The 288,358-nt window shown below is 38.0% G+C and overlaps 1 protein-coding gene across 5 annotated transcripts; it reads right to left on the minus strand.

Annotated features, from left to right (window-relative positions):
• Positions 1–15,908: 15,908 nt before the first annotated feature.
• Positions 15,909–209,431, minus strand: LOC131027331 (3-hydroxyisobutyryl-CoA hydrolase-like protein 1, mitochondrial). 5 transcript variants are annotated; one of them, XM_057957350.2, is made up of 14 exons: positions 208,875–209,429; positions 208,719–208,787; positions 208,105–208,171; positions 207,927–208,006; positions 148,335–148,418; positions 122,015–122,099; positions 107,584–107,669; positions 84,136–84,257; positions 56,020–56,080; positions 55,630–55,728; positions 55,445–55,546; positions 55,312–55,353; positions 54,958–55,097; positions 15,909–16,386 (listed from the first exon to the last, which is right to left on the minus strand). In XM_057957350.2, the coding sequence occupies exons 1-13, from the start codon at positions 209,052–209,054 to the stop codon at positions 54,978–54,980; spliced, it is 1,197 nt and encodes a 398-aa protein (XP_057813333.1). In that variant the 5' UTR covers positions 209,055–209,429; the 3' UTR covers positions 15,909–16,386; positions 54,958–54,977. The 5 variants fall into 5 exon arrangements, with proteins under 5 accessions (XP_057813333.1, XP_057813334.1, XP_057813335.1 ...); XM_057957351.2 differs by lacking the exon at positions 15,909–16,386 and adding an exon at positions 54,057–54,209; XM_057957352.2 differs by lacking the exon at positions 15,909–16,386 and adding an exon at positions 54,442–54,715 and having other exon boundaries at positions 208,740–208,787; positions 208,875–209,431.
• Positions 209,432–288,358: the final 78,927 nt, after the last annotated feature.

Here is a 288,358-nt window from a genome sequence, read left to right on the forward strand (position 1 = left end):
TAGGTGAGGTTGTTGGCGACAGGTCGACATTTATGTCGATTGCATGATTCACGGGATGGGCAACAAAGGTTTGTGGCTCGAGGTCAGATAGACAACAGAGATCTAGCACAGACTGATTGAGCAGATTGAGGCAGGTGAAGGGAACCTCGAAACCATTCTTGATTATCGACCAAGAAATCTGCTGACAGGTTTGTAAGGAAAGCACAGTGCGGAAAAACGCTTCCCTAATGTCAATTCATAGGGAAAACAAGACTAGTGTGTTTTAAAACTTTACAGAATACTAAGATTAGCATATACGAAAAAGAGACAATGTCAGAATTCAAACACACACAGAGATAAACACCATGAATTTACATGGGAAACCCTTTCGAGAAAGAACCCACCACCGACAACAAGAGCACTTTATTCTCAGCAAAGAATCTTTACAATAAAGTCTGTTATCACAACACATATGTTCACTCTGATCACTTCGGCTACACACCACAGTATACAGCTTATCATCAGAACAACAACCTTGTTCGAGTTTCCTCTTGGCTTCATATACATTTTCATGTCGACTGTTCAACTATCAGTTTGCACCAATTGGTTAGACATCCAACTGTCTGTGTCGGTCTGCATTTGTGAGAAAACAATTATCCCACATGCATCCAGGAATCGAACTAGTTCGTATTCAAATACATCAGCCCAAACGAGTCAACTCCATCAGGTATCGGCGTAACTTCAAACCTACATCTCTGATGGCTGATGACAGACCTGATCACCGAAGGCGACTCCATCGGGTCATCGGCAAAACGAACTATCATCTATCCTAATCATCTGATCTGCTATCTCTCTTTCTGCGCTTCGCCCCATGGCACCCTCTGATCTACTCTGGGGTCCCTGCACTGCCACCTCAGCACGGCCTGAGTAACAGACCAGGAATGAAGCTCTCCTTTGTCAGGCCCCACCTTGGTCGCCAAGTCACATAGGATAAACCTCATGCATCTTGCCATAGCGGTATAGCGACAATCGTCTGATCATCTCGGACTTGCTCACCCGTTAAACTGTCTGGGTTTCTCTATATGTCAGGCCCCACCATGGTCGCCAAGTCGCAGGAAATAACATACGTGCATCTTTCCATAGCGGTAAAGCGATGACCATTAGATCTAGATATAAATTGCACGCCTTTTATCCTTTCATCCATCCGATAGCTGGTGCTACCCTGATGACCGAAAATGACTTTGTCGGGTATCAGCATAACACGGAACAAGTCTACCCGATAGCTGATAGCACCCCGATCACCCAAGGAGGATTCATCGAGTATCAAAATAGCACTGAACAAGTCTATCCGATAGCCAATAGCACTCTTGATGACCGAAGACAACTTCGTCGGGTCATCGGGATGACTTCGAACCTACTACTCCGAGCTCTGATATGTCAAGTTCATGGGGAAAAGTTATACCGATAGAGTTCACAAATTTCCTTCACATTGTTTCATCGGCCAAAGTTAACCCGATCAATATGAACAAGGGTCAAGTGAATTTGAGACACATTTCCAACAAGATTAAATGCAAGTTGCTAAAAATAGAATGTGTGTTCTATAAGGCACAACAATGGCGAGGTTGATTGATGCATTGCAATTCATCAATCCAAGCAATCAAATCTGATGAGATCTGATTGGATTTGGTTTGCCTCGGGGTCAATGAGGAAACTCTAACAGCCTGAAGTTTGAATTGGTTCTTGGTGGGAAAACAAATCTATAAATATGCAAGCCAAAATCGATGAAGTTTGTCGATGAATGAGAGAGTGTTACTGTATGTGAGAAGAAATCAGTCAACTGCTCAACGAATATCAGATGAGAGACTGAGTGTGAGAGAGAATCAGGTTGAAGGGTTCAACTGGCAACAGTGAGGCAATCGGTACTCAGCCATTGAGTCTGACAGAATAGCCAACTGGTGGTGACCATAAGGGCATAGAAGAGTTGCAGAAGACTGCAGAGAAAGCAAACAAAGAACCGACAGAGTAAGGTACCGATGGAGAGCAGTAGAGTAGTCCAAAAAGGAGAGACCCAGTAGAGAGAAAAACCGACAGAGAAAGAGAAGAGGTTGAACTGACAAGGGTGCACTAGAGAGCGAGGTGCACCAGAGAGTGGGTTGCAGCAGGAGATGAGGTTGCTGCAAAGAAAAGGTGAATAGAGAACCGACAGAGATCAGTAGAGAGGAGAGTTGGTGGAGAGACGTACTTGAGAGTTACAAAGTTCTTTTGTAACAAGAAGATAACTTTGGTATCAAAATATGATTTTTTAATTACTAAGTTGAAGCTCAGTACAGGGGTTGGTGCCTTAAAAATTGTAATCAGAGATTCATTGTGAGGTTGGATTGGAACAGTATACTCTAGTAGCATTTCTCACCAAGGTTTTTCCCATCTTGGGTTTTTCTCGTATATGTTGGTCTTATGTGATGTCCCCTTTATGTGTGAGTGCATTTGTGATAGTCTCCCATCTAAATGGTAAGTTTGCTTCCTGTTAGATATGTTAACTGGTATACTCATATAGGATAGATAAAGGAAAAAGTATGTGAACCACTGATTCACCCCTCTCTCAATGGTACATTGTTTCTAACAATTGGTATTAGAGCCTAGGTTCCTTGTTGACAAGCTTTTTCTAGCCTGGGTAGATTCTGGCTTAAGAACACAATGGTTTGTTTAGTGTCAATCCCTCCTCTAATTTTTGATGGTTCAAACTATTCCATTTGGAGTTGCAGAATGGAAGTCTACTTGTCCTCCCTAGGGTTTAATGTGTGGATGTCTATTGTAAATGGTTGCCCTAGTAAAGTCATTCCTCCCACCAACTTAGATACAGAAAGAAGAAACCAATGTAATGATGCAGCAATGAAGGCTATAATCTGTGGATTATCAGATGATGTCTTCTCACAGGTGGACAGATGCAAATCAGCAAAAAACTTATAGGACAGATTGACGAAGCTCTATGAAAATGAGCGAACGACTGCAGAACCGGTTTGTGAAGATAGGATGAGAAATGCATCTTATGTATCTGCAGATGATGAAAGCGGATCTGCTAGCAGCCGCAACAATGATGAAGAAGGAACCCACCTCTTCATGCCTCAAGAATCAGAAGATGAGAGGCACACATCTAAGAATGATATGTAGATCACTCGTACCGGCAAGATGTGTTTGGCAGTGATGGTGATGGTCAAGAAGAAGATGAAGCAGAAGTTGATCTTGAAGGAGAACTTGTAAATGCGCTTGAAGAGCTTAGTAGAGTGAGAAATGAGTACAAGTTATTCATGAACGTTAATGTTGTGGAGCAGAACCGGTTGATCAAATGTCTTGAAGAATCTCATAAATGCATCTCAAAGTTAAAGACTCAACAAGATGACACTGAGGTGTGCCAATGTAATGATCTAGCATCTGGGCTAGAAATAAAAGATAAAGAATATAAGAAGCTAGTTGAGAAATGGAGATTCTCCAAAATGACCTTGAGAAATGTCAAGATGAGCTCAAGGTAAGAATCTGGTTTGATGGTAGCAATGATGCCTTGGACAAAATGTTGAAAAAGCAAAAGCATGTCAAAGACACTGAAGGATTAGGAAGTGGTGTTGGTGAATGCTCCACCAGCAAGAATGTCCCCCTCAATGACATTTTGTTTGTCTCTTCAAATGGAGAAAACAAGGGATAGAGCTTCACTGTCCGGAATACTCCCCGAAAGAAGGTTGATCTACCCACAACCGGTAAAGACATGTAGATAAGGATGAAGACCGGTGTTGCAAGAAGAAACAATGCAGATCCCAAAGGAAAAGGGAAGATGGGAGAAGATAGCTTCACCAGAAGCAAGAATATGAGAAGACAGCAAAGAAGACCTCCCACCAGTAGAAGACAAGGAAATGCTAGAGCCCACAAGACAAAGCAAGTGTGGGAAAAGAAGAGACCAGATGGAAAAGTTGCAGAGAATGGACAATCAAGGATCCAGCCCCGAAGAAGTAGAAATGGAGATGTCAGACAGATAAGACCTCCCCATGCATGGCAAAATAAGTTTGTATGTTATAAACCTTCCTCCTTCAGTTATTGCTTTGCATGTAATGGTCATGGCCATAGGGCAGAAGAATGTAGAAAGGGATCTAGAAGGAACAATCTAGGATCTCATACAAATCATACAAATAAAAAAAATGTATCAAGGAGTAGATACATGCATATCCCCTTTCCAGGTTATGCAAATAGTGTTTGTTATAACTACAATGGATTTGGCCATAGAGAGTTTGAATGCAGGAAGAAGAACTTGTAGTCATATGAAAGTCAGTATAGCAACTATGCTCAAGATAGAAATGGATATAGAGCATATGAACGACAAAGACCTGCATGGAACAAGATGAAAAGTGCACCTGCGCATGCAAGGAATCCATGGAGACTGACAGCTGACTATAGTGGCATCATCAAGAATGGAAGAGTAAGTAGGTATGTTAGAGGATTCCCCAATCATGAGGTTGGGATGGATGGTGTGTGTTACTATAGCACTGCTTCCAACTGTGATGCAGAATCCAGAAATGTAAGGACCAATCTGCAGAAGAAGGTAACACCTGCTCCCAAAACTGAAAATGGAAAGAAAAGTGAAGTTATGCGGGTATGGAGGAAGAGAGAGGAGAGTAGGACCATGGACCGACATTGTGCATTCAATGCACAGGTGATATATCCTAAAGCTTAAAGGAGATGTCGTCCCTTAGGGGGAGTAGTACACTAACCTTATCAATCACCCCCTCAGTGAAGAAGGACACATGGAAGAACAAGTTGTTGTCGATAAGAAAGAAGGAAATAAGAAGATAAGTGTGTGTAGTGGCTACCTTGGCTACACACCTACAGATGAGAGATGGATCACTACTGCTTGTGTCAATGGTTGACATATTTAAAATTGGCATCAGATGCAAATTGACATAAGATGTCTGGAGTTACAGGAAGGTTCTCTGGTAGTGATGATGGACCGGTACAAGGAACCGGTATGTGTTGGATGTTACCGGTATGAATGGTAATAGGTATTTGCAGGTTTTGGAAGGCAATGAGACTAGAGATCATTGCATTAGCCCCAGTAGCATTGACTGAGGAGTTTATGTCTCGGGTGGTGTTGATGAAGACCTGAATGACATATGTTAGCCTGGTTGTTGATCATCCAGGCATGCATGTTTTTGGGTCAACCGGTTTGATTCATGGCATGATGTTGACATTGTATGGCATTGTGAAGATCCGGGATCATGTCATAAGTTGTGGTGGATACAATGGAGTTAAAAGATCATCAGATGTTCACACTTGCACAGCTCAACCAGTATATGGTGAAGAATGGAGCTCCAATTAATGAGAGAGTGTTGTTGCATGTGAGAACAAATCAGTCATGTGCTCAATGAATATGAGAAGAGAGACTGAGTGAGAGAATCGGGTTGAAGGGTTCAACCGGCAACAGTGAGGCAACCGGTAGTCAGCCATTGAGTCTGACAAAGGAGTAAACCGATGGTGACCATACCAACAGAGTATGGTACTGGTGGAGAGCAGCTGAGTAGCTGAGAAAGGAGAGAACCGGCAAATAGCAAAACCTGCAGAAAGCATAACTTGCAAAAAGCAAAACAGGCAGAGAAGGAGAAGATGTTGAACCGACAAGGGTGCACCAGAGAGCAAGGTGCAACAGAGAGTGGGTTGCAGCAAGAGATAAGGTTGTTGCAAAGAAAAGGTGAATAGAGAACCGGTAGAGATCTGTAGAGAGGAGAACCAGTGGAGAGACATACTTGAGAGTTACAAAGTTCTTTTGTAAGAAGAAGATGACTTTGGTATCAAAATATGATTTTGTAATCATTGAGTTGGAGCTTTGTGCCGGGGTTTGTGCTCCTTGGGTTGGTTCCCTAAACATTGTAATAAGAGATTCATTGAGGTTGGATTGCAGCAGTAGGCTCTAGAAGCATTTCTCACTAAGGTTTTTCCCATCCTGGGTTTTCCTCGTATAGGTTGGTGTTATGTGATGTCCCCTTTATGTGTGAGTGCATTTGTGATAGTCTCCCATCTCATCGGTAAGTCTGCTTCCTGTTAGATTTGTTAACTGGTATACTCATATAGGATAGATAAAGGGAAAATTTTGTGAACCACTTATTCACCCCCCTCTCAATGGTACATTGTGTCTAACAAGACTGTGCCTAGAAGATAGATCTTTCAATTCAACATCCCAGTGAGACCTATTTTACCAGGCATGTGACCAGGTATAATGTAACCCGATTGTTGTCGGTTGGATGTAATTGAATCTAATGCAATAAAAACTATCTGATCTGCATTGCCTCCATCATATATGTGTGTTTCTGTTGTGTTTACTCTTGCTGACCAATTTGGACTGATCTCCTTGAGGTCCCTCCTCATCGGTGACTGCTTCACATTTCCTTTGTTCTTGCTAATGGAGTTTCGTCTGATTTCTTTAGTACCGAGAGGGAGCTACGTCAAGGAAATCCGTTGTCCCCTTTTCATTTTTTGATCTTAGCTAAGGCCTTAAGCAAGAGCATACAAAAGGAGGTCAACGTTAGTAATCTCAAAACGATGGAAATTTCTAAGGGATCCAAAATCTCACATATGCAGTTTATTGACAACACCCTTCTTTTTGCAAAGGCTAATGCAAGGAAAGCACGGTATTTAAAAGGAATATGCTTCAATATGAGAGGGTGTCTGGTCAAAAAGTGAATTAATATGTCACACATTTTCTTCTTGAAATCTCATTGCATGGAGAGATTGGAGGTTCAAAGAATCTTGGTGTTTGAAGTCAATTAGTTCACAAGCAAGTATTTAGGTATGTCTTTGATCAACAGAAGACTTTCTATCAATGAGTGGAGTATTGTCTAAAGTAGGGTTAGTGGTATGCTTGATTCTTGGAAGGGACATTGATTTTATTTTGCTGGGAGGATTACTCTTAAGAAGGCCTCCACATCCAATGTTCCTATTTATACTATGTCGATGCTTTAGATTCCTATTAAAGTTGCCAAGTCCATAGAAGATGTTGTAGTCGGCATAAAATGTCGATCATTATGTTCGATAATATTGGTTATCTATCAATTTATTAATTGTTTGTATTAAGTGGGTTGTCATTCTTAGGTACTTAAAGTGTCGATTGGTTGATGGTTGTATTCCTTTTGGCAACCATCAAGTCCTTTAAAGATGTTGCATGCGTCAAGGAAGGTAGTAGGATATAGTCGGATCAACTATAATCCTTGGCCGACCATCTTTGGTCTCTATAAAAATATTATGTGCGAATAAAAATATATTTTACTCATGTATCTAGTATGCATTGTTATTTGTATTATTTTTTCCTATATTTAATTTATCAGATATAGCAGTAAAAAAATGTGAAGAGAATTTCAAAATACAATTTGGTTATGTGGGATGAGGTTTTCCAACTCGTCAAATACAAGGGGTTAGGTATCATAAAGTATAGAGAGATGAATATAGCCTTACAAGCCAAGCTTGTTTGGAAAGTTTATGAGGAAAAGGAAAAATTGTGGAGTAAGATTCCACAAGCTAAATACCTTTAAAATAATGTTGACAAGTTGTTTAATAAGAAGTGCTCTCTATCTCCTGTGTCTAATATTTAAAACTTTATTGGGCATGGCAGAGTTCTTATAATGTTTGGGCTTAGATGGAAGTTGGGGAATGGTAGGAAAAATAAGTTTTTGTGTGGAGGGGGAACCTTGGAAGATATCCGTCGCTTTTAGCCCTTTGATCTCGCACTTTGAGGAAGTGGCTGGTGAAAAGGTGGACTACATTGAGGGCCTTCCCCCAAACAATTGTTGGGGGAAACTCCCTGCCCTTGTGGGCGAACTTAAGCAAGCTAATGAAAATATTCGAGGAGAGTATTGTTGGCCATTTGGTGGAATTGATTATGTGTTGCATTGATGTTTTGTCATTGATGTCAACACTAGTTGTTCATATGCTTTACCGACACCTTTCTAGTCCCAATAGGTTGAGTAGTTTTTAGTTAACTTGGAACCGGCATGATCCGGTATAATCTGGTGATGGAATTGGCTTGTTCATGATACTTATACTCATGTTTGGTCAGTTGGTTTTGGTCTGGAGATCAGATACTATCCTGCTTGTTTAGAAGATTGGTATCTGGTTCTGGCAAGGGTTTCACCGGCAAAGCTTTTCATGGAGATCTTTGATGAATTGCATAAGTGGTGTTGGTGCACCTTTTGATGGCGTTTCAGGATGTTGTTGGTAATCGTGTTCGAGACTTGGCGGTTGGAGATCATTGTTGAATCGTGTGGACCTATACTTGCTCCCGGTTGATCTAGGTTATGGACCAACTTTAATATAACGTGTGGATAGGACCTACTGATATATTTCCGAGATGTCTTATGTGTTAGATATTATTTGTTTGGTCTAAGGCCGACATGGTTTGTATTTATGTAATCGGTTTATTATCTGGTGGTCGGCCTGATTGTTTATGGTTAAGGGTTTGTATATATAGATGTAAGATCTCATTGTAGATCATCATGGTTATATGTAAGCGGTAATGGTCAAGGAATGTAATGTGCGAATAATATAATATCATTTAGGCAGAGGAGTTGGTCGATCATTGGAGATCAAATTGGGTTTATGTGAGAGGATTTAGTCCTCCAGTATTGAGATTAACCGGAACTGTACTCAGGCTTAAAAGATGCTATCTTTTGTAGTTCAACAATTCTCTAGATTGTAGTCTAGATTTATATGTAGTCAGTGAGGCTCCTTTTGTCATGAGCAGTGTGCTCTAGGTTGTTGGCCTTCCTGCAAGTGCAAGCCCCTCAATTGTAATTCACATACTTACTGCAAATGTATTATCTGACTATGGATAGGCTTCCCACCGTAGTTTTTCCCTTTACCGGGTTTTCCATGTACAAATCTTGGTGTTGTATGGATGGTTTTTATTCGGTGATTATTGTTTATGGTTAATTGGATTAACTTCTATTCCAGTATTAATGTTTTGGGTTCCAGTATTAAAGTTTTAATTGTTGAATGTTCATGTAATATGAGACAACTGATTCACCCCCCCCCCCCGCCCAACTCTCAGTTGTCTTCCAGTTATCTGAACTATCTAACAATTGGTATCAAAGTTTTGTTCCTCTCTGCAAAAAGCTTAACCACTCGAGGAAGACCATATGGCAACTAACAGTTCAAGTTCATCCACTTCTTTTGGAGCTATCTTTCGAAGGGATATTTTGAAGCTTGGTGGAATAAATTATACAGTATGGAAGATTCGAATAGAGACTCATCTAAGATGTCTGGGCAAGGAGAATTGGGAGATCACATAGAATGGTGTCACACCCTATAATCCGAGATCTGGCAATCCTCCTTCAGCAAACCTGGACAAGGAGCTTGAGAATGATTATAGAGCAAGAGAAGCCATCTTGTGTGCACTTTCTCATCAACAAATAATGGTATTAACTGACAAATCATCTGGAAAGGCTAAATGGAATAAGTTGGAGACTCTTAATGAAGGTGACCCTATAATGAAGATTGCTCAACTTGACGGTTACCGGGTGATATATGAAAACCTGAAGATGGAAGAAGATGAAAGGATTACTGCATTCATGAAAAGGGTAAATGAGATTGTTATGGGAATTCAATGTTGTGGTGGAACTCTGAGTGAAGATGAAATTGTTTCTAAAGTCCTGAGAGCCCTACCATCGGCTTACAAAATGAAGGCTACTGCTATTCATGAGTTGAAAACAATGGCTAATACATCTGTCAACACAGATACATTGCTTGGGAAACTATCTACTTTTGAGCTTGAGGAATTTGGACCTTCTAGAGTTGTGAAGATTGAACCTACTTTTCATGCATCTACATCTACAACCGGTAAGCAAGACTGGAAAGTTTTATATGCAAAAGAGTTAGAAGATATGAAGAGAGAAGATGATGACTTTGAACAACTTGAAGCACTATTTGCTAGAAGAGTACCTAAAGGATAGGTAGCAAGTAAGTATAAAGGAAAAGCACATTTTAAATGTTTTGCATGTAATAAGATTGGTCATTTTGCATCTAGATGTCCTAAAAGGAATTCAAGATTTGAACAAAGAGTTAAGAGAACATTCAAACCTAATCCTGGATATGAGAATAAGTATAGATTCAAGAAAAACATAGACAGATCATGCTACATAGCATATGAGGAAGGCATTACTGATTCAGATGATGAACCAGCAGATGACTCTGCTAGTCGATCCGGTAATGGGAAAGAATGGGTATTCTTGGCTATCAAGGAAGATGATCTAGTACTGAAAGAGAATGTACCTAAGGAGAAGGCACTCGATGCTAAATTGAAGACAAGGATGAATTGGTAATTGACAGTGGTTGTTCACATCATATGACTAGAGATAACGGGAAGTTTTTGTCTTCGCAAGAATTTGATGGTGGACTAGTTAGATTTGGAGATGACAAGGCATGTATGATCAAAGGAAAGGGAACTATATCATTGGATGGTAAGAACAATACTAACAATGTTTATTATGTTGAAGGTTTGAAGCATAATCTTTTAGGACAATTGGTAGATAAGAGATTTCAATTACAGTTCAAGGATGGAAAATACAAAATCATCAACAGATCTGGCTTGGAAATTGCAACCAATACACAGAAAAAAAGTCATATATTTCATTTAAACTTCGGTGAGAAGATGTTTGATTACACGGATTGATGAGAGTTGGCTATGACATAAAATGTTGTGTCATGTGAAATTTGATTGCATTGTGAAGATCAGTTCAACTAAGGCAATAAGGGATATACCTAAAATTATGAAGCCCTATAATCTGGGATGTAAAGAATGTCAAATGGGTACACATGTCAGAACCTCTTTTAGAAGTATACAAGATAAATCAAATAATGTTCTTGATCTTATTCATACTGAATTATGTGGCCCTACTAGAGTTAAAAGTTTCAATGGTGATAAATATTTCATGCTAATCATTGATGATTATTCTAGAATGATCTGGGTTACTTTTAAAATCTGAAGCATTTGAAAAATTTAAAATATTTAAGGCTAAAGTGGAAACTGAGATAGGATTGAAGATTAAATGTTTGAGATCAGAATATGGCTTATGGTATCCTAAGGATGATAAATTTACTTTATGTGCATATACAGATTTTGATTGGGCTAGAGATGTTGATGACCGGAAAAATACTTTCCGTGGAGCTTTCTTTCTTGGAAAGAAGTTGGTTTAATGGATTAGCAAGAAACAATCATGTACTTCTTTATCTACTGCTGAAACTGAGAATGTTGTTGTTGCTACTAATTGTACACAAGTTTTATGGATGAAGCAAATGTTGAAGGATATAAAGGTGGATTGTGATGCATCGATAGTTATTCACTGTGATAACTCTATTGCTATTGACATATCAAGGAATCTGGCATTTCATTCTAAGACAAAGCACATATCTATCAAGTATTAATTTTTGAAGGAGAAGGTGGAAGCAAATGAAGTTAGACTGGTTTATGTGAACATTAAAGAGCAGATTGCAAATATTTTCACTAAACCTTTATCCAAGGAATCATTTGAGTACCCGAGAGACAGATTGGGAGTTTCTGCCCCTCCGGTAGAGACTTGATTGATGCGTTTTGGAATCAGTCTGACATGCATTATCAGAGATACTATTCATTCCAGCATTAATGTGGGATGCTACTACTCAGCGGAAGTAGTCAGCTTTGTGATTCAGAGGTTTATGTTTTTGCTTTGATATTTCTGTCAAATTTATGACCTTGATGTCAAAGGGGGAGTCATACTAATGTAAAAAAGAAAAAGAAAGTGTAAAACAAAAAAAAGGGGAGTGATATTGTTGTTGATATTCAAAGCTATATGCGGGAGTTTGTTGGTTGTCTTCCACAAGGGTAGACTTGTTTGGCATTTCTTGGTACTTACATGTTTTTCACAACTAGTGTTGCCATCAATGCCAAAGGGGGAGATTGTTGGCCATTTGGTGGAATTCATTATGTGTTGCATTGATGTTTTCTCATTGATGTCAACACTAGTTGTTTGGATGCTTTACTGGCACCCTTCTGGTCCCAGTTGTTGAGTGGTTTTTGGTTAACTTGGATTCGGCATGATCTGATATAATTAGGTGATGGAATTAGCTTGTTCACGATACTTATACTCATGTTTGGTCAGTTGTTTTTCGTCTGGATATCGGATAATATCTTGCTTGCTTAGTAGATTGGTTTTTGGTTCCGGTGAGGGTTTACCGGTAGAGATTTTGATGGAGATCTTTGATGAATTGCATAAGTGGTGTTGGTGCAGCTTCTGATGGAGTTTCAGGATGTTGTTGGTAATCTTGTTTGAGACTTGGCAGTTGAAGATCATTGATGAAGCGTGTGGACCTATACTTGGTCCCGGTTCATCTAGGTTATGGACTGGCTTTAATGTAACGTGTGGATAGGACCTATTGATGTATTTCTGGGATGTCTTATGTGTTAGATATTATTTGTTTGGTCTAATGCCGACATGGTTTGTATTTATGTAATCGTTTTATTATCTGGTGGCCGACCTTATTGTTTATGGTCAAGGGCTTGTATATATAGATGTAGCATCTCATTGTAGATCATCGTGGTTATATGTAAAAGGTCATGGTCAAGGACTGTAATGTGCGAATAATGTAATATCGTTCAGGCAAAGGAGTTGGTCGATCATTGGACATCGAATTGGGTTTATGTAAGAGGATTAGTCCTCTAGTATTGAGCTTAACCGGAATTGTACTCAGGCATAGAAGATGTTGTCTTTTGTGGTTCAACACTTCTCTGGATTGTAGTCTGGATTTATATGTAGTCAGTGAGACTCCTTTTGTGATGAGCAGTGCGCTCTAGGCTGTTGGTCTTCCTACAGATGTAGGCCCCTCAATTGTAATTCACATACTTACTGCAGAAGTATTATCTGACTGTTGGTAGGCTTCCCACCGTGGTTTTTTCCTTTACCGAGTTTTCCATGTACAAATCTTGGTGTTGTGTGGATGGTTTTTATTCTAAGATTATTGTTTATGGTTAATTGGATTAACTATTATTCTGGTATTAATCTTTTGGGTTCTGGTATTAAAGTTTTAATTGTTGAATGTTCCTGTAATCTGAGACAACAGATTCAACCCCCCCTCCCCCCCTCTCAGTTGTCTTTCGATTATCTGAACTATCTAACAAGCTTGTTAAATGACATTTGTATGGGAATGCTAGGGAGGATAGATTGGTATGGAGTAGCAAGGGAAACAATCAAGTCTCTATTAAGGATGTCTTTCATGATCAGTTTGGCAAGATGGGCAAGAAGGAACGGGTAAGCGATAAATTGTCGTTCTAATATAAGATGACGAAGATGAATGCTTTCTTATGAATTGATTGCAGAAGAAGGGCCCTTACATGGGACAGGCTGAGACCCTTTGGAAAAGTTGGGTCCTTCAAAGTTTTTTATGTGTGAGCCTAATGAAGAAGACGACTATCACTTGTTTAACCATTGCCACTTTGTTGGCCATCTTTGGCTTTCCTTTCTCTCTAGATGGGGATTATCCAGGTTTTCCAGAAGCCAAGCTTTTGGAAAGCTAAAATGTTGAGATTTGCAGTGTTAGCTTGAAGCTCATTTGTGATGTTGCCCCAACTATTATTGTTTAGAACATATAGCTTGAAAGGAATAGGAGAAATTTCCAGAATAGCAATAGTACTATGGAGAGAGTTTTCTATATGGTGGAAAGTGGGATTGGCAAGATTGGGCAAACATATAAAAAGAGCTCTTGGTCAATTGTTGCCCAGGACAAGGACTTGAGGAAGGCCTAGCTTTGTTTCTTATGGCTGGATCAGGTCCCAAATATTCTTGTTCTAAGATCATTAGATATTGTTTGGTCTCTCTCAGATGTGTTGTATAAAGTTTAATTTCAATGGTGCTGCCAAGAACAATCCTAGCAAACCTAGTGGTGGGGGCATTTTGAGAGAGAATCATGGTCAACATATGGGTATATTTGTTATGGGCTTTGGTGTTGATTCGAATAACATGGCAAAAGTCGAAGCTATTCTATCTATGCTGATGCTAGCAAGGGAGAAAGGGTGGAAAAAAATTTGGATCAAAGGAGATTTGAGCTTGATCATCAATGTTATGATTGGGGATAGTATCCAAAATTGGAAATTAGAGATAGTGCTAAGTGAGCTATCCATGGTTTTGATGAAGTCAAGTTTTCTCACATAAAAAGAATGGGGAATCGTTTTGTGGATTAGGCAACAAATGTTGGAGTGGAGTGACTTCCTTATTGAGGTGATCACAATGTTGCAAGAGGATATCATGATATCCCTTATTCCTGACATCAAAGCGCATCCTCTTGGTTCGTGTTCTACGATGCAGGCTTGTTGTTGTGTCAGGTCTTTTCGAGCGTTATGTTTGTCTCCATTTTGCTTCCTTCATGTGTGGTACGACTGGTTTTGTTTTGGGGAACTATGGTCGTTCTATGACTGGTCTTGTTGATGTTGTTATAGCCAATCTTTTGTGTTGAGTTGGCCTATGTATGCTCTATCCTCTATTGAGTACCTTGTATTTGGTGTCGATTGGATGCTCTAGTTGATTGTGGTAGATATGTTCTATGTTATTTTGTTGTTCTCTATGCTTAGTGGGGTGCCTGTGATGTGGGCTTCATTATGTTGATGCCCCGTTTTATATATTTCTTCTTGTCTTCCTAGTAGTTTTTTTTGCTACTACAAACAAAAACATTGTTGTTGTACCTTATCCTTTGCAAAAGTGAGTATTTTAATATTTTCCAAGTTCAATATTTTAATGTTTCTAGACTTAGATATTTTGATATTTCTTGACTTAAACTTTGTAATATTTTTTTTATTTTTCTTTATATTCTCTTCCTCATTTTTATGTTTCTCGTCTATCTTTCCATATTTTTGGCTTTTATTTCTTTATCATGGCTCCACATACATGATTCATATGGTTTATTATAACATTCATTTTTGCAACATATACCAATATATTTTAAATCAAAAAATTAATAGATGATTGGAGGTGTCATACCGTTTTCCAATTTTTGATGACCATCAATAAAACTCCCTACACATTGTTGGTACCAATTAACCTTCTCTTGTATTGTTAGGTTGCCACCCAGGTTGTGTATAGCTCACCAAATACAACTTGTACAAGGTAATGGAGGTGGTTTTAACTGGTGTTCTTTAACATATTCAATTATGACCTCATTGTACCCTAATCTTTCTACTACCATTCAGCGTTCCACCATTAATACAAATCATCGCTTTGTGCCTTCTCCATCTTCATCAATATATTTGGGCCATTCTCCCTCTTGTTTGACACTCCTTCATCTACTATGTTTCTATCCATTCCATGGCTTATGTGACTCATCCTTCTATTGGAATAGGAACAATGCATTATCTAGAAACCCTTATAAAGTCTTTATCTCTATAGTCAATGGTCCAAACAAGCAAGTAGTTAAATGTGGATCTGTCCTTGCTATAGCAACTCCTTCAACCTCCTCGGTGATAGGTCACTCTTCAAATATTGCTCCAAGTTGGTTCACAAGTTCCTCTACACAACTTGTCTAATCCACCATGTTGATTCCAATTGGAGTCTCCCTTCTCTCCTTGTATGGCTCTAACTTCAAGTCATTAATTCTATCTTGAAAGGCCCATTATCAAATACCTCTCCGATTTTAAAGTGACCAAGCCCTCTTATTTTGAATTTGTCTAGTTTAATTTCATTATGACCATCATATTTATTTATTTATTTATTTATTTTGGTAAAAGTGGCAAGCCACTGTAATATATTAGATATAAGTGTAAAATATTTACAAAAAAATCATTCAAAAGAGCATACCGGCAAGAAAGAACCAGCAAAAAAACCTCTGGTTATAGCCCAGAAGATCCACACAAAAAATTAAAAAGTTCGTATCAATAATGGTTATAAGGATCCATCATGATTTAACAGAGGCATATAGCAATTTCATTTACAAAATAAGCATCTTAATGCAGTAGATTCTTCTCTTACAAAAATAAAGAAATCCAAAAGTTGCACGTCTTCACTATATAAAATTTGGTTTCAACACATCACTCTGGTACTATTCACTTTCTACATCTGACCAAGCATTAGTGCTTTCCTCTAATAATGCTATATCAAAGATGGCTAAAGATAATGAATATAAAGATTCCCCAATGATTTGCCTATGTGACTAAATCCATGATATAAATGGTGAAGTACAATAAAACTTGAGACCACAAATGATGGAAATCCAAACCGATCTTTGAATTGAGTCATCAAAGAGCTCGTTTCTGTCAAACAAACTGCCAAGGAAAGCCCCACATAAACTCTTGCAGAGGTGAGAAGACCAAGTTGATAAAATGTTGTCCACTTATGAGTCACACCAGACAGAGCTGGAAACTGCCTGTGAGGAAATAAAACAAGAGCCAATTTAAGACCAAATGCGCATTTGAGACCAAATGCGCATTTGAGACCAAAAACACAAGCTATGTGGAGGATTATAATCCCGCACCTCTCAACAAAGATCAAATAATTTACAGTTAACACATATAAGATTGCAAACCGAAAGATAATGGCACTACTCAGAAAAAAGCATATTGTGAACTGGATTTTCGCACATGACATCTAATTCTTGTATCGTTATAGTTGCAGGAGATGTTTAAGAACAACCACCAATTTTTATGTGCCTGGGTAATCAAGAAAGCCAATACACTGTGCGAACTTTTTAGTAAACTGATAGAGTTTCCACATTTCACTAATTGGCAGAACAAGGCATGAACGAACAATACTAGTTGTGGGAGTTCGTCAATCTAACACAAGCGATTCATTTCACTGACAAGATGACAATACGTGAAATGACTAGAGAAATCACATCACTTTTGGGCGTTTTAAATGTCCATGCGTTGGGTATCTTAAAAAAGGTATCTATATCAATACTTGGTCAAAAGAAACAATTATTCCTCTGTATTATGTGAATTACACTTAGGTCAAATGCCAAAAGTTGTTTGATGCCATTAACACAACTTCCTCAATCTTCCATAGGAAGAATCGGAAAATCATTCTAAAGTTTAGCCAAAAGCAATGGGTCTTCATGAATATCCTCCTAAGAAATAACTGATCCCCCATGTGACAAATTGCAACCTTGATTGGCTAAATAATTTGCTACAACATTAGCTTCCCTGTAACAGTGAGCAATAGAGTATTGTTCAAATTTTGAAATGATGGTTTTAACGTCTTGCATAATATATTGAATCCTCCAATTTGACACCTCTGAATTCCTGCAAGCTAAAACTATGTTCATAGAATCCCCTTCTATTTTCTTAAGATTTAAAGAATTTTTCATTCGAAGACCTAGTAGAGGAGCTTCTGCTTCAGCAATATTCTTTGTTCCATCCAGAATTCTTGCAAAACCCCCCTTGATGAATCCACCCTTATAACTCCTTACTATGAAACCAAATCTCAATACCCTTGGATTACCTTTTGCAGCTTCGTCAAAATTGACCTTTTCAAAACCTTCAGAAGGCACCTCCCATTTGATTTCCTTCCTATTAATAGGATTAGTCCTATTAATCATTAAGCTCCACTTGAAAGGAAGAGATAGTTATTCCATTGAGCTAGTGCTAAGTTATCCCATGATCAAAAGGGAGAGCTCAAGTTCTTATTCCCTGTCACATGAGCCTTTACTTCTTCAACTATAGATAGTTCCATCTTTGAGATAACCTAATGAAGGTCATTTAATTTATTCCTAAACATTTTTCGAATTCTTTCCCACCAAATGTTCCAAACTAATACAACAGGGGCAATAGTCCACATGCATGCAAAAAATGAGTCAATAAATAGAGTAGGTCATGAATCAAAGACCAGATTTAAAGAAGATTGAAGCAGTGCATACCATTGCAATTTTAATTTAAGACACTCCCAACACTAAGTAGCAAAAGAACAATTAAGAAGAAAAGGATTTGTAGACTCAATAACCTCTTGACAAAAAACACAATTGAAGGGTTGAGTTATTCCTAGTGCACATAATCTAGTATTAGTTAAAATTCTATCTCTAAGTGCAAGCCATCAGAAAGCCCCCCCTGCCTTATGCAACCCTTCACATGTCCAACAAAAGGAATATCTTCTTAATGGGATGTCACTGTCCTTTTGTACAAGGTGATTATATCCTTGTTTTATAGTATAAGATCATGTTGATGACAACAACCAGATGAGTTAATCTTCTTCATTTTTGTAATGGATAACCCTTATCTTTAATTCAGTAAATAGAGTTTGTCTTTGGTCCAATGGAATGTTTGCTATTTGAAAATCCTTCCAAAATGCCCTCAGAACACCTCTTTCTTGTTGAAGGCTGAAATAATCTTTAACTTTATCACCCCATGTCGTCTTATGAATTGTTTTAATTTCAACGAGATCATTAATTCTGCACAAAGGGGAGAATCCATTCCACGAATCTTCCCAAAAAATTGTCTTACAACCATCATGAAGAATCCACGACAGATGAGGAATAAAGAGTTGCCAACAAGATAGCATAAAATTCCACATTTGAGAACCCTATGGAGGATTTGCAATTGTAAAAATTCTTTCCAGTTTCTAAGTATCTAAATATTTGGCTTTTAAAATAGCAGCCCACAAGGAATCATTTTTCTCATTAAATCTCCACAGCAATTTGGCTCCCAACGTCTTATTCCGCTTGTCCATATCATGTATCCCAGCCATACCAGACCATTTAGTCATCCAAACTTTTTCCCAAGCTAGCAAGTGAATTTTGTTTTGAGGTGTCTTGTTACCCATAAATAAGAAATTTTTGAGGATAGATTCAATCTCTACTCTAACCACACTTGGCATTGGCAAGACTGCCATAATGTAATTACGAATTGTTGTAAGCACCACCCTAATTAATAGGATTCTCCCTGCTAAAGATAGCCAACAATATTTCCAAGATGAAATTTTACTTTGAATTGAGGAGACAATATTAGACCAAAAGGATTTTTTATTCGTTTTCTCGCAAAAAGAGGAATACCAAGATATTTTCACAGAAGAGATTCTTGTTTAAAGCCCAAAGCGTTTGATAATCTCACAACAATGTAACGAGAGCAATTTAGAAAAAAGAATTTAGATTTTGATGCATTTATATTTTGACTTGACACATGGCAATACAGATCAAGAACATCTTTGATTACTTTTGTTTCCCTCATAGAAGGATCTCTAAACAAGATGGTATCGTCAACAAATAAAAAATGAGTGACATCAATATTTGAATCCGGCACAATAATGCCTTTCCACAAACCTGTAGAATGTTGTGCTCAAATCAATTTGCTGAGAGCCTCAGCCATAATAATAAACAAGGATGAGGATAATGGATAACCTTGTTGAACCCCTTGAGAAGGTGAGAAAAAGCCTACTAGGCTGCCATTATATTTTAAAACTTAATTGTAAAAACTATAAATTCGTTCATCGAAGATGCTTATCATGCCAGTACGTCATTTTTGCATTGCTTCAGTTGTCCATTGGGTAAGAACCTTTCATCTATCAAGTTTGTGTAGTTCGAAGAGTCATCTGTTTAAACTCTATATCACCTAGTCAATTGTCCACGATAACCCTTAGACCCGATACCATGTATTCAGTAGGGACCATAATGTCTTCATTGTACATCAATTGGAATAGTTTGTCCTATAGTCACTTTCTATGTCATTGTGTCTGCACACATTATAACCAACACCTTTCGTCACAATCTCCTTCTTCAACGTTGCAACACTTGTGACTCCCCAAGCTAAGCACTTTGTTTGTAGACTCTACTTGTCCATTCACTCTTTAGTACTACAGACTTAAAAGGTTACGAATAAATATGGAACTTTGTCATCATTAGACGATGATGTGGTTCACAAACTATTCTCACCAATAATTGGTAATTTCTAGGGGGTCATACCTATTGATGTGTTTTTTATGCACTTCATACAAAGAAGAAAATACCAAGTATTTTATCCTCTTGAACAATTTTTTCTCAAATGCTAAGCTTTGTGATTAAATGAGATGACTCCAAGGTTTATACTGTCAAGTATTGACACATGGATAACTCAATCGTTTAATGTGATATTGCTAGAATCACAAGAGGACTTACATTATGAGCTACAACTGGAACTTGGATGTATCAATCATGTAAGAGACTATGAATGACTTAGTCAAACTTAACCATGCTTTGTTTTGCCATGCAAGGAACAACTAGGCAAAGCTAGTGCAATCTTCGAAGGAAAGATAATGGTATTCAAATCACTACTAAGTATCATCAACACCATCAAAGACATGCATATCAATTAGTAAGTAGCAATTAGAGTTAAGCTTATTTTAAAAGATTAGGCCAACCATACACTACAACTTATAATCAACAAATTCTAAATGGTATGAACTTTAGAGTTTCACAATAAACCATCCACAATAACTTTCATCCATCTAATCAACATTTAAACAAATCAGAAGTAGAAACCACGGAAAATGTTGAATCAACACATGAAATTCACCATATATCTAATGAAAATAATATGCTTCTTACATCAAAGCCTTGGCAACAATCTCCTTTTCTCCTACTCTACTCTAACTGCTAACTTCTTCTGCTATCAAATATTGATCAACTCCTAAATATTAACCCCCTTACATATGAGGAGAGAAAACCTTATATAGAGATCCCTTTACCAATGAATGGCCACGATCAAATTCAAATCAATTGCCAATATTACATGAGAAAACCCTAATCAAGATTGGCCAAGATTACATGAGAAAACCCTAATCAAGATTGGCCAAGATTACATGAAAAACCCTAATTAGGATTAGTTACAGCTAACTTTATATTACATTTAATGCTTGACCAATGAATTGATTATAATATATATGAGACGTCCTTCCTTGAATGAGCACCAATGAGTGATGAGACATGTGGTAGTTATCCTCATTCAATGGGTCAAGTACATTGAATCTAGACGCTTTAACTTGGAGTGATGAATGGAGGTGAGTTGTCACCACCTCGGCTACCTGGTTGCCTTGTAACTCATCACAAGTGTGTGGTTCACTACTCTTGGCCTTGATCATTGTATTGATGATTGATCTTTCATGCTTCTTGATGAAAGTTTGCTCCTAAGGTCGTCATCCTTGTAGTAGGTGCAATGCTTGATGTCATGATGTCTCTCTCTTGCATTAATCAATCTTCCTTGTGTTTGTAAGGCAAACCCTATGTATTGTTGTATAATGCTGAGAAGCACTGGCCCTAATCATCATTTGCACTAGAATTGATTTCTTGACTTTCATCATTCATATTGCAATTTTCCCCTTCACACCTTCTAACCTTGTTGAAGTGTTGTTGAGTGTTTTCCTCTTTTGTTGCAATGTTTCGTTGAAGTGCTTGCAACTTGTTCCTTCACTCTGCTTCTCCTATGCATCGAACCTAAAAGGCAAACATTTATGAATCAAGAACCATATAAGCATAATAATAAAGTATTTCACACTCGCAATGCATCCTTAATCATGCTTCCAAATATTCTTTCAAAGCTGGAAATGATTGAGTCTCACTTTGAAAATGATGTTCTCAATTCTGAAATCTGATTTTGAATGAATATCACCACTGAAATTTACCTAATTCTGAATGTAAATTTTCTTCACCAATCAATGAATTCCAAAAACTTCACCTTATATCATGTTGGTTCCCAAAACCACAGATTGGAATACTTAAGGGTTTGCCAATTCCTCAGCTAATCCAATAAGCTTTGGCCAACAAACAGGGATGGTCGAAGACCAAATCCCTCTGCACTTAAGGCTCCACTGAACCTAGGCGGGTATACCTCTTTCTCCCAAGCACACAAAAGAGATTGTTTAAAGTGGATTTAAGCTTTTTAGAAAATTACAAAAACTCTGTTGTTTTGCAATTTATGCTTTATTTAGTGCTTTAAGTAAAATGCGTTTGAAAAGAAATGAAAATGATTATAATGGTATATTAAAAATAAGAATACTTTCAGGACTTGAAAGAAATATGTAAAGATCAATTCATATAGAAATCAGGAAGAATGTTTCCTTATCAGTGACCTTGAATGCATGACCAACCAGAACCTTAAAACATGAAGAGCAGACCAGTGCCTCTATCCAGGGGTATTTATGATACTTTGTGGACAGAAAATCCTATCAACTCCTAAGACAATATTAATTATCAACTATGAAGGTTTCAGTATGTGTTACACAACAATGAATAACCCAATATCACTTTTAATGTAACAGCATGTGAAGGCACATCATAGTAAATCATGTAACAGATTTATCAAGAGGACAGAATAACTCATCAACACAGAAGTATGCACAATACTTAGGAAAAGAAACAATGAACCTTCATATATTAATCTTTAAGAGATGGTTTCATACACAAGCTGCACCTGACAATAATCCATTACAATCTGTTTTGCATAAAAGATACCTCTTTGTTCTATAGACTTCCCTAATACATATAACTTGCAATCCTGCCAAGCAATATCTGTTTTCTGAGTCCTACCCCTTATCATACAAAATGACTCATTACAAATATACATGCTAAGAGATACGAATGGAAGGACGCACCCTTCCATTATCCTAAACAATTAACTGAACAATAACTAAACAGCCTAACTAAAACACCGATTTCATTACAAACACAAAACTAAACAATGACTTAAGGTTTTCAATCCAGCCAGTGTCTGCACTTCTGAATGTGTCGTAAATAGCCTGGGTCTTTGTAAATTGTTGAGTTGAAGATCGCATCCCTGGCTGCGTTCTCGATCATGTAAAAGTTCTCGAACTAGTCAGTCGTGTCATTCATATCAAGGATATCTGTTTTGGCAATGGCTTGGGCTGCACTAAGTAAAGACTTACACTCAGAAAGCCATATGGTCTTATCTTTAATTACTCCTGCATCATCTACCAAACGGGGAACCCCACGTTGAACAATCTGATGGCATTCGTCAAATTCAGACTTCAATTCCTTTGTAACTTCCTCATGCGTGGCAAGCAAACCCTAAACCTTCTTCTTCACCTTTTCTCTAGTCGATGCATCTTGTAACCGCAAGCTGAGTCTATCTCGAATTCTGGTGTGTGAAACCATATTGTCCATGTTCATCTGATATACACCACGAAACTCGTCCAACACCTTCTCCATATTGTCATATCTCTTACTCAAGCAGTGTCAACCCTGATGCTCTTCATCTCCCTCTTCAACTTAGTATGCTCATAAGCTAAGTTTTCAAATATCTTCTTTCATTGACCTCCTGAATCAGTAATTTGAGGGATCGGATGGCCACTCATCTTAAGGGTTTCTTCATATAAGGCCTTATATTTATTCTTCTCTGTTATTTCGTGTTTCATCTGGGCCTTGTTGACTTTTGAAATATTAATACCTATGTCGGTTGTGATCATAGGATCTACCTCTCCAACTTTTAGGGTCATCATATGACCAAAACCTTTATCCATGTCTATGTTTTTTGGCCTTTTATTAGGAGGGTATAAGGCCCACAGCAACATTTCTTCCTCATTTGGATCGTACCTTGATCCAATAAAAATGTCTTTACTCCTTGGATATTCAATTTCATATCCTTATTGTCCGAGTTCAACAAAGAATCAAAGATAAACAAGGCACTCAGGTCCCAACCTAGAAACACAATTATTCCAACCTCTACTAGTAGTTGCCTCCCCTTTTGTGGGGTCATAGTCTCAACTTTTGTGTCGATATCTTCCTTCAACCTCTTCTTCATTTTTGCCTCATTTTCAGGGGTGATATTTGGCATTGCTTCCCTTAATTTCTTACCCTTGAAATGGTATAGGAAAGATTTGAACTCTTTAGACTTTATAAATTGATCATCTGACAGAAAAGAAACATGCTTTGTCATTCTTTCATTTGTTTCTGCATTCAGTGCAATGATGAGCCTATCATGTGCTTCTGGATCTATTTCTTTCATAGGTGCCCGGAGCTTGGAAACAACTTGGTTCTCCCCTGAATCACTTTGGGCTGGTTCTTCCTCCATTTTTTCTAATCTCTGTCTTCTCTCCTCTAGTTTTTTCTCCAAGGTCTCCATATCATCTGCCAGCTCTTCCCCCTCCTTATTTCTACACATGTCTTCAAATGCATCCTCTTCATGAAAATAATCTCCCAGCTCTTGCCTCTTCCTGCTTGCATGGATGTAACCCTCAGGATCATAGTGTGTTTTGGATATGTGCTGGAACTGGTTGTATTCATCCACCAGCTTCCTGTCAATAACTTAATATGCTTTGGTAGACACAACTTTAAAATCCTGGAAATGAAGTGTACGAGGGAGGAAAGCTTGCTTGTGTGCACCTCCAAAATGCTTAGCATTAGAAACACTTAATTGCCTTACAATTTCCAAAAAAGCAATCCCGTCTGGTGCAGGCTTTGGTAATACATAGGGATAACCCTCAAATCTGTAACATCAAACAGAAGTGAAGTTTTGGCATGAGTACCAATCACCCCAATTGTGATTACCCTTTGGAGTCTTGTGTTCGTGAGGCCTAAGAAACTTCTTAACATCCTCATTAAATGATCCCTACAGAGGCTCACCAAAGAGCAAGAAAATTGGTTTAACAAAGAATTCCTCAAATTTGAGGTAATGAGAATTCACATATCTATAATCCTAGACAGAAACCCACAACTGCACTAGTTGATCCTGTCCATTCTTCCCTATTGTATTTACATTCAAACCCTTTGATCACAATCCCCTAAATCTCCCATAAAATAAAATAATATGCATTAACGACGAATAATGCTTGAAATGCTTGTCTGGATTATCTTTCAAGTTCACAAAGCCTTCATGCAGTTTGTCTACCAGGTACGAAGCAAAATCAAAATCTCTAGGCTCATGTCTCTGGATATCTGCTGCTAAAACCAATGGTCCTATGTTTGCCACATCAAGAGGTTCAACTCCTCCAACCTGGCCACAAGCCATATATGTATACTATAGATACTTCTTGAAAATAGTCATATCATAAGGAGGACCATCTTCCTCTATCCTCCCCTTTTCTACTTTGTGGATAGCGAGGTTCCAACCCTGATATGTAGTATCCAACTTTCTGTATTCCTCTTCCAAATCCACAAATGATAAAGGCGCATTTCCCTCTAGATCCATTCCAAAAACTTTCTGAATTGTGGTGATTGCAAATTGAACGAAAGCAGTCCCATCAAGCAACAAAATGCATAGTTTGTTTGCATCATAATGTCTTACCAGGAGCTTCAATAAGTCAATATTTACAAATACATTAGGTACCACAAGTTTACCTAAATCGGTGCTCCATGGGTTTGAAATTGGCATAGGCTCATCCCTGCGGAGGTAATGAAAGAGAAACAACTCGTGCCCACGCACTGTTGTGAGCACATCTCCAATCTCTCTGTATTTGTCCTCCAACTGGTCGCAAATAGGCAAATTCACCTTAGCTCTGCGTGACCTAGCTCCTGGAGAGCCCATCTGATCTATCATATCCTGGTTAATTTTCTTCGAGCTTCACCGACTTCACCCTTCGATTTTTTCGTCGTGCTACTGGATACTTCAATAACCTTTCGCTTTCCTTTTGAGCTTGACCCCTCCATCTCTGTAAATTTCTTTACTCTATGCTCAGTAGCTCTGAATATTTTCTCAACAAACACCTGATATCTTTTGCAATAGCTCTGTGTGAAATGTTGTTATGCAACACTGGTTATATATTCCAAGAAGTCCAATCTTGTACTTAATTACCACAATCTTGATGGATTTGCTTCGTGTGGCAACAAACCTACCCAATAGATGCATTTAATGGTAGCCATTATGTCAATTTTTCACATCCAGATCTCCAACGGCTAATCGGTGAGACTTTTCCCGATGATTCAATTGCTTGGCGCCATTTGTTATGACGTTACCACTTTTCACCTTCTGATCGGCACAAGCTATCCCGACCAACTTATCAGGTCTCGGGATTACAATTTTCTTTCTATCCCGATGGTTCACTTTATCCCGATGAGCACTCCTTCAGCTTCGGCTATGCCTTTTGATTTAATACTCCATCGGCATAACTTTCTCCGATGCTATTGCCTTCGGTTTTCTTTTACTTAGCCTATCGGGTATCGGCATATCTCATTTTATTTCTCTCCAATGCCCTGATGATCTCAGTATACCACTCTGCATTTTGACTAACGCCCCTGCATTATCGACATAACTCACTCCGAAGGACTTCTAGCAACTCACCATCCACCTTAACAGTCCTATCGAGACTCAGCATAGCATAAAATTTCTTCTTCCGATGTCCTAATGAGTCCCCAGTTAATGTTACTTTATCGGTATCGCCTATGTCGATATCAGGGGTTGGAATAGCCTTTTTCTATTCCTCCCGAAGTCCCGATAAGTCTTCGATGCACCTTTATGCTTTATACCTCTGGGTCTGCTTTATCGATATAGGTAATACCGATAGTTCTGCCCTTCGATCCATTTTTGGACTACTCCAATACGGTTCTTTTTTCCGATGGGCCCGCCTTCAATTCCCCTCAGTCATCGGGTATCGAGACAGACTTTTCGCATTACTTCCGATCTCCCGATACTATAAGTCCATAATCCACTTTGCCTCATCATTACAAGTCACACCAATGGCTTCATAGGTTATCGGTGTAACAATTTCTCCGTTTTACCAATAAGCCGATATATGTTGATGGAAGACAACTGCCTTCTGCTTCATCAAAACAAGAAATCCCGATGGTATGACTTTTTCGAGAGCGTGCACCGTGCTGATTATTTTTTAAGTGCTCTAGTGCATCTGCCTGTTGTTTCATCGGGATAACTTATGCCGATAATTGAAAATTTACAATCCAACACAAATGAGTCATCCATCCTAAATATTGGTGATCCCAAATTTTCCCATAGGGCCTGATACATACCAGAAGGCAATCCTAGATCATACCATAATGACTTCTCTGCTGACAAGTTCATTTCCATAATGGATTCCTTGTGCAGTCTATACTTAGTGCATGCCCTTAGTGTGCCCAAGTGATACCTTGATACTCCTGAAACAGCTGATCTTTTTAGAGAATTTTACCTGTGCTAATAAAGCTCCTACACATACAAACGAGCAATAAATGCTCACATGATAAAAGAAAAAGGCCTGCATATAGCATAAAATATTTTGTAATAATATGTGCTAACATATCAGACCTAGGATGAACGAAATAGTCTTACACCTCATCCCCTTCAGTTCTAAAAATTAGAAAGTGTAAAATTCCGAATATGATTGCATTTATTTATAGTCAGATTATGATTATACTTGTCCTAAATTCGCACATATGCTTACTCTAGTTCATCGAACTCTTTTTAACTAATATGCTGGTGAAATTCACTACGAATAGGAGTTCACTTTGATGTTTGAAAATGAAAATGTAACACTTCTTTAAACCTTTTCACACTTTTGAATTTAAATCCTTAAATAATCAAGTAGACCTGGATACTTATTAATTAAATTAAAATGATTTTATGTCGACAAGGGTTAACTTCATTCATTTTAATTTTCAAACCTTGTGTTTCTTCTTCCAACAAGGCCACCTTAGATAGAAATGTGTTGAGCCTATTTAGGGATGTTCTAAGGATAAATTTGAGGGCTATTTCTAGACTCTCAAGGACAAAATCAAGTCGGCCAAAGGATCTCATAGATTTTTTTTAATCCTTTTGAAAACTAGGTCATCCGAAAAAAATAATTATAAGGACACATATAAATAGGTGTTTTTGCACCTAACCTCAAGCACAATCCACCTTCACACTTGCCTTCAATCCTAAAGCTCTCTACTCTGCTATTAGTGAATTGGGGCGGCCTTAGGTCTGCCTATAGGTGAATTTACGCCCTACACTACAAATTAGGTTCATTGTGATTTTAGGACTGATTTTAGATGAATTAGGTTTGCAATTTTAGGTCTGGCCCTAATTCCTTCTTCCTCATTTTGATCTTCCTTCCACATGCAAGGTTTCGTGAATACTCCAAGCAACTTCCTTCCTTGCTAATTCAAACATGCTTTCTTCACAAATTTCATGGATTTCCTTTGTGGATTTTAGTTGAGTCATGGACAAGCCTCACCTTTGCATTTCATCGATTCTAGCACTTCATGGTTAAGTCGTAGATTTTGAAGGTCCAGGGATAAAATCATCAATTGTATCATGCTCATTTTCCTTCCATTACTTAAGAGTTTCTCACCTTCATTCCTTAATCACTTTTCATCCTTCTTCCCTGAACTTGCTTCAATTAGGCATTCATTTGCTCAAACATGGTATATTTCACTCATCTCCACAAGGTCTTGGATTTGAGAAACTTGTGGATAAATTTGTTTACCTTCCACCAAGCTATTGATTGCATCGTTTACTTCATCACATTATGAACTCGCTAAACTAGGAACTCATGTACTCAAAACATACCTTCACTAGGTAAAGGATTTTCTCAACCAATGGAAAATTTACCTCTAAATCATAGACTTTAGAGGGTCATGGATTTTGGAGACCCAAGGATAATTTTACTTGCCTTTGTCAAGTTGTGGATTACTTTAGTCACTTCACTCTTCATCATACTCAATCCTAAAACACCAAACATCATCATTTTAAGAACATCTTCATCAAATCGTGGCTTTTATCAACCCAATGATAAATCTGCTCATATCCACCTACAATTCTTGGATTTTGGCAACTCAAGGATGATCTTGTTCAAACAAATTTACAAGTGAAGGATAGTGATCATCACTATTCAATCTCGCCAACTCCAACGCATAGTCTATCAATTCTCCCTCAATATAATATTGGTCTTCATTCTCCAACCAAGGATTGAGTTCATCATTTCTTCTTCACTTCATAGATCAACCTTACTATATTCATGCTTGACGTGTGGATTCTCGCAAGCCGTCGATAAAAGTCATGACCATACCCTTAGGTCATGGATTTGAGCAACTCAAGGATAAACTTCATCAAGGTCATGGATTTGAGCAACACAATGATAAAGTTCATCAAGGTCGTGCATTTGAGCAACTCAAGGATAAAATTCATCAAGGTCATGGGTTTCAACAACTCAAGAAAAAACTTGATCAAGGTCGTGGATTTGAGCAACTAAAGGATAAGCTTCATCAATGTCGTGGATTTGAGCACCGCAAGGACAAACTTTATCACCTCTAATTCAAGTTGATTTTGTCATTCCTTGCTTCATCATTTATTTATGTTAATCAATTTAACAGCTTTGCAAGGAAACCTAGATGTTTTGAGGGTGTAAATTCACGCATTGCTACTTTCATTCAACATCATCGCCAAGATCTTCAAGGTCTTGGGTTTAGGTGAGTCAAGGATAACTCATTTCAACCTCATCACTTATTGATTTTACCAAGTGTAGAGTGACTTGTTCATAGGGCTGACTTGGTGTTTCCTTTCCTTTCATCATCACCTAGACCTTGATTGATCTTCATCAAGCATTTCACCTCAGTTGATCATCACTTCCTAATGATTCCTCGCTTCTATGCTCTAACCTAAGGATATACACTTACTCACTTGAACAGTAATCACACTTAAGACTCACTCTGACTTGACCTAGAGGTTGCATTGTGAAGCATCACACAAAGAATACCTTCAATCTCACCTATCACTTGAGCACTTAGAGATGAGAAGAATCCAAACTACTCTAGAGGGGGACCTAACCTCAAGCACAATCCACCTTCACACTTGCCTTCAATCATAAATCTCTTTGCTCTGTTATTAGAGAATTAGGGTTGCCTTAGGTCAACTTATAGGTGAATTTCTACCCTACGCTACGAATTAGATTTGTTGTTCTTTTAGAACTGATTTTAGGTAAATTAGGTCTGCATTTTTTGCTATGGCCCTAATTTCTTCTTCCACGTTTAGATCTTGCTTCCACATGCTAGGTTTGCTGAATACTCCAGGCAACTTCCTTCCTTGTTGATTCAACCATGTTTACTTCCACATTTTCATGGATTCCCTAACTTTGTGGATTTTAATTGAGCATGGATTTTGTTGAGTCATGGACAAGCCTCACGATTTCATTTCATGGATTCCAGCAATTCATGGATAAATTTGCTCACATCACCTCTCATCCACCTTCAGCATTAAGGAGGTTGAGTCGTGGATTTTAAAGGTTCAAGGATAAAATCATGAATTGTATCATGCTTCTCGCATTTTCCTTTGATTCCTTAAGTGTTTCTCACCTTCATTTCTTAATCACTTTTCATCCTTCTTCCCTGAACTTACTTCACTTAGGCGTTCATTTGCTCAAACATTGGAAATTTCACTAATCTCCACAAGGTTGTGGATTTGAGCAACTCGTGGATAAATTTTCTTACCTTCCTCTGAGCTATTTATTGCATCGATCACTTCATCACATTATGAACTCACTTCACTCGATGCTCATGTACTCAAAAGACACCTTCACTAGGTCGGAGACCCAAGGATAATTTTACTTGCCTTCCTCAAGTTGTGGACTACTTTGGTCGCTTCACTCTTCATCATGCTTGGTCGCCTAAAACATCAAACATCATCATCTTGAGAACATCTTCATCAAATCGTGGCAACTCAACGATGATCTTGTTCATAGATTTTTGCAAGTGAAGGATAGTCATCATCACTATTCAATCTTGCCAACTCCAACACTTAGTCTATCAATTCACCCTAAATATGATGTTGATCTTCATTCTCCAACAAAGGATTCAGTTAGTTCATTGTTTCTTCTTCACTTCATAGATCAACCTTACTAACTTCATGCTTGAGGCATGAATGGTAGCAAGTCATCGACAAAAGTCATCACCACACCTTTAGGTCATGGATTTGAGCAACTCAACGATAAACTTCATCAAGGTCGTGGATTTGAGCAACATAATCATAAAGTTCATCAAGGTCATACATTTGAGCAACTCAAGGATAAAATTCATCAAGGTCATGGGTTACCGCAACTCAAGGATAAACTTGATCAAGGTCGTGCATTTGAGAAGTTCAAGGATAAAATTCATCAAGGTCATGGGTTTTAGCAACTCAAGGATAATCTTGATCAACGTCGTGGATTTGAGAAACTCAAGGATAAAATTCATCAACGTTGTGAATTTGAGCAACACAGGGATAAACTTTATCACCTCCACTTCAAGTTGATTTTGGCATTCCTTGCTTCATCGTTTGTCTAAGTTGATCATTTCAACACCTTTACTTGCAAATCTAGAGGATTTGAGGGGGTAAACTCACACATAGCCACTTTCATTCAACATCATCACCAAGATCTTCAAGGTCCTAGATTTTGGTGAGTCAAGGATAACTAATTTCAATCTCATCACTTATTGATTTTACCAAGTGTAGAGTGACTTGTTCATAGGGTTGACTAGGTGTTTTCTTTCCTTTCATCATCACCTAGATCTTGCTTGATCTTTATCAAGCATTTCACCTCAGTTGACCATAACTTCCTAATGATTCCTCGCTTCTATGCTCTCACCTAAGGATGTCCACTTGCTCACTTGAACGATAATAACACCTAAGACTCACTCACAGGGGCTTCACTTAGTGAACCTAGGTTATAGCACGTGTGTTCATGGCATACTAAAGAATCCCCCTATTTTCAAAAAATATTGCCCTAAAATCCTTTTGTCACCCCCTCCCAATACACTACCCAAATTAAAATCCCCCCTATTTTCATCAAATATTACATTTTTTCATAGCTCAAATTAAAAACCCCTCTATTTTCACCAGTAAGGCAATATATTAAGCTCATTTTTGGGGATAGTGAAGCCCCCATGGACTCACTCTGACCTGACCTAGAAGTTGCATTGTGAAGCATCACCTAAAGACTACCTTGAGTCTCACCTATCACTTGAGCACTTAGAGCTCAAAAGACTCCAAACTAGTCTAGAGGGGGCCTTGAAAACTGCTAGACTGCCTGACTTGATAACATCCTGACAACAAGGCATTGCATCTCGTCACAAGCAAGAGGTTAATGACTAAAGAAACTACTGCCAAGATAGACGACTAAGCTAGAATAACTACACTACCAAGCAAAAAAGTGAGGTCCCCATTTGCAACAAGGTGATGTGTGAAAATGTCATATCAATACATAGTGACAATTTGCACATAGATGAACCTCATTGTACTAGCTTTCGTATTGTCTAGGACTATTGTAGCCTCTACCCACTACGTTAAGTATTTTGTGGCTATGGCAATGCACCTACACCTATGTAGCTAGTTGAACTTGAGCAAATTAATGAAATAGAGTCCCCACCTCTCAAAGAGTTCATTCGGTTGTGATGAGAACGACGACATATAATCTCTTTTCAGTGGTTTGCCAAATCTTTGACAGGTATCACAATCCCACCACTCATTCTCAAACATTTTTGTGCAGTGTCAACCACCACATATCCACCTAAAGCATTTTCGAGATGTGGCATCCAGTCTCGTATGCCCTCCAACAAGCCCTTCATTTGCTTCTTTCAGTGTTCATGGTATTTTCTTTTACATGACACATTGCCTCAAGACATGGTCAGACACCATTTTATACAATAACCCATTAATAAGTTGGAAGGTTTTTTTCTTCAAGGCTAGCTTCCTTTGTTACATCCCTCTTTTTCGACTTTGGAAAATGCTTATTATGCTTAGTTTAGCTAGTCAATGATATCGCTTTTGTTATTGCCACGAACAAAATTCCAAATGAATGAAAAATGAATGATGATTTTATTTTGTTATCGATATTTTATGAAATTTGTTAATATGGTTAAGATGTGCCTAACTGATTTTTCCTATAACCAAGTGGATGTAGGAATTGCAACACCCTCGGGAGGGAGGGATAGTATCATCAAGGAGAGGATCATAGACTTTCAAAAAGAAAAATTGTCATTGAGCCTTGCGTTGGGGAAGTACCTTGGTTGGGTAGTGTTTGTTCCATCCTTCTTATTGATGTCAACCAGTGTTTACCTTGTCGCCTTGTGTGTCTCTTGAACGGTTAAGTAAATTTCTATCGAGCCATGATTCCTTATCATTAAGTTTTCATGAATTAACTATGCAATTATATATATATATATATAAGAGCTCCCTCCTTTGAATGTCTTATATTCACACACATAGGAAGATGAACATAGGTGTATGAGAATATATATGCTCCTTAGTTCATGTTCTGGATGTGTATGATTGTGCGGGTAACACCTCATTGACAAATTCTATTTCTAATGATCACCGACAAAGCATGTCAGGAGAGTCCATGTTCTTTATGGCTTATGTTTCTTGGTAACGTCCAACGTTACCAACTTGCATTGTTGTGTCAGTTTCTTGGCTCGTAGCCTTCCCTTTAGCATCGATTATAGATAGTGATTTGATGGCCAGCTGTAGGGGATTTTATTGATTTTTCTAAAAATTTATTCTTTTGGGCAAAATTGAGGAATACGTTTCAAGGAGATTGTTTGATGTAAGACAGCTCTATTAGTTGATAACAGAGGATTATCTTGTGTAAGGAGGAGGGTGTTGTAGAAGACTCTGATGTGTTAGATCCTTATGTCAAGCTTGCATCACATCGAGCTCATAGCTCGAACCAAAGCCAAAAGTAGGACTTTAGACGCATTGTCAATCTAATTCTATTTAATCATACATGAGTTTTTATCCATTTTGGCCATCATATAGTGTTTATTGAGCCATCTTTATTTGATGTAATTATGGTGTGTGTGTGTGTGTGTGTGTGTGTCTGTGTCTGTGTCTGTGTCTGTGTGTTTGTTTTCCATCAATTACGACAATGAGATCAATGAGGGAGCTCGAACGAACATATAGAATCTGCTCTTCTTAATGTCACATTAATTCACTGAGCATAGTTCAATGGTGTGAATGAAATCTGTGTGATTTTGTGTAGCATACCAATTCATGGTGTTGATTCTAAGAAATTCAAAAGTAGTTATGCAACAAGTGCTTAAGCATGCATTTCATGTACTCTTTTGCTGAAGTTGTGTCTAATTTTGGTCATGAACCGAAGATCTATTTTCTTTTAAGAAATGTTGTGATATCTGAATCGATAGAGGGATGTAAGTCTGAGGGTCAATATGTGTTTCTCCCTGTCCATGTAAACTAGATGACTTATTGAATGTTCAATATCTATTCGATCTGTTCAAGTATATGTCTGAGCCGAGTCAGAAGGACTAGTATACTTCTAATACTTGCAACAAGTTGATTTAATAATACCATACCCAATGTGTTGCTAGTTAATAGTGTCTATTTTTTATGAATGGTTAATTGAGGCTATAGTTGGTCAATGGGACCTTATGTAATGTTGTGTATAGCAATACTTCCGTTCATTATGTCGAGGAAGGGTGATGAACATTGACTGCACGATATTGTGCTTTGTTATGAAATCTTGGCCAAGGTGGTGTTGCAATTAGCATGTGATCGTCAGTTCACAAGAATCGGATACACCACTAGCCAAAGTATCATGCTAATTTAGGGGCACCTATAGTGAACGACCAGCTAGTAAATGTTGGTTCTAAACACTAGGCTTAGAGGGCTTAATGCCATTGTTCTATCCTTAATCTACTACCCTCATGAAGGGTTGGGCTCATCCAATAGGAAGAGACACAAGGAACTTATGTTCGTGGTTGGGTAGACAAGCCTTTGATGATGCCATGTTAAATCATGATATGCATATGTTATCAACAAGAGATCGTTTCTTTGTAATCTCTTCCTTCTCTTTCTTTCAATTAAAATTATTAAATTTTTATATGACAACTATTTTCCCTTTCAACTGGAGAAGTTAGTTAGATGGTAGTTAAGTTAGTTAATTAAATATTTCCTTTTAGCTGAAATTAAATGTAACTGAATGTAACTGTTAATCCTTCATTAGAATACTATTTTATTTGGTTATACTATTTGAGTATTTTGGTTGTTACACGTGGTATCAGAGCTACTTTGTGTGTGCTCACCTTTGGAAAATTTGGTTAAAGCACGACTAAACCTTTTAACTGTAAATAAATAATCGATTATCAGTGGACTGCAACCTTCATAGTTCATAAGCATTGTATTTAGTTGTTACAAATATATCTTGTTTTTCTTGAAATTTAATCTTGATTTGTGACAAAAGAAATTCAATTACTAAGTATTGAAATATGTGAGGTGATCAATTTAATCAAATGTTACTCAATATTCCCATTGGGGATATAACAAATGATAAAGTGTAGCACTAGCAATAGATCTATCTACTATATTGTTTTTCATATTTTCTACATTTTGTCATATTGTAGTTGTAGCTTTTCAGTGTCATTTTATACATGCAAATTAATGATGTATACTCAATTGAAGACTATAAAACTTTGTTAATTTGTATGTTGCCTATCATGTGAATTCTCAATTTTGGTTCTTATGTTATGTAATATGGTTGTATAACCTAATATAATGAATATAGTGAATGCCTTATCATATTAGCAATTAAAATTTCCAAAACATGTCCATCTATTTCCTATCATCCCCATCTCAGAAAGACCATGCAACATGAAGTGTGGTTGTCATTACTAACAATAGTAAACATGTTGGATTGAGACAGGGATAGGAGGTTGATAAAAAAGACCTGAAAAAAAATAATTGAATTCAGAAATAACTTATGCAAAGTCGGATAAGTGTCCATGCTATAGTTTATAATGAATGTATGCTTTAAAACATAAACATGGAAGAGATGAAAACTAAACATCCTTTCTTGTTACATCAAAATGTTGACAAGGTCTAGAATTGCATGGGAATAAATGTGGAAACAACTAAATATATTGAAGCTAAATTGATGTAAACTTACATTTTTTAAATCTTGGAGTCTATATTTACTCCCAATAAATCCAAATAGCATAACGAAAATTGACATATTCACCATCCTAACATGCATTACACAAAGTCCATTACAAGATGAAAGTTGAAATCATTGTATAACACCAAAATAGTGTTTTCCTTTTAATCACTTAATATTTCATATTCTTGGGCATCCCTATGAATTATTTTGTTCAATTGGCAATTATTTAGATCTATTTATTACTCGTGCTCTCCCAAAAACAACCATACAATCAAAGTTGAGATAATAATAAATTATATACCATTTCATAACATCTCATGCTCAATCATAGATATTCATGACAACATTAACCAATAGCCCAAACATTACATTAAAAAAAGTTGGCTGCAATAGAATGTTGCTAGCATGGTGTAGCTCTCTTTAGTTTCCACAAATTACAAGGTACTTGGTCATCCCCAATCAACTTAATGATAATAGTTAGGTGGAATGAAATTTGACAAGGTACCTTCCTCTCACCAACTTATTGCATTCTTTGTTACTCCCTTCAAATCGATCTTCAAGTGTGGTTTCTACATGCATTATCATCTTCTTGTTCTTAAACTGAGAAATTATTGATATGTCCAATGGTTTGCATTGCATGTCACTCCAATCCATATCCTTAACTACATCATAAATGGAGCAGTCACCGGTTAGGAGGGACCTCGAGGAGATCAATTCGGATCGGGCAGCAAGAGTAAACACTACTGAAACAAGAGGATATGATGGAGGAAATGCAGAATTGAATGAATTAGATCATGAAAATTGATTACAAATAACCAGTAACATCCAGATTACAAGATTCGGCTCCTTGGCCTACTACATACATGCTTAATTACAGAATTGGTTAGCTCTCAACCTCTAAGTCTTAAGATATATCTCTATGTTCTAGCTGACTGATTTCTAATGCTCAATTACAATGATTTATATGATCCAAGGGGATCCGGTCGGCCAAAAGGCATCAAATGTCGAAGAACAAGATCAAACGTGTAAAACCAACTGATCGGCCTCAGCCAAAGAGATTCCTCCAGAAAATCCAAATCATAAAGTGTGGATCAAAGGGAAGGTCAGCCACATGCCAAAGAACATCGGAATCAACAAACCAGGCTTCGCAAGCTACGGAAAGGATCCGATAGATTCACCAATGCAACTAGGTCCAAGTGGTTCCGGTGCCAGAAAACTGTCTCGGAATTCGGAATTGATAACTTGTCGAAAAATGATCCAAATGCTCTGCGGTTTAGGAACAAGGGAGATGATCATGTCCTCAAGCAAAATCCAACTCCGCAAGATCTGGTGAGCAAATGCAAGCAAATACAAAAAATAAATATGTTTGGTTGATGCAAGATTGCCAAGAATTGAGGATGCTCCTGCATCAGACATCTGGTGTTGTTGACAAAGAGTGAGTCCCTCACTTTGTTGGGGTCAGAGGAAAACCAAGGCAGTCCACCTCTACTTGAGAAATCCAAGATGAATCTTCAACTGGTATGTCCTTCCACTTCACAAGATACTCCTTATACTAACTTCTCCAGGTACTACGTCCAATCCTACTGTCCAAAATGTCTTCAATTTGCTCTGGTTCTATCCGGGGCAACTATTTCTCCAAGTCTGCAATATTGTCACTAATTTTTTATTTATGATATTGACGTAGATCTGCAATATTAAATGTAAGTTACATATTCAAATTATCCAGTAAATCAACTTCATATGCATTTTGGAAATTAAACTTCAAGATCTTACAAGGTCCAAACTTTCTCATCTGCAACTTGTTATAGGTTCCAACTGGAAATCCTTCTTTTCTCATATATACCATCACTTCATCGCCAGCTTAAAAATTCCTTATGTCTCCTTTTCTCATCTGCTTTCTCCATATACTTGTTGTTCATATCCTCCAAATGTTGTTTAACCTGAATATGTAAGGCCACCATGTGTTCTGCAAACTCTTCTGCTTCCGCACTCCTCTTATCTTCATTACTGATATCTCTCAACAATAATATCCCTCTAGGGTGTGCTCCGATAACAATCTCAAAAGGTGTTCTTCCGGTACTCCTGTTTAATGAATTATTGAAGGCAAACTTTGCTTGTGCAAGAACCAAATCCCAACTTCTGGTTTTCTCTCCAACTAAGTATCTCAACAAATTTCCCAAGCTCATGTTTACTACTTCTGTCTGTCCATCAATCTGTGGGTGAAAAGTAAATCTAAATTTCAAATCTGTCTTCATCTTCTTCCATAATGTTCTCCAAAAATAACCAACAAACTTAGTATCCCTGTCTGAAACTGTGCTTTTAGGTAATCCATGCAATCTCACTACCTCCTTAAAGAATAAGTCAGCTACATGTATTGCATCTGATGTCTTCTTACAAGGTATGAAATGAGCTATCTTCGAGAATCTATCCACCACTACAAATATAAAATCATTCCCTCTGTGTTTTAGGCAATCCAAGTATGAAATTCATGCTTATAATCTCCCAATGTCTCTCTGGTACTGTCAAAGGTTTATACAATCCCACATTCTGACTACTACATTTTGCAACTTGACAAATTCTACAGTTCTGCACAAATTTCCTAACATCCTTATGAATCTGAGGCCAAAAGTAATGTTCACTCACCAATGCTCTTGTTTTGTCAATACCAAAGTGTCCGCCTAATTCTCCACTAAGCTTCTTCTTTATTAGTAGAACTCTTAGGTATGCACAACTGAACTCCTCTGAAAAAAATCTCATCCCGAATGAAATAATCCAACCGTTTTCTTATGTCTATCATAACCGATTCTCTACATGCTTTCCAAGGTTCTGCAAAATCCGGGTCATCGTCATACAAGGTCTTCAACTCCTTAAATCCTAATACTGTCACTCTCATCTCTGTCAGAAAATTTCTCCTTCTACTTAATGCATCAACAACTTTGTTTGACTTCTCACTCCTATGTTTTAACACAAAGGTGTAACTCTGCAAAAATTCTACCTCTCTCATATATCTTTGATTCAACTTACTGTGACTATTCAAATATTGTAAGGCTTGATGATCGGTATACAAAACCAATTCCTTAGGCAACATGTAATGTCTCGACTTCTTCAAGGTTTGATCTATGGCATAACATTATTGATACACTGAATATCTCCTCGTGGCATCATTCAACTTCTCAATGAAATAAGCTACTGCTCTCCCTTCTTGACTCAACACGACTCCAATTGAATTCCCACTTGCATCACAGTCCACTTGAAATACTTTGTTGAAATCTGGTAAAGCTAACACAAGCTGCTCAGTGACCTTCTGCTTCAACAATTCAAAACTTTTATTTGCTCTAATGTTCCACTTGAATTCTTTCATATCTCCCCTCATTGTCTCAATAAAAGGATTACAAACTGAACTGAAATTTCTGATGAACTTTTGGTAGAAACTAGCCAATCCATGAAATGATCTTACCTCTCCAATGCTTTCCAGTGGGGGCCATTCAATAGTTGCTTTTACTTTCTCAGGGTCCATCTTCAATCCATCTGCAGATATCACAAATCCCAAATAGACTTACTCTTCCTTCATGAAAGTACACCTTTTAAGATTTATTAGCAACTTCTCTTCTCTCAACTACTGCAAGACTTGTCTTAAATGCAACAAATGCTCCTCTTTTGTCTTACTGAAAATTAGAATGTCATCCAAATATACAATAACAAACTTACCCAAGAATTTATTCAATACCTCATTCATCAATCTCATGAAAGTACTAAATGCATTACTCAACCCGAAAGGCATCACCAACAATTCATACAATCCTTCATTTGTCTTCAATGTTGTCTTCCACTCATCTCCTTCTCTAATTCTGATATGATGATATCCACTCTTCAGGTCTATCTTTGTGTAGTATTTGGCTCCACTCAAACAGTTCATTATGTCATCCATCCTAGGTAAAGGAAACCAGTACTTCATTGTGATCTTGTTTATTGCTCTGGAATCAGTACACATCTTCCATTCTTCATTCTTCTTAGGTGATAACACTACTGGTACTGCACAATGACTCAAATATTTCTTTGATCAAACCTATCTTCAACAATTCCTACACTTGTTTGTTCAACTCTTCATTCTCTGTCGATGTCATCCAGTGTGCCGCTTTGTTAGGTAAACTAGCTCAGAGAATCAGGTCCATGCAATGACTGATACTTCTAACAGGTGGTAATCCATCAAGAATGTTATCTGAAATGATGTCTTCAGACTCTGTCAACAATTCCTTTATCTCCTCCACTTGTTCTTCCTCATGCTCTCGAGTCCCGGTCTTCTTAGGAACTAAGCCAAAGCACACATTCTCATGTCTCATATCATCCAAGAATGTCCTTCCATCCACCAAACAGATGATGGCATTTGTACAAAAGTCACTCTTCAAAGGCTCCTCCAAGGGTAACAACGTTTGTTTCATCTCATTCACTACAATAGTGTAAATGTTATTTCTCCCATCATGTACTACATGTCTATCAAACTGCCAAGGTCTACCCAACAAAAGGTGACAAATATCAATATATCACACAAGACTTCATCATGATAGTTCCCAATTTTCAATTTTACCAAACATCGCTCACTTACTAACAACTTATGATCATCCTGAATCCATGCTATTTGATAAGGCTTAGGGTGTTTCAATCTTTCCAACTGCAATTTATTCACCATTTCCTCTGAAACAAGATTATCCAAACTACCACTATCAATAACAACTTTACAACACTTATCGGATACATTACATTTGGTCTTGAACAAATTCCTCCTTTGCAAGGGCTCTCATCTTCTCCAGTATGACATAGGGCTCTCTTCATCATCAACAATTCTCCATCTTTCGGTTTGTTAGCTGATTTGGTGGGGCTTTCTTCCACCAACGTTGTTCTCCAGATGTTCTTTTTATATTCTTACATTCGAAAGCACGATGTCCTTCTCCTCCACAGTTATAGCAAGTCCCTCTAAACACTCTCTTATCTTGTCTTATGTCATCTTTTCCAAAACCATCATTCTGGTAACCATCAGGTTCTCTCCTTCGGTAGAAATTTATGTCATCCTTCTGGTATGAATTGCCTTCCTTGCTTACTTCCTTGTCATTGTTCTGATTTGTATAGGTTCCTCTTCCTCCGAGATATCCTCTTCCTCCTTGAAATCTTCCTCCAAAACCCTTCCACCCCTACCTCTTTGTCTCTGCTCATGTCTTTTGTTCAACTTCTCTTTTGCTTTCACGGCAAACTGGTAAGCTTCTTCAACATAATGCAACTTGATCAAACTGAGTTCATACTGTATAGACATCCGCAATCGATTCAAATATCTCGCAACTTGTTCAATTTCATCATCAACATGTTCGAACCTGATATTCAGCTTGTAGAATGCTTCGGTATACTCCTTCAAACTAGATTCCTTATGCTTTAAGTTCTACAACTTCTAGAAGAGATTTACTTGGTAATCAATTGGCATAAACTTCGATTTTAACTTGGCAACCATCCACTCCCATGTTTTGATCTTCTCTTTGCCTCTTCTCTATCTATCAACCTGCAAATGTTCCCACCAAAGAGATGCATGACCTTTCAAATGGGTACAAACATATTTGACCTTTCTTTCTTCTGCAGTGCTTTCAAAATCAAAATACTTCTCCATCTCCGAGATCCAATCCATTAATTCATCTGAATCCAACTTTCCATCATGCTCTGGCGGGGTAAAATCTGGTTTAGTGTTTGCTCTACTCGAAACCCTCAAGAACCTCTCTTCATCTGGATCGATCGCAGGTGGATTTGCTACTTGTTATTTCGGTGCTTCTTCTTCATCTTCACTAACATCTTCAATAGGTCAACCTCTTCTCTGGGTTGTCTCAACAGCTTCCAAACGGGCTGCAATTACTTGCAACATTTCCATCACAGCAGGGTTTGCATTCTCACGCGCTCCACCATTCATATTTCCTCTTCATGGTAGTCCTTTGTAGCTGCAGGTCGGATCCACAATCTGCCACCCCATAACAAAATTCTCGGGACAACGCAATCTCTGGAACAAAATCTCGCTCTTACCACTTGTACCAGTCACTGATAAGGAGAGACCTCAAGGAGATCAATCTGGACTTGACAGCAAGAGTAAACACAATGGAAACAAGAGGATATGATTGAGGCAATGCAGAATTGAATGAATTAGATCATGAAAATTGATTACAGATAACCGGTAACATCCGGATTACAAGATTCGGCTCCCTCGCCTGCTACATACAGACTCAATTACAGAATTGGTCAACTCCAGACCTCTAAGTCTTAAGATCTATCTATATGTTCTATCTGACTGATTTCTAATGCTCAATTACAAATATTTATATGATCCAAGGGGATCTGGTTTGCCAAAAGGGATCGAATGCTGAAGAACAAGATCAAACGTGTAAAACCAACAGGTCGGCCTCCGCCAAAGAGATTCCTCTGAAAAATCCAAAGGATGAAGTGCGGACCAAAGGGAAGGTTGGCCACATGCCAAAGAACGTCGGAATCAACGAACAAAGCTCCGCAAGCTACGGAAAGGATTCGATAGATTCACCAATGCAAATAGGTCCAAGCGGTTTCGGTGCCAAAAAACTATCTTGAAATCTAGAATCGATAACTTGTCAGAAAATGATCGAAATGCATCGTGGTTTAGGAATAAGGGAGATGATCACGTACTCAAGCAAAATCCAACTCCGCAAGATCCAGTGAGCCAATGCAAAGAAATACAGAAAGAAATGCTTAAAGAAAAATACAAAGAGAAAAGAAATATTTTTGGTTGATACAAGATTGCCAAGAACCGAGGATGCTCCTGCATCAATAAATTACTATTGCTACCATAAACAACTCGTTTCTTTAAACCCAGCTATTTTATCATCATAAACAAATTGTACTTGTTTATTTGTTGGTTTTCACTGTTTATTTTGCACTTGTTTAAGATAGTGTAATTTCAGTTGTTGGTTAGAAGGGTCGTAGACAAAAGTGCCTAGCATTATTTGCACTCATGGAAACAACTTATCCTTCAAGTACTAATGCAATAGAATGACATCGTGTCAATCAATATCAAGTTTCACAAAGAGTCCTCACACTTAATAAGGCAATTACAAATAAGAATCGAGTCATAGATCATTGACACAAAGGAGGCAGCATTAAAGCTTGTGGGGCTAGGCCATCAGCATCCTAGGCAAGCCATAGAATGACCTAGAATGTTTACATCAAGGTAACAAGGTGTTGTCTTGCAAAGATTGTTGGAAGCAAAATATGCAAAATGTTGAACAAAGAAGACAACATGCAACTTATGACAAGATACACATTAATGCCTTCAAAGAACATTCAAAATGAATCCATGTGATTCAACGAGATTCAAGGTTGATGAAGGGATCAATCAAGGTGTCATGCATAAAGATAATAGCATGCACAAAAGCTTAAATACAGGTCTTGAAATCATCCATAGGATTGTATTCCAAAAAAAATCGGTGGGCTCAAGACTTGACAACAAACTTTTTAGTTATAGACCCAATCAAAAGTTGCAAGATCATAGAGTGATACCAAAGTGTCAAAATTGATTGTTAGAACCACGTTTCAAAGAAAAAGATTGCAAATTGAAGTGGTTGCTAATGATATTACAAACCACAATATCTAAACTTGTAAACTTCAGTGACTAAACAATTCCTAGAAATCACATAACTATGAAATGTTCATCATTATGTATTCCATGTGATTGGCATGGATGATAGTAAGAGGGTTGGAGCAGCTTCTCTCTCCCATGGTGGTTGAAATTGAATCATGGCAATAATAAAGTCTTTGATGGAATTAAGTTTTGCAAAGTCATTGCAAAGTGGAATTGCACACAAACTGTGGAGAAAAGAAAATGCGTTGGCACAACTCATATAGCTTTCACATTTTCATGACTATATTCAACATCTATTGTTGTCAACACTTCAGCATTGGTTTATTTTGCAGGTTTCCCTGGATAAAGAAACTAACCAAGAGGTAGCATCTACCAAGTAGTCAATTGCCAATTCTTAGATATCACTGTCTTTGATCTACTAAGATAAACATTTTTGCTAATAAGGATAGAGTACTTGTAGCTAGATTGACTGCTTGCTAAGATCTCAAAGGATTCATGTAAATTGTTTCTCTACAGTTTTGACTCAAATGATTAAATCCTTCTTTGCCATGAAAGGCTACATTTTTTTAATTTTGATTTGCCTAACAATTATGTTTATTGACTGTCTTTTTTCAATCAAATTATGGAAGATAGAAATTAATTAAGTACTTGTGAAAAGACAAGTTCAATGGAATCATTTGTTTTTTCACCACTACATTGTTTCATACCTGCAACAATTTCTTCACGTGATTTTATGAAGAGAAGGCTTCAAAACCATTTGTAGAGAGTTTCGCATTACCTTCTTGTTGAAATGTAGCTAGGTCGAATCCCTAGCTTATATAATTTTAATGTGGCCCTTGGCCTTAAAATTGATTATATTGATGTAATCATTTAAAGCATAGGGTTGGGCCCAAATTTGAATGCTTATGTAACTTGCATATTGATTAATTATATGTAATTGGGTTGGGCCCAAATGTAACTTGTAAACATTGAAAGGGCAGGCCCTATTTGGGCACTCAGGGAAATTGTAATTAATTAATTAATATTTGCATCTTGGTGGCAAAAGGGAAATGGCCGACCTAGGTTCACAAGGCATTGCAATCATATAAAATCAAGGCAAGACATTGTCAATTCATATGAGTTTGTGCAATTCGATTATCCCTGCAATCAAACTTGGGCGATCTTGATACAACAGTGAGCGAACTTGATTGTGCATTAGCAAATCACCTTGAGCAGCAACGAAATTCATAGAAGGCTTGTCGATCAATCTTAAGGACTAGCGAAGGCCAGCAAATCAATCTTGTGGACTAGCGAATCACCCCTGGAATCTAGCGATTACCTATGAATTTCATCCTAGACTCGATGAATATCATTAATGTTGTGTAAATCCATCCTTCACCAAAGTCATTAGGTTCTGAGTGCATTACATCAGTCTAATCTGTTGTGAAGGTGATCTCCAGTTGAGATCTGAGATTGTGAATCAGATAAGTCAGTTATTCGTTTGCCTTAGGTAGGCGAATATGTAATTGTATCATTACTGATATTAATATATATGATTTGAACTTTGTTGTTGGGTTTTTCCTCCAAGAGGGAGGTTTTCCCAGGGTATCCTTGTGTTCGTGTGTATGCATTTTATTTATATTCTGAGTTTTATTAATTCTGATCACTAAATCAACATGGTATCAAAGCTTGGTTCGTAATAGTTGTGATCAGATTCATCAATTATAGTCATTTTTCAGTCTAACCTACTACTCAAGTTCAGTCGACATGGCTTCTTATCTTAGGGTTGAAGATAGGTTGGAAGGTTCTGCCAATTACACTTCATGGAAGGTCAGAATAATGATTGTCTTAAATGGCCTTGTTGAATACGTCGGCAAGGATGTTGTTGAACCTAAAGATGAAAAGGAGAAGGAAGAATGGAAGAAGGACTACCAAGCACAAAGGGTGATTATTGATTCTGTCAAAGATCACATTGTGTCATCCATCTACAAGAAGAAGACTGTAAGAGAGATGTTCAACACATTGGAGAAGATGTACGAAGTCAACAACACTAACTACATACTTGCCTTACGGAATCAACTCTCTCACATCAGATTGGAGAAAGGAGAACATGTAACTGCTTACTTCATGAGGATCTCTGAGCTAAGGGATCAGCTTTCTAACGTTGGGAAGAATGTTGAAGACAACGACTTAACTATGACGGCTCTAAATGTTATTCCTTCTACATGGGAGCCCTTTAATCAAAGAAGCAGTGCAAGAGTGGAGATTCCTCAATTTGATCGATTGAGGGGAGATTGCATTCAAGAGGAATCTTGCCTGGTTGCGAAAGGAAAAATTAGAAGTCCTCATGACAGTGATCATCATGTCCTCACAGCTAAGAAGGAAGGTGGCCATTGGAAGAAGAATAACTTCAAGAGAAATAGAGATTTTAGACCCTCTGCACCTGATTCAAGAAACCAAAGGACTTGTCTCACATTTGATGCTTTTGATGTAACAAGTTTGGTCACTATGCAAAGGACTGTCAATCTCAGCTTGAACAAGGAGAAGGGAACCTGAATGAAATCTCGGAACAACAAAATAATGAAGACTTTCTCTTTGTCTCAGCCTTGCCAAGCAATGTTCAGTCAGACAATAACACTTGGTTGATTGACAGTGGTGCATCTAGACACATCACAGGCTATTGGGAGCATCTCTTAGATTTGATGGAGGAGTCCACCCTTCATGTGACTATTGCTGACAATTATTGTTATGCAGTAAGAGGTTTTGGCTCTACTTCCTTAAAATTAGATTCTAGTATTTCCCTTCATCTCAGTAATGTTTTGTTTGTACCTGGAATAAAAAGGAATCTAATCTCTATATCTGCTCTAGAAGATAAACATTATCAGGTTGTATTTTCTGAAGGAAGAGTTCTTGCATGGCCTAAGGAGTCCAACATCAAATCAGCTCATGCAATCGAGATTAGACATGAAAGCCTATACAAGCTTTCAACTCACACTTTAAATTAAGGATACAGTTGATAGATTCTTAAAACAATGATAGGAGCAAATCAACTAGTTTTTTGAATCATGTGAACTTATTACTTCGATAAGGGTTAAGAGGGAGTTAGATATTCCCCATAATCCACAGTGAATGCATTGTTGTTGATTATATTTAGTAAAGCTTAAACATGTTGTTTTCTAACCATTGATGTTGAAATCTGATTTACAAACAAATTGACATCTCTAGTGTTGGATTTGAGAAGTATGGCTAAGCATTTGAATTCGAATCAGTTGTGAATTTATAATTCTTATATGATTATTGCAAGGATGTTCTTGATTATGATAGAACTAACATGTGTTCCTTGTTTCTCTAAAATATACTTTGGCCAAGTGGGAGTTCTCAGCTCCTATGATACATTGTGTGTATCTTCCACCCTCTGCGAAGTGCAAGGTGGTAGTTTCTTTGAGGTGTAATACCTCTCCCACCCTCTGTAGAGTGTAAGGTGGGTCCACCCTCTGCAGAGTGCAAGGTGTCAGTTTATACTTCTCTGTAGAGAAGTTTTGAGGTGTAAGACCTCATCCACCCTCTGCGGGCAATGCAAGGTGGATGCATCCTCTACAGGTGTGCATGATGGGTATCATGGAAGGAGTCCATGATGTACTTAGAATTCATCCTCTACAGGTATGCATGATCAATATCATGAAAAGAGTCCATGAAGCATTGACACGATAGATTATTCAAGGGATCTTCCCTAGCTAAGAGGGAGTGTTGAAATGTAGCTAGGTCGAATCCCTAGCTTAATTAATTTTAATGTGGCCCTTGGACTTAAAATTAATTATATTAATGTAATCATTTAATGCATAGAGCTGGGCCCTATGTAACTTGCATATTGATTAATTATATGTAATTGGGTTGGGCCCAAATGTAACTTGTAAACATTGAAAGGGCAGGCCCTAATTGAGCGCTCATGGAAATTGTAATTAATTGATTAATATTTGCATCTTGGCGGCAAAAGGGAAATGGCCGATCTAGGTTCACAAGGCATTGCAATCATATAAAATCAAGGCAAGACATTGTCAATTCATGAGTTTGTGCAATTCGATTATCCCTGCAATTAGACATGGGCGATCTTGATACAGCAGTGAGCGAACTTGATTGTGCATTAGCAAACCACCTTGTGCAGCAGCGAAATTCATAAAAGGCCTGCGGATCAATCTTAAGGACCAGCGAAGGCCAGAAAATCAATCTTGTGGACTAGCGAATCACCCCTAGAGTCTAGTGATTACCTGTGAATTTCATCCTAGACTCGGTGAATATCATTAATGCTGTGTAAATCCATCATTCATCAAAGTCATTAGGTTTTGAGTGCATTACATGAATCTAATCTGTTGTGAAGGCGGTCTCTAGTTCAGATCTGAGATTGTGAATCAAATAAGTGAGCTATTTGTGTGCCCTAGGTGGGTGAATATGTAATTGTATCAGTACTGATATTAATATATATGATCTGAACTTTGTTGCTAAGTTTTTTCTCCAAGAGGGAGGTTTTCCCAGGGTGTGTTCGTGTGTGTGCATTTTATTTATATTCTGAGTTTTACTAATTCTGATCACTAAATCAACATTTCTAAGGATTTTCAATGCAATCCAAAAATCTACCTAGGATCAAAATTGATGAGGCCAGGCTATGAAAATTTAAAAACTCTTTGCAGGTCACAACTACAATGCCTTTGTTGCAGGTTATGCAATACTTAAAGGGTGTTCTCCTTTGGTAATTGACATTCTATATATGAAAAACAAAGACTAGACTGATGGGAGTCACATTAACACCAGGTAAAACATTAGAACCTAAATTTTTTTGGCTGGAGAAGTTTATAAAACGCAATTGAACTTGTTAGTTATAGTCTCAGTCGTAACACTCAAGAAAATAAATCTATCTCCTTAATTTTATCAGTGCACAGAAACTAAGTCTGTCATTTGCGATTTAATTAGGATTAAATTTAGTTAGTATTAACTAACAAATTTGCTACACTATGATTAGTTAATGTATTGTTGAGTTTATTTAAGGAAATAATCGCTGGTGTAGAAGGATCGTGGCTCCACACAGGGGTCACAGCCCTATGTGGAACCACGTGATTCCACATAGGATCGCGACCCCCTGTGGGAGCACGATCCAATGGAAACAAAAGATATATATGCTCTACCCTCTCTGTTGATAATATATTGGATAGAAGAAAACAATACTATGATCGGTAGTAAATATAATCGTTCACGATCCAATGGAAACAAAAGATATATATGCTCTACCCTCTCTATTGATAATATATTGGATAGAAGAAAACAATACTGTGATCGGTAGTAAATATAATCGTTTGCTTTTCATCTGCAGAGGCAAATCGATAAGACTAATAAAATTGGTTTTACATTCCTTATATTGTACGCTAAAACTTCTAAACTACTTGTCTCAGAATTCCGATTGCTCAAAAAGTAATAACAGTCTATTTACATTTACATGGTATCAGAGCCTAACTAGTTAAGATCTGAATAGACTGAAAGCGAAGTTTACAAAATTGAAGAGTTCTAAAATGGCGAACACAATCAGATTTGAGGACAGACTCGAAGGAGCAGCAAATTTTGTGGCTTGAAAATTCGAAATTATGATAGTGTTAAAAGAGAACAAAGTAATCAAATTCATAAAAGAAGACAAGCCCGAACCTGAGAAAACTGTATGGAATGAAGGAAATGATAAAGCTGTAAAAAATTGTGATAGATGCAATAAGGGATCACATAATACCACTTATATTAAAATATGACAACGCATATGAAATGTTCAAAACCCTTGAAAGGACGTATGAAATAAACAATCCGAGCAAAACCCTAGCTCTAAAAAGACAATTGAACCACATAAGTATAAATAAAGGTGAAACAATAAACTCATACTTCATGAAGATGGGTTCACTCAGAGATCAACTGTAAAAACTTGATTATCATGTCGAGAAGCAAGAACTATCAAGGATTACCCTAGACGGATTACCTGAATCCTGGGAATCATTCAAACAAGGCATAAATGCAAGGGATAAATTCACAAAATTTGATCGACTAAGGGATGACTACCTCCTTGAAGAATCAAGGCAAATGAAAGGGGGAAATTACAAAACTAAAGATGAGGACCTCCACATTTTGAATACTGACTCCTGTAAGAAAGGCAAGAAGAGAAAACTCCATCATGGGAAAAGCTTTCATAAGAAAGACATGTCAAAAATCCAATGTCATAGATGTAATCAGTACGGACATATGTCATTTAATTGTCCTGACAAAGTAAAATAGTAGGCATCATTCGCCAAAGTAGAGAGGAAGACAAAACTTGAATCTGAGAAGTTTGTATTATATTCAGCACTATCAAGTCAAGCTTCAAACAAGTCTAACACTTGGGTGATAAACAGTGGATCGTCAAGACATATCACCAGGTTCAGAGAATTATTAGACTCAATGGAAGAGGGATCAAATGAAGAGGTAACAATAGGGGATGACTCTGCACATCTGGTAAAAGGTGTAGGGACATGTACAATCAGACTAAAATCTGGAACCTCAATCCAACTCACTAGAGTACTATTTGTACCAGGCATCAAAAGGAACCTAGTCTCTATCTCTGCACTTGAGGATGATGGATATAGAGTCTCATTTATAGAAGGAAAGGTAATGGCATGGCCAAAAACATCCAGCTTTAAAAGACCACAAGTGATTGGTTACAGACAAGGGCATCTATATGAATTGTGTAATGAGCCAAATCAAACCTTACTTCATGAAGTCATAGATCAAACAGAAATTTGGCATAGAAGACTAGGGCACTTACACTTTCGTGCTCTACCCTCTATGGAGAAATTAGTCACAGGTCTACCTAAACTAAAGCCAATTCATTCAAATGTTTGTAAAGGATGTGCACTAGGGAAAAACACTAAAAGTTCTTTTCCCTGCAGCTCTAGGAAAACTAAAGGTGTACTATAACTAGTTCACTCTGACTTATGTGGGCCTATGTCTAAACCATCACTAGGAAATGCATTATACTGTGTAATCTTTGTAGACGATTATTACAACAAATCACTCTGGTAGGAAAATCAAAACTCTAAGGACTGACAATCGTAAGGAATACACAACAGAGGTATTTAAAGAGTTTTGTAAAGATGTTGGGATTCAGAGGGAGTTCACCGTACCCTACAATCCTCAACAAAATGGGGTTGTTGAAAGAAAGAATAGAACAATAATAGAAGCTGCAAGGGCTATGTTGATGGATCAAAACCTAGAAACTGCACTTTGGGGAGAACCCACTAATACTGTTGTATACATTCAAAACAGATGTCCTCACTCTCATATTGGTGACAAAACTCCTGAAGAAGCCTTTACTGGAATTAAACTTGATATTAGTCATCTCAAAATATTTGGATGTTCTGTTTATATTCATGTACCTAAGGAGAAAAGAACTAAACTAGAACCTACTGAGCAGAAAGGGATTTTGTAGGATATAGTGAAACATCTAAAGCCTACCGAATATTCATCCCTGGTCAAAGACAAATAGAATTAAGCAGAGATGTCATATTTGAAGAAGATGTAGCCATTAACAAAACAAGGAGTTCCATCACACCTGAAATCCCAACTAATTCCATGAATTTGGAAGAAGATTCTCTTTCTGAAACTCAGAGGGAGCAACTTGAGGAAAACACCTTGGAACATGAGAACACTACAGCAGAGAATCCTAGGAAGAGACCACTATGGGCCACCAAAACTGTACGGGAAGCAGAATCCTTTGCAGCACCTAGAGGAACATTTAGAGAAAGCAAAAGACCTTCAAAATTCTCTAGCTATGTTACTCTTATGACAGACCTCAAATTGCTGCAAAGGAAAATAAATTTGTCTACTTATTTTTATCAATGCACAGAAACTTGAAGAATATCAATCTATCTTAAAGAATATAAATCTATCTTGAAGAATGATGTGTGGAAAATTGTGCCTAGACCTAAAGGAAAATTAGTTGTATCTTCTAAATGGCTCTTTAAAATTAAGCATAATGTTGATGGCAGTATAGAAAAGCATAAGGCAAGATTTGTTGCTCAAGGCTTCTCACAGAAGGAAGGAATTGACTATGAAGAAACATTTGCACCAGTTGCACGATACACTTCTGTCAGAACAATCCTGGCTATAGCAGCATCTAAAGGATGGAAAGTTCATCAAATGGGTGTAAAAACTGCATTTTTTAATGGAACAATTGAAGAAGAAGTATATCTAGAGCAACCTGAGGGATTTGAGGTAAATAATGCAAAAACACATGTATACAAGTTAGAGAAAGCACTGTACGGATTAAAACAAGCTCCTAGAGCATGGTATGAAAGAATTAACAGTTACTTATTAGGGATAGGTTTCTCTAAGAACGTTGTTCATCCAAATCTGTATTTCAAAACAATCAAAGGTGAAATGTTGATACTAATACTATATGTAGATGACTTATTAATTACAAGCGAAGATCATCTCATTGCAAAATGCAAACAGGAACTAGCTTCAGAGTTTGAGATGAAGGATTTAGGTCTACTCCATTATTTCCTTGGATTAGAAGTATGGCAGAAACCAGATGGTATTTATTTAAATCAAGGTAAATACACCATTGACATTCTAAAGAGATTTGGAATGATGAATTGCAAGCCAATGTCATCTCCTATGGAAACAAACCTTCATAAACTAAAAGAAGCTATAGCAGATTCCAAATTTGCAGATCCAACATTATACAGACAGATTATTGGATCATTAATGTACTTAGTCAACACCAGACCTGATATATGTTATGCAGTAAATGCACTCAGTCAACACATGGTTGAACCCAAAGAAATACATTTGGTTGCAGTAAAGCATATATTGAGATATCTATAAGGTACCCTGGACTATGGACTTCATTATGAACACACTGCATTGAACATACATGGATACTCTGATTCAGACTGAGCTCAAAGCATTATAGACGGGAAGAGCACTTCAGGATGCTGTTTCAGCTTAGGATCAGCTATGGTATCTTGGATCTACAAAAAACAATCATCTATAGCTCAGAGCTCCACAGAAGCTGAATATATAGTTGCATCCATGGCAGCTAAGGAAGTCGTATGGTTGAGGAAATTGATAGTAGGATTGTTTGGTGAAAGTCTAAAGCCTACAATCATTCATTGTGACAATCAGAGTTGCATTAAACTTTCAGTGAATCCAATTTTCCATGATAGATCCAAGCACATTGAGATCCCATATCACTATGTGAGAGACATGACACAAAGAAAGGTAATAAGACTGGAATATGTCAATACATGAGATCAGATAGCTGACATTATCACCAAACCCCTAGCAAGAGTGAAAATTGATCACTTCGGGAGGTATCTTGGTATGGTTAAAATGTAATTGATGCATATAAGGATGTTTAAAATTTATGTAAACTTCTTGATCATATAATTAAGTATATGAAGTATGCAACCTTTCCCTATGTACATTTCTAAAGGATGATGATCCTTTAGTTAATGAACACTTGTATTTTAACATTGTAAGGTGACGATCTTATAAATGTTTGAAAGATCATATAAACTGAAAATCTGAATATCAGTAATATAATACGTTATAGTAGACATTATGTAAGCAGATTAATGTCAGTGCACATACTATAACAAGGATATCAAAGTGAGTATATCCTTAGTATCACATGTTGATACTTAAACTTGGATATCAAAGTGAGTATATCCTTAGTATCACAAGCTGATACTTAAACTTGGATATCAAAGTGAGTATACCCTGAGTATCACAGGATGATACTTCACACCTAGGTGATGTAATTCTCATGAGATTAGTGGTGAGCTCAATTAAGTTTTAGGTCTATACTCCTAAGACTAAGAGGGAGTGTTAATTATAGTCTCAATCATAACACTCAAGAAAATAAATCTGTCTCCTTATTTTTATCAGTGCACAGAAACTAAGTATGTCATTTGCGATTTAATTAGGATTAAATTTAGTTAGTATTAACTAACAAATTTGCTATGCTATGATTAGTTAATGCATCGTTGAGTTTATTTAAGGAAATAATTGTCGGTGTAGAAGGATCGTGGCTCCACACAGCGGTCACAACCCTATGTGGAACCACGTTGAGTTTATTTAAGGAAATAATTGTCGGTGTAGAAGGATCGTGGCTCCACACAGGGGTCACAACCCTATGTGGAACCACGTGGTTCCACATAGGATCGCGACCCCCTGTGGAGGCACGATCCAATGGAAACAAAAGATATATATGCGCTACCCTCTCTGTTGATAATATATTGTGGTTCCACATAGGGTTGTGACCCCTGTGTGGAGGCACGATCCAATGGAAACAAAAGATATATATGCGCTACCCTCTCTGTTGATAATATATTGGATAGAAGAAAACAATGCTGTGATCGGTAGTAAATATAATCGTTTACTTTTCATCTGCAGAGGCAAATTGATAAGACTAATAAAATCGGTTTTACATTCCTTATATCCTACGCTAAAACTTCTAAACTAGTTGTCTCAGAATTCTGATTGCTCAGAAAGTAATAACAGTCTATTTACATTTACAGGAACTCAAACCATGAGAACATATGAAGCATGAAATAAATAGCATTGCACGGGATAAGAGTACCAAAACATGCTAAACTGAGAAAAGTTTGTTCCACTGTAAATCACATCCAATTCATCATAATTATACAGATTAAAAGATCACACAAAAGAAAGAGAGATATAGTATGCTCATATGACTGAAATTAATATGTAAGAATTTGTAATGATGTCAATTTTGAAGGGCGCATCGATCATCTCCCCTTCTATCAAATATACAAATAGCAAAAGATCTGATGCATTAGAAATGGAGAAAATTTTAAATGGGAAATAGTAGTGTGTTGAATTCACTTTAAATCATTCTAGGTACATAGATCTAAAATATATGAAGAGAACATGGCAAATGAGATCTGAAAGAATCAAAAACAATATAAGCAAAAGAAGTATTTTTAAATGCCTTGAATGTATATGATTTTACCCTCAATAAACATACAGTACTAAATATAATCATATTTACCCACTATTTGAACTGCACTAATGTGTATCTAGAATGAACAATGAAATATACTTATAGTTATATTTAATGTGGTCTGTGTGGAGAGAAAAGCTGCATACTTTCAAAGCATTTACAAATGCTGCTAGAGATTTTATTGTCCAGAATTCATTGATGCAATCATGTTCATAGAACACTTTCAGATATGTGCATCTAAATTACTTTTATAATAAATTCCATGCACTCATATTGATATTGCCCATTCGGAACTGATTCCATCTGCAGTAGCAGATAAGAAGTTTTACTCTCTTTATATTTTATAAAAGGGTATATGATCTATGTTCTTATCTACAAACACATTTGAAACATGAAATGACATGATTTGCATGTCAGATGGCATAAACTTAAAGTACCAATCCATATTAAACAGAGAACAACATTTGTAAATTATGTTTCAAATGAATGGAAACAATAAAATTGAAAGCAACATTTGCCATTGTTTTCAAAGTATGTGACTTTACCTTCCACCCATGGGACTGCACTAAATGTAAGCTTCACGTTGCTTTACCGGCAGTTCTAGTTCCAGTCCATCCAAACCCAGTGGTAAGAAGTGCTTATCCACAATTTCTCTAGACACTTGCTCCAGACATGGTGGATGCCACTGCAATTTTCATATCAGACATTTCATTTTAAGCACCATTAGTTATCCATGTATCAATAGAAAAACAGTGCCAAGGACAATCTCTTATATTAATCTAGATTATTTGATGTTAATCACTACTAACAATAAGTAATAATTCTTTAAATTGATTATTTAGAAATGATTTCAATCAAATCAAGATTGCATGAATAAAGTACTAAAAAATGTTCCATACCTTAGGAGAAGAGTCTTTATCTATCATACGTGCTCTAATACCCTGCATGGCCACATTCGAAAAATTCACCACATAGCAGGAAAATAGCTCTTATACTAATGCCAACTTCTTTCCAATACAGCACAGCTTATACCTCATAGAAGTCGTGAGAAAATTTCTTTGAAAGTTTGCGACATGTTATTCTATATTCACGAACCAAACATTGATCTAATGATTGAAACCTGCCTTCGCGTATCTGTCCAACAAGTTCTTTGTCACTTATTTAACATGAAATCGCCCAAACATAGAATAAATTTAAAAAGAGGAGCATGGACTTACAGATTTTAATGCAATTTTTAAACTTAGTGGAGAAGCTTCTTTCAGTTTCCTAATAGTATTGGCATACCATGCATCACTTATACCAGCTGCTTCAGTTTCCTAGAGAAATTGAACAGGTATGCTTCAGAGTCAAACAGTTAAAAAAGGAAAATCCCTTTTTGTGGGATATGAAAATATAAATAGTTATATAAATATCCACAAATTTAGTATTCTGGATGACAAATCTAAGTTACACAATTATCTCCTCAGATTGATGGGTATATCAAGTAGAATTAACATGATCACAACGAATAGCCAGAACAGAAACTAATACTAATAAATTTTAGCCAAAATTTTCATATAAAAGTCATAAGTGTGTGCTGACGAAATATGACTTGACATAAAACTTACCAGCGCACATATGATCTCCTCAACAGTCTCCTTCGAGAAACAACGATCAATAGCATCCATTCTGCAAATATCACAGTAAGGAAGCCAAATCTTCTCAAACTAAAATACTATTATCAATCGGAAAAAAAAAAGACACAGAAATTTACACGTGCAATGCAGCAATAGGTTAGATAAATAATAAGATAGCCCCAACACAAGATGTTAGGATATCCAGGTGAAATATGTTCTACTCCTTGAAAACCTTATAGGTTGCCCATTCTAGTAATAATCCTGGTTTGGTTTCGTAGATTAAGCTAATTTTTTTTGGGGGGGGCGTTTAGGTTTTTATTAGGTTCATCCATACCAAAAATGTAAAAATCATACATACATACATGCATAAATCAATAAGACTGCAATTAGACATTGACCTAAACAATTAAATAAATCTTGATTGATTCAATTACATGTTAAATATCATCTACACGATGTACCTCTTCATCATCAGGTCTACAAACAATGTTATCAGAAGATTCATAGCTATAGTTCATGCAATGTGTAGGGACCCATAATGGTCAAAAGGATTCTATAGGGATGAGATGATTAAACACTCAATATATGAAATAGTCAAACATGATGGAGGAATTATAAGAGAAGCAAGGGAAACTATCTTAAAAAGATGAATAATCACTTTTAACATATCATAAAACAAATAAAAACGTAGAAAAGATAAATAAATTACCTTTGACTTGGAAGAGTCAAATGTATCAGGTGATGCGTTTATTATGGAGGGATTATCTTCATCACAATTTTAATGAGAATCATCAATGTTTCTATACACAGTTTTCATGAGAATCATCGATGTTTCTATATAGGTGATGCCTTTATTAACTTTATTATGGAGGGATTATCTTCATCACAATTTTCATAAGAATCATCCATATTTCCATACATACATACATACATGCATGCATCCATACATAGATCCATGCATGCATGCATACATATGTACATACATACATACATACACACATACATACATACACACATTCACACATATGATGGCAGCAACTCAAGGTGTCAGGGTATTTGGGTCAAGCATATTCTACTCCTTGCAAGTCTTGTAGGTTGCCAGTTCTAGTACTAATTCTGGTTCAATTTTGTGAACCCGGTTCATGGATTAGGCTGAAATCAAACAACAAAACCACTATAAACTTAGATATCATTGAAAGCATGCATGAAAAATATTAAATATTCATCATTCAAACTTCAAGTCCAATATTAAAATAATAATATCACATCCAACAATTAATTTTAACTTTTAATCATCAAATGGATCTGCTGAATCATCAATATCATCATCATCATTCAAATTATGTGTTAGTAAATAGATTTGTCTTTATGGAAATTGATTAATCTTTTCATATTTTTGCCAAGTTGATAACGACAAATGATACCAACAGTTAGACAGATCACCATTGCATTGGTGATCTTCCTCTACGTTTGAGAGGGGCAGCTCCCTCTTATGATGTAATTAGGTTTTTAGAGATATGCATTTAACCAGAAAGAAGGCAAAACTATTACCTACAAAGAGCCATGATGCAAACGCAATTGGAAGCTGAAGATACAGAAAGCGAAGAGGACGACACGCAGATCATTCACCTAAAACTCAGTAATGATAAGCCGGAAAATAAATAACATTTGTTTTCAAGAAAATATGACAGATGATGACTCATAGGTCACTTGATAAACATAGTCATAATCTGAAATAACAGGGAAAACATCAAAGAATAATCCAACATAACAAGGAAAACATAAAAGAATAATTGCATGAACGCATAGGAAAATGACAATTTAAAGGAGATACAAATCAACACAAAGATTTAAAGTACTCCTTTATTTTCTTCATGAAAAACAGAGCCCACAAACTCTACACCCCTGGTACAAAAGATCATGCTTGAGACAGAAAACTATATTGCTCTGCTCCTACAAAACTTAATAATTCTTCCTGATCAAGTCTCACTCTCACAGCACCATGTGATGGGGATCAAAAATCTAGACCCCGGAAATGTCTCCTGATCATATATTTAAAGATTTTCACTTAACAAGACTTTTCAATTCCATAACTGTATTCATTTTACAATTGGGAGGTTTCTAAACAAATCTTATAAAATAAATCCAAGGTAACTCCCGTGCACATATCTTTTAATTTAAAAGATCAATAAGTAATTATAAAGATCCACTTTATAATAAAATGGCATACTTTATTATAAGGTTCACAAGAAGATGATTATCATATTGCCATTGGTAGCATGTGAAAACAGGAGAACTGTACTGCATCAAATCTGAGAATCACTAATACAATCTCCGGTTCTAGTTTGTCCTGTTGTATTGTAGTTGGCATAAAATGCCTATTGTTATGTTTGATGATATTTGTTGTCCCCCAATGTATAAATTGTTTGTATTAAGTGGGTTGTCACTCTCGAGTAGTTAATGTGTCGGTTGGTTGATGGTTGTGTTCCTCTCGGCAACCGTCAGATCTTTTAAATATGTTGTGTACTACCAAGGAAGGTAGTAAGGTATAGTCAAATTAATTGTAATCCTTGGCCGACCATCTCTAGTATTCTTCTCTGTAATAATTTCATGTGTGAATAAAGATAAATTTTACTGTTGCGTTTGGCATGTGTTGTGTTGTGCACACACTCCCTGTCTCCAACAAGCACTCCCTTCCTTTTTTTACCTTGCTAGCCGAGAGAGAGAGAGAGAGAGAGAGAGAGAGAGAGAGAGAGAGAGAGCCTTGGGGGTATAGGAAGTCAAGCTCAAGTCCAACCATGAGGAATTTCGGGTGAATCTGGGCCCATGGACCTACATTTGTACCACAATATGGAGTTTGAGAGCTTAGGCATAAGAAGAACAAACCAAGTGAAAAGGAATAAACATTGTTGCTAAAAAGTTCTATCTGCTGAAATCACTCAATCATTCCATCTTCAGCCCAAGTCAATTTCATCCCAAGCTGAATTGGAACAAAGACAACTTAAAAATTTGGTGTTTCTAAGCCTAGAAGATCGGAGTTGTTCCTTTGCAAATGCCTCTGGTAGCACCGAAATTCGTTCTTCACCTTGCAAAGTTTGGTTGAGGCATCAAAATTAGACTTATTGTTGTTTCAAAGACTCTCAAATGCCTAAAGAAAGGCCGAAGATTCATCTATGCCCTTGTAAACTTCAGTAGTAGTTGATGAATACTAAGAAGGGGGGGTGAATTAGTATACCCAAAAACCTTACCAAACACTTAAGCAATTTTACTGCAGACCGGTATAGCCCTTTAAACAGCAAACCGGTTAATACACAAACAAGCCAAATAGCAAATAAAGTATTCACCCACAATAACACAATCACCATAACACAAGATATTTTGACGTGGAAACCCAAATGGGAAAAACCACGGTGAGTAAAACTCACAAGTCTACTATCTGCAGAATAGCAACCAGACCGGTTAAGGTCAGACCGGTTAAGGCCTTACAATGTTCTTCACCAGAATAGATCCTGTTAGGAATCCTGATCTTTGTTAGGAGATAAGTCCTGTTAAAGACTACCCTGTTAAAGGATTTCAGATCCACAACTATGAACCACCTTGTTAGAGGATTTAGAACAGGCTTAACTGAGCCTACCCGGTTAAGGGTCTCTAACTTGTTGAAGAAATTAGTAATCAACAAGTAAGTGATCTACAAAGTAGCACAAAATGCTTAGTTAGATCCTTGATTTCTCTCTGTTAATGCATTGCAGCACTACTTCAATCTTCTGTCCTTCGCACGTTCAATCTCTGTCGCAAGATACCTTTTTTTTTGCAAAGACCTAATCTTACACACACAAAACCCTAGACATGATGTCCTCATATAGGAATCTGATTTCATGTCAGTCCAATGAGATTAGATTACAATTTCCTAGGTACAATGCATCTAGACACAATTGTAACACGGCATAGAATCACCGCATCAATGTCGGTGGATGATAACTCATCACACTTTACAAGTTTGCCGGTTAACAAAACAAAGTATACCAATTACTGGTTTACAAACAGAGACTAGTAAACTGGAACATAGTGTTCCGATCTTAAAAATATTGGCTGCCGCTTGGGGTATTGGCTGCCGCTTGGGGTCCTCATACCGCTTGAGGTCCTCGGTCATGCTTTGACCGGTAAGCTCCTTCTACAAACATCGATAGTCTTCTACAAACAAAGACTATGCATACGTTGGCATATAATACCGGTTTGAACAATACATCACATACTACCGGTTGAGAATAACTCATACAACAAATAAGTGTGTGTCCATCAATGACAATCACAACTAAGTACAAACATCATCAAAATGCCAACAGTAGCAACAAAGTAAAGAATAGTCTTTATTCCTAAAGCCTCTTCAAACCCCCTAGAAAACACCGAAGTTTATACTAATGCCTGAGAAAAGTTCGACCTTTTTTGAACTTTTGGCCTTCCAAACCTGAAGTTTATACCAAAATTCACCAAAGCATGAGCAATTTCGGTGTTGACAGAACTTTTTGACTATTAAGTCTGAACTTTAGACCAAACTTAGGCCGAATATCAAGTTTATCCTCCAGGTTCACGAGTTTGTAGTGAAAAGACATGAGCTTTAATCATTTTGTGCCATCAAACTTCAAACAAGAGCATCAAAGACCCCTCATGAACATAGGCAAAGGATTACAGTGTCAGATTTAAGTGTTTAGGAGGGATATAGGCTAAGGAATGAAATAAGAACAAGGTGTGAAGCTGAAATCAAGACCAAACTTGGGTGTTTGCAAGAAATAACCTCAATCCCTAAGCCTTGCTGAAGTTCATGCCTTTCATGAGCAAAGTTTGGAGTTTTCTAGATTGTTGACATTCAAAAGTACTTGGAAATGTTGAACTTAGTATCAAAGTTAACCTATTCTTGAGACAAGTTCGGAATTTTCAAATATTTTGGCTTATAAATCCCATGGAAAAGGCCAAAGTTTAGGCCAAGTTTTGTGCATTACCTTCCAAACTTTGGTGGCAATAAAGCATTGTCCCCAATGACCCTTCCAATGCCTAAGTTCAAGCCAAACTTTCTTAGTTTGTGCCAACATTTGGTGATTTTCTTTGTAATGCCCGCCAAGAAACCCTAGAGAATTAAGCCAACTAACATCCTAACCAAACATCTTAGAGATAAAAAAAAAAAATTTAAAAGATACAACATCACATTATTCTTTATGGAAATTCATACATTTACAATAACATAATTACATAACATTAATACGCAAGGAATGATATACTCATGACATTATACCTATGTCCTCTAAGGTATCCTAAAGTCATTATTGATAATGCATCAACTATAAAGATACATGAAACATCCTCTACTTAAACTAATGTCTAATCATAACACATAGCAAGAGAACATACTCATTTTAAACCATAGAAATAATAACCATGAGATATAGCACAATAAACAATTCTAAGATACTTCATTCACTTTAAACACCAACTCCAAATGTTCCTATCCTATCAAATCTTGAAAACATAATGAATCTAACCATTCCTATAATATAGCTTGTGCCAACACCACATAGATCAAACATATGATAACATCATTACTTTACATCTTACACCCTATGCATAGTTTACATTATAGATTTACATCAATCCCCCAATGAGAGTATCATGATACATACTCATATGAATGATATCCAATAACATCAAAGAATACATATGCATCTTAAACCATTGCACTGGAATTGAAGAGAAGAACCATCCATCAAGCTCACGAACAAACCACCAAATATCCCAATGGAATGGAAGAAGGCATCAACCACTCGACCATGTGGAACCAAAAAGGTCCACTCCCCATGCTCCGAAGAATGACATAAGGTCCCACACACATCACTTGACCTAGGCCGACACTTATACAACCAAGGGAAAGTCAAGAACTCCAACCTAGAAAACGAAGAATGGTACTATGAAAACGGAAACACACAACCTCCACACGAACAACCAACCAACACGAACCACAAAGCCTCCAAAACTGAAATTCCACACGAAATCCAAATCTTCAAAAACCACTCCATGAAATTCCCTTACAATCTTCACAAAATCCCTTCTCGAAATCACATCAGAATATTCACTCTATACACATGCAGATTGAAACCCTTCTCCGCAATTCTGATTTTCGAAAAACCACCTCTCCAAAAATTCCCCCAAAAGAACTCCATACACACATGCGAAAATTCTTCCTCCCAATTCCAATTTTCGAAAATCCATTTACAAAACCACCATCCTGATGCAGAGGGTTCTAGAGATGTTTCAACTCACCCAAGACTTTGGTTACCAGGTTCAAGCATAAAATCACACTTGAGGGTACTAAACCCAATGTTGTCAAACCAAGGCTATGTCCCACAACATGACAACTTGAGAAAACAAAGCAGCAGACCATTGCAAAGGCAAAGGCAGAAATCTCAAGGTTTTCACAAACCCAAATGCTCTCAAATCAACCAATCTTACCATTGACACAAGCCATTTAAGCCATTCCACACCATTGGCTTCCTAGAGGAGACTAGATCCTTGTAGCCCTACTCAAAGAGACTTTTGACCATAACTCATAAAATACTGATCTTGGACAAAAACCAAAACCATTTGTAGATACCCTTATGGAAGGCTCATAACATATGTCAAAACCAAGGGTGGTTGTTTTGGACCAAAGTGACTAAAACTGGACCGCAACAGTCTTCTATGTGCACAATTAGGTCTCCTATCACACTATGGCCATGGCAAGAATGCTTCACTGGCCTGCAAAATCACCATGGAAGGCAAGGACATGTCAAAAATAGATGGATTCAAAAGGTTTCAGAATCCCTTTGCTTGTTTTGACACCAAAACCCAAAGTGGTTGCTCTAACCATGCTCAACAAGGCTTAACACATGGAGATGTTAAGCCCTCAACACCCCAAACCTATCTCCAAACTCCTCTGCAAAAACTGGTAAAAACACATTTGGAGAACCACAAAATCTACAATTCCACCAAGCCTTGTGTTGAGCCGTTGATGGAATAGTTAGATATCCATTTTTGTTCCGCAAAACCAAGGGTTTCAGACCAGTTATCAGAAAAATGCTTGTAGAATGATCAAAACACAATGAAATCAAGCAAAAATGGTCTCAAATGAAAGGAAACTCAGAAACCTTTCCAATTAATCCACCCTCACATGCTAGAACGTTCTTCCAAGAAAGATATGAATGGAAGAGCAGTGCTGTAGCAGGAAATTGCAGAGAAAAAGTCCTGAAATTTGATTCATTTGATGAGATCTCCGTACAATAGTAAAAAACCAACCCCTCCTCAATGCTTGAGGGGCCTATTTAAACACAATACCAACGGTTATAACCATATCTTGAAGTGGTTAGCCGTTAACTACCCCTTTGTTATCCAAGTTGCTTGACAACTTTGAAAAGTCGTCAGCAACTTTTACATCTTTTTACTCCAAATGTACAAATGACTCAAAGATTGTAGTGTCCCTACTAGCTAGAGATCACTGTCCTACAAAACCGATTGTTAGAATGCAACATATCTATATAAGTAATTTAACTTGCAATCTAACTTTGAAATACTTAATTACATAATAACAATTCTCATCTAATAAAAAGGATACGAATGCCATGCGTGAGGCTCGCCTTCTTGGAACCCATCTTGGTTCCAAGCCCTCCAAGAAGTCGAAGGTGAATTCGAATCCTGTCTTGAATGTAATTTCTTACATCCAAGCCCTCCAGAAAATTGAAGGTTAATTCGATTCCTGTCTTGGGTGTAATTTCTTACATCCAAGCCCTCCAAGAAATCGAATGTTAATTCGATTCTTGTCTTGGGTGTAATTTCTTACACCCAAGCCATCCAAGGAAGACCCTATGTCATTCCTTGCCTTGGGTGATGCACCTCAAAACCCAAGTCCTCAGAGGGGACCGGCCAGATCCAACTCTTCTTGGTTGAACTTAGTCAACCAAGCCATACATATGAATATACATATTCAGTATATATACTGCCCTAGGGATTATCATAATCCCTCCCTTACACTTAAGGGAGTTACCTCCCTATAGCCTCCAATATGTGATTACATTTATAATACATCCTTTTATTACTATTTTCCTATTCCATAATCTACATGTACATATTCCTGATTTAACATGTATTCCCTACATATATTCCTTGAAAATGTTCATTAACAATATTCATATTTATTTAACATATATTCCTACTATTCATTGTTATGTATTTTCCACTTATGTTTATACACTTTCCCTAACATCTAAGAATCTTTCATTAACCTTTGTATTCAGATGTTCATTATTTATATTTATTAATATATATTAAACTATTACATTTATTAATATATATATTAAACTATTCATTATATTCTTTAATATATATATTAATTATTATTACTTATATCTATTTACACATACATTAGGGGACGCTTCTTACCTGTCTGCACCCGTAGTCTGGTCTCCAACCCGCAATTCCCTCTAATCCCTAGTTTCCTTTATGCCCGTGTTGTCTTCCTTTCCTCCCCCCTTGACCCTGCGGATTATTTGGGTTTAATACCCGTGGAGGGGAGTGATCGTGTCCCTCCACGATGGCCCTTCCCTGGGAAGGGATGTGACGGGTCGCAGCCTAGGCTGCGACTACCGTCACACCACTTCCCTTCCGAAGGGAGGGGTGGGACGGGAAGCCGCAGCCCCCCTTGACCCTGCGGATTATTTGGGTTTAATACCCGTGGAGGGGAGTGATCGTGTCCCTCCACGGTGGCCCTTCCGTGGGAAGGGATGTGACGGGTCGCAGCCTAGGCTGCGACTACTGTCACACCCCTCCCCTTTAATACCCGTGGAGGGGAGTGATCGTGTCCCTCCACGGTGGCCCTTCCGTGGGAAGGGATGTGACGGGTCGCAGCCTAGGCTGCGACTACCGTCACACCACTTCCCTTCCGAGGGGAGGGGTGTGATAGTAGTCGCAGCTTGGGCTGCGGCTTCCCGTCCCACCACTTCCCGAAGGGGGGGGGGGGGGGGGGTCCACATAAGAATGTTGGACATATTTGCTTTATTAAATATGATATAAACACATTAATTTATAATGTGATTCTTATTTCCATTTAGCATGATTTAAATATAATATAAATATGATATAAACACATTAATTTGTAACGTGATTCTTATTTCCATTTAGCATGATTTAAATATGATATAAATATAATACAAACACATTAATTATTAATTATTAAATATAAGTGATTCCTATTTCCATTTAGCATGATTTAAACATATTAATTAGATTAAATCAATTAAATATAAATATATTTAATTAACTCTTTTCTAGTGATTTATTAGTGTTATTTCCTTTCTAATATATTAACAATATATTACATCATTTAATAATTGATTCTATCATTATTTGTGTTTAAAAGGCTTACATCATGCGGTGAGGTAGGGTTATGACAGTCCCTCCGTCTCAAATTTGCTTGTCCTCAAGCATTTTTAGATCCTCCTCTTTTTCCCAAGTGACATCTTCATTTGGGAGATTCCTCCATTTTATCAAGTGTTCGATAATGGTTCGGTTCCTGAGCTCTCTTTTCCGTGTATCCAAAATGATCTCTGGGTACAGTGTGAGTTTCCCTTCATCATCTAGGGGGGGTAGTTCGCTGCAAGGAACCAAGTGTTGTCCGAGGACCTTCTTAAGTCGAGAAACATGGAACACATTATGTATTTTACTGCTTTTGGGAAGTTCAACCTTATAAGCTACTTCTCCAATCCTTTGAATTACCTTGTAGGGTCCATAGAACCGGGGTTTCAATTTTTCAGTCCCATTCCTTTTAAGTGATGATTGCTTATATGGTTGTAATCTTAGAAACAACAGATCTCCAACCTCAAATTACCGTTTTGTACGCTTCCTGTCGGCATAGATCTTTTGTTGATTTTGAGCTTGTTGTAAATTCTCTTTCAAGGTCTTCATGATGTCCCTACTCTCCTAAACAAAGTCTTGTGCTTTTGGTACTTTGCTTTCTTGGGTTATTAGTTCCCCAAATATGGTGGCCTCATAGCCGGACAAGGCTTGGAAAGGACTCGTTCCTATTGACATGTGGTGTGTTGTGTTGTAACAATGCTCTCCTAAGTGTAACCACTTAACCCAAGCAGTATGTTGTCCTGTAACATGATTCCTTAGGTAGCCTTCTATCCACTTGTTCACTATTTCCGTTTGCCCATCGGTTTGAGGATGGTAACTAGTGCTAGGGGTCAAGACTGTTCTTGCCATTCTGAAGAGTTCCTGCCAAAATTGGCTAACAAACTTGCTATCTCTGTCACTGACAATATTCAGAGGGAGCCCGTGGAGTCTGAAAATTTCCCTAAAGAATAGATCTGCTATTTGGTAGGCTTTGTATTCAGTGGAGACTGTAAGGAAATGGGCATACTTCGTGAGTCTATCTACCACCACCAAAATGCTATTCTTCCCTTGTGTCCTTGGCAACCCAGTTATGAAATCCATAGAAATACTCTCCCACTTTTGATTAGGAATAGGTAATGGCTGAAGCAACCCAGCGGGTGTGTGAGTTCAGTTTTATTGCGCTGACATGTTAGGCATTCTTGTACATATTTTTGGATATCTCTTTTTTGGTCTTTCCATGCATATCGTTCCCTAATGTGTTTATAAGTTTTGTAGTACCCTGGGTGTCCTGCTAGGGGGTTATCATGAAATTCTTTGAGGACTTTGCTTTTGAATCTAGTCTGAGGGGTCAAGTATATCCTTCCTTTATACAAGATGAGATTTCCTTTAACCTTAAAATCTTCATTTGGAAGATTTCCCGCCAAGCTTTCCTTTGTGTGTGGATCTTGGTCATATTCATCAAGGATTTCTTCCTTCCAGTCTTTTGAGATACTGATGATGGTATTGAGATGAGCCCTTCGGGATAGTGCATCTGCTACCCCATTGTTCACCCCTTTTACATATTCTATATCAAAGTCCTAGGCTTAAATTTTGCTCACCCATTTTTGTTGCCCATCATTAAGATCCTTTTGGCTCAAGAAGAAGCGTAGACTGTTATGATCAGTTTTCACACCAAACCTCCCACAGACAAGGTATTGGCAAAATTTGGCCAAGGCGTGCATTATGGCTAGCATTTCTTTGTCATAGATAGAATAGTGTCTTCCTGCGTCGGTAAGTTTACGGCTCTCAAAAGCTATGGGGTGTTTCTTTTGCATGAGTACGGCCCCAATTCCCTCCCCTGATGCATCACATTGTAGTTCAAAAGGTATAGAGAAGTCGGGGATGGCTAAAACTGGACAAGTGCTCATGGTTATTTTAAGTTGTTCAAAGGCCTGTTGCGCCTGGTCATTCCACGCGAAAGCCCCTTTCTTAGTTAGATCGGTAAGGGGTGCCGCAATCTTGGAGAACCCTTTTACAAAACGTCTATAGTAGCTGCATAGCCCCACAAATCCCCTTAATTGTGTTAAGGTTCTAGGGGTGGGCCATTCCTTGATGGCTTTGATCTTTTCTTCATCCACACTTACTCCGGCCTCACTAATTTTGTGTCCTAGGTAGATGATTTCTCTCATCCCAAATTCACACTTGGAGGCTTTAGCATATAATGATTCAGACTCAAGAATATTTAATACCTCTTCGATGTGCAGGAGATGTTCTTCCCATGTCTTGCTGTAAATGAGTATATCATCAAAGAATATTAGAAGAAATTTCCTCAACTGTTGCCTAAATGTATGATTCATGCATGACTAAAAGGTGGTCGGGGTGTTAGTGAGACCAAATGGCAGAACCAAAAACTCGAAATGTCCATAGTGACATCTAAATGCTGTTTTGGGAATATCCTCTTCCCTCATTCTAATCTGATGATATCCTGACCTTAGATCGATTTTAGAGAGATATTTTGCTCCATGGAGTTCATCCATTAGTTCATCAATTCTTGGAAAAGGGTATCTGTTTTTTATAGTCTTTTTATTCAAGGCCCAGTAATCTATGCACATTCTCATCGTCCCGTCTTTCTTCTTGACCAATACTACTGATGAAGCAAAAGGGTTGCTGCTTGGTTGGATGTGTCCCATTTCTAATAATTCTTTTATGGTTTTTTCAAACTCCTCTTTGAATTTGTGGGGGTGGCAGTAAGGAGTGGTAATGATAGGTTTTGCTCCTTCTAGTTCAATGGAATGCTCAAATCCCCTTTTTGGGGGTAAACCCGAAGGAATGTCCTCGAAGACTTTTTTGTGTCTCCTAAGGATGGGTTGTATATCATTCTGAATGATTTGACCTTCGGTTGGAGATTTATCCAAGACCATACATTGGGCGACCCACTCTCCTTGATCATGTCTAAGGATTTTCTCCATTTTATTGCATGATACTATCTTTGGAGAGCCGTCGGGAATTCCCTTTAATGTTATCTCTCTCCCTTCATGTTGGAAGCATATCTCCCGATTTGGATTATCTATGGTGAATTGTCCCAATGAGTTTATCCATGGCATCCCCAAAATGATGTCATTCTCTAGGTTTACCACAAAGAAGTTCCTTGTAATTGTATGTCCCCCCAGGGTGACTTCCAATTGAGGTATAACTTTAGTGCACCTGTCTATGACTCTGTTGCCCATGATTACTTCAAACCCTCCAAACTCTTGAGCTTTTAACCTTCTTTTTGCTGCTAAGTGTTTGCTAATGAAGTCATGTGAGGCTCCTGTGTCCACTAATGCGATTACTTTTTGTCCCTTGATAGTCCCTTTGAGTTTGAAGCATCTATTCTCACTTCCTTGAGTGATGACTGCCAAGGTACTTGGTTTATTATTTTCAAATCTGACTCTTTTATAGGGTCTTTCCTCATCCCGTATTTCTTCTGTGTTATTTAACTGTCCTTTTTTACATTCATGGCCTCTCCCCCATGGGGCCTTGCATTTGAAACATAACCCTTTTTCCACCAATTCATCTCTCTCCTTACATTGGTGATTCAAACTCCAAGGTTTATTGCACAAGCGGCAAGGCTTTTCCCAGCGGTCCCTCTGGGGCCCCTCATTCCTATGTGGTGTTTTGGTTGAGGTATTCTTGGCAGCACTAAATTCGACCATCCTAGTTTTCTTGATGGCTTCTCCTAAGTTTTGTGGTTCCAGGGGTTTTACAAAATTCTTAATAGAGTCTTTTAGGCCTTCTAAGAACATGTAGGTAAGCCTTTTCTGGGATAGGTCGGGGACCATTACTGACAATCAATTACCAAATACAACTCCCAAGATAAATAAAATGATAAATATGAAATCATTCCCACATAACGAAAAATGCTAATATAATATAATCCACAAAATAACATTAAAATATGAGACCCACAATATAACCCACACAATTAATCGCTCGCACTTACGATTATACATTTTAATTTATTTATTACTTACCACAACCATATAACATCAAACTATTAATGAAATTAAATAAAATACAATATTCATAAAACCACACAAAACCTAACCAGACGACTCTAGCCAAGAACACTGAAACTCACACAGAACACTGACTAGGGTTAAGATGTAGTAGGGCCTAATGTCACCTCTGATTGTCATGTCCCCTCGTTGATCATTATATATATATATATATATATATGTCCCAGATGAAACAATTATTTTATTAATTAATAATAATTATCAACGAATGATTATTTGAAATTTATTTATTATTAAATATTATTATTTAATTAATGTTTATTAATATTTACTACTAAAATAAAATAAATTAATATTATAGTTTACATATTTTGCACACCAAACAGATACGTACACAAGTATGGATATATAAACATAATTTATATATTTGAAATTATAAATATATAACTTATGTATTACTAATTGATGTTATACTCCCTTTACTTATCGGGAGGTCTTATTTCTCATCGTCTCTATACAAGAGACGTATCCTTTCTTTGGAACCAGCAGTGAATCCGACGTGACCCTTTGGGGAAAGGGTGTGACTAGTCAAAGAGGAATTAAAGGAGAGTCAAAAAAAGGCATCGGGAGGGGTATATGGATCAGATGATGGAGACAAGAAAAAAAGAAACTAGGGAATGGCATGAACAATCGGGAATATATGGAAACAATAATCAGATCAGAATCGGGGGGCTATTATTAAGTTACAGGCAGTAACATCCTTGTTCGTGGTGATATGCATAGGGTCGTGTTTAATATGTATGCTTAATATAAGAAGCCTGATAATGTTCTTATGCAGAATTTAATAAATAAAATACTAATAAATTATAATAAAATACTGATAATAATATAGTAAATATAATATTGATAATAGTATAATAATTATTATTATTATAATATTGACTGAGAAATGCTCTACAGATGAATATAATAATAATAATAGTATATATATATAAAATAATGTTTTAATCAGACAAATATATATTAGAATATAAATAAGAAGAATTCTTAAAGTGAATATCAGGTAAATAACAATATTAGATTGTAAATCAGAAAGAGCTCCTAAGGTAATAAACAGTACGATTAATATGTTTATATAAAACAATTGTGACTATTGTCATTGTTTAAGAAGTTGGGAATTGAGATGTTTCCAAAAAGGGGCAGTCTAAATCCAGAGAATACAAGGATTCCCAACATAGGGTGGGGATCAGCATCCCGAGAACCTTGAGGGACAGGGTCCCAAGATAGGGTAAGGGCTTGGATCTGTAAACTTTGAGTGAACCTATTGTACTTGGTATCTAAGCGCTTTGGTAACATTCACATCCTCATCTTCCTTAAAACTGAAGTAGTAACAAAATTTGACACTTGCGTTAAGAATTATGGATGTATGATAGATGAGCAAGTTACTTATTAATAAATTAATTGATTGAACTATGGAATATCACTGATTTGATTCATGTTAAGATATTATTGTCTCCTAATTGATTTAGTTTAGGTCATAAGTATGTTTAGATAGATTAGTTATGGTTAAAACAGGCCTAAACCTAGTAGGGGACATTACAAGTGGTATCAGAGTATAATCCTGCCATCCTGTGGGACAAAGCTACAACATTGCTCTTTAATATTTGTGTACTTTCCAAATGAATATTTTATTTTTTATAAGTATGTGCTTCCTACCTTGTGAATATTTGTGATTACTAAATTTATTCGTGTATGTTCATTACTTGGCGGGTATTCATAGGTGTATGGCTCATGTATATGCTTCATGTTCTATGTGTATTTATGTATATGCTTCTTGCTTTAAAGTCTATTTATGATAATGTATGCCTTGCTCGTATTTATGTGATTTACATGTATACTTCATATTACATGTGTATTCATTTGAATGCTTCTTGTCCTAAGTAAATAATTGACAATGCAATTTGAATAATGCCATATTAAATTAAATTTTAACCCATAGATTGAAATGACCTGATTCTTTGCCTTTCTCTAATACTTACAAAGATAGGGAGTGTGTGGGGGAAAGGCGGAGTAAATCGGTCACATGGCAAAAATGTCCCAAGACGGGTAGCAAACCTTGAGGGAGTCGCATGTAGACTGTCATGCACCCTTTGCACAGTAAATCTTCCATCTTATAAGGTTTAGCAAAATAGGGAAGAGGAGTCTCATGCAATCTATGGGAAGTAAATGATACAACAAATTAATATTATTATATGGGGTTCTATTTTTGATTGATCTAGAATAGTCCCAAAGATATGAATTGGTTGGCAAACATGGATCAATCCAATGTGCTTTAAACTGCATGCTTACTCTTAAGTGTACTCTTCATATGTGTACTTTTGTTTGCCTCACACTTGTTTACTCCATGAGGACATTTCTCATGCTTGATGTATTCATTGCCTCATACCTGACATAGTACTTCATGCCTTACGTGCATTTATGGTTCATGACTTGCAGCTATTCAATGGGCAATTGTTTCATATACTTTAAAAATATATGTATGCCTTGTGTCTTTATGTGTGCCTCATATGTGTCTTCAGCATGTTCACCTTTCTTATATATGCTTTGTACCCTACATATATCTGTGTATTGCTTCAGGCCTTACATGTCTTATGTGCATACTTCATGCCTCAATGCATTAGTATATTACCTTGTATTTTATGTGAATGCTCCATGCCTTATGTATATTACTTCATGTTATTTCATACTTTGTGTATATACTATGGATTTGTACTACATGTCTGATATGTATTTAATTGAATTGCTTCATGCTTTAAGTGTATTTGTGTGCCTTATGTATGTTTCTCTTAAATGTATATACACTTCGTAATTTGTGGATAATTATGTGTTTACTGTGTCTTCAATATGTTGCTCCATTGTATGTTTTATACGTGTACATGTATTACTTGTATTGCATAGTCATGTGATTGCTCCATGTTTGTCACGTTTTCAGCATGACTGTCACACACACCTTCCTAGTGTATGCTTTATGTCTTGAATATGCTTCGCATCGTGATTGATATGTTTTCAATGTGTCATTGAATATGCTTCCCATGTGCATTCTCTAAGTGTACCTATGCTTTACATGTGATTGCTTCCTATCTAGTGCATGCTTGTTCTACATAAGTACCTCTCTCATACCACATACACTCCATAAATATGCTTCGTGACTTAAGAGAATTTGTGTGCATGCTTCGCACCTTATGTGCTTCACAACTTAAGTGGATCCATGCTTATGCACTATATGATTCGTGTGTTACATGTATTTTACTTGCATGATGCATGCCTGAATTGTATTGACTTATATTACACATATGCTTCACACCTTGTGTATATTCATTTGTATACTCTATGTTTTACGTAGATGCGTCTTGCCTTATATGCTTTAGATTTACATCTTATGTATGACTCATGTCTTAAGTGTTCATGTGTATGCTTGATGTATTGGGTTTGTGCGTAGAGTGTTTACTCTGTATATGCATGCTTTACGCTTTAGATCTTACGTGTATTTGTGATTATTGTTACATGCATTACTTATGTTTATGCTTCAAGACTCCCATGTATACTTCAAGCCTTGCATGCATTTAACATGACTTTATGCCTCACGCTTTATTCCTTGTATGTATTCAGATTTCATGCCTCATGACCTTATATGTATTGTGTTTATACTTCATGTATGCTCATATATACATATGCATACCTTGTATCGGGAAGTGCCTTAGTTTGAGAAACTTGTCAATTGCTTGAGGACAAGCAATTTTGGGAAGGGCGGACTACATTGTCCCATCCTTGATCGTTATATATATATATATATCCTAGATGAAACAATTATTTTATTAATTAATAAGAATAATTCTTAAAGTGAATATCAGATAAATAACAATATTAGATTGTAAATCAGAAAGACCTCGTAAGGTAATAAACAGTAGGAATAATATGTTTATATAAATTTTTTGTGACTATTGTCATTGTTTAAGAATTTAGGAATTGAGATGTTTCCAAAAAGGGGTAGTCTAAATCCAGACAATACGAGAATTCCCAACATAGGGTGGGGATCAGCGTCCCAAGAACCTTGAGGGACAGGGTCCCAAGATAGGGTAAGGGCTTGGATCTGTAAACTTTGAGGGAACCTATTGTATTTGGTATCTAAGTGCTCCTCTTCTTCCTTAAAACTGAAGTAGTAACAAAATTTGACACTTGCGTTAAGAATTATGGATGTATGATAGATGAGCAAGTTACTTATTAATAAATTAATTGATTGAACTGTGGAATATCACTGATTTGATTCATGTTAAGATATTAATGTTCCCTAATTGATTTAGGTTAGGTCATAAGTATGTTTAGATAGATAAGTTATGGTTAAAACAGGCCTAAACCTAGTAGGGGACATTACACTAATCAACTACCGTTGGGTTTAAAGGCACGCTCATACCTGTGAAACCAAGTGAAGTAGATAGTACCTGCATCCTACATAACACTAAACGTCTATACACAACATATATATAAACATAACAAGCAGGTGAAAAGAGAATCACAACATCACACCCCACTCATATATGAGTGATGTGACATCGTCCCTTTCACATCCACAACAATAAAACATCATAGCAAAGATATAACATAATAAATGACATCAACATCATTCACATCTAATGTAACTGTTGTCATTTTATGACACCCTTGGTCCATCACTGAGAACCGATCACAGATACGATCCATGGACCGGCACTCCCCCAGTTGATCAAGGAGAAAAGCAATGGAATTATGAAATGTGAAGTGTTGTCTCCTCTAGAGGAAGTTCCCCGGAACTCCAGAACCCCGAGGTTTCAAGTTCCTTCCCTTGCCTTCTTCCCTTCCCCGGAACTCCAGAACCCTGAGGTTACGAAGTTCCTTCCCTTGTCTTCTTCCCTTCCTTGGAATTCCGAAACCCCGAGGTTCCGAAGTTGCTTTCCCTGTCTCTTCTTCTGTTCCTAGGAACTCTGGAACACCGAGGTTCCAAAGTTCCTTTCCATTGCTTCCCTTTCTCTCTAGTTCCTCAGAACTCCAAAGCCCCGTGGTTCCGAAGTTCCCTCCTTGTCTTTTTTTTCCCGTTCCCCGAAACCCTGAGGTTCCGAAGTTCCTCCCTTTGCCTTCTCTTCTTTTCTTTCCCCGGAACCCCGAGGTTCCGAAGTTCCTTCCTTGCTGCCTTTTCCCTCTTCCCGGAACTCCGGAACCCTGAGGTTCCAAAATTCCTTCCTTAGTCTTGCCCACTTCGGGAACTCGAGTTTCCGAAGTCTTCTGACTTCCTTCCAGCTTGCAACACTTCCGGATGGCGTGATCAACACTCAAAGCTTTAAGTCCTCCGACGACTCTTATGACTTGTGCACCTTCTTTTGTGGAGCTACAGGGGTACATTTAATGATTTTTGCAGGATTTCCATCAAGAGAGGTATAGCGCCATGCTTATTGTGGTTACTTATGTCATGCCTACATGCTCTGACTTTGGAATGTCAGTCAATCCACCTTCTAGAAGTGCCTTTCTTCTTAGGATTGCATTTTCAGGGTATGGTCAAGTTGTTTGCATGTACACAATGTCAGGTGCATGCACTTCCCTGCATTCCCTGACTAACATTTCCCTGCATACACAAGGGTCATGGTCTCTCTTATGCAACAAGTTTTCTATATAAGGTTGTTATGCCTCATTGTAAAGGGTTCTCTCCCTGTTGGCTTAAGCAATTCTATGCTTTTCACTTCTCTTAAAGACCTGTGTATTTTGCATTTCTGTAACTGTAAGTTTGGCCATTGGCCTTTGAATGAATCGAAGTCATCCTTCTCGCCTTACTTCAACTTATGAATGTTGTGTATGTGTTCTTGCCTTACTTCAACTTATGAATGTTGTGATAGCTTCGGTAAGATAAATGATTGAATGAGAGATAAATGAAGTCTCTCATTCAATCATCTATCTCATCGATAGACTATAATAGACTTTACTTATTATTCCTTTGTTGTATCATCTGATATTACTATTATAATTGCTCTCCTTATATATATGGTGCATTATCGGTTTTACCGATTATAATCATGCAAACTGATGTTAAATTTACAATCATGCTATCGTATTTCACAATCTGTGTTAATATATAAACATTGCAATCTAACAATAAATAGTAACCTTGATATCCCGATTAGTTATTGGGCTTCATTGTTAATGCCACCAATTAGTTATCGGGCTTCATTGTTAATGCCACCGATTAGTTATTGGACCTCATTGTTATGCATTAACACCAATTAATATCGGCATTAGATTGGTTACGTATTGCAAATGAAAAGGCATGAACAAGTGGCATGTTGATCGGCCATGTCTAATAGACATGTCCGATCAAGGTGTCACTTGATCGTCCCTATTTTTATACATACCGATCAATGATAAATGGAGAAGACATCAAAATTATTAATGCTCTATCTCCACCTGCAATACACAGAAAATAATTAATCACCAGAATAATTATATTGTGATAAAAATTTACATTGAAATACAACAACATTATATATATATATATATACCTTGATCATTGAATTGGAATTTGAAAAACATTTACACATAGTAGAGATATATTGTAATGCAATATATTCTTAGTTCAGCATGCTATCAGATAAATTCTGTTGTAATTCATCTTACATTTCAAAAATTCAGCTCCCCAATGGAATAAGGCACTGGATATAGCTTGTCATAGTCTTTACTGTCAGTTTTGTGCTTCGTTCATCTATATTTGCTAAAAATTTGTTGATTATCAGAATATATTTTATTTCATGTATGTTATTGTATGTTTTCTCCATCTCATGCTCTAATAGGTTGAGGATCACTAAAGAATTAGCCATTCTTGAGCATTCTCCCTTTTTGTTGAGCCTGTATATGAGATTATCTGCTTTGTTTTAGTGCAATTTGTGAGTATGTTATAGAGATCATAAGTTCACTAAGGGATCACCCTCTCGGGTTTTGCAGAGCCCAAAGTGTAAAAGGATCTATTGAATCCTTGTCAGTTGGTCCAAGCTCTAGAGGATTTTGATAGTTGGAGTTGGCTTCTCCATAGATATTTGAATAATCAACTTGGTTTCTACCTTTTGTAGTGTAAACCCTTTGGGGAACCAACAAAATGGCAACTTTGTTGAGGAAGTAATGCGTAATTGCAGTCAGTCATTTCATCCATTTGGGAAAATTGCATTGAATTTTCATTGTGTTTCTATGATTTGACGGATGAGCTCGCGGTTTTGTGTTTTTGGTTTGTGTTTTCTATTGTAAAGGGTGTTTTGCATTTTGTGAGAAAGACTTTCTTATTTGTAAACAAGGTTTGCACTTTCAAGGATTACCAGATATTGTCTTATTTGGTATCCCAAGGTTATTTGGGTGACGACTTTGAAGTCTCTACGCCAGTGCGTGTATTTTTGAAGATTTCTAAAAATTCCTTGAAAGATTCTATCACAATGTCGTCGTACAGGTGCAAAATGAAACTACCAAATGAGTGCAACCTAAAATTGCCGTACACAATGTCATACAAGTGCAAAATGGAACTGTTGTATGGGTGAAACCTGAAACCGTTGTACAAGGAAGTTGGGAGTATGAGTTTCTTCATATATTTCTTGTGACATTGATTTTCATTCACAAGTATTTGTACGCTCCACATTACATATTCTACTCTTCGTACTGTTGGGTGTATCCTTAATAACTTTATATGCTTTCATCAATTGCTCACCAAGAGTTGTAGCTTCAAGAAAATTACATGTTGGTAAAAAAACCTCATAGTCCTCCATTTGCTAGTGGAATAGTCCATTCAAGGAACTTGTCTCATCTTCAGAGCAATATTCCAATTTGAGCACCCCTTCATCATTAGCATTTGTCATTTCTCGTCCTCCCTCCATCCCAAAATTTCCACCCTCGAAATTTGAGTTGGAGGATGTCAATTCTTCACTCACTACCTAGTTCCTTAAGTCAATGATGTGCTTCCTCCCATCACTCTCAATCGAGACTATGTTCCGCTTCCAATTATTATTTGCCTTGGTAGTAATCAACCATCCCCTCCCAAGGAGTGCGTCGTACGCCTTCTTCTGCAATGAGATGACTATGAAGTCCAAGAAAAATTTGTGTCCCAATCATTACTTTTTATGCCATCAATGTTCCCAATGGCTTGATGACATGTTGGTTGACACTTACTAAATGGAAGGTTGCTAGCTAAAGTGTCAGCTTCCCCAAACATTTCCAAGTGTCCTTCACAATAAAAGTAACTCTCGAGCCCCCGTCGACGATGGTGTTTGTCAACTTTTGGCCCATTATTTTCATCCCAACGAAACTTGACTTCCTCCAAATGCTCATTGTCAACAACATTGGATCACTGACCTCATTCCCTTCGCGTGGTGCTTTCCCAGTCAATTCTTCCTCTTGTTGCTTACATTGTTTCCGGATGATTGTGTCGTCGCTAACTGTGTTGGCAATTGCCATTCTCAATTGTGGCATATTTAAAGGTCTGCCACCTTGATGGGTATGGTTGTCTATAGCACCTACTAAAGTATGTTCTTCTCTGACTACTGTAAAGACATACTTACAATTCCATTGGAAGCAATTTGTTCCTTCACCAAAACTTGTTCTACTTTTTCTCTAGCTTCTCAGATTTGTTCCTTCTCCATACAAGGGTCTGAGTACATTGCCTTCTTCATCTATGCTCTCGTTATTGCCAGAACTACTTCATCTTGTTCTGCCACGTCCAACATATTAATACCCTTTTTCTTCGGTAGTCGATGTCTTCATGATTCCCCGATCCACACCGGTTGCACAATAATTGCATGCTATGTTTCTTATTCTAGCAGTCTCTCGCAAAGTATCCCCATTCACTCCATTGTCAGCACTGCATGATAGAACATCCTCAAGAGTCCTACTATATTTGATTTCGCCCTAGTTGATTTCCATAACCGCCTAGTTATACATTATGTGTTTTCGATGGGTAGACTCTCCCTGTGTGAAGAGTACTTGTGTGCTTCTAGTCTACAAATTATTTGGACAATCCTTTACTGAATAACCCATCACCTGGCAAATATCACAAAACATATTTTTCGGACAATTACCTTTCGTGTGCCCCTCAATTTCACACTCAGTACACCATAGTTCATTACGTTCTTTATTGGTTCCTTTCTTGACCTTCAATTCTTTCATCATTCTCAACATATCTTATCAAGGGCCTGTACAGTTTTGGATTCTTCATCACTACTACCTCCGGTGCTCCCATCATCGTCGGTCTTCCTCTTCCCTCGGGAGGATGTTTTGTTTTCACTCTCAATGTCCATTGCCCGATTGTAAGCATCGACATATGAGGACAAAGGCACTACTTTCATATTCTTGCGCAACGAAGGGATCAATCCCTCAGTGAGCCACCTCTTCTTCAACCTGTCATCTGTCGGTTCTCCATCTTGTTCAGCAATTCTTTGAGCCTACGATTGTATGCTCGCACGTTCTCGTTCTTCCCTTGTCTAGTGTAATTTATGCAACAATTTCATTGTCGTCTTTCAGCAGTTTAAACTCTTCCTAAAATGCCTTCTTCAATTTGTTCCACGATGCTTTGTATTGAGCTGCTCAGTTTGTATACTAGTCAATGGCAATTCCCCATAGGGTGGTGGGGAATACCTTCAGCCAATAATCCCAGTCGTCCTAGCCATTCGCCTCCCAAGTTGTTATGCAAGTCTTGCAATGGCGTACAAGATCCTATGATCCATCCCTTGTAAATTTAGGGAGTTTCTGCTTCTCCTAGGTGTTCATCATTGTTTTCACTCGGAAGGTACCGTGTGTATTCAACAAGATTGGACCATCTCGCTCTCGACCGCGTTCTTGTGCCTCTCTTGTACTTTTAGCCACTATAATATCCCATGTTGTTATGTGACTGAAAGTGTAGGGAATATTGACAAACAATTGTCTGATAACCTGCTGTTCTAGTTATCCGTCTGTTTGACCTGCGTGCTATGCAGTCTGGACATCTAGTATAACTTGCATGTTATTCAGTTTTTACTTGGCATGTGATTGATGAAAAACTTCAGACTTCTTTAAGAGTATTGACCTGTAATATTCCTTGCTAATATAGGTGTGAAAATGATGGAATCCAACTCAAGGAATATTGTCAAACATTTCACATACAAACACTCAGTTGCTGGTCTGAGTTTTAGTCTCATATAATATTGTTTTAGTAACTACACAACATCAAAATTGACTGCAAATGATCGCTGCAATGTCTAGGCTTGAAGTATAATGCATGAATAACATCTATTTAATCCCTCTAATGCATATACATGACTTCTATAGGAGAAATACGCATCTACAGCCAAAAGTCATATTTACAAACATTTGATATGCAAACAGCTAACAAGAAGAACGTAGATATAAGATCATGTAGAGAGCTGCAGTTCAATCCCCTGTATTCTATGCAATCATCACTTACAAATGAACAAGTAGATGCTTGGATCCTTGTTTAATATTCAATGATATGTTTCAGATTAATGGCACTACATCAGCAACTTATATATATGATCAGTGCATTACTAATCCATAAGAACCTGATCAGAGATGACACCCTATACTGGACATGAAGAAGCAAGCAAAATCCACTGAAAGAAGACCTCTTTGATGCCCAATCAACCCCTTCACAAAGTCGCCCCTGTTTCAGATGTGCTTCAGACTTAGAAAAAAATTGGCAGCCTCTATGAACCCTCTCAAACACCAAAAATGATCGCTAACCTTTCCCAAGGTGAGCGCTCCAATTAGGATATGAAATCGCTCCCCCAAACTGCTCAAACAAGTGAAGTAGTGGGTCTCCCTTAGCTGGGTTTGTGGTCTGAAAACGTCTGAGATAAGAATTCAAAATAAGAAGAATGCCAATAGCTCTTATCAGCAGTATTGGTGAAGATTCGAATATCAAAAAAAATATCTTCATTAACCCCCACTCGAACTCAAGCACAACTTGGCCCTTGGCCACCTATGCAAACACAAATGAGATGACTGAAGTATCACCTCCACAAATGCAACCCTTCAAGAGATCATTCACTCCCTTAGTTATGCTATCAATGGGAGTTTTTGTTCCCAAAGACAAAGATATGCAGAAACCCCTTGGCTCCACAAAACTCAATCAATACCAAAATCAATTCCAGGCCGCCTTGAAGCTCAACTAGATCTCCCTTTATACTTTTTTTCAGTCCATCTCTAGAAGCTTCTAGAAATAATATTAAAATACTATTATTTCACTTAAGTGACTTTATGATATAATATTTAATTAAGTCACTTTATTAAATTAATTAAATATAAAGTCATCTTTTAATTTTAATTTATTTGATAACTTTATGAATAATTAACTGTAGGGGACGAAATTTGTAACCTACAAGATGATGAATCTAGGAGGACAAACCAATTTGCCGCTACCTCACTCGAACTGGTGCTAAGGTGAGACAAGGGATAAAAAAGCTAATAGACTGCGGACGAGACTCCCAGACGATTCTGTTGAGTATCTATCCTCGAGACAAATGTGTGCAGATTTGGGATACCAGAGCAGATCTGGGAAACCAGCGCGGATGTGGACAACAGCGCAGCGCACTGTCGTCCAGTATGGACAGAACACAGAAATCGTACAAGGGTAGCAAATACAATTATAATATTAAATGAACAAGGAAAAACAATAAGATAAACTAATAATGTAAAATGAGAATATTAGAATGACTTAGAGAAAAGGGAAAAGAAGGAAGCTCACAACCAGTCCACGAATGAAACATCTCGTTAAATGACCTCCTTCTTATGATTATAAGCTTGCACACAAGCAAGAAGGAAAATGTTGGGGGTTGTGTTTTGGAGTCTACCTCAGTCAAACCCCCGTTTTGGTGTTTCCAACTCCACAGGCAACCTAGATAGATAGATAGAATAAAAGATAAATGCAAGAGAAGATAAATGATAGAAGAGGGATGTGATAAAACCCAAGATGCTCAAAGATAAGATAAATAGAGTGATGGAAAGATATTACCAACAAGGCTTGAGAAAGCCAAGAGAGTTGCAAGAGATTATTGTGAGAGCTTGAGAGTGTTGTAGCAAAATAGAGACTGTTGTAGAAAGCGAGAGATAGCCGGAGAAAGTTGTGAGAGCCCAAATGATAAGAGAGATTGTATGGAGGAACTAGAGAGCTTGAATGAAGAGAGAGAATAGATTTAAAAGAGAGAAGAGGAGGGAACAAAGGGTTGGCGAGCCGTTTGAAAGTTTCGGAGTCGTTTCCACCGACATATGCAAGTGACAAGTGGAAAGGCGCACTTAGAACCGACATTCGAACGTTAAGATGTCGCAGGACTAATGCATAGCGCGCTAACGTCCGCGCGGCACGCTAGTGTCCAGACAAATCACACTCAGAAACGACAAGAGACAAGGGAGACACGCGGCTAACAAGACACAAAAGATGAAGGGTAGTTGCTGAAAGGTGTATTGAGCATCCTGAGAGGGAAAAGGCTAATGCAAGGGCTAAAGTGAGCAAACTCGAGTGCTAGGGGAATGGACACCAAAGTGGTTACAAAAGATGTAGGTTAAATTACAAAGGAGTGTGCAATTTTCGACACTACATTAACTTAATACTATTAATTAGAATAATTAATTAAGCTATCCCTTAAGAAATATCAATAATTTGGATAGCTTAACTAATTAAATTAATTAATTATTTTTCCTCCAAAAATGGGGACATTACAGCCACGTCCACCGTCTACGTCTTCTACAACTTGGTCACCTTCTTTGTTTCTATACTCTCTCCTCCCTGAAGTCTTTGACTCAGGCCCCCTTATTCTCAGTTCTTCGACGAGGAACAAGCTCCCAATACAACGCAAATTGGTTTCTCACCAGCTTACTACCTTGTGTGCTAGACCTAGGTGGACTATTTCGATGGCTACATTTTGATGCTTTCCCTACACTCTCGTCCACACGCGTGCCCTCTACATGTCCACCTCCAATGTACCCAACACTCCAGGTACCTCCAAGCTCTGACTCTTTCCCTGTGCTCCCTCCGGCCGAGAGTCAACAGTTCAGAACCTCCAAATCTCGGTTCCCTTGAGATAAATAGACAGCAAAATTTGTCTAGGAGTTTAGGATTTCTCTCTTCGTACTCCTCATCCAATGTTGACTATACATACAAATGGTCTGGATTTTCTTCGAATGCTTCTCATAATCTTCTTCTTCGTTCTCTTTGTTCTACAATCATTGAAGATCACCTAATCGCTTGGGATTGACCACCCTATGGCCCCTTCTCACCTTTATTGGGGTCTAAGTGCATGAATCACTCAGGACTAACCCGATTTCTTTTAAGGCAACGGCGCCAAAATGTTTACTACTATATCTGATAAATTAAGTACAAAAAATAATAATACAAATGATAATGCATACCAGACACAATAGTAAAATATATCTTTATTCGCACATGAAATTATTACAAAGAAGAAGACCAAAGATGGTCGGCCAAGGATTACAATTAATCCGACCATACCAAACTATCTTCCTTGGCAGTACAGAACATATTTAAAGGACCTGACGATTGCCAAGAGGAACACAACCGTCAACCAACTGACACATTAACAACCCAAGAGTGGCAACCCACTTAATACAAACAATTAATACATAGGCGGATAACAAATATTATCAAACATAACAATAGGAACTCTATGCCGACAGCACTAAATTCATTCACGTAGATCGCGAGTGTCTCCTTAAAAGTAATCAGTAATAAAATAAAATATTGAATAAGTAAAAAACATTAATTATAAAAAATTCAGCATTAAGGGCATTCAGCATTAAGGGCCCACAAAATTCAGCTCTAATACCAGTTTCTCAGACCCTATAGGCTAAAATACATGACAATATTCAATAAATGATGTGCAGACGAAGATCCATAAATTGAAATTAGGCACTGATATTGCTTATTGTGCCTGTTTCAGTAGTGATGTTTTCATACTGCTCTAAGCTATATTATTAACTTAACTCAAAGCATTAAGTGTGCACAAAATTTCAGCTCTAGTACCACTTTCTCAAACACTAGGCTATAATACATGACAACAGTCAATAAATGATATGCAGGCGAAGATCCATAAATTGGAATGAAGCACTAATATTGGTTATTATGCCGGTTTCAGTAGTGATGTTTTTATACTGCTATAGGTTATTAATTTATTATTAATTATCAAAGTGACTAGGAAACTATATATTTAGGCATATTGTGAATTTGATATGAAATACAGCTTGTGCTATAATCTGCTTAGAATCGCAGGACAATTTATGGCCAGAATTTTTCCAAAGTATCCTTGGATGACACAATGTGTGTTTAATAGAAAACCTACATGAGCTTGTGTGAATGGTTACATTGGAATGATGATTTTTATCTTTTCCTTCAGTTTATCTATGGTATCCTTCCCTTGGATATTGAATTTGTATTATGCTCTCCCTGAATATGAATAAACAGTTCATTGTATCCACTTTCAAAATATTAAACATCACTATCATGCATTAATCAAACGCCTAAATTATGCTAATGAATTGAAGATGCAAACAATCAAAGTTATGTTTCTTATAATTTTAAGGGCAAAAAAAAAAAACCCTAGGCCTACTAAACTAGCATAAAGATACAAAGAAAGAAACCACAGCCCATGAAACTACAAACCTTCGAAGAGAACTTTTAGCATCCGGAACAGCAACATCCGAATATTCATCCAAAGCAGTTTTAACCACTGAGGGATCCTCTGTAACCAGCAATCCCATCCGCTCTTCAATCAATTCAATCCTCTGTTGATTTCAAATGATTTAGGTTTTCTATGTTTAAAGATTTAGAACTACTAGATATTAAAATCAATTTATAACAAGCAAAATTTAATGACCCATAACTGTAGTTAACATTATAATATATTATTCCCCATTAAAGGATTAAGAGAGGCTAACACAGTAGATCAAAAAGGTAATCAGAAAGAAACTAATCTAAATAGGAGGATTGGGAGCCCCCCTTAAGAGAATTTTGTGAAATTAAAGTTTGATGAAACATACCACGGCAATCCAGAGAATGCAGGGTTAGCTTTGTTATAAGAAAATCTAAATGTGATTTTGTCTATAGAGGATCCCTCTTATCTGGTGTCAAATCCAACAATGAGGCAAACTTGGAAATTCTAGTAGCAGGAATCGCCGCAGCCTCTTCAAAAGGGGTAGAAGATTTTATTATAGAAGGTGATTCTATATTGTTATAAAACAATTATTGAAATGAATTTGCCTGAATTGGAGGTTAGGCACTATGCAGAAACCGCCTTTGCTATTGGGTCTAATTCCTTTTATCTTAAATATCAATATTGTAGAAGGAACACATATTTTGTTGCAGATTTCCTAGTTAATATTGTTAGACAGATTAAAAGCCCATCATGAAGCTGGCCACACTTCAAGGGATCGACCAAGAAACAAACCAACCACAATCAAATATGAGCAAGAATGAACAATGGAGATCAAAATGAAATTAGATGAAATTGATATGATACAATGTACAAATGAGCCTTGTTCATATAGGCAAAAGATGATGAGGTAATTACAACTACCCTCGATACAAAATTAAATGCATGATGCATTATGAAACTAATATTAACTAATGAGACATAGCCTCATATCTTCTAGAATGCCACCTAGGATAACTAACTGATCCTATGAATAATATTAAATGACAAGTTAAGTAACTTTATCATAACTAAATTATGCCAACTAAGCCTAAGTAAAATTTAGCGTGTGAATGATATTTAATGACAACTAACTGTCACATATGCCTAAGTGGAACTTAAGCCTACACCAACAAATATGGGGGTTGACCATGACCCCATTACAACATTGTATGGTCATCTTCCCACTTCTTGGGAAAGGATAGAACTCTTTCTAAGATTTAAACTCCCTAAAGTAGGTTAAATTCTGTTCCTATGGGTATAAGTTAAGAAATCAGATACAGGTATGGGTCTGTGGGTACAGTATGCCAATACAACAGAATTTTTTATAGGGGTTCAGTATGTTTGAGTACATTCAAAAAAAATATAAAAATCATAAATATATACATATTTGTATCCTAAAAACAAGAATTAAAAAAAATTATGTAATTATAATATCAATTATTTGAATTTCATAAACAATATAATAAATTAATATTATAATAAATGTAATATATATAAATTAAACAATTATATATTATATAATATTAATATTAATATGTAGCAATTTGAAATAACAATACAATCATAATAATTAATTAATTATTAAACTATAGATTATAAAATTAATCTATTGACAACATATAGAATAACTATTATTTTTGAACATTTGTATCTATTAATTATTAAATAATAAATATTAAACCATTGGTCTACTAGTTTATTTATTACCGTGCATATTTTATATTTAATATTCATTAAACATTATAAATTAAACTTTATATTGTTACGATCATATTAATAAATTAAAATAATATAACCTAAAACTATTTAAAATATAATATAAAATTGTTCAATCAAGGATTCACACAAGAAGATCAAGTCAAGTGCTCTTGGGAAAGGGCCAATCCACTAGGGAAAGGGATTTGCATGATGAACTAGGCATACAATGTATAATTTATAATATAATGTTTGATTCTTCACAATGAAGCACTCTTCGAAGGCATATGATCTATAATTTCTTGAAAAAGATTCACAGTCATGTTCTAATTTGGATACGAAAATTTTTCATCTAGTTCCCAATCTAGGCGAATATTGTGAAACAAAACACTCTTTAGAACAATAGATTAGGGTTTTTTATCATTCAAAAAAAGATAAAAATTATAAAAACAATGTTGAAATCGCATCGGGATATGTTTGGAAACACGACGTTGATACTTGATTTGTCAAGATTCGGCTAGAGACAAGTTGTGTATGTTTCTACCTCCAAAACTAGAAATGCTAGCCGATTCCACGAGGAGTTTAGGACGTACTATACACGGAACAGACATGCAAACTGGACGATTCAGCAACCTAGCTATGGGCCTCATGGTCCCATTTGCATTCAAGAGTAGTTGTATTCATTTCAGCAAAAGGTTGAATTGCTTTAAGATTTGAAGTCAATTGGAAATGTACGTGTGAGACTAGCATAGCATTTGTTTGGCATGTGTGGTGCCATTATTTGATGCCCTCAACAGAGCTCAATATTGGTGCAATGTTGTGTGTTTTGATAGGATGTTTTAGAAGTGCACATTGTGATTTTTCTTCTTTCGTGTCTTCCTCAAGTGATGGCTCATGGCCTCCTCTTTGTATGCTATCCATAATGGTCCAAACGGCGATCCCTTCATCGACCTCTACGATTACATCACTCAGTTTTCTGCCATGGGGGATGTTCTCATCATTGGGGACTTCAATGCTCGTACTCAAATTGCTCAAACTCCCAGACATAACCGGGTCGTTGCCTCCTAGTGCATCGACGATTTAGACCCCACCTCTTTGGGGCTTCTCCGCTCCTTGGAGAACTCTTCAAGTCATTTTACTAAGCATGGCCAGCACCTCATCTAGCTTTGTGAGTCTCTGGACCTGGTGATCTGTAATGGGTTGGCCTGCTTTCCAGGCTCACTCCTACACTTGCAGACCTCATGGTGGTGGTACTAGTGTCGTTGATTACGCTCTCTCCAGTCATTTGTTCATCTCTTCCATTCACCACTCTCCATTGTCCCCATCCCCCTTGCCGACCATTCTCTCCTTAGCCTCTCCATTCTTTGTGCCCCATCCCCCCCCCCACCCCACCTTTACTCTGCCCGTCCCCCCTCCCCGGCTCCATACCTCTTTCATCTTCGATAAGGGTGACCCTGATCTCTTTGTCCACCACCTCAAACTTCTTCCCCTAAACTCCCTCTTCTTCCCTCTTGAGTGTGTCACCACCAAGTTTTCTTGTTTTTTAGCTGTTATTTGGGAAGACACATTGTTGTCCTTTCCTCATCTCAATACCTCTGTTGGCCTCCCTTCCAAAGTGCAACATTCTTGCCCTATGAACCGATGGTACGACAATGAATGTAAGGCCCTCCACCAGCTTCTCCGCTCTGCTTTCACCCATCACCATCCCTTGTTTAGCTGGCTTAAAACCTCCTACCACTGCCTTCTTCGTCACAAGAATAGACTATTCATCTCTCAGCATAGTAGCATCCTTTGAAATTCCCTCTTTGGCTCCCCCAAAACTGAGATCAGGTCTAGTAGCAGTAAGATAGATGAGACTGCCCACTAGTTGCCTAAATTGTGTTTCATCTATAGGAGGAGAATCAAACTTGGCTGACAAATTCAAGCCATTCTCCATAGGTGTGTGATAGGGAGGCTACCTAGTTTGCTATCAATTAGAATTCTTGATGGTTTGCTTCTATCCCTTCCCGGGTTCCAAGTCTACCCCTCTAGACTTCTAAGTGCTTCCCTACCAATATTCGCTCACCACACTCGATACAAGCTCATAAAGAAGCTTGTTCTCCATGCTCCTAGACTCTGTCACTATGTTTGTAGAGGTGTAGGACTACCCTTGCTTACTCACAGTCTGTAAAGTCATCGTCCTGTCTGATTTTGCAATCAGACTTCTACACCAGTCCTCCACTGCACTTACTCCTTTACGGTCACTGAAACCTAGCTGGACTTCTTCCAAGCTCGCCTAGGCTCAGTATGCAGAAATGGCGATTGCCATTTCCTGGTTTCCTCCTACTGCTACTCTACTCTTACTATACATTTTCGGCTCTTCCTGAAGAACTCCAATGGTCGTGTGGATCCCACGGTGGAGGTTCAAGACAGAGCCATATTTACATTGTGAATTCAAAACAAAGAAACGAACAACAAAAAGGAAACTTTAATTACAAAACTGTAATGAAACTTAACAAAAACAATACAGTACAACACTCAGCGATAGAAAACCAGAAAACAAACTTGTATGTATTTCTCGTGTTTCCTATATAATCCAACCAATCCAACGCCTTACAATTAGTCTTTTATAGCTCATCCATCCGTCGTGGAACACAGATGGTTACAAACTGGAGAAAACAGTTTCATAACAGGTCATCGGCGTAGCCTCAGAACCTGGCTTCCAATGCCCGTTGGTGACTTGCTAAGTTCGCACTTTTCCATCGGGTGATCGGGGTAACCAAAACACACCTTCGCCGATGGCCAATAACCATGTCCACCACTCACACTTTTCCATCGGGCGTCGGGATAGCAAAAAATCCCTTCGTCTGATGGCCGATGCTTTCCTCTGCTTCCTGAGCATTTCCATCGAGTCATCGGCAAGACAACCAAACAGCTATCCCGCTCGTCCGATCTTGCTGATCTCTCTTTTCATGCTCCGCCACGTGGCACTCCCTGATTGGCTCCGGGGTCCCTGCTCTGCCACCTTAGCACGGCCTCACTAACCACCTAGAATGAAGCTCTTCTTTGTCGCTGGGTCCCACCATGGTCGCCAAGTCACGGGGAATAAACTTCATGCATCTCGCCATAGCGATATAGCGACAATCATGCGATCATCCCAGACTTGCTCACTCGTTAACTTGCCTGAGCTTCTCTCTTGTCGGGCCCCACCTTGGTCGCTAAAAGTCGCGGGAGATAAACTTCGTGCATCTTGCCCTAGCGGTATAGCGATAATCGTCTGATCATCCCAGACTCGCTCACATGTTAACTAATCACAAGAAGAAGGTTCCATCGAGTCATCGGGTAGCATTACATTGCGCTTTTCCGATAGCCGATGTCTCCACTGTCTACCTCCTCTGCTTGTGCTTTGTCATCGGATCGTCGAGGTAACATGAAACTACTCCCACCGATACCCAATAACAACTTCTCCAAACACCAACGACTTATCGAGTCATAGGAGTAAGTGTGAACCACTCCTGCCGATACCCGATACATCTAATCCAACTCTGGCGACCTCATCGGGGTAAGACTTGCCGATCGGGGTAGGTCTTGCCGATAAGGAAAATTTCAAAAACTGCAACTAAACGACCAAACAAATGGACTAGAGCCAGTCCTTATGTATTTACAAGACCACTGGAAGGTCTCACAAGCCAAAACTTGTTAAGGGCATTTCAACCCTTAGGTGCTCCTGCACCATACTCCCTCCAAAACAAAGAAGTTAAGTGACTGCTCTCAGCAACAGGAAAGATCAATTCCCGACTTAACAAAGTCTGATTTAGGGACCCAGGTCGCTTCAAAATCAGGTTTATGCATCCATTTGACTAAATGTTCCATGTAGACCTGGTGTCAAGTCTTCTTGAGAATGCGGGAATCCAACACTTTCTCAGCCTGAGGCATGGAAGAAGAAAGTAAGGGCAGGTCGGCAAGTGACTATTGAACATCTGAAACTCGCGCATCCTCCTTGGGAAGTTGTCCCTTGTAGACAACCAAATCTGCGACATTGAAAATGGGAGACAAAGAATTATCAGATGGCAAATCAATCTTATAGGCATTAGAGCCATACTTGGCTAAAACTTTAGATGGGCCTAGTCTCCTCATTTGTAGCTTGCTGAGAACCCCTTTCTGAAGTCGAGCCTTGTTAAAATGTACCATCACCAAATCTCCAATTGAAAATTGCACCTCTTTGTGTGGCATCAACTCTGGCTTTAACTTTTTGTGAAGAATCTTGGAGAGCTCGCTTGACTTGGTCATGAAGCTCCTTCATGGATTGAGCGACATCATCAGCTTGACCACTTCTGTGCGACAGATTACCAAGATCTCGTAATTTCATAACACCTCGTGGGTGCATACCATACACTATCTCAATAGGACTCTTCCCAGTAGAACTGTTGACACTGTCATTGTACGCAAACTCTACCTGGTGAAGAGCCTGATCCCAACTTTATCCATACTCTTTTGTCAAACACCTTAAAAGGTTTCCAAGTGTCCTATTGACCACCTCTGTTTGACCATCTGTTTGGGGATGATAGGCTGAACCAAAAGACAAGTTAGCTCCCAGTCCTTTCCAAAAATTTTTCCAAAAATGTCCAAGGAATTTGACATCTCTATCTGAAACAATGCTAACCGACAAACCATGGATTCTTATAACCTCTTTGAAAAACAAGTGTGCAATGTGACTAGCATCATGGGTAGTTTTACAAGGAACAAAATGTGCCATCTTACTGAATCTGTCAACAACAAGAAGAATGCTATCACAGCCAAGCTTAGTTTTGGGTAATCCAACCACAAAATCCATACTGACACATTCCCATGGCCTTGTAGGAATAGGTAATGGCTGATAAAGACCAACATCAGTAGTTGTACCTTTAGCTTTCTGACAAACCATACACTGCTCAACATACCTTCGAATATCCCTCTGCATCCTAGGCTAATAGTAGAACCTTTGCACAAGTTCCAATGTTTTATTAAGGCCAAAATGACCACTCAAACATCCATTGTGCTTTTCTTGGATCAGATTTTCCCTCATCGATCCTTTGGGAACACATAGCTGTCCACCTTTAAACAACAAACCATTCTGCAAAGTAAAGTCAGCATATTCACTACAAAAGTGATTCTGAAATTCTTGACAAACCTTGTAAATGGCTGCAAAATCTTCATCATTGGGGTACAAATCCTTGAAGTAATCAACTCCAATACTCTGAATCTGCACTTCTTGCACTGTTAGTAGCCTTCTACTCAAAGCATCTGCTACTTTATTACAATGTCCTTTCTTATGCTTAATAGAAAAAAAGTATATGAGTGCAAATACTCAACCCATTTAACATGACTATGACTCAACTTATCTTGTGAATTCAGAAAACTTAAAGCTTGATTATCTGTGTAAACAACAAACTCCTTAGGTAACAAGTAGTGCCTCCACTTCCTAAGAGCTTGGACAAGAGCATACAGCTTGAGATCATAGGATGAATACTTCTTGGCATCATTGAGCTTCTCACTAAAGAAAGCTACAGGTCTATTCTCTTGACTCAAAACAGCACCAACTGCTATATTACTTGCATCACATTCAATTGTGAACAACTTTTCAAAACTAGGAAGAATGAGTATTGCTTGTGTAGCTACCTTTTGTTTCAAAAGTTCAAACCCTTTGTTAGCTGCATTGGTCCACTGAAACTTAGTTTTAACTCCTCCTTTGATGGTATCCAGCATGGGTGCACAAATCTCACTGAACCCTCTGATAAACTTCCTGTAGAACTGTGCCAAACCATGAAAACTTCTTACTGCACTTGGTGTCTTTGGTGTTGGCCAATTTGTGATGGCTTCCACCTTTGATGTGTCCATCTTCAAATCTCCTCCTGAAACTACAAATCCAAGATAGACAAGTTCCTGCTTCATAAACTCACACTTCTAAAAGTTTATTGTTAGTTGCTCATCATACAATTTTTGCAATACAATACTAAGATCTCTAGATGTTCCTCTTTAATTCTACTAAAAATCAAGATATCATCTAGGTATACAACAACAAATTTACCAATAAAATCTTTCAGCACTTCATTCATGAGTCTCATGAATGTACTGGGAGCATTACTAAGACCGAATGGCATAACAAGCCACTCATAAAGTCCTTCATTGGCTTTGAAGGTTGTTTTCCATTCATCACCTTCTTTTATCGTGATCTGATGGTATCCACTCTTGAGATCAATCTTGGTGAAGTACTTTGCACCTCCTAAGCAATCCATCAAGTCTTCAATTCTTGGGATAGGAAATTTGTACCTAATAGTGATTCTATTTATGGCTCTTGAATTTGTGCATAGCCTCCATGTTCCTCCTTTCTTGGGTGATAACACTGTAGGTACGGCACAAGGACTTATGCTCTTCTTTATCAACCCTTGGTCCAACAATTCTTGGACTTGTCTAGCCACTTCCTTGTTCTGTTCGGGAGTCATCTTATAGGCTGCTTTGTTGGGCAATGATGCTCCTGGAATAAAATCAATCTAATGGCTTATGGCTCTAATAGGAGGTAGAGTTGTTGGTGCTCCATCACTTATGATCGCTTTGAAGTTGTCTAGTATCTACTGCACTTCATGAGGTATTTGAACCTTCTTTTCTTGCTTTGCTTCCTTTGGTTTCACTATAAGAGCAAACCCCACTCCTTCTCCTTCCATGAGAGTGTTAATGAACTCTTTTTCACTCACCAATAACACATTTGGGCCTTTAGTTTTGCTGCTCTCTCCTTCATCACTTAGGGACTGAATATGGTATGTAACTCCATCCTTTTGAAAAGAATAAGAGTTCTTCTCTCCATTGTGAATGGCCTTTCTGTCAAACTGCCACGGTCTACCAAGAAGTAGATGGCAAGCATCCATAGGCGGGATGTCACACAAGACTTTATCCTTATAACTACCTATGTTGAACTCAACCCATGTTTGTTCATTCACTACCACATGCTGCTCCTTGTTGAGCAAAGTGACCCTATATGGATTACTATGTGGAATTCTTTTCAACTTCAGTTTACTTACTGCTTCTTCTAACATAATGTTGTCAGTAGACCCTGAGTCTATCACCACTCTACAAACCTTACCAAGGACCTTGCATTTGATTCTAAACAAAGCTCTTCTTTGAGTTGGTTCTTCTTTGATTGGCTCCTTAATCAAGGCTCCTCTCATCATTAAATTTTCTCCATCTTCAGGAGCTAAGCTCCCATCTTGTGTCTTGCTTCTTTTTGCATCTTCTTGTGCATATGTCACTCTTCTTTCACTTCCTTGAGAAGAAGAGGATTTCTCTGGACATCTATAGGCAGGGTGACCCAACTTTTGGCAATTGTAACACTTCATGGTGGAGAAGTAGGACCCTCTTCCCGGTCCACTAGATCTACCTCTTCCTGGGTTGCTAGATGATCCCCTTCCTCGATAGTTGCTCTTGCTATGTGAATCCTCACTTTGCTCTAAAAGTTTGGACTCTCCTTGGGACCTCTGATCTGGTCCTCTTCCACCAAAACTGCCTCTTTGGCCTCTACCATCTTTTCCTCTACCTCGTCCTCTGTTGCTTTGTTCTTCCATCTTTTTACTCTTTTCCTCCCCCTTCAGTGTCAATTGATAGCACTTATGCACAGTGTTAGGACATAACAAACTCAACTCCTCTTGAATATTCCATCTCAAGCCATTCAAGTATCTAGCTACCTTGATGCTCTCATCCTCTACCACCTTGGATCTCAAACACAACTTCTGAAATTGCTTAGTGTAGCTATTCACATAGAAATCTCTTTGTCTCAAGTTTTGTCTCCTCTTGTGCAACTGGATTTCATAATATTCAGGGATGTATGCCTCTTTCACCTTGGCTAACATGCCCTTCCAAGTAGCAATGGGGTTCTTGCCCTCTTTTTGCCTCTCTTCTTGGAAAAACTTCCACCAAGTCAATGATGCCCCTCTCAATCTAGATTTGGCCACCTTCACCTTTTGTGCCTCACAGATTCCATCACACTCAAAGTGATTCTCCAATCCCTCTATCCATTCCAGGACTACCTCTGGCTCCATTTTTCCACAAAAAAGTGGCACTCCTTCTAGGGATTTTCCTCCTAAGGCTTTAATTGCTTTAAGGAAAGGTTCTTCAGGTAGAACGAGGTCTGGTTCAGGAGTCCTATCCTCTTCTAAAACATCTTTGCCTTTCCCCTGATTGACCTTCATTGTCACTTTATCAGTTTTGTCTTCAGCTACGTCTAGTTTTCTCTCCAATTGTAGCAATCTTTCTTTCAGGAGTCTATTCTCTTCCTCCTGATCTTCTACCTTCTTGGCTAACTCTGCATTAGTCACCATTCTAAGACTATTTTCTCCTATTGATTCAGCATCTGACATCAACTACTTTCTTCCCAAGTCTAAACTTGCTCTGATACCAATACGATAGGGAGGCCACCTAGTTTGCTATCAATTAGAATTCTTGATGGTTTGCTTCTATCCCTTCCCAGGTTCCAAGTCCACCCCTCTAGACTTCTAAGTGCTTCCCTACCAGTATTCGCTCACCACACTCGATACAAGCTCATAAATAAACTTGTTCTCCATGCTCCTAGATTTTGTCGCTATGTTTGCAGAGGTGTAGGACTACCCTTGCTTACTCGCAGTCTGTAAAGTCATCATCCTATCTGATTTTGCAATCAAACTTCTACACCAGTCCTCCCCTGCACTTACTCCTTTACGGTCACTAAAACCTAGCTGGACTTCTTCCAAGCTCGCCTAGGCTCAATATGCAGAAATGGCGATTGCCATTTCCTGGTTTCCTCCTACTGCTACTCTACTCTTACTATACATTTTCGGCTCTTCCTGAAGAACTCCAATGGTCGTGTGGATCCCACGATGGAGGTTCAAGACAGAGCCATATTTACACTGTGAATTCAAAACAAAGAAACGAACAACAAAAAGGAAACTTTAATTACAGAACTGTAATGAAACTTAACAAAAACAATACAGTACAACACTCAACGATAGAAAACCAAAAAGACTTCTATGTATTTCTCGTGTTTCCTATATTATCCAACTAATCCAATGCCTTACAATTAGTCTTTTATAGCTCATCCATCCGTTGTGGAACATAGACGGTTACAAACTGGAGAAAACAGTTTCATAACGAGTCATCGGCGTAGCCTCAAAACCTAGCTTTTGATGCCCGTTGGTGACTTGCTAAGTTCGCACTTTTCCATCGGGTGATCGGGGTAACCAAAACACACCTTCGCCGATGGCCGATAACCATGTCCACCACTCGCACTTTTCCATTGGGCATCGGGATAGCAAAAAATCCCTTCGTCCGATGGTCGATGCTTTCCTCCACTTCCTGGGCGTTTCCATCGAGTCATCGGCAAGACAACCAAACAGCTATCCCGCTCGTCCAATCTTGCTCGATCTCTCTTTTCGTGCTCCGCCACGTGGCACCCCCTAATTGGCTCCGGGGTCCCTGCCCCGCCACCTCAGCACGGCCTCACTAACCGCCTAGAATGAAGCTCTTCTTTGTCGCTAGGTCCCACCATGGTCGCCAAGTCGCGGGGAATAAATTTCGTGCATCTCACCATAGCGGTATAGCGACAATCGTGCGATCATCCCAAACTTGCTCACTCGTTAACTTGCCTAAGCTTCTCTCTTGTCAAGCCCCACCTTGGTCGCCAAGTCGCGGGAGATAAACTTCGTGCATCTTGCCATAGCAGTATAGCGACAATCGTCCGATCATCCCAGATCGCTCACCTATTAACCAATCACAGGAAGAAGGTTCCATCGAGTCATCAAGTAGCATTACATTGCGCTTTTCCGATGGCCGATGTCTCCACTGTCTACCTCCTCTGCTTGTGCTTTGTCATGGGGTCGTCGGGGTAACATGAAACTACTCCCATCGATACTCGATAACAACTTCTCCGAACACCAACGACTTATCGGGTCATCGGAGTAAGTGTGAACCACTCCTGCCGATACCCAATACATCTAATCCAACTCTGGCAACCTCATCGGGGTAAGACTTGCCGTTCGGGGTAGGTCTTGTCGATAAGGATAATTTCAAAAACTGCAACTAAATGACCAAACAAATGGACTAGAGCCAGTCCTTATGTATTTACAAGACCACTAGAAGGTCTCACAAGCCAAAATTGGTTAAGGGCATTTCAACCCTTAGGTGCTCCTGCACTAGTGTGGAAGCAGGTTTGCAATCCTGCATTCGAAACCTGTCAAGCAAGTTACTGGTATACTTAGACTGAGTAATAAAAATGCTACCATCAGTATGCCCAAACTCAACACCTAAACAATAATGGAGAAGCCCCAAATCTGTCATATCAAAATCCTTGCACGGATCCTATTTGATTTCTGCAATCAAATGTGCAGAACTGCCAGTAATGATTAAGTCATCCACATAGACAAGAAGAAAGAGAATATCATCACCAGAGTATTTGATATATACAGATTACTATCAGAAGGGCAACGCTGAAAACCATGAGCAACCAAGTACTGATCAATCTTAATGTACCACGCTCGAGGAGCCTGTTTAAGCCCATTGAGTGCTTTAACGAGTCTACATACTTGATGTTCCTTGCCGACAACCTTGACACCAGGAGGTTGTGTCATGTAGACTTCTTCCTGCAACTGACCATTGAGGAAGGCACTCTTAACATCCATCTGATAGACTTTCCATCCAAACTGAGCTGCAATAGCGAGAAGAAGACAAATGGTACTCATCTTGGCAGTAGGAGCAAACGTCTCCTCATAATCAATGCCCTCCCACTGTGTGAATCCTCGAGCAACTAATCTAGCATTGTACTTATCCAAGGTACCATCTGCATGATACTTGACCTTATAGACCCATTTGCAGCTGATGGCTTTCTTCCCTAGAGCAAGATCAGAGAGAACCCAGTTGTTGTTCTACAGAAGGCTCTAGTATTCTGCATCCATTGCATGTTCCCACTCTGGAATCCCTTTTGCTTCGGTATAAGTCTGAGACTCATAAATACTATGAATGTTGGCCATGAGAGCAAAGTTAATTGTATTTTGTTGCTTGCCTTTATTTTTGGAAGATCTACCCTCAATGAGCTCATCAGAACGAAGATCATTGATGGTCTTAGCCCACCACTTAGACCGGAGAGTAGATGTGCCAACATCAGATGGAGGAGGAATAACTGGAACCAGAGGTGGAAGAGGATCTGGAACAGGTGGAAGATTAGCATCATCCAGAGGAAATTCAAGTAGTGCATCATCAAATACAAAATTTGCACCCTCCCTCCCATCAGGTGAACCAAATGGAAGACGAACACCTAAATCAGAAGCCTTCAAAGGCGGATCCTCAGAATTATGCTCAAAGGAGGAAAGTTGAAATGTTCCTTGATCTTCATCAAAGACAACATCGCGACTGAAGATGAGACGATTAGTGTCTACATCAATTAGCCTTATGGTTGTCACTGTATCCTGTAAACATAAGCTTTTGACTCTTGGAATCCAACTTAGAGCGCTTCGCATCTAGAATCCAAACATATGCAGGAGAGCCAAAAACTTTCAAATGGCTGATCCTGGGTTTGCGACCAGTCCAAGCTTCCTCAATACTCTTCCCTTTAACAGCATGAGTGGGAGACCTATTAAGGAGATAGACTGCAGTAAACACTGCTTCTGCCTAATAAGTCTTAGGAACATTTATGTGTTCCAGCATAGACCTAGCCATTTTTGTAATGGTGCAGTTACAACGTTCTACAACATCGTTCTGCTGAGGAGTGTGACGTTTTATGCCATGTGTATCACAGAAAGTGGAGAAAGCAGTAGACCAAAACTCCCCCCCATTATCAAACCTAAGAATAATAATAGAACAAGTAGACTCTTTTTCTACCAAGGCCTTAAATTTCTGAAATACAGGAAACACATCTGATTTCTGTCTAAGAAAGTGCACCCACATCTTATGACTGTAATCATCAACAAAAAGTAAGAAATAACTGCACCCAGTAACAGAAGTAGTATTCATTGGACCACATATATCAGCGTGGACCAACTGCAGTACCTTAGATGCTCGCCATGAGTCACCATCCTTGAACAGTGTCCTATGCTGCTTCCCAGCCTAACAAGCTTCACAAACTCGTTGAATCTGAGTTTGAATTTTAGGTAGGCCATGTACTAAGTCTTCCCAAACAAGCTGAGCAAGATAGTGAATGTTCAGGTGACCATATTGTTGATGCCATAGACGAGTGATAGAGGAGGATTTTGTTGCGAAGGCATGCTCAAGAGAATCGCCTGTATCCACAAGTCTGTAAAGACCATGATCCTCAATACCAACAGCAACTGTAGTGCCTGTCGCATGCTCAATAATAGAACACTTATGTGCATTGAAGATGACATCAAGCTAAGGAGAATGCCGCATAATCTGACTCACAGAGAGAAGGTTCAATTCCATGCCAAGAACGTAGTACACATTGAGGAATATGAGATTCCTCCCACCAGACTATATCTGAACGTTGCCCTTGCCGACAACTGTATACTGCTCACCTCCTCCAAAAATAACTGAATTAGTATAAGGAGTGAATTCTGTAAACCAATCACGTCTGTGAGTGAAATGTCGAGAAGCGCCAAAATCAATGTACCAAGCAGAAGATTTCACATGGTATGCAGGTCTTTTAGCCATGAAGGCATAAAAGGCAGACTCTTTCTGCTTTGTGTGCTCAGCGACATTGGCCTTAGGCACAGACCCTCCCTGCTTTCGTTGTTCGGAAGCTATCCGATTGTGACAATCCTTAATCAGATGGCCATATATCTGACAATATTTGCATTGAACCTTTTTCTTTTTCAAGCCTTTTTGTGAGTGACTAAAGCCTTTCTACTGAGAGGGATTGAGATGACTGAGATTTGCCTTTATCCTTGTGAAAGGATTTGGCTGCAAAGACTTGCTAGAGGAGGATGAAGTGGCACTGCTACCAAACTGTTGTTTCCAGCGATCCTGCTGCATAAGTTTGGCACATAACTCTGTAAATTTCAGATCAACATTCGTAGACGTAATGTTGAGAGTCTCTATGAAGTGCTCATAGGATTTTGGTAGGCTTTTCAGGGTTATGACTACCATATCCTCTTCCTCCATTTTTCGACCAATAGCTTTGAGTTGATCTCGAATGTCCTTTATCTTTGTGAGATGCTCCTGTAAGGACAAGCGTTCGTCCATCATGTAGAGAACAACTAGTTCTTTAGAAAGAACGCTTGGCTTTTGTCGAATGTCTCATGCAACTCCTTCAGATGCTTCCAAATTTCTGAGGCTAACTTGTCGGAAGGAATCTGAGGTAACTAGTCATCTATGACAGAGAGCTTGAGAAACATAACAGCCTCTTGATTACAGTCATCAAACTTGTCCTGATCTAATTCGACTATGGTAGGACGAGATTTTGTTCCCAAAACAAGATCATCAAGGAGACGATATTCAAAAATAGTCAACATGCACTGCTTCCAGGTGTTATAATTCTTGCCATTAAATCGTTGACCGTCTTCCAACATCAAGTTGGTAAATGACACCATCTTGCACGTTTCCCAATGCACAAAAATCAGAGAAGAGGCGATAGCACGGAATACAAAGCACAAATCACAATGCAAAAAACAAAGGCAAATATAGGTACAGACTTCAAAATAATTAAGAAGTAGGGTTGGCACGGATTTCAAGAAAAAAATTTGGTTGACCATAAAAATCCGAAGACAACCCAAAAATCCTTGCAAAAAACCCAAAAAGAATCAGAAATCAAAATTGAAATCCGCTGGCACGAAATTTGAGGCACAAAAAATGATGCACCCACATAATTCTAAAAATAATCCAATTGAGCTCTTGAAAAACCCACCAAGAATCTGCAATCAGAAAAAAAATTCGACTTGATCTGAAGGGTTAAAACCCTAACCAAAAATGCAGATTTCCGTCCAAAAATGGCTGAAAAAAAATTTGCAGGTGGAAAAAATCTCGTCACGCGCAGAGGATTAATGTCGTCGCGGGACGAAGGTCTAGTTAAAACGAAATCTGCCACAGAAAACACGAAGAATAGTAGAAAAAACCACCTCGAAGAAAACCCTTTAGAAAAAAAATTTGAATTTCGAATTCTGAAAAAATTGCAAGCCCTAGATTTGGTTTATCACTGATGAAAAATTTCATTGGAAAATTTTTATAAAAAAAAAAAAATCGTTCTGGTCTAATACCATATTATGGGGACATAATTGATAAAAAATTATTGTTGTATTTACGAATGATCATGAAGATCATTATAAAGAATTACAAAGAAATACAAAAACCAAATAGAAAGTTGCTAATAAGAAACTAAAATTACAATATATTACATTATTGAGCATTAATAACTTAGGAAAATATAATATTAATAGTCTTTTACTAGGTTGACGGTAGTTGACCTTTCTCTTTGGATGTTGAAACTTTTGGTTAGGTTGCATGGTTGACCTTTAGAGTGTTATTTCTTCCACAGGTTGGCAGCATTATGCTCTAATACCGCTGTAATGTCCCCTTCTTTGGATGACATGGATAGTAGGGATAATTACTTTGCAAACTTAATTACAAGAGGATAATTCCTTTTATAGCCTTAATTAGTACTGAGAATCATAACTAAATCACGGCTATTTCTAATATGTCAAGAAAATTATGCCACTATATTGATATTTTAATATTATATTATGTATGAATAACTTGCCAATGTTATAAGAACCACTATATTATGTGGATGTATAGTTTGCCCCTCTTTGATGCAATGATCCTTCAATGTTGTCTCTAATATGTCTATTTAATAATGCCAAGATAACTTGATGTTGTACCTAATATTTCATTGTACTCGAACCCCCATAAAGTGCTATTATATCTTATATGATAGTCTACGTATGCGAATAAGACTGTGATATTATTTAGAGTAAGGAAGTTGTATCTAATTCAAAAATGTATTCTTGCCACGACTTTGGTGCTGTCTCTAGTTTATATTTAAGTGCTTGTAACTAGATTTGTTAGTAATTAAATTTTTGTACTTGAGAAGATCTAATACCGTATACAGATAACCCCCCAGTTGAACGAGGTAGAAGGCATTCTTATGTCTTGTTGTTGGGTTGATATGTCACATTGGAAAGGACATAACTTATGCCTCTTCATACATGACATTCTTCATAACAAATACTAATCACACCTCTTGAGTTATTGATGAAGCTTGTACTCTCACTGATCTTGTTGAATGCTAATCACATTCGTTCATAATAATTACCAATCACTACATTCCTAATCCACATCGTTTATTTCTCCTTGTATATTGCTATTACTGAAGATAGTAAATCCTTGTCTAGATGTACCTTTCCAGACATCGATTATAATATTCTCCTTAATTGATGTCGATAGTAATATTCTTAACTAATCATCATTAGTAAGAATGACGATATTACCACTCCTTGGTTTGTTAGATATCATAGTTAATTGCCTTCTCCTCTAACTTAGTTATTATCATATCATAATTGTTGTTCCTTCATAACCATATCGGTTATGATCGTTGTATGATCTAACATCACTATTAAAGTAATTGCTGCTCAGTCATACATTAATTGTCGTCTTCTGGATCATTGTCTCCAGCTAATATTTATTGATACTTGCCAATGCTTATCAACGTCTTAGTCGCTTTACTGATCTGCATATCATACCATTACCTATTAATCGTTAACTATCGTGTGTATGATCGATATTCATGATCATCAAATTCTTATTGCTTGGCTTTCATTCTTCATAGGAACTGCCATTCCTGATGACACGGGAATATTTATTACCAATTCCTCATTTGTCGATTGTCTTTCCGTATTGTTTCCTATTGATCTTGCCTGCATAGCAATCATTCCATTAACCAATTGCTTCATTGATTCTTATTGTCTTTAAGTCTTGAATGGGGACATGACATTCTAGGACACCTCATCCAAGATGACACTTTTGGATACTCTCATCCAGCCTACTATTCTTTATGGTTTTGTGGTTTGGGGGCCCTCGTTATTGGAGTCCAATTGGATCTCTATCAAGTGTGGGTTTAGATTCTCTTCCTTTGGCGCATCATTAGATGGAAGCAGTCTACTCCCCATAATATCATTTTGGCTGAGTTTGATGCCTGCCTCTTCAAACTGGAGGCCATCTTTGATCTTATTTGGTTCCTGCACCGTATCTGTGGTTTTGCGGACTCCAGCGACGGGCGTCACAAGTACCCTTACCTTGCTTACTGCTCCTCTGAGGCTACTACCTCTTCGGCGTCCTCCTATAGGGTTCGTTGTTGGTTCACTGGGGCTTCAACCGTCCTTGCTCTATCGAGATTGTGATTGATCACCTCCCCCCCTTCCTGTACTCTCTTGATGCCCCTCACCATCTCCTCCCTTCCAGACAAGAGTTGAACATGTGTACCAGAACCGACATATACAGACAATACATTCATACCACTTGGGTCAACCCCCATGGGGGCCTTCACCCTAAGATAGTGTTCTATGCGAAGGACTTTCTTGAGTTACACGACGGGATCATTCTTCGTCCTTTTTACATCTCCTGTCATTGGTCTCACTCCCTCCGGATCCCCCTTGGGTCTTTTAGGGTGGGCTCTCATAGACTTCAGATTAAGACCGATCACCAGTTGGATAGAATGGACAGAGTTTGCCTATTTTGCAACATCAACAAGGCTAAGACCGAGGAACACTTTATCTTCAGGTTCATTGATCAAAGATGCCTTGCTCTCTACTTATAGGAAGCCATTAGACTCTGGGATTATACACTTCATTCGCTGCAACGACCCTTGCACCCTCAATATTGCCAACTCATTACCTCCTTCTCTGGTCATACAACCATGTGCGGTACCAAAAGACAATTGAATACCTCCTCCTGTCATTCCAGATCTGTTAGGCCCCGCAGAGAGTACATTCATCGGTCTCCTTCCTCTAGTCGGACTCGAATTACCTAGCACCAGCGACATCGTTCTACAGCTTACCCTTTGGTCTTGGGGTTTTTCCCCACTATTTCAGCTTCTTAGGGCTGGCTTGGTGGCACGGGAGGGTTCGCTCGATCCCACCCCCCCGGCCCCCCTCATTTGCTTCGGTTGCCTCGGCTTTTGTTGTTTCTCTTTGTTTTTCTATGGTCACCATTTGGTGTCCTTGCTAGTTGCAGCCCCCTTCTTTGTAATCTCCTGTCCCTTTGACCCGTTTGTGGTCTTCTGTTGGACAGTAATATATTTATCTTTATCTTATTTTATTTTGCAATGTTATCATTCCTATCGTTGTGCTTTCATCTTCTTCTTGGCTCTGTAAAACTTTGAGATATTGTAGTTAATAAAGGTCAAGACTACATCAGTAATTGTGCTTAGAGATGTTGAATTCTCTTGAAGTCTTGAATGCATCAGAAATTGCAGATTAGACTGTATTTTTTAATTATCTTCTATCTTGTTTGCAAATAATCGTTTTCATGCAATAGACTGTTCAATTTATTTGGGAAACATTCTGGAAAGTTTCTTGGAAAATAAGTAGGAAACTTTTCATATAAGGATGCAAAAAAATAGGTTGTTAATTAATGTGATTGCAATGTGCCCTAAAGGGGCAGTGTTTCTAAAAGTTGTGGACAGTGAGGGGCAAGTGAAGGACACACAATTTATTGCTAACATCCTTATACAGTGCATTCTAGAAGTGGGTCCTCAAAATGTTGTCCGAGTCATAACGGACAATCCAAAGAATTGCACAATCGTTGATATGTTGGTTGAGACACAATTCTAATATATATTTTGGATACCTTATGTTATGCCCTCATTCAACCTCAAGCTACAAAAGTTGGGTACGTAAATAGATAGAATCAAACAACTGTATGTTGAGGCTGAAGAGATCCAAAAGTTCATCACAAACCACCACATGCCACAAGCCATTTTAGATCATTCTCGTGACTAGAGCTGCTGAAAGTAATTCAAACAATGCATTTTTTAATTCTTCTTTTACTTTAGTAAATTAAGTTTTAAAATTTTATGTATATGTTTTTTTTTTCTTCCAAATAGATTATTGAGACTAGATTTGCATCCAACATGATCGTGTTGAGACAACTTGTGAACGTGTGATAAGAACTTTCTAGTATGGCCATCAGCCAATCATGGTCCATATGGAGGCAATCCAACATTGAGAGGTTAGCAAATGTAAAGCAAATGATTTTATATGACACATTGTGGGATCGTGTGGAATATCTTTTTAGTTTCATCAAGCCCATCATGAATGTGATCTACTTCACTAGAATGGACAAGCCATGCTTGGTAGAGACTTATGATTGCATTGACTCAACAATCAAGAAGACGAAATCCATCATAAATACAAAACTGCAAGATCTTGAAGAAACCTTCATCAAAGAGGTGTAGTCAGTTTGTGTTGAACAATGGATCAAAAATGACCACCCCACTCTATCTTCTTTCTTTTGTGTTGACTCCCAAATATTGCACCAAAGAGATCCTTGTGGTGTGTACTATGCTACCTCAAAATGCAAACCAAATTTTCACACCTGAATCATTTTTCTCTCATCATACATAAGTTTTAACACTGCTATGTTCCATAAAGTTTAGCAATAATTTACAAGTGCAGCTATTAAAAAGAGAAATGCATCCAAAATCAATATGAAGATCTATCCTTCAATTCCAACTTTAGAAATGATATTGCAGTATTACAAAATTGACCAGCTTCATCAATATTCAATGAGTATTCATTAATACTTTGCAGATTTAACCAGCACAGAAAAACTTACCCCAAACTCAGCTTGAATTGGTTGCACTCCTGTCAAATGCAGATTGGAAGTCAAATCCCCAAAATTCCATACATTAAATCCAGTTGCAAAATTTGTGTGACTCTGCCCACATCAGCTAGGGTGGATAGTATCACTACCGAAACTCATCTTCCCAAGAGGGTTTGCGTCCTCAAGAGAATGAGTGGATTTGATCAAATCCACTCTAGAACCACAAGGGTTACAAGGAAATAAAGAATAAAACTCAACATCATTCAATAAGCTTCTCAATGCTCTTTTATAACCTTCTAGGTAACTCTTCAATTCCACCCTTTCAGCTTCCCTCTCTCTTCATATTTCCCTTTCTTTTCATTTATTACTTTAGCTTGGGAAATGATAAAGTGACCCATTGACATAGAAGTGGTCACTTAACATCAGGAATTGATGACCATTTTAATTATTTTAGGCCATATAAATGGGGACATTACACAATGCCAACGAGGGTGCCACCATACTATGATGCAAAAGTCAACAAAGTATTTTTAAGAAAGCCCTTACTAAACCCTTCGTGGTCCTAATATGGAAGATGTAATTACAAGTGAATTTAATGATTTTGCAACCTCCACTAGAAAAATTGTTTCCACTTTTCATGACAAGTATAGTAAGGATGCTCACTCTTGGTGGTACCTCAATTGTCATATATTGTCAAACCTGAAGTTCTTACAATCAAAATTTCATTGCAAGTATGAATTTTTATCCTCTAAATTTGATTTTTTTAATTTAAAAATTATTGCTTTCAAATGTGAAGTTTGATTTACATTTTTTTAATTTAACAACTCTAATGAGAGCTCACATTGCTTCAAAAGGTTGCTAGTTCTTCAGCTGAACAGAATTCGAGTACATACTCCATCCACTCAATGAAGCAAAACTATCTACCATCAAGTAAAGCAGAGGAGCAAGTTTATGTGCATTCCAACTCATCCCTTCTCACAAAGATGATGAGTACAAGGAAAGAGCAACAAATTTGAGCAATGTAGAACCAGAGCAATCTAAATTGGATCTTTTTTCTGTTGCACATTCTTTGGTTTTTGCGAAGTCAAGTAGCCAACACACTTTTAGTCCAAGTGGCAATAAGGTTCAATGTGGTTCTCTTAATCTACTTGCATCATCTAGTATAAATGATTTTGGTCTAGATGATGACCCATATGATGTTGATTAGTGATTACTAATTGTATCATTTTAATATTGAACAATGACTATTTATCATGTCATTCAAGTTTCATCCTTTTGATATTATATTACCAAATTTAAATTAGCAATTTTTGGATTCAACTGTGTTAGCTTTGTTTTTATATCAATGTTTCTGATCACACTGATGTTGGTTAGTGATTACTGATTGTATTATTTTAAAATTGAACAATGACTATCTATCATGCCATTCAAGTTTGATCCTTTTGGTATTGTATTATCAAATTTAAATTAGCAAGTATGATTTTTGGATTCAACTGTGTTAACTTTGTTTTCATATCAATGTTTCTGATCACACTCCATCATAATCATCAAGATGAAGAGCTGGAGGAGAAAAATTGATGATGGATCTCCTCTGACTCTTCGTCTGGATGATGGATCATGAAGTGTGATCCAAAATGTTCATGCAAAAACAAAGCTAACATAGTTCAATCCAAAAACCATATGTGAAAATTACTATAGACTATGGAAATTTGAAGTCTCAAATTTAAATTTGAATATTATATTTCAAATGGTTTTGTTTAGCATATCCATGGTATATGGCATTCTAAGCTTAATTGTGTGTGTGTGTGTGTGTGTGTGTGTACACTGAAAATTGGGGAGCAGCAATCCCAGGGTAAAAATATTAAAAATAGAACACTGCAGATTTTGGACAAAATAGCAACCACTACAAAGGATTAATTTAGCATTTCCTGAGCAAAAATCTAAATATTATATCTGATTAGAGAATAAGCACATTGGATGTAATTTCTGGCTCAATATCATAAGAAAGCAATAAGGGTTTCATATTAAAGTTTACTGTACAAATCCGTACAAGATGCACTAAGGTTTAATATTGGCAGTATTCCCTGTGTGCAAACTACTATGAGTTTGATATAGGATTTGTTATATTTTTTAGAAAAAATCAAGATATTACATCTGAGAAGGTGGGGGTGCTGGAAGATAAAATTATTTCCGTAGAGCAACAGATGACTGTTTTATGGGCATTTTATTCTGACCTGGAAAAGGTGTTCCATATTCTCTTGGTTATGCACAAATTGGAGATAACGAGTGGCGTACCCTACCAATGCTCTATGATCATTCAGTACATAAGGGGAAACGATGGAAGGATGTCATATATAGTATGCACATCAATGCCTTAGACCACTTAGCTCTACCCAATGTTAATGCTGTTCAAGAAATATCAGGATGGAGAGATGCTTCAGCATCTAAAGTTGGTCATTAAAGGATTCACAAGTGATTGGTGGTGTGCTTGGCTGGTTTTTGGCATTGTGTGGGTGGCTTTTGGTGCTGAACAAATTGGTCTTTGGGTATTTCCCTAGAGCAAAAGATGTCTGTTTTAAGGGCATTTTATTCTGACATGGAAAAGGTGTTCCATATTCTCTTGGTTATGCACAAATTGGAGATAACGAGTGGGGTACCCTACCAATGCTCTATGATCATTCAGTACATAAGGGGAAACGATGGAAGGACATCATATATAGGGTTTTCTTGGCTTGTGGGTGTTGGTTCTGCTTCGAAGGTGAGAGAGTGTTTCATTTGGCTATATTCTTATTAGTTTTTTACATGCTTGTTTTGTTTCTCCAAATTCTCAACTGTATATGTATGGGTGTTTATATGGTTTGCATAATGGTGTTTTGTTTTCACAGGCAGAGGCCCCTACAGATTCCCCCAACTAATTAATTTTAGAAGCAAACACAATACAATATATTATAATAAACAACAATTACGAAACCAAGACACACCGTGCTAACTGAAAAATGTGTTGCAAGACCAGCAACAAGCATTTCTGCTCCATTCAATCGCTCTCCAGTTAGACCCAAGTACTCCCCTGCAAAAAAGTTCAGCAATCAATACTAAGCTCCAAGCACAATTCACATTATAGCTCAAAACTGCAAAGGCAGTCAACATATAATGAAAAGGTATACAAATAAGAACTGCCAAAACCAATAATGCAATTAAATATTTCATTTCAATGGTAAATATGAAGGTGGACATCTTGGTTAATAAAATGTGATAATTTTCCGTATAACACATCTCGAATGGATATATGACAGGTTATCATCCTTATGTCCCTAGAGTTAGCACCTTGGGCAAGTCATACATCAGGGAATCTTTTGAAACCTAGACCTAGTAGATTTAACAAATTAGCAATGGATCTAAACATTAAAAAAAATTTAGAACAATTTCACAAATTTCGCAATGCGATTTACAAACTCAAAGCGCAACTAGGGCAAAGTGGGCAGCGACTGGAAGAGCAGAATCAGAGGTTTCTTTTTCGCCTTCTACATGCACACAATTAGACTCCAATGTTTACAAATTTAAATATTCTAGACACAAACCACTAACACCAAGATTTGTTAATAATAACATTTTATCAATAACCAGTTCTGTAAACATTTAAACATTTTCCATAGTCCTCTTTTACTAGTTTCATATTAGAAGCAAGCATACAAGCATTTGAATTTTGTGATACAAAATGCAAATTATGAATGAATGATATAAAATCGAAGAAGAAAATATAATTCAACTATTCTAAAAATGGCAGAACAAAAGAGAATGTCTTGAATGCCAACTAAAAGAAATTGCCCTAAATATTAAATTGTAACAACCACCCCCACCTCCCCGTTTTTTTTTTTTTTGCAATATTAGAGATGCAATGCAAAGGTCTTCAACACTTTTTGGTCACCCAAATCTCTAAGTGGGCAAGGGCGACAACTTACAATGTCTCGAACCCAATGTTAGGAGACTCAGACTCGACCAACTGATTTCTGGCTCGAACTTGGCCCCTAGACTCAACAAAGACTTGACAAATTGAAAAACTCAAGAAATGCAGATATTTTTAAGGATGTAGAACTTGTTTCATGCACCCTTTAATAAATAAACCTTAAACACACAATAACCTCATCAAATAGAAGTTACGTAATCACATACACAAGTATACATCGATTACATAAACTATAAATGCAAATTTTAGCTTAAGGAAATAAAACATTTAGATATATAAATATTGTCAAATGTATACAGAACTCATGGAATATGAAAACCATGGCATCAAACAAATATCAAAACTAAATATATAAGTCTAAGGCTTAGAGGAGCCTGCATTACTCATCCCATCGACCTCGAAAGTTGTGTGCTAGTGTTTAAGATAGGTCTTGGATGATGCAGTCATGATATTTGCTTGTGTCTCAATGACTCTTATGTATGTTCAAATGAGAAATTTATTATTAAGCTAATGATTGTTCAAGATTGCATGTTTTGTTGTCAAGCTCATTAACAAAGAGCAACGGTTAAGTAAAAAGATAAATGGTTATGTTCTAGTTTGACCTTAGCTAGGATACTAATAGATGGCATTGTTCTATGAGTTGTTTGTGCAGGGCATGATTGATATATTTTGCGTATGAAAATAGCATTTCTTACTATCTATGACTTAACTTGTATAAGTAGTACAATGGCTATAGCATGCCAATTTTGCCAATGGCAGTCCTTGTATACTAAATGTAATATTCCCACTAATTTTTTGGTTTTTGAGCACAACAAATATTACAATGCACCCATTAAAGTTAAGAAATATAATCCCAATACTACTGAAAGTAACCCTTCCACTTTCTGATCACCAAGAGCCCAATGTGGTAAGGTGAGAGCATACGGTGATAAGGGGTTCGTTAGCTCATTAATCCGCTGGAAATTACAATGCAAGTACAATACTGGGTAGCAAGCCAGCCCCTTCCACTTTTCAGCGAGATGAAGAACAAGAACTCGGCGGTAAACCAGCCAAGGTAACAAGAGCATAACAGAACCAAATCACTCTACCGCTTATGCAGCGAGGGGACTTTTACATAAAACTATCACTCAACCGCATATTTCAGCGGGAGGACAATATCACTCAACCACTTGCTCAATGGGAGGACAAAGCTGAATTACAAAACATGAAGGCGGCTAAGCCATCCTCTTCCACTTGTTCAGTGGGAAATGCAACTTAGAATGATTGGTCAGTACTACTGAAACAATCTTACAAAGATAGAGATGCGAGAGAAGATAGAATTAAGTACATATCTCAAGTATTCAATAGCACATTCTCACCATAAAATACTACTTGCTGTTCTAAAATCAGAGAAAATGAAATGCAGAACCAGCCACTCCAAAAACCACTAAAATGCTCGTAACTCTCTCAAAATTGAATGAAATCATGCCAAACCAAAAGCAAATGAAGAGTATAACATATGCGATCAATTCAATACCTTGAAACTTCGACTAGAGAACAGAAAAGGTGATGCACGCAACCCAAGGCAATTCTGGAAATGGCGTTTTGGCTGAATATTTCGATTTGCAACTGTAAATTGGAGAGTTCTCCAAATGCCACACAAATGTAGGAGAATTATTATCTCTTCGATACGCTTCCAACAAGCGTTCACCCAGAACGATGTACTCAACACGCAAATAGCTACGAGCAAAATACACTTCCAAACAACACACACCAGCAACACCAAAAAACGCAGTAGCACACAACTCTTCATCAACACACCAAATAGTTCACAACTTCGAACCACAGCTAGGAGTGATGTCTCACACTTGAAACTGGAAAGAAAGATCTAAAAGGTATTCACCCTCGAAGAAGTCTGGAGTCATTTCGACAGCATAACGATATATTTTCTCTGGATAATCAAATGAGGAGCCAAACACCTGTTTATATAGCTTTTCAATTCTGGAATTCAAATAAAATTGCCTCCAAATTCTCCTCATTCAAACTGTATTTCATTTCATGTGGTGGACCCAAAAATGGCACCCACTTCCCAAGTCAAAAATCGCGCCTAAGAGATAGGACCACGATTTTGGCATAATAAAACTTTTGAAGTATATAAAAATAAAGTCTCCTTTTAATAAACAAATAATTCACCCAGGCATGACTTAGGAAAAATATCATATTTTGCACAATTCCTCATAACATCAATCAATAATAAAAATAATTAAATAATAACCTTAGGATAAGGAATAATATTTAATTAAATCGCTTATAGCTACTGATTATCGACAAAATCCGGATGAGGCTGAGCAAAGAGGATCACTGAACTGTGCTGGATCAGGACCAAATCCAGGACTGCCAAAAATAGAATGCCCAAACTGCCACTTCCTAAAAATAGTAAGTCATGAAATAATGCTCCGAAAATCGTGATCTTCGCAACCAGAGAAAGAGCTTGGCGAGCTTAGCAACTCTGCACCATTTCGACAGCCAAACCCTAACTAAAAATAGTAAGTTCACATTCCATCCCTGACAAGCTAGGTCGGAACTCCAAAGAACATGGAAACCCTAATTCACCTTTCCACATAGCCTACGGGTCTCCGGAATAGGCCAATGGACCATTGAATGCATCATCACAAGGAAGGGGACATTACAATCCGCCCTTCCCAAAATTGCTTGTCGTCAAGCAATCGCAAGCCAGGATGCTGTAAAACCTCCTCATTCTCCCATGTAGCATCCTCCACCGGTAAGTCCTTCCACTTAACCAAATACTCTCGGATGGTCCTCCTCCTCAACATTCGTTCTTTGACATCAAGGATGGCCTCAGGAACTAGCACCAATTCTCCCTCTTCATCCAAAGGAGGCAAATCAGAAGAGACTATCACATTGTGCCCAAGCGCCTTTTTGAAGCATGACACGTGGAAGACATTATGTACTCGGCTACTCGCCAGTAGCTCCAACTCATAAGCCACAACTCCCACTCTCCTGATGACCCTGAATGGTCCATAAAAACGTGGCTTGAGTTTTTCCGCTCCACTCTTCTTGAGAGTAGACTGTCTGAAGGGCTGAAGTCTTAGGTAGACCATATCATCAACCTCAAATGAGTGCTCAATACGCTGTTGATCAGCATACAACTTCTGTCGATTTTGTGCAATCTGGAGGTTGTCCTTCAATGCCTTCAAAATATCCTGACACTACTGAACCATATCCCTAGCCTGAGGTGCTCTACTATCTCCGAACACCAAATCAGCAAAACTAGGGGCCTCATAACCGTATAGTGCCATGAAAGGTGACATCCTGATGGACACGTGATAAGTGGAATTATAGCAGTATTCACCAAGATGTAGCCATCTTACCCATGCCTTCTGCTGCTCTGAAACGTAGTTCCTCAAGTAACCTTCCAACCACTTATTTACTACCTATGTTTGTCCATCTATCTGGGGATGGTAACTCGTGCTTGGGGTGAGCACAATACCACATAATCTGAAAATCTCTTGCCAGAAGGAGCTTAGGAACTTGCTATCCCTGTCACTCACAATAGTTTTAGGCAGCCCATGTAGCCTAAACACCTCACGGAAGAACAAATCAGCAACCTGACCTGTTGTAAATGAGCTAGTGATGGAGAAAAAATGAGCAAATTTTGTTAATCTATCCACCACCACATAGATACAATCCTTCCCACTAGCCTTTGGCAACCCAGTGATGAAATCCATAGAGACACTTCCCATTTTTGACTGGGAATTGACAATGGTTGCAATAAACCAATGAGTGATGTGTGTTCATCCTTGTTCTTCTGACAAGTATGGCATTCCCTAATGTGCTTAATATTATTACATTTATTCATTACCCATAATAATTACGTGAGTTATTTTATTTAGCTAACTTTACCTCACACACTCTATGTGAACACTAATTCGCAACAATTTTGTTATATGGTTGAACCTGTAAGTGCTAATTTGAAGCACATAGTTCTCTGATATTATTCCTATATATTTGTAGACTTCAATTGAGAAAGATATGAGAATATATTATTTGAATGAGTTCTATGATATGGTATCAGAACCTAGGAAATAACGGAGTAAAGTTCTGCTATTATTAAGTGTTGCACAAGTTTTTGTCCCACCGCTATCTCATTCTCTGGCTAGAGTTTTATCATTAAAAGAAGTCTCTATTCTGGTGAATTGTCGTGGAGCATGGATTTGAGTGTGGAGGGATCAAATTTGCATCGATCGTGGCTGAGGGAGGCAATTCCATTCTTGATCGGCCGATGGGTGTCTCAATGGAACTGAATACCTCACATGGAGTCGATGATGATGAGGACACTCCAGTGAAAGCTAAGACGTTCGTCTTTGGCAGCAGAGTTTTCAGTTCAATGGAAAGAGAATAATGAATACAAACTTTTTTTCTAAGTGCTACTCTAAAAGCTAAAAATGGAGTACGGAGTTCGGAGTGTTAAAACCATATAGAGGTTTGCTCATTGTGTGGCTCTGTGGGTCAAGACTCTTCCAGACACCCTCTCAGGCGATTCATTTTGGCATACCAGAGTGCGAGTTTGCAATCTGAACGGTTTCATTACCATTGACAAACACTGTGGTTTTTGGCTTTAATGTTGTTTATTTGCATACACCATCAACAACAATTCCCAGTCGGCTAGAAATCTTAGATAACATTTCTATCTACTGAAAATCTTGATGGTGTGTGTCCACGGGTTGCCTTGAGCTCGGGAAAGATATTGTTCTTGTTTCTGTGATGGTGTCAACCATGTGAATAGTAGAATGACTAGATCGTACTACTTGTAGATGACAGTTTTGCACTGTACAAAAAAATAGGAGAATACTTGTCTATTCCCACCGTTCCAAGGGACATGCCACCGAAAGAAAGAAGGAAGCTAGCTTTTAAGAGTAAAACCTTCCAACTCATTACGGGCTGTTGTACAAGATGGGTCCAAACCAAGTACCATGGAGGTGCATGATGCAAGAGGAGATCCGAGGGAAGGAGTCTCATGAGGGGTTGGGCAGTAGGCCACATGGGACCAGATGCCACCGCACAAAAAGTACTATTGGCAAGACTGTGGTGGTCAACATTGCACATGGAAGCACACAAATGGGTAGTGGGGTGCTATACATGTAAAAGAGCTGCCAAGCCACTGAAGCAAGACTTCTTGTCACTATTCCCTTCGCAATCTTAGGAGTTGTTTGAATGGTAGGGTCTTGACTTCATCAGACCACTAAAGGTGAGTAAAATGCAGCAATGTAAGTACATTGTACTACCAATGGTGTACCTCACCAAATGGGCAGAAGCCAAAGCACTCCTGAACAATACTGCCATCAGTATGGTAAGCTTTCAACTACGAACAAATTGTGACACGGTATAGAATAATAAGGTGCAAATCAAATATTTTAAATAAATTAAAGCAACCTTAGTAAAAAAATTTAAAATAAGCCATTAATGCACCCATTTTGCGGAAACTATCAGAATGTATTGAAATCAAAATCTAACTGCATTGGAGTGATTCCAAAGATGAAAATAAAAAAGCCTCATGATTTAAAGCACTAGAGTGATCCCAAATAATGCAAGGTCCCGTTTTTTTTTGCATCCATGATTTAGTACACTTCATTGTAATTCCAACAAGCTATTATACTAAGATGCAAATTAACTATTTAAAAAAATTTAAGCAACCTTAGTAAATTAATTAAAAATAAGCCATTAATGCACCTATTTTGCGAAAACTGCCGGAATGCATCAGAATCAATATCTAACTGCACTAGAGTGATCCCAAAGATGAAAAATGAGAAATGAAACCAACCGGGTAGATGCTCTCTCCAAGATTCTTGGAGAGCATACCAGAAGCCAAAAATCCCCCCGGATAGTGGCATTAATTGTCCTCAAGACTAACTAAACTCACTGACAACATCCAATAACTCCTCTGATAATGTTGACACACCAAAAAATTCAGTGCCAACTGTGATGCAAGAGAACCTAAAAATCATGACATTACATGGAGGCAACTGTCTCTTCATAATCAATGCCTTTTGAATATAGCCCTTGGCTAAGATCTAAGCCTTATACTTGTCAATGTTTCCATTTGCTTAGTATTTTATCTTGAACCCTCATTCACATCCAAAAATTTTCTTCCCTAATGGAAGATCAACAAGTTCTCATTCATTAATCTTCATCAATGCCTATACTTAGCATCAAAGGTATCTTTCCACGACTTCAATGCAAGAGCTTCCATTGCTTTTGGTTCTAAGCTCAGAATCGTTGTGCACGTTAAAGACAAATTAACTCCTTCATGAGTCTTGTTGTGAGTCTTTGGCCCTAAAGTCAATATATCTAAAACATTCAACTATGCATCCTTCATAGTGGTAAAATACAACTTGGGAATTTTGTGCACAATAGGTGAGGATAAGATTGGGGATTGTTCTGTTTGAAACAAATCTTCACCAACTTTTCCTTCTTCATTTTCAACGTCCTCAAACTCTTCTTCACCCTAAGATATTTTTGACATTTGATTTGGTGCAATATATGGTGAGCAAAGTGTGTTGCAACCACTCTCCTCATCAAATACAACATTTCTAATAATATTTGATTTCTTCATGGCAAGATCCATAAGGCAGTAACCCTTCAACTCTAAGTTGTATCCAAAAATATACACTTAAAGACTTCTCATCCAACTTCTTTCTTTGCAACTTGGGCATGTGCTCATATGGATGTTGTACACCCAAAAATCTTGAGACATGAAATGGAGGGATTGTATCTGATCCAATTTTCTTCAGGAGTGATGTCATCATGCGCTTTTCTGATTGCTCTAATTAGCAAATATACTACTTCTTGAACTAATGAGCAAACTTCTCCTACAAAATGGGGACAGTTGGATTCTTAAGGTAGTGATTCAAATTCCTGATAGGTATTAGAATATTAAAATAATGTTAATTTTAGTATTAATGCTCAATAGTGTATATTCTATTTTAGTAAGATCTTCTACGATCTTCTCAGCAGTTTCTTATTAGAAACTTGCTATTCTTGTAAATACTCTCGGATTATTTATGAGCGTCTTGCTCATTCTGTAAATGAATCAATTCTTTGAAATCCATTGCGTGTCTCGCACTGTTTTATGGTATCAGAGCTTTAGGAGAATTTTTTCGAAAATTTTTTAATTCTAATTTCAAATTAGTGGAAATCTTCGAAATTATTCCAGTTAATCTTAAAAACCCATCTAGGGTTTTTCAGTTTTTTTCTTCCTCGCTCCTGTGTCTACTTCGTGGGTTTGTTCTAGGGAATCTACCTCTACCCGCGTATGTTCTTTTTCGCAACAGCTCATTCCTCGTCTTGCGCGATTTCTTTTCGCACCTATGTGCTGTTTGTGCAGTCGCAATTTTTCGCGACCCGTGGTTTTCATGCAATCCTGAGTTCTGTCGTTGGAGGTTCTCGGCGGCACATTAAGGTTTTTCCTCCTTCCGCAGTGCTATCAGTTCGCAATTCAGGGTGCAAGTGACGCGAATTTTTTCGCATTCTGTTTTCTTCTGCATCACGTTTTTACGGCGGCTATTTTCTGGATTTTTCAACGGCGTTCGTGGCTCTGTGCGCGACTTGCAGGCAGTTAGTGTGGGTTCTAAAACTCGTGTGGACGTCTATAGTGTTGGTGGTGCGACTTCCGATTTTTTTTCTGTGCCAAGTTTTTTGTCTGCAAATTTTCTGGGAATTTCATGGCTCCCACGACCCTCTGATTTTTTCGATTAAGGTGTTTACCTTCAGTTTCCCATTGAAAATAATTTTTTCTTGCAGATTCTTCGTGGGTTTTTCGAAACCTAATCTGGGTAGTTGCCTGATTTTTATGGGTGCATTGTTTTCCGTGCCTCGATTTTCGTGCCAGCGGATTTGAATTTGGTTTTCAGATTCCTTTTGGGTTTCCTCTCATCTTTCAAGCACCTATCAGTTTTTTTTCGCATCAGCCGGGACTTCTCTTGAAATCCATGCATGTTGCAGTTGTACCTGTCTCTTCCTGTCGTTTTCCGTGCCTTGGGAAATGTGCAAATGGCTTCTCTAACCAACCTGATGTTAGAAGGCAGTCAACGCTTTCATGGCAACAATTACAACATCTGGAAACAGCGTATGTTGACCATTTTTGAATATAAGCGTCTTGACCAGCTTGTTTTGGGAAAAGAGCTCAGTCCTGGTACACCTGGTGCAGATCAAGATAAGTTTGATGAACGCAATCGGGAGGCATTAATGCTTCTCAAACTCTCAGTGACTGATGATCAATTACCACAGATTCCTTCCGGCAAGATAGCTTTCGACATCTGGAAGCATCTGAAGGAATTGCATGAGACATCCAACAAGAGCCGAGCATTCTTTCTGAAGAATCAGCTGTTCTCCATTATGATGGACGAACGTATGTCCTTACAGGAACACCTCACGAGGATTAAGGACATTCGAGATCAACTCGAAGCTATTGGTCGGACTATGGAGGAAGAAGACATGGTAGTAATCACTCTGAAAAGTCTTTCGAAATCGTATCAACACTTCATTGAGACCCTCAATATTACTTCAACTAATGTTGACCTGAAGTTTTCAGAATTGTGCACCAAACTTCTACAGCAGGATCGCTGGAAACAACAATTTGGTAGTGGTACTACGTCAGCCTCCTCGGAAAATGCCTTTACAGCCCAATCCTTTCACAAGGATAAAGGCAAATTTCAATCCTCTCAGTCTTTTCAGCAGAAAGGCTCTTCTCAAACACAGGATGATGCTAAGAAGAAGAATGTGCAGTGCAATTACTGTCACAAGTACGGCCATATGAAGAAAGATTGCCGTCAGAGGCTCGCTTCTGAACAAAAGAAGCAGGGAGGGTCACACCAGAAGGCGCATGTTGCTGAACATTCCGACCAGAAGGAGTCTGCCTTTTATAACTTTATGGCTAAGAGGTCTTCAGATCATGCCAGGTCTTCTGCTTGGTACATCGACTCTGGTGGGTCACGTCACTTTTCTCATCGGCGTGGCTGGTTTACAGACTTCTCATCTTTCAGTGATTCCGTTGTATTTGGCGGAGGTGAGGAGTATACAGTTGTTGGCAGAGGCACTGTTCAAATACAGTCTGGTGGCAGGAATCTCATCTTCCTGAATGTGTACTATGTTCCTGGTATGGAACTTAATCTGCTCTCTATCAATCAGATTATGAGGAATTCTCCTCAGCTAGATGTGGTGTTCAGTGCTCACAAGTGTTCCATCATTGATCGGGAGACTCGTCTTACTGTTGTTGTTGGTCTAGAGGATCATGGCCTATACAGGCTTCTTGACACTGGTGATTCTCCTGAAGTGGCTCTGGCAGCTCGTGTTTCCCCTCTAAGCACTTTGTGGCATCAGCGATATGGACATCTCGACATTCAGTATCTCTCTCAGCTATCTCGGGAGGGACTGTTTTAGGTTTACCTGATATTCAGACTCACCATCTTGGAGTATGTGGCGCCTGTCAAGCTGGCAAACAGCATCGGACTTCATTCACACATGGAGAGTCTTGGCGCGCATCTAAGGTACTTCAATTACTTCATAATGATATTTGTGGTCCTATGAATACATCTTCTGTTACTGGTTGCAAATACTTTTTGCTTATTGTAGATGATTTTAGTAGAAAGATGTGGGTGTACTTTCTTAAACACAAATCAGATGTATTTAGTATCTTTCAGAAGTTTAAGTCCTTAGTTGAAAAAGAGTCCGAATGTAGCAACGTTACTCTTAGGACAGATAACGCAGGGGAATTTTGTTCTTCTGCATTCTCCAACTTCTGTGATACCCATGGCATCAAACGCCAGTTGACTACACCCTACACTCCTCAGCAAAACAGTGTTGTCGAGCGTCGCAATCGTACGATTGTTGAGATGGCTCGCTCCATGTTACAACACAGGACTGTTCTGAATAAGTATTGGGCTGAAGCAGTGTTTACTGTTGTCTACCTCCTTAACCGTTCACCTACTCAGGCTGTTAAGGGGAAGACTCCATAAGAGGTTTGGTCTGGTCGGAAGCCTAAGATCAGCCACCTGAAGGTTTTTGGCTCTATTGCCTATGTTTGGATTCCAGATGCTAAGCGCTCCAAGTTGGATTCCAAAAGTCAGAAACTCATGATGACAGGATACAATAATCACCATAAGGCCTACAGACTGATAGATATAGACACTGAACGTCTTATCTTTAGACGTGATGTTGTATTTGATGAAGAAAGAGGATTCTTTCAATCCCCTTCTTCTGAGCAATGTTCTGAGGATCAGCCTCACAGTGTTCTTCTTCCATTAGGTTCGCCTAATGGGAGGGATGATGCAAAATCCATTTTCGATGATGCACTACCTGAGTTCCCTTCGGAGAATAATCCTCCTCCTGCTGCTCCTGTTCCTGATCCTGAGCCTCTTCCTGCTCCTCCAGATGTTAGCACTTCTACTCTCTGGCCTAAATGATGGGCCAAGACCATTGGTGATCTCAGGGATACTGAGCTCATTGAGGGTAGAACCTCTCGAAATAAGAGCAAACAACAACATACAGTCAATTTTGCTCTCATGGCTAACATACACAGTGTTTTTGAGCCTCAGACATATTCAGAGGCTAAAGGTATACCTGAGTGGGAACAGGCTATGGAAGCTGAGTTCCAGAGTCTTCAGAAGAATCACACTTGGGCCCTTTCTGATCTTCCTTCAGGGAAGAAGCCCATTAGCTGCAAATGGGTGTACAAAGTAAAATACAAAGCTGATGGAACCCTAGACAAGTATAAGGCTCGTCTTGTTGCTAGTGGGTTCTCACAGAAAGAAGGCATTGACTGCGAGGAGACTTTTGCTCCTACAACCAAAATGAATACCATACGGCTCATTCTTGCCTTGGCAGCCCAGTTCAGTTGGAAAGTCCATCAGATGGACGTCAAGAGTGCTTTTCTGAATGGTGACTTACAAGAAGAAGTCTACATGACGCAACCCCCAAGATTCAAGGTTGCTGGTCAAGAACAGAAGGTCTGTAGACTAGTCAAAGCACTCTATGGTCTGAAACAAGCTCCTCGGGCTTGGTACATGAAAATTGATAAGTACCTGACAGATCATGGTTTTCAGCGGAGTCCATCTGATGCAAACCTGTATATAAAGCATACTAGTAATGATGTTCTGTTTGTGGTTGTCTATGTGGATGACTTAATCATTACTGGCAGTTCAGCACATTTGATCACTGGGATCAAACAGTATTTGTGCCGCACTTTTGATATGACAGATTTGGGACTTCTACATTACTGCTTAGGAGTTGAAGTCTAGCAGACTGAGAACAGTATCTTTCTCTCTCAGTCCAAGTATGCCAGAAGTCTTGTGGACAGGTTCAGAATGCAGGATTGCAAACCTGCCTCTACTCCTATGGAACCCGGGCTCAAACTTTCAGCTCAGTCATCTTCACTAGTTGTGGATGAATCTTTGTTCAGGCAACTAGTGGGGAGCCTCATCTATCTTACTGCCACTAGACCTGACATCAGTTTTGCAGTGAGCTACATTTCACACTTCATGACAACTCCCAAGGCTGATCATTGGATAGCAGCGAAGCGTGTGCTGCGTTATGTGAGTGGCACTCCTGATTATGGACTTCTGTACACTCGGATTTCTGATCCTACACTCAGTGGTTACACAGATTCTGACTGGGCAGGTTCGGTTGATGACCGTAAATCTACAGCAGGGTATGTGTTTAGTTTGGGATCTGGTGCTGTCACATGGACTAGTAAGAAACAGCAGGCAGTGGCTCTCTCCTTGACAGAAGCAGAGTATCGAGGAGCAGTTAAGGCATCTTGTGAGGTGGTTTGGCTTCGACGAATGCTTGCGGATATGCATGTCTCCCAGGCAGGTCCAACTCCCTTATTCTGTGATAATCAGGGAGTGCTCAAACTCACCAAGAATCTAGTCTTCCATGAAAGAACCAAGCATGTGGAAACTCATTGTCACTATATTCGACAGCTGGTTGAAGACGGATCTATCCAGTTGCTGTATGTTCCTACCTCGGAGCAACCAGCAGACATCTTCACCAAGCCCCTTGGTCCTGATAAATTTGTAAAATTCAGGGGGTATATAGGTGTAGTTAATAGATTGAGCATTAAGGTAGGGTATTAGAATATTAAAATAATGTTAATTTTAGTATTAATGCTCAATAGTGTATATTCTATTTTAGTAAGATCTTCTACGATCTTCTCAGCAGTTTCTTATTAGAAACTTGCTATTCTTGTAAATACTCTTGTATTATTTATGAGTGTCTTGCTCATTCTATAAATGAATCAATTCTTTGAAATCCATTGCGTGTCTCGCACTGTTTTAATAGGATGCCATCAATGAACATCATATGACTCATATATGATACTCTTAGTAATGAACATGCTCCCATCCTATCCCCAAAGGTTTAGAAGTAATTTTCATATTGCAATGATCTTCTGGGAAAGGCTACATGATTTGAATAGGTTCTGACAATTCAAGCCTCCTTACTGAGCCCATCATGCGGGAATTGAAAATCAGCTTTGATCCTTTCCCCAATGATGGGTCCAGCAGGAGGACCTGAAACATTGTAACCTAATCAAACCATACAGCTGATCGCAGAAAGACATTGTAATTTGATACACTGAACAAAACACTCCTAAATATAAAAGTAATTTTCATTTACACTGACCTGTATTATTAGATGTAGGTAAATTGGAACATCATGCTAACAATATTGCACATGCATTCTCATACACAGTGACGCACTTGACCATGCATGTATGCAGGTATAAAGACATGGTTCGTAATGGTAGTTCTGGATTTGAGATATTGCAGGTTTCTTGATGAGGTTTGCAAATAAGAAAGAGTTGATATATTATTCAGTTTATTGATAAATGCAATGTAATTACATTTTAAGTCGACGTTTTAGATTTCCAGCAGCAATTCAAGACTTGTAGCATAATAAAAATGGCATAAAATTATTAATTATCAATCCAAAAGCATTTCTAATCAAAATGATCAAAAGAAATTCATGTTCCCTTACCTCCAAATATGAAATGACTGATGACGAGTAGAAATAACATCCTTTTCTTTTTAAGATCATAATCCACATATAGTTACCTCAAACTTGTATATCACAATATCTAATATGGAAACTACTGAAAGTTGAAGCATTGCACACTCCCAATACACCTAAACAAAGTGCAAAACTAGAAGAATGATTTTTCAATACCATTCTAAATGCCTGAAACAAAGCTCGAGGAAAAAAAAATGTTTAGCATCCTTAAAGAAAATCACTCAAATGATCATTTTCCCTGTAAAAAATTGAGCAATAGTAATATCAAATTGGAATGTTTAGGCAAAGAACAATCATTTTTATGGTTTAATGAACAATATAACAGGTAAAATTGAAATGCCTATGGAAGTTCTCTAGACTAACAAATTGACAATAAACTTTACCTAGATAACCAGGCAAGTGTGAGAGAAAAAAAGAGGCTCCAGCATCAGGATGGAATCCTATTTGTACTTCTGGTGTAGCAAATACCTAAAAAAAATTCAGCAACACACATGAACAAATTAACTCAAATCAATACCGGTAGATAGAAATCAAAAAGATCCATAGAAACCCAATACATAGTGATAGAATAAGCATAATACATATACATCTATATTATATTTTTCCCTGCTATTTTAAAGAAAAAGATTTTAGATCCAGAAGCTGTGATTAATGGTGGCACGATTTTCAATCCATTCTAGACTTTGAGATTGTCCCAGTGGTACAAATACAATTTACAGTTTCCCAAAATGAGAAATTTGAAATACATAAAATCATTGTAAAATGAGAGTAAATCTATATCTTTGCAAGTACCTATTTTATTTTCAATTTTGTGGAGATTGATTTTCAGATACTTTAAGGCAAGTAATTAAAATTTTATGTGAGGAAGCTACAGATATTGCATTCCCCATTACCAACTTGACACCAAGAATACTACAAGAACATGAAAATTGTCACTTTGTATAAGTTAAAACTTCCAAAACCCTGGGCATGGAAATTTGTGGACCCCATGAATTGGGAGTTGTTGATCCCTAAGTGTTGGAAGTTGTCCAACCAAATATGTTAGAATTAGACCTCAATGCCAAGAACTTCAGATAGAATGCCTGTTGTGACATTTTCACACATCGCCCCGTTGCAAATGGGGACTTCCACTCTTTTTTCTGCTTTCTAGATTAGTTGTGGAGTGTTTTAGCTATTAGCCTTTCACTTGAACGAGGTGTAGTATCTTAAGTGGCTAGGAGGTAATCAAGTCAAGTCTCTCTTTAGGATGAAGTGAGGTCAATTAGTTTTAAAGGTGAGGTCAATTAGTTTTAAAGGTTTGTGAAGTGAATGATTCATGATGATCATTCCATTTGATCATCTTTTGCTTGCAAAATCAAAGTTGAAGTGCTAAAATTTGGTTAAGGCAAATTGTTTTAAATGCCTGGAAGGATGGGCTAGAAGTTTAAATTATCATGAAAAGGCTCAAAGGAAATGATCGAGTTAACAAACTTGACATCTTGAGGTCACTTCCAGTGGAGCCTCAAATGTGCGAACTTAGACTTCCAGTGTAGCTTCAAATGTGCAAACTAAGACTTCTGGCACCCAAGCAAATGCACAAACTTCCTTCCACTTCCTCCCTCTCCCAACACTACCAGTGGGTGCTCAAACTTGATCACTCCCATTTCCATCCCCTATTCTTTCCACCCTTCTATCCACCTTCACCTTCCATTTACATTTCCTTCCATCGTTTCTTCACCTTCTTTCCTCTCATCCATCCTTTCTTCCTTTCATTCCTTATGCCTTCACCACATTCTTCACCTATCCATCTTTCCTTCCTACCCTTCCATTTCACCTTCTACCCAATCAACTTCCATTTCTACTTCCCCTCACCTCCTTCCATTCACCCTCACTTCCTTCCTTCCATCCTTATTTCCTTCTTCCATCTCTTTTCCCCCATTCAATCCTTACTTCCTTTCTTTCCCTTCACCCCTCCATTACTTTATCCTTCACCTTCCACTCATCTTCCTTCTTCCATCCTCTATCTTCGATCCCTTATCCCTCCATCTTCCTTCATCTTTCTTCCTTTATCACCTCTTAACCATGGCATTTGTCCTTCCCTTCCCTACACCCTTCCTTCCTTTCACCTTCACCCTTCAATTTCCTACCTTCCACCCATCCTCCTTCTTCCATTCTCATTTCCATCCCTTATACCTCCCAACTTCCCTCCCTTTCATCCTCTAACCCACATCTCACATCCCTTACCCCTTACTTCCCTTAGCATACCCTTCCACTACCCACCTTCCTTTCCACCCTTCATAACCTCGATCCTATCCTAATCTACACCCCTTAATCCCTTCCCTTTTCCACGGCATCCCTTTATCCCTTATGACTAGCCATCTCTCGGCACCTTCCTTACCACTCCCTCTTCTTCACCACATCCCTTCCAACTCATTGTCTTTGATCCCCCTCCACTACCATGCCACATGTTTCAACCCCACGAACTTTACGATGGAGATCAAAAATAAATTTAAGGCATTAGTAATGCCACCTTAGAAGTTAGATCACCTTTGGTCAATGCCTCCCAAAAGAGCGACCTGTTGTGATATTTTCACACATCGCCCCATTGCAAATGGGGACCCCCTACTTTTTAGGTCTTCTTGGTCTTTTGGTCTTGGTTCTTTGGGTCTTTTCGCAGTAGTATCTTCGATCTCCTCATTTTGCAAGTGTTTTGGGGTCAATTTGATCGTCTACAAGTCATTTGAGCAAATTTATTGTCTGGAACTCATTTAGTCCATTTTAGGGTTTTGCCCTTCAGACTTAGATTTGAGGTCGTTTCTTAAGGATTTTGAAAAACCTGAACATTGCATTGGAATCAAGACCCTTCAAGGAACCTATCGGTGAAATTTGAGCAAATTCTAAGCAACTTTCTATTTCTAGAAAGTTCCTATTTTTTATGGATTTCACTACCTCCTGGATTGTCTTTATTTTGCTAAAAATTAAACTTACTATTTTACTAAGTGTCATCATGCCCCGATTTGCCCTAGTTTTGACGTTTTGAAGTACTTACTATTTTTGGTAAGTCTCTTTTTGGCAGGCTCTTCACAGGCAAGGATCCTGACACTAAAGACAATGTATTCCTAAACATTCGTCTATATCCGAAAAGGTTGAAGAGGCAGCTAGTTGATCGAAAAATGGGTCTGAATTCATTCCAGATGTGGAAGGGCATCGAAAAATCTCCTAAGCCAAAGGAAAACGCTTCAATCCAAGATGGCATCCCAATCTGGAAAGTGCACAAATGACTAAGTCAGGCGAGACAATCAAAAAATCCTTCACCCTAGCAAAAGTGGCATCCAAGTCAGGAGTGGGCACCAAAAGGACCTCATGGAGGAAAAACAAGAAAATCCAACATTCCATGACAATGTGGAAATGGCGCTCAAGGAGATAGTTAGGTGCTTGAATGAGGGTGTGGAGGAATTGTCCTCCACACCACACTTTCCTACACCACCTCAAAATGGTGTCCAAGTTCAGGTTAGAGCGCTCAAACAAGGGTATGGAGGAATTTCCTCCAAGGCACAAGATTCTTGAACACTATCAAAACAGCGCCCAAGTGTGCATGAGGGCACCAAATGGACCTTGTGGAGGAATTTTACTCTAGGCCAAAATTCCTAAAGACCATCATTCCAGCACCCAAGATTGAAGGTTGAATTCCAAGCCAGAGATGGGGCTTTGGACAAGGATAAGGAAGGAATTTTCCTTCCAAGGTGAAATTATGCCCAAGGATGGATTGAAGGATGGATTCCGAGGCAAGGAAGATGTCAAGGATAAGAATGCAAAAGGAAAATCCCCTCAGGAAAGAGAATCAAAAAATCCTTCTCAAGCTTCGCCCAAATGTTGAAGAAATTTTGACGCAATGATAAAATTGGACAGGGAAGAGAAATTTCTCTCTTCTGGACCCCAAAACTCAAATTTGAAAAAATTCCTAAAAAATAGAAAATGTTGAAAATTGATCAAGAATCTCCCTCGGGACATGATGAATTCAAAAAGACAAAAAAATTCCTTCTCAAGGAACAAATTTCCAAAATTTCTTCTCCAGTTCCAAAATGTGCCCAAGGTTGGAAGCAGGATGTGAAAATCAAGGTTCAGGAAGAAAACTTCAAGAATTCAAAAAAAATCCTTCCTCCGAGAAGGAAAGCGCCCAGAGTGAAGAATTTCAAGGCACAAGGAAAATTGGCTAAGTAAGAAGATTTTCTCTCTCTAGAGCTCAGAACAAGACAAAATTCCTTAAGTGCGGAAAAAATGGTCAGTGGTCAGGAAAACCTTCCTTCAGAACAAAGAGTGCACAAAAAATTTCCTTAAGGACAAGATCCCTCTACAAGGATTTTCTCTCCTCGAATTCCGGACGTACAAGAATCCTTTAGAAGTGGAAAAGATTGTTAAAATTCTTCCAAGGCGGGAAAATCCCCATATTCCCATATTCCTCATTAAATTTTCTCTTGTAGGCCATTTTGAGGATTTTGGAGGTGTGGAGCCTTCTTTCCCTGAACCAATTATCATTCATTTTGTTCTTGCACTTGATGGGATTTTGGTCATACATGGCCCGTGCCTCCTCCATCTACATAACAATTGCCTCCTCATGAACAGGGATGTCGAAGACTTTTGCGATTGTAATGTCCCCTTTTAAGCTCGTTCCTATTCTTGAGTGATTAGCCTATCATTTTGACCCTCGTAGGCTAATAATTGTGGATAAAGGGTCTTCTGAGGCAAAGGTATGGTTAATGGAGGTTCTTGTCTTCTCCAGAATTCAGTATGTTCCAGTTTGGTCTTCGTTTGGCTCGGATTGGACTTCGTTTGGGCTCAGTTTCATATACTTACTATTTATAGTAAGTCAAAAGATGATCAAGAGGGACCCTTTCTAATTTTAGTAAGTCAGTGGGTTGGATAGAGGATAAGATGGTCAACTCCCCGATGCAAACAGAATGAAGAAATGTTGATTAATCAGGGAGTTATTCTTATTTGATTATTAATAAAGTGATAACTTTATTAATAAATTTATTATGAGGCCATTTAATGTTATATTATAAGTTATTATTATTGCATAAAGGGTCATATTCTGTTGATTTTCCCAGGTTTTATTGGATGTATTTTAATGTATATATTTGACTCAATCTAATACTTTAATTCTTGGAATTCTATGTGTTCTCAAATTGAATAACATTATACTATATATATTCCTTTGGAGAGGCATGTCCTTGAACGGACATGTCTCTCCTTTAACTATAATAATTTAATCAATATTATAACATTTCATCAATCAATTATTAATTTAGAATAATATAATAGATTAATATTGAATATTAAATTTTATATGATTAATAATAATATAATAATATAACATAATAATATATTATCATTAATCAACATATATTATATGTATTCTAAATGATCATTCGACTGAAGCTACAAACATTGACACTCCCTCTTAGCTAGGGAGGATGATCAGACAGAATGTGTAGTGATCTCCCATGTCAACACTTATGGCCCACACCATAGCTACACAAAACATAATTAACACTCCCTCTTAGCTAGGGAAGATAAAATCAATGCAAATGCATTAAGTCTAGATTAATTATGGAATAGAGAAAATATTATCTCACTATGATATTAGGAAGTATGGTATAAACAAGAATATCAAGGCACATGATATTCACCATAACTCAAAAATATCATCTCATGATATTGGGAGTATTTGCATCAACCATATGATGCTCATCACAGGGGAGTATTTGCATCAACCATAGTCTCAAGGTGTGAATTTGCCTCCGTCGGCGATTCTATTCACAAGCTCTTGCGTGGATTGCCTCAGTCGGTGATTCTATCCATAAGCTCTTGTGTGGATTGCCTCAGTCGGCGATTCTATCCATGAGCTCTCACGTGGATTGCCTCAGTCGACGATTCTATCCACAAGCTCTTATGTGGATTGCCTCAGTCGGCGATTCTATCCACAAGCTCTTATGTGGATTGCCTCAGTCAGCGATTCTATCCATGAGCTCTCACGTGGATTGCCTCAGTCGGCGATTCTATCCACAAGCTCTTAAGTGGATTGCCTCAGTTGGCGATTCTATCCATGAGCTCTCACGTGGATTGCCTCAATCGGCGATTCTATCCACGAGCTCTCATGTGGATTGCCTCTATCGGCGATTCTATCCACAAGCTCAAGTTATTGTAAGATCGTCACCTTCCAATAACCTCAAAAATACAAGTGGAAATCATTTGGAAGTCGTCACTTCCTTGTGATTTACACAGGGCCTATAAGGCATTAAATGATTTCGTTAGTATAATAATCAATTGAATCAAGTTTTACCTCATAAGTGTTTCACCTTCAATAGTGAAAATCCCTCTCAATCACTATGATCGAAATTGTCACAAGTTGACTGAACCATCTGCTCCCTCTGAAGCTCAAGTTCTTGTATCAACCTCTTGTCCTCTTTTGAAATGTCAGACTCCCTCTGCATCTGGTCTCAATCATCAATTCATTTATAAGCATCAATTTATTTCTCCCTTTAATTCAATTTTATTGTGCTTTTGTCCTGAAGTTATGTCAGAGAGAGATTACAAATAGCTCATAAACTAAATTATCTCAAACAGAAATACCAATGATAGAAGCATACAAGATTTTACTAGCCAATATTATAGCATAAATTACAAACTCAATAATTCATGTGCCTTGATAAAACATGGACTACTTATCTTAAGTTTAAAACATTTCCTTTCATAAGGTGAGCCCATATAAGAAATATCACGCATGAATCATCTCTCATCATAATTCCCTTTGAATAATGTAGAACATTTTCATAATTTTGATCAACACTTTCATTATGATCTGCCACACACAGTCGTTAATAACTTTTGCAATTTACCAAATTTATCCAATCTCTTCGGTGAGATGTTAGAAAATCTAATTACAAACATTTCCTCCAAGTTATAGCCAGATCCAACGGTTAAAAAAAAAGTTATGACATTTTTCCCAAAACTGCTAACCCTAGGTAGGGGTTCAAGTGACTTGCACCAAAGTCGTCATATCATGCACAAAACTGAATCAAATTTGATGAGATAAACATATTTGAAAACTAGAAACACAGATCTTTCCATCCATTTATTATAGTCCTCATTTTGAGGCCAACCAGGGGCTGTACAATGGCATATTTCAGACTGAAAATTCTAGAAAAAACTGAATTCTCCAACCCTCTCCAACCTCCAAATTAAACTTCACAAGCCTGAGCTCTGATACCATGTTGATTTTCCTAGGTTTTATTGGATGTATTTTAATGTATATATCTGATTCAATCTGATACTTGCATTCTTGGAATTCTATGTGTTCTCAAATTGAATAACATTATACTATATATATTCCTTTGGAGAGGCATGTCCTTGAACGGACATGTCTCTCCTTTAACTATAATAATTTAATCAATACTATAATGTTTCATCAACCAATTATTAATTTAGAATAATATAATAGATTAATATTGAATATTAAATTTTATATGATTAATAATAATATAATAATATATTATTATTAGTCAACATATATTATATGTATTCTAAATGATCATTCAACTAAAGCTACAAACATTAACATATTCATCATTAAAATGGGGCCATGTTTTAATTAATTATTGAGCGCCTAGCCAAGGAGGAAATTAAATGACATAAAGTGCAAATATAAAATTATATTATTAATGATTTATTAGAAGATTCTAGATGGCCGACTTCAAGGGAGGAAATAGTATAAATAAAGGGGGAGTGGCTAGGCTTCAATTCATTTTGTTATTGTCATTTGCATTGATGAGATTTGTGGAGCCTAGGGCTTCTGTAGAACATTTCAGTCATTGAGAACGATAACTCTCTTTGACAGCATAATTGAGGGAGTGAAATATCTCTTGAAGGGTTGCAATTGTGGAGGTGATAATTCAGTCATCTCATTGGAGCCAAAATTAGTGGCCAAGGGCCAATTTTGTCATATGCGATTGGAGGGTTTGCTGGAGATAATCTTACTTCTTGTGTTTCATCCATTTAGGGATTGATGGATCGTTTGGGCATCATCTCCAAAAGATATCAGGTCTAATACAGTTATTATAGTTATGAATTTCCCAGTCATGAGAGCGACGTTTCTGCTCATGGGGGCTCCTAGAGCCATCGATTTCATGCTTTAAGGGTGGCGCTTGGTTCACAAAGGAGTGGAGATCTTTTTAGGTGCTTGTGTTGGCACTTGGAGGCAGCCAACAATTATCTTCTCCAAAAACAGGGGCGGCAGCTAGAGAGTCACGATTTGGGCACTTGAGGAGGTCATTTTCAGTGGATTTTGTACTGCAATTCATCTACTCTCTAAGGCGACTTTCCTTTACCAGGTTTTCATATATTTTCATAGTGCATTGATCATATGTCATCATGTGGGGAATTGCTTCTGTAGATGTCATTTTATATCAAATCTATCATTGTAGTTGATTCATGAATGTAAGCCAAGAATCAAGGCGTCTACATGTTCTATTGTATTTGGTGATTGCATATAATAAAGGAGAAATAAGTTGCAGGCCATTATTTGATAATATGTTCATATTCATGATGATAGTAGTTTGCATCCCAAGTGTTTGTGAAAATGCCTCTTGGCTGTAGATGCATATTCTTCATTCGGAAATCATATATATGCATTGGGAAGGTCAAAGGGTAGTCGTTTATGCATTGAGCTTATAGTTTAGCGATTATAGAAATCATCTGCAAACATTTCTTGTGCCTTGGTATCAATTACACGCAATTATATCAGACTGATAACTCAGACCAGCAAGCTAAAAGGTTGTATGTGAATTGTTTGACAATATTCCTTGAGCCATAAACGGCAAAATTTTACATCAGATTGGACAAGGAATACTACAGCGATGGCCTCAGGAATGAAATCTGTGATCACCATATCATTTACAAACACTACCTTGTCTTCCGATTTGTGGTGCTTGGCACACTCCACATTTAGCTCATAATTTTGGATGGCTTGTGGAAACCCAACAGCCTGCGCTATCCCACTCTCTACCATCTTCTTGGCTCTCCAATTGGGATCAGGACCATACATCCTATCTCTGAACTGTTGGATGTCAATGTGTCCAAAATCCATATCCCCTACATTCTCCCACTTGCTTTGAACCTTAGAATCCTGCAACATTCCCTGAAACTTCGTATTTCATCTTGTCTAGTTTGCAGGGGTCTCAGCTTTAGACGTTTGAGAGGTGCCTTGGAAGGATCAGCTACTTTGGGAGGATAGGCATCTATCCTACAAACCAGGACACGAATTACAACGGGGCTTTCAAATGAGCAAATGGGGAAAAGGGGGGGGGTTGGTTAGTGTTGACGTGTATTTTGTACACAATCATACACAGAATAAAATACCTAAAGGCATCTTATCCTCTCTTGAATAAAGTCGCTAACTGCTGAAGATTTCGCAAGAAGGATCAGTTAGGATGACTCCAATGTTCTTGTAAGTAGGGTCTCTACGTGTGGATAAGCACCAGTGGTCGTTGTGATTGCTGTGTCATCAAGGGGCCTTACGTTGCCGAAGATTTTGCTTAAACTAAACAAGCTTTTAAAGAAAAATGACAAAAGAGTAGGGTTTGCAAGAGGTCTAATCTAGTCTAACCCTAAGAATGACTCAATGTGGACAAGACTTGGTAAGATTCTACCAACTTCAATTTTGCCATAAAATAACAACTCAATTGAAATTGATGCGATCTTCTAAGGTAACAAATGATTTTTCAATGCATCAAAGATCAAAGACACTACCACGAAGGTACATGTCCAAGATACAACAATGATTGAAGGTTAAGTGATTCAAGTATCTCCAGTTGACCACGCAAGGCGTTCCTACAATCAGCAAGAAGCTAGTGGTTTGGAAAGTGAATCCTACCAAAGATCAAGTCCAACACTTTGTCCTTCGAATTAACACACTACTTTGATTGAGAATGATTCAAGAAATTTGAACAACCATGAAGATAACCAAGAGAAAATGCAACAAAACACCATAACTTCAATATTTTATTGATTTCAAAGCCATCATGTACAACAATTGTTTGAATTCTTTCTTCAAAGCTCAATCTTGCTACAAAAGTAAATTGCTTCTAACTCTAATCTCTCTCTAATGCTGATATCTAACCTTCTTCTCATATCTAAGTATGAAAATGAAATGAAATGAGGGTATAAATAGCATCCTCAATTACAATGAACGGTCCAGATCAAAAAGCAGATCAACGGTCAAGATCATGACACCTAAACCCTAATTAGGGTTTGTTACAAATGGCCTCCTTTTTACTGAACAATATTAAATGCATAGCCAAATATTAAATTTGGCAAAAAAATCTAGGAGACATAGACCAATGACAATTAAGGTGCCATGTCATCTATAACAACCTCTCATCTAGAATCTTATTCCCTTTCCAATTCTCTTTTTTAGCATATGCAATGAATCTTGACACGATTCCTTCGATCTCAACAATTGGAATCTCGGGAAGATTCTTCATTCTTTCTTCCAATTGGATGACATGATCAAATGCATCTAGAAGAGTTGCGTCCCATCCAGGTTCAAGTTCTTTAGTCTTTTCAATCAGGAGCATGGTAGCAAACATCTGGTCTTGTTGCTCATCTGTGATATTGGCGTCCTTGCAAAAGATGACCTTGATCCTATCCTCCAATTCTTGCAAATCCACATCCGTCTCGACCTCGATCCTCCTGCCAAGAATGGTACGTAGTACCTCAAATACTCTGTCCTGGATCGGATTGATCACCTCCTCAACATGGCTACATCTAGTACTGATGTCCTCAAAGAGAACACTCTTCATCTGGAGTAAGGTTGACCACTGAAGCAAACTGTGAGGTCCTCCATCCATGATCTTTTGTTGCGCTAAGACATTCCTCGATGTTTGTCTGATTACTTTCAAGACAGGAATGATAACATCTTTGGTATGAGCAAAAGCGGCTACTGTTATCATCAAATTGTGGATTATCTCAAGAACCTGGATAGCTCGGTGAATAGTCTTCATCATCCTTGTTGCAAATTCTACGGCAACTGTATGAGATTTATCCATCCAAGTACTCATACGCTGGACCATACTCCTGAATCTCTCTGCCTCATTAATTGATTGAAGGGGAAGTGCCTGTACGGGTGATCTTGCTGGATCCTGACGTCCCAAAGGCTCATTGAGATTACTGAAATATGTCCTCCATGCACCGACCTCTCTCTCAAGCCTTCTATTCTTCTCCATTTCTTCTCTAAGCTTGTCTTTCAATGCCTCAAATGAATCGGTGACATCATCCAACGTCTGTTCGGCTGTGGATGGACCTAGCTCAAATGTCTCTATATCATATTCCTCTGCTAGGATCTCCCCTTCATATTTGTCCACTGCCGATGTAGCTATCTGCAGTTTTCTGGATCCAGTCTCATCTCTAATCATCTTAGACATCTTCGTAGCCTTCCTCTTCTCTGTAACTTCCTGAGAATGTCCAACAAGGCTCTCCAAATCAATTACATTGTCTTCGTCCTCTATCACGATCACCTTAGTTAATCTTTCCTTCAACCAATCTGGGATGGCCGATCTTGTCTCTTTAACCTGAATCTCCTTATGCAATACTTCTTCTTCTCTGGGAGGAGATGTTACCTCATTATCTTCTCTATCTTCATGTAGCTCATAATCTTGGAGAGATCCATCTGGTGACCCCTGCGGTGCTTGTCCCTCTTCCTGCCTATCATTCTGTACCATCGACTCCATAGATTCTTCTACTTCAAGTGTCCTTTTCTCTGGTCGAGAAGATGTGCCGGATGAACGATCTCGGTTGGCCCCTTGCCTCTTTTTGGAAGATTCCCTCTTTTCAGGTCTCTCTTTCCTCTTCGAACCTCTTGGATGGAGATTGCCTTCACTTGCACATCGAAGGTCGCCTTCACTTGTATTCCTAGGATTAGGATTGCCTTCGCTTACACTAGCTCCACCTTCGGCTGGTTTCTCTTCCAAAGTGAAAGTCATAGCTATGCCTTGCTCTCTCAACTTCTGATGCTGCAAATCAACCCATTTGCGAGTACAAGACAAGACTCGAGCCATCAAAAGCATCTAGATCCACGACCTCGGGCTCATTCCAATCTAACCTTATTGATTTGCTTTCTCGATCATAGGATGACTGGAGATGTCTGCCACTGTCCTGTGCTTGGTCGGCCACTCTATAAATCTTGCATTTCCTGATGAAATCCAAAGGCAATCTAGAATGCATCTTTCTTTTCACTTCAAGATCGTCTAAGAGATTCATCATAAAATCTTCTATCTGAAACTCATGCTTAAACTTCCTACCGACTGTCTCCTCCATATATCCATGTGGATCAAAGCTTTCTCTCAAGGCAAAGGATGAAAAAGAATACAAAGCTAACTCCTTCTCTGCGTCATCCATGGCTAAAGCATTAGGACATACCTCAACTGAATTGCCTAAAATGATAGGTACCGGAACTCCATTCCCATGCCTGTGTCTGAATGCCTTCACATATGCTGCCAACTGTCTTGTTACTTCAAGTAACACAATTCTGTCTGTCGGATATCTCGGCAACATGTATGGAGGTGAAGGACATCCATGAACTCTAATATAAGTAAACTTCGGAAATTGGATAAACCAAGCACCGTACCTCTTTACTAGTTCCTGTGCATCCTGAGATAATATGTTGTGAATCCCACCTTGCAACGTCCTTGTGATGTTCATCGTGAAGGTATCATTAACTAGCTTGTAGTTGCTTCCTGGCGGATGATGCAAGTGGACATAGGAATCACAAACTCTGACCTCGTCGGGTCCTCTTCCAATCACTCCTCTGTGAGGTAGTCCTGCGTACTCAAAGCTCCTGATCAAAGCATATATGACGTATGAACTCATGTGGAAGGACTTGGTAGCCTTGAGTCTCCTCAACTGTATGTCCAAGCAATGGCTAATCATCCTAGCCCAATGAATCGTTCCTTTTCCCTGAACTATCACCCGGATGAAGTAGAACATCCACTTCTCAAAATAGAAGGCCTGAGGGGCTCCTGTGACTCGGTTGAGCATTGTAATCAAATCTCTGTACTCCTCCTGGAAATCAATCCTATGCGGTGTGTTCGGGATCTTGCTCAGGCGAGGACGACTCTTGAGTAACCAGTTTTTGTTGATGATGCTTAGGCAAGCATCTGGATCATCTTCGTACATGGACCTGGCTCCTTCTATGCTCTTGTATATCATATCCCTGTGCTCTGGAAGATGGAAAGCTTCACTTATAGCTTCCTCTGAAAGATAAGCCAAAGTGTTCCCTTCGTTGGACACGATCGTTCTGGACTGAGGATCATAATGACGAGCACACTCGATCATCAACTCATGGCACTGAACTGCTGGAGGGAAGCCGGCCGCCTTAATGATGCCACTTTCAATTATCCTCCGGGCGACAGGTGATGGCTTGCCAATGTAAGGGACCTCTCGAAACTTCTTCGTGCTGAAGTTGCCCAAGTTGGTATCTCCAATGTTGCTCCATTTAGACACGATCTTGGTTTCCACTTCTTCGGTCTTTTGATCTTCCTTCATGAGAGCTGGACGACTGGTGGAGGCTCCCGCCTTCAGGGTCGCCATACCTACACAACATTTCATAATAAGTAACTAGATTTTGCAATTAATAACTAGATTAAATAAAAGATTAATTTTAGGAAACTTCATGATAAGTCCTTGAGTTATCATTTCCTAAAAAACAATTGAGCTACTGGAATTCAAAATTTAAGGCTATGACGATCAAGATTCAAAATTAAGACAAGGGAGTTCATATCGTCATACCTCACTTGAGAGCTAACTCTAAAATGCAAAATAAATAGATTCGCCTAGGCAAAAATTGAAATTTAGTGGCTTCAACGTGATCTCTCTCAAGCTAGCAACTTCGCCACCTTTGGGGGTCCTTGACGTGGTCTTTGGCAAGTTCGCCCAACTAAGTTTGCACTCCTTTGATGATGTTTGCGCCTTCCTTTTGATAAAACTCGCACCTTGAACACAATTCACACCTCTTCTTGAATGATAATTTCGCACCTCCTTTGTATTCTCCAAATCGCATGCTAATGAAGGATGTTAAATGATGATTTGTAATGAAATAAACCACTCCCCTTTATAGGCGCTTACCCCACCAATCCCTATAGGCCGACTTTTGCAAAATATAGCAATTAAAAAACAAATTTTAAATAAAAACCAAGGCCGACTTTGCAAATCAAGCGCTCCAATTCGATTTTTTTTTTTAAAATAATAATTAATTAATTAAATGCCATCGTTTTTTAATTAATTCAATTTTTAAATAGGCAAAAATTAATTAATTAATGCTTATGCACAAATTTTAAATGCTATCAATTGAATATTCCAATTTATCGATTTTTCTAGCATTTAATAAAATTTAAAAATTGTTTTAGCGCGAAAACTTGGAGGAGGGAAAGATACAAACCTATCGCTCTGGTCCCTGACTGAGGGACAGGAGCGAACTATCAATTTGGCCTTGATTCTTGTGCTTTTGACGTTTAAAACCTCCATCTCCACGTTGAAATTGGCATTTTTGCTAGGAATTTCGAACTTGACTAACTTGATTTTGTGGATGAGTGCCCTTTGTGACCATCATCGCCCTGGTCCCTTGGTGAGGGACAGGAGCGATCTTGGTGTTTTCTCCTTGATCTTAGCTTCTATGATCACCAAATTTCATCATGAGGAAGAAACAACGTTATCCTTTTGTTCCATGCTTGTTCTACTTATCGTTAACAAGGCATTTTGATGCTTGGAGGATTATCGCCCTGGTCCCTTGGTGAGGGACAGGAGCGAACCTTGTATCTTAGCCTAAATTTGTCGTTTTGTAACCTTTGCTTCTTATTCATTGCCTTCCAAACGATATCCTTGATCTTGTGTATCCTTGCCTTGTCATGATTTTGAAGGAAAATGAATGATCTTGTGAAAATCGCCCTGGTCCCTAACTGAGGGACAGGAGCGATGTTGTCTCCTTGGCTCAATTGATCACCTTTTGACGTTTGATTTCTTTGCATATCATCTTCTTAAGACACCTTAGACCCTGTGCAACCTTGTACAACCTTGACTTGGCGTGATTTTTGAAGGATTTGGCAAATATGGTAAATATCGCCCTGGTCCCTGACTGAGGAACAGGAGCAAATTTGGGCATCCTGGGCTCAACCTTGTTTGTATCAACTTGCAATCGCTTTCACCATGTAGAATGAGGTCCTTGGATCCCTCTTGGACACTTGAAACTTAATAAACCTTCAAAACCCAAGCCTTCATAGAAATTTCGCTCTGGTCCCTGACTGAGGGACAGGAGCGATCTTGGACATTTGGTGCAATTCTTTCAACATTGGCGACCCTTGTAACTTTGTTCTTCGTCAAGACGCTTCAAAACGTCCTTGCCTCCATGTATCCGGACTTGGAGTGGTTTGAACTTGAGTGGAAGGCAAGATAATCATCATTTTGCCCTGGTCCCTGGCTGAGGGACAGGAGCGAATTTGCATTTTCAAGCTCAATTACACTTTGCCAACTTCCAAATTTTATCTTCAACAGTCTCGTTGTGCATCCTTTCATTCATCTTTGGCTTGGAATTCATTCAAACTTGGCGAGAAATTGACCTAAGGCAAAAATCGCTCTAGTCCCTATCTGAGGGACAGGAGCGCCTAGGCCAATTTGAGCCCTCTATTGATGTCTTGTAATCTTCAATTTGTTTTCAACGGGTTCATTTCATCCTCCTTTCTTACTTCAAACTCGAAACTTGCTCAATCTTCACCCAAATTTTGCCCTATGAGGAATTTCGCTCTGGTCCCTGGGAGAGGGACGGGAGCTACACTGAATTTCGCCCCGGTCCCTGACTGAGGGACAGGAGCGATTTTTCATTTTGGTCCACTTTTCCTCATGTTCGCGTTTCCAAATTATATTCAACTGATGAAATGTATCTCCTTTGACCTCTTCAAATCGTTAAATTGTTCAAATCCTGCAAGGACAAGGCAATGTTTGATTTTGAGCTCCGGTCCTTCACTGAGGGACAGGAGCGATTTTTACTCCTGGCACACTTCCATGCTTGTGAAATTCTTCAAATTATATTCAACGGAAAGATCATCCCTCCCTTTATCACTTCCACTTCAAAATTTGTCTTGATCCTGCAGAGACAGTAAGATTTTGAGAAACGAGCTCCGGTCCTTCACTGAGGGACAGGAGCGATTTTGCTCCTACGGGCCAAAATATCATGATTTCGGGATTACAATCACTTCACAAGGCAAAAACAAGACCTTTCCAATGCCCGGGATCAAATATCAAAATTTTCAAAATTTGGTCAAAATCACTCAATTGGACAAAATTCGCAATTTCATCATTCACACTTAGACAAATTTAGACTCTTCATTCAAAATTCCAATTGAAAATAGACCAACTCACTTAGCCTCTGGCGAATTCACTTTATTTCAAAATTGCATCCTACGAGAGGAAGCTCAAAAAACTCTCAAGACGGACTGGACTCTGGCCTGAAAACACAGTAACGGACCCTAAGGCTTGACCCTTAATCCAGACAACTGACAAACTACCAAAACCCTAAAAAGCAAAGAGAAAGGCGAGCAAAAACGAGCAAAAAGAGGGGGTCCCCATTTTAATGGGGCGATGTGTGAAATGGTCACAACAGTTAGCAATGCCCAAAAACAGCGTTAGTAGCAATATCATCAGCAATAAGATGAATTAATCCAAGCTGAAATTTAAGAACATAAGTGCAGACTTTAAAAAGATGATGTCAGAAAATGGTGCTTAGTGCTGTTTTCTGTTTACTGAGTTTGGGAAAACTGTGCCTAGTGTGTATTTGCAACTTTAACATCATTTTGGAAAAACATGGGGGAATTCTCGATACTTTTGAGCCTACTGGAATCAAAGTTTTAAATTTGCCTGCTAGTGTTGTCAATCCCAAAAATAATGCTGGCGGGGTTTTCAAAAGTTTGTTTTGAAAATGACTATGTTTGCCTAACTAGGGTTTACCCTGGGTTGATTTTTGAATTAATTTCTTTAATATACACAACCCTAGGTTTAAATTGCAAGATTCATTGCAAGCTTTGGACAAAACTGCTTATCGGCATGATAATATAATCTTAAGAACATACCCTGTGAGATTAAAATATCTTGCTTGCTGATTCAACTCTCTTCTGAATACTACGTTTTCTCCTGGAACTAAAACTTCTCTATGCTTGTTGAGGTTTTGTGAAAGAAAATTCTCCTCATGTTATACATTTTGAGCTTTCTTCCTCACATTTAAAGACTGGCCTCTCTCCCTTGTCGTCTTTTATGCACTTCTTTTTGGCATTTCTTACAGGTCTGGAAGTGTAGACAAGATGAATCTGTTTTTCAGAGAAAGACAACGCCCGAACTTAACACTTAAAGCACACCTTGACACCTTCCTTACCTCCAAATGCGTAGTTCTATGATTTTGGCGCTGTATATCAATCGATTTAAACTCTCAACCTGATTTATCCCGTCCTATTGAAGATTAAAAAACAAGGATTATTTTCTGTCCAAGTTGCGTGTTATGCGGTTCAAACGTTTATGTGTTATGCTGATAACGTTTTCAGATTGTAATGATGACCAGCACACTTGTATATCTCAAGAATAAACAGCTCCTAATTGACTGAAAATTAACAAGAGATGCATATACAACTGTCTTATGTGGAAATAAGTCAGACTAGACTCAAAATCAAAAGCTGGCAGCAAACAGACATATTGTCAAACACTTGTCTCATGTCCTCAGATAATTATAAATAATAGAATAATGAGATGCAATACTCCTTTCTTTTTAATTTCATATGATGGACAAGTAAACCATTGCATTGACAGCCTAAAGAACATTACATGAGCAACTAAGGATCAATTACATGGACTGTCATTAATGATAAATTTTCACACTTTCTGAGGACACTTGGACTGCAATCAAACTTGTGCATTCAACTGACAATTACAATGGGAATTAATTTGTAAATGAACCTGGTGTCAAGCGCTGTGAAGAAGCAAGCAATATCATCTATCAAAGAGCCTCCATATGTGCAAGATTGAACCTCTTCCTATGTCGCCCCTGCTGCTACAAATGGGCGGTCTGAGTTGTCAATGTGGGCTGCTGAAAATGCTCCAAACCCACCTCCTAGCTGATCGCCCTCAACCCTAGAGGGGAGCACTTCACTAATTGATATGTCTCAATGCCAAATCATAAGGATATGACCCAAATCGAGGGGTTCTTAATGCACAGGTCCAATTCTGATTACACACTGATATGTGGCCGATTCTATCACCAAACTCTCCCAGATTCTCACAAAGGAAATCGCCTTACCCTCTAGATGAAATCGCTGTCCTCCAATTTGATGTACGAAGCTTCAATGAGGAGAGATGAACAAAATAGGGGTTTAGGCCAGGCAGTTCAAACTTTTGCTTTAGACTTTGAATATAATCAGCCAGCATATAATACTCCTCCAACACTCCTCCAAGAGGATCGGCTGCCCTTCCTTGACCACTTCAATATGCAAAAGACTCTAAATCTGCCAATCTGAAAATACAATGAATTCATCCACCATGGCAAACAGCAATAACTCGATATGCATAATTAGGAAGACTGAGGTGTCTCCCTCTCAACACAACCCCTCGGAAGATCTTTCACTTCCTCAGTTATGCCAACCATCGGGAGTTTCCGTTCCCAAATGATTATTTGCACACAACCTTTTAGCTCCACAAGTCAACACAAGAAGAGATACTCAACAACTGATGATGAACAATGAATTACCTTCATCTATTTATTTCTTTCTCATCCAATCATAAGATTCCTTCTAGAAGATCTCTTCTTAAGGGTAGGTACACTTTATTATTATTTTATTACACATTAATTTAATTGCACTTTATAAAATAATATTATATTCAAATCAAAGTGCACACGTCTCGTAATACGTGTAATCTCCTTATTTCACCATTAGACCCAATAGACATGAAATGTGAAGCTGTGAATCACTTCAACTCAAACCCCTAATCAATCCTCTTGGCCTACGAGGGTCGGATGATAGGCCAATCTCATGAAAGTATGAGGACTAATGAGAAGGGGACATTACACAACCCTAAGGTCGGGGTTGTCTTCGGTGATAGAAGGCGAGAGAACAACAAAAGATCTCTTCCATTAGCAAAGCTTTCTGGAAAAATATCCTAACTTTGCCCTTTTGAATCAACTTTGGACGCCCTTCCTTCACACCTTCTCTTTGGTATTATCTCTAGCGATAGCAAGACGTGCAAACCCTTTTGTTATCAATACTTCATCACTCAGTACTATTGGCGTTTTTTGGTGGTATGTTCGGTATTTTGAAGACCCGATGACAAGAGCATTTCACCTTGTAATTGTTTGAACCTCATATTGTTTTGGTTTCCTTTTAATGTGTTTTGACACTTTGTTCGGTTTCATGTGGAGGAATACATAATGTGTTGCGTGGGAACATTTATGGGTCCACACGTTTAGGAAATGGTTCTGTCATAATACAAGATATGGTTATTGGGCCCAGCCCATTACATGACTAATTCACACACCACATAGAAGAATGGGTCCAGCCCTATTTACTTAAGTGGAATTCTAATGTTGCCTTCAGCAATTAGAATTCAACTTTTATTTTTCTACCTAGTTACAAAAACCAACACTCCCTCTTAACTAGGGAGAAAAATTAACACATAATCAGAATCTTTCAACCAGATTACATGATTAGGGCCCAGCCCTAAGTAATACATACAATATGCAACTTGAACACAAGTTTACACAATATGGACCTTTCCATGAACTTCCTCTTGCAATGCCTACAAAGGATGAATCCAAAACTTCATAGCTTCACACTTTCCTGGGACCTGCATATATCATCAGATTTTCATGATCTTTCATCATGCACATCCACAAAGGAAGAAAGAGACCTTTCCTTATGCATCCCTACAAGAATGAATACTTAGATATATACATAAACATACAACATGAATCATGCACAACCGCAGAGGATACAATAAGCTTCTCCACTGAGAAGAACGACCTGCCACACCGCAGAGGGTGAGAAAGAATTACCACCTTGCACTCCACAGACGGTAGACTCACCTTGCACTCTGCAGAGCGTGAGAAAGAACTACCACCTTGCACTCCGCAGAGGGTGAGAAAGAACTACCACCTTGCACTCTGCAGATGGTGGACTCACCTTGCACTCCGCAAAGGGTGAGAGAGAACTACCACCTTGCACTCCACAGAGGGTGGATGATACACCCAGTGTAGCATAGAGTAAAACAAAAACACCCGTTAGTTTCAACATAATATATATGATAGAAGAAAGGAAATAACTTTGCTATACTCAAGTAGAGATCATACATTAGACATATTCTATTAAATCCATCATTAGAGCTGAAACACAAAGTTTAGAAAACCAGCAATAAGATTTACTGAAATAAGGTATGAGACTCCCTCTAAAACCCTATCTAGATGATAAATCCACAACAAATTTCCTGACTTATAGTTGGAACCAATCCTAAATCTAAAATAGAATTTATCAAATTTGTATCCTTAATAAGGAGAAAGTTTGAAAGTTTGAGTAGACTTTTCAATCTAGATCCGATGGCATGAGCTGAAGTGGACCTTCTTGGATCATGCTTGTAAACTTGATAATTTTCCTTCTAGAACAGCTGTAAGGATTAGTTTCCAATACATCATTAATGAAATAAAACAACAAGATCAGAAGTTTTAACTTAAGGATGGATCAACAAACCAATAGATCAAAAGAGAAAATCTTCACGATTGTGGGGATTTGATACTTCATTTATGTTTGCATCTTCTTGCTCGTCGTGAGTTTGACAGTCCCTTGCAAAGTGGCCAAGCTTGTTGCATCGGAATCATCGGATGTGAGATAAGTCTCTTGGTCTCTTCCTTGAATGAGGGGTAGAAAAGCTGAAATCTCTATTTCTCTTGAGATCATTCTTCTTCCAATGGCTACCTGTGATAACCCCTACGGTATCACCTGATGTAAAATTATTAAATAATATTAATATATGGATTAATTAAATAAGGTTATTATAAATAAATGATTAAAATGTTAATATATTTAATATATAAAAAAATAAAGGAAAAGTATTAAATAAAGGATTAAACTGGTAATATATTTAATATATAATAAGAAAGAAAAGTATTATTTATTTAATATATTTAAAATGTCAATATTTAGTATATGTCAATGTTAATATTTAATATATTTAAAACGTCAATATTCAATATGTAATAAGGAAACTATTAATCAACGAGCCCCCCCGCCCCGCCCCCCCCACGATTACCATCGCATCCCTTCATGCGGAAGGGGACCCTTGGAGGGATACAACCCTTCACGGGGTATAAGGGGGGAACAGCAGCACGGAGAATAGGAGAAAAGGCAGCGTAAGGTATAAGAAGGACTGCTGCGTAGACAGAGAAAGAGGTCTGGAAAAACTACTGCTGCGGGTTACGAACAGGTAAGTAATGAATATTTTAGTATATATGTTAATGAATATAAGTAATGAATATGTTAATGAATATAAGTAATGAATATTTTAATACATATGTTAATGAATATAAGTAATGAATATTTTAATACATATGTTAATGAATGGTTTTTAGATGTTAATGAATATGTGTAAACATATGTTAATGAATACATATTAATGAATAGTTAGGAATATACGTTAATAAATGTGAATATATGATAATGGACATTTTCTGAATATATGTTATGGAATACATGTTAAGTTAGGAATATGTAAATGTGGATCATGGAATGGAAAATAGTAATAAATTGTAAAATGTGATATAAATGTGATTATATGATGGAGGCTATAGGGAGGAAACTCCCTTAGCCTAATGGAGAGATTATGATAATCCCTGGTAGGCAGTATATACTGAATACCTATATGCATATATGTTATGGCTTGGTTGACAAAGTTCATCCAAGAAGAGACGGATTTGGCCAATCCTCTCTGGTAGACTTGGATGATGAGATGCATCATCCAAGGCAAGGAATGGATCATATATGATGGTCTTCCTTGGTATGGCTTGGGTGTAAGAAATTACATCCAAGACAGGAATCGAATTAACCTTCGATTTCCTGGATGGCTTGGGGCCAAGAGAACATGTTGCTCATCATAAGGGTTCTTAATTTTTCCTTTCGCAGCTAGCCGAGACTCTTCTTGAATGCAATCTCCCATTAATTGATCAAACTTAGGAAGCTCAACTCTGGCACTGATTCCTTGAACAAACGGTTCCCAAAAGGGAGCAAGACCATTTAGGGCAGTCATAGATAAGTCACTGTCTTCAACGCTCTTCCCAATGGTAGCAAGCTGATCTCTTAGCTCAAATATTCTCATGAAGTAAGCAGCAACAGGTTCTTCTTTCTCTAATTTGATGTAAGAGAGCTGATTCCTTAAAGCAAGTATGTAGTTGGTATTGTTGACTTCATACATCTTTTCCAATGAGGTGAACATCTCCCTAGCGGTCTTTTTCATGGAGATGGAAGGCACCAAGTGATTTTTGACGGAGTCTATTATTATCCTTTGAGCTTGGAAGTCCTTCTTCCAATCTTCTTTCTCACTTTCATCCTCAGGTTCCTTAGCATTCTTGCCAACATATTCAGCAAGATCATTCAATGCCATCATTATCCTGACCTTCCAAGAAGAGTAATTTGTGTGACCTTCCAACCTATCTTCAGCCCTGATATAAGAAGCCATGAGGACTAAACCTTTGAACAGTAAGTTAGATAGGAGCACAAATCTGATCACAACCTCTGTACGAACCTAGAGCTCTGATACCATGTTGACTTTAGGTAATCAGATGTTAATCTAGTTACCTAAGTTATAAACAGATTGAGAAAAAGCAGAAATAACAATAAGAACACACAACACAAGACACAAGTACCCTGGGAAAACCTCCCTCTTGGAGGAAAAACCCAGCATGAAAGATTCAAATCAGATTCTTAATTATGAGCAGATTACATGAATCAAATTACTTATCTGATTTGGTTGCCTAATTTAGGGCAGACTGAACCTAGCATATGCAGTTGTAGTGTGTCTTCAAGGAGAGCAGAATATCGACATCAATTGAAGAGGGAGATCACTAAAGTATAGCACATCACCTTACCCAGCAAGTTGTCCAATGAATTCACTCTCTAAGATGCCTGATTCGCTGACTGTTCTTGCATAAGACTGATCGCCCTTGATGAAGATGTGTGTTGTGTAGAATGAATCTTGTTTATATACAAGATTCACGTTCAAGTCTTCTAAGTCGGCCTTAACTAATTTCCTTTATTTTACATATTCACTTTGCACTTTGGCACCCAATTTGGGGCCTACATAACTTGCAACTTGTGACACGTTTCCTATTTGAGGCCCAGCCCTATGAAATGCTTAACCACACGTTTCATTTAGGCCCAGCCCTATAAACATAAATTGCTTAACCACACGTTACATTTAGGTGTGTGTGTTTCACACGTTTCATGTGGAGGAATACATAATGTGTTGTGTGGGAACATTTATGGGTCCACACATTTAGGAAATGGTCCTGTCATAATACAAGATATGGTTATTGGGCCCAGCCTATTACATGACTAATTCACACGCCACATAGAAGAATGGGTCCAGCCCTATTTACTTAAGTTGAATTCTAATGTTGCCTTCGGCAATCAGAATTCAACTTTTATTTTTCTACCTAGTTACAAAAACCAACACTTTTGTGTTTTTGAAAAAAATAAGTCCGAACTTCATTCAAATTTTGGCCTTTTACTTTGCCATTACAAGTTCGGTGTGTTTATTGTCTTTATAAGGCAAAAAAACAAAAGTGCTTTATAAAGAAAGCCCGAATTCTTTATTATTTGACTCGATCTTCACTTTGCCTTGACACCTTTCGATTTTTTCATCGGCATTTTCTAAGGCTCAAGAAACGCATTTCGCCCTTTAGTCTTACACCCAAAAAGGTCCGAATTCCTTTTGTTTTGACTCTTTTTACTATTATGTCAACGTTTTTTTTTAGGTATGCAGTTACACGTTCTTTTAGGCGACATTAAGATCCTTTTACAAAACGCCCAAGCCTTACTTCATTTTTCTCTTAGACTCCTTGTGTTTTAGTACCAAATGATAACACTACTTTCAGTGTTTTCCATGGAAAAAATAGGAGCATATTCAAGTATTCCAAAAATGAGCAAAAGTTCATTGTTTGAGCACAAACCACCGAGTTTGTTCATCCTTTTGAACAAAGACATTCCAGCCTATGCAATAACACCCTGGGGACACAGAATCTCATCATTCTACATCATTTCGCAGGATTGGGAATCATGTTCCAGATATTGCTTCTCAATGCCCCTAGATGACGAGTTGGTTATTCTTGGGTGACAACTTAACTTGCTACTCAATTCAATGGGTATGCCTTAGCCTAATCTTGTTATGCTCAGGATCTAGCTCTCTCTACCAGACCTAACAAAATCCTACTCAGGGCCTTGACGAGGCAAACCAAGGAATGAGGGGGGTCCCTATCGGAGACGGGGAGTGTGTGCAAGGCACAACAAACGGGCATTAGCCACTCTCCATCCAAGGACATCCTCTTCAACTCCGTTTCCCCTTCATCCTACTTGATCTATCTTATGTTCTAGAATGACAAGGCCACTAAATTCAATAGTGGGAATGCAGATGTTAGACAACAAATTCATTACTATTTTGTAATAGTATTCTATACTTCGACTATGGTTTTGCCTTACTACACAAATAGCTTAGTAGTAAACTTAATTATAATTTTAGACTGGTCAATACAAGATGGGCAGTCCAATGGACACACCTTGACATAAACCATCATAATGTATAAGAAATGTGATCAAGGTAAGGGCAGCTCTGACAAATTGTCATATCCCTTATACCATAGCATCGTTCATGTGTTCTAGTATTTTCTATTGATATTTATTGGAATAATAGTGTGCATTTACCTTGTGGAATGTTTCTACAAATGCAATTAACATATGCCACCATTAATGTATTAAGAATTGTATGATGAAAAATTGAAACTATATGTCGGTCATATATTAGCATGCACTAATATATAAACACATCTATGCCCATTGTAAATCGCCACACTAATGTTATTGCTTTATATTTTTATAAAACATTATATCTTGACATACTTACACCTAACAATATCTTCAAGCAAGATAGTACGTGTACCTTGCTTCATCTTTGCAAAGGCATCAGCATGGAGATGGATATTGTCTTTTTATATCCAGTAATATATATTGAGCACAACTGTAGCATTATTTATTAACATAATCACCGCACTCAAAGTAAACATACACTGATTGCATATATATTGTCAAGTAGATTAATTCAAGATAGTGTGCACATAAGGCAATAAGGAAAGGAGCATTTCCATTAATAGATGTGCAGGATTAAATTTATCTACAAGATAGATGAACAGCTACTGGGTGCATAATGAAATATTAATGAATAGCTAAACTATGTTCTTCTAGAACAGTAGTTCTTGAGAAGTTGAATCCCAAATCAAGTTCATACAACATAGCATAATATAAACCATAGTAAGGAGAGTTGGCTGCTGGAAAGTCACTTTCTTGAATTTTTTTCAATAGAAAGAAAGGTTTTTTTTCAATCAAAAATGTATATTCCACTGTAACTGCTATGACAATTTTGGAAATTTTCAATTAAAAATGTACAAAGGAAAGAAGCTCAATAATACAAAACATAAACCACCACACTAGGTAAAGGAAGAAATCAAAAGGGAGGAACCAATTCATAATCACGACTTTCACAATGTCTTCATTCTTGTAGAAAGCAATAGGTCTTCAAGACCTCACTTAATGCCTGCATCATAGATGTTTGCCCTACTTTAGGGTAAAAGTCAATAGCCCAAACAGTCAATAGTCTAATTCAGATTAACATTAATAGCCCAATAAATTAGGAGACACAGCTAAACAACTCCTAATAGATAATCAAAAACTCTTCTGACTTGTCCTATCATTACTTGTGTTACTCATTATAAATGGTATTACATGGAAAATGGTTTCAATTTCATAAAGAGTTATATGAATCAATATTTTTAAGTGTAAGTGATCAGCATTTATATAAATTAAAAATTCTAGACACTAAAAATTACTTGTATTTTGATCTCAGAGCAACTTGACTATATTTCATATTGTCATATGAAAAGAAAGATGATTTTAAATACAACATGAATTATCCATAGAAAATATTGTCCACTGGTCTTTAGTTACACATTGGCATTAGAAAGATGCATGCGAAAATGACAGAGTCAACATAAGGCATGGATCACTAAATACCTAGAGAAGAAAGTATGATCCACAGAAGAACATTAAGAATCCTTAGATGTGGGGCTTCCTACAGACAATTTTATATGATATATTGTAAAGTTTCACACCTTGGAAAAAAATCAAAATAAACATTCATAAAACAAACAATAAATTGTAGCATTGTAATTTCATCACAATCAACTAATGAAAAATAATAACAAATGGAGCATGGCCAAACAAAAACAGTATCTTCCCTCCCTACGAGAGATTTGAATATACTGATAAAAATTTGATGCAACAGCAAGAATATTAGAAAGTTATAGTAATTCACATTGAGAAAAATACCTACAGTCTTATCTGTTACCACGCGAAAAGTGCCAGGAACAGAGATACCAGCCCCTCCTCCCATTGTTACCCCGTCCAATAATGCCACCTACAAACCAGTCATTTACAGTCAAAGATCTAATGACTTAGACACTTAAAGTGAAGCAACTAAAAACCATGAACTCGATAAAATATCTTAAATGCTAAGCATGCATTACATGGCAAACAAAACATAAAATAATTCTATCAAAATGAATTGTCCAAGAAATACTCATGCAAACAAGTGAGAGAATATAATTATTATTAAAGTAATATTATAATATTGCTATAATAGTCATCTTAGTCATTTAGTTAGTATTTAGAAACTTTTGTTTATGTCTTTCATCTTTAGTTAGTTTTAGGAAGTTTCCTTTCTGTCTTTCGTGTTTCTCTTCTCAATCATTTCCGTTATGGAAAGATTGTCTTGTAATTTTCTATATAAGGAGTATTCCTCTCCTTAATTAATCACAACATTGAATTATCATTTCATAGTATCAGAGCATAGGTCCTTTTTTGGTGAATTTTTTGAGTAAAAAAATTCATGGTTTTTTAACTATAAATTTTGGGGAAATCTCGAGAAGTTTTTTTATTGGTTTTTTTAAAACAAAAATCATATTCTTTGGCAGAAATTTTATAAAATAAAATTCATGTTCTTTTCTGCTAGAGACCGAGGGTTTTTACCAGCAAAGTTTTTGAATGATTTTTTGATAAAAATTGCAGGTTTTTTGTTTTTTGTGGCTAGGGTTTCAACACGAGAAGACTTCATGCTTTTGCAAGGGTTTTGCTTGATTTTTCAATTTGGTTTACTACTCGTGATGGCTGCAAGTAAAGGTTTTGAACAAATTGAGGAGGGGGGAAGGAGGGTTGTACAATTTTCTCCTCAAAAATCATTGATGGGTTTTTTTATTTTTCTCCACAAAAAATCATGGATGGTTTTGCATGATTTTCTCTTCACAAATCATAGTTTCTTTGTTCATTTTTTGTGCAGTTTTTTCACACAAAAATTATGGGTTTTCTCTACTAGAGGGTTTTCTGATTTTTTGCACAAAAAATCATGAAGGATGTTGTTGTTTTGGGGTTTTCTATTTTTTTCCAAAAAAATTATGGAGGGTTTGCCAATTTTTCCACAAAATCATGATTTCAGTTTTTTTGCCGATTTTTTTATCAACAAAAAATCGAAGTTCTTGACAAGTTGATGACTTCATTACCCAACATCAAGTTTGAAGGATTGTGGTAAACTTAGTCATATCCAGAAGTTCCGCAGAACCAAGGAGGGTCTTAGCAACAGGCTCATGTTGCTGAGCGTTCTGAGAAGAAGGGGGCAACCTTCTATGCATTCATGGCCAAATGACTTGCAGATTATGTCAAGTATTTTGTAGGGTAGTGTTGACGTGTATTTTGTACACAATCATACATAGAATAAAATACCTAAAGGCATCTTATCCTCTCTTGAATAAAGTCGCTAACTGCTGAAGATTTCGCAAGAAGGATCAGTTAGGATGACTCCAATGTTCTTTTTAGTAGGATCTCTACGTGTGGATAAGCACCAGTGGTCGTTGTGATTGCTGTGTCATCAAGGGGCCTTACGTTGCCGAAGATTTTGCTAAACTAAACAAGCTTTCAAAAAATATCAAAAGGATAGGGTTTGCAAAGAGGTCTAATCTAGTCTAACCCTAAGAATGACTCAATATGGACAAGGCTTGGTGAGATTCTACCAACTTCAATATTGCCATAAACTAACAACTCAATTGAAATTGATGCGATCTTCTAAGGTAACAAATGATTTTCAATACATCAAAGATCAAGGACACTACCACGAAGGTACATATTCAAGATACAACAATGATTGAGGGTTTAAGTGATTCAAAAATCTCCAGTTGACCACGCAAGGCGTTCTTACAATCAGCAACAAGCTAGTGGTTTGGAAAGCGAATCCTACCAAAGATCAAGTCCAACACTTTGTCCTTCGAACACACTACTTTGATTGAGAATGATTCGAGAAAATTGAACAACCATGAAGATAACCAAGAGAATTGCAACAAAACACCATAACTTCAATATTTCATTGATCTCAAAGCCATCATATACAACAATTGTTTGAATTCTTTCTTCAAAGCTCAATCTTGCTACAAAAGTAAATTGCTTCTAAACTCTAATCTCTCTAATAATTTCTAACTCTCTTTCTTATTTCTCTGATCTTCTAATTTTCTAATTTTCTAATTACAAAATGAAATGAAATGAGGGTATAAATAGCATCCTCAATTACAATGAACGGTCCAGATCAAAAAGTAGATCAATGGTCAAGATCATGACACCTAAACCCTAATCAGAGTTTGTTACAAATAGCCTCCTTTTTACTGAACAATATTAAATGCATAGCCAAATATTAAATTTGGCACAAAAACCTAGGAGACATAAACCAATGACAATTAAGGTGCCATGTCATCTATAACAACCTCTCATCTAGAATCTTATTCCCTTTCCAATGCTCCTTTTTAGCATATGCAATGAATCTTGATACGATTCCTTCAATCTCAGCAAGTGGAATCTCGGGAAGATTCTTCATTCTTTCTTCCAAGTGGATGACCTGATCAAATGCCTCGAGAAGAGCAGCGTCCCATTCATGTTCAAGTTCCTTAGTCTTTTCAATCAGGAGCATGGTAGCAAACATCTGATCCTGTTGCTCATCTGTAATAATATTAGCATCCTTGCAAAAGATGACCTTGATTCTATAATCCAATTCCTGCAAATCCACATCTGTCTCAACTTCGATCCTCCTGCCAAGAATGGTACGTAGTACCTCAAATACTCTGTCCTGGATCGGGTTGATCACCTCCTCAACATGGCTACATCTAGTACTAATGTCCTCAAAGAGCACTTCCTTCATCTGGAGTAAGGTTGACCACTGAAGCAAACTGTGAGGTCCCCCATCCATGATCTTTTCCTGCGCTAAGACCTTTCTTGATGTTTGTCTGATTACTCGTAAGACAGGAATGATAACATCTTTGGTATGAGCAAAAGCGGCTACCGTTATCATCAAGTTGTGGATTATCTCAAGAACCTGGATAGCCCTATGAATAGTCTTCATCATCCTTGTTGCAAATTCTACGGCAACTGTATGAGATTTGTCCATCCAAGTACTCATACGCTGGACCATACTCCTAAATCTCTCTGCCTCATTAATTGATTGAAGGGGAAGTGCCTGCACGGGTGATCTTGCTGGATCCTGACATCCCAAAGGCTGATTGAGATGGCTGAAATATGTTCTCCATGCACCGACCTCTCTCTCAAGCTTTCTATTCTTCTCCATTTCTTCTCTAAGCTTATCTTTCAAGGCCTCAAATGAATCGGTGGCATCGTCCATCGTCTGTTCGGCTGTGGATGGACCTAGCTCAAATGTCTCTACATCATATTCCTCTGCGAGGATCTCCCCTTCATACTTGTCCACTGCCGGTGTAGCTATCTGTAATTTTCTGGATCCAGTCTCATCTCTAATCATCTTGGACATCTTGGTAGCCTTCCTCTGCTCTGTCACTTCCTGGGAATGTCCAACAAGGCTCTCCAAATCAATTACATTGTCTTCGTCCTCAATCACGATCACCTTAGTTAATCTTTCCTTCAACCAATCTGGGATGGCAGATCTTGTCTCTTTAACCTGTATCTCCTTATGCAATGCTTCTTCTTCTCTGGGAGGAGATGTTAACTCGTCATTGTTCTTGTCTTCATGTAGCTCATAATCTTGGAGAGATCCACTTGGTGACCCTTGAGGTGCCTGTCCTTCTTCCTGCCTATCATTCTGTACCATTGACTCCATAGACTCTTCCACTTCAAGTGTCCTCTTCTCTGGTCGAGAAGATGTGCCGGATGAACGATCTCGGTTGGCCCCTTGCTTCTTCTTGGAAGATTCTCTCTTTTCAGGTCTCTCTTTCCTCTTTGAACCTCTTGGATGGAGATTGCCTTCACTTGCACTTCGAAGGTTGCCTTCACTTGTATTTCTGGGATTAGGATTGCCTTCGCTTACACTAGCTCCACCTTCGGTTGGTTTCTCTTCCAAAGTGAAAGTCATAGTTATGCCTTGCTCTCTCAACTTATGATGCTGCACATCAACCCATCTGCGAGTACAAGACATGTAATGTCCCCTTTTTAGCGCAACATGATATGGGGTGTCGTTAGCCTATTCTGACACGGTCCCGAAGGCTAACAAGGACATTGGTGGGATCTTGAGGTGTTTTGGCCTAGGTGTTTTCAGTTTCAGGCCAATCGGTGCCGCTTTGACAGGGTTTCTAGACACTTACTATTTATAGTAAGTTAGTCTCCAAGCAGTGACTTGGAATTTTTAGTGTTTCCCTGGTTGGCATAATTATCAATAGAAAATATTTGAAGGCGACAATGATTTAAAGGAATTATCAAACAAGGTATTAATATTTAACGATAAAGTGTAAAGTTAAATTAAATATTTAACTTTATCGTTATATTATAAGGTTGGGAATATAAAGTAATGTTTAAAATATTAAAAGTTCCCTTTAATGTGTACATTGTGGGAAATAATATTTTATTCTAAAATGTATTATCCCACATTGAGGAAATGAAGTGTTTGCATCCAGGAAGAAGATATAAATGGAGGTTGAGAGCTCTCTTTTGGGATATGCTGGGGATGAGATTAATGTTATGCTGTTGGATTTCGTAGAGATCTGATTATTGGGCTTGGAGGACGGAATCCCTCTTTGCTAGCATTCTCTTCGCTGTTGAAAGACACAGTCAGGAGGATTAATGGTGTTTTCATTCAGGAAACACATTGGGCTTCATCTGGTGCTCTCGCATGAAGTTTTTACATGGGTTGGAAAGTGCAGATTTGAAAATAGTGTTTTTGCTACAGTACCGCGTGAATAGTGTTTTTGCTACAATACCGCGTGAATAGTGTTTTTGCTACAGTGCTGCGTGAATAGTGATTTGCTACAGTACCACGTGAATAGTGTTTTGCTACAGTGCCGCATAAATAGTAAAAATGCTACCGTGTCGTGAATAGTGCAGCTACAGTGCGTGAACAGTGTTTTCAGCAGGTTCTATACTTGTGGAGTTCAGGTTTGAATTTGTTTTTTATCATATGGTCTGTAATATTCTTCAAATCTGATTTGTATGCTTGGAGTTGGAATTAAATAAATACCATCAGCATTAATCTTCTTGTTTTTGGTATTTGATATGTCTGGTTGTTATTATATTGAGTAAACTTTGAAAACTTTACAATAAATATCAGTTTATCCAATTTATCCTATTGCAAATCAAGAACCAAAAATCCAGTAGTCAGCTTGCAAGCCAACTGTTTGACAAAATTACACTAGGTAAAAAGGATAGATTTAGTGCCGAACAGGGGGGGTGCCCATTACAGTGGTATCAGAGCAGAAGATCCTGCCATCTTGTGGGAAACTTTCACCAAAACATATTGCAGAAATAAAACAGGTCCAGAATGTATGATTGAGCATGCGACAGGGGCATTATAATTTTCGCAATACCAGGGCCAGACAAAATAGAAATCCGGATAGTCAGAGTGAGCAGTCTAGTTCATCCGTGCAGGTGGACATAGAATCCAGTCATACAGACATAGAGGAAATATTCTTCGATCAGGACAGCAGTATGGGTGACCGAGATGAGAGGAATATCGTTCCAGATCAGGGGGAGGTAATGTTCAGACAGTTGCTGGGTATGTTAGAGCAAGGGCAGCGTATGCAGCAGGAGCAGAATAGGCGAATGGACATGATGTTGCAGCTTATGGCTAGACAGATGGGCGTTAATATTAATCCAGGTGATGCCAACAATGGAAACAATAACAATAGGGGAAACGATAACAATAGGGGCAATGATAATAATGGAGGCCGAGGCAACAACAATGGCCCTGAGAATAATATTAATGGTAATAATGGACATGGCAACAATGGGAATGAGGCGGATAACTTTAGACACATTGCATGCCCAGCTCGAACAGCGAGCTCGAGACCTCTTCTACCCACCTTTCCACCTAGGGATCCGGTTCAACCAGTGAACGAACCGCAGATTACTGAGTTACAGGGTCAGTTCAGGAGGGACTGGGAGGCCAGTGGACCCGAGTTTCAGGCAGATATTTCCCTCAGAGATTATATGGACTTGAGGATGAGACATATGCCTAGAGCAGGAGGGAGGAATCAGAATTTTGAGCTGAGGAAGAAAGTTGGAAAACTTTCCTTGCCTTATTATGATGCTTCAGGGAAGATGACTGCACGAGCTTGGGTGCAGAAGATAGATACATACTTGCAGCTAAATCTTATGCCTGAGGATGAGGCTATCAAGTATGCGGCTATGCATTTGGACGGCGTTGCGCATGAATGGTGGCATCATGGCATGGTGACTCTGGGGCATAATCAGATTACATCCTATGAGGAATTCACAGAAAGATTGATTGAGAGATTTGACACTAGGGACCTCGAGTTACATTTCAAGGAGCTAGCACAGTTAAAACAGTCAGGTTCAGTGGATGCTTACATCGCCGAGTTTCAGCGTTTGTCTGTACTTGTTACTGATATCTCTCCTAGGAGATTGGTGGTGTTATTTTGTGATGGGCTTGCTGATCCGTTACATGGTTGGGTGAAGGGACATGATCCACTCACCTTAGCAGAAGCAACTAAAAAGGCACGAGATTTAGCCCCTTCGGTATACAAAGGAAAATACCATTCAACAGATTCTTCCTACCGCAAGGACAAAGACAAAAAACCATTTCAGAAAGAGTATAACAAACCCAAAGAAGGATCAAAAGGACTAGACAGTGAAACCTTGAATGAACTTCGAAAGAAGAAACTGTGCTTCCAGTGTAGAGAGCCTTGGGACTTATCTCATAAATGCCCTCTCAAGGCTAAGGCAAATCAAATGGAGTATTTTTCAGCAGAGGAGTCAGAGTCAGAGGGGGAGGATCAGCACTCCGATTCAGATGAGGGTAACACGATAGAGGAGAGCAGCATTCCTAAGGATGATAGATCGTTGGCACGCTTGACAGGGGCCCAAAAGGCAATCACATTTAAGGTCAGGGGTACTATCCAGGGGCAGAAAGTGATATCTCTCATTGACACTGGGGCTACACATAACTTTATAGATACACAGTTGCTAGCCAGGAGAGGTTTACAGACAGAGGAGCATGATGGTTTTAGAGTCATGGTGGCTAATGGCCAAAAGCTATTATGTACTCAGAAGGTTTCAAATCTTCACATTAGATTTGGAGATGGCTATGAGTTGGAGGATGATTTCTATGTTGTGGACATGGGAGATTACGACGTCATCCTCGGTATGACATGGATGGCATCGCTGGTTGAGTTCACTTTCAACCTAGCGAAGTTGGAAATGAGGTTTCAGCATGAGGGTAGGACTGTTGTACTCAGGGGACTTTCAGATGGGAGTTGCAAGGTAGTCTCTTTGAGGAGAATGGAGAAACTTTTTCGACATGATGACATAGAGTGGGCAACAGAGTGCTTAGTTATGCCAACTTCACCGGAGCCTCGAGTGAAGAGTCATCCACCAGATATACAGGAGATTCTTGACAGACATGCCAAGGTATTCAGTGATATCCCTCATGGGGTTCCTCCTGACAGGGATGCAGAGCATGTTATTGAGCTCGAGGAGGGAGCCAAACCAGTGATGATCACTCCCTATCGTCATCCTAAGAAACATAAAGATGAGATAGAGAAGGCAATTAAGGAATTGTTGGAAATGGGGCACATTAGGCCTAGCAAAAGCCCCTTTGCTTCAGCTGTAGTTCTGGTAAAGAAGGAGGATGGGACAATGCGCATGTGCATCGATTATAGGGCATTGAATAAGAAAACAATAAAAAACAGGTATCCCATTCCTAGGATTGATGAGCTGATTGATGAGTTGCATGGGGCATGTTTCTTCACCAAAATTGATTTGCGATCCGGATACCATCAGATCAGGATGAGAGCAGAGGACATTGAGAAAACAGCCTTCCGATGCCACTATGGCCACTTTGAGTTTATGGTTATGCCATTTGGACTAACCAATGCACCCGCTACATTTCAGAGTTGTATGAACCAGGTATTCAGGGAGCAATTGAGGAGATTTGTTTTGATCTTCTTTGATGACATCTTGGTCTTCAGTAAGACCTGGGAGGAACATTCACAGCATCTGGAGGAGGTATTATCTATCTTAGAGAGAGAGTCTTTATATGCCAAGGAGTCTAAGTGTGAGTTTGGTATGACAGAATTACTATACCTTGGGCATATTATTAGTGCAGATGGAGTTCGAGTAGACCCTGAAAAGATTAAAGCTATAGTAGATTGGCCTACTCCCACGAACCTCACACAGCTTAAGGGGTTCTTTGGTTTATGCGGGTTTTACAGGAGGTTTGTTAAGGGGTTTTCACAGACTGCAGCACCTTTGACAGACCTCACTAAAAAGGGAGCCTTCGTATGGACAGAAGCAGCGCAACGATGTTTTGACCACTTCAAACAAGTGATGTCATCTTGTCCCGTTTTAGCTCTACCAGATTTCACGAAGCCATTTGAACTTCAGTGTGATGCTTCAGGTGATGGGATAGGGGCAGTATTGATGCAGGAGAAACATCCCATTGCATTCGAGAGTAGGAAGCTCCGAGGTGTTGAGAGGAGTTATTCTATCTATGACAGGGAGATGTTGGCCATAATGCATGCATTGGCCAAATTCCGATCATATTTGGTAGGTGGGCGTTTTGTGATCAAAACTGATCACAACAGTATTAAATATTTCATGAACCAGCGCGATCTTAATGACCGACAACAGAAATGGGTTACTAAATTGCAGGCTTATGACTTTGACATAGAGTTTGTCAAAGGTAAGAAAAACGTGGTGGCTGATGCCTTATCTCGGAGACCTCACTTATGTGCCCTGGCAGAGATTTCAGGAGATTGGAGAGATCAGATTATAGCAGAGTATGTCGGAGATGCTTGGGCTTCTGGATTGATTTCAGGTACTATACAGGATGATCGCTATGAGGTGATAGATGGATTGATCAGAGTTCAGGACAGGGTTTATTTGATTCCGTCATCACATTTGAGAGAGGTGATACTTAAGGCATTTCATGATGCACCCACAGCTGGGCATCCGGGGATCTTCAAGACCTACAGGCAGATCCGAGAGCGGTTCACATGGAGAGGGCTCAAGGATGATGTTCAGAGGTATGTCAGGGAGTGTGCGGTTTGTCAACAGAATAAGGGAGAGCACACATTTCCTGCAGGTTTATTACAGCCCTTGCCCATTCCAGATAGGAAATGGGAAAGTATTTCGATGGACTTCATCACTGGTTTACCACGAGTGCAGGGAAGGGATTGCATCTATGTGGTGGTGGACCGCTTGACGAAGTTCGCTCACTTCTTTGCTATTCCGTCCATTTACACAGCAGCACAGGTGGCAGATCTTTTCTTTAGAGAGATATTCAGGTTACATGGGTTGCCCAGATTCATTGTCAGTGATCGGGATAGTAAGTTTATGAGTGTTTTTTGGCAGGAGTTGTTTAGGTTGTGTGGTACAGATCTTACACCTAGTACTAGTTATCATCCGCAGACAGATGGGCAAACAGAGATTGTGAATAAATGGGTGGAGGGATATTTGAGGAACTATGTAACTGCACAACAAAAGGCTTGGGTCAGATGGTTGCATATGGGAGAGTATTGTTATAACACCACTTATCATATGTCCATCAGGATGACTCCTTTCATGGCACTCTATGGTTATGACGCACCTAGCTTCATGGATTTAGTTTTGGGGGACAGCAGAGTGCCCAAAGCCAAAAACTTATTGCAGGATAGTCAGGACATCCTGAAAGTGCTCAAGGAGAATATACAGCAGGCCCAGAATCAACAGAAATTGTACGCTGATCAGCACCGAATAGAGCGCAGTTTCGAGGTAGGGGATATGGTTTACTTGAGGCTACAACCATATAGACAGTCATCACTCAAGAAGAGCGGAGCTGAAAAATTGAAGCCTAGATTTTATGGTCCCTACAGGGTGATTCGCAGAGTGGGCGAAGTCGCCTATGAGCTTGAGCTTCCAGAGGGCAGTCGGGTGCACAATGTGTTTCATGTGTCTAGGCTTAAGAAAGCCATTGGTCAGAGTGTAGTGCCTTCTGCAGATTTACCCCCTTTGGATGAGGAGGGGAAGCTTGTGTTAGTACCCGAAGCTATTCTCGATGTCAGGGAAAGGACACTCAGGAACAGAATCGTTAAGGAATACTTGGTGAAATGGAGAGACCTGCCAGATGAGGATGCTACATGGGAGAATGAGCAGGTATTGCAACATTCAGGACTGAATTTGCTTGAGGACAAGCAATTTCAAGGGGGGCGGACTGTAATGTCCCCTTTTTAGCGCAACATGATATGGGGTGTCGTTAGCCTATTCTGACACGGTCCCGAAGGCTAACAAGGACATTGGTGGGATCTTGAGGTGTTTTGGCCTAGGTGTTTTCAGTTTCAGGCCAATCGGTGCCTCTTTGACAGGGTTTCTAGACACTTACTATTTATAGTAAGTTAGTCTCCAAGCAGTGACTTGGAATTTTTAGTGTTTCCCTGGTTGGCATAATTATCAGTAGAAAATATTTGAAGGCGACAATGATTTAAAGGAATTATCAACAAGGTTTTAATATTTAACGATAAAGTGTAAAGTTAAATTAAATATTTAACTTTATCGTTATATTATAAGGTTGGGAATATAAAGTAATGTTTAAAATATTAAAAGTTCCCTTTAATGTGTACATTGTGGGAAATAATATTTTATTCTAAAATGTATTATCCCACATTGAGGAAATGAAGTGTTTGCATCCAGGAAGAAGATATAAATGGAGGTTGAGAGCTCTCTTTTGGGATATGCTGGGGATGAGATTAATGTTATGCTATTGGATTTCGTAGAGATCTGATTATTGGGCTTGGAGGATGGAATCCTTCTTTGCTAGCATTCTCTTCGCTGTTGAAAGACACAGTCAGGAGGATTAATGGTGTTTTCATTCAGGAAACACATTGGGCTTCATCTGGTGCTCTCGCATGAAGTTTTTACATGGGTTGGAAAGTGCAGAATTGAAAATAGTGTTTTTGCTACAGTACCGCGTGAATAGTGTTTTTGCTACAATACCGCGTGAATAGTGTTTTTGCTACAGTGCTGCGTGAATAGTGATTTGCTACAGTACCGCGTGAATAGTGTTTTTGCTACAGTACCGCGTGAATAGTGTTTTGCTACAGTGCCGCGTGAATAGTAAAAATGCTACAGTGTCGTTAATAGTGCAGCTACAGTGCGTGAACAGTGTTTTCAGCAGGTTCTATACTTGTGGAGTTCAGGTTTGAATTTGTTTTTTATCATATGGTCTGTAATATTCTTCAAATCTGATTTGTATGCTTGGAGTTGGAATTAAATAAATACCATCAGCATTAATCTTCTTGTTTTTGGTATTTGATATGTCTGGTTGTTATTATATTGAGTAAACTTTGAAAACTTTACAATAAATATCAGTTTATCCAATTTATCCTATTGCAAATCAAGAACCAAAAATCCAGTAGTCAGCTTGCAAGCCAACTGTTTGACAAAATTACACTAAGTAAAAAGGATAGATTTAGTGCCGAACAGGGGGGGTGCCCATTACAAGACAAGACTGGAGCCATCAAAGCATCTAGATCCACAACCTCGGGCTCATTCCAATCTAACCTTATTGATTTGCTTTCTCGATCATAGGATGACTGGAGGTGTCTGCCACTGTCCTGAGCTTGTTCGGCCACTCTGTAAATCTTGCATTTACTGATGAAATCCAAAGGCAATCTAGAATGCATCTTTCTTTTCACTTCAAGATCATCTAAGAGATTCATCATAAAATCTTCTATCTGAAACTCATGCTTAAACTTCCTACCGACTGTCTCTTCTATATATCCATGTGGATCAAAGCTTTCTCTCAAAGCAAAGAATGAAAAAGAATACAAAGCTAACTCCTTCTCTGCGTCATCCATGGCTAAAGCATTAGGACATACCTCAACTGAATTGCCTAAGATGATAGGTACACGAACTCCATTTCCATGTCTGTGTCTGAATGCCTTTGCATAAGCTGCCAACTGTCTTGTTACCTCAAGTTACACAATTCCGTCTGTCGGATATCTCGGCAACATGTATGGAGGTGAAGGACATCCATGAACTCTAATATAAGTGAACTTCGGAAATTGGATAAACCAAGCACCGTACCTCTTCACTAGTTCCTGTGCATCCTGAGATAATTTGTTGTGAATCCCGCCTTGCAACGTCCTTGCGATGTTCATCGTGAAGGTATCATTAACTAACTTGTAGTTGCTTCCTGGCGGATGATGCAAGTGGACATAGGAATCACAAACTCTGACCTCGCCGGGTCCTCTTCCAATCACTCCTCTATGAGGTAGTCCTACGTACTCAAAGCTCCTGATCAAAGCATATATGACGTATGAACTCATGTGGAAGGATTTGGTAGCTTTTAATCTCCTCAACTGTACGTCCAAGCAATGACTAATCATCCTAGCCCAATGAATTGTTCCTTTTCCCTGAACTATCACCTGGATAAAGTAGAACATCCACTTCTCAAAGTAGAAAGCTTGAGGGGCTCCTGTGACTCGGTTGAGCATTGTAATCAAATCTCTGTACTCCTCCTGGAAATCAGTCCTATGTGGTGTGTTCGGGATCTTGCTCAAGCGAGGATGACTCTTAAGTAACCAGTTCTTGTTGATGATGCTTAGACAAGCATCTGGATCATCTTCGTACATGGACCTGGCTCCTTCTATGCTCTTGTAGACCATATCTCTATGCTCCGGAAGATGGAAAGCCTCACTTATAGCTTCCTCTGAAAGATAAGCTAAAGTGTTTCCTTCCTTGGACATGATCGTTCTGGACTGAGGATCATAATGACGAGCACACTCGATCATCAATTCATGGCACTGTACTGCTGGAGGGAAGCCGGCCGCCTTAATGATGCCACTTTCGATTATCCTCCTGGCAACAGGTGATGGCTTACCAATGTAAGGGACCTCTCGAAACTTCTTCGTACTGAAGTTGCCCAAGTTGGTATCTCCAATGTTGCTCCACTTAGACACGATCTTGGTCTCCAGTTCTTCGGTCTTTTGATCTTCCTTCATGAGAGCTGGACGACTGGTGGATGCTCCCGCCTTCGGGGTCGCCATTGTAACACCTACACAACATTTCATAATAAGTAACAGATTTTGCAATGTATAACTAGATTAGATTAAAGATTAATTTTAGGAAACTTCATGATAAGTCCTTGAGTTATCATTTCCTAAATAACGATTGAGCTATTGCAATTCAAAATTTCAAAATTCAAAAATTTAAGGCTATGACGATCAAAAATTCAAAACTCAAGAGAAAGGAAGATTTCGCCATACCTTACTTGAGAGCTAATTCTAAAGCGTAAAACAAGGAAATTCGCCTAGGCAAAATTTATAATTTGAAGCTTTCCCACGTGATCTTCCTCAAGCGAATGTCCTCCTTAGCAATTCGCCACCTTTGGGGGGTCTTTGATGTAGTCTTTGGCAAATTCGCTCAACTCCAACTAAATTCGTACTCCCCTTTGATGATGTTAGCACTACTTTGATGAAATTCGCACCTTGTATCCTTGATAAAATTCGCTCCTCCTTGTCTTCTCCAAAAACGCATGTGAAGGATGTTAAATGATGGTTTGAAAATGAAATAAACCACCCTTCCTTTATAGGCGCTTACCCTCACATTGACCCTAGGCCGACTTGGTGAATAAAGTGATTTAAAAACAAATTTTAATTAAAAATTTAGGCCAACTTTGTAAATAATTGAGAATTAAAACCCAAACGCCCCAATTTGATTTTATTTAAATTAATAATTAATTAATTAATGCCTTCATTTTTTATTAATTCGATTTTTTAAAAGGCAAAAATTAATTAATAAATGCCCATGCGCAAATTTTTTAAATGCTATTAAATTGAATATTTAAATTTATCGATTTTTTAGCATTTAATAAAATTTCAAAAAAAATGTGTTAGCGCCAAAATTTGAAGAGGTAAGGGTACAAACCATATCGCTCTGGTCCCTGACTGAGGGACAGGAGCGAATTATCATCTTAGCCTTGATTCTTTTGCCTTTTACGTTCGAAACCATCATCTCTTCGTTGAAACTAGCATGTTTGCTAGGAATCTCGAGCTTGATTGACTTGATTTCGTAGACGAATGCTTTCTAAGGTTGATATCGCCCTGGTCCCTTGGTGAGGGACAGGAGCGAACCTTATGTTCTCCTTGATCTTTGTTTCTTCGATCACCAATCTTCATCATGAGGCAAGCAACAACGCCATCCCTCCATTCCACGCTTGCTTTACTTGGCTTTTACGAGGCACCTTTGATGTTTGAAGGATTTTCGCCCTGGTCCCTTGGTGAGGGACAGGAGCAATCTTTATGCTCTAGCCTAAATTCGTCGTTTTTACACCTTGGCTTCTTGTTCATCGCCTTCCAAATGACGCTTTCATCCTTATATAATCTTGCTTTGACGTGATCTTTGGAAGAAAATGAGTGATTTTGTAAATATCGCCCTGGTCCTTGCCTGAAGGACAAGAGCGATTTAGCTTCTTGGCTCAATTTGATCACCTTTTGATGTTTGGTTTCCTCGCATATCATCTTCTCAAGACATCTTAGACTTTGTGCAACCTTGTACGTCCTTGACTTAGCGTGATTGTTGAAAGAACTGGCTAGTATAATGAATATCGCCCTGGTCCTTGCCTGAAGGACAGGAGCGATTCTTGGTATCCTGGGTTCATCTTTGTTTCTATCAACTTGCAATCGCCTTCACAATGTAAAACGGTGTCCTTTGATCCCTCTTGAACACTTGAAACGTGATTATCATTCAAAACTTAAGCATGTTTAGAAATTTCGCTCTGGTCCCTGACTGAGGGACAGGAGCGAACTTGAGCATATAGTGCAATTCCTTCATCTTTGGCGGTCCTTGCAACTTCATTCTTCGTCGAGACACCTCAAAACGTCCTTGCCACCTTACACCCTGACTTGGAATGACTTGAATTTGGGTGGAAGGGAAGATAACTAACATTTCGCCCTGGTCCCTGGCTGAGGGACAGGAGCGAATTTTCATTTTCAAGCTCAATCACATTTTGCTAACTTCCAAAATTATCTTCAATGGACTCGTAGTGCCCCCTTTCATTCATCCTTGGCCTGGAGTTCGTTCTAACTTGGTGAGAAATTGGCCTAAGGGAGAAATCGCTCTAGTCCCTGACTGAGGGATAGGAGCGCCTAGGCAAATATGGAGTTCATCAGGCGTCTTGCAATCTTCAATTTGTCTTCAACAGGTTCATTACACTTTCTTTGTTTGCCTCAAACTCAAAACTTACTTAATCTTCACCCAAATTTTGCCCTATGAGGAAATTCGCTCTGGTCCCTGGGAGAGGGACGGGAGCTACCATTAAGTTCGCCCTGGTCCCTGACTGAGGGACAGGAGCGATTTAGCTTCTAGGTCAAGTTTTCCTCATGTTTGCGCTTTCAAATTATATTCAACTGATAAAATGCACTTCCTTGGTTCTCCTCAAATCGTCAAATCGTTGAAATCTTGCAAGGACAAGGTAATGTTGGATTTGAAGCTCCGGTCCTTCACTGAGGGACAGGAGCGATTTTTGCTCCTGGCACATTTCCGTGTTTGTGAAATTCTTCAAATTATATTCAACGGAAAGAACATGCCTCCCTTTATCACTTCCAATCAAAAATTCGTCTTGATCCTGCAGAGACAGTAAAATTTTGAGAAACAAGCTTCGGTCCTTCACTGAGGGACAGGAGCGATTTTGCTTCTACAGGCCAAAATATCAAGATTTCAGGACTTTAGTCACTTGACAAGGCAAAAACAAGTCATTTCCAATGCTCGGGATCAATTATCAAAATTTTCAAATTTGGTCAAAATCATTCAATCAGACAAAAATCAAAATGTCATCATTAACACTTAGGCAAAATCTGGACTTTGCATTCAAAATTCTGACTGAAACTAGACCAACTCACTTAGCCTCTGGCGAATTGACTTTATTCAAAATTGCATCCTGCGAGAGGAAGCTCAAAAAGCTCTCAAGACTGACTAGACTCTGGCCTGAAAACGTCAGAATGGAAACCCTAAGGCTTGACCCTAATCCAGACAACTGACAAACTAAACCAAAAACCCTAAAAACAGAGAAAAAGGGCGAGCAAAACGAACAAAAAGAGGGGGTCCCCATTTTAATGGGGCGATGTGTGAAATGGTCACAACAGGTAGTTACTAGGATGACCATTAAGGGAAGGTATTAAAGCAAAGTTACCCCGAGTTTCCGGGACGGGGACGGCAGGGGACGGCGGGACGCGTTTCCAGGACGGCAAATTTTTTTGCCAAATTTGGGGACGGCGGGGGACGGCAAAGGGGACGGCTATTAAAATATAGGAAATATTTAAAATATATAGGAAAATTTCAAAATTCTAAATGTTCATATGAAAACATGGATAAAGCATGCATACATACATTATATTCATATGAAAACAATAAAACATGGAAATGGCATGTGTATGATACTATGAAAAGTTGAAGACATTTTAGAATGTAAATTCTGAACATACAACATTGTTAATACTCAATAGACAATATGCAATTATGCATTCATAAATCAGAATTTCAATTCATTCACATTGTCAATATGCATATCATAATAGATATTAAAGAAATAACATACAAAATGTCAAAACAAAGAGGTTAAATTTTCCCTACTTCTATCGACGCGGTTTCCCCCCATATTTTTCAACGAGGGTTTGGGGGCAGCGCCCCCAAGGTGGGGTCAAGGGGCATCGCCCCTTGCGGGGTCAAGGGGCAGCGCCCCTTTAAAAAATGTGAAAATACAACTTTTTTTAGTTTTTTAATATTTATTAATGGCCTTAGATAAGGGGGACGTCTAGCCGTCCCCCGGACGGATTGGGGACGTCCCAGCCGTCCCCAGCCATCCCCAGGACGTACGGACGTCCCCCAAGGCTAGGGCAGGCGTCCCCCCGTTTCGGGGACGTCCCCTAAAAATATAGGGCAATTTGGGGACAGGGGGAAACGTCCCCTGGCCGTCCCCAAGTCCCCGAAACGTCCCCGAGACGGGGACGGGGGTTTTCGGGTCGGGGACGCGTCCCCGGGTAACTCTGTATTAAAGTGTACTGTAATATTGCTATAATGGTCATCTTAGTCATTTAGTTAGTATTTAGAAACTTTCATTTGTCTTTCATCTTTAGTTAGTTTCAGAACATTTCCTTTTTGACTTTCGTGTTTCTCTTCTGGATCATTTCCATTATGGAAAGATCATCTTGTAATTTTCTATATAGGGAGTATTCCTGTCATGTCCCCCCATTTATAGTAGAAATAATCAATATAATTTTTGCCATGAAATGTGTTAAGATTGTATTAAAATTATATTATATACATTGATGTTAAAAAGTGATATCATATTATAAATTTACATTCTATATTAACAATGTACATTAGTTTACATTTTTATATATTGAACAATGTTATTAAATATTATATTAACAATGTACATTTTATTAAAATGGTGTAATAGTATTTATATATTAATAATAGACATTATATTATTTACATTAACAATGTTGAATGATATTTAAACATTTATTATCCTTGTTGACCAATTTCCCTAAAGACCCGATAACCTTTCTTAAACAGTGGTTTGAAAAGGATGGGCCTCCACATCGGTTCATAGAGGGACCCGTCAGATAAGAGGGTAGCAACTTTTCAAAGAGGGGCACTACTAAATAGAATAATCGCGGCTTTCCACCACGATGGGTTAAGGATAAATACCCCCGCCCCCGGTACCAATTTGAAGAATAGGCAAGCAAAGAATGGTAAAGTCTGCCAGCAGGGATAAAGACGGGTAAGTTCAGTGTCAGGTACGTATAAGCATGAATTTTCTGAGTTAGTGTTAGGGTATATATCAGCCAGTATGATATACATAATTAACTTCAGATCTGTGCATCAATGGCTATTTAATAAGATGTTCTTAATCAAGTCAGTGACAGTTAATATCATATTAAGTTAAGAAGGTAAATTTTAACTATTTATTCAAACAGCATTAAAGTAACAGTACTGCCAGGCATAACATATAAATATATATATTTGTGCATAATCTCAGGAATACATAATACAATCAGTTTCCGGTTACACAAATTATGGTAATACTGTAAATTCCTATAATATAATCCACAACAAACTGATTATAATAAAATAATGACAATAAGTGGTTAATGCTGATACAAAGTAACACTAACAGGAAACTTGATGATAATCTGATACGCAGCACTGTTGAAATGTAATATAAAATGATAATTAGGTCAGATGTAATTGATTATCATAATGTGATGGATTGAATAAATATAATAAATGGTTCATTGTAAGGAGGGACTCTCTCTTAAGCATGCTGCTCCATAGTGGATGCCTAACACCTGCCATATGGAGCCAAGAGGGGTGAAGCATCTGCTCTTGGGCTTTAGAGAAAAGGTGGTTGAGATGAGGGGGAACGGCGATAGAACACCTCGCTGGGTATGCCACTCCATGATGGATACCTAACACCTGCCACATGGAGCCAAGGGGGATATGGTATTCTGCCCTTGGGCCTAGGAAGGATGGGTTCTTGGACACCCTATCCAACTAATGGTCTAAACGAATTGATTACTAACTGACTAACATACTGACTTTATATAATAATCTGATCTCATCTAGGAAATATAATAATCTGATTATATCCAACAATTATAATTCTAACAGTCATTAACATAGCAGATTTGATATCATTTAATATAATTCATATTTCAATTTTAAGTATTATTTTATAAATGTTCTCTAATTTTGTTGCATGTAAATAGTATACAGAGGCACGCCTATAAAACCCCAATTACTTATTTATAGAATTGGCCAAATATAGGTTAAATTAAAGTGTAACTAATTAGGGGACATTACAGTGGTATCAGAGCATGATTCTGCCAGCCTGTTGAACAAAACAACAACTCAGTTAGGACTAATTATTCAGTCTCTTAAATAAATCAAAAATTTAATTGGTCGGGCCAACATTGCATTCTTATGAGTGTCTTATGTGTTTTGAACATGCCTACTCTATGTGTATTTTATATGTACCCTTTCCTCATGTATACCTTGTGTTTGTGCCATGCCATGCTTGGCATGTTTCCAGCATACGTGTTTATACCTTATGTGTATTTATGTGTCACTTCATGAATGAGGTGTGTTCAACATGTCTACTCCATGAATACCTTTCTTATGTATGCTTCATGACTGATGTGTCTTCAGTATGTCAACTCCATGAGTACCTTTCTCATATCTGCTTATATCTTATGTGTATTTATGTAGTACTTCATGTTTTACATGTATGATTCATGTTTTACATGTACAATTCATGCATTTTGTACATTACTTCATACCTTATGTATATTCATGTGTGTTGCTTCTCGCCTTACATGTGTCCACTATCTCATGCCTTATGTATACTCTTCATATCTTATAGTATTTATGTGTGTAACTTCATGCCTCATATGTATACTTTATTCACATGTATGCTCCATGCCTTAAGCAAATTCATGTGTATACTTAATGCTTTATGTGTATTCATGTCTCACGTAGGTGCTTCTTGCCTTGTGTGCTTTCATTGTACATTTCATGTGTATCTGTGTGTATGACTTATTGCCTTATGTGCTTTCATTGTACATTTCATGTGTATCTGTGTGTATGACTTATGTCCTATGTATTCATGTGTATGCTTCGTATTTGATTGGATTCATGCATAAAGTGTTACCTACATATTTACTCCTTATGTGTTTACGTGATTGCTCCATGTTTGACATGTTTTTAGTGTGGTTACTTCCTAATGTATGCTTATGTCCTGGATATGTTTCGCATCATCATTAATGTATTTTCAACGTGTTTATTTCATGTGCATTTTATGCATGCTTTCCTCAAATGCTTCATATCTTAAGTATATTTGCTACATAAATGATGTATTTTCAAAGTATTTACTCCATGTGCATTCTCTAAATATCTTTATCGTGTATGCTTTCTGACTTATGTGTGATTACTTCCTTTCTAATGTACCTACAGTATGTGTATTTTACATTTCTCATAACTGTAGATATCACATGTATATGCCTCGTGCTATGTGTATTCACCAGTATGTTACCTAACTTGAAGAATTTCATGTGTATTCGTGTATTCATGTGTATACTTTATACGTGTATATGATTCATGCCCTAAGCATGTTCATGTATTAGTTGTATTCATATGTCTTCATGTATTCATAAGTATGATTCATGCCTTATGTGTATTCATGTGTTTTACGCCTCAAATATATTCAGGTGCATACTTTATGCTCCACATATATTCGTGTGTATGATTCTACTTCACAATGGTTACTTTGTGGGTGTTTGTGCCTTCCTAATGTAAGCACTTCATGTTTGATGTGTCTTCACACAAGTTTATTCTGAAAGTGTTTTATGAGGACTTTAAATGTCTCAAGAACTATATTCTTGCATCCAAAATGAGGTGCATGTTTTTCTAGACATTTGTCTCCACAAATAAAATTTGATAAGATATTGTTGAACATATCCATGCCATAAAGATCAGAAAATAGAAAGGGAGAGTACAAATATTTGATGAAAATATTAAGTCTGCCTATAAATCATCATAAAATAAACAAGTTGAGAAAAATAACTATTCACAATATATTTATAGCAAACATGCACGGCGCTAAGCCATAAGATAATAAGCTCTACGATTAGGTAAGATGCAATCTATATTAATAGAACCACTCTGTAAAGCACACATGTAATAGGAGTTATTAACTTCCCAACTACTTGTGGAACCAAGCTCCTCATGAAGTGGTACAACCCTTCGTACATTGTGACAAAAATTTATCATGCCAAGCTCTCAACCTTGACCATGGCTTATAAAGCATAACATATCTGTGAGGAACAATATGTATAATGATGGACTAGAACATCATCATTAATTCCTCAAAATCATTGCCATGGTCAAAAATTGGACTTGCTACTCTTGGTACCGAGTTCTTCTCCATTTCTTGACGCTAAACAATATTAACCTCATAGTAGGCATGATCATTCCAAAGTTAAGGTCATAGATATGTGTCATGCTTCTAACCCTCATCTTAATATACGAGGCTCATCCCTTGCTTTGTCCCAAAGTGATACCCTGGGAAAACCTCCCTCTTGGAGGAAAAACCCAGCAACAATAATCTCAGATCTGATTTGATAATCATTGCTGGGTTTTTCCTCCAAGAGGGAGGTTTTCCCCGGGTATCACTGTTTTATGTGTGAATTTGTGTTTTCTTGTTCTTTACTGTCAATCTGACTGCTAAGTTTAACATAAAACTAACATGGTATCAGACTGGGTTCCTTCTATAAAGCCTAAAAGCTTGAAGGTAGATCCTGTATCCTTTTTGCAGACTGAGAAATCATAACAGTGTCCAGACTTCAAACCGAATCAACATGCTCCTGTGGCGAGGGTATTTATGAAGTGCTTATGGATGAGAATGGATTCTGAGTGATGGCGAGGGCCAAAGGCCACGCAGCCATCAGCAGATGATTCAGTGTGATCTAAGTGGATGGTTATGTTGAAAAATAACTTATAAGAGAAGTATTTTTTTGAATTTTTCATGCTGCTATCAATTCATTGGATAGTGAATCATGTATGATAGTCTTGAACTATGAATACCCTCTCTTAAATGCTTTCAGGATGAATTGAGGAGCATAAAGATGATGATTGTATTCAACAAAGGAAGGTTTTGAGACATCCTGTGAGGAAGCATCACAGGCTGAAGACTAAGAGACATAGCTTAGTTGGTGATACTACGATCAGGTTCAGCTTGAGAGGGAGCTTGTTGTGTTCAACTTCAAAGGGAGCTTGTTGTGTTAAGCTTCAGAGGGAGCTTGTTTGTTGTTTCAGCTTCAGAGGAAGCCATATCCTTGGTTAAGGCAATCTTCTGAGAGAAGATTGAGGTGAAAGCCCTCGGTTAAGGCAATATTCCAGGAGAAGATTGAGGTGAATGTTAGTTTTACTTTCAGATTAACAGAAAAACTCAAAAAATAGAATTAGTAACTAGAATTAGATTATTTTAGTTATGGATTTCAACTTAGTAAATGACAAAAGCAAACAAAATGAGACAAGACAACATTACCCTGGGAAAACCTCCTAGGAGGAAAAACCCAACAAGAAAGATCCATAGATCTAATTATGAATTATACACAATATTCTGATCACAACACTTATCTCTTTAAGAGGTCTGATATGGCCACACTTAGGGCTGATGTAGTTGAATAATTAGTATCAGGTCTGCACCTCAGATCTGCACTTTGACTTCACCAACCAGTAACTTGGTCTGCACTTTTGGACGCCTGATCCTTGACAGCAGTTCGCACCTTTCCCTGGAGATAATCACACTTAAAGTTTACACCTTGGCAGCAGATGTAATTCGCATTCAAGTGCAAGTCTTTGAAGCATACAAGGGATAGATCTGATATGTGAAGATCAGATTCAAGCTAAGTATTGTACTTATATTTAGAGGAGAATATATAATCTGACCTATGGGTCTTTCATGCTAGGTTTTTCCTCTTTGGAGGTTTTCCCAGGGTATGCTTGTTTGTCTACTGTTTTATTTCTGATATATGTTGGCTTATTAAATACTGCAAATCTGATTACAATCTAGGGCATAATTAATCTATGTTGGTTTACTAAAATACTGCAAATCTGATTACAACCTAGGGCATAATCAATTATATAAATCTGATTAATATACCTAGGGTTTAAAATTACATGGTATCAGAGCTATAGGTGTCATTCACTTCTGATTTTAGCAAATCAATTGTTGCATATAGCTGTTGTTTGTGTTCAGATTAAAGATGTCAGGTTTGAAGGCTGAAGATAGGCTTGAGGGAGCCATTGATTTTGCTGCTTGGAAAGTTTGTATTCTATTGGTCCTTGAAGAAAATGACCTACTGAAATTTGTAGAAGAAGAAAGGTTGTCTCCTCCAGAAGATGTTGAAGAGCTGAAACTGTTCAAGAAAGATTCCCTCAAAGCTAGAAGGATCATAATTGACTCCGTCAAGAATCATCTTGTCACTGTCATATCAAAGTTTGTATCTGCCAGAGAAATGATCAAACACTTGGAAGGGATGTATGAAGTCAACAATCTCAGCAGGGCTCTTGCCCTAAGACAGCAACTTCTACACATGAAAATGAAAGAAGAAGACTCAATCATAGCCTACTTCATGAAGATCAATGAACTAAAGGACAAGCTAAGCACTCTTGATTGCCAAATCTCAGATAAAGACCTTGTTATGATTGCATTAAATGGTCTACCTGATGAATGGAAACCATTCATTCGTAGCATTGGTGGAAGAGCCGATCGTCCCAACTTTGAACGTCTTCAATCTAATTGCATCGAAGAGGAATCTCGAATTGAGGTAAGAGGAAAACTCAAGAACTCTCTCAAAGATAATCATGTTCTCTTATCTAAATCTAGGAAAGGTGGTCATTGGAAGAAAGAGAAGAGAAGCAAAGATTTTAGATCCTCCTCCTATGATCCAAGGAAAAAGTCAAGAGATTCCTCTCACATTCATTGCTTCAAATGTGACAAGTATGGTCACTATGCTAGAGATTGTCAGAATGACCCAAAGGAAAGGGAAGCCAACTTAAATGAAGTTGCCGAACAAAGTGAAGACTATCTTCTTATCTCTGCTCTTTCCAGCAATGTTCCTATGGACAGCAATACATGGATGCTTGACAGTGGTGCCTCCAGACACATCTCAGGATTTCGTGAGCATCTCTCAGATCTGATTGAAAAACACACCAATCTTCATGTAGTAATCGGTGATGATGGTCGATACTCGGTAAAAGGTTCTGGCACTACCTCTTTAAAACTAGATTCTGGTATCTCCTTACAACTCTGTGATATTCTCTTTGTACCTGGTATTAAAAGAAATCTTATTTCCATTTCGGCTTTAGAAGATAAGGGTTTGCAAATAGCATTTTCTGAAGGGAAAGTACTCGCTTGGCCTAAGAAATCTAATTTCAAATCTGCTCGTATTATTGGAAATAGATGTGATAGTTTATATAAGCTTGCAGCTAATCCAATTCAAGCTCTCATTCATGAGACCCCTGAATCATGCGAGCTATGGCATAGAAGATTGGGTCATCTTCACTTTCAAGCTCTTCCCACTCTCAGTAAAATGGTCAAAGGTATGCCTAAACTCAGTTTATCTCATGATGATGCTTGTAAAGGTTGTGCAATGGATAAGAATGTAAAGAATCCCTTTCATAAAAGCGATAGTAGGGCTAAAGAAAGGTTAGAGCTTATTCATTCAGATTTATGTGGTCCTATGTCTCTAGCATCTCCTAGCGATTTCCTATATTATGTTATCTTCATAGATGATTTCTCTAGGAAAACATGGATCTATTTTCTTAAAACTAGAGAGTCTGAAGAAGTCCTAAACAGATTTAAAGAATTCAAAGGCTTAGTTGAAAATACTACAGGAAATCGAATTAAATGTTTGAGGTCTGACAATGGAGGTGAATACACCTCAGGTAGCTTCTATGACTTTTGTGTTAAAGCAAGAATTAAGAGGGAGTTTTGTGTTCCCTACAACCCTCAGCAAAATGGAGTTGCTGAAAGAAAGAACAGGACCATTGTTGAAGCTGCAAGAGCCATGATACATGATCAAGACTTGCAACCTTTTCTATGGGCAGAAGCATCCAAAACCGCAGTTTATATTTAGAATAGATGTCCTCATCGAGTCCTAAAGGATGTGACACTTGAAGAAGCCTTTTCTGGGATCAAACCAGACATCAGTCACCTAAGAATATTCGGAAGCCCTGTGTATGTTCATGTGCCTAAAGAAAAACGAACCAAGCTAGATCCATCTGGAAAGAAAGGCATCCTAGTAGGATACAGCGAATCTTCCAAAGCCTTCAAGATCTACATTTCAAGTCAAAGGTATGTTAAGGTAAGTAGAGATGTAACTTTTGAAGAAGATATTGCTTTCAAAAGATCTAAAGGTTCATTAACCAACAATAATGATATGGTGATGGAAAATCAAGATTCGATTGTTGATGCTAACCCTGAGTTACAGGAGGAGTCTACTGATCTTCCAAATCAGGAAGTTCAGAATGACTCATCAGAACCCATGCAATCTACCGATATACCTCAGGATATTGTGGTCTGCAAGAAGAGACCACTTTGGGTTAGAAATATGATTCAAGATGCTAAAGGGTTTGCTGCTCCCAGAGGAACCTTCAGAAATAGCAAGAGTGTCCAAAATCACGCCAACTACATTTCTATGATGTGCAATATAATTGAGTCTGAACCCCACAATGTCGGAGAAGCTATGTCCCATCATGCTTGGAAATTAGCCATGGATGAAGAGTATGGGTCTATCATCAAGAATGATGTCTGGGACATTGTACCCAGACCCAAAGGTAAGTCTGTCATTTCCTCTAAATGGTTGTTTAAAATTAAACATAATGTTGATGGTAGTATTGAAAAATATAAAGCTAGGTTTGTAGCACGTGGTTTTTCTCAAAAGGAAGGAATAGATTATGAAGAAACCCTTGCCCCTGTTGCTAGATATACCTCTATTAGGTCTATAATAGCTATTGCTGCAGCCAAAGGTTGGGAGCTGCATCAAATGGACGTTAAGATAGCCTTCTTTAATGGTGTTATTGAGGAGGAAGTCTATATTGAGCAACCAGAAGGTTATGTAATCCATAAAAGAGATTCTCATGTTTGCAGGTTGAAGAAAGCCTTATATGGGCTCAAACAGGCTCCTCGCGCTTGGTATGAAAGAATTGATAAGTACTTACTAAGTTTAGGGTTTTCCAAGAATGATGCTGATGCTAACATTTACTTGAAAGTTTATAATGATGAGATGCTTATTTTAGTTTTGTATGTAGATGATTTATTTCTCACGGGTGAAAATAAATTAATCATGAGATGTAAAAAGGAATTAGCCTCAGAATTTGAAATGAAGGATTTAGGTCTAATGCATTACTTTCTAGGGTTAGAGGTATGGCAAAGAGCTAATGAAATCTTTCTAAGTCAGGGAAAATACACTATTGATATTTTGAAAAGATTTAGGATGATAGATTGTAAACCTATGCGTACTCCTATGGAATCTAACTTAAAGAAGTTAAGTGTTTCTGCAGCTAACTCTGATTTTGCAGATCCTTCTGAGTACAAGCAGTTGATTGGCTCCCTGATGTACCTAGTCAATACTAGGCCAGATATCTGTTATGCTGTTAATGCTCTCAGTCAGTTCATGAGCTCACCTAAACATGTTCACCTAGTTGTTGCCAAGCACATTCTAAGATACCTACATGGCACGATTGGTTATGGGCTGAAGTATCCACTTAATACCCCAATTCTCCTGAAAGGCTACTCATATTCAGATTGGGCAGGAAGTGTCAAGGACAGGAAAAGCACTTCAGGCATCTGCTCCAACTTGGGCTCCGCAGGTAATCTCTTGGGCATGCAGAAAGCAATCTTCGGTAGCATTAAGCACTGCAGAAGCTGAGTACATTGCCGCATCTGTTGCATCCAGAGAAGCAGTGTGGCTTCGTAAGCTCCTTGTTGGATTATTTGGTCAAGTCAATGATCCTACCACCATTCATTGTGATAATCAAAGCTGTATAAAGATGTCAGTAAATCCTGTATTTCACGATCGGTCCAAACATGTGGAAACACACTATCATTACATTCGGGATATGGTGCAGAGAGGCTCCATTCATCTAAAGCACATTAGCACAGATGAACAGATTGCTGACATCCTCACCAAACCTTTATCAAGAGTGAAGTTCGAGTACTTTAGAGATAGACTTGGTGTCATGGAAAATGGAACCCTAATTGAGAGGGAGCTTCAATCTCAGTGACTATGTGTAGCACTTTGAATCATTCCTTGTGTGTGTGCAAGAATGAATTACATCCAATCTATGCTTGTGTGCTAGATGGATAATTGTAATAATGTAAAGACCCACTGGTGTATTACACTTTCTATGCTTGTGTGCTAGAACCATCCTATGCTTGTGTGCTAGGTGGAAGATGTAATTCTATGCTTGTGTGCTAGATCCACTCTATGCTTGTGTGCTAGATGGAACTTAAAGGTTCAGATTGTGTATTCTCCTCCTCCCTAGTTAAGAGGGAGTGTTGATTGTAACTAGGGTTATAGGGGTTCGGATTGCCTTAAGGCAATCCGAACCCCGATAACCCTAGTTACAATCAACATCAAGCACAGCAGATAACTGACTATTTTCGCTTCAACTTGAGAGCTAATTCACATGATGTGTGGAAATGATATGATGTATGAATGAGGTCAAGTAGTTGTTTATTTATATGAGGCACGAGGACCTATTTGAGGTCGGCTTGGTGCTGATTTTTTTATTTATTTTATTACTTTTGGTTTATAGGGTTGGCCCTATTAGAGGGAACACGTTTCTCTTTTTAGTGGCGTGTGTCTTTTAGTTATAGGGTCGGCCCTATTAGAGGGAACACGTTTCCCCTTTAGTGTGGCATGTGAGAGGGGAGAGAGAAGGGCCCAGCCCTTGGCAGATTCCAATGTTGCCTTAAGGCAATTGGAATCCGCATTCTACCTAGTTACAATCAACAGTGAAAGCCCTCGGTTAAGGCATTCTTCTCTGGGAGAAGTTTGAGGTTAGAGCCCTCGTTCCACCCTCTGCAAGTAGGCATGGTGGACCCACCCTCTGCGGACTGCAAGGTGGGACCACCCTCTGCGAAGTGCAAGGTGGTAGTTTCTTTGAGGTGTAAGACCTCTTCCACCCTCTGCGGACAATGCACGGTGGATCCATCCTCTGCGAGTGTGCATGATGGGTATCATGAAAGAGTTCATGATGTATATTGAATTCATCCTTTGCGGGCATGCATGATGAATATCATGGAAGGAATCCATGACGTATCTTGAAACCATCCTCTGTGGGAATGCATGATGTATATCATGGAAAGAGTCCATGACGCATGGTCACGATGTAACTTGATTATTCAAGGGATCCTCCCTAGCTAAGAGGAAGTGTTGAAATATAGCTAGGACGTATCCCTTGATTGGGCTGACCTAGCTTGGTAAATGTTTGATGGGCCTACTTATGTGATTATATTATGTAGCTTGTGAATGTTAAAGGGCAAGCCCTATTTGGGCGCTCAACTTGTGTAACTTGTAATTGGGTCTGTCCCTAAATGGGCATTGTAACTTGTGATTCATGTTGGGCCCTAAATGGGTGATATAATGTAACTTGTTGATGTGATAGGGCTGACCCTATAATATGCAACTTGTAGTTATTATGGGTCAGACCCTATTTTGGGTGCCAACTTTAGATTTACTGTAATGGCCGACCTAAGTCAAATAAGAGATGTAAAAGCTCATATATATTAAAGGCAACGCAAGAATCAACATAATATATACACACTTAGCGAATTACCTCTGCAAGGTTAGCGAACTTCTATTGTATGTGATCTGCAATTTCAGCACATTTAAGTTGGTTTTGTCCTTTCAAGTCTCTTACAACAGCTTTTGGACCCCAAAAAAACTACTTTGGCTTTGTTGTCAACTACAAATTCTAGTCAGTTTTTGACAAATTCGGAATAATATACTGCAAAGAACAATGCAGTATAAACACAGACCAAAATCATCAAATTGAATTCGGCATAGCTTGAGAAACTCATTTACATTTAACCAAAGCATGAAAGGATAGTCACAAGCATGCTAATTCTATTTGCATCTTAGTTTCTTCTGTAAATGACCATCAAAATCTTGTATGAACAGCAATACTAAAGCTACATTTACTGTCAAACAAACAACTGTTAATGGTATAAAGAGTGTGTGTAACTAAATTACATGTTTGAAATATCTAAGATAACTGATTCTAATTTGTCACTGAGAGTTCATTCCTGTAATCCTTAATAATGCCATTCTACATCTTCATTCCATCTCACAAGAATAAGAAAAGGAGATTATGTTGTAACTAGTAATTCTATGTGTCAAGACAATACTTATCAAACTAAGTTGTACATAATAATTCTATGGGTTAAGACAATACTTATCGAGTACAAATTAGCATTGATAAAAAAAGCACTTATGTAAAGAAATCATTTCTAGAATTCGAAACGTAACATTAAATTACAAGATTTCAATAGAATAAATGTTCTTGGATATTTTTATAAAAACCAGCTAGGTAAGGTAAGTGATGAGGGAAAATGTCAAGACCCTTACTGATTCTATACCAAAAAATTTCGCTTTTCTTTCCAAGATCAGTGAATAGGCATTTAATCAAACAGTTTGTATATATTCATTAAAGAGGGTTTTGATTTGCAAAGTTTACTTTTGCTTGCTTGAATGTAATAATTTCATATATATTTACCTAAACTAAACTTTGGCATTCATTAAATAAAAATGAAGAACATTTAAATTAAGAAAGACAGCAGATGACCTTCATATTTCATGCAATAATCTGCTGTTTAATGAGCAGAGAACACAGACCATGTCACAATACCAAATCTTACCTTTTCGAAAGAAAAGCTGATAATAAATGAGCATGCACTATACTTGTATTTGTAGCCAGCACCACATCCTTCCCTTCCAAGGTCTGGGACTGAAAAGGGCTCCAAATGTCATGCCCCAGCCATGAAAGAAAGTAAAACAAGATTGGACATGCAGAACATTGTCTTAAGACGTCACAATTATCTAATATTCAAACCGGTAACCATTCAAGGGAGTAATAACTCATTAACTTGATCGGCAAGCTCTAAGTCTTAACAAAATCAGTAAACACAACCATTTCTAAAGCCACAATAGATAGGCACTAATCCCTAATGATTCACAAAGCAAGAGTATCACTAATTATTACAATGGAATCAAGTGAATGGTAGCAATAGAAAGTCAAAAGGTTTTGGTTGAAATCACATGACCTACAGGCAGAGACAGGTACGGGAAAAAATTTAATATGGTGAGGACAAGTGTGGGCAATCCGAGTCAGGCCAAGGAAGGAGACCGTTATAATAACGGTCAACACTCGGTATATAAAGGACAGAAGGCTTTCAATTCGAGCATTTCCAACATGGCCAGCATTAGTAAGACTAGAAAAAATCAGCCATGGGTGCAAAAGGATGAGCAAGTGATAGTAGAGAGCTTGACATTTGAGAGCATCACTGGCATAGACTACCATACATGGTGGTAGGAAGCCCCCAAGGACCATTTGTTGAGAACTTCCATGCGCAAAGCGGAAGTAGACAAGGTCATTCAAATGCATGTCTTCAACCTAGGGGAGTTCGAACCTATGCTACGGACGTTGGTGGCAAGATATGACGGACACTTCAATCAGTCGGTGATCAAGTTTCAGGGAAATAGAGTCACAGTTTCTTATGAGCCGAGGGAGTTTGCCAGAGTATTTGGCATTCCAGCCAAAGGAGTGAAGGTAGCATGAAGGAGGAAAAGCGCAAACTACTACAGTTAGTGTGTCAGAGTGACCTCGCGGACAAACAATGGAAGGGGTTGTGGAGCAACACAAACAGCCGACGTGTGAAGAAAAGCTACATTTCCACAATTGAGTGGAGATGTATTCTGGACCTAATCAAAAGTAGGTCGATGGGTGCAGATAGAGCTTCGTACATCACAGTATGGATGATCCGTTTGATGAATGGCATTACATTGGGCACTATCTATGACTGGGTGTTTGTGCTTTCAAAGAGGATGAAGGATTTTTTGACCTGAGAGCATAAGACCTTCTACATGGGCCACCCTACCATCGAGTTGTTTCTAGAGGTCGTGCCTATGCAAGTACCTCCAGGTGGTTGGGGATGGTTCCAACCCTTAGCATAGTAGAACCCAATAAACCTCTGATGTTCTACTGGATGCATATGGATACGCTTTCAGGGGAGGGCCAGCCAAGGAAAAAGAGGCAACTAGAATGGCACGACTTGGAGCCAAGTGAAGAGGTCAGCGTAGAAGAGGAAGTGCAGGTGAAGAGGAAGAAGAAGTGGCGTCAGCCGAGAGTGATAGTGAGGACAATTCTTTTCAAGTAGTTGTACATGGATGTTTACTCCCTACGAGGTATGTTCTTTATCTACCAGAAGTAGACAAGAACCAGAAGTAAACAGAAATATACAACACATGAATAACACAACTTATAGAACTTATAACAACATTTAGCAAAATGATATATCGTTGTTTCCAGCATGTAATGGATACAACAATGATCCTATTCCCAATACAATATGATATATATACTACCCGGTGGTTGGCTGAGATACCAATCGCCGACAACTACCCACTAACCCCTACAGGAACATTACATTGCAATTTATTTAAAACTAATCATAACAAAGTATTATTTTATCCAGCATATTTGTCGTCTACATCAGCCCCCAAAAAAAAGAAGTCTTCCAAACGACTAAGACAAAATGGGGCTATCAACTACAGCATTACTAAGAAATGGGAGGGTGAGAAGACGTCCCTGGAGTAGTGGACGTTGAAAGTTGTTGCCGAAGGTGTTGCGGTTGCTCCATGCGAAGCCGCACGTCTCGCTCGACAACAAGCTAGCCCTCTCAAGTTGCCTTCACCATATAAACCGCCTCCATCATATCCTTCTCCTTCTGCTCCAGCAGTGTCGTTAGCACAGCCAAACACTCCTCCATCTCTCCCACCCTAGTACTCTGCCCGGCTAAAAGTGTCTTTTGTTGCCATAGCTCATCCTCCAGGGCAACTCGCAATTTCTACTCTATCACTATCAATTCAGCCTAAAGGGCCAACTCTTTTCTGACACCCATGACCTCTTCCATGGCAGCCTCTCGCTCTACCTCTGCCCTACCCATCTAATAAAAAGTCTCCCTAAAGGAGCTCTCCATGCCCTACAACGTAGACCCAAGTCTTCCCTACCCCTCCATTGCATGCACCTGTTGCCAACTCCCAACCATCTCCTTAGTCTCTGAAGCTGGCTAACCGTGTTGTGTAAAGTGGTGTGTGAACTCCTTGCATCCACCCCTCATGAGCACCCATCATCCCCATTTCTCCTACTTAGCTGCTTTCATCCTCAATGTCAATGATAGTGTTGTTGTTCTGACTCTCCTCCTTACTACCATGTTGTTCCACCTCCAGATGTACCTCTATGGCAACCCCTCCCTCTCCTTGTTGCAAGTCCTCTCCAGCATGACTACCCTAAATTGTACATGGGGAGGGAGGTGGGGGTGCCTTTGGTGCCATGGCGAATCTACCCAACCAACTGTCCAAGGAGCCATTGTACATGCATTTACCGTACCTATTGCACCCACTGCATCAGTTGCAGTATTGGTTGCACTTGTTGGGACTGTACCTGCACTAGCCATTACCGTACCAATTACATCTACCAAAACTGTACCAAGCAACTCACCAACAAAAGATGTGGATGCCTCCTTCAACAATTGGCTGGGCAGATTCGCAGTGGCACCACAAGCACCCCCACCTCCCTCATTGCGTACAGTTGAGGGTGGTCATGCTGGAGAGGACTTGCAACAAGGAGAGGGAGGGGTTGCCGCAGAGGTACATCCGAAGGTGGAGCAGCATGGCAAAAAGGAGGAGAGTCAGAAGGACAATGCTATCATTGACATTCAGGATGAAATCACCCAAGTAGGAGAAACAGGGATGATGGGTGCTGAGTCTGGTAGATAGGAGGAAGACCATGAGGACGGCAGCATTCGGGTGTCGAAACCTGACCCACGGCATGCACTTGGATCCATCCGCACATTGAGGATGAAATCACCCAAGTAAGAGAAATGGGGATGATGGGTGTTGAGTCTGGTAGATAGGAGGAAGACCATGAGAACGGCAGCATTCGGGTGTCGAAACCTGACCCATAGGATGCACTTGGATCCATCCGCACATTCTTGACCAAGTTAGATGATTTGACTGGTGTTACTCGTGGAATTGCAAACCTGGCCAAACAGTTGGATGTGGGCTTGGTACTCGAGGCAGAGAGACTCCTTGCCTTCATAAGGGACAATTGATTTATGAAAGAACAATGATAAATGAACTCAGTATGCATCTACTATTGAAATAGGTACAAAAATCAGACTGTTGTCATTATGTCAAACAGATGGCATGTATCTTCAAACAAGTACATATGGGTGCAAGATACATTCAATACCAACTTTCTATAGCCACTATTGATTAAATGTCCTTCACAATGCAGGTCAATAGACCCTTCTCAACAACTCAAGACTAAAGGGCATTTATCTATCACTTTCAGCTATTCTGAAGACATCTCATATCTATTTCATGACATAGGAAATGAGAGGATGATCAAGAACCTGGTAGCAAGACGAGGTGGAGAAGGACTGAAGCAGAAAGCAATATCCGATGTCCAAAAGTGCCCAATCAAATTGTCCTCTGAAAACCGTCCCTGCTGCTAAAATATTCAGACTGAGATCTCTGAAGATGGTAGCCGAATCTTCCACGATTATGCCAAGAATTGACGCAAAAAGTGCAGGAGTAAATCGTCTTGCTATATGTGGAATTTGGAAGACAAGGACCAAGGCAATGTGACACATCGAACCATCTAGGGGGGCGCCCTATGACTGTAATGCATGGACTGAAAACTCGATGTTTGGCCACCGATTCTTCTTCCAATTGATGCTAAAATGATCGCCCTTCTCCTTCATCAAGATCGCTGAGCTCCAATGTGTCCTTCGAAGCTCCCATGAGGAAATAGTGACAAAATCGTGGACTTGGGCAGACTGATGCAAATCCTGATAACTACTGATATGAATCTGAGTGGTGGCCGAAATTCCTCCAAATTACTTCTAAAAGAATCGCCCAACCCTATTCTTCAATTCGCCTCTAATATGAGTGAAGTTTGGAGTCTCCTTGGATGGTAATGAGCAAAATCAATGGGTAAAAGCATAGTTTTAAGACTCGTGGACTCGCCACGGACTCGCGAGTCCAGTGGCGCCACGAATCGACTCGCCATGGACTCGCAAGGCAAGCCCTGGCGAGTCTTTTTGAAAGACTCGCGCAAGTCTTTCACTTGGACTCGTGAGTCTTTTGACTAGACTCGTGCAACCCAGAAAACAAGTCAAAAATTATCTAAATCTTTTTTTTCAAGTCAGTCTCATTCCCTTCATCAAAATATATACATGAAATATAACATTTAAGTATTATACTTTAAGTTATATTTCATGTATATATTGGCAGGATGTTTGAGAGTGGTTTCAGATCTCTAGGAATTATAATGCAAATTTTAGGTTTTAGAAGATCTTTTAAATTTTCAGACAGTCAAATTTTAGTAATCAGTAGGCTCCTATTAACATTCTCTCGCCCTCTCTATCTCACTCACTTTATCTGCCTCGAATTTTAGCCCTATCTATCTCCCTATCACTCTTCCTCTATCCCCTCTCTCTACCACTCTCTACTCAGTCTCTCCTCTCTCCCCCAAGATCTAGACCTATCATTATATGTAATTTTGTAAACATTTATAAACGTATGCTTCTATTATACATTTTAAAGTTTGAAACTATGAGCATGTACTATGAATGATGAAATTTCAAATATTGGGTGTTTGGAGATCATATTTCAAATACTGAGTGTTTGGAGATCCTTCAATGTCCCTTAACTAACATGAGAGTGAGGACGTCTCTGAGCGCCCCCTCGAATTGTTCTTCATATCTGAGCTCACCTACTATGATTTGTAGCTCTTCATTCAATATGTCAATTTGATTGTCCTCTTTAAGGGTACTATCTGAAATTTCTTGCAATTCACTCTCAATGATCTCCTTTTGTAGCATGAATGAAAATTCTTCAAGGAATGAGTCGCCTTCTTGAAAGGTTGTTGAATTGTTTTCTTCTTTTGGTACAAGGTGTAGAGAGCTATCATCCACTACTTCACATTGATCATCAAGGGAGCTTGCATCCTCAACTTGCAACTGACTCTTCTCACAATCAGGTGCTGGAGCAATGTCTTGTTCATAGGTTTTCCTGAAATCAGCTGCGAGATGTGCACCCCAAGATTTGTTCACAATACACTCTTCCTCCAACAAAGCCGGCATTCCAAACTGATATCTAACTTGGTTGATGGCCATTTCACATACTGAGCAAGTAAATTCAGGGTGAGATGCGTTATGAATCCTACACCACAATGGTAGTAATATGCCCTCTAAACACATTTCATCATTCAAAATAAGCTGACTCTCAATCATCCATAAGAAGCTTGAAAGAGGATCTTTGTTCTCTGGGACACTGAAACTGCCTTCTTCTGCTTCTGGCCTGGGGACATCCCAAAAGAAGATTTTTCCCTATGCTGCCAATTCCATCCTTGATAAGTATTTCAAGCAATGCATTTCATCATGTTCATCTGTCTCATGGATCCTACACTGCCCTGGCCTTGCCAAACTCAGACAATCTGCGTGGATAAAACTGTGTATTCAATCTCCACCAAAGTTGAGGAATATCAACTTGTTGCTCGTCATGAAATTGTTGTTGCTCCGTTGAGAAATCTTTTTTTTTTTTTTTGAATTTTTGAATTTTTTGGATTTTCTGTTTTTTTATTTTTTATTTTTTTTTATTTTCTGTTTTTTACTCTTTTTTTTGGATTTTCTGGAATAAGAGAGATCTTGAATATCTCAGATTCAACTTGAATGCTCAACTGGTTCCAGCTTGCTTCCTTGTTTTCACAAGTCCAACTGACAACTTCTTTCTTTGTACCAGCTCTACTGAGCGTTGAGAAAAGGCTCTCCACTGATCTTCCTTGGATTCAAGAGTTCGCATTCGCCTTCATGTTCCTCTAATTCTGCTTCAATTATGTTGAGCGTGAAAGAGAGGGTAAAAGCTCCGGATAACTCCTCTAAATGTGACTTGATAAAATCTGGATTTCAGTTGCTTAAGTGTTCATCGCGATCAGCCCTCCTTCTAGCGCCAATTCTGTTGATGTGTCTTTTACACACGATCAAACATAAAATAAAATACCCAAAGGTACCTTATCCTCTCTTGAACAAAGCTTCCCCAAATGCTGAAGATTTCGCCTAAGGATCATTCGAGAAGACTCCAAGGTTCTTATATGTAGGGTCTCTACGTGTGGATAAGCTTTTGTGGTGTGATGTGATTATGCTGGAATCACAAGGGGACTTACGTTTGATGGCCTGAGTGTTTAATCTACTAGAACTTGAATCCTATCTATTGGCTGGAAGATAAAGAAATGGCAAAAGATACAGGGCTCAGAAAGTCTACTGTAAGACCTAGAATGCGAGAAGATGGATGGATGACCAGGTGGAGTCCTACTAGGCTGGGTCTCATCATCAGATTGAACAATCCGACACCAACTCAGTGCGATCTTCTAAGGGATGCTTCGAATATATTCAAATCGTACACCATCATATACTGATCACCATTCAAGATAATACATGAACAATAGACGTGTAGTGACTCGAGATCAAGCTCATTCTATGCCAGTTGACCACGCAGGGCGCACTTGCAGTCAGCAAGAGGTTAGTGGTTTGGACTAGGCGGATTCCACGCGAGTGCATTCAATAACCTCCTTCATTCAATCTAATTATTTACCATCTAAGAATGAAGATTCAACAAGAGACCATGCATATTGCAAAGAAACAACACACTTCACCATAACTTCAATGAAAAATGGAGTTCACTTACAATTTAGGCAACAATTTCTTGCCTTCTCCTCCTAATCTACTCTAATTGCTATTCTATTTGCTATTAATCATTAGCTATTCTAACCTCTATGAACTAACTATTAACCAACTATTCACTATTAACCCTTACAAATGAAGAGCCAGAGCTTTATATAGGGAGCTCTTCACAATTCAATGGCTCTAATTGATTTACAATCAATGGCTAGGATTACAAGATGAAAACCCTAATTAGGGTTTGTTACAACAAACTCCCTTAGCCAATGAGAAAATTACATTCAATATTTGAGAACCAATAGGAAGCAAGGATAGGTGCCTCGAAGTTTGTGCCATCAATGGTGAGTTAGGTACATTGAATTTGGACATGCTGAGGTGGAGCTATCTGACTGGAGGAATAGTGACTGGGATGCCACCTCGTCTAGTACTTGCTCATATCTCTTTTGATACTCAATTTGGTGATGCTGAGAAGCTAACTTTGATTAACTCTTTTGAAACTATCTCTCTGAATTTCCTTGTATCTTGATGAGGTTAGGGATAGGAGTATCCTCTTCATGGATACAATAGGTGCCAAGCCCAATCTCTTCAGTCTCAGCTAATGTATCAAACTGAAAAGCATTGGCCCATTCGTCCAACAAGCAATTAGGGACATCCTGCAAAAGAGTAGCAGGCTCAGGGACAGCACACTCCTCCCCCTCTTCATGCAAAGTGCAATTCATGTTTATAGAGCTGGGGGTGTAGGGCTCAATGTGGTTTTGGGCAATGGGTTTTGCCCTTATGGTGACCTTAGTACCATACCTTGTTTGAAATAGCATATGGGACCAGTCAAAAGACAGGTACCCACCTATCTTGGCTGTGAAGTCTCTAGACAGGCAGATGGCAAAGAAGGCAGGGAGGTCGATAATTGATGTCTTGCAAGACAGTGCAACCAGGGCATGCATGCAAGGTTAACTTCAATTTTTTTACCACCCCTACTGTCTTAGTAGAAGTGCCATCTAACTGGACCACCCCTTTGGTCACACGTTCGTATTCTATGCCAAGAAGGTCAGCTACCTTCTTAGGCATGACTGAGCTACTAGCTCCTGAATCTATCATTCAGTTGTGAACCAAGTTATCTCCTATGATCAAGGAGAGATAGAAAGGGGGAGGCTTGTTGATCTTGCTTGAATCTTCCTCCTCCTTGGGTTGCACCAAACTGGTGGAGACTGCCTTTATGCTGACTATTGTCTCATGACCTGATTGATTGACATCCTTCAGTGCCTCCTTAAGCAAATCCCTTTGAGATGGGATTGAAAGGGCCTCCCACATAGTGAAGTTGAGGTTGGCCTTCTTCATCTGATCAACTATGTTGAAAGGGACACCAGTTGACTTTAGAGGCTCCTTTGAGGCTACAAGGTCCGCCTTTGCTCCTTGGACAACTTGGGCCTCTTCCTGCCTCTTGCTTCCTTGCATGGTACTCTGGCTTGTATCATGGGCGACTACATTGGGTGTTGGAGCTTGCGCTGATGTTGAAGTTGAGGCAACCTCCATGGCTCTCTTCTTTGACCTTGTATACTGCAGCATACACTCACCATTTGTTTGGTTCAAACCACAAAATTTTGCCTCCTGCCAATTGACAAAGGTAGAATCCCCTTGTAAGTAAGCTTGAGTGCCCACACTAGGCTGATTTGGGTCATATTGTTGGCCAGAAGTGGTCGGCTCATCCTGCACCACTAAGGTTTGGACAAACCCTCCATTTTGGCATGCACCTTGGTTGTGTGGCTGATTGCATGTGTAAGAACACTTACTAACTTTGCCCTTAAATCATTGATTTCTACCCTTGGGAATTTTGTCAAACACTTGTCTTGCAAAGTCTGTACTTGCTGTTATGAGTTTTCTGTTTGTATTGTTTGGGTCTTGTACACTGCAATTAATGTTTTGAATGCCTCTAACCATGAAAGATTGACTAACAAAGTCATAGAAATGATATGCCAATTGATTTTGATTTTTAACGTGCATATAAGTAACTAAAAATAACAACTACAGCTGCTTGACAAATCATCAAACACTTGGCATGCAAACTAGAAATTATGTGGCAGCAGCATAATGAAGTTTTTATTAGTTATTCTCACACCAAACAGTTACAAAGGTATAACATATAATTTCCAAAACTTATGATAGCAAAATTAGAGAACCTGATATGTAAAATGCTTGCTGCAAATGATGGTCTCCACTCTTCAATGGACTGCCAATTAAACGCGTTCCTGCTGTAGCTACAAATAATTTGCCAATTAAATGCCTGATTTCTTAGTACTGTAGCACGTCACTATTCACGCCACTGTAGTGTTTCACTATTCACGGATTACTGTAGCGCAAGTACTGTAGCATCTACTGTAGCGCAGTTACTGTAGCGTCTACTGTAGCGCAGGTACTGTAGCAGCAATTGTATCTTGAAATGATTGCTTCAATTCTGATTTTTAATGGCTGCCAAATGAAACTGTAGGTCTGCAATTGATATATATTCGAAAATCTGCATACCCTAGATGTCTTCCCTTCTTTTTAAAGCCCAAATAGAACTCCAGAATGAAGCTCTCCTGAAATGCCAAATTCAGTGGATATTTCACCACCTCAAATGGTTGCAACACTGAAGAATTGTCGCTCTCCAATGGCTGACTGAATCAGAAACCCTTGGCTTCTTCTCCCAAGTTCATAACAAACAAATATCAATTCTCTGGATGGATGATATAAAATGAGCTCTTAAGTCCCTTTTTATTCTTTCTTATGAGAGTTCGAACACTTTCTTGGCCAATGTGGGATTATAGACATATTCACACATTATAATATTAAAGTGACTTTATTATTATAAAGTTACTTTATAACTTTATAATAACATTAAAATATTTAAATAAATCACTTAAGTCACTTTTAATTAAATTAATTAAATATAAAGTCACCTTTTTTATTTTATTTTATTTAATGACTTAATAAGAAATTAATTTAATCAATTTCTCTTTATTTCTCCACTGAGCCTTCGGAGAATGTAAAGGCTAAGAACTCCACTGAGATGCTAAAAAGGTGGGGACATTACAGCATGGTTGACACCAATCTTGCTCTTGGGCAAGGTTATTTTGCATTGGAACTATCGCCTTTGAGCTGCTTGCGGTTGTTGGGTTTACACTATTCAACGACCTAGCATTGCTCCATTGGTTTTGCCCTTGGAAGGCTGGCCTATTTTGCTGATAATTCTAACCTTGCGCTTGGTAAGGTCTGCTATACTGAGTTTGTTGCCTTTTTAGTGTTACCAACTCATTACCAACTCATTTCCAAAACTTTGTAATAGAGCCTTGACCTCATGGAGCTCATTAGAGGACGTAGATGGTGTGGATGGTTGACTTGCAGGTGCCATGGGAATAGGAGCCAAGGTTGGTTGTTGAGTAGGAGCTTCTGAGAAGAGAGGCAATGGAGGCCTTGGAGCTATCTTCCTAGCCTGAATCAAACAATTTTCTGCTCTTATAGCTATGTCGTACGCACCCGGTAGAGAGGCTCCACCCATTGATTGGACCATGACAGCTATATCGCTGTTGAGAGCTCTAAGATAATACAAAAAGGCATGATTTGGAGATGGCTTCACTAGAGCAGGAATTCTATTCCATGTCTTATGGAATCTGAAATTGAAATCTCCCATGAACTCGTGGGGTGCCCTCTTGATTGTAGTCAATTGCTCCACAAGTGATAGGTGATCACTCTTATCTTTGAAATGGTTGCACAACCTCTCCCCCAATTCATCCCAATTGTGAATGGAGCTAGACGGCAACCCTCTATACCACTGCAAAGCTTTGCCTTTCCAAGATGTGGTTAAGAGTTTGACAGCAACATCATCCTGAGTGATATTATGGACGAAGCAGATGTTTGCAATGTCTTGAATGTGCTCAATGGGTGTAGTAGTTGTTTCACCAGTGAAGTATGGTACTCTTCAACGCAGCCACTAGTATGTCATTCCCTTGAGTCAAAACAAGGGGACTCCCCCCATTGAAGGTAACAAAGACTTGATTTCTTGCCATGTGAAACAATAGTCTATTGATGTGAGTGGTGGAAGCCCTTGATAGCAATGGCCTTGCAAATGGAGGAGTAGAACGAGACCTGGGAGATGGAGTGTTTACAACCTTGACACCCCTGACTGGTGACAATGAAGGTCTACCTCTTCGCCTTCTAAAGCCTGCAGATGGGAGCTCTATGAATTGGAAACTGCCCCTAGAAGATGTCCTTGTATGAATTATGGGCATGAAATCCACAACCGACCTCGGAAGTTCAGAGATCCAGAGTTGCGGAGTATGACCACTTCGGGAGCTCAGAGGTCCGTAGTGAGGAAGTTCGAGAGTTCGGAACCTGGGGGTTCCGGGTGTCCAGGCCGGAGTAAGATGGCTTCACTGACTTCGGAACCTGGGGGTCTTAGGGTTCTAGAGTAAGCAGAGTTGCGAACTTTGTGTGAACAAGAACTGGTCCTTGAGCAGAGTCACCAAGTGCTTGAAGATATCTGCCTCTAAAGGCTGAGATGCCAAGAACAACATGTGAATTGAATGAGGTCCCACCGGGCATGCCAAAAACTGTTATCACAAAAGCTTGCACCCTTGCTAAGCTATCAACTCAGCAACCTTGTGAAATATGGAAACCCCCCCGAAGTGTGGGACCTTGCACAAGGGGATTGAATCTCCGGAGAAGGTCGGCTTCCTTCTCACTCCGGGTGCAGGTGTTGAACCAACTCAACATTTCAAAACTAACTCCTAAGCCTATCCTAACAATTTGTAGAGGTAAAGGGAAGAGAGAATTGCTTGAAATAAAAGGAGGCGATGCACCAAGAAGAGAATGTTCCTCTCCCCACCCGAAATGGCACAAGGAATCAACTAAAAAGCCCAAGAGATGCACAAACTTCAATTGCATGAGTGACCCAAACGCATGTGTGGAGGTTAGAATTTTCTAAGTGTCAAGAACAGAGAAGGATTCCCACAAAGTCACACTCAAAAAACAAGTTAACACAACATACATGTGAAAGGAAACCACAAACATACACTTATAATGGAGGTAAGAACACATACACATCATACATAAGTTGAAGGAAGGCAAGAATGGAGATTTTCAATTAATCATAAGGCCAAAAGTCAATCTTACAGTTGCAAAAATGGAAAAATAATTACAAGTCTTCAAGAGAAGAGAAAGAGCATAGGAAAGCTCAAGGCAACAGGGAGAGAACCCTTTGCAATGAGGCTTAACAGTCTTTATATAGACAAAAGGTTACAAGAGTGATCATGACCCCTGCATGTCAATCTGGAAGTGTAGGGAAGTGCATGCACTTGACTTGTACATGCAAGCAACCTAGCCATATCCACAAAGGGCAATCCTGAGAAAGTGGATTGACTAACAATCCAAAGTCAGACATGACATAAGTCACCAAGCATGGCCCCGTACCTCCCTTGATGGAAATCTACCAAAAACATTTATTGCACCCTTGTAGCTCCACAAAAGAAAGTGCACAAGTGACCAAAACTGTCGGAGCATTAAAAGCCTTGTGTTGATCACACCATCCGAAAGTGTCGCCAATCAGAAGGAAACCCGGAGACTTCGGAAGCTCGGACTCCCGAAGTGAGGAAGACAAGGGAAGGAGCAAGGAACTTCGGAACCTCAGGGTTCCGGAGTTTCCGGAGAACTTCAAAAGGCTAAGGAAAGAACCTCGGAACCTCAAGGTTCCAGAGTTCCGGGATAGAGAGAGGAAGAGAAGAAAAGGAACTTCGGAACCTCGGAGTTCCAGAGTTCTGGAGAGAAGAAGGGGAGGGAACTTCAAAACCTCAAGGTTCCAGAGTTCCGAGAAACTGTGCAAAGGAACTTCGGAACCTTGAGGTTCTGGAGTTCCGGGATAGAGAGGGAAAGGGCTAAAGAGAGAAGGGGAACTTCGAAACCTCGGGGTTCCGGAGTTCCGGGCAAAGGAGAAGCTTAAGAGAAGAGGCGAAGGAAAGGCTAGGAACTTCGGAACCCCGGGGTTCCGGGGGGGAAAGAGAGAAAGGTTGAAGAGAGGAGGGGCTAAGCTAGGGAAGGAACTTTGGAACTGATGGGGTTTACCTAGTTTGCTCAACACTTCACCTAGCTGGCGTTGCTCAAATGCACCAACTCACCAGGCCTAGTTGCTCTCTAGACCTTCAAGTCCTTCTCAATCTCTTCTAGGGCTTGATTCTTGATCTCTCTAAGGTGTTTTGCTTCAAGTGTTTTGGCTAGGAACCCTACCAATTCGCAGTGCTTCCCATGTACTCAATTATGGCTTCTTGGCTTCAAGTTGTCAAAATGACCTCCTACCATTGTGAGATGATGCAGAGGTGTGGAGGTGTCTTCATTCATGTTTTGGATGCTTTGAGGTTTGCAATCAATAGGTTTCTTACCGATTCCAAAATCTTGTCTAGAAAAGGGCTACAAGGAATTAGCCCAATTAGGCCTCCTAAAACCGGTTTTTTTAGGGCTTGAGTGAAAATAGTCCAAAAGACCCCCAAACAATCTTGGATTTCCTTCAATGGTTCATCTAACCTCAATAGATTTTTGTGGTTTTGGCTTCTTGTTCCACCATTCAATGTGCTAACCCCAAAATGAGGGTTTTGGAGTGTTTCTAGGCCTTCTAGGTGGCAGTGACTGGTCAAGTTGGGGTTTGTGCATTAAATGACCTCTTCAAGGCTCCTCCTTGCATTTGCAACTCTGTCCCAACTCCTTGGAGCCCTTCAAAAACTTAGAAAGTGATTTGACATCCACCCCTGCACTTGGCACTTCATTTTCACCTTATTTCCTCTAGCCGGGTTGCTCCTGGACTCACCTAGAATAAGGTGACAGTCATACCAAAGCTCTTCTCCAGCACTTGCACTTGCATATGTAAACTATACAGATGGTTGCCCATCATGTCCCAACAAGCCGTGATGGCAGCACGTGTGGAACTCATGGGGCAACCATATTTACAAGAAAACTGCTATATACAAGCCAAAACTGGCTGCTTGCAAACTAAAGCAAGAAAACACTAATGAACAATATCTACAAAGCTCTAAACTGAATCAACAACACAATAACACACAAGAGAAACTCAATCCATTGCTGGATCAATGGATTCAATCCATCTTTGAATACAAAATGAGTAAAATCAAGCCAAAATGCTGCCAACTAGTCTGAAAATGAGTAGTTTCAGATTGTTAAGCTTGCAAAACACATTCACCAACCTTGGTAACCGTGCAAGAGAGGGTTCTTATAGCTTTCCCACGTGTGGAGTCATCCTAGGGCGTTGAACAATCCCTAACTCCATCGCTAACCATTTCGGGACAAAAGTTGTCATGACAACTTTTTGCAACTTTGCAATTTTTGCACTTTTGGTCTTTCCAACCTATAAGACCTATTCCAAGTCATCAAAAATGACTTTTAAAACTTGCCTAATACTAATTTAACCCTCCCTAATGCTTATACCAAGTTTTGACACTTTTGACCATCAAAAAGGTCAATTACCTACTCAAACTCACAATTTACCCAAAGATGCAAACCTAAGAAGTATGAACACAACCTAGGCCTACATTGACTCAAAACTCTAACTCTTGGACCCTCCTGGAGTCCTTATTCACTATTGACTTGGCTAGGGTCAGTACAAGCCAAAATTGAAAAACTAGACAATCTAAGTCCTAGGTAATCCTACACCAGGAACCTCGAGGTTCCGGAGTTCCGAAGAAACTGGAGAAAAGCTGAGGGAAGGAAGGGATTTTCAGAACCTCGGGGTTCCGGAGAAGGGAAAAGAGAGGGCAAAGAGAAAAGAACTTCGGAACCTCGGGGTTCCGGAGTTCCGAGGAAGGAGAAAAGGTCGAGGGACGAACTTCCTCCGGACAAGGCAACACTTCACACTTCACACTTCATGATTTTTCTCTCCTTGATCAACTGGGGCGATGCTGGTCCATGGAACATATCTCTGATCAGTTCTCACTGATGGACCAAGGGTGTCATAAAATGACAACAACACCCTTGGCAAAGGAGTCCACATTGATATTCAACCATTATTGAGGAAACATGGAAAAGCTTTTGAAATATTCCCCTGGGGTTGCCTCCAAAGAGGGGGTTTGAACATTCCATTGAGTTAGAAGAAGGGACAAAACCGGTTGTCACTACAACTTACCGCAATCCACACAAGTACAAAGAGGAGATTGAAAAAACCATTGAGGAGCTACCAGAAATGGGACACATCTAGCCTAGTTGCAGTCCTTTTGCTTCATCCGTGGTACTCTCGAAGAAAAAAGATGGGACGATGAGAATGTGTATAGACTACACGGCATTGAACAAAAAACAATAAAAAATAAGTACCTGTTGACGTGTATTTTGTACACAATCATACATAGAATAAAATACCCAAAGGCATCTTATTCTCTCTTGAATAAAGTCGCTAACTGCTGAAGATATCGCAAGAAGGATCAGTTAGGATGACTCCAATGTTCTTTTTAGTAGGGTCTCTACGTGTGGATAAGCACCAGTGGTCGTTGTGATTACTGTGTCATCAAGGGGCCTTACGTCGCCGAAGAATTTCCTAAACTAAACAAGCTTTCAAAGAATGTCAAAAGAGTAGGGTTTGCAAGAGGTCTAATCTAGTCTAACCCTAAGAATGACTTAATGCGGACAAGACTTGGTGAGATTCTACCAACTTCAATATTGCCATAAATTAACAACTCAATTGAAATTGATGCGATCTTCTAAGGTAACAAATGATTTTTCAATACATCAAAGATCCAGGACACTACCACGAAGGTACATATCCAGGATACAACAACGATTGAAGGTTTAAGCGATTCAAATATCTCCAGTCGACCACGCAAGGCGTTCCTACAATCAGCAAGAAGCTAGTGGTTTGGATAGTGAATCCTACCAAAGATCAAGTCCAACACTTTGTCCTTCGAACTAAAACACTACTTTGATTGAGAATGATTCAACAAAGTGCACAACCATGAAGATAACCACAAGAATAACAATAAAACACCATAACTTCAATATTTTATTGATCTCAAAGCCATCATGTACAACAATTGTTTGAATTCCTTTCTCAAAGCTCAATCTTGCTACAAAAGTAAATTGCTTCTAAACTCTAATCTCTCTAATTCTCTAATACATCAATAATTTCTAACTCTCTGATTGATTACAAAATGAAAAGAAATGAGGGTATAAATAGCATCCTCAATTACAATGAATGGTCCAGATTGAAAGAAGATCAATGGCCAAGATTATGACACCTAAACCCTAATTAGGGTTTATTACAAATAGCCTCCTTTTTACTGAACAATATTAAATGCATAGCCAAATATTTAATTTGGCACAAAAATCTAGGAGACATAGACCAATGACAATTAAGGTGCCATGTCATCTATAACAACCTCTCATCTAGAATCTTATTCCCTTTCCAATGCTCCTTTTTAGCATATGCAATGAATCTTGATACGATTCCTTCGATCTCAGCAATTGGAATCTCGGGAAGATTCCTCATTCTTTCTTCCAAGTGGATGACCTGATCAAATGCCTTGAGAAGAGCAGCGTCCCATCCAGGTTCAAGTTCCTTAGTCTTCTCAATCAGGAGCATGGTAGCAAACATCTGGTCCCATTGCTCATCTGTGATAACATTAGCATCCTTGCAAAAGATGACCTTGATTCTATCCTCCAATTCCTGCAAATCCACATCTGTCTCAACTTCGATCCTCCTGCTAAGAATGGTACGTAGTACCTCAAATACCCTGTCCTAGATCGGGTGGATAACCTCCTCAACATGGCTACATCTAGTACTGATGTCCTCGAAGAGAACTTCCTTCATCTGGAGTAAGGTCGACCACTGAAGTAAACTGTGAGGTCCTCCATCCATTATCTTTTCCTGTGCTAGGACCTTCCTTGATGTTTGTCTGATTACTTGCAAGACAGGAATGATAACATCTTTGGTATGAGCAAAAGCGGCTACCGTTATCATCAAATTGTGGATGATCTCAAGAACCTGGATAGTCCTATGAATAGTCTGCATCATCCTTGTTGCAAATTCTACGGCAACTGTATGAGATTTGTCAATCCATGAGCTCATAAGCTGAACCAAACTCCTGACTCTTTCTGCCTCACCAATTGATTGAAGGGGAAGTGCCTGCACAGAAGATCTCGCTAGATCCTGTCATCCTAAAGGCTGATTGAGATGGCTGAAATATGTTCTCCATGCACCAACCTCTCTCTCAAGCTTTCTATTCTTTTCCATTTCTTCTCTAAGCTTGTCTTTCAATGCCTCAAATGAATCGGTGGCATCATCCATAGTCTGTTCAGTTGTGGATGGACCTAGCTCAAATGTCTCTACATCATATTCTTTTGCGAGGATCTCACCTTCATACTTGTCCACGGCCGGTGTAGCTATCTGCAACTTTCTGGATCCAGTCTCATCTTTAATCATCTTGGACATCTTAGTAGCCTTTTTCTTCTCTGTCACTTCCTGGGAATGTCCAACAAGGCTCTCTAAATCAATCACATTGTCCTCGTCCTCGATCACAATTACTTTCATTAATCTTTCCTTCAACCAATCTGGGATGGCAGATCTTGTTTCTTTAACCTGTATTTCCTTAAGCAATTCTTCTTCTCTGGGAGGAGATGTTACTTCATTATCTTCCCTATCTTCATGCAACTCATTGTCCTGAAGAGATCCACCTGGTGCCTGTCCTTCTTTATCATTCTGTACCATTGATTCCATAGACTCCTCTATCTCAAATGTCCTCTTCTCTTGTCGAGAAGACGTACCGGATGAACGATCTCTGTTGGCCTCTTGCTTCTTTTTGGAAGATTCTCTTTTCTCAGGTCTCTCTTTCCTCTTCGAGCCTCTTGGATGGAGATTGCCTTCACTTGCACTTCGAAGGTTGCCTTCACTTGTATTTCTAGGATTAGGATTGCCTTCGCTTACACTTGCTCCTCCTTCAGCTGGTCTCTCCTCCAAGGTGAAAGTCATAGCTATGCCCTGTTCTCTCAACTTCTGATGCTGCACATCAACCCATCTGCGAGTACAAGACAAGACTGGAGCCATCAAAGCATCTAGATCCACAACCTCGGGCTCATTCCAATCTAACCTCACTGTTTTGCTTTCTCGATCATAGGATGGTTGGAGATGTCTGTCACTGTCCTGAGCTTGGTCGGCTACTCTGTAAATCTTGCATTTCCTGATGAAATCCAAAGGCAATCTAGAATGCATCTTTCTTTTCACTTCAAGATCGTCTAAGAGATTCATCATAAAATCTTCTATCTGAAACTCATGCTTATATTTCCTACCGACTGTCTCCTCTATATATCCATGTGGATCAAAGCTCTCTCTCAAGGCAAAGAATGAAAAAGAATACAAAGCTAACTCCTTCTCTGCGTCATCCATAGCTAGAGCATTAGGACATACCTCAACTGAATTGCCTAATATGATAGGTACAGGAACTCCATTTCCATGTCTGTGTCTGAATGCCTTCGCATAAGCTGCCAACTGTCTTGTTACCTCAAGTAACACTATTCTGTCTGTCGGATATCTCGGCAACATGTATGGAGGTGAAGGACATCCATGAACTCTGATATAAGTAAATTTCGGAAATTGGATAAACCAAGCACCGTACCTCTTTACTAGCTCTTGTGCATCCTAAGATAATCTATTGTGAATCCCGCCTTGCAATGTCCTGGTGATGTTCATCGTGAAGGTATCATTAACTAGCTTGTAGTTACTTCCTGGCGGATGATGCAAGTGAACATAGGAATCACAAACTCTGACCTCGCCGGGTCCTCTTCCAATCACTCCTCTATGAGGTAGTTCTGCGTACTCAAAGCTCCTGATCAAGGCATATATGACGTATGAACTCATGTGGAAGGATTTGGTAGCCTTCAGTCTCCTTAACTGTACATCCAAGCAATGGCTAATCATTCTAGCCCAATGAATTGTCCCTTTTCCCTGAACTATCACTTGGATGAAGTAGAACATCCACTTCTCAAAATAGAAGGCTTGAGGAGCTCCTGTGACTCGGTTGAGCATTGTTATCAAATCTCTGTACTCCTCCTGGAAATCAATCCTATGTGGTGTGTTCGGGATCTTGCTCAGGCGAGGACGACTCTTAAGTAGCCAATTCTTGTTGATGATGCTTAGGCAAGCATCTGGATCATCTTCGTACATGGACTTGGCTCCTTCTATGCTTTTGTAGACCATATCTCTATGCTCCGGAAGATGGAAAGCCTCACTTATAGCTTCCTCTGAAAGATAAGCTAAAGTGTTTCCCTCCTTGGACACGATCGTTCTGGACTGAGGATCATAATGACGAGCACACTCGATCATCAACTCATGGCACTGGACTGCTGGAGGGAAGCCGGCCGCCTTAATGATGCCACTTTCAATTATCCTCCTGGCGACAAGTGATGGCTTGCCAATATAAGGGACCTCTCGAAACTTCTTCGTGCTGAAGTTGCCCAAGTTGGTATCTCCAATGTTGCTCCACTTAGACACGATCTTGGTCTCCAGTTCTTCGTTCTTTTGATCTTCCTTCATGAGAGCTGGACGACTGGTGGATGCTCCCGTCTTCGGGGTCGCCATTGTAATACCTACACAACATTTCATAATAAGTAATAGATTTTGCAATGTATAACTATAGATTAGAGACTAAATTTAGGAAACTTCATGATAAGTCTTTGAGTTATCATTTCCTAAATACGATTGAGCTACTTGAAATTCAAAATTTCAAAATTCAAAATTTAAGGCTATGACGATCAAAATTCAAAACAAGAGAAGATTTCGCCATACCTTACTTGAGAGCTAACTCTAAAATGCAAAATTAAGAAATTCGCCTAGGCAAAAATCGATGTTTGATGATTTCAACGTGATCTCTCTCAAGCGAACGTTCTCCTTAGCAACCTCGCCACCTTTGGGGGTCTTCAATGTCTTGATGGCAAGCTCGCTCAACTCCAACCAAACTCGCCCCCCTTTTGATGATGTTCGCACCTTGTATCCTTGATGAATTTCGCACTCTTAAACACAATTCGCACACCTCTTTAATGATAATTTCGCGCTTCCTTGTCTTCTTGATATTTCGCATGCAAAGGATGTTAAATGATGTTTTGAAATGTAATAACTTACCCTTCCTTTATAGGCGCTCTCCTCTACAATTACCTCTAGGCCGACTTTGTAAAATAAGGCAATTTAAAACAAATTTTAAATAAAAATTAAGGCCGACTTTGTTTAAAATATGAAAAATAAAACCCAAGCGCCCTAATTTAATTTTTATTTAAATTAATAATTAATTAATTTAACGCCTTCATAATTAATTTTTTTTTCGATTTTCCAAAAGGCAAAATTAATTAATAAATGTTCATGCGCAATTTTAAATGCCAATTTTAATTAAATATTTCAAATTTCATCGATCTTAGCATTTAATATAATTTGAAAAATGTCATTAGCGCCAAAATTTGGGAGATGAAGAAATACAAACCATATTGCTCTGGTCCCTGGGAAAGGGACAGGAGCGAATTAGCATTTTAGCCTTGATTCTCTTTGCCTTTTACGTTCAAAACCACCTTCTCCACGTGGAAACTGGCATCTTCGTTGGGTATCTCGAGCTTGATCGATTCAATTTTGTGGATAAATGCCTCTTAAGGTCAATATCGCCCTGGTCCCTTGGTGAGGGACAGGAGCGAACCTTGTGTTCTCCTTGATCCTTGTTTCTTTGATCACCAATCTATATCACAAGGCAAATAACAACGTTATCCCTTCACTCCACGCGTACTTTACTCGTCCTTAACTAGGCACATTTGATGTTTGAATGATTTTTGCCCTGGTCCTTGCCTGAAGGACAGGAGCGATCCTTGGTGTCTTGGGTTCATCCTTGTTCCTATCAACTCGCAATTGCCTTCACAGTGTAAAACAATGCCCTTTGATCCTTCTTGAACGTATGAAATGGAATTGATATTCAAAATTTAAGCTCATTTAGAGATTTCGCTCTGGTCCCTGACTGAGGGACAAGAGCGAACTTGGGCATATAGTGCAAATCCTTCATCTTTGGTGGTCTTTGTAACTTCATTCTTTGTCGAGGCGTTCCAAACATCATTGCTTCCTTGTACCCTGACTTGGAGTGACTTAAAACTTGGAGGAAAGGCCACATAACTAATATTTCGCCCTGGTCCCTGGCTGAGGGACAGGAGCGAATTTACACTTGTAGGCTCAATCGTGCTTTGCTAACTTCCAAATTTATCTTCAACGGACTCGTTGTGCCCCCTTTCACTGATCCTTGGCATGGCATTCGTTTTATCTTGTTGAAAAATTGGTCTAAGGAAGAAATCGCTCTAGTCCCTGACTGAGGGACAGGAGCGCCTAGGCAAATATGGGCGGCACTTCGGTGTCTTGCAATCTTCAATTTATCTTCAATGGGTCCGTTACACCTTCTTTACCTGCCTCAAACTTAAAACTTATTTGATCTTCGCCTAAATTTTGCCCTATAAGGAAATTCGCTCTGGTCCCTGGGAGAGGGACAGGAGCTACCATCAAATTTCGCCCTGGTCCCTGGCAGAGGGACAGGAGCGATTTTGCTTCTAGGGTCCATTTTCCTTACGTTGGCAATTTCAAGTTATATTCAACTGATAAGATGTACTTCCTTGGTTCTCCTCAAATCGCGAAATTGTTGAAATCTTGCAAGGACAAGGCAATGTTGGATTTTAAGCTCCGGTCCTTCAGTGAGGGACAGGAGCGATTTTTGCTCCTGGCACATTTCTATGTTTGCGAATTTCTTCAAATTATATTCAATGGAAAGGACATGCCTCCCTTTATCTCTTCCAATCCAAAAATCATCTTAATCCTGTAAGGACAGTAAAATTTTGAGAAACAAGCTCCGGTCCTTCAGTGAGGGACAGGAGCGATTTGTCCTAAAACTCCAAAAATTCGCCATTTTAAGCTTCAAAAATCTTCCAAATCTTTCAATTTGCGTTCAAACTCATCTCCTGGCGACCCTGCACAAGACAAATGAAACAAATTAACAATCAAGATGCTTAAAACATCATTTTCGCCCTGGTCCCTAGGAGAGGGACAGGAGCGATTTTGCTTCCACAGGCCAAAATATCACGATTTCAAGGGTTTAATCACTTGACAAGGCAACAATAAGACCTTTCCAATACCCAGAATCAATTATCAAAATTTTCAAAATTTGGTCAAAATCATTCAATCAAACAAAATTCCATAATCCATCATTTAACACTTAGACAAAAATTGGACTTTGCATTCAAAATTCCGACTGAAACTAGATAGATTCACTTGACCACCTGACGAATTCACCTTATTCAAAATTGCATCCTACGGAAGGAAGTTCAATAGCTCTCAAGATTGACTGGACTCTGGCCTGAAAACACTAAAACGGGAACCCTAAGGCCTGACCCTAATCCAGACACCTGACATACTAAACCAAAACCCTAAAAAGCAGAGAGAAAGGCGAGCAAAAACGAGCAAAAAGAGGGGGTCCCCATTTTAATGGGGCGATGTGTGAAATGGTCACAACAGTACCCCATTCCTAGAATTGATGAACTCCACGAGCCAGTCTATTTCTCCAAGATAGATTTAAGATTTGGATATCACCAAATCCGGCTAAGGGAGGAAGACATTCCTAAGACAGCTTTTAGATGCCATTACGGGCATTTCGAGTTCCTGGTTCTACCATTCGGATTGACAAATGCACCAGCCACCTTCCAGTCTTGCATGAATCATATTTTCAAGAATCAATTGAGGAAATTCTTGTTGGTATTCTTTGATGACATATTAATATATAGCAGAACATGGGAAGATCACTTAAGGCACATTGATGAAATCCTTGGAATACTTGAAGACAACTCCTTATATGCTAAGTTATCCAAATGTGAATTTGGGATGGAAGAGATTTTATATGTAGGGCATAAAATCAGTGCCCAAGGGTTAAAGGTAGATGAAGAAAAAATTGAGGCCATTAAAAGTTGGCCAAAACCCAAAACTCTCACCCACTTGCGAGGATTTTTGGGACTTTGTAGCTACTACAAAAGATTTGTAAAGGGATTTTCAAAGCTAACTGCTCCATTCACAAATCTCACGAAGAAAGGAGCTTTCACATGGAATGAGCAAGCCCAAGCAACATTTGAGGAACTCAAGCAAGTAATGAGTTCTTGTCCCGTTCTAGCCATACCTGATTTTTTCTTGCCAATTGAACTATATTGTGATGCCTCGGGAGAGGGCATTGGTGCAGTACTTATGCAGAACAAACACCCAATAGCATTTGAGAGCGGAAAGCTGAAGGAGCAAGAAAGGGCATTCTCTGCCTATGATAAAGAGATGTTGGCAATAATGCATGCCTTAGCCAAATTTAGGCAGTATCTAATTTGTGGGAAATTCATTGTAAAAACCGATCATAACAGCTTGAGATTTTTCCTAAGCCAGAAAGATTTGAATGACAGACAGTAGAAATGGGTGAGCAGATTACAAGCATATGATTTCGATATTGAATACATGAAAGGGAAGAACAACGTTGTAGCAGACACTCTATTTTGAAGACCCCACCTTAAAACCATAACAGCAATATCAAATGATTGGAAGACTTCCATACTCACTGTATATGCCAAGGATGCATTCTCTAGTGACTTGATTGAAGGGAAGGTACAAGATGAAAATTACCAAGTCAAAGATGAACTCATCATCTATAAAGACCGTATATTCATCACTCCAAGGTCCAAAGTAAAGAAGGAGATATTAAAAAATTATCATGACAATCCATCCGCTGGGCACCAAGGGTACTACAAAACCTACAAGCAAATCAGAGGAAGGTTCTCTTAGAAGGGTCTTAAGGGTGATGTACTTAAACATATCAGGGAATGCATAGTGTCTGAAAGAAACAAAGATGAGCATACATTCCAAGCAGGATTGCTTCAGCCATTACCAATTCCCAATCAAAAATGGGAGAGCATATCCATGGACTTTATAACCAGGTTGCCCAAGACTCAAGGAAAAGACTGCATCTATGTGGTGGTGGACTGATTGACAAAGTATGCACATTTCATCGCCATTTCAACCGAGTTTAGAGCACCCCAAATAGCTTCAGTCTTCTTCAAAGAAATTTTTAGATTACATGGGCTACCCCGAACTATTGTGAGTGATCAAGATAGTCGATTTCTTAGTAACTTTTGGCAAGAGCTTTTCAGACTATCCGGGACAGAATTGACACCCAGTACAAGCTATCACGCACACACAGACAGGCAGACTGAAATAGTTAACAAATGGATAGAGGGATACCTGAGAAATTATGTTACGGGACAGCAAAGTGCATGGGGCAAATGGCTCCACCTGGGAGAATATTGTTACAATCATACTCATCACATGTCCATTGGGATGAGTCCTTTTAAGGCCTTATATGGATACACATCTACATCATTTCGAGATCTTATTCAGACAGAAAGCTGAGTCCCGGGAGCCAGGGATTTCGTACAAGGAAGCATGGACATAATAAACGAGCTTAAGGACAATTTACTCCAAGCCCAGAATCAGCAAAAGAATGCAGATAAAAAAAGAACTGAGCAAACCTTTCAAATTGGGGATATGGTCTTCCTCAGATTGCAGCCCTACAAACAGTCAACCTTAAAATCTAGTGGTGCAGAGAAGCTTAAACCCCGCTTCTACAGACCCTATTAAGTAATTCGGAAAGTTGGGGAGGTGGCCTATGAATTGGAGCTTCCTCCAAGCAACAGAATTCACAATACTTTTCATGTCTCTCGTCTCAAGAAGGTATTAGGGCAGCACATTACTCCATGCGAGGATCTACCTCCGCTTGATGATGAAGGAAAGTTAATCTTAGAACCAGAAACAATACTCAACGTAAGAGAGAAGAGATTAAGAAATAAAACCATTGAAGAATACTTGGTAAAATGGAAAGGTCTACCTACTGAAGATGCTACTTGGGAGGGACCTGAAATTTTTGATCATCCAAATTTGAAGTTGCTTGAGGGCAAGCAAATTTGAGGGGGGCGGACTGTCATGTCCCCTTAAAATTCTGTAAATGCATTATTGTACAGGAAAATAGTATTTATTGCAAAACAATATTCTATGGTTTCCGATTGTGTAAGCTAACTAAGTGTCGGTTTAATATAGAATGGAATTAATTAATATAGCGAAACACTGGTTACAACCGATGCTGAAGAATGTTAATCGCTATTACTAACTGCAAGTCGATAACTAATGGATCGTGGATGTTTAAACAAGGTTATCGATAAAACAGTGGAAGGGGTGGCGACTTTCCAAGGAGTCGCTTTAAGCGCTCCATGAGCGCGACCCCTCCAAAGGACGCAAGACTTATATAATTGGACTCTACCTTGAACAGGAAGACACAAAGATTGCTTGGCGGGAAATCTTACCTTACATACTGCACAAATCGAAAGGAACAATATATGAAAACTACAGCGATCGGGAAAAAGGTGAAATCAGATGCGTGGATAAGAGCACGAGCAGACTCCTCCAGGTATTAACAATCAGAACATAATCTTGGGTAACCTGATTGATCTTAGACTGCACTATTCATAATCAGATTCATTAGGGGACATTACAGGAGTATCTAAATTTATAAGTGGTTTGCAAAGCATTGAATGGTACCTAAACCTATATCATGAAAATTTTGCAGGTAGAAGGTCAAATTGCACTCAAATGTAAAAAAAGGTAGTGAACATATAACTTGATATTGAAGTTTTGAACTCTTCAGTGGTCCCTAAAATCCTATCAATGGGTCCCACAAATTGGATTCCTTAGACTACTATCATCCATTGGGTATAGCTTTTGCATTTAGTATAAGTTTCAAACAATTCTTTTCTATATTTTTGCCACTTTCTCTGAAAGTATTTTGTTGGTACACCTCAGTTTGGAGTTTTCTGTAAGCTGATCATGCTGTTTTAAGCCAACAACCATACCATCCTTCCAACCCAAAATTAAGTTTACACTTTATTGGTCATAATTACAACCTCTAGAGGTAGAAAATCAAGGACTTAATAACTTCAACATTTCATATATTACCAATGGTGTGCAAAGATATGTGTTTATGCACAAGAGAGAGAAAAGTGACTTGATAAGGTAGCTATGGCTCAAGAGCATATTTTATTTGTCTCAGTGAGCTATTCGAGTTAAAGAACTTGGCATCATACATCAAGTTTTGAACCTGCAGTCCTGCTTAATAAATTGGAACTGTGAAGAGAATTGTTTAGTTAAGAAATGCTGCTGATAAAAGTTCTAAACTTGTTACTAGTCTTTTTATTAAGTACAACAAACATGTCAACAATTGGATCCATCAAACTAATTGTATGGATTGCAGTATTGAATGCCTTTCAAGATTTCGTGGATCATTGTGGAAAGCAAAGAAATACTTGAGCAATTGCAGGAAGATATTTCAAAAGATAGTTTATCAACCTACTGATGTTAACTCTCTTACATATTGTTATGTAAACATTGCAGAAGAATCTAGCTCTTCATCTGATGATTATGTATACAGTTTTTTACACTTCTTTTGATGCATCTCTCAAAGACCATGTGTAATGTCCCCAAACTTGGACCTTACATCATTCGTACTTCTTCGATTTCGTGAAGTCTCTAAAAGACAAAAAATTGCAGAATGAATCAAGAGATCTTTATTGGAAGAGTACGTGTAAATAAGAAAGACAAAGAGGGTGTGAACGTTAGTGAAAGCCAGAACAAAAGAACAGCGACGACAAGTAAGAACATACATTTGTCAGCAATCACAATTGAAAAGGCCAAGGATGTGTTGATTAGTGACAATATAGGATCAATGGTATCAGTTTGAAACATATATCATTACCTTATCGTTGTCCATAATCTTCTAATACAATTGTTATCAAAGATCAACTCCGAGTCGAGATTATCTTCTCTACTATCACTGCCAAGGGGGATAACTACGATTTGCATTTAGTCACAAATCACATTAAGATTGGTTAACCAATGACAAAGTAAATCACAATGAAGAAACTCTAATTAAAGGATGCAATGGTGAGATACAACTTCCCACATCATGCCTTATCGAGGGATATTTAAAGACAATCTCAAGATCTTCCAAAGGCAGGGGATTTTGCTTAGTTATTTCTGTATTTCTATAGTGCTCCCACAAGCCAAGAGACAGCCGAGTAAGAGGAGGGGGATACCCATCCTATTGCAAGGTTAAAGGGCACATGATTGAAAGAGACTATATCAGGGACAGCATCATAGTTGCACATAAATGAATCTATATTAGGAAAAGCAACCGAAGAATACTATTTAGATCAGGTTTATGAGCCAAGCTATTGCATCGTCATGAAGACATAACAGAGACAGTGATCTCTAGATCTGAAATTATAACTTTGTAACATCAATACAAACAGAATTTCCCATGAACGTAGATTCCTTTGCATACTGAATACTATATCAGACGAGAAGGTTTCATTATTACATTCCAATTTCACACACACACACACACACACACATATATATATCGAATTAGTCCTCTTTAATCTTAATATTCCATAATAATAATTCTACAAAGTGTTTCAATCAAGTCATCAGTATAATCATTTTAAGAAATCTTAAAGGGGACATTACACCATGTTTTCGTTGCCACTAATGAGCAGTCTTTTATTGGTATTGGTGATTTTGAAAAGCATATGCAAGACATTCGTTCCAATTTACTTCAGCATATGGATTATATAGTTGGACAATTTAGTAAACATGGACAAGGCAACGTCACTTCTATCGCACTTGTGATGAATTAAAAGAGAGCAGGTGTTACATATCCTAAAACTACATATTTTTCTCCTCGTGATTGCCCTATTAATGACGAATGTGTGCAAAACCTAAACCATCAATTCATTCTTCTCATCTAAAGGAACAGAATCATCAGAAGATTGTTTTTCTTCTGACCAACTGAAATCCAGATCTGCACCATCCACAACAGAACTATATAGACATTCTCACTCTCAATTAGGTATCAGCGTTCTTTTTTCCAGAGCTATTAGCCTCTTAGCTGCTACATTCATTACTTGCTCTGAAGAAGCATTGATGGCAAAATATTGCACCCCTATCTGCCACCAGGGATTGTGGACGAATAGATGATTGTTTGTGGTGACATTTGAGCTACTTTAAGAGAACATCATATTAATTAGTCTCCTTAACGATGCAACCAAAAGCTTTCCATGGAAGATTATTCATCATCAATCTGCGTGATCATGCATCAATTTCTTCTTGACAAAATAGATGGCAGATTATGATTGTTGTTTCATGTTTATCACATGTGTGCATAGAAGACATATGAATTGATGGGTAAACCATTTTCTCACATGTAACTGATTGGAAATTTGTTAAACCATTGACATTGTTGGAGACTATTATTATTTGGTCATGATTATTGAGTGCAATATAATCTTTGGAGTTGGACATTGCAAACTACTTGCTTGCAGCACTACCAGTGCAATAGTACACAAATAAAGGAATAGTTCCTAACGGTTTTAATTGTATATGATTGATACTTTATTGAGGGCAGTGCTTGATTACAATGAATGCAATACAGGAAGAACTATCCACAAATCAGCACCCCTCCCTAACTACAGCAATTCTAATTAAAGGAGCCAACAGTTGTAATTTAGACCACAAACATTGATTTACTGCCATATATAATCATCTTATAAAATATAAAAATACTACCGTCAGCTAGAAATTGGTAAACAAAACAAGTCCTACATACAAGTATAACAACTATAACAAAACAGGCAAATTACAGAAATTTTTTGGGGGGTAGTCACCTTGGTCATGGACCGTTTGTTTCTTGCTTGCACATGATCATGGAAGAAGATGCTAGTAGCAGCAGAAAGAGTGTCCTTGGTTTGGACCTTTATTTGAGTATTGGCTGCTCTTCAGCTCTTGACCATAGTGCATCAGACTCATTATTTTGGCTTCAACATTTGTATTTCGCAATCATCTTCAGAGAGATATATTATTACTGGAAAAACTTGACGTAAGGGGGGATATATTATTTCTGGAAACTTGACGTGAGGGGAATATTGTGTAGTGACACCCTTCTATATTGTGTCCCAAGTCAAGTTTGGGAGACGTGCTAGCATGTGAGCAAAGATTCTATCTTGTATCTACAAATTAAGTTTCATGGGATCTTAGCGTGTAAATATTGACTTGTGATCCAATAAGCTTCAATTTGTGGAACCATGACTTTAGACTGGAGGCAAACTTGGAAACATGTCAAATTTCTATGATCCAAAGAGTGGCTGATATACTTGGAAAATTTGTCAACTATAGTATTCTCCCTAAGCTGGCACTGTGTAATATGAACTAGGGTTAGCAACTAGATATGTATTAAAGAAATTGAATATCACAAGATCATCGATTCAAGGAAAATCATGCTAATTCTATGGAGTGCAATTATTTAGGTACTTAGAAGTTAAAACCCTATCCAAATGTTTATACACGGCTTACAAAAGTCAATGTAAGTTAAACTTCCACAAAATGTAAAGGCTATTACTGTGTATTATTTAAAAGATATAAAACTTCGTAATATGTTACTGCTAAATACATTTTCATTACTCGACCTCTAACAAAAGCCCTGCTAAATTTAACTTCAGAACAATCTCGCATTGGTGACTCGGCACTAGTGCTTACGAAAATGTGGAAAATATCAAGGCTATAGTCTACCAACATATGATGCAGAGATATATGGTAATGTATAAACTATTGATCATGTACAAAAACAATGTGTTTTTCCATCTTGCCATTTTCTGAATTGGAAATGTTTGAAACAAATGAAAAAGGCTTACATGTGGCTTCGCATAGGTTCCAACAAGGTACATAAACCGATAAGCTTTATTGAAGAAGTCTTTACATTTTCTCATATTCCCTAACAGAAGCAAATAAAAAGACCACTCAGTTGATAATTGATCGGTATGTCTGAAGCCCACGCCCTGTTCTAGCAAAGGTTATAAATTGCATTTTTACCTTCTTTAGCCAACTCATAAATTCTGACAATGTCTCCCCCACTGCAGAAAGCCCTGTCACCGGCACCCTGAAAAAATGTGCTTCATTATGTGAATTCTAAGTCTTTAAAAAAAAACAAAAACAATGACATTTGTTGCTCAAATGTTATCCTGATGATAAATCAAGTGACATGATCCCACAAATGGACTGAAATAAGTCTTCGTTCTAGAAATCTTTCGTGCAATATCCTAAGTTGTTTATAAGGTCATTGTGTAATCGTATAAGAGAACACTCCTTAGAGCATGAGCCATGTTCAAATCATTCTTCCTCGTTGAAATGAGAAGGCCGAAAACTCTTTGGGGCATAACCCGTGCTCAAATCTCCCTCCCGAGAAGGCCAGTAACTATAAGGAACATTTAGAATTTCCCGTAAAAAGCTTCAGGTTGGCAATAGAGCGTTCAAGGTGGCAAGATTGTAGTTTAATGAGTCGGATTCATTGGAGCGTATCCAAGGTGTAAAGGATATGACCCAAGTTTATGCAGTCTAAAGATTATCCCACATAGCATTGACAGGCAGCCCATAGCCTCGCCTGAGATTTACTGACTCAAAAGCAAAAATTATAGCTCACTGCTTACTTTAAGCACAACGACACCTACATCTGGATGATCTTCCCATGCTTGATAAAGTCTGTGAAGTTGAGAAACCTGCGAAAAGAAGCGCTGTCATTCAAATAAATCTAAAACAAAGCGTATGAATCAGAATACGTGTGAACGAGTATTTATTCATACTACCATTAAAGTTGTGAAGGCATTGAGAGATTTAGGCCTGTTGAGAATGGCCTTGCGTGTGAAACCAGTGCCCTCCACCTTCAGTTCTCTGTCTTCATATAATGTCAGAGGTACAGAGGAAAGGGCTCTGCCTTTCAATGCACAACAAGCAAATTCAAGCTGGAGTTTTCTGAATCCTAGCATTTCAGCAACCTGCTGCCTGTGCTTTCACTGCTTCGAATTTTTACCCTAAATGCCTCTTTCCCAGGTTTCTATTTGTTTTTTGCCCGATCGCCAAAACCTTGTGAGAGGTTTTCTAGCATGTTGGTTGTAAGTCTCAAGAACAATATCAGGCGTAAACGTTTAGTTCAAATGTGTCATGTTTTAGACTTTTAGTGTTAAGCATGGTTTCGTGCTTTGCTCAGATGAGTTAAAATATTTACTAAAAGAAAATACAATAGCTAATATATGTTAGCTGATTTGTGACACTTGCATCTTCATTTAAGGGTTTTACAGGGTTGTGGAGTAAGTGAGCAAGGTGTAGGGTTGTTGCAAGCAAAGCAGATTTAAGGGGTTTTTTTCCAGAGGTTTGTGTCTACAATTTAGGGTTTTGTTGTTTTGTTTTTAAATTTTATAGTTGTGATCTTCAACAAGTTGAAAGTGTTGAAAGTCGGTTAAGATGAAGGTGGTGGTACAAACAAAGAAATTTGAGATGTGGGTTTTTAAAATTGAAAAGGTTTTTAATAGCTTCTTTTATTATTTGAGATATTTGTTACTTGTTTTTATTTGAGGATTGTTTTGTTTGACAAATGTGATTATAATTGTTAGATTGTCTACAGTAAGAAAATTTAAATTACATTGTTTCAATAAAAACAAGGAAAAAAATTGAAATGTTTAACAATAGATATGATATCTTTTCCTCCTTATATTTATCTTTTATTTGTTTTATTTTTTTTTTCCTTTGTATCCTCTTTTTATAAAACATATGTAATAGAAAGCATATTACAATCACATTTTAAAATGGAAAATAAAACTATCATATCTATGGAGGCAAATTATTAAGGGCAAGTGAAATTTACTTTTTTAGATATGAGTGGAAAATAGATGTAGATAAATGAAGATAATACCAAGATATTGTAAATTTTAGATTACTTTGAGTGAAATTAGAATAATAATAAAAAAAAAAGTGCAAAAGGGGAACGCTATAACTCGCATATAAAGGTCAAAAACTCAGTTAGTTAAGAATATGGCACAAAAAGTGGAAGGGCAAGATGGTAGGGGCCTTGGTAATGAAGAATATTTGCATAGCCCTTTGTCAACACTTTTATAAGTGCCAGAATTGTTAAATGTCAAAAACAAGGTAGACTGCGTGGAAGTAAGGGAGCAAGAAAGTGAATACTAGCTTTTCGAGAACATGGTGGCAACCCAAGCTTTAATAGAAAATATATAGTGCTAAAAGCTGGCAACTCTATGAATGGCTATAGACGCAAGGAAGCATGAATAGGAATCCATGCAATAATCAACAAAAGCAAACTTAGACTTGGTAGTCCCAAAAATATCAAAGGGTAGAACACTATCTTTGTAACTACGAGGGGTAAAAAATATGAATCAAACTAACATGGAACAATGCAATGCAAGATCCAAATTAGTACTCACACTCACTCAATAAAGCTTAAGACCTGTGCATAAAATAAAATGCTAAACAATAATACCATAGCAAAGACCTTGTAGTGCTCCATCGTTTACTTGATATTTGTTTGAATGCTTGGAATGTGGATTGCTCTTCAAAGTAGCATAACCATGATAGCACAATTATAGAATGATAGCTTGATGTTTTGCAAATGGTAGGATACTTGATAATGCTTGTAGATAATGGAGTGTTAACCCAATTTTCAAACAACCAAATTTTAAACTTATGCATTAAATCCAATGTCTAGCTTAGTCATAACATGTACTTCTCAAGGGTTTACATGATGTGTGTGATAGACTTAAATAAAGTACTGAGAGGGGGGGGTGAATCAGTGATAGCAAAAACAATACCACTTCAAATACAGACCGGTAAAAACAGTTAATCAGTTTAGTTAAAACTATGTATGCAATCCAAAATGATATTAAAGCATCCACAACAAGTAAAACATCCACCATAACACAAGTGTTTATAAGTGGAAAACCCAACTAGGAAAAAACACGGTGAGATGGGACTCACAAGATAACTATCTACAGTAATAGGTAACTGACCAGTTAAGGTCTACAAAAGTGCTCTGCTAGGAGCTAATCCTGTTAAAGATCCCAATGCCCTGTTAGGAGTAACCTTGATAGAGGATTTCAAAACCCAAACTAATGGATCACCTGGTTAGAGGATTTGAACAAAAATCTTGTTAGAGCTTACCCTGCTAGGGGATTTGACTATTGTAGTGATTAGAAAACAACAAGTAGGGATGATCTAAAAATAACACATCTTGGTAGTATAGATCCTCTTCAGCTCAATCAATACTGCATCACCGACACTCTGCAATTCACAACAACTCAAACTTACAATATCAACTATATCTTGCATCATACAAAATAGTTCATCACAATGTCATTATATAGACATTAGATTTCATGTCGGCTTGGGAACTCCATCACAATTTCCTAGGTGCAGTATATCTAGATAATCTTGCATAACACATCATAGATTTCCGCCAAATCTGTCAGTTAGGGATAACTCATCACGACCGGTGATAACTCATCACACAATCAGTGAATCGGTTGGAACATCAATACCAATTAAGAGTTAACCTCATCAAACACATAAACCGATTGTCCTCCATTTTCTTCATTGATGATCTCCTCAGTATCTCCATAACTGATGTCATGCCATTCCTGCATATACCGGTTGTCTACATATACCGGTTAGACGCCTTCAAAACCATTTGGACTTCTCTATGCATATAATACCAGTTTTGCAATACAAAGACTTAGGAGTAATATCGGTTTGTCTTAACTAAGATGACTATGACAATGTGATCATATGTGTGTGTGTGTGTATGTGTACGATCAAATGACAACACATAAAGTCATACATTACAAAAATCATCATCAAGCCAGCAATATCCCCCTTTGGCATTGATGGCAACACTTGGAAAAAAAATTCTACAACTAAGTGTGCTTACAAAAATTGTACAAACATATTTCTACTCCCCCTTAACAATACATACAAAATTTTCACAACACATACATATTCTACTCCCCCTTTGACAACAATGGCAAATTGAAAAGTAAAATACATATATATTATATCAAAAGTTGCATCAAAAACTACATATACAAAAATATAAGAGTCTTTTCAAGGAGTGTTCACTGCAATTTTCAAGAAAATGTCACTGAAAATGATCTTCATCTGAGTAAAATTATTATCTCATGTTTTCGATAATGTTTTAATGATCTCAATGGTTGTCATAACTTGTGCAGCGAATTCTTCTATTGCATCCACTTTGCTCATCTCTGGAGTCACCAAAACCACTTCTGCATCCTTGTATGCCCGTTGTAAGATGTCCACTTTAGGTTCCAACTGGTTCTTTAGTTCTTTCGAGAATCAGAGTCTCTTAGCATGTTCATAATCATAAACATCTAACTGATGTTGCAAGTCATCAACTGATTTGCCAAAAGCTAAGGCTAAATCCTATAATGGTATGTAAGCAGTACATATCCTCTCCAATTCTTGTTATGTCTCTTCTCGCTTCTTCTTTAAATCAGAAAATAAAAATGAAATGTTAGAGGTATAGGCCAAAATCCTTCCTCCAGTTTCAACAACACTTCTCAAAAGATCTTTGTTGACAGATAGAGCAATCTTCCCTTTATCAATATTTGACACAAGTTGCTCTCCCCTCTTCTTTCTGTAACTCTTCTCAGCTAAGGTTTGGATTGCATCTTCAAGTGTTTTTAGTTGGTCATTAGCAGCAGCAACCAACTGTCCAAGCTTTTTGATAGGGGTATTCACATTGCCAATGTCAGTCTCAGGTAGGAGACTTGACAAAATGTCAACAGTTGTTTGTATCGTTTCGGCTTCTTTCCTCTGCTCTTTTAGCCTTTTCTTTTGAGCCCGAGATTGCATGACAGAAGCAATCTCCATGAGTTCAGATGCACTCATGTCATCTACATTTATAGGCCCTTTAATACTTATAACATCATCCTCATCATCAGCTTGTTGTTTTGCCTTTGCTTTTTCCTTTTCATGTGTTTGCTTTGTTGTTTTCTATGTTGTCTTCTCCTCTATTTTCTCTTTCTCTTCATCCCTTTTCCTTTCAGGTTCCTTCATTTCAATCTCTTTCTCAGGTTTCTCTTTCTCTACCTCTATTTGTTTCTCCTATGAAACTGTAGTAACTGGTGGCAGTTGAATATGAACTTGTAGTTCTTTTTCTGGTGGCGATGGAACAACCACACTAGGTTTATTAACCAGTGTATTAGTTTCTTTCTGTGTTTCAGAAATGATCGGTTGCAGTACAGATTTCTTAACTGGTTCAATGATATTGCTAGTTTTATCAATGGTGTCCTGAATTTCACCAATATCATCAACAAAGAAAATAACTGGTGGGGAAGTTGTATCATCCTTATTCTTAACAACTTCTGGTGTAATAATCTCTTCATCATTTAGCTTCGGTAGAGCTTCAGTCTTTGTTTGTGATTTCAATTGCTCACGCATCCTATGAATGTCTTTAGCAATCATGTGGGTATCATCTTCAACAGATTGTACCTTTCCAGCCAATAGCTTCAATCTTCTTGCCTTCAAATGAAATTGCCCTTTGAATTTATCAAGTAATGCTAACAATTCATCTCTAGATAAATCAGAAAAAATATTGAATGAAAATTTTGTCAATGATTTCTTGATCTTGATCAACAACCACTTTCCACAAATTTACAAGAATAGAATACAAAGAATCAGAGACATCCTTTTCAATATCCTGAGGCAATCGATTGAATTGGCATAAATGATTGATTACCTCTTGAACAACTTGTTGTTTATGTCCATCATCAAAACAATCAAAATACTCTTTCACATTATCAAACCTTTTCCTCCCTAATGTCTTTAAAGTCCTCTCAAAATCAGTCATAGGCTTGAATGATATAACATTAATAGGAGTACTTTCCTTTGATATTTCTCCTACTGATTTGGCTTTCTTACCAGTTGCTTTTATCTTCTTAGACTCCTCTTCAGTGTCAGTATCTTCAGAGTCTGGTTGAAGATTAAGTTGTCTACCTCTTTTCTTTGGTGCAGTCTGTTTCTTTACATATACTTTGGGTGTCGGTTCCTTCTTGACTTGTACACTTCTTGTCACTCTTATATCAGTTGACACTGAAGGTGCTTGCTCAACTTTCTTCTTCTTATCTTTAGCACTGTTGGTTTGAGCAGGTGCAGTTTGCTCCTGGTATGTTCCCAGTCTTTTCTTCTTCTTATCCACTAGAGATGCCAAAAGGTTATTGTCATAACTGATTAACAAGTCATAATTGACTTCATAACTCATTTCTTCCATTTCATCTTCCTTGAGTTCAACGGCTTCCATGAGACAAAAGTCTGTGGTGACTGTGAAACAAATGTCTTTTGTAAAGTGTTTCACCACATCTTTGAGTAGCCTCATTCTCATGCTCATCTTCTTTTGGAACTCATTGAAATATATGTTCATGGCAACAAGGAATGTGTGCTTCGTATCCTTAATGTTGTTCTTGATTTGAGTTGTAATCGGTGTGTCTTTCTACCATTGAATACCACTGATTCCCGGTAGGAAATTCTGAAAATAGAATAATAGACCAATCAACAATTGACCAAATTTGAACTTTTGACTACTGACTTTCTTAATTGATTGTAGATTCAACATCAATTAGCTTCGTATAGCCTCGCATAAGTCATAATCTGCATTCTCAGTAATCATCTTGTGAGCTGCATGCACAGCAACAGATGGAACACTGTTCATCCTATTGGAATAAAATATCCTATAACCAATGAGAATCGTTGCAAGTCTAACATTTAATGTTGTTGACTGAAAATGCACGACCGTCAGAGGTGGTCTGAGTTAGTACAGTCACAGTCTCTTTTGAAAATTTCCTCAACTTTGGAACCTCACTGGTTTGCCAAAAACTAGTTACTGCATGAATTGCTTCCTTTGTGATTTTGTGCAACCTAACAAGATACATATTATCTCCATGCACACGACTAAGAATTATCCTAACATGCTCTTCTTCAAAAACTTCAAGAAAGTATGCCGCATTATGAAAAGCTTTTTCATAAACCCTAATGTACGCGGGTTTGATTTTTCCATTCTTGTCACACAAGGATTTGAGCTGAGAATAAATTGACAGTGATCCTAAATCCTCAATTTTGTAGTCAATGTAGCTAGATAAATCACCTTTGATTATAACACCATCAAGAACTTGAAACAAAGCATTATATGATTCAATTTTGTCTGATTCCATAAACTCCATAGGTTCAATAGTAATCACAAGTCTCTCTGCTTGCTTAGACAACAATGCCATTCTATATAATTTAGATTTGAGAGTGATTAATCAAAAGAATACCTTATTCCCTTTTGCACTGGTAGGGTTTTCGGTTTCTCTCTCAAATGCACACCCATTTCGCCTTCTCCAATCTTCGAATTCAATTCGGGTTTTGATCCGCAACACAAATCCATTTGCAATCAGGTAACACTTCTTTTCTTCACTCTACAAGTGCTCAAAAATTCTTCTCTAAATGCAATTAGAGTGAAAATAACTTGGTAAAAATCACTTTTATAAACTTACCCACTTCATTAAATGCACAACTAATAGGGTAACAAACCCTAATATACTGCTTAACAAACTCACTTGCTTACACCGATAGGTATATAACTGGTTTGTAATCCTTTAGAAAACCAATAGACAATGATATCAAGGATTCTCATAAAACAACTTTTAATGCAAAACTCTCTTACCATACACTTTGTAGGGGTTCGGAAGTAGATTTACCGCCATGATCCCCTTAGGCTTGTTCAGAAGCTTAATTCACCGGTGTAGGATTCTCCACACTAGGTGAAGGGTTAGGTTATTCTACAGTCTTGTCCTCACTCTTCTTCTTCCAAATTTGGTTCATCTCTGCTCTGGTTTCATCAACATCTACCTTCTACTTACCTTTCAGATCTACATAATGGTTAACTAGTTTGTTCTTCCTGATTCTACAGAACTTCACCATGTGGCCTAGTTTGTGACAATGATAGCAGGCCATCCCAGATGCTTTCCATGGTCCTATGTTTCCTCTTCCAGTTCTCCTTCTGTAGTTCATAGCCACATGTCCATAATTATTGCAAATGATGCAAATCGCATTTGTTACCTTTTCCATTTCATATGGACTGAAGCGATTGACATAGGGTTTCTGCCAATTCATGATTCTTCGGTTGTCATAGGTACTTCTCTAGTCACCGTTAGGTACTGGATTCATGTGAGGTGTCAGATTGTTTGCTCCATATCTACATTCAACTAATCTACGTCCATACATGTTGCATGTGTAACAATGACCTTCAAATATTCTAGACACATATCTACCATAAGTATTATAGTCAATATTCTTATTAGATCTGCTTTCACACACATGAGCAGTATGTCCATGTTTGAGACAGTTAAAACAAACAGGTTTGAAAACCTTCTTATCGGTAGGATTTTTAGCCTTAGGAGTAGTATTACCTCCATGCACATTGCTCTTGGTATCAGAAGATTATCCTTTCTCAGGTGTATTGAAACCAAGTCTATATGTGTCACCTTTCATCCTTTAAGATTGGATCTGCTCATCCAGCATAGAAGAACTCTTATTGAACTTTTCAAGCTTTCCATTAGCCTCAGTAAGTTCTATGGTAAGATCCTCATTGTGCTTAGTCATAATCTCTCTTAGAGACATTGCCATTTCAAGATCTACCTGTAAGGCTTCCTTCTCTTCCTTCTCCTCATGCCAATGTTCATGCAAAGTTGCATTCTCTTGTTTGATCTTAGCAATCTCATGATCTCTCTCTTTGATTAGATCTTCATCTTCCCTTATTGATTCAAGCTCTTGGCTCATGCAGATGGTTAGGGCTTCAAGCTCTCTCCTCAGATTTAGCTTTTCACCATTCAGTTTTTCAACTTCTTCAGCCAATGCATCAATGTTGGCCTCGTCTGAAGAACTATTATCATATATCTCCAATAGTTGCTCAGTTAGCTCTCTCCTTTTGACTTGTGAAGCTTTAAATCTGACCCTTAGGGTTTCAATCTCTTCCTTGGTTGCATCAAGCACTCCAGCCATCTCTAAATAACTCATATCCCCCATGGTGGCTTTAGGGTTTCTTTCCAAGAGATTAAGCCTTAAGGAAGTTTGGCTTTGATACTAATTGATAGACTTATAAAGCATTGAGAGGGGGGGTGAATCAGTGATAGCAAAAATAATACCACTTCAAATACAGACCGGTAAAAATAGTTAACCAGTTTAGTTAAAACTATGTATGCAATTCAAAATGATATTAAAGCAACCACAACAAGTAAAACATCCACCATAACACAAGTGTTTATACGTGAAAAACCCAACTAGGAAAAACCACGGTGAGATGGGACTCACAAGTTAACTATCTGCAATATAGGTAATTGACTGGTTAAGGTCTACAAAAGTGCTCTGCTAGGAGGGAATCCTGTTGAAGATCCCAATGCCCTATTAGGAGTTGTACCCTGTTAAAGGTAGTACCCTATTAGGAGTAACCTCGATAGAGTATTTCAAAACCCAAAGTAATGGATCACCAGGTTAGAGGATTTGAATAAAAATCTTGTTAGAGCTTACTCTGCTAGGGGATTTGACTATTGTAGTGATTAGAAAACAACAGGTAGGGATGATCTAAAAATAACACATCTTACTGGTATGGATCCTCTTCAGCTCACTCAATACTGCATCATCGACTTACTCTGCAATTTGCAACAACTCAAACTTACAACATCAACTATATCTTGCATCATACAAAACAGTTCATCACAATGTCATTATATAGACATTAGATTTCATGTCGGCTCAGGAACTCCATCACAATTTCCTAGGTGTAGTGTATCTAGACAATCTCGCATAACACATCACAGATTACCGCCAAATCTGTCAGTTAGGGATAACTCATCACGGCCGGTGATAACTCATCACACAATCAGTAAAACCGGTTGGAACACCGATATTGGTTAAGAGTTAACCTCATCAAACACATAAACCGATTGTCCTCCATTTTCTTCCTTGATGATCTCCTCAGTATCTCCATAACTGATGTCATGCCATTCTTGCATATACCGGTTGTCTACATATACCGGTTAGACACCTTCAAAACCGTTTGGACTTCTCTATGCATATAATATTGGTTTTACAATACAAAGACTTAGGAGTAATACCGATTTTTCTTAACTGAGATGACTATGACAATGTGAACATGTGTGTGTGTGTGTGTGTGTGTGTGTGTGTGCGTGTGCCATCAAATGACAACACATAAAGTAATCCATTACAAAAATAATCATCAAGCCAACAGTGTGATAATGTGGTATCAATCCAAAGCATTCATTTTGTAGCCTTGTCATGGGTTGGTTAACATGTGTCCTATTTTTTCCAAGTTGTCAAATTTATTACAAACACTTGAGTTTAAATGGTTGGCCCATATTGATAATGTCGACCTTTATCTCGGGTGAAATTTTTTGAAATGTTTTATGTATTATTTTTTGAATAGGTAAATAGATGGAGAGGGCCAACTCCCATTTATATTAAAATATTTCAGAATTACATCATGTTGTTCAGCCATAAGCCAGTCAAATCTACCATCCTCCTAGTCTATCTTTGAAGTAGACATCAAAAAATAGAAACCCTATCTTTTGTTACATATCATCCATCCAAGGAGAAGACCAATTTGCAAAATTCCTTTCCCCCCTATATCATCTATATTCTATATATGCTTCCCTATATTCAAAATGGGACAACAAATACAATATTCTAATGTAACATACCATACTATATAGAAACATCAACCATGAGAAAACCTGGTGTTGGAAACCTTTACTCATCCTCCTCAACCTCTCCTTCATTGGCTTCGGAAACTTCTAGCTCATCACCCAGAGTCTATTGCTCCATCTCAAAGCACTAAATGACAAGACACTCATGACTACAAGCAAAGTGAATTGGTTCTCGTGCTTTGGCCATGAATTCTCTCAACTTCTCCTCCAAGTAGTCTTCTTCAACCTTCGCCTCGTCTGAGCTTTCTATATCCATAGGAGTTTCTCGTTTCTTTTCTAGCATACCTTCCTCTTTCATATATGTGCCAAACCATCCATCCTCTACAGGTTCAACCACTCCCATCAAAATTTGCAGAAAAGTGATGTTCCTCTTGATTGTATTCCACCTCTTCTCGAATTCCTCCTCTTGCTAAGTTATTGTAAGAGGAAAGAGACTAATCTCTTTATTGGGCCATTCTTCACCACATAAAATTTTTGAGATAGGGGAATAGATTGATTCCCAGATACATTGTCTAGCACCCCATCAATTTCAACCAGGAATTCATGTTTTAAATTGATGTGACAAATTTTCTTTGCCTTGCCTTTTTCCCATCAAAAAACAGCAAAATCGCAAGAAAATATGGTCGTGATGTCAAAATTTACCCTGTAGCAGTGGTATGTGTAGACACATAAAATTGTCCTAGCTTAATTAAATAAGTATTTTATTTATTTAATTATTTTATCCTAAGTCTTCTATTAATTAAACAAGTCCATATTTATTTAATTAATTCATTTAGCCTCTTCTAACCTTTCTTTATTTAAATAATTTTTTAAATTTTTTTAAATTATCTTTTCCTTAAATTAAATATATATTTTATTTATTTAATTTGTCCCACTTCCTCTATTAATTAAATGAATCTTTATTTATTTAATGAATTCATTAGCGTTTTCTCTTCATGACACATGTCATTTATCTCTTAATTGTCCTCTAGCTACCCCCTTCGTTATTTTATTATTTCTTTTACCTACCCTTTAATCCTAGTCGGGCATTTCTTTCTTTCACCTCTTAATCCTATCCCTCCATTTTCTAAAGTGTCTTTTATATAAGAGGATACTTTCATCCTTATCAACCCTAGTTAATGTGTCTATCAAGCCTTCTTGCGATCAAGCGACTTCACAACCACAATCCAATCTTTGTTGAGTTCTTGTGTGTATACAAAATCTGTGAGCAAATATATCAAACAAGATCAATGGAGATCAAACCCTACATGGAATGTGAATGGTATTATTGCTTCAATTTGTTGATTTGCATGTTCTTAGCTTTCTTCATTGGTGTATGGTGAATTTTTTATTGTAGAACTAGAATTGTTTGTGGTTGGATCTTTGTGGTTTTGCAATAGTTTGTCATCATCATTTCTTACCTCACACAGTATACATTGAGAAATTCTTCACCCATAATCAACTTCATCTCATGGATCACCAAATAATGCCTTGATCTCATGATTGATCCCAACCTTTTCTTTGTGGTTTCCCCAATGAATGCCATTTGTCTTTTCATTGCCCTAAGCATCACAAATGTATCCATTCTATTGAGCCACTGCACACGAAATTTACTAATTTTGTTTGATCAACAGATAACAACAATACATTCAATGTTTTAGCTTTTAATGAGACACTGAAAATTTCTCGATAGACCCAGATTTTCCTAAATTCGAGTCAATTTGCTTTCTCTTTAGATGCTTGAGTTTTCAATCCATCCTCTCATCAAGAGATGATCTGCAGGAATCGTGTCAAATCTAATTCATCGAACTTCATGCGGCATATTAAAAAAATGATGTCATACTCTCCCTTCGCACATGCCAATTAATATTTGTTGAATTTTAACAATTTTATGATTTGAATTGGTATCTGATGCCTTCTTGGCCAATACATCTACCATGTCATTACCTTCCCAATATACATGGCTAATTTTGAAATTTGAATAACTTTTCATTAGCTTTTTTATTAACTCTATTTATTTATTTAATTTCTAGTTTAGGGTATGGTTTTGTCTGATGACATTGATGGTTATGAGAGAGTCACCTCCAAGGTGGATGTTTTCAACTCCAATCTCCTTACCCAGTTCTAAAGCTCTCATTGCCACCCTAAATTCTACCTATAGGCATCTAAAAATGCTCAATGCTTGTGGTGTTGTACTTTAACGTGTCTGTGTGACCTTCTTTTAGGGTGTTTTGCATCTTATTGACATTTCTTCTATGTCGCGCACTTGATTTTTACCATTTATCAATATCTTGTCATTCTTTTGCATTCTTTCTTATTTGATTTCAATTCTCTTGCATTTCAATTAGGTCTTGTTGATATCATTTTTGAATTGCAATCATTGGTCGTGATCAACCTTATCATATCAATTGGACATCCTCAATCCTAATTTGTGTCGAATTAGGGTTTTGTCTTGGATCTTTATAATTTTAAAATCAATTATCAATCATCTTTGATCAATTATCAATCATTTTGGATCATTTTGAATCCCTTTCAATCTGCAATTGCCATTGTCGTCAATCTTTTATCAATTTGTGATCATTTTGTGATCAATCCTTGTCAATCTTTATCAAAGGCAATCTTCATCAAATCAACCTTTTATCAATCTTTGATTGATTTGTCATCGATCTCAATAAGTCATCAATCTTCCCCACTTTTGGGTCAATCGGTCATTGATCCTTTATCATTTGTCCTCTATCAATTCAATCTTTTTGTCAATCTTTGATCAATTTGTCATCAATCTTTGTCATATCGATATCAAACTCTTATCATTTATTCTTTTTTTATCATGATCAATTTCTTTGTGAATTGTCCTTTAATTGTGTCAAGACCTAATCTCATTTAAAGTTCATCTTCCTAGGGTTTGATTATTAATTCATTTAATCCTATTAACATTTCCCCTCTTTAGGTTAAATGAATTTGTTTATCATAAGTCTTCTATGTCACGATTAAATTGAATTGTTTAATTGGCTAATTAGTTTCCCTTTTGTGTGAGCTAATTAATAAATAAAATTAATTAATTAAGTGTCACCTAATTTATTCTAATTTTCTAATTCCCCTTTTCCACCTAATTTTTCTCCTAACATTTTCCACCTTTTTCTCCAATATTTTATCTCCACCTTTTGAGGATAATTTATCATAAGTTGAAGGATATTTTCATGCCCATCTTGTCATTCAATTAATAATCTATTTTTGAGGCCTAATTTGTCATAGCTAAATGGCTTTTTTCCCTCCTAATCATGTCATAACTGGTGAGCACAATTTGCTATCAATTTGTCACTATTTTGACATAGTAATTTGTCATCCAATCTGTCATTCAATCATATCATAATCACGCCAATTTCAAATTAAATTGCCTCTTTCAAATTTCTCATTCCAATTTAATCCTTTCACCAATTTTCCTATAAATGGATTTCATTTCTTCGATCATGGTTAACCACATTTCAAGTATCCTTATGCTATTGATTTCACTATATCTTTGCAATCTTACTTTTCACTTGCACTTGTTTTGTAGGTGAGATCCACAAACATCACATTTGAAGGAGAAAGAAAGCCAATGGAGGTTAATGAAGGAAACACATTGTGATGGTTTGCATTTTTGTTTTAGTGTTTTGCCTTCATTCTTTCATTGAGTGTATTAGGATTCAATTTCATAGCTTGTTAGGTTTTGTGGTTGCCTTATTACATGCTTTTTATGCTTATTCCCAAATTTCTAGTCACATTTTTTGGTGAAATCGATGTGAGACATGAATAATCTTCTTCCCTTTGAGGTTCTTGAATATTTGTAGGTCAAATTTTGCAAAAAAAGGGGTCTTTCAGGGCTTGATCAGTAATTTTGCACCTGTGTTCGGAAGATTTGTTGCATAGTTTCAAGTTGTCTTGCTTTCTAGTTGTCTTGCTTTCTAATGCTTGCAAGGTTAGAGTAGGATTTCAAATTAATCAAAATAGATTAAAATGAATTCAAATAGTCCTAATTAGGGTTTGGTGAAAGAACAACAACTTCTCACATTGATTTGTCTATGCAAATTGGTTAAAAAGAATAAAAACACTCCAATTTTGGGTTTTTAAATGAACACAAACTCTTCAAATTGATTCAATTTAATTTCAATTAGTCTAAATAGGGTTAGTTAGGCTTTGATGAACTCACATATGCTAATTAGGATGGTAAATGAACAACAAATATTCACACTAGTTTAATTAGGGTTTTCTAAGTTACAAACTTTTGCATTTCACTTCGGAAGGTTGCGAAGTTTTTCATCTTCTTTTCTTAGGGCTTGAAATCACTTTAATAATTGGGAATTCACTATAAAATGTTGAAAATTGAGTGACATGCTGGAATTCTAGTGTGTTTTGAGGTTAAATAGGTCAAGATTTCATCAAAATTAGGGTTTTCATGCTTACTATAGCCTCAATTTTGCAAAAAATGCCCTCTACTTGACTGATTTTCTCTAATTTGTAGGTGCATCAAAATTTGCACCTATGTTACCTGTTTTAAATTTTTCTACACTTGTGTTGAGGTGTTTTGTGCTTGTGTTGAAGTTTTTTGCACCTATGTTGAAGTTTCTTGCGCATGTGTTGAAGTTTTATGCACCTGTGTTTAGGTTTTCTATGCTTATATCAGAATGTTCTATGCCTGTGTAGAGGCAAAACCTGAGGTATAACTTTTCATTTTAGCTTTCAAGAATGTCAATTTTGCTTCATTTGCAAAGCTTGGGCTTTCCATATTATTGATATTATGTGCAGCAACTTAGCAAACGTTGGGAGAAGACTAAACATAAGCTACTAATACAATCTGATGCAGGACATTGTCAAAGAAATAACTTTTGAAACATATTATCTTTGTTTTAGTAGTTAGAAAACATTTAAAATTTGGGCATTGAAAAGAACATCTATCTTATTATTTGCTTTGCTTGGGCACATTTATGCATGTGAGAAGTCTCATAGTTGACACACACTATCCTCTCCCCCGGGCTCTTGTGGTCCTAGGTGCATGAGAAAAGTGTTAGCGATGCTCATTTTTTATTTTTAGGTAGAGGCCATGCCTCCCGAGTAGCCCATAAGGCCAAGTGAGAGGGAACGACCCAAGAGGTAATGGGCTAAAGCCAAGTCACCTCTTATTCATTATATAAAATATGTGGGATGAAATTCTTCATAACGGGTGCTAATTGCCTACCTACACCGACTTCCCCAGTACCTATGTTCTACATGAAGGAATCCTCTCAAGGGAGAGAGCATATATGGATGCCCGAAAGAGAGTCTTGTACTCAAATATTTTTGTTGTAGTTTGCCAAAAATATTCTACTTGTTGACTCGGGCATTGTGATATGGACATGCTAAAGAAACCCCTCATTTACCCTTCAACTTGAGATAGTAAATTTCTTAGAATCTTTGAGTCCTTAGAAATTAGAAGCTTGGTATGCCCGTGAAGCTAGTGTTGTGGAGGGGAGCCAGAGCTACCAATATTCTAACTATTTGGTTGAATGTGGTATGTTGGGCAAGGGGATTCAACAAGTATTGTCCTAGCCAGTCTTAGGATTGTGCTTGAATACTTTATTTTCATGCAAAAGTCAAACAAACACTCTATCTTCTATGATTGTTAAAAGTGAATTATAAACAAATGACATAAGCAACATCACAATCAAACATTTGCAAATAAAACAACCTTCAAAAGCAATCATAATCAACCTTGGTTTTTCAACAAAAGTTCTCAAATAGTTCAAACAATGTCAAACTTAAAACAAAGTTCATACAAAGTCAAACTTGTTCTAGAACATTTCAAAGTATCCATCCAACATTCACAAATATTTCATAAACATGGCTTGTCAAAATATTGGATATCCTTGTTTCAAAATTCATGCCACTTACAGTTAGCTCTTGCATAGTCCAAACCTAGTTCTAGGACATTCACATTGCCTTTCATACAAGGTCCATTGTTTGGTCATTCATCTCCACTTGAACTTAGGTTTAAAATCATTTTCTAAGTCTTGGTTTTATTATCATCATTATACCAAAAATTAGGTCTTTGCCTAGGTTGCATTTTGCATATTTCAAATCATTGGTCCTCTTATACCCTTGTCATATTGGTCTTGCAGTTGCAATAGTCCAAACCCTAGGTCTTTTCTTAGGTTGATATTGTCATACATTTCCACTCATACCCTTATGTCATATCATTAGGTCATATCATATCATTGGGTCATATCATAATCCTAGATCATATCATTGCATCATAATCATAACTTTGGTCCATATCATAGCATAAGGTTGCATCACCTTTTTAGATCATATCATATCTTTGGTTCATTTCATATCCTTAGTTCATTGCATATCCCTAGGTCATAGCACATTTTTAGATCATATTCATATTATATCTTGGGTTTGAACCCTAGGTGCTTGTCATTAATCATTATCATCTTGCATTTAGTCTTAAAATTAGGTTTGTCAAACTTCAAAATCAAAACTTTAGACTAAACCTTAAGTTGTTGTTAGGAAGCCTTGACCTTGTCCAAAAATTTTCTCTTTATCAACATCATTTTGTCAAACCTATCTTAGTATCCTAGTGTGTAGGTGAGACATTGTCAGTTGTCCTATTGTCATTTTGTCCTTTGTCCTTTGTCAATTAAGGTCTTGACTTCATTTCAATTTTCCAAGGTTGTGTCTTTAGCTTTGCATTCCAAAAGTTTTTCAAAATCTTGAAAAGTCCAAAGCCACATTTGCATCCTTAAGATTGCATTTAGTCACATACCATTGTCATTCCAAATCTCAAAAAGTCCAAAACATAAGTTGCATTATCATCTTTTAAATTGCACTTAGTAGCATAATCATTGTCATTCCAAAATTCATAAATCCCAAAAACATTGTATAGTGACATGGCTATTGAAACAAGGTTCCAAGCTCCTATGATGCAACAAAGATTGACACATCAACTGATGATTGGTCTAATAAATAACACAATGCAATCAAGTTTTAATCCAAGGCAAACACAATTCTATCCAACCCAATAACAAGGCAATATTGATCAAACTTTTTATGATGAAACAAACGTCCAAATATGAAAATTGGAGGAAAAACTAGCTCAAGAAAGAGAGATCTTAGAACAAAAAGTGAAAAATATTGAAAATAATAGATCCCAAATGTCCAAAATGTTTCAAAAATAAATAAAAAAAACCCTAAAAATTGGAAAACATCAAAAATAAAAAAACAATCATTTTCATTCAATAATCTGCCCCCTTTGTACATAGCCAGACACGTTAGCAAATGTCAAACAGATAACACATTAGAAACACTGCGCTTAAACAAATCATGCATCAACAAATGAAATTTTTAATCAAACAAGCATTCAAACTGGTCAACTTGTCTTATCAATCAATCAACATCAACATCTTTGGTCCTTATCAACATTATCATGGGTCTTATATAGGGTGTGGTATACTTGAAACTAGACCATGTCCTATCTTAGATGGGGTACTGCATTTCCTGAAACTAGACCGCATGATTGTCCTTTCATCACAACATCATCCACTTTGACAACAAAGATTAGAATGGTTGTTTGTCTTGTTTGAATTTGTTAGTCTTATCTTTAATTGATTTATCTTGGATCATGTTCCTATGTTGCTCAATGATGTCACTGGGTGATTTAGAGTGGTCAGGATGGCTCATGATCATTTTTTTCTTCTTCTTTTATTTTGTTTGTGGAGTGTTTTGTAGCATTATGGGGCAAGTACGTGTAGGCAATAATGCAACAATTTGGGGGTGGGGAATCAGTTTGCACACAAACTTTACATAACTTAAACATAAACTCAGACCTGACTATTAGCAATGAAATCATAAACCATCACCACATGAATAACACACATAACATGAAGATTTTTGATGTGGAAAACTCGGTTAAGGGAAAAACCACAGTGGGAACCTACCCACAATGAGATAATACCCTATTAGGAGTAAGTGAAATATTACAATGGGGAATGCACATGCATTCAAGAACACTGCTCAAATACAAAAAGGGCTATAACCCTGAGGAAGGCTCAATGCCTTATAATATTCTGACAACAATTCGGTTTACATGAACTGATGAAATAACATCTCCCAATGTGAAGATACAGTTCCAGTTAAGCACATATGCTCAAACTCTGCACATTCACACTTCTGCACACTCTTTCGCACTTCTTTTCTTTTCTCCTCTACTTCTGAAATATCAAAAAAAATCCACACATGCAGATACATCTCTCAAATGTATATTACATGTATTTATACAATTCATCAACCTATATTTCAAGGTTAGTTAAACCCTTAATACAAATTACAAAATAATAACCTCACACGCTACAACAACACATGTGGACCAAAACAATATTGGCTAATACATGTCCTAGACCCAAATCATCACCAACAAACATGAAACACCTCCAAGAATTATGCCTTGATCATCCGCAACACGCTACAATCACCATAAATATCGCATAACACGAAGAACACCACTGGATCAAGAAAATGATCAATACAGTGCACAACGATCAATGCAGACCAACAACACATATAGAACACAATCTAGAAACATCCACAAGTAACGTGAATCACCACAGAAACACCCACAACATCACCACTTGCTAGAATCCTTATCATCGTTATATCGAACCTCAAGAACATCAACTCAACTGACTGGCAAATTGAAAGATTCACTTGCAGACTTCCCGTTGATGGGTGTTTTGACACACTTACCAGCAGTCAAGTAATTTGTGTAAACACTCACTACCTCTCCTAAAAAGTAATAAGTTCCGAGAAACTAATTACTCCAAGGTCTCTATAGTCGGGTCTCGATGATGATGGGTAGCTTGATGGTTAATGTGGTTGTACTCGTGAAGGGGCCTACTGGTTAAATAAATCACAATAACTTCCAATAACTCCTTTCTTTTTGTATTTTATGCTTTAATGTTCTCTTTTGAAATAAACTTGCAAAGATAGCAAAACAAGAAAAATAACAGTGAAACTAATTCAATAACAACTTAATGAGCTACTTAGTGAGTACTCTACAATCTAAAAATCATCAATATCATCTAAATCAGCATTCAATAACGAACATCCAATAAACCTACAAAGTCAAAAATCTCACAAATTCATGGAAAGAATATTACTACAATATCGTTTATCCCATTAATTCTCATACACCACTTACATGCACAGTATGATTCATAAAATGATAAACTTAAGATCAAAACAAGTTGTTGATTTCAAACAATAAACATTACTAGAATACAAAGAACATACTGATAACACACACGCATAGATCCGACAATCTATAAGTTGTTTCTTGTATTAATTTTAGAATAACGTGTCACAAAAATAATCTAGTTCATAACAATCTGCAAAAAATAATCTAAAATCTCTAAGTGGACCTCAAATCATCAATTTGTGGACCCTTACAAATGAATCAAACTCCTTAATTTATAGAGTTTTATGTCCTACTTTCTAGGAAATAAACCTATCTAAATTAAGAACTAAAAAGCAAGGAGTCACAGTTGACATGCAAGTCTCTGCATTGGACTCTAGTTAAACATTACAAAACTGGGACTGAGGGAGCACTACAAAGACAGTGCTTCATGGGCCAGGCTTTCGTAGTCATTCAAAATTTTGCTCAAAACTGAAGCATGAGTTGGAGGCCCAATTGAAGTCCCAGTAGGGTGGTCATGCAAAAACTCCTTTTAAAAGTCATGCTATCATTAGCAGCTACACATTTATCTTCTACTTTTTTTTATACGTTTTATAATTGTTGATGATACATGCAATCACCTCGGCATGAGGATCAATAACATGTTTGATTCTGAACTCGTATTTTTTCAAAATCTCCTCCGCATTCTTTCTTCACTTTCCAGCTCCTCTATTGTCTCCTCCTCCATACCTCCCGCATTGGTTATTCCAAGCCCAAAAACTCCTAATAGCCGTCCTACAAAATTCTCGTATTTTTCCACTACCCCAAGGAGGGGAGACCGAATATCTATTATATCCTTCACATATTGTTGAAGCATTTCAATCTTCAACTCCAAAATGTATATGTAGGATTGCAAATTCTTACAACTATCTCCACCTTAGAGGTCTTCCCTTATTATCTCTTCTTCTCCAAGACTCAAGACTTTATTCAAAACCCGAAGCTGCTTGCCAAAAGTGTTACTAAGGAAATGGAGAGGACTACAACCACTATGCCCTTAATGGAGGTACTTTGATATTGCCCCAAACAAAATAAGGCTCTCCTAAAGAAGTTGGAACAACTAGAATCTGAGAGAAATGAGGTTAAGATGGCTGACTTGAATGAGGTTAATGCCAATATCAGTAATGATGCCATCGAAAACCCACCATTTCTACTCAATTTGAAGATATGCAAAAAGAACTTACACAATTGTTTGATAGATTCAGACACATCTGGAAATGTAATGCCTTACTCTATATGTTAGAATCTTGGTCTCAACCTAGTGCATGCAAACATCAAGGTGGTACAATTAGATAAGACCGAGGTTAATTTCATTGGGGAATTAAAGGACATATACATCCAGTTGGGTGTTCATACACACATATCTTGTTATATTGATATGCAAGTGGTTGATATTCTTGAAGTATATGGGATGCTCCTCAGTAGAGATTGGTCAAAAACATTGAGAGGTTGCTTCTCTACCTGTTTTAGATACTTATGGCTTCCCTGAAAAGGAGTAAGTAACTAGATTCGAATTGATAGTGAGCCTAAATTGAAGAAGTTGGTCACAGACTATAGAGCCCCTAATGAGGTGGCATATGTAGAAGTGAGTCCAGGAGTCTATAGAGTAAATGAAATTCTCACTTTTTCTGCACCTATAGTTCCCTAGTCTCGCCAAATTGATATGGCAGAACATAAAGTGAGAATCAAAGACTTTATTGCAGGAATGAAACAAGGGATGCGCATGTTAGGGGATGATATCAAAATACAATATTTGTTAGTCCCATAATGGTGTAGGATACATCATCAAGAACATTCTGAATTATCCTGTATCCCGTGCCAAAACAAAGTTATGAAGTTGATGAGCCCAGTCCTTTGTGAGGACATTGATTACGTCATCGACGTGGAAGAAATTAAAGTTTCAAGTCATAAGGAAGTAATACCCCCAAAAATGGATGTTATAATAGAAACTTCCCAGCCAGAGCAATGCAAGAAGGAGATCTTCATAGTTGAGATTGGAAAACAAAAGAATGAGGATATTCCACCCAAGCAGGAGAATGAAGAAACTCAGTCTCTCGTACTTCAAGTAGAGAAATCCACTCCCAATACCCTCGAAGTACTCTTGGAACTTGTAAATGAACAACCTCAGGTGTTGGAATACCTTGAACTCTAGGGACAACAACCACTTTCAGAGACTAATCTTCCTCCATTGATCACTAAACCTAAGCCGAAAAATGTAAAGAAATTGAAGGATGAAATATGGTTTCTAAAGTTTGATGGGTCTAGATCCAAGCAAGGCAGTGGAGCGGGAGTTGAGTTAACAAGTCCCAAAGGGAAGACCTTTCTAGCCTCTTATCGACTCCAATTCCCTTGCACTAATAATATGACTAAGTATGAGGCCCTAATTAGAGGACTACTCTTCACTCATAAGAAAAGAGCCAAATTCTTAAAAGTGCAAGGAGATTATGAATTGGTGGCTAAGCAAGTAAGAAGCCAATATGCATGTCACAACAAAAGGTTAGCAACATTTAAGAATAGAGTATGGGGGTTGGTTGAGGATTTTGATTCTTTCCATATCCAACTGGTACCCAAGAAAGTGAATGGAATATCAGATGAATTGGTTGTAGCAGCAAGTACACTAGAACTAGTGATTCGATCTTTGCTGGAGATTTTCCGTAGAGTTGGTCTCCACACTTGCTGTGCCTGACAACATCAAACACTTTCAAGTCTTTGAGGATGATACACACATTATAGCTTTCCTAGCTAGTTCAGGGGCTTTTGAAGAACAAATCATTGATGCGAAGGATATATCAAATGATGTTAATGAAGGGGGTGACGAAGAAATCATAAATTTTCCTACAAATGTCATTCCCAAAGGTATGGTCACTCTAGAAAGGCTTTTCCATTCTGATCCCAGGGTAAAAGAGAGATTGACAACAGATTCAAATGCTGGAAAATATGAACTACATAATATTGGTCCAGAAGGTCAAGAGAAGATAGTGTACATTGGGAAGATTTGTACTCCTAATAAAAGAGAAAATATTCTGCAAATCTTAAAAGAGTACATTGATGTTATAGCATGGGGTACAAAGATTTGAAAAACATTCAATACATCAATCATCACTCATGTTATACCTTTGAAACCCAATATAAAACCGTTCCGACAGAAGCAACGACCGATCAATTCATTGATAAAACCCTTGATTTTTAAGGAAGTTCAAAAGTTGCTTGCTGCTAGGATTATTTTCTTGGTACGTCACTCCACTTGGGTTGCCAACTTGGTGCTAGTAAGGAAAAAGAATGGGGAAATCCGACTTTGTGTTGATTTTCACAACCTCAATAAGGCATTATAAAAGGATAATTACTCTCTCCTTTCCTTAGATGAGGTATTACAAATCGTTAATGGTTCACAGATGATGTCATTCCTAGATGGTTATTCTGGATAGAACCAAGTTTTGGTGAACCATGAAGATCACATGAAAACAACGTTTACTATGAAGTGGGGAACTTATGCATACCGAAGGATGTCGTTTGGGTTAATTAATGTTGGAGCAACATTCCAGAGAGAAATGGATACAACTTTGAAAGACTTGATTGGAAAATGTATTATTATATATATGGGTGACCTGAGTATATTCTCCAAAATCAGGGGAGATCACCTGAACCACCTCCGCAAAGCCTTAGAAAGATGTCGAAGATATGGGATATCCCTTAATCCCAAAAAGTGTGTATTCGGGGTGGTTGAAGGGAAGCTCCTTGGTCATGTAATCTCTGAAAGAGGAATATCTATATACCCGGATCAAGTAGATGCATTGTTAAAATTGCAAATTCCTAGAAGTAAACCAGAGATGAGATCTTTCTTTGGGAAGATCAATTTTGTTAGAAAATTTATCACTAGATTTGTAGAGATAGTCAAGCCACTAAATGAAATGGTGAAGAAGGATGCTAAGATTGAATGGACTATAGAAGCAAAAGAGGCGTTTGCCCAGATCGAGAGGTCCATTATAGAAGCTCATGTACTGACTAGTCCTGACTATACTTTGCCATTTTATATATATTCTTTTGCTTCATTGCATTCAGGCGCAACTGTTCTGACATAGAGGTAAGCAGGGGATGAGAAACCCATTGCATTCATGAGCTCCCATTTTAAGAGTGTTGAGGTGAGATATTCTGCTCTTGACAAATACTTTTTTTCTTTAGTAAGAGTAGTTGAGAAATTTAGACATTATAACTTAAGGAGCAAAATATACACAATTGTACCTGATCAAGCAGTTAAGTCACCGCTTATGCAATCAGAGCTGAGAGAACGTCGAGGGAAATGGATGGCTATTTTATAAGAGTTTGATTTAGAGATGCATCCAATGAGGTTAGTTAGAGGCCAGGGTCTATCTCAAGCTATGGCGACTGATATCCCTCAAATCCAATGCCAACAGTATACGTTGCAGTCATTCACTCAGGACCCATGGTACACGGGTTTGGTTTTTATCTTGCTAAATAACAAGTGTCTTGAGAGATTGACAACCACACAAAGATGAGCTTTAAGGCTCAAAAGTGCCATTATATGATCAAGGATTTGACACTTTGTAGGAAGAACTAAAAAGTTATTTACCTTTGATGTCTTGATCATCAGGAAGCCTGTAAAATGATCGAGGAATTCCATGGGAAGTATGGTACAAGTCATGGTTTAGTAGATGCCATGACACATCGGATTTTGAAGGCTAGCTATTATTGGCCTAGCATTTTTAAAGATACACATGAACATGTTCATCATTGTCATACATGTCAAATCGTGGCTTCTAGAGAGAGGAATCTTGCCATGCCTCTCCAACCAGTGTTTGAGGTAACACTGTTTGCCCAATGGGCATTGGATTTCATAGGTGTCATTAATCATAATTCGTCTGCAGGACATAAGTTCATTTTTAAAGCAACGAGTTATTGCACCTGATGGACGAAGGCCATAGCATGTAGGAATGCTACTGCGAAGGTTGTTCTGAAATTCGTTGAGGAACACATCATCACCAGGTTTGGTATGCCATTCGCTTTGGTATGTGATAACAACCCTGCTTTTACTTCTGCACAGTTGATGCAATGGTCATACGAGTATAAGGTGATATTGAAATTCTCTTCCAATTACTATCCACAAGTTAATGGAGTAGCTGAATCCACAAATAAGAATAGATTAGATGTTATTAAGAAGTTACTTGAGAAAAATCCCAGGGATTGGCACAATCCGTTGAGGTACACCTTATGGGATGATCGAACTAGAGTTAAAGCTGCCCTGGGAACTTCTCCATATTACCTTGTTTATGGCCAAACCCTTATTTTCCTGATCAATTTACAAATACCTATCTTCTAGCTAATGAAAGAACTTGAAACTGAGGATTAGGTAGAAGTTCATCTCCTAAACCTATTTAAACTTGATGAAAAAAGGGTTAATACCCTACAACACTTCGCTAAGCATCAAGCAGTTGTTAAGTGATGGTTTGACAAAAGAGCCAAGGTGAAAGCCTTTCATATCTTTGACTTAGTTCTTTTATGGGACAAGGGCAAAGAAAAGAAGGGTGATCACCATAAGTTTGAGAAGTTATGGTTAGGTCCTTACTAGGTTGCTGAAATTTTTGGGGAAAACACTTATAGGTTGAGCTTTTTGACTGGAGAACTTGTACCATTACCCGTCAATGGTCATTTCCTCAAGCACTATTTTGACTAATCCACAGTGAAGCTCGGCCTGTTGTACTATAGTAGATTAGTTGTTTTTGTTTTTATTTTGTTAGCTTTGTTGTTTGTTCAAGTTTGCATGTTTGCCGCGTGTTTTCATTTTTGTTTTGTTGCATGCCTGTTTCCCTTTTTGTTTTGTTTGCTTGTTTGGTTTGGTTTTGTTGTGTTGGCACATTTTTTTTTCAAGGATTCTGAAAGGTAGGTGTTCTTTGCATGAAAAATTGGAAAATTTTGGGAGACTTCGACTCTTTTCTCTTTATAATTTCATTATTGTTTGGTTAATCTTGAAATCTTTGTCTACACTCCTCCAAGGTGGTATATAATGGTTTAAATATGATTTGAGTTTTTGACCCTCAATTGCAAAAGGCTATCTGGATTACTCAGCACTACCATCACACTAAGATACATCAGGAAATTTTGTAAGATATCAGATGAACTTGTTTCCAAGTGAAAAATCAGAAGTTAGAATGTTTCATGTTGTCCACTGTGGTTCCCAACCCAATAATTGGACTTCTATGCTTGAAAGTTGCTTAAAGGTTATAAGAGAGATAGTCCTTCTATATTCCATGATGTTTTAAAAAAAAGATAGAGAAGAAAAGAAATAAAAGGAAATGATCCACTTAAAGCAACTAAACTTGGGTGTTTCAAGTAATCTCCACCGGGGCTACGGACGCCTGGTTGGCAGTGGAGCGCTGTTTGACGAGAACCAGAGGTATCTTTGTCGGGGCTATGGATGCCTAGCTAGCAGCAGAGCTATGCCCAGGATGACCTTGCACGAAACACATTGGTTGACTTCACCTACTTAGCTTGGCTCCAATTTCCTCTATTTATCTTCATTATTCAGAATTATGGAGTAATAAATCATACGCACATACTTAAGAGTTGATCACGTTCGGTTCTGGACTCGGTTGTTGTTCATTAGTTCACTCATCTTTTGGCTCTTATACATTGTTCTGAATGATAGTAGCCCTAGGCGTCAGGTTACATCAAAGATTCTGAAGTTCCAAAATGCTTAGAGTCATTTTTCCAGATAGTCACCATTTGTTATGCCCTGCATACCTAGCCCCATTAGTTTCCTTGTCTTGAAAATATGGGTCCCCTTTCCTTTTGTGGGTAGCTTTGTTTTTCTTAGTTTTTGTCTTTTGACCTTGGAACCCCAAAGCCCTGAGGTGTTTCTTTGCTTGTTTTGAAGACCTACTTCAGAACTCAAAAACCCCAAAGTCCCGAGGTAGGCATTTGTCTTTTGTTTTGGTCAAGACCTCAGAACCTCGAAACCCCAGAGCTTCAAGCTCTTGTCTTGTTCTTTGTGGAAGCCTCATAATCTCAGAGTCTTGGAACTCCGAGTTTTCCATTTTTTTTTTTTTGTGAACTTCGCAACCCCGGAGTCCCGAAGTTGTCTTGCATTTTTCACCTCGAAACCCCGGACTCTCGAGGTGAGTTTTAGTCTTTTTTTTTTGTCTTTTGAGCTCGGGACCCCGGAGGGTCCCGAGGTGTCTTTTTTTTTTTTTGTTTGTCACCTTAGTAGTTAGGATCCTTGGAATCCTGAGGTCTTGTTTAAGGTGACCATGCGAATGAAGTTTTAGAGGGTATAAATAGGAGAAATGAAATTTTCTAAGTTCATTTGTGCACCCAAGTTTTTTTAAACCTTCTAGTTGTGACCTTTCGACTTCACGCCTTTGTGTTGCTAAATTTTCACGTGTTCTCTCCCGCCAAGATGGTAGATTTTTTCTCCTTCCTTGCGTTTTCGTGTTTATATCTTTTAGTTTTTTTTAGCTTAGATTTTCTTTTTTTTGTTTTCCTCATTTTGCGTGTCTTGTTCTTCCTGCGTGCCCTAGATTTTCAAAACCTTGGAATCCTGAACCCTCGAAGTTCCAGGCTTGGTAGTTTTCTTCACCTCTGAACTTCGAAATCCCGGAGTCCCTAGGTTGATCTTTTTTGGGGTCATGCTTTTATCTGAGAACTTTGGATCCCCAAAGTTCCGGTTCATCTCAAAACCTATGAGTGAGCTACCCCCAATCTCAAAACCCCAAAGTCTCAAAGTTCATTCCTATTTAACCTCAGAACCCCAGAGTCTCGGAGTTCCAAAACATCTTTTGGGAACTCAATTGAACTACCCCAGGACCTCGAAACCCTGAAATCCCAAAGTCATCTTTTCTCGTCCATCTCGGAGCCCCGAAGTTCTAGACTCCATTTGTTTTATCCACCAGGAACCCCAGAGCCTCGGAGTTTCGAAGTCAGTTGTTTTAAAGGAAGTTATCCACCCTGATGTCCCGAGGCGGATGATGTTATTGATATTTTTGAGTATGCAATGGGCTAATTTGTGATTCTTTCTTGCAGATCAGAGCATTTATATGGACCCCAACCTCCAACAAGAGAGGCAAGGAGTTGGAAAAGCTTCCTATAACCATGAAATATCAATATCAATGGTAGATCTATGTTTCAAAGTTGGATGAACAAATCAAATGGGTGAAAAAAACATAGGTGGGGCATATCGATTTAGAAGATATCAAAACATAATTGGACAGACCAAAGCCAAAGGGCCCTCTGAGGAGAATCAAGAGATCAGGTCTGGTGGAAGCAACCATTTTCCCGTAGCTGGTCTAAGCCCCTGAATTCATTATGACCATTGCACAATTCTATAATGCAGACACCAGAAAGTGCACAGATGATCAAGGTAGAACTGTGATTGATTTATCAACGGATATGTTGGGATTTGTGTTTGGAATCCTTGTGAGGAATGAAGTACTCCTGACTACAGAGGAATAAGTTGCAGAAGTATGGAATGAGAATATTGCTTCAAACAAAAGGCATATGAATGAGAATTGGTTGGAAGAGGAGAGGAAGACAGGGCTAAAGTCCACAAACACTTTGAGGGCAGATATCAAGGAGCCACAACGAGACTTAATCATCATGCTGAGAAAGACCTTTGGCAAGTTAGATTGCTGACACTTCCATCCTTGGATGTTCCATTTTATGACAACTATACTAATAGGAAAACAATACTTTGACTGGGCCAAAATTCTTTCTGACAACATTCATAAGTAGATGAAGGAGGTGCATCAAATGAAAAAATTCTTCTTTACCTCTTATGTTATCTGGGTAGCTGCCCGAGCAGGCAAATTCCCATGGTTGCAAACAAAGGGTCAGCTAGGCGATGAGGAAGGGCAGAAGAAGGTGTGGGAGTATTACTCACAACTCCCTCTAAGCAACGCAAAGGAACATTTTAAAAGAATAAATAATCTCACAGGTGATAGAATAAGCCCAGAAGAAATGGCAATCATCAGGGAATGGGCATGTTGGTTCGTTAAGAACCAATACTCTACATATATCAGGGTTAGTGGATTCAAAGGGAACCCTATGTTGTTGCCATGATACTGCAATGATCGCATTATATTGTTAGAATATGTCAGGCAGATGCTCGACCTTCAATCACTTTTGTTTTCAAAACACAAGGCAGGTAGATTTTTCAGTTTCTATTGGTTACTTCTCTTGTTCCAAGATTCAGGTAGCAAAGACAGTAGAGCTTAAAGAATTTAATTATGCAAGGGAGTACTATGATCCCTACAACAAGCTAAAGAAAATAATGCCAAAGGCATATAAGGGGCATAAGTCTAGATTAGAGGATTTTTGGATGAACCTCCAAGACAGTTTTGAAGTTAGAGAAAATAATTATTATATGTTGTCAGTACCACAAATAAGAAATTTTGAAGTAGAGACCAATCTCCATAAAGAGCTAAGAGATGATGGTGAATTATTAGATTCTGTATATAAGAAGAAAGAAATTGACAAGAAGCCTCTCTCTCCAATAAAGTGGTCGACACAGGAGGATATATATATAGATACAGTAACTCAAAATATCATAGAAATAACCAAACAATGGCTAAGTTTGAGGGTTAGGCCAAGCGCTTCGAAAGGGAATCCAAAGGAATCAACTTCAGGTGTTCCCCAGTCAAGGGGTTATAAGAAGTATGCCTGTAAGAGAAGGTCTAGTTCTTGAAAGAACACATCAACTGACCCAGATGAGAGTGTCAAACCTAAAGAAAGTACTAAGGAATTATTTAAGAAAGTCAAAGAATAAATGAGGAGGTTTGAAGTTTTGAAAAAGGCTGCAGATTTTCGAGTATAAGAAGGACTGGGAGTTGTGCCACTGACAGAGGTACATCCTGTGAGGACGACAATTGGACAAATGCCAAGAGAGGGCACTTAGAAGGAATATGAACAAGGGAAAGTATATGAAAGTGCACAACATCCTCCTCCTAATATGACAAGTGCATCCACTCAGCCTCCATCTACCGTTGTAGCACAAGCTCCAATTTTGACCTCAGCTGCTACCACCCCTATGCCACCACCAACTGATATTTTTGTTACAACAACAATGCCTCTCAAGATACAGGTGTTAAGACCTACCACATAAATAATAAGTATCCATAACATCGAAATGAATTTTGACCAAGAGGACGAGCAACCTATGTAACAACAACCACTTGGAGGAGAGAAGGAACAAAATGAGTCTGAAGATTCACAGGATGAAAGGTTGGTCTTAACTCCATAGGACCAAGAAGATTTAATGAAAGAGATACCCGCCGAGCAAGGAATGGAGGAAAATGATCAAGATGGCACAATGTTTGAAGAAGAGATCAATGATGAGTTAGGAGAGTTACATAAGCAACAATAGTTGAATGTTGATACTGCTCTTTAAGCCAGCCTGACTCGACAAATTGTTTCACCCCAAGACCCTAAGCATATAGAAGAAGAGGAGAAAGATGAAGCAAATGATGGTATGATGAAAGAATAAGGATCCGGTAAACTACTGAGAGGGGGGGGGTTGAATCAGTAGATAGAAAACTTGATGCACTTTCACCAAACTTAAAATCAACCTCTCATGATAGACATTAAACTAACTGGTTTCATCACTGAAATTCAAATGCAATAATACTGACAAGATTAACTGGTTGACTGTTATAACAGATTAATAGTAAAACAACTTGAAACTCACAAAATCTTTTATCTTGATCACTCAAATACTTTACTTGATAGTAGTTAAAACATGTTTTAGTTTGCTACCGGTTGTCATAACAAATCAAAGTGGATTTAGCAGTTAAGCAATTCAACAATAAACATAACCACAAAAACATTCACCACTTGACACAATATTTTTGACGTGGAAACCAAAATGGGAAAAACCATGGTGGGGATGAATACCCACAAGTATTTTGAACTCTTCTGAAGTTCGCCATGTTAGGAGCTTAGCCTGTTAAAGCTTTACAAAAAGTCTTGTTAAGAACAGATCTTATTAGGGACCACATGGTTAAGGGATTGACTATAATGCCCTATTAAAAGAAATACCCTATTAGGAGTAACCTCAGTGGAGGATTTAGAATCCAAGCTAATGGATCACCTAGTTAGAGGATTTGAATAAAGAAGCTTGTTAGAGCTTACATGGTTAGGGGATTTAGCTGTTGTAATTGCTAGAAAATAACATGGGTTTGTTGATCTATTTGAATAGCACTACACTTTCTTGTTCATATCCTTTTCATGCTCCTATCTGCCATTACACATACTACAAATATATTACCAGGTTAGGCAACCACACTCTCACTATCAACTACAAGTTTGCCAACCAACAAAAAAAATGACTCATCGACCTTATAAACAAATCATCAGGTCGGTAACACATCACAAACCTAAACATCTCATAGAGATTACAAACAAGTCGGTTCAAGTATGACCATTGGATTACATAGCAAATAAAATATAAATTAATGCACATCACTCAAGATATTCTTTACCGCTCCATGATTACCGCTTCATCAAACTCTGTAACTCATCACACAATTTGCATTAGATGCAATGAACTTGCTCATTCCCAAGATAGAAACCGTTGTCTCTACGCGCCAAGAAACATTTAAAATATTCATCAATCAATATTCATATGTGTCAGAATATTTGTCGTTCACCATTTGATCATAATCTACTTCAACTCCATCGGTTAGGGTTTGGACATCTTCTACGGGTAGGGTTATCGGGTGAACTCTCTATAACATAAGTAATACCGGTTTCCAATACAAACTCCTCCTACCAGTTGCATTACCCTTTGCTAGCTCCTCCTACCAGTTTGTAATACAACATATAACATTATTACAATATCATAACAACATCATAAGATGACATCTTAACGTCATAACCGGTTTATTGACATCAATGACAACATAACATATCATTAATGAAATCTTCAAGCAAAATGCCAACAATCTCCAACTTATGCCAACAACAGATGAGTAGTCAGACGTCCACATGATGACTGTTGACATCGTGCCCCACAAAGGTGAAAAAGATGAGGATGTGCCACAATGGTTGAACTTCACCTTTGAGAAGAAAAAGAAAGTGGTGCTACCCAAGGTTACATTTTAGCAAGCCATCACTGAAGAACCACGAAAAACAAAAAGAGCAAAGATAATGCATCACTTATGAAGAACTGGTTCTGGTGAAGTGATTGCTGATGTAGAAATTCCAATGCAACCTGAAACTCAAGACTCCCCCAAATACCAGGTTTCACAGGTCAAATTGGGTAAACAAACCAAATGGAGAGAGCTAGATACGTTAGAGTTGGCTACTAGTGTCATCAGGGGGCGAATCGAAATGAGCACACCTCCCATTTAGAGGTCAAAGAACAATTGGAACAATATAATCAGCTATTAGTAGAGATGGGTAAGCCCCTGGACACATGTAGATGATAATTTACCTTCAACTTCATCACTCCCAAAGAGAGATAAAAGCATTGGTTGAGGTAAGGCAGGTGGCAGCCACAACAAAGTCATGGGCACGCACAAATGCCACCAAAATTAGACTATTCTTGCATAACACCATGAAAGAATATAGGGAGGCCATGCAACTTGGAGGAGCGTTAACTTCTTGTTCTCAGCAGTGGGAGCGGAAGCTCAAAACTTTTGGCAAGCAGCTTTGGGTTTTGAATAAAGTTTTGAGTCTTGGAGAAGAAGAGATAATAAGGGAAGACCTCTTGGGTGGAGACAATTGTAAGAATTTTCAATCCTACATATACATTTTGGAGTTCAAGATTGAAATGCTTCAATAGTATATGAAGGATATAACAGATATTTGGTCTCCCCTCCTCGGGGTAGTGGAAAAGTACGAGAATTTTGTAGGACAATTATCAAGAGTATTTTGGCTTGGAATAACCAATGTGAGAGGCATGGAGGAGGATCAAGTACTCCACCAGTGGGATGCATGTGAGGCACAACATTTTGCAAATCCAGCTCAGTTTAGTGTTGCATCAATGGACATGTATACATATTTGATAACGCAGTGTCAACAGGCTGCAGAAACAATAGAGGAGTTGGAAAGTGCAAGGAAGAGTGTGGAGGAGATTTTGAAAAAGTACAAGTTCAGAATCAAACATGTTACTGATCCTCCTATCAAGATGATTGCATGTATCATCAGCAATTATAAAACCTATAAAAAGAAGTAGAAGATAAATGTGTAGTTTCTAATGATAGCATGACTTTTAAAAGGAGTTTTTGCATGATCACCCTACTGGGACTTCAACTATGCCTCCAACTCACGCTTCACTTTTGAGTAAAATTTTGCATGACTATGAAAGCTTGGCTCATACAACATCATCTTCTTAGTTCTCCCTCAATCCTAGTTTTGTAATGTTTAACTGGAGTCCAAGGCAGAGACTTGTATGTCAACTGCGACTCCTTATTTTTTAGTTCTTAATTTAGATAAGTTTATTTCCTAGAAAGTAGGACAAAAAACTCTATAAATTGAGGAGTTTGATTCATTTGTAAGGGTCCACAAATTGATGATTTGAGGCCCACTTAGAGATTTTAGATTATTTTTCGCACTTTGTTATGAACTAGATTATTTTTGTGACACATTATTTTGAAATTAATACAAGAGACAACTTATAGATTGCCTGATCTATGCGTGTGTTCTATCAGTTTGTTCTTTGCAGTCTGGTAATGTTTATTGTTTGAAATCAACAACTTGTTTTGATCTTATGTTTATCGCTTTATGAATCATATTGCACATGTAATTGGTGTATGAGAATTACTAGGATAAACGATATTGTGGTAATATTATTTCCATGAATTTGTGAGGTTTCTGACTTTGCAGGTTTACTGGATGTCTGTTATTGAATGCTGATTTAGATGATATTGATGATTTTGGGATTGGAGAGTACTCACTAAGTAGCTCATTAAGTTGCTATTGAATTAGTTTCACTGTTATTTTTCTTGTTTCCCTATCTTTGCAAGTTTATTTCAAAAGAGAATCTTAAAGCATAAAATACAAAAAAAGTGGAGTTATTGGAATTTATTGGTATTTATTTAATCAGCAGGCCCCTTCACAGGTACAACCACATTAACCATCTATCTACCCATCATCGTCGAGACCCGACTATAGAGACCTTGGAGTAATTAGTTTCTCATAACTTATTACTTTTTAGGAGAGGTAGTGAGTGTTTACACAAATTTCCTAACTGTTGGTAAGTGTGTCAAAACACCCGTCAACACTTCCAAATCACAAACCATATGAATTGAGGACACACATGAATGTCCCAAACACTCAGCCAAATCTGCAAACCAAGATATAACGATTCCATAGTAATGCAAAGCACAAACCAGAATACTGAATAACATGAACAACTGAATAACAACCATAATATGGAATCACACAACTCGATCAAAACATCATGTTGACCACTAAAACTTTTGCTCAATCAACTAGAGATACTTATCTCAAAATCCATTAAACCACAACAACTCATCTACAATACACTGACCAAACCAACTCATTTAATCTAACTACAACACTGGAATACACAAAAGAATATGTTGACATCAATGACAAAACATCATTCCAACAAACTTATCGACAATATCCAATAGTATGCCTTGGGTGTTTGTGTTGGCACGTCCACATTGTGGTTGTCACACGTACCTTGACTATTGACACACCTAATGTCTTAGGATGGTTGAACCATTCCTTGTCTATGACGTGTTTGTTTTATGCAAAGGGATCACATTATCACCCTAGCCTTCATTGCCATAGTGCATTGCATCCATTTTGCCATATCAAATAAAGGTTCTCACCTACTATTTTGTATTTGTGAAAGCAAGTTTTTCTTCACCACTAATTGTTCTTTGTCTAATTTCCTCTTACTAAAACTTCTTCCATCAGCACTCACAATTAGTTTGATTTAGTACTCTGGTACATCAAAAACATGTTGCACCCTGCATTCATTGGTTAGTACATGTCCATATCATCATTATTATTTTATTGTATGAAAAACCAAAAAATAAAGCATTTGCATAATATCATTAATTATTGCATCTCATAAAGAATTAGAAAACATAAGTGCATATTTCATTCGTTACATCACATGAAATGTACATAAAGTATATATTCATGAAATCCTAAACAAATAAATGCAATTCATATCATAACAAAGCTTAATATCATATCATATATATCAAAAGTGTCAGAGTACAAAATCAGACTATTTTTCCTAGTATGGCCCGTAGGTTAAGTACATAATCACAAAAATAAAGATATCTACATCATAATGAGCGAATGTGTCCCTATCATAGTGTGCTCTCTATCCCCTTGATCTTTGTCCTATCTTGAGGATGAAGCTCCTCCCGTCTCTAGTCTTGGTTAGAGTGGTTGTCTTGGTCCAATCACTCCCATGTTGTTTTGTGTCATTCAGGAGCATGACTTTCTCTATCCTAGACTATAATCATGACCAATAATATGGAACTCTCTACTTAGGTGGCACTACACTCTCATACAACATCCTCCAATGTCACATCTCCTCACCTTACTCAGCCAACATTTGAGCCATGTCTCACGCACTAGCATCTCTAATAGAGTTGATGAACCCCCACATGGCATCCTCTAATCTCTGAGCTTGGGATATCATTGTGTCTTGAGAAGATATCATACTAGCTATCTCTATTGTGTACCTATCCCTTTCAGTTGTGTGTCTATCTCTATCTGCTTCTAGTTGATCCCTCTCAGTCTTAAACTGCTCTTGATCAATCCTTAATTGATCCCTCTTTAGCTGCAAAATAATAATCTATCGCTCTAACTCTGCAATATAATCTTGTTGACTGCTCACAGTAGCCATGTATGTCTACAGATCCTCAATTTGATCTACGTCATCCCCGATGTGTATATCTCGCAATGGCTTATCCTCTGCCTAATCTATTTGTATGTGCATAGGACTCCCAACCTCCTCCTCCTCCTCTCCATCATCCTTATCATCCTCCTCCTCTCCATCATCCTCATCATCCTCCTTTTCTCCATCATCCTCATCATAATCCTCATCCTCCTTGGTATAGGGATATCTGGATCTATAAGTGGTATTAGATGATGTTATGCAAACCATCGATCATACTCCTTTGTCATCCCTGCATCTTCGACATCTGACCCCCAATCCCACTGTCTGGGATATAATTGTACAAAATATGCATATGATATATGAGTCTAAATCACTCTACCCAACTGTCTGACCTCCCTAATTGACCGAGCAAAACATGTTGTCCCTGTAGGTATATCCTATTGCTCTCCAAATTGTTGAATAACTCTCTCTGGTAAATGCATCTCTATCACTCTTTGGCGGTTCACTAACCGCCCTATCAAGTACCTCTCATGTCTACAGTATGGTAGGTTCTCTACATCCTCTAGCCATCCAGGGCAATCCCTATAAGGTCTCCATATGAACTCTCTAAGTTTGTCCAGCTCATGACGCTAGCATAACGTGTATCCAAATGGACCCTGACTCAATGCACCTCTATAACAATATACATAAGGTCAGTTTGGTATCACCTATATGTCTGCAATTGATCCAAACACTACTTTGTGCTCCAAAGCCCATACTTAGAGCAATGTCACCCCACAATTGAGAGTTTGTATGCCTTGATATACTATTTGATGTAATTGAAAATAGAACATCCTGAGCATGCATGGTACCCATGCATACACTATCCCCTCTATGCACATCCACTTGATCACTCTACCCTAGCCAATAGGGAAACCATATCCACATTTTTACACTACTAGTAGACATACTATGACAACTACAATCACAACATATTGCCTCTCAAACTCTATTACCATGGTCTCTCAGCGGATCTCTCGCTCTACAATCTCTAGGTCATTTGCCTCTCACTCAAACAACCTGCATACGATGTCTCTCCCTATCAAGGGGTCATAAATCGCCCTCTCCCCATGAATAGGAATGTGGAGGATGCACCATACATCCTTTAAAGTCACTGTAGCCTTGCTAGTAGGGAGGTGGAATGATGAGGTCTTTGAATGCTACCGCTCTACTAATGCAGCGAGAAGTCCCATATTTGCCCTAATCTCAAGTATATGAGTAATGAAATGCAATCCTAATTCTCCTAGTGTGTCTCTATCTATGGTCCTTAATCTATGACATAGCTCAAATAAATCTGGTCTATTCTGCCAGGTGGTCGATGGATAATGATGAATCTACATCACCACGGGGAATCAACTTGTCAGTTTTAGGTTTTCTACCTAATGTGTGCATTTCATAATTTTAGGTCCAAATCAAATGCATTTGTGTCCTATCTTATCCTATTTAGGTTCCCTACCCTTAGGACCCCTTTAGGATTCGTCGACAAACCCTAGCATGCCCCCCCTTTCCTTACCCCCTATCTTAGCAAAGTTATGTTTGTGTCATCAACACAAGCATAAAAGACCTTAACATAGGTGTAAAATGCGCATACATATGAGCAATTCTTCCCTTCTATCCCCAAAACATTCCTCGATGTGTCCTAGAAGCACACATAATTCACATAAATTGAAATATGGGTTTTTGAGGCACTCACTTGATGTTCTACATCATTCGATTGTCTGAAGCTGCATACACATTCCCCAAGGTTCTCTGCCATTGGAATGTTTGCCATCCTTCTGCAGTCTCCTTTGTTTAGAGCTCAAAATTTGCCAAGTTAGAGAGTGCAAATGAGCCCTTATCACTCTTCCCATCTCCTTTTATAGCCCTTTCAAATGTTTAGATGGATGAGCACCTCTCCTAGTTGTATTGGTTGCGGTCTTTTTCACCTTGTAATGCGTGTATCTTGTACATTTGGCCTTCAATTTTCACTCTGTTTGAACTAGTGGCTTCCTATCATCATTGTCAATTGATTGGCCTCTTTTTCTAGATTTTTGTAGCCAATTCCTCAAGGGGGCATACATATATCATGTTGTCATTCGGGGCATTTTTCTTGACTGTTATTTGAAACAACACTCTAAATCTCATTGTCTCAAAGAGGGGAAAAATGTAGGCATCTAAAAATGGTCAATGCTTGTGGTGTTGTACTTTAACATGTTTGTGTGACCTTCTTTTAGGGTTTTTCGTATCTTATTGATGTTTCTTCTATATCACACACTTGATTTTTATCATTTGTCGACATATTGTCATTGTTCTACATTATTTCCTATTCAATTTTAATTCTCTCGCATTTAAATTAGGTCTTGTTGATATCATTTTTGAATTGTAATCATTGGTTGTGATCAACCTTATCATGTCAATTGGACATCCTCAATCCTAGTTTGTGTCGAATTAGGGTTTTATCTTGGATCTCTATAATTTTCAAATCAATTGTCAATCATCCTTGATCAATTATCAATAATTTTGGATCATTTTGAATCCCTTTCAATCTTCAGTTGTCATTGTCGTCAATCTTTTATCAATTTGTGTTTGATTCGTCATCGGTCCTTGTCAAACTTTATCAAAGGCAACCTTCATCAAATCAACCTTTTATCAATCTTTGATTGATTTGTCATTGATCTCAACCAGTCATCAATCTTCCTCACTTTTGGGTCAATCGATCATTGATCCTTTATCCATTGTACTCTATCAATTCGATCTTTTTTTCAATCTCCGATCGATTCATCATTGATCTTTGTCATATCGATATCAAACTCTTGTCATTTATTCTTTTTTTGTCACGATCAATTTCTTTGTCAATTGTCCTTTAATTGTGTTAAGACCTAATCTCATTTCTAGTTCATCTTCCTAGGGTTTGATGATTAGTTCATTTAATCCTATTAACATATTCCCTCTTTAGGTTAAGTGAATTCATTTATCCTAAGTCTTCTATGTCACAATTAAATTGAATTGTTTAATTGGCTAATTAGTTTCCATTTTGTGTGAGCTAATTAATAAATGAAATTTATTAATTAAGTGTCAACTCATTTATTCTAATTCTCTAATTCCCCCTTTCCACCTAATTTTTCTCCTAACATTTTCCACCTTTTTCTCCTCTAATTTGTCTCCACCTTTTGAGGATATTTTATCATAAGTTGAAGGCTATTTTCATGCTCATCTTGTCATTCAATTAATAAGCTATTTTTGAGGCCTAATTTTTTATAGCTAACTGGCTATTTTTCCTCCTAATCATGTCATAATTGGTGAGCATAATTTGCTCTCAATTTGTCACTATTTTGACATAGTAATTTGCCTTCCAATTTGTCATTAAATCATGTCATAATCATGCCAATTTCAAATTCAATTTCCTCCTTCGAATTGCTCATTCCAATTCGATCCCTTCATCAATTTGTCTATAAATGGATTTCATTTCTTCGATCATGGCTAACCACATTTATAGTATCCTTACACTGTTGATTTCACTCTATCTTTGCAATATTTCTTTTCACTTGCACTTATTTTGTAGGTGAGATCCAGAAACATCACATTTGAAGGAGAAATAAAGCCAATGGAGGTCAATGAAGGAAACACATTGCGATGGTTTGCATTTTTGTTTTGGTGTTTTTCCTTCATTCTTTCATTGAGTGTATTGGGATTCAATTTCATGGCTTGTTAGGTTTTGTGGTTGCCTAATTACAAGCTTTTGATGCTTATTCTCAAATTCTTAGTAACATTGTTGAGTTGTTTCTAGAAATACCAATTGGTTCAGCTCTTTCTATGACAACATCTCCCAACACATTCTGAGCAACACATCTGATGCCACTTGGCCCTGGGTTGCCCTTAGAGGCACCGTCAAAGTTGATTTTAATCCACCCAGGCTTTGGTGGTTCCAATTTTACATTATGTTGGGAGTCTTTTGAGTTTTTCATACTTACTCCAATCAAAGGGTGGATAATTAATCCATTGAAATGTTTAACCATATTCTCATCCCAATTTGTGTAGATGTTTCCTTTAATTTTTTTGCTTTTAGCTATAGATTTTGCAAATTCCACAATGAGGGCCTCAATATTTTTTATTAGATTGTCTCTAGGCTTAGATTGATGTTTGAATATGTTGGCATTGAGTTGTGAGATTTGTGGCATTGATTTATCATTGATGTCAACATACATAGACGTAGAGGTGATCAAGTTGAACATATAGCGAGAGAAGTGTTTTCTCAAATAAAGATGACATAGGCAGAAGCGTGGGAGGTTGAATTAGATAAAACATTGTGTTTTATCTCCATAGTGAAGAAACATGTAGCCTCACCAACCCGCAACAAGGAAGACTGGAGAAAAATGACCCTGCAGGGTAATACTACCACATTAGATCAAATAGTGTGTTTATCACCATAGTGAAGAAATAGGTAGCCTTGCCACCCCACAACAAGGAAGATTAGAGAAAAATGATCCCACGGGGTAATAAGATGGAAGAAGTGTTAAGCCTCACTCTCTCACAGGTACACTTTGCGTTGACCAAGATGCCTACAAAACTACAACAAGAGAAACAGATAACACACTACATTTATCGCGACTATTATCATCAGTTCAACACTTCTCCCTGTGTGTCCATTGTCGATACCTCCTACACATGGACCATTTGTGAGCACAGGGGTATAATGATGGGTCCCACCATCCACTATGTGAGTTATGAGGGTTAGGTGGACAAATGTTTGTTTACAGGTCTATAAAAGGGAAAGGGCATACATATCAAAGGAGATTTTTTTTAGTCTAAACAACAATCAAGAAAAGGAGTAAATGTTGAGCATAAATGTAGTTGCAAATGTATTTTCAAAATGGGGGTTGTGTGCAAAGTCAAATCAGATTGCAAAGATTGTTGAGAAAAGGAGGAAAGAGTCATTTAATATGGACGGCTAAAAATCTGAAATGAGGAGACAAAAGATAAATTGTTTAGTTGCTGGAACATTTTAAAAAAATTCCTAAAGCCCTTGGGGTACATAGATGGCCACTAGTGGAGTGAGTGGATAGGTGAAGTTGGGTAGAAGGAAGTGTGAGTTGTAGGCATGCAAAGAAGTGGAGAAGTGAGGTAAAAATAAAGAATACAAAAAAAAATAGGGGGCGCAAAGAAGAAGCTTCAACACATGTGCAAAACATAGTGGCAAGCAGGTACATAACTCATGAACCCTACAATACAAAAAGATTATAAAAATGTTAGAAGCAGATTGTAGAAGGTGTGTCCCAGGTAAGTATGATAGGTTGTTGAGCAGCGAGTTTGTGAATGCAGAAAAGAGAAGATGCTACTATACAAAGAGCTAAAAAGGAGGGAGTGCGTGTGCTTTAATAGAGAAGTGCAGAAAAGAAAAAAAGGAAGCATGAAGGAGAGAAGGTTGTATAGAAAGTGTGAAGAAAATAGAAGAAATACGCACAAAGTGAAACAAAGAAAGAAGACAAAGGACAAAGACTTTAGAGTAGAGAGCAGACAAAGAAGAGAATAGACGTGGAGAGTAGAGATCAGAGACTAGAGAGTAGAGAGTCAATGTAAAGAACATGGTAATCCACATAGAGTGGGGCAGAGAATGAGGACTGAGCAGAGCATAGATAAAAGAGTTATGTGTATAGATAAGAAGAGAAAACAAGGCAGAGAGAAGGGATTGATAACAAAGATCAAATAGAAGAGGACAAAGATTGTGAGTAGAGAAAAGTCAAGTCAATCTCAAGTGCAAAAAACAAATTGAGTTACAAAATTTTATTTGTAACAAGGTGCCTAACTGTAATCGAACATTTATTCATTGTATGTTATTTGAGTTAGTGCTTAGATTAGGGATTAGTGCTCCTTTGGGTTGGTGCCCATAAAGCTAGGGGTTGGTGCTCCTTTGGGTTGGTGTCCATAAACGTTGTACTCAAAATGTTTTCATTGTGAGGCTGGATTATAGTAGTAGACTCTAGAAACATTTCTCATTGACGTTTTTCCTCTTCATGGCTTTTTTTCATATATCTCATGTTATGTGTTTGTGTTGTGTTTAATGTCTATGCTTATAGTCCTTAATTTTTGTTATTAAAGATTTGTTTATTTAGAAAGCTCAAGTTTTTGTTACCATTGATTCACGCCCCCCCTCAGTGGTCCATTTATGTTCCTTCAATTGGTATCAGAGTGTGAGGTTCACTGTTAATTAAGCTTTCTCTACCTTGGGTAGATTTTGGTGTGTGAACACAATGGCTAGGAATGAGTCATCCTCTACTAAAGTATCAATGTTTGATGGAACCAACTATGCTTTCTAGAGTATAAGAATGGAAACATATTCGTCATCCCTAGGTTATGATGTCTAGATTTGATTAAAATTGGTTATAATATCCCTGCCACTCCTACTAATCTTGATGCTAAAAGGAAATATGAGTCCAATGCTAAAGCCAAGAATGTTATTCTCAGCGAGTTGTCTGATATTGAGTCTTTGAAAGTTATGGATTGTATTTTTGCAAAGTACATATGAGATAGGTTGAAGAAAAGATATGAAGAAGTGCCTAGTACTATTGAATCAAATTCTATAAGGAAGATGAAGAAGGGATCTAGTAAATATACAGATGATGAAAGTGATCAGATAGTTGTTGCACTAAAGATGAAAAAGAAACTCATCTATTCCTGGTGCAAGAGATCCAAAATGAGGAGAAAACATCAAGGTCTGATAGTGGAGCTCAGACTAGAAATCAAAACTTATTTGACAGTGATGAAGAAGGTGAGATTGATGCTGAGGTGGATCTTGAAGCAAAATTAATATGTGGTCTTGAAGAATTAGATAATGTAGGGAAAGAATATGTGAAGTACAAGAAGTTCGCCCTAAAATAAAACGATCAATTGAGCAAGAGTCTAATCAGAATATTATTACATTGACAACTCAACTAAAAGAAGATAGATGGGTTAATGAAGTGTTGAAGTCATAATTGGATACAAAAGAAAAGGAATGTTAAAAGCTAGAAGATGAAAAACCTTAGGAAAGAGATTGAGAGTTGCAAGGAAGATCTCAAGTTGAGGATGAAGTGTGAAAGCATCACCAATGCACTAAATGACATGCTGAGTAAGCAGAAGAAAAAAAAGGATCCTATTAGTTTAGGATATGAAATATGGGAAAGCTCCATAGTTGAAGATGTGTCAAAACATGAAATAGTGTTTGTGTTAGCAAAGACAAATGGAAAAAGATAGTGCTTTAAGGTAAATGAAACTCCAAGGAAGAAAATAGATTCAAGATATCATACTGTTGCTCCCAAGACTGAGAACAAGGTGAAATCAGAAGGAAAGATTGTTGCAGATGAACAACTCAAGATCAACAATAGAGGAAGAATATATAGAGAAAACAAATCCACAAGATCTCCACTTGTTCGACAAAATCATTCTGTAAGGTACAATCCTTCCTTCTTTGGTTATTGTTATTCATGCAAAGGTTATGGGTATAAAGTAAGTGATTGTATAAAAGGGTCTAAGAAAGGTCAAGTTACATTTTCTAGAAATATGCATATAGTTTGTCACAAGAGTAATAACTTTGGTCACTGAGAAAGAGAATGTATAACTTATGTAAGCCTTGAATATGCATTGAACAAAAATAGAAGTGTCCCTGAACTGTCGAGAAATTCCCTTGTTCCTTTGGTTGTTAGAAATGTGTGGATTGGAGAAGGAAACCCTATCAGTTAAATAGAAACTACTCCATTCCTCAACTGGATGCAAACATGATGTGTTATGCATGTCATAATTTTGGGCATAGAGTAGAGTATTGCAGGAGTAAGTTTATGAAATTATCTAGATACAACAAGAAGGCAGATACCATGATCAAGCAAAACAAAGAGTTTATGAAAGTTTGGAGAAATAAATAGAACATAGGTATGAGAAGAACAAGAAGGGTAAAATTAAGAGCAACAACTGTGCATTCTATGCAAATGTGATATCCCCTCTATCTTAAGAAGAAATAGTACCTTAGGGGGAGCTAAACATGATCATATCTTTTACCCCCAAATTTCTAAAAAATAGTGCAAGGATAGTTCAAAGAGACAAAAACTAGTGATAGGAAAGTTGATAAGAATGATGATAGTTTATGTATACTTTATTTGATGTTGAGTTAGTTAAAAAATATTTATATATTTGTTGTAGTTGCTTGAGTTGCAGAAGTTTATTCATTGGCAACAATTTAGGTTTGACATTGTTAGCATACAATTATAGTTTACTATGAAATTTTGTTTGATTGTACTCACATATCTGCATATATAAGGTCGTGTACATCTGTAAGTGCTGAAAAATAAATTGTAGACAATCCACATTGCATAAAATAGTCTATGTTGCGCAATTACAAAATAGTCATTATAAACAAAAGTGTTATAGATGAGCTCATTTATAATGGAACTGATCTATGTCACTGTTCAGAATTTAGGTTTGAAAAAGTTGAGCATGTGGGTTGGGTCACACAGATATTTGTGACAAATAATTTGTTTCAATAGGAAAGGATGCAATTCATCGGATCAATGAAATAATAAGTATGGTGCAGTATAAAAGTGAAATGGATGATGTTATAGCATGTGGATAATGAGAAATTATACAACAATAATATAGGGAGAGTTGAATATATTAGGATGGATTAGATGTTCAGAATAGTGTTGAAGATAAAAGGATAGTGCACATGGAAGCAATAGTAGCTCGTACAGAACAACTGATGTTGTGCTACTTGCTTGCAAGAATAGAGACTACTAGTGGGATGATTGAAGCAACAAAGGATACCAGTGTATGTAGACATGTAGGACAAAGAAGGTAGTGAATTGAAATCTCATGACAGTTTGAAAGTATGTTGAAAGGATGAAGACTTATGTTGTTGCTCCAAAGAAGGAGAATGATGTTGTTGCTACAAGGAATAATAGTGCTTCTCATATGGGAACGACTAAGCTGAATGCTGATGGCTTCACCAAAATTAGGGACATAATGAAGAACTTCAAAGGAAAGAGTGTGAAGCAGGAAAGGTAGACCGCATAGAGTTAAATGTGTATGTGTGGATTTGAAGAAATGAAATGCTATGTGAAAGAGATGCCAAAGACTAAAGTGCAGAATCCATAGAGTTTAGAAGTGTAGACTAATGTAGCTAGTGAGTGTATTTACAGAAAGGAAGGTTGCACTCAGATTGAATAAGTGAAGAGACAACGGGAAGTAGAAAAGAGACAAGTTAGAGCAAAAAATAGAAAGAAGAAGAACATAGAAGAGGAGTTGAGAGTACGTGTACAACACGGTGTGTGATATGATGAGCAGTGGATAAGACTACAAGAGCACTGACTGGTTCAGGGAAATGGAAGAATAATTGCAGCAGATATATAAGAATAAAACTTTGGATTTGGTGCCAAGGCATGCTGATAAAAATGTAATTGGCACAAAGTGGATCTACAAGAATAAAGTGAATGAAGATGGCAAGGTGATAAGAAACAAGGCTAGGCTGGTTTGCAAAGGATACTTACATGTAGAGGGCATATATTTTGAGGAGACATTTGCCCCTATTGCCAGACTTGAGGCCATAAGATTGTTTCTGGCATTTTCAACATACAAAGGTTATAAGGTTTATCAAATGGATGTAAAGTCTACATTTCTAAATGGAAATTAAGAGGAAGAGGTGTACATTGAGTAGCTTGAAGGATTTCAATTGTATGAGAATGAAGACTTTGTATGCAGGTTAAAAAAACATTATATAGTCTGAAGCAAGCACCTAGAGCATGGTACTCCAGGCTAGACAAATATCCACACCAAAAAGGCTTCAAAAAGGGATGTGCTAACAACAACCTATATATTAAAATCATAAGGTAATCTCATGATTATAGTTGTTTATGTAGATAACATTAATCTTTGTTGGGAATAAAGACAATTTGTGCAAAGAATTCGCTGATCAAATGTAATCAAAGTTTGAAATAGGAGAGTTGTCCTACTTTCTTGGGTTGCAAATATCTCAATTAAGCAAAGGTATATTCATCTCACAAATCAAGTATGCTAAAGACATGTTGAAAAATTTTCAAATGGAAGATTGCAAGCTTGTTAGTACTCCCATGGTGATTGGATACAAGTTGAGAAAAATTGATGAGTCACCAAATGTTGATCAGACCATGTATAGATCTATGATTGGGAGTCTTTTGTTTCTAAGTTCTACCTCTAGGCCTAACATAGTACAAGATGTTTGATGGTAGATAGATTTCAAGCTACCCCAAAGTAATCTCATGTAAGTGTTGTGAGAAGGATATTCAAATATCTACAGGGCACACTTGATTATGGCCTATGGTATCCAAAGAATGGTGATTTTAATTTAGACGCATTCACAGATGTTGATTAATAGGATGCATTGATGACCAAAAGAGCACTAGTGGAGGTGCCTTCTTGCTTGGTGAGAGATTAGTTTCATGACACAACAAGAAACATGAGTCTATTCTTTATCCACTATTGAGGCTGAGTACATAGTTGTTGCTATATGTTGTTTACAATTTCTTTGGATGAAGAAAACACTCAAGGATGTTTAGGTAGAGTATGTTGGTCCTATCTCCATCAAATGTGATAATTGAAGTGTCATTAAAATCTCTAATAACCCTTTCATGCACTCAAGAAAAAAACACATAGCAATTAAGTATCATTTCCTTAGGGAGAAGGTCATTGAAAAGGTTGTCAAGGTTGAATATGTAAGTACTGGTGAGCAAGTGGTTGATATTTTTTGCAAAATCTCTACGTAAGGACACTTGAGTATCTAAGACTAAGGTTGGGTATTGTCCCTCCCTTCTTTAATACTTAAGTTGATATAGAGGTTATGGTTCTCAAGGAGATACCGCTTCTCAAAAGGGGTCAACAAAATCATTGCAAGTGTTGTAGATGTGTATGCAACCTGAAGGAGAAGTGTTGTTATAAACCCGACATAATATCAACCACATGTACAATGTGATCGTCAAAGGGGGAGTGACATATTTCTATAGTTAAGAGAAGGAGAAGAGCAATTGATACACCCCTTGCCATTGTTGTCAAAGGGGGAGAAGAGAATAGAAGAATGGTTGACATGAATGCCAAACGGGGAGATTGTTGGCATTGAGTTGTGAGATTTGTGGCATTGAGTTTTTCGTTAATGTCAACATACACAATTGTAGAATTGATGAGGTTGAACATGCAGGGGGAGAAGTGTTTGCTCAGATAAAGATGACATAGGCAAAAGCGTGAGAGGTTGAATTAGAGAAAACAACATGTTTATCACCATAGTGAAGAAACAGGTAGCCCCGCCACCCTGCAACAAAGAAAACTGGAGAAAAATGACCCCGCGAGGTAATACCACCACATTAGATCTTTTAATTTATTACCTTTACTTTATGTAGACTATGCAGGATCCTCAACTAAAGGGTTGATGATGTCTGTAGTCAATTACCTATTTCCACCAAGGGTGACAACATCACACAAAATATATACATGAAATCAACACCATCAATTGAGCATCATAATCATTACATTTGTAAGTTGATAAAAAATAAATACATATGTATCATAAGCATGATAAGCATCACATATGTATCATCATATATATAATTGAGCATCATAAGCATCACATATGTGGCATCATAAACATGTAATCCATCACGGTATTAAACAATCCACGTTCTATAAATAAACACAAAGTTCAAAAAATGTCACATGTATCATCATAAACATGTAATCCAGAACATATGTATTTTAAATCAACATCCATGACATAGCTAATAAACAATCCAAATTCCATAAATAAACACAAAGTTTTTAAAATGTCACATAAATAGTCACTCTCCCTATCTCCATCTCCTCGGGGTGGCATAGTTCTACTATTAGGCCCTGCTAGAGGTGGAACATGAATTAAAAACATTAAAAGATGCATCATGAATTAATTATGTAATGGCATTAGAATTCAAAATATAATGAATTAATTATGTAACCATATAAGTCAAATAAATTTCTATCAAGATATCAATATTAATAAGATAATATACTAATTGCATACCTCATACATTTCATTCATGTCATTGATCTTCTTCTTCATCCAACTCATCATCATCATCATCATCATCATCATCATCATCATCATCATCATCATCATCATCATCATCATCATCATCATCATCATCATCATCATCATCATCATCATCATCATCATCATCATCATCATCATCATCATCATCATCATCATCATCATCATCAACACCACCACCACCACCACCGCCACCGCCACCACCACCCCCACCACCACCACCACCACCACCACCACCATCACCATCACCATCACCATCACCATCACCATCACCATCACCATCACCATCACCATCACCATCACCATCACCATCACCATCACCATCACCATCACCATCACCATCACCATCACCATCACCAACTTCTTCTTCTTCATCATCATCGAGTAACTGTTGATCGTGATCATCATCTACATCATCTTCTACTTTTTTGGTGTCTTCTTCTTCCATCACATTATACTTTATCGACCTTCCTCTTGGATCATGTCTACCAACAAATGACCAACCCTGTTTATGTGGAACCAATGAGTAAAATACCTGCTCACATTGGCTTGGAAGAACATAAGGCTCATCCCCAACTGGTTCAAATGACCTTGTATTAACCATTATAAAACCATTATCATGTTCAATAATAGTTCTATCAGGATCATTTTTACTCAATCGTAGCCTGAACCATTTGACGACGAACAAAACTAATTTGAAGGAATTAAAGTCACACTCAAGTATATCATCCAAAATGCCATAGTATCGATTTTGAGACTCTTAAGGATGTATTTCATTTCTAGATGAAATATTGGTCACCTCAAAGACTGCAATTATCCCAGAATCACAAGTTTTCTTCGTGTCATCCAACTTTTTGATGTGAAATTTATGACCATTGCAACACATAGCCTTGTGGTGTTTTACCTACAATATGTCTAACGTGTTAAAATTATTGCATTGTAAGTTGATAAACATACGAGTGATTAATAAAATTATATGTACCTGTTTATCTCTTAAACCATATGTTAAATCAATTTCCCTTTGCATAACATTGGAATCTCCATTACGATGAGTTTCTTTAACCAATGAAGCCACACCTTCCCATGTTAGTGTGCGACTAGAATGTTGACATTGTTGAATCCACACGATCATCCAATCAAGATTATTTGCAATATACAAATGGAGCGCATCTCACTCCCGACCAACTATACAAATAATTAATAGATGACTTACAATCGATTTATTTATAAGATTAAAAATTAATTAACTACAATAACATCTTATAATTACCTCTCACTTTCCTCAATCTACCTTTCCCCATCAAATACTCCCCTTCAAATTTGTTAATGGGGTTGGGATCCCAAATGCGATCGACGTGGATCTCTACTGCAAACTTAGGAAGATATTCAACAATGTACACCACAGTCTGGTATACCATATATCCTTCCACCATAGAACCCTCAGGATGTTCTCTTTGTCGAACCAAAGCCTTCAAAAATTTCAAGTGCCTCTCAACCATCCACATTGACCTAGTGTGTACAGGTCCACACAATTCGGTCTCCTCAACTTGATGTATGAGGTAGTGTTCTTGTGCATTAAAAAAATCTGAAGGTAGACACTTTTGCATTTCACACATTAGATGAGAAATTTTTGTCTTTCAATATGTTATATCTTCGTTATGGATTTATTTACATGACAACCACCTAGAAGATATTCAAGACACAAAAATATATATTACATGACAAGTAAAACAAATCACAAATATAATATCTATACAACGAATTAAACAAATATCACTACTTACCTCATGCATTTTCCAATATCATATATGACTTGCTTGACATTATTGTCGAAGTGGTATGCGAGAGATAGAGGTAGAACATACTGCAACAATTATAAAATTATCTTTTCATTTTTTTTATAACATAATACAATGAAAAGTACATGCACAATATACAAATATCTAGTAAATACACAAGAACATGAATTACCTTAATGAAGGTATGACAATCATGTGTTTTCATCCCTGGCCCAAATTCACTTTTCTTTGATATGAGATTGTTTATGTTTGCAGCAAATCCTATGGGAAATCAATTTTTTCGTATGACTTCTTTTATAGCATTGCTTTGCTGCTCTGTTAATAACCAAGAAAAGTCACTTATATTAATTTGGTCTCCATGGCTATTTGACTTAATGACATTTTTCATTGCATGATTGGATTCCTGAATGTCACTACAAATTTTGATAATTTTTTCTTTGTCATGCCTTCCATCCAATATTTTCTATAATGTCTGTTATATTCTTTCCAATATGCATAGTATCAAACAAATGCACAATTTGTAACTGCTTGTAGTATGGCAACCTACTAAATTGTTGGGGATAACTTTTTAGTCCCTTAGGAAGGTGGTCATTAATGCCTTGACGACCTTCACAATCATCAATCACATCATCAATAAACAAAACATGATAGAAAAGATGTTTTATGACATAAACCATTAGATGGAATGACATTACCTTGATGATTAATTCTATTATATTCCAACTTCCACAGGTGAGGTGTCATTCTTCGTGGCTTTGATGTATTCTCTTCTTTCCCATTGAAAATATGTTTTTTAGTATTTCAATACTCATCAAACACTTGCTTTCCTAAACTTTTTGAATGACGAGATTTCATCTTTGGACCACAAATTGGACATGCAAATTTTCCCTTTGTTTGAAGACCTACAAGATAATGTATAATTGGATTATATGTTAATTTTTTTAATTATAATTATCATGCGCAACTTGAACACTATAGCATACCACAAAAATGTGTTAGCCATGGGGGATCGTGTATTATCCATACAAACATCGCATGGAATTGAAATTGTCTTTGTCCTATTGGTCTAGAGACGTCATACATAGTGACACCATTCCATAACTCCAACAACTCATCGATAAGAGGCTCAATATATACATTCATATCTTTAACTTGGTACGTATCTAGTTGAATGAACAAAAACATTACATAATTATTATGACCATTTTACTGCAATATTTATAATTAAATGTAGATGATTATTAAATGCTAAAATACCTGGAACAATCATTGCCAACATTATGTGCTGCCTCTTTATTGACATCCATGGAGGAATGTTATTGTTGATAGCAAAAATAGGCCACAATGAGTAAACAGATCTCAGCTCTCCAAATGGATTCACACTGTCCGCTGCCAATGAAAGCTTGAGATTACGAGGTTCTTCTTTAAAGTGTGACCACTTTTCCTCTATGTCCATAAATGTTGAACCATTTGCATGCATTCGAATAATGTCATCTCGACTTCTATTGCGTGCATGGTAATCGATAAATTGTGCCAAGCTAGTGCACTTGAATAATCATTGCATACGTGGAATAATGGGAATATAAAGAAGAACCTTGCGAGGCACCTTTTTTTTTATTTGATCTATTCGATATCTACTGATATGACATTCAGGGCATTCAATTTGAAATTCATGTTGTTTATGATATATAATATGATCATTGGGACAAGCATCTATTGCTTGATACTCCATTCCAATATCTTTTATAATGGCAAATAATTCTTGGTATGAGCAAGGTAGAATATTTGATGGTGGTAACAAAAACTCACCTATCAATCTACAAGAAAAAAATATAATTTATTAATATAAAGAATATTAATGGTACATGATTCACCATTTATTAACTATAACGACATATATGACATACCTTAACATACATGAGATTGTTATGTTGGATAAACCATTCATAACCTTCAAGTTCACCAACAACAATATAGCGGAGAGAAGAGTTGTCTGGGAGCCTTCGTAAAGGGCCTCATATGCCTTCTCAAGTAGAGTTAAATCATGAACATCATCAAGGTCATCTTCATTATCATGATCAGCTGCGCCAGTACTATATGTGTCATGGATCAATGTATTTGTACCATCATCTTCAATTGTGTTTTGTCGCTCATGATCATCATATTCCATGGGATCATTATCTTCAGCTTTGATATCTTTAGCTTTGGTACCCATTGCACACCAAAAGTGCAATTGCTAGTCTTATATACATCTGATTTGAATGACTTTTCACCTCATGAATGTTCATTCTTTTGCAAATTGACTATGTTGTATTCCCCAGTATTCACTTACGATTATTACTCTTGATTGTTATATATGATGATTAACTTTTAATGATTGTGTTGAGTTACCATATCAAACTCAGTTGTTTTGATAGTTTGTATATAAACTATTTTAAATTTGAAACCTTGAGCCTTTTATATTCATTATATGATAGAGTTAAGTCATTATGCCTACTTGATAAAGTAGAAGTTAATTGGGCCAATATGAACAAGATGAATACTTTAATAATAATTACGTACCTATATGGATCTCTCATATCTCACTTATTATGTTGTAACTTGTTATTATGATGCATTCCATCTTTATGTCGTATAATATTATGAAATGAGTTATAGCTCATTTAAAACAATAACACACATGTGCGCTTATCGGGAATTAATATTGGGAACTAGACTTGAATTAATATTGGGAACTAGACTTGAATTAATATTGGGAACTAGACTTGAATGACATTAGAGACACATTATGAGCACTACATATTATATTTGTGAATTTTTTATTCACTTATAATCTATTTATTTACACATTATGACCTTGATTATAAAAGGGTGTATCCAAATTGATATAATTATACTTGTATATCCAAGATTAATGAAATGAGATATATACTTCACTCATAGATTTTTGATCCATAATCAACATGAAAATTCTGGTAGACACTTCATTAACATGAATTTTTTGCTATACATACTTAAAATATGACATTACACATGTGGATAATTAACCACAACCATAATGCAATTAAGAACATGGAATGCACAAATATTATGAACTCGTTTGAAGCCAATACTTCTATACTCATAATATGTTAGAAAACTTACAAGTAAATAATGTAGAAGTGTCAAACAAAACTTGGCTAATGCATGGATAGAGTTTGTGAATTATAACGACTGGAAGCACGCGGTTACTCAGCTAACGCAACTCCTGCAGGTGGGATTTTATTTTATTTGGCTATGGGCTCTGCAAGTTTCTGTTTGATTGGAATTTTTAGGGAATTGATTATTAAGTATAAGGTTTTTATCTGCCGGTTGTTCGTGTTCACAGTTTCAAGGCACTTAAGATTTTCGCAGTAACTTGGTCGGCTGTTCGTGTTCACATTTTCAGGGCACTTAAGATTTTCACGGTAACTTGGTATGTGACGTTGTCTGCAATCTTGCACTTTCTAATGGTTATATGCATTCCTACATTCCTAGATTTCGGTAGCTACTCTCTGCATTTTACATAGAGGGTATTTGTGGTGTAAAACATTTTAAGTTTACATCTGTGAGATCATCTTTTGTTTGTTCTTGCATTTTGGTGTTGTATTGGGCATTGAATATGTCTGCGAAGAGTATCAACCATTTGCAGGGTTTCTCCAGATTTCCTCAACCATCTATTGCCTACTACCATGGATTCTTCTAGCATGGAGTTGGCTATGTCAACAAACCATCAACTTGGTTTATTAATTTCTAATATTTATCATACAATTTTAAGCATTTGCCCCCTTGATTTTTAGTAAATTTGCAGTTTATAAATGTGGACTGTGCCTACCATGGGATGAAATTGTTTACTTACTTTGCTAGGAATCTGGGTTCTGATTATTTTTTCATTTTGTCCAATATCATGGCATTTACCTCAGGAGGACTTGAATCAAATAAATTGGGAAGGTGAAAAGGCCCTTTATTCAAATTGAAAATTTAGTTAGCAATTACATACTAGATATAAAAGACACACCACATGAGAAGGACATAATGCAAGTGATTTACCTTGTGGAAAACTAAATTGGGAAAAAATGTAATAAATAATCTATTATCATCAATATACTAGTAAGCTCCCCTCTAGGAAGAAACTCTAGACACCTTATAAAATTCAAATGTGTCCTCACTTCTCCAAGCAATTTTCTCTTACTTGTAACATAGTGAATCACTAAAATTGTGAGTTCATTCCATTCTCAAGGATCACTATGAACACCTTAAGGAACCCTCTCACTTATATAAAAGGTGTTAATTTTAGTGATAAAAAATAAACAATACAAGAAAAAACACAAGACAACACACGCAGATTACCCTGGGAAAACACCAGATTAGAGGAAAAACCTAGCATTAAGTTCAGATCAAAGATTTCAATATAATGTTTGGATTACATGAGAAGATATGAGATATACTTATCTGATTGGTGACTAATCACAGTCACTAACTGAAGTCTAACGTGAATCCCTTCGTTCAGTGCCTAATCCAACGGAAGCAAATCTGACTGTTGAATGAGATGTCCTTAATTAATATTCCTGATTCACTCAAGTTGTCTGCACTCAGAATAATTCTAATGCATAGTTGATGGTGCTTATAATCATCTCACTCCAATTTTTTGCCTCCTTAAGTATTATTTTAGACGCCATGATGAGGGCAGTTCTGTTGATGCCATTTAGCATCTGCACTCAACATCTTTTTCTATGAGGGAGAGAAAGAGGGAGGGAGGAAGAGTTGGTGGGAGAGAAAGAGGGAGAAAAATGATTTAGCATCTGCACTTAACATCTTTTGTTGGGAGGGGTATGGATTCTTGTGTCCTATCCATATAGGATTTTTGCACACCACACTATCATCCTTGACTCATGTGTATGATGCAAAGGTAGGGGCATGTATAATGGTTTCAACATACAAAGTCAATGATCATACAATCCATTCTTCTAGATACCCTTGGATACATTACTTGGCTTCTAGGCTTGGGAAAACTAATATGAATTGAGCCAACACCATGAGGATAGAGTAAAGTATCATGGCAACTGATCATAATTTGTGAAGACAGGGTTCACACCCAAGTGTTGGCTCTCAACAATGCCACACTTCCAAAATTGTGAGTCTCAAGACTTCTCCTATTGGGTCAACACTCATTGATGGCCACAAGGACAAATCAATGTATCTAGACTTCGAACTTCTTACTCTAGGCTTGGAGGACCCTACGCAAGGTCTATGAACACTCACCTAGTATTACAATAGAAAGAGCCTTCCTCTAGAACTTTGTTTGCAACTGTTGGACACGATGGATCTCTGAGAGGGGGGTGAATCAGTGATTTAAACTCTTTTTCTTTAACAAAGAGATACCGGTAGTATATAAAAACAAACTAATTGCTAACTGGAAGCTCAAGTATTGCAAACTAGGTATGCAAATAGATTTTCTAAAACATTAACATAACAAAAGCACAAGAATTCAACACACAACTCCATATATACGAGGAAAACCCAATATGGGAAAAACCTCAGTGAGAATAGCTGTTGGAGATCTTCTGCTCCAATCCAACCTCACAAAGAAACTCTAAATACAATATTTAGGGTACCTAACCAAGGAGCACCGACCCCTAATTTATGAGCACCAACTCAAAGGAGCAACAACCCTTGCACTATTTATAGGCTACAACCTAAAGGAGCTACAAACCCTGCACTAAGCTCCAACTTAGTGAATACAATATAAAGTTCAGTAATACAAATGAAATCACTGTTGCAAATGATGTTTTGTAACCATACAATATTCTGATTTGCTGGTTTCAACCTTACCGGTCTGTATCCTCTTCTCCCACTTTGCAACTTGGCTCTGCTGAATAATTTTCTAAGTCACCTCTCATAATGCCTTCCCTCCTCAACTCACACTTGATCACTCTTTATTAGGCACCACCTTTACTGGCTTGCCGCTTCTGTGTTTTACGCTCTCTCCACCAGTTTGTTCCTTACACCGGTTTACCTTACTTCTTCCCATTGGTACACTCTTCACTCATAAACACTTCAAGTATTTATCACTTTGGCTCTCAAACAGTAGTTTCACACTTACCTTCACTCTACAACAACAACAATCACAGTCTCAAGTCATCATCTTTAAACTTGAGGTTTCCCGCCAATAAGCAATTCAAACTTAGGGCAGTTAGGGTTTCCTTCACTCGACCAAATCTATATGAGATTCAATACAACTAGCATCGGATCAATCACCTATACTCGAGGAATGCATCTGTACGTGTTTTCCAAAATCCAATGCACATTTTCTAAAGATAGAAATATTGTCCTCGATTATGTGCTTTGAAATCTGTCGACACATTTATAGTCCAACTGTTTCCTTCTTGAGGTCATCTTGCAATCTGATTTCTTTGCTTTGAACTGGGCACCAACTACTCCCTGATCTTTCTTTGTCATTTCTTCCTCGAGCCACAACAGTCAATTACCATCCCGTGATTTGTGGTTGTTTCATTTGTGTCGACTAGTTGTTTCAACAACCAGGTCGATGGAACCTTCACCAACCTCTGCATTCTTGCCACCTCAGCTCCACCTAGAATCACATTGATCATACTCAACTCACCGACACAAGGTCAGTTTACACTTGATCATTCACCAAACTCATACTGGTACCAACCTTTACTAGTGAGACCTTCTCCTTCTACTAACCGGTAGTGAACACTACACTAGTAGCACTTCACCTCCGGTGGTTTGTGATCATTTTAACATTTTGTCTCTTCATCATAAACAAGCATCCAATCCTCAAAAATAGTACAAGCTCTACCAGTTATGTTGGTTATGTCTCAACATGCTAACATGCACATGTATCTTACCTCATACCGATGAGGTCACATATGGTCTCAATAACTACTTGTCTTTCACCATACCGGTTGACAAGCCTTCATGTTAGTCTTCTCAATTTCTTATGTGCCTTCCACCATACTAGTTCATTCTTCTTTATACCGAATGACATACTTCTACCGGTAGCCTGCTTGCAGTACCGGTTGACATCAATGACAACTCAATGCCAACAATCTCCCCCTTTGATATTGATGTCAATATTCACTTTTTCGGTTTCTCTCCCCCTTTGACAACAATGATAAAGGGCACCAACAAACTCTCCCTGATTGCATCCGGTTGAGACACACTCTCCCCCTGTGTCCATGATTAAAGAGTCACAAGATAGTTACAATGGTTGACTCCCCCTGAATCATGCATCCCCTTATGCATTTAAGTGCTGCCAGATAGTGGGACAACTCCCATCTTTTGTCTCAAGTACTCAAATGTTCCCAAAGGAACTGGCTTGGTAAATATGTCAACAATCTGCTCTCCTGTGGGGACATATTCTACTAGGACATCTTTTTTTGCTACCTTCTCCCTCAAGAAGTGATACTTGATTTCAATGTGTTTTGTTCTTGAGTGCATTACCAGATTCTTGGAGATGTTGATTGCACTTGAGTTATCACATTGAATTCGAATAGGATCTGGAATCTCCACCTATATGTCTTTTAGTGTCTTCTTCATCGATAAAACCTATGAACAAGATGTAGCAATTGTTATATACTCTGCCTCAGCAGTAGACAATGACATTGAATCTTGCTTCTTACTATGCCATGATACTAACTGGTCTCCTAAATAGAAGGCACCTCCACTGGTGCTTTTCCGGTCATCTATACTTCCTGCCCAATTTGCATTAGTATAAGCCTACAAAGAAAAGCCTTCTTTCTTTAGATACCACATGCCATAGCTAATAGTCCCTTGCAAATATCTGAATATCCTTCTGACTGAATTTAGGTGAGACTGTTTATGAGCAGCTTGGAATCTTCCTACCATGCAAACAACTTGTACAATATCCGGTCTAGATTTTGTCAAATATAACAGATTACCAATCATAGACCTATATAATGTTTTCTCAACTTCCCATGACTCATCTAGTTTGCTCAACTTACAACCGATTACCATGGGAGTACTTACCAGTTACCATGGGAGTACTTATCGGTTTGCTATCCTCCATTTGGAATTTCTTTAGCATGTCTTTGGCATACTTGGTTTGGGAGATGAAAATTCCTTTCTCCTGTTGTGAGATTTGCAAACTAAGAAAATAGGACAACTCACCCAACACAAACATCTCAAATTTTGTCTTCATCTACTCTACAAATTCTTTGGACATGATGTCCTTGTCTCCACCAAAGATAATATCATCCACATATACAACAACTATAATCATACGATCTCCATTTACCTTGACATACAAGTTGTTGTCTACATTTCCTTTCTAGAATCCTTGCTCCTTCTAGTATTTGTCTAACTGGGAATATTATGCTCTGGGAGCTTGCTTCAAACCATACAAGGCTTTCTTTAACCAACATACAAAACTCTCATCTTCATGCAACAAGTACCCTTCCATCTATTCTGTATACACCTCTTCTTCAAGATTTCCATTGAGAAAGGTAGATTTTACATCCATCTAATACACTTTATATCCCTTATAGGATGAGAAAGCTAAAAAAATTCTTATTGCCTCTAACCTAGCAACTGATGAATACTAAGAGGGGGGGGGGGTTAATTAGTATACCAAAAATCTTTGCACTTAAACACTTTGCAAGACTGACAGTAAACCGATAAAACAATTTAGCAGACAAACCGGTTAACAAACATGCAAACCAAATAGCTAATAATGCATTCAACCACAAAAGCAAAAACACCATAACACAAGAGATTTTGACGTGGAAACCCAAATGGGAAAAACCATGGTGAGATGGGACTCACAAGTAACTATCTGCAGAATAGAAACCAGACCAGTTAAGGTCTTACAACATTCTTTACCAGAACAGATCCTGTTAGGAATCTCAATCTTTGTTAGGAGATAAGTCCGATTAAAGACTACCTTGCTAGAGGATTTTAGATCCACAGATGTGAACCACCTTGTTAGAGGATTTATAAGAGGCTTTTGGGCCTACCCGGTTAAGGGCTAAAAACTTGTCAAAGATGTGAGTAATCAACAAGTGAGTGATCTAGCAAATAGCATAGATTGATTGGTTAGATCCTTGATAGCTCAATCTTAATGCATTACAACATTACTTCAGTCTTCTACACATTCATACTCTCTCTAAATCTTCAGTTACCTTGAACCCTAGCAACAACATCAACCTCAACAACAACAACCTTAGAACCCTAGACATGATGTCCTTATAAAGGAATCTGATTTCATGCAGGTCCAATAGGATTACAATACAATTTCCTAGGTTCAATGCATCTGGACATATCTGGTAACACGACACAAAAAGCACCGCCAGAGAGTTAGCACCGTCAAACGATCGGTGGATGGTAACTCATCACAAAATGCTGATTGGTAACTCATTACAGAGTATTACCGGTTCATACAAAATACCGGTTGTCGGTTTGTCAAAATGAAGACTGGTAAAAATGTGTTATGCCGCTTTAATCCCTCGTACCGCTTGGTATCCATGAACCACTTGAGGTCGACATGCCGCTTCAGACCGGTAAACACATTCTACAAAACATCAATAGTCTAAAGACTATAATACAACATATCAGTTGGAACAAATACCGGTTGTGCTCTAACTCACACATATGAAGAGGATCTTAATGCAAGTGTGTGTCCATCAATGACAATCACAACATGAACATAAAAAATGCCAATAATCTCCCCCTTTGGCATTGATGGCAACACTTAGGAAAATAAAATTTTGACATCTAAGTGTTTTACAACAAAAACATGCCATTAGCAAAATTGCTCCCCCTAAGCATATGCACTATCCCTTTAACAATACGATGTATAACAATTTTGCATATAGAGCATAAACATTGAGATATCAGAGCATATATCAAAGCATATAGCAAAATTTTAAATCCAGATACTTCTCCCCTATACTTCTCCAAAATAGATAGAGTACTTCTCCCCCTTTGCCAACAATGACAAAGTACCACTCAACAACCCTGTTTCCATTTGATACTAAATAATAAAATTTTATGACAACAAGGAGTAATACTTGTCAAAAATAGATTTATAGTCCTGCAAGAATTGTTTCATCGATAGAGACCAGGACTCAAGTAGGGAGGTGGCTACTTCTTTCTCTGTTTGCATCTGGGAGACCTGTTCTTCCATGGCATCAACCGTGCTCATCTCCTGTGTAACTGTCAAGGCATCCAGGTTCATATAACACTTCTGAAGAATTTGCAGACGTGGGAGTAGAACCAATTGTAGCTCCTACAAATCTCTAGACCATGTGCTGATCTCTTGCTCCATTTTGGCTGACTGGATGTGAAACCGGTGAACGGTTTGCCCATAAGTTGCAAAGGAATCATAAAGTGTCTTGAATGTGCTCATGTAGGACTATAAGTCTGTTTGAAGCTTTTGCTTCTGAGCTAGCACATCATCATAGAACAGATGGGGTTGATAGATTTTGCTAAGTAGCAGATTTCCCTCATTTAAAGCATCCCTTATATCCTTTTGTTCTTTCTTCAGTTCAGTCCAGAGCTCATTCAACTTCTTCACCAGAGATATAGTAAGAGCTTTTTGATGCTCCTTCTTGACATTAGCCTCTACTGCCTCTTCAAGGCTCTACACCTGATCATCTACTACTGTGCATAGGAGCTAAATTCTAGCTAGTGATGAATTGGTGTTTGGAAGATTTGTACCGGGTATCAAACCGGTAAGCATATCCACAAGTGCTCGGATTACATCCTGCTCCTTCCGTCAAATGATTTCAAGGTGCTCTTGAGCTACCTTGATGCTTTGCATTAGCTCCGTTTCACTTGCAGACTAGAGATCTATAGGACTGGTGAGATCAGCTGGTTTAGCTTGACTCCCGGTTGCCTTCAGAGTCTCCATCTGGGTGCTCTTCGCTGCTTCTCCTGCCTTGTCCTCTTCCGCTTTCTTCTTCTCCGCTTCTCTCCTCTTCTCTGCTTCCTTGTCTTCCTCAACATTTTTCTTTTTTGCTTCCTTTGCTTCTCCTGTTCCTTATCTTTTTCTTCCTTCTTTTTCCTCTTTGCTTCCTTCTTCTTCTTCCTTCTTCTTCTTCTCCTCTTCATCTTTCTTCTTTTTCTCCTCTTCATCCTTTTTCTGCTTCTCTTCTTCTTCCTTTTTCTGCTTCTCTTCTTCATCCTTCTTCCTCTGCTCAGCCTCTTCCTTCGCCACTTCCTATCTGTCCTCGACTTTCTTCTCATGTTTAGCCTGATGCTTCTGTCCTGTTGCCTCAGATGGCATCTCTTGGGTAACATTCTTAGCATCCAAAGCATCGACTTCAATGGTGTCAATTAGTTCAACAACAATATTTCCTTCATCATCAAATGCTTCATCCAGTTTGGATATAACTAGTTCTTTCTCAGCTTGCCGGTTGGCGAGACGCGCTTTGTGAGTCTGGATATCTATTTTCATATACAGATGGGTGTCTTTTTCGACATCGGCAACTCTACCTTCTAACAGCCAGAGTCTTCTTTTTCTAGTGAAGAAGAGTCCTTTGTTTTGGTCAATAACATCATACAACTCAGAATTTGATAGGTTGGGAAAGTACTGTGCAAAAACCTTCTCCCTAATTTCCCGTTCTTTCTCTATGGCAATTTGCCATCTATTATCTAATGACATATATAGAGAATCCGGTGTTTGAGATTTGATCTCTGAGGGCGACCGGTCATTAATACATAAATACTGAATTATTTCCTTTTCAACCGCTTCCTTTTCATCCTCATTGAAGTCCTCAAAACACTCAAGTAAGTCATTTAGCACTTTTCTCCTAATATTCTTTATTGTTCTTTGAGAATGTGTCAAAGGTTTATAGGAAGAGATATCTATATTTACTGGTGCAGATGATGCCGGTTCATTCTTTGTTTTCTTTCTTGTCTGTCTTGCCTTCTTGGGCTGCTCCTTAGACACAGTTTCCTCTAAGTCTAGAGAGTTGCTTTTTGTCTTCCTTTTCCTCTCAAAGACTTTAGCCGGTGCTGCTTCCAGTTTCTTTTTGGCTGGTGACCACTTGGTCACTTTTGGAGTCGCAGTAGTAACCGGTGCGGACGCTGCAGGCACTGCCTTTGCCTTCTTTACTGCAGGTTCTTTTCCTTTCCTTGTTGGTGGTTCCTCAATCGGTGCTATCCTCTCTAGGTAGGTACCGGTTCTCTTCACCTTAGGATCAAGCGGTGAGACAATAAGGGTAGAGGCATAGCCTTCCAGCATATCGTACATCACCTCATAGCCCATTGGCTCTACTTCTTCCTGTCTAGGCTCAACAACCTCCATTATGCATTTATCTACTTGGATGGTGAAGCAGATGTCATCTTCATATTTCTTGATGATATCACTGAGATCCTCATCCTTTGGCTCAATTTTCATCTGAACTCATCAAAATACTTGTTCAGAACATCAGGGTAACCGGTTCCAATTGCTTGAATGCTCTCCTTGATTTGCTTAGTTACCGGTTGGTCAGGAGACCACTAGACATCTCCTACTCCTGGAAAGTATCCTTGAAAGTAAAAGAACAACCCGACCAGTAGTTGTCCTAACTTAAGCCTTTGTGCATTATCCTATTTGATCGACTTCAGGTTTGACAGGAGTTGGCTCTGCATACCGATGCACAGGTCAAATGATGCATCCTCCTTAATCATCCGGTAAGCGGCATTTACCACTGCAGTAGATACAGAGTTAATTCTACTGGCAAAGAATGTTCGGTAGCCTATCAACATGCAAGCATACTTAACCAGATCATCGTTGATGGAGTTGACTATCATGCCTCGTTAGTCGCTCACTGAATCGATGAGCCTTGTCATTTCAGTTTTGCTTATTGTCCTTAGGGTTGACACTTCCCCTGTGTTGCAGAAACTGGTGACTGCATGAATTGCCTACAACATAATATCATGCGTCCTCTCCAGGTACATCTTGTCACCGTGGACTCTTCTCAAAATGATCCTTATGTGATCTTCTGTAAAATCTTCCAGGAAGTAGACAACATTGTGGAGTTTCTTCTTCTCCAAGATATCATACTCCGGTTTGATTTTCTTATCCTTGCCATAAAACAATTTTAACTGGGAGTGGATAGCTAGAGACCCTAGATCTTCAATCTTGCAGTCTATGTAGTCAGAAATTTCCTCTTCTACTATCACACCAGCTGGAACTTGTGATAGAGCATTAAACTTGGACTTTCATTGAATAAAACTTTCAGATTTAATAGATGCACTAGAACTGGTATGAGATGCGGAAGCCATGATAGAAACTTTAAGAACTTCGAGAAATACCCTTTTAAAACACGTGAATTTAGGGCTTTCTGATTCTCCTTCACTCCACACTCTGTCGGTTGTTGAATCACCGCTTTGTGTTCTCCACTTGACCGTTTGCAGTTTGAATTTGAATCTCCTTCGCAGTTTGTTAATTTCTCAAGATCTCAGCTCAAATCACCTCTTCGTCACTCTGCTCTTTGAAAAACTTTTCTTCGCTCGAAAATAAATAGTGAGAAATGATTTGAAAAATGCCTTTAAACATATCTCTCACCTACCATCATTAATGCTCCTTTATTAGGGCGTAAACCCTAATTTTCCTTTTTACCATTTTCGGTCTTCTGCCAAGCGACAGGTATCACATACCAGTTAAGGTCTTTTACCGGTGTAAACTGGGGGTTTGAAACATTTTGCCGTTTGCTCCCCCTAAGCTTTTCTGAGGCTTAGTTTGTTGATTCCGATATTTCCACACTAGGTGCATAAACTAGTTCCTCTTGTAACACCACTAGTTTCTTCTTCCAGGTTTTGTTCATATCCACTTGAACGGTGTCAACATCAATGTCTCCTTTCGGAGTGACTAGTATATCATCAGATATGTTCTTTCTTGATCTACAGAATCTGGCAATGTGACCCAGTTTGTTGCAGTGATAGCAGACCAATCCAGATGCTCTCCAAGGTCCATTGTTCATGTTTCCATTCTTCCTTCTGCATGTTGCAGCAGTGTGACCATGACCATGATAGATCATACAATTTGCTCTCCATCCGATTGCCACTTGATAGCCACCGCTTCTTGGCTGATGATTGAAGACATTAAACCGGTTGTGATTCTGGTTCACAAAAGGTTCAGGACCAACTCCTTGGGTCCTCTAAGGATATCTTCCAGTGTCATTCATGACAGACCTACATTCAAATGCTCTATGCCCATACTTGTTGCATGCATAACAGTTACCATTGAATCTATAGGATCTAGGCTTATCATTTAGGAAATAAGGAAAATTGTTGTAAGCCTTACTTCTACACACATTTGTAGTATGTCCTTCTTTAAGACAGTTAAAACAAACAGGTTTAAACTTTTGCTTACCTTTATCCTTTGATGCCAATTGTTTCTTTGATGCTCCAGCATTTGTACCAAAGGTCTCACCTTCCTCATGACCGGAATAACCAAGTCCATTGGTATTCTTGACTGGTTTGGTAGATTCAAGGTTTTGCTCAAGCTTGACAGTACTCTTGTTGAACTTAGCAAGTATTTCCTTTGACTCAGAGAGTTCTTTGGAAATAGCAGCATTTGCTTCCATCACGTTTTCATTCTCAGAGATGGCACTGTTCAGTTCACCTTGCATGTCATCCTTTTCCACTTTGCTAGCATGGAGTTGAGCAATTAGGGCACTGATATCTTGTTTTAGCTTGGAGATCTCATGATCTCTTTCTTTCACTAGATCTTCAGCTTTCCTTCGGTTCTCAAGCTCTTGACACATCCGGATAGTCAGTCCTTCCAACTCCTTTCTCAGGTTGGAGTTTGATTCATTCAACTTGTTTACTTCTATAATTAGGGCTTCCATGTTTGCTTTATCTGTAGAACTATTTTCAGATAGCTCCATCAACTTTTCTGCATGTTCTCTCCTTTTTGCTTGAGATGCCTTGTATTTGACCATAAGATCATCATAGGCTTGCTCAGACTGAGTGAGCCGTTGAGTAAGTTCCCTCAAGGTGTATTCCCCCATATCTCTTTCCAAGTGGTTAAACTTATAGAAAGGTAGGCTCTGATACCATTTGATGAATACTAAGAGGGGGGGTGGGGTGAATTAGTATACCAAAAATCTTTGCACTTAAACACTTTGCAAGACTGACAGTAAACCGGTAAAACAATTTAGCAGACAAACCAGTTAACAAACATGCAAACCAAATAGATAATAATGCATTCACCCACAGAAGCACAAACACCATAACATGAGATTTTGACGTGGAAACCCAAATGAGAAAAACCACGGTGAGATGGGACTCACAAGTAACTATTTGTAGAATAGAAACGAGACCAGTTAAGGTCAGACCGGTTAAGGTCTTACAACATTCTTTACCAGAACATATCCTATTAGGAATCTCAATCTCTGTTAGGAGATAAATCCGATTAAAGACTACCTTGATAGAGGATTTCTGATCCACAGATGTGACCCACCTTGTTAGAGGATTTACAAGAGGCTTTTGGGCCTACCTGGTTAAGGGCTAAAGACTTGTCGAAGATGTGAGTAATCAACAAGTGAGTGATCTAGCAAATAGCACAGATTGATTGGTTAGATCCTTGATAGCTCGATCTTAATGCATTACAACATTACTTCAGTCTTCTACACATTCATACTCTCTCTAACTCTTCAGTTACCTTGAACCCTAGCAACAACATCAACCTCAACAAAAACAACCTTAGAACCCTAGACATGATGTCCTTCTAAAGAAATCTGATTTCATGTAGGTCCAATAGTATTACAATACAATTTCCTAGGTTCAATGCATCTGGACATATCTGGTAACACGACACAAAAAGCACCACCAGAGAGTCGGCACTGTCAAATGATCGGTGGATGGTAACTCATCACAAAATGTCAATTGGTAGCTCATCACAGAGTATTACCGGTTCATACAAAATACCAGTTGCCAGTTTGTCAAAATGAAGACTGGTAAAAATGTGTTATGCCGCTTTAATCCCTCGTACCACTTAGTATCCACAAACCGCTTGAGATCGACATGCTGCTTCAGACCGGTAAACACATTATGCAAAACATCAATAGTCTAAAGACTATAATACAACATACTAGTTGGAACAAATATCGGTTGTGCTCTAACTCACACATATGAAGAGGATCTTAATGCAAGTGTGTGTCCATCAATGAAAATCATAACATGAACATCAAAAATGCCAACAACAACCGGTGCAATTGTTTCTTGAAAGTCAATACCTTCCACTTGAGCATACCCTTTGCACACTAACCTTGCTTTATGTCAGACTATCTTACCTTCTTCATTCATCTTGTTCCGATATACCCATTTGGTACCTATGACATTCTTGTTTGTTGGTCTAGGAACAAGTTCCCAAGTCTCATTTTTCTCAATTTGTCTCAATTCTTCATCCATGGCATCTACCCACTTCTCACTTTTACTAGCATCAATAAAATATTTGGGCTCTACTTCAGTCATGAGATAGAAATTTACCTGCTCACTTTCCTTGGCTAATCTCCTTCTGGTTTACACACCTTCATTCCTATCTCCTACGATTTGTTCTTCCAGATGATTCTTCTAAACATACGAGTTGGGGATCTTGTTTGGTGCATCTTCTACCGGTCCATTTTTAGATTGTTCTTCATATTCAATATCTGATTCATCAATGTAAGGTGTCGGTGCATTTTTTCCTCTATGTGAGTCTTCATCTATTCACACATTTACACTTTCAACCACCCTTCTCAATCTCTTATTGTCACATTTGTAGGCTTTACTGTTGGTTGAGTATCCCAAGAAGATTCCTTCATCACTCCGAGAATCAAAACTTCCTAATCCATGAACATCTCTCCTGATGAAGCACTTACTTCCAAACACTCTAAAGTGCTTGAGTGATTGTTTCCTTTCATACCATAACTCATAAGGATTCATTCTTCTATTCACTCTTAACCATACCTGGTTTAATGTGTAGATAGCAGTGTGAACTACTTCCTTCTAGTATATATTTGATATGTTGGCCTCATTCAACATAGTCCTAGTCATCTTCTTCATTATCCTATTTTTCCTTTCTACCACCTTGTTTTGCTGAGGTGTCCTTGCAGCTGGATACTGTCTTCGGACTCCATGTTTCTCACAGTAGTCAACAAATTCATTGGAAGAGAATTCTCCACCACGGTTTGATCTTAAGCATTCTAACTGGTACCCACTTTCATTTTCTACCATTTTTCTGAAGATCTTGAATCTCTCAAATGCTTGAGACTTATCATGTAGGAAGGTTACCCAAGTCATTCTCGAGTAATCATCTATGAACAACATAAAATACCTTTCTCCGACCAATGCTCTTGTCCTTGTTGGCCCACAAAGGTTTGTATGTATCAACTCCAAAGGTCTTGAGGTGTTATATTTATTTGTTTTAAAGATGACCTTTGCTTGCTTGTCTTAGACACATTCATCACATAATGTGTTTGCCGATTTTATGATCTGAGGTATGTTTCTCACACACTGATTCTTGCTTATCTTGACCAAATTATCAAAATTTACATGGCCTTGTCTCCGATGTCATAACCAACTTTCATCAACCTATCCCATCATGCATTGGGACTCATAGAATTACTTCAGATTGTAGACATTACCCTATGTTCTCTTTCCTTTTGATACCACCTAACTGGTACTTTGCTTTCTTATCTAACAACTGGTAGAATCAAACGAGAACTTGTACCCTTTGTCACACATTTGACTTACACTCAACAGGTTATGCTTCAATCCTTCTATATAGTACACATCATGAGCCTTGAACTTGCCATCAATATTAAGTGTACCCTAGCCTTGATTTTGTTAGAGGATGTCACCAAACCGGACTGAACCACCATTCCAATCATTAAGCTTGATGAAATTTTTCTTATCTCCGGTCATTTGATTTGAGAAACCACTACCCACTACCCATAAATTCCTCCTTTCAACATGTAGAGCAGTTTGCACAATCAGGTTGGACTCTGTCTTCTCTATCCAAACTAGTTTCTCTTATTTCTTTTCCTCTTCTGTCACTTTGTGTTCCAGTTTTGTTTCTGACTTCTCATCTGATACTATTTTATTTTGCTTGTCAATTCTCATCTTACAAAACCTTTCCATGTGACCAAAATTTTGACACTTGTAACATTTCACATTAGCACTGTAAGATGTACTCAACACATTCTTGTAGGACATTTGCATATTACTCCTACATTCATAACTCTTGTGACCAAAATCATTGCAATTATAACATGTAACATTTGTAATTTGTAATGTAGCAAATGAGTTTCTACTCTCAAAACTAGGATTGACATTCGTTTTCCTACAATCTGCTATTCTATGACAGAACTTATTACATAGGTGACAATAACCATAAAAATTTGGAACATATCGGTTAGGTTTCCTTGAACCTGCAAATGGCTGCCTCACTGGGGGTCTTCCTTTCATGCTGCTAACTCTTGTGAATCATTCATGATCAATGGTTGCATTTCTCCTTGGATCTGCATGTAGGTGCATTGAGTATGGTCTCTGGTTCATTGACTGAGTATACTGGTTTGTATGGCAGTTTCTAGTAGCATCTGCATGTCTTCTTGTCGGTATCCTTTCTTACCGTGAATGTCTTCTTCTCTTCACCTTCTTTTGAAGAGGTGAATTGTATTTCCTTATCAGATGTGTCTCTATTGTTTGAACTTTGACCTTCTTGAAAACCTAAGCCACCGGTATCTTTAGATTGTTTATGTTTGCTCAACATCTTGTCCAGGGATTCAGTGCTGCCTTCATATTTGCTTCTAACTTTTATCTCTTCTTGACTTTTCTCTAATTCCTTCCGGAGTTTCACTATTTCTACTTCCAGATTCTGATGCTCCTTTTCCTTTTCACTCAGACAGGTACTAGTAACTTCATAGATCCTTTTGGCTTCTTCCATTTACAATTTTAGATCTGCAATAGTCTTCTTGGACTCTTCAAGAGATTGCTCCAGTAACTCTTGTTCTTCAGTTGCAACCTTTTTCACCTTCTTCAGATCTCTTCTTGTTTTCTTTAACTCATCCAAGGCACTAATGAGTTCAACTTCTAGATCTACTTCTCTTTCCTCTTCTTCTTCTTCTTGTACTAGGACATCTTGGGCCATGAAAAGATTTGCTTTGATTTCATCCTCATTGCAACAATCATCAGAGGTACTATCATCATATGAGGTATCTTTTTCATGGGTGTAGATACTGCTTTGTTTCCAGTTTCCTCTTTTACCATGCCGGTAGAAATTCTTCTTCCTGTCTTTACCATATGATCTGCTACTACTTGATTGATCATCTTCCTTTTTATCACCATATGGACATTTAGCAGAAAAATTTCCAATCTTTCTATAGTTGAAACATTTCAAAGGCAGTTTCCCTTTGTACTTCCCGGAACCTCTTTTCAGTCTTTTTATAAAGTTGGCCATAATTTCATTAGAGTCTTCACTAGTTGCATCATGAGTAGACTCTTCTTTTCCTTTTCTTAAAGTTTTAAATGCAGCTTCCTTCTTCACAGCCTCAGTACCAGCAGTCCTCGTCTCATAAGCAGTTAGGGAATCATACAACTCATCCATTGTAAAAACCTTCAAGTCTTTTGTTTCTTCTATTTCTGAGACTTTTGTATCATACTTAGATGTAATAGATCTAAGTACTTTCTTTACTACCACTTCATCTTTTATTTCTTCTCCAAGCCCTCTAATGGTGTTTATTGTTTCATCAACCCTTTGGAGATAGTCAACAATCTTCTCTTCATCTCTCATTTTCAAACCCTCAAGCTGTGCTCTCAATGTCTGCAACTTGGCTTCCTAGACTTTAGGATCACCTTCAAATATCTTCTACAACTTATCCCAAGTTTCTTTAGTAGAGGAGCAGTGCATGACTTTAACAAACTCATTGTCAGATAACCCACTAAGAATGGCATTTTTAGCTTTAGCATTGTTCTCATATTCCTTCTTAGCATCTGGATCAGTAGGGGGATTACTAGGGACTGTATACCCATTTACAATTGACATCCATACATCACAACCTAGTGAGGACAAATAGGTTTCCATTCTTCTACTCTAAAAATAATAGTTTACACCATCAAACATAGGGGCTTTTGAGGAGGTGGATTCATTTCTGGCTATTGTGAACACTTCACAAGATCTACCCAAGCTAGATAACTCTTTGACAAAACAAGGTACCTATGCTCTGATACCAATTGTTGGACATGATGGATCACTGAGAGGGGGGTGAATCAGTGATTTAAATTCTTTTTATTTAATAGAGAGATACCAGTAGTATATAAAAACAAACTAATTGCTAATCGGTATCTCAAGTAGTGGAAACTAGGTGTGTAAATAGATTTGCTAAAACATTAACATAACACAAGCACAAGAATGCAACACACAACTCCAAATATACGAGGAAAACCCAATATGGGAAAAACCTCTGTGAGAATAGCTGCTAGAGATCTTCTGCTCCAATCTAGCCTCATAAAGAAACTTTGAATATAATATTTAGGGTACCAACCCTTGATTCATGAGCACCAACTCAAAGGAGCACCAACCCTTGCACTATTTATAGGCTACAACTTAAAGGAGCTACAACCCCCGTACTAAGCTCCAACTTAGTGAATACAATATAAAGCTCAGTAATACAAATGAAATCACCGTTGCAAATGAAGTTTTGCAACCATATACAATATTCTGCTCTGTCGGTTTCAACCTTACCGGTCTGTATCCTCTTCTCCTACTCTGCAACTTGGCTCCATTGAATACTTTTCTAAGTCACCTCTCACAATGCCTTCCCTCCTCAACTCACACTTGATCACTCTTTATCAGGCACCACCTTTACTAGCTTGCCACTTCTGTATTTTATGCTCTCTCCATTGGTTTGTTCCTTACACCAGTTTACCTTACTTCTTCCCACCGATACACTCTTTACTCATAAAAAATTCAAGTCTTTATCACTTCAGATCTCAAACAGTAGTTTCACACTTACCTTCACTCTACAACAACAACAATCAGAGGTTCAAGTCATCATCTTTAAACTAGAGCTTTCCCAGCAATAATCAATTCAAACTTAGGGCGGTTAGGGTTTCCTTCACTCGACCAAATCTGTATGAGATCCGATCCAATTAGCCTTGGATCAATCACCTATACTCAAGGAATGCATCTGTACATGTTTTCCAAAATCCAATGCACATTTGCTAAAGATAGAACTCTTGTCCTCGATTATTTATCGACACATTTATAGCCCAGCTGTTTCCTTCTTGAGGTCATCTTGCAATTTGATTTCTTTGCTTTTAACTACTCGCCAACTACTCCTTAATCTTTCTTTGTCATTTCTTCCTCAAGCCGCAATAGTGAGTTACCATCCCGTTATTTGTGGATGTTTTATTTATGTCAACTAGATGTTTCAACAACCACGTCGATGGAACCTTCACCAACCTCTGCATACTTGCCACCTCAGCCCCACCTGGCATCACATCGATCATACTAAGCTCATTGACACAAGGTTGGTTTACACTTGATCATTCACCAAACTCATACTGGTACCATCCTTTTCCGGTGAGACCTTCTCCTTCGGCTAACCGGTAGTGCACACTACACCGGTAGCACAACTTCACCTCCGGTGGTTTGTGATCATTTTAACATTCTGCCTCTTCATCATAAACAAGCAGCCAATCCTCAAAACCAATACAAGCTCTATTGATTATGTCAGTTATATCTCAACATGATAACACACACATGCATCTTACCTCATATCGATGAGGTCACATATGGTCTCAATAACTACTTGTCTTTCACCATACCAGTTGACAAGCCTTCATGTTAGTCTTCTCAATACCTTATGTGCCTTCCACCATACCGGTTCATTCTTCTTTATACTGGATGACATACTTCTATTGGTGGCCTGCCTGCAGTATCGGTTGACATCAATGACAACTCAATGCCAACAACAACACACACACATCATTGGTAATCATTGTTATGATGGATGGTCTATTAGGACAGTAAATAAAATGCTTATTCTTTTTCCACCCTTTGGAACTACAACAAGGTATTTGACTTGGCAGGGTCCCCACACATCACTTCAACACCAAATTTTAGGCAATTCAACCTTTTGCCTTCTTAATGCATTTTTTTTTGGCTTTCACTAGTTTTCTTAATCTGATACATAGGGATATCAAACCTTTCATGTCATCATCACACACACAAACTTCCCCATATGTCCCTATAAGTCTAAGCTATTAAATACATTTCACCTAGCACTATCTGGTATAGATTCTTGTGTCCTATCCATATAGAATGTTTGCACACCGCACTATCATCCTTGACTCATGTGTATGATGCAGAGGTAGGTGCATGTATTGTAATGGTTTCAACATACAAAGTCAATGATCATACAATCCATTCTTCTACACACCCTTGGATACATTACTTGGCTTCTAGGCTTGGGAAAACTAATACGAATTGAGCCAACACCATAAGGACAGGGTCAAGTATCATGGCAACTGATCATAATTTGTGAAGACAAGGTTCACACCCAAGTGTTGGCTCTCAACAATGCCACACTTCCAAAATTGTCAGTCTCAAGACTTCTCCTATTGGGTCAACACTCATTGATGGCCACAAGGCCAAATCAAGAATCCTAGAAATAATATGTTCTTTATAGATCAAGATCTTCTCTAGGTCAACATGTACACCATCTTCATCAACAATATACTTGAAGTACTAGATCCTCTCCATGCTAAAAGATCATTTCTCTATATTGGCATAAAGCTTAAGCTGATGCAAGTTGGAAATAACTTGTCACGTGTTATTCCCATATCTTTTTGAACATAAGAATGTCATCCAAGTAGACAACCAAAAAATGGTAAAGTTGCACTTAATGAAAATTGGCCCCATAACTCAAAACGGTATTAGAAACATGTCCGTAGGACAATTTTCCTCGGCACCTCATAATTTTTAAAATTTTAATGTTTTCTAGTATTGACTAATACATGACATGTTTGTACATGACAAAGCTCATAGATGATGACTTTGAGCTAAAACCATACTATTGCATATCCTAAATTTTTTGGACAAGTACACACTTCAAGTAAACCAAATTTGGATGTAATGTAAAAGTTCAAAATTGGTTTGTTTTAACATTGGGGCAACAAACATTAATAACAACCTTCTAACAATCTCATCCATACATCAATGATAATATGCTTAAACAAAACCCTTCTTGAGATGACTTTGACATCAATGATGACATTTCCAACAAATTTTCCATGAGTTTGAATAGTCATGTTGTTATGAATAGGTGTGCCCTTTATTAACAACACTTGAGAAACATACACTATATAAAGTACCAAACGATTCAAGGTTCAGAAAGACACAAAGGCGTTGATGAGCTAGAAGACAAATAATCCATTTTAAGTTTTGGAAGTTTATGTCGATATTGTAAGACGTGCACCTTGTGGAAGAGATTGGAGAACACTTCAATGTGTTAAAAATTGCAATCAATATACATGGGCAAATGCCATATAGTGAACAAATCATTTCACAAGTATATTTTACATCTACACATATTAGGATGATTGAAGACAATGGATGCCAAATTTTCAATGCAAAATTTTGTGATTGTTAGTAATGGTGTGAACCATTTTGAAGGGTTGACAAATTTTGGAAAACAAATTGCATATTAATGTTTAAGTGTGTACCAATGATAGGGGAAACACGTTTTGTGAAAACAAAGAGTCTAAACAGTGTGGCTATTAAGTGTAGGACAATCAATGTAACGACAGATATTTTGAGTTAAAAATTATAAACACATGATGATGCAACCATTATATGAAAAAAAAATCTCGCGCATGAAAGAATCACGTGTTGATTAATTCACTTGTACAAAGTGTGGTTTATCCTTTAAAAAGTTTCACTTATTTCTATTCATCTTCAACCACCTACAATAGTACACTTCATCATTGAAGAGAATATCAGGAACATTCAAATTAGAAATCAACAATAATTATAATGGAAGAATTTTTATTAACATCACCGAAGAGAATTTTGGCATACTATGAGGCAAAACGACACAACTCAAATGAGGTCCTTGAGAATGATTAGTTTTTAGCAAATCCATTTCTATTGGATAACAATCAATTTCTTTATTAGAGGAGCAGATGGAGTCTTGTATTCATAGGTTGAGAATTTTGATGTGGTTTTTGCTGCTACTGATCCTATAGAGGCGGTTTCAAAAGTTGAGTTTAGCAAGGTCTTGCCTCGAAGTGGGTTGGCTTAGGATGAAAGATGGGTCAATAGCATGTGAGTATGCATTTATTGGCTCAGAATGGAGTTTTCTACTATTTTTGTTCCTATTGTGGTGGTTTTGGTTGCAGAGTTCATAAAGGCCTGTCTCCGTGCTAGATGAACGAGGTAGAAAGATTTGGTGGTCTTGTTTTGGTGACTGCTATCTTTGTGTTCTTGTATGGGGCCACCACAATTGTTCCTGTAAATGCTCCATTTGAGGAGGAAAGTGATTGTTTGCCAGAATCCCTACTATGGCCTTTTATTGAGGTGGAGACAATTTGGGGGCTCTTGGAGTCTCTTGAAAAGGAGGGAGTTGGCCCTCTCTTAGTTTTAGTTGTTAGTAGGCTATTTTGGTCTATCTGTAAGTGGCATTTTTGGCCTTGTGTCTCAACCTTAGTGGTTTGAGTTTGTAACTTGTCTTACTGCTTTACTAGTCTCTGATCGATGTGTTGTTAGTGGCCTGTTTGGCATTTGTGTTGTTAATGACCTTTTGGCTTGGCTGTGAAAGGCCTTTTTTGGTTTAGTCTCTTGGCCCTCGGGGGCCTTTGTGATAAAGTTTCCTAGGCCTTTTTTGCAGATTAAAGGGGCAAAATAGCACTATTACTGTTATGTTCTCCCTACTTACAGCCTGAATTTCAATGAAATAATTAAAGAAAAGGTTAATAACACATATAGTTAACAAGTCGCACACCAATTCCTTCACTGAATTGTGTATTAAAGAACTATTATGCAGTAAGATGCCAAACTTTGACACTATTAAAATGAACTCATACACTACCTCTCATTGAGTGATCAGCTGACTTGCATTGTACTGGGCAACCACTGCTTTCAAGGTTTCATGAATTATAGAAGGCAATACTCTCTCATTATAGTTCTCTCCAAGTTCCCTATAAATGGTTGGAAGTTGATCAGGTAGTGGCCTTGTCAGAACTCAAAGCCCAATTTTAACCTATCACACAACAAGGGAAGGATATTGATGAATGCTGCTAAAATTCACATCATGTAGTTGCATCATATTCCAAACAAATAGGAAACTAATATGCTTATTGATTATTATCTGTGGTAGAGGTTAAGATGCAATGTATTTGGCTAAAAAGCATATCTAAGACCAAATCATTTACACATATCTCCAGAATTTTGAACAAATCATATCAAAAAACCCCAATAGTTTTGTTTTCATATGCCTTTTAGTGAGATGAAATAGAAATCCATAAACCCCAAGAGTTATAGAAGATTAATAATTTCATATGCTTGAGAAAAAAACTTTCCCTTAATTGAAGAAACAATATTCAATATTCATGCATACTATGGATGGAATCAATCTTACCTGAGGAGTGTGTAGTTGTGGAGAGATGACGCTCCCAACCTGTGCAGCTTCAACGTCTTTTAAAATGAACCCGCATTTTTTTTTTAATAATGCGGGTTCGTTGGAATTCCAACGAACTCGGGCACTTTTTTTTTCCAAAAAATCAAATTTCATTAGTAATGCCTTCTTTGTCGAAACCAAATGTGAAATTATCGCCGGAATTCCGACAAATTCGGGAACTTTTTCAAAAAAAAATCAAATTTGGTCACAATATACCTTCTTTGTTGGAATCCTTCGTCGAAATTTTAGGCCAAATGTATTAGTGAAATATTATATCATTTTAACATTTTTTATATATACAAAAAATCACTTGATCATGATCATGGTTTATTTGTATCGATCATTATAATAAATGTGGGGCGTGGGCACATGATATGGATTATCATGGCTCAGAGAATGTGGTTTTGCAAGTGGAGGAACATGGTGTTGTGAATATCGAAGATGAAGTTAATGATCCTATGGAAGAAGATGATCATCCACCAGATTACATAGTTGAAGATGATCATACAAATACATTTATCCATGACACATTTAGTGGCGCAGCTGATCATGATGATCGATATGACTTTGATGATGTTCATGATTTACCTGTACTTGAGAAGGCATACAAGCCCCTTTATGAAGGCTCCCAAACAACTCTTCTCTCTGTTGTATTGTTTTTGTTGAACATGAAAGTTATGAATGGTTTATCCAACATAGTAATCTCATAGATGTTAAGGTATGTCATATGTGTCATCTTTTTTCATCTATTTTTGTTGTTAGCTCATCACTAGTAAATTAACAAATTAATATTCTTTATATTAACAAATTATTTTTTGTTGTAGATTGATAGGTGAATTTTTGTTACCACCATCAAATAATTTACCTCACTCATACCGAGATTTATCTGCCATTATGAAAGATATTGGAATGGAGTATCAAGCAATAGATGCATGTCCCAATGATCATATTATATATCATAAACACCATGAATTTGCAATAGAATGCCTAGAATGCCATATCAATAGATATCGATTAGATCAACTAACAAAAAAGGCACCTCACAAGGTTCTTCGTTATATTCCCATTATTTCACATATGCAATGATTATTTATGCAAAATCTTAGCACAATTTATGGATTACCATGCACAAAATAGAAGTGGAGATGACATTATTTGAATGCTTGCAGATGGTTCTGCATTTAGGGACATGGATGAAAAATGATGACACTTTAAAGAAGAACCTCGTAATCTCAGAATTTCATTGGAAGCGGACGGTGTCAATCCATTTGGAGAGTTGAGATCTATTTACTCGGTGTGACCTGTTTTTGTTATCAACAATTTAACATTCCTCCATGGATGTCAATAATGTTGGCAACAATTGTTTCAGGTATTTTTTTACATCAATTTTCTTTAATGTAGTAGCATCTCATTTGTCTTATTTTTTGCATAATGACATATTTTTTTAATTTAATAGTCATGTACATTAATTTATATATATTGCAGTAAAATGGTTATAATAATTATGTAATGTTTATGTTCATTCAACTAGGTAAGTACCAAGTTAAAGATATGAATGTATATATCGATCCTCTTATCGATGATTTACTAAAGTTATGGAATGGCGTTACTATTTATGACGTCTTAAGGCCAATAGGAAAAAGACAATTTCAATTCCATGCAATGCTTGTATGGACAATTCATGATGCCCCAGGGCTAACACATTTTTGTGGTATGTTATAACGTTCGTCTGCACTTTAACGATATTTAATTTAATGAATCAGATATCTTGCATGTTTTTTAAATAATCTATTTATTATATATAATTATAAAAATTGACATATTTAATCCAATTATATATGATCTTTCAAGTCTTCAAACAAAGGAAAAATTTGCATGTCCAGTTGTGGTCCAAAGATGAAATCTCGTCATTCAACAAGTTTGGGAAAGTAGGTGTTTGATGAGTATAGGCACTTCCTCCACAAAAATCGTAAGTATCAAACTACTGAAAAACATCTTTTCAATGGGAAAGAAGAGACTACATCAAAACCATGAAGAATGACACCTCGCATATCGAATTTGGAATATAATAGAATTAATCATCAAGGTTATACATCAGATCAAATTGTTTATCTATAATATATGATATATTCAGAATTTATATTTTTATATTGTGTTTTGTTTACTCATGCTATAATTGACAATGATTGTTGTTGTTAATTTGTTTAACTTATATGCTTCATGAAGGTCGTCAAGGCATTAGTGGTCGGCTTCCACAGGGACTGAAAAGTTACTTAGTAGGTTGCCCTACTATGAGAAGCTATAAATTGTGCATTTTTTTGATACAATGCATATCGAAAAGAATATAAGATAAACGTTATGGAAAATATTGGATGGAAGGCACGACAACGAAAAAATTGCCAAAATTTGTAGCGACATTCAGAAAGTCAATTATACAATGAAAAATGTCATTCAATTAAATAACGATGGAGACCAAATTAATATAAGTGCCCCTCCTTGGTTATTAACGGATTAACAAAGCAATGCTATAAAAGAAGTCATACAAAAAAATCAATTTCCAACAAGATTTGCAGCGAACATAAACAATATCATAACAAAGAAAGGTGAATTTGGGTTAGGGATGAAAACACATGATTGGCATACCTTCATTAAATTAATTATTCTGGTATATTATATATATATATATATATATATATATATATATATATATATATATATATTGCATGTAATTTTCAGTGTATTATATTTAATAGTTTTGGAAAAATAATGAAAAGATCATTTTATAATTGTTGTTGTACATTCTACCTCTATCTCTCCCAGACAACTTCGACAACAATGTCAAGAAAGTTATATATGGTCTTGGAAAATACATGAGGTAAGTAGCGATATTTGTTCAATTCATTGTATACATCTTATATTTTCCATTTGTTTTAATTGTTATTTAATATATTGTATTGTATATGGTGAAAATGGATAACAATAATAACAAAATTGAAAGGCTAAATGAATTCAACCACCAAACCCTAGCCTAACAACAACAAAGATCCACCATAACATATGAAGATTACCTAAGACAATGCAAATCAAATGAAATCACAAAGATTATACCATCACATGTCCAATAGGGTTTTGATCTCCATTCTTCCTATCTCCATTCTTCCTATCTCCATTGATCTTGCTTGATATATTTGCTCTCAGATTTTATGTGCACAAGAGCTCAACAAAGAACGGAATGTGGTTGCAAGTAGGATCGTAGTGTAGTCAATTGCATAAAAGATCATTAGCATGAATGATTGATTAGGATAATTGATTAGGATGATTGATTAGGGTTTGATAATGAAAGAAGCATCTCCTTAAATAGAAGACACAATATGAAATGGAGGGATAAGATTGAGAGGTGTAAAAAGGAGGTCGGCTAGGATTAGAGGGTAGGTAGAAGAAATAATAAAATAATGAAAGAGGTAGGTAGTGTAGGAATTAAGAGATGAATGACATGTGTCATGTGTAGAAAAAGATAATGAATTAATTAAATAAATAAAGATTTATTTAATTAATAGAAGCAATGAGATCAATTAAATAAATAAGATATTTATTTAATTTAGGAAAAGGATAATTTAAATAAATAAATGTATTTATTTAAATGAGAAATAAGGCTAGAAGAGGATAAATGAATTAATTAAATAAATAAAGATTTATTTAATTAATAGAAGAATTAGGCTAAAGTAATTAAATAAATAAAATATTTATTTAATTAGACTGGACAATTTTAGGTGTCTACATGTATATTTTTGTTAAATCTTGTTAATATATTTGCGCCTTGAATCACTTGTAGATGGCTGTCATCTAAAGAAATCTATAAAGAAAATATAAATTTTTGGAAGAGAAAAATTCCTTGTCTAATGTGTGAAATGCAAAAGTGTCTACCTTCGACATTTTTCAATTCACAAGAACACTACCTCATACACCAAGTTGAGGAGATTGAATTGTGTGGACCCATCCACACAAGGTCAATGTGGATGGTTGAGAGGCACTTAAAATTTTTGAAGGCTTTGGTTAGACAAAGAGCACATCCCGAGGATTCTATGTTGGAGGGATATATGGTATACAAGACCATGGTGTATATTACTCAATATCTACCTAAGTTTGCAACAAAGATCCATGTAGATCGCATTGGGATCCCAACTTCATTAACAAATTCGAAGGGGAGTACCTAATGGGCAAAGGTAGATTGAGGAAAGTGAGAGGTAATTATAAGATGGCCATGGAGTTTAATTTGAATACATTTTACATTGCCTTCAATTGCTTGAAAAGAAACAACAGAGAACTAGTCCAAATGAAAGAATCTTCCACCCACAAATAGAAAAGTACTGATATTGTATTACTCCAAAAAATTAGTCTTTCATTGCTGAAAAGTATTAAAATATTAAGAAGTGCTGATGATCTAACTTGCAACTATAACATAAAATCTTCACACAAAGATTTAAGATAACAATTGATGACTTGAGATATTAGCTCTTTTATTCCTATAAATAATAAGTTTTTGCCATGTTTTAATTTGTATATCGAGATAGTGTTTGAGTCATGTGATGTACTAAAGTTTGACTATGTGCATTCTAGATGATAACTAAACCCATTAAATCCTGTTGCCATGCAAATTATCATAGGTAATATCATGTGTGAATGTATAAGTGTTATAATTAATATATATATATATATATGTGTGTGTGTGTGTGTGTGTGTGTGTGTGTGTTCTATCTTTTTAATCACAAGAATAAATGAGATGCTGCAAAAGCGGTTATTGCATCATGTCATAAAACCAGTTAGATATATTCAAGGGCAGTTAAATATTCAAAACATCAAAGAGGATAGTGTGTGTAAGAAGCGACAAAGGAATAACAAGGCGTTG

The sequence above is a fragment of the Cryptomeria japonica genome, chromosome 3 (genome assembly GCF_030272615.1).
Source record: "Cryptomeria japonica chromosome 3, Sugi_1.0, whole genome shotgun sequence".
NCBI lineage: Eukaryota > Viridiplantae > Streptophyta > Pinopsida > Cupressales > Cupressaceae > Cryptomeria > Cryptomeria japonica.

What these genes read in the sequence shown, in the direction of transcription:
- LOC131027331 (XM_057957350.2), bottom strand. Translation starts at nt 209,054, where the DNA reads ATGCTAGGATTCAGAAAACTCCAGCTTGAATTTGCTTGTTGTGCATTG. An exon ending in TTTCTCACGACTTCTATGAG is followed by an intron (nt 55,354 to 55,444) that starts GTATAAGCTGTG and finishes GTGGCCATGCAG; the next exon opens with GGTATTAGAGCACGTATGAT. An exon ending in ATAAAGACTCTTCTCCTAAG is followed by an intron (nt 55,098 to 55,311) that starts GTATGGAACATT and finishes TGAAAATTGCAG; the next exon opens with TGGCATCCACCATGTCTGGA.